Below are 272602 nucleotides of genomic sequence, written 5' to 3' on the forward strand. Positions count from 1 at the left end.
AAAAAAAAAAAAAAAAAGGGGGGGGGACAACAACACAGAAGCTAACAGTACAGCAATAACAGCCTTTCAAAACACGCCACTAACGGCAATCAAGTAATTTACAGCAATGCGACAGAGTTTAAAAATTTCTTTAAAAAACAAAAAACACACAGAAGCTAACAGTACGGCAATAACAGCCTTTCAAAACACGCCGCTAATGGCAATCAAGTAATTTATAGCAATACCACAGTTTTAAAATATTTAAAGTACGGTGAGGTAGTGAAGCTACCAACACCGCCATTTTAAAAAAAAAAAAAAAAAAAAAAAAAAAAAAAAAAAAAAAAAAAAAAAAAAAAAAAAAAAAAAAGAAAAAATCAAAGGTCTCAGCAAACACACGATTAATGGCAATAAAGGAACGGAGGAATTTAAAAAAGTTTTTAAACAAAAGTGTCCGTCCTGGAATAGCATTAGAACATAACAGATATGACGGACCTGTGTAAGGTGGCCACAAATCACCCACTCAGGGATGCTCTGGCTAGGCAGAATACTGACCAATTTAAATACGCCCGTAAATACAATTGCCACTCTCGGGCTGGTCACTGCACTGACTTTTAGCCAGCGAAAACTTGTAATAAGATGGCTTAACTTGCTGACAGAATTAGAGCTAACCTCATGCAAGGAAACATTACACCACACAGTCCTGAATGAGCGACCACATGATCAACCAACAAGAAGCATGAATTTACTCATATCACACGACAGAATAGCGAAACAATTAAACTGCCAAAACTACACCTCCCATCGGGCAGTAACGAGAGGAGGAGGAAAGATCACTGTCTTCAATTACACCGGTGCCGGGGACAGGAAACCTGATCGCCGGAGGCCACAAGGCAGAAGAGACACTGGTTACGCAAACTTATTACTTAATGATTAAACCTTCCACTAACTTAACTTGCAATTATGCTCAAACAGGCAGAACACGACCTCCGATGGTAAGGATCCCCACATCCGACCGCGTACGCGTCGCCAGTGTACCCGACACACCACGGTCACACGACAACACGCTCTGTCACCGGAGTTCACGTCTTCTCTGCAACGTTGACGGGTAGTGACCGCTCCTTCATGTTAGGTGTCTCCTTTTTAAACTCCAGTGTTGATACGGAGGACTTAAAGAAGCTTGTTAACGTCACACCAAGATGAAATGAACAGCAACTACTCGTGGGGCGATTCTGTATACAATCAACTCGCGGGGAGGTCTTCCGTCAACTCCACCCACTCGTTACACACAACCGACATACATCACGTGGCGACTCGGTGCAACCGACCATGCCTGCTCCGCACTGGCGAGCCACACTGCCCTCCCGTGTCCACCAGACTCTCTCTGAGCGCATGCCCCTACTTCCGCGCCACCACACGAAGTTACCACTGGTCAAAGATCTCACTTTCTCCATAGCAGTTTCCCAGAAGCAAAAATGCAGATATCGATAGCAGGGAAAAGACAACCAAGCAGCCACTTAATGACAGACAACCTATCAAACAAACATGTCAGGGAAGAAAAGGAAAACCAAAGCAATTTAAACACAAGGTGGGCAGGCATGACATCCATATGCTCCTCACTATGTCATCGCTGATTGCACTATTTGCCTAAGTGTCCAGATGATGTAATAATTGCAACTGTGTTATTACACCGAGCTCTTCTGTGTGCAGCAATTTCGCCAATCTCTTGGTCTCTGACCGTGACAGGCATTTGATTAGTGCACTTTTAACTGTTGCGTGCCATTCCACGGCTGGGGGTGCAGCTAGGATATCCTGTACTTTGCCAGACATCTCTTCATTTAGTCGACGGTGACACGAGCCAATACAAACTCTCTCTCCTATAGAGCAAACCAAGGCATTGGGCTTTGTTTCACTGATATGCGGCTAACTGGCGGGATCACTGGCATCTTGCTTGTGGCTGCTGGTTCTGATTAGAGTATAGGCTAGGCTCCTCTGTAAGTTGCACGAGAAGTACGCGGTGCAATCGTCACATGTGTACATCGTGGCACGGAAGGTTTATGCATACGCTGTAGCTGACGTGGTCATTTAACTCGTTAGGCAGTGCGACTGTGTCAGAGTCACCACTACATGTTGGGTATTTGACAAGATTTATTCCAACGTTTACAAAGCACAACTACAGGGACAATGCATTACACATAGCGACCAATAGTAAAAACAAAGAATAAACAACACTATGGCTAAATGACATCTCAAAAACTTCTTTGGCAAGTGGCACTATGCAGCAAGATAATTTTCCGCTATCACTACGATATAATAAAGTTCCTGACTGTTTATTTCTGTCAGCACCTGGAGCCTAATCTCAGGAACTACTATAGGAATTTTGTTAGTTTTCACTAACAGATAAGGAAGGTTTTTGTATAGAATTTATTATTGTAGTAAGGGTGTGTCTGTAACATATGTATTATTATCTGTTTCATATTTAATTGGTATTTGGGGTGAAATGTCATAGCGATGATGGGAGATACGAGTAGGTCAGCCGCAGAGATGGTAGTACATGGTGGAAAAAGCAGTAAACAGCTGCCGCAACTCCAGAGAGCAGTGAAGCTTTACGAGGGTCTATAAATTTTTTCTGTCACTACAAATTATAAGTTAAAGTCCCACTGTGTTTTTACTGTCTGCTTGTTCAGGATAACCTCTGGAACTACTGTAGGGATTTTGTTATGGTTTTCACTAATTGACAGTCTGTGTCACGAAGAAAGTTTTGTGTATAATTTATGTTTTTATATACAATTTATTACCACTACACCAGTGTTCAGCTATAAATACTTACAAGGGAACCTCCTCATCGCACCCCCCTCATATTTAGTTATAAGTTGGCACAGTGGATAGGCCTTGAAAAACTAAACACAGATAAATCGAGAAAACAGGAAGAAGTTGTGTGGAACTATGACAAAAATTAGCATAATATACAAACTGAATACTCCATGAGCAAGATAGGCAACATCAAGGAGAGTGTGAGCTCAGGAGCGCTGTGGTCCCGTGGTTAGCGTGAACAGCTGCGGAACGAGAGGTCCTTGGTTCAAGTCTTCTCTCAAGTGAAAAGTTTAATTTTTTATTTTCAGACAATTATCAAAGTTCAGGCACTCACACATAATCAACTTCGCTCTCCAAAATTCCAGGACATGTTCAGATTTGCTTGGACATGTGCAGGATTTGACGGTCTACACACGGAAAAATTTGAAAACCTTAAAAACATATGTTTTGACAGAGCACAGGAAAAACTGTGCAACTATGAAACTGTTGCATTCATTTGTTGCAGTTTATGTGACAAACTCTTATGTTTTCATCACTTTTTTGGGAGTTATCATCACATCCACAAGAAAAGCTAAATCGGGCAAGGTAGAAGAATCTTTTTACCCATTCGCCAAGTGTACAAGTTAGGTGGGTCGACAACATATTCCTGTCACGTGACGCACATGCCGTCACCGGTGTCGTATAGAATATATCAGACGTGTTTTCCTGTGGAGGAATCGGTTGACCTATGACCTTGCGATCAAATGTTTTCGGTTCCCATTGGAAAGGCACGTCCTTTCGTCTACTAATCGTACGGTTTTGCGGTGCGGTCGCAAAACACAGGCACTAAACTTATTACAGTGAACAGAGATGTCAATGAATGAACGGACAGATCATAACTTCATGAAAATAAAGAAAGTAATCTTTTCACTCGAGGGAAGACTCGATCCGAGGGACTCTCGTTCCGCAGCTGCTCACGGTAACCACGGGGCTCCTGAGCTCACACTCTCCTTGATGTTGCCTATGTTCCGCATGGACTACTCAGTTTGTATATTTTGCTTATTTTTTTCATAGTTCCACACAACTTCTTCCTGTTTTCTCGATTGATCTGTGGTCAGTTTTTCAAGGCCCATCCACTGTGCCAACTTATAACTAAATCTGAGGGTGGTGTGATGTGGAGGTTCCCTGGTTAGTACTGTGTGTGCAACGCTGGGGTGGGACGGGAGCTCCGAGGGAGGAGAAGGAGGACTGATTTCCATGGTGCCAGTTCGTCTCCTCCCCTGGCAATTTGGTATTTGCACCATCACACAACCTTGTATAGTTCCTCTGTATTCCACGTAGTGATTGATATCATATGTGCACATGCTGCAATGCAGTGGTGACAGCGGTGTCTGTGGTGGCCACAACGTGTGGTGCACGCTCAGGTTGGCTCTCAGTTTCTAACTGCCCGTTTTTACGAGCCCATTGTCAGATAGGGGCAATATGGCAAAGAGGCGGAGTTGTGTTGGCCACAATTGTGGGTTTTGATAGCTCGACTGCAGTCTGATGATGAACTCTGTGGTCTGGTTTTACTACGCACATCATCATATGCAGAGTTCTAATGTTGTTGCCCACTGTTTTGGGTTATAGCATTAGCTCCAGTCAAGGTACAGACTTGTGTAATTTGCAGCCGAAAGTGGTGGTTATTCCGTCGTCAATCACTGTCTGTCGTATATTGCTTCACCGCTGTCAGCACCTTAAGGCGGTGAAAGACGACTCGAAAAAGTTTATTTCAAGTGTCTATTATTTGCAAAGGATTGTTATAACACATACCTACCATTCTAAAGTGATGAGAACGACTTACCGAGTTAGTGGTCACCTCTCAAGAATGTGATATGCATTGATTTTCTCTTTATTATTGTTGTCATCAGAATAATCGAAAAGGGAAGAACTGGCGGGCTGCCGCCTCGGTACGGTTTCCGAGACAGGGTAACTTAGAATGTCCTTACAGTGTGCTGTTGCACAGTCAGACTGTTCCCAATAGTGCAGGGCATTGTGAGATCAGTTTTCTTAATGGTCACTGGTATTGATTTTGTGTAGTTTATTTTAAAGATTTTTATAGTGTTGCTCTTTTGCCTTTTGTGGCAGTTATTATACGAGGCACGTCTCTATGAAGTAGGGTGCTTCGCTCGTGTAGAACAGTGAAGTGGCACACCACAGTAGTTAGCTACTTCAATTAACGGTGCTCGACCGTAAGCACTGATCTGGGTGCGGTCACACTGTCTTATTTGATTTGTTCTGCACAGCGCCCTAAGTTCAGCAGTGCTAAAGCCTGTCTCGTGCTTCCCCTTTGCATGACAATGTCCAGTTATGGTTAAGTTTATTGGCATCTGTAGCTGATTTTGTAATTCTGTGGGTTTACTTACCAGCCTGTATGGCAGTAACTTAATTGTATTTGAGCATGGTAGTTATGAGCTCGGCCAGCCCTAATCCTTTTTAAAGTATATTAAGTTTTAATAGTTTTGTTGCTAAAGTTTTAGCTCTGCTTCTCCTGTAATTTAAGTTGTTTGATTGATAAAATTAAGCCCTAGTTTTTAAGTTGTCCGCACCCTTGGGGTTTGTAATACATGAACATATAGTGATATTAAGTAGTGGGGTTCCTGCTGTTGGCATCGCACACCGGCGGCTTAAGGGATATGCTCGTACTAATTAGAGAAGGTTGAATAATATTTATCTGTTTATTGAATTTTAAGCCCTTATGTTTGTATTATATTAAAAGAATTTTAAGTTTTCTTCTTGTTGTCACCATGTTTTGCGCTGGATATTTAGTCTGTCCTAAGTCACTTGCAGGATGAAAGTAGTAACTGAGGTGGTAGCTTCAAGGGTCCTATTACAATGTGTTGCAGTTATACCAGGGTCATGTCTCACAGCTGGTTCTGAGGGATGCCTCCCTGAGATTCGACTGAGCTGGAGAATTCCGTCAGCAGGACCGAGAGGGTGCCTTCCATCTTCTCATCATCCAGCAGGTCCCGGCCATCCTGGAGAGCTTGATTTTTTTGTTTTCTGGTACTGTTTAAGGAAGCAAAGGGATTTCATTTCATTCAATTCAGCTTCAACTGTTAATACTCAGTCCTCCAGTTCCATCAAAATTAAGTGCAAGGGTGTTAGTTCAGAGCATGGTTGATGGGTGTGGAAGTTGATGTTGAACTGTGTTAATTGACTTGTTAGTGAATATTTTGCAACTGTTTCAGTATGAGTGTATGTGCTGTAAGTGATGCACATCTGCTAAGGCAAGGTGAAATAAAATACGATGTCCAGATTGGAGAAGGCCAGGATGAAGGTACAGTGCAGGATCTACTTAGCACACTCAGGAAGTTTGGGGAGGTACCTTTTTCTGTTTCATCTTGTGGCAGTGAAACAGTGAGTGATACGCTATTGCATATTAAAGAACCAGCTACTCGGATGCATGCAGTTCGAGAATTTTTTGTTGTCGGTAAGCTGTTGCTGTTTAAGCAACATAGGTTGAAGACAAAGGTAGGACACAACCAAACAGGAGGAAGGATGCTCAACAAATTAAGGAAGAAGAGAAAATGCTTAGGCAGTTGGGGTAATTGCACCATGATTTGAGCAAATTATTGCTGTGGATGGAGTTGGAGAGTTCAGGAGTGGTGATGGTGTGGAAGAAAGGGGAGAAGAGCAGGGTCAGTGCAATCCATTGTTGATGACTTGCGGAAATAGGGGGATAAAAGGATTTGGTAAACTTTCCCATACCTTGCAAAATTTTACGAGTGATAATGGTATGATGTGTGACAGTTCTGTTGATAACATGGTTATGTTCTCATATAATTTAGTTGATCTACACGAGAGGCAGATTAATTGGGGCTGCGGATACTGAATTGTTAGTTTGAAAGTACAAACAGCTATAGATCACAATGATGGGACTGAGCCAACACTGAAGTCAAATTGTGTCGGAGATGATACCCGAGCGCGCCCTCCACGAATGGTTTATGTACATTATGACAGAGAGCAGGCACGAAACATGTAGAGTAAAATGTGGTGTTAAGGCTCTTGGGTTGAGTTACACTGAACATCATGTTATTAACAGACTAAGACTTGTGGATAGACAAAAAGCAGTATTGTGTCAAGTACCGCAGAATTATCAGCATTCAGCAGTTAGAGGAGCTGTCATACCAGGTTCAGGGAATAATACAGGGTGGTTCAAAAAGAATACAACAACTTAAAAATGTCTATTTAATGAAAGAAACATAATATAACCTTCTGTTATACATCATTACAAAGAGTATTTAAAAAGGTTTTTTTTCACTCAAAAACAAGTTCAGAGATGTTCAATATGGCCCCCTCCAGACACTCGAGCAATATCAACCCGATACTCCAACTCGATCCACACTCTCTGTAGCATATCAGGCGTAACAGTTTGGATAGCTGCTGTTATTTCTCGTTTCAAATCATCAATGGTGGCTGGGAGAGGTGGCCGAAACACCATATCCTTAACATACCCCCATAAGAAAAAATCGCAGGGGGTAAGATCAGGGCTTCTTGGAGGCCAGTGATGAAGTGCTCTGTCACGGGCTGTCTGGCGGCCGATCCATTGCCTCGGGTAGTTGACGTTCAGGTAGTTACGGACAGATAAGTGCCAATGTGGTGGCGCTCCATCCTGCTGAAATATGAATTGTTGTGCTTCTTGTTCGAGCTGAGGGAACAGCCAATTCTCTAACATCTCCAGATACTGTAGTCCAGTTACAGTAGCACCTTCGAAGAAAAAGGGACCAAAAACTTTATTGGCTGAAATGGCACAGAAAACGTTCACCTTAGGCGAGTCACATTCATACTGAGTTGTTTCCCGCGGATTCTCAGTGCCCCATATACAGACATTGTGACAGTTCACTTTCCCGTTAGTGTGGAAAGTTGCTTCATCACTAAACACAATCTTTGAAACGAAAGATTCATCTGTTTCCATTTGAGCATGGATAAAATGACAGAAATCGATTCTTTTAATCTTATCAGCTGCAGACAGTGCTCGAACCAATTTCAGACGATAAGGTTTCATAACTAACCTTTTTCGTAGGACTCTCCATACAGTTGATTGTGGAATTTGCAGCTCTCTGCTAGCTCTGCGAGTCGATTTTCCTGGGCTGCGAACAAATGCTTGCTGGATGCGTGCTACATTTTCATCACTCGTTCTCGGCCGTCCAGAACTTTTCCCTTTGCACAAACACCCATTCTCTGTAAACTGTTTATACCAATGTTTAATACACCACCTATCAGGAGGTTTAACACCATACTTCGTTCGAAATGCACGCTGAACAACTGTCGTCGATTCACTTCTGCCGTACTCAATAACACAAAAAGCTTTCTGTTGAGCGGTCGCCATCTTAGCATCAACTGACGCTGACGCCTAGTCAACAGCGCCTCAAGCGAACAAATGTACAACTAAATGAAACTTTATAGCTCCCTTAATTCGCCGACAGATAGTGCTTAGCTCTGCCTTTTGTCGTTGCAGAGTTTTAAATTCCTAAAGTTGTGGTATTCTTTTTGAATCACCCTGTATATGCTGACCAAAGAAGGCAAGCTAATCTTAAGATCAGCCAGCTAATTGTGATCAGAGTAGGGGCAGAAGAGAGAAATTACAATTAAGGAGAGTGTGGCAGTCAAAAACAGATACTGTATAGCTGAAATATTGCAACTGAGGATAGGGACGCTCCCATTTGTTTGTTGCTAAATTAATGAGGAACTCATCTGCAGATTATTGGATTCTGGAAGCACCATCATGGCTACTGATCGTTGTTGGTTGGAAAAGAACCAACAACATTATAAATTTCCGCCAAAAAATCACAGGTTGTGCTTGTAGGTACTGTTGAAGTCAAATCGCAAATTCATAATTTCACGTGGAGAATATGGATTAGGGTCGTGGACAACCTTATGAGAAGTCTGATATTAGTATGTGATTTTATTGCCAAAGTCTGTCTTGTGCATAACTGGACTGACTGGTAGTTTCAGTTTAAGTTTTCCAAAGAAATGAAATTTACATTTTGTCAACATCATGGTGCAGGTGTCCATGGGAAGGTATGGTGGAGGAAATGGTGGGTGGAACCAGGGGTACAGTTGTGTGAAATGATAGACCAATTCCACCATTTGTCAGATGAAGATGAGACTAAGAAGAAAACATTAGGTGTTAAGTTCCCTCATGATCTAACTTACAGATTAGTGCTTACCCATATAAGTGACGAGGTGCCCATTCAGCGACAGCCTTATACATTGTCACCTCCTCGCATGAAACAGCTAAAGCTAGTGGTAGAGAAAATGTTACAACAGAGGGTTATTCAACGATCCCCTTTGCCTTACTCTTGTCCTATATTTATGGATAAGAAACTGCAAGGAAGAATTCATCCTATTGTTAAGTACCAGGAATTGAATAAGAAAATAATTTTGTGTTCTGTACCTCTGCTGGACTTCCACTTGTTTTGCATTGTTTAGGGGAGCTAAAATTTTCAGCATCCTAGACTTAAACCAGGCCTATTATCAAATACTCCTTGAAGAGTTGTCTACAATAACTGCATTTAGCACAAATTGGAATTTATATGAGTTTGGACTTTCAGCCAGTGCCGCTGTATTATCTCAACTTCTGGTTAGAGTGTTCAAGAGGGAATAAGTTTGAATTTCCTTACCATTATTTGAATGATGTGGTAGTCTATTGTGTATCTATGCAAGAGCAACTTCGACATGCTGAGATAGTTTTTGAGAGGTTACCTAAGGCGAGCCTTACACTGAATCCTGACCAAGTGAAGTTTGCTTGCCCATCGCTAGTTTCTTGGACCTCACTATAGACAATGAAAGGATTACTCAGATTATAAAGTTTCTTAACTCTCTCCCCCCTTCCTCCTCCCCCCCCCCCCCCCCCCCTGGTACTGCGAAGCAAAATGTATATGTTTGGTCAGTTTTTTAGGTAGTTTATTCCTGGGTTTGCTCAGAAGGCAGGCCCCTTGAATGCATTGTAGAAAAAGGGAGTGAAATTTTAGTGAGGCGAGTCTCAAGAAGCTGCCTTCCTCACTCTTAAAGAAGCATTGGTGGCAGTGCCGGTATCAGCATTGCCAGATTTTGATAAGACATTTATTGTACAGACAGACATATGCGTAACTGACAGCTGGAGGAGCCATCCTCCTTCAAGAAGACGAGGAAGAGCATCATCCAGTTGTCTTTGCTTTGCGTTCCCGTAGTCACATGGAGCAACGGTACTCTTGAACCTTTGGCAATATTTGCTCTGGAAAAGTTTAAGATACACTTACAAGGGGAGGCCGCCAATTGTGAAATTCAGATTCGATTCATACTGTGCATAATAAAAGCTCATGGCCAGAGGTTACTCGCTCGTTACACTTGAAGGACAGATGTTGAATGGGCCGAAACGAGCCGCCGCATAACATCGTAGTTGCCTGCTAACTTCGAAACAAGGTAGATGCGGTCCCTAGCGCAACTTATATAACATCATCGAAAATCAGTGCAGACGGGAGAGCTTTGGTACACCCTGTTAAAAAAACGGAAAAATGGAGGCGGTACAAGTGGAGAGCGATCCGCCTTCACCAACATGCATAAGCAATTCATTGATAGTTTTTATATATATATTTGAATTACAAAAAACTAATAATAAAAAAAATTGCATGGGGCGAGATTCGATCCGGCGACCTTCTGATTACGAACCCGAGCGCTTACCGCTGCGCCACGACGCTGTAGAAAACTTTTAAGCGTAGAGAGTATTTCAGCACAACGGTTTCTTTTAACTGTCGATTTTCTCGACAACGGCTGAGAAGTGCATCTTGGTGCTTTGCCACATTACACCTCTGGCCATGAGCTTTTATTATGCGCAGTATGAATCAAATCTGAATTTCACAATTGGCGGCCTTCCCTTGTTAGAGCACGAGATGTTTGAGCTTGACACCGACAATCAAGCCCTTAGTTTATGATAAGGCCAGGGTGTATACATGGACAAGGAAAAAAAATGCCCGGATTTCCCGGTTGAAAATACACTTCCTCCCGGGAGAATATACACTTTTACCATGTTAAGTGACAGTATACTTTTCCTCGGCACTGTAAAACTTATCACTCCTTAGAATGTTTATGGTTTTCTACATCGACGTAGAATTTCCTGGCACTTTAGCAAAATGAAACTCAGGGTGGAAAAACACTTTTTGAAAAGATCTTTGATGTGCAGCAACATATACGCTGCATTTTTTTGTCCTACGAAGATATAAATTCCAACTACATCAAACATCGCATGTTGGGGGGGTTGTTTTGGGGGAAGAGACCAAACAGCGAGGTGCATAATTGTTGCAACTGTTTGCCGGGAATTTTTTTATATATATTGGACAGACAGACATATGCGTAACTGACAGCTGGAGGAGCCATCCTCCTTCAAGAAGACGAGGAAGAGCATCATCCAGTTGTCTTTGCTTTGCGTTCCCGTAGTCACATGGAGCAACAGTACTCTTGAACCTTTGGCAATATTTGCTCTGGAAAAGTTTAAGATACACTTACAAGGGGAGGCCGCCAATTGTGAAATTCAGATTCGATTCATACTGTGCATAATAAAAGCTCATGGCCAGAGGTGTAATGTGGCAAAGCACCAATATATATATATATATTTTTTTTTTCTGCGGTACTTGACACAATACTGCTCTTTGTCTATCCACAAGTCTTAGTCTGTTAATAACATGATGTTCAAAGGAACCATCCCGGCATTTGCCTGGGGCCATTTAGGGAAATCATGGAAAACCTAATTCAGGATGGCCGGACACGGGATTGAACCGTCGTCTTCCCGAATGCGAGTCCAGTGTGCTAACCACTGCGCCACCTCGCTCGGTATCGCATGTTACTTTCTGAAACATTGAAATCGAGATTGCGACGCACTTTTGTAAGCCAGTCATAGCTCATGTCACGTGATCTCGCCAGCTGATGACCCATAGGACACGTGATGTTGTCAACCAATAGCAAGATCAGTCTCAAGTAGAGCGAACATACCAATAAGAAAAGTTAGTGGTTTAAACTAATATACATGGTATTGCTACAAGAAAAACAAATCTTTCACATATAATATTGGTCTCTCAGATTAATAAGCTGCAAGACAAGCTAAGCGTCCACATATAATGTTGATCTTTTTGTGCGTGTTACACTTTAAGATACATCACACAAATGTGCCAGTAAAATTTTTAATAACGATGTAAATGTCTGATCTTCTGCGCTCGAAATTCTTCTAGATGGTCGTCCTCAAAGAGCTGATTTTTAAATGAGAGTCAAACGCTCTGTGATTTAAGAAATTCATCGTACATTCTCGCACATAGTTCATCTTGCGTGAAAGGAAATTTATTTTGAAAGTAACGCTTTTCAAACCACCATTCGCAATATTTTTCCCGTGACCTGTGAGAAGTTGGTTCGTTTCAGCAGTTGCCAGAGAGCGCCAGATAACAGGCGTCACTGCGCTTGTGCGGCTACGATGACGCAGGAAGCCAGTATGTTCGTACGTGTAAGACATTAAAAGATCTTGAATTATCTTCTGAAAGGAACAAGACATCAGAAGATACTTCAAGAGCCTCGGAATTTTGTAAATCATACTAAAATGCATAATCTGGCTTATTTAGTGCACATTCATTTGTCCAGATTCGGATGTAAATTTTCTTGAGTACCAGTACTGTAGTATCTAATGTTTGGTTCCTTTTTTTATGGCATAATTCCATACGAGCTAGAAGATGGAAAACGTGCAATTGAAATGCAGTGAACAGTTGAAACTAGCCAACAATGTGAAATTAAACACTTCATTTCAAATATACTGACGGCCTCTGTGGATAAGATTAATAAAAGCCAAATTTCTTCAGCAAATCGTCAAAAATAACTTCATTGCTCTGCAAGGCAATTAATCCTTGACTGTCAGAAAAGTGGAAATAAAATAAAATCTGAAACTAATAACATATTTTAGCCTTCCGTAATTATGTGAATGTTTTTTAATTCACTTGATAGCTCCCGGCCACAGAAACCTGTTTTGTTTTCATTTGATGTGAGAGCAATAAACAGAGAGGAAACAGCACAATCACTAAATGTAAACACAGGTCACGTGGAGACTACCCACCTCCCCACCACAACTTAGACTGCTCTGTGCATCAGACCTGGATCTACCATATTTCCGAACCGGGGCAATATTAAGCAGTGGCCTCTAGCCACACAACTGTTAGCCATAAGCGGGAGAAGGTACTGCTCATACGCGACTCAACTGCGCATGTGCATGAGCCTGCTCGCAACTGCTCAAATGAATCTATTTACACCTGTCACGTCACGCTCATCAGAGGCAATTTGCTGTTAGCAGACGCTTGTATGAGCACTGTGTTTTGTTGTTGTATATGGTGCAATTCCTTTGCAACTTATGTTTTATTTTTCGTTTTTTTTTATTTCCCCCTCATTCATGTTTTGTTGTTGCAGTATTATTCTACAGAAGCGGGATACAGTAATATCCTTTGTTAGAGTATTGGTTGATACCAGTCAAAATCACAAAAATTTAACTGATAACTAAAACAATGAAAAATTCACGGATTTTTCCCGGACGAAAAACGAAAAAATTCCCTGGTTTTTCCCAGATCTTCCAGTTGTCCTGGGTTGTATACACCCTGAAGGCATATCAAGGGTGTGGACAATATGGTCACAGATGCCTGGAGTCGAATTTGAGGACCAGGACCAGGATTAACAATGTCTGGAGGAAAATGGTTCATTGCCTTATGTCTTGTTTGCTGTGTTGGTCAAGCATCCCAAACTGTTTCATAGAGTTGAGAAATATCAGAATTACTATTGACAGTTGCTTTCAGACTTATAGACGGGTCACCTCAGATGCCATTAGTACTCGAGTACAAGTGTCCCATGGCAGTGTGCGTGCCACTGTTTGCAACACACTTGGTTACCGGAAGGTTTGTGCTCAGTGGGTCCCCAAATGTTTGTCTGAGGAACAGCAACAAAACAGAGTCGGAATATCACTGAAACATTTGGCGCGATATCAGAATGAGGCCTTTCTTAGATCACTGCCAGAGATGATTCCATATGCCCACTGTTTCAACCAGAATCCAAATGTGGGAGTATGCAGTGGAAGCTCGCAGGGTCATCTAAACCAAAGAAAATCTGTTCCACAATGTGAGCTCCTAATGTTATGGTGACTGTGTTCTTTGATGATCAGGGGCCTTTGCTAGTGGAATTCCTCTCCAAAAGAGAAACAATAAATGCCACAAACAGTGCGATACTCTCCACCAGCTGTGGCTAGCAACCAATAATAAACACCGGCGTATCCTCACTTCAAGCATCATCTTATTGCACGACAGTGCCTAGTCTCATGTTGCCAATCGAACACAGCATCTTTTGGCATCGTGGAAGTGGGAATGCTAGAACACCTCGAATGAAGACCTGACTTGAGCCTCTGTGCTCTGGGGGCACCACTATGGATTGGATGAAGAAATGCAGCAAGCTGTGACACTGTGGTTCCACACTCAACCGAAGGGCCTGCTCTTCCAGAGCATTCATCTCAAGCCAAGATGGGATAAGTGCCTCAACATCAATGGTCATTATATATAGCTCTATTCAGTAATAAAGACTGCATGTGGAAACTGACCTTTTCATTTGAGCGCACATATACATTTGGTATTACAAAGACGAATAAGTTTTGTGGTTGTTAAACACGCAATCCAGGCTAAAAATGAGATTCTTTAAAAATTCACTGTGCAACATGGGAATGTTGTCCTGTACTGTACACTAATCTTACTGCAAAGTGGTATGTTTTAAAGCTGAACAGTACATTAGCTGAAACGAATGGTATTTGTTGTTTGAATACTGACTTGCTTTTTCTTTTCTGGTTAACACTTCAACTATGAGGTTTAGAAGCTTCTTTGCGAGGGCATACTGGGAATGTTTAGTGAATTTAGGAATTTTCTCGAGAAATTTATGGTTTCGAGTTGACGTATCATTCTATCGATGTATTTAAATATTTTTTTCCTTCCATACTTTTCTTCTGTATTCACCGATTTCTTTGTCAAACTGTGTCATTTTTTGTTGTTAAAATTGTTTGTTCATGCAATCATTCAGTGTTTACATAGCTCTCTACAAGTGGATACATTTTTTTATGAATTGTGCACTGTCTTAACTACATTACACAACTCACCAGTTAAGAAGGTTTTGCTCAAGTGTGAATCAATGTGACGCATGCGATTTGCATTTGCATTTGAGAAGACTCGTAAGGGGTTGAAAGCACTGTAACAATCTCAGATTTATTTCTTGGAAAATACATTTCTGTAAAAGCATCTGCAGATGTCCAGGTAACTACCAAAGTGAGAGAACTTCTGTAAAATTTAGAAGGCCGGGGAAGAGGTACTGGTGGCAGTAAGGCGGTGAGGATGGGTTGTGAGCTGCACTCAGGTAGATCTGCTGGATTAACACAGCCCCGCAAAAGGTAAAGGTCGCAGGTTCGGCACACAGTTTTAAAATGTCCACTCAGCTGTCGAGTAAAAGTTCACTCTGGTAACTAAACAACATACTTATGGAAACCATTAGAAATCTTAACCTGTATGGTTGAAGAGGATGTGAACTCCTCTGATCCCTAATTGGAATCCAGCAGCACTTACCCACTGCATACTGCAAACATTACAGAGGACATGGTTGGCACTCTTTAAATTACATTGGTAGAAGCCAACCTCGGGGAAGATCAGTTTGGATTCCGTAGAAATGTTGAAACATGTGAGGCAATATTGACCCTACGACTTATCTTAGAAGAAAGATTAAGGAAAGGCAAACCTACATTTCTAGCATTTGTAGACTTAGAGAAAGCTTTTGACAATGTTGACTGGAATACTCTCTTTCAAATTCTGAAGGTGGCAGGAGTTAAATACATGAAGCGAAGGGCTATTTACAATTTGTACAGAAACCAGTTGGCAGTTATATGAGTCGAAAGGGAAGCAGTGGTTGGGAAGAAAGTGAGACAGGGTTGTAGCCTCTCCCCGATGTTATTCGATCTGTATATTGAGCAAGCAGTAAAAGAAACAAAAGAAAAATTCGGAGTAGGTATTAAATCCATGGAGAAGAAATAAAAACTTTGAGGTTCACCGATGACATTGTAATTCTGTCAGACACAGCAAAGGACTTGGAAGAGCAGCTGAACGGAATGGACAGTGTCTTGAAAGGAGTATACAAGATGAACATCAACAAAAGCAAAATGAGGATAATGGAATGTAGTCGAATTAAGTCGGGTGATGCCGAGGGAATTAGATTAGGAAATGAGACACTTAAAGTAGTAAAGGAGTTTTGCTATTTGGGGAGCAAAATAAATGATGATGGTTGAAGTAGAGGGGATATAAAATGTAGACTGGTAATGGCAAGGAAAGCGTTTATGAAGAGGAGAAATTTGTTAACATCGAGTATATATTTAAGTGCGAGGAAGTCGTTTCTCAAAGTATTTGTATGGAGTGTAGCCATGTATGGAAGTGAAACATGGACGATAAATAGTTTGGACAAGAGGAGAATAGAAGCTTTCGAAATGTGGTGCTACAGAATAATGCTGAAGATTATATGGGTAGATCACATAACTAATGATAAGGAATTGGGGAGAAGAGGAGTTTGTGGCACAGCTTGACTAGAAGAAGGGATCGGTTGGTAGGACATGTTCTGAGGCATCTAGGGATCACAAATTTAATACTGGAGGGGAGCGTGGAGGGTAAAAATCGTAGAGGGAGACCAAGAGATGAATACACTAAGCAGATTCAGAAGGATGTAGGCTGCAGTAGGTACTGTGAGATGAAGAAGCTTGCACAGGATAGAGTAGCATGGAGAGCTGCATCAAACCAGTCTCAGGACTGAAGACCACCATAACAACAACAAGTCTACATGTAGTAGCAGTACCTACAAATCTATTGTTTTTTAAGTATGTGTGTGGTAAAAATGCCACATGCTAGTTGGGCCTCTTTATAGCTAACTTACCTTCAGAAGCAGGAAAGAACAATTTTCACTGCATGTATTTCAGGTTCCGTACGTGACTCATGAGGCATAAACATCTATTCTTGACAAAGTGAGTCACTGGTTTCAGAACCCAAACATCAATGCACAAGGGGAAAATAATAAATTTACACATTTCTATAAGCCAAATACTGCATTTAATTTTCAAATGGTACACAGTTTCATTACTTGCAATCCACAATTAATCAACATTTATGGTCTGGCTGCTACACCAGTACTGAGTCCACCACAATACTGCTTGCTGGACATTATCATTCATTCCACACAGCAAGTCTATAAATATATAATTTCCTAGCAGCTTTCAAGTAAATTGTGGATCAAGAGAAACCCACTTGGTTGCCAGAAATCCTTTCAGGTTGCCTATCTACAGGCAACACACAATGCAAAAACTACCACTTTTGTACATAAAATTTTCTTCGTGAAGAAGCTGCATCAAGTTTGAGTTAAGACACGAGCTTTTGAAGATATTCACTTCCCCTTCATAGGAGCTGACCCACTGTCGACAGCTGTGTGTATTTCTCATACGGAATATCCCCTGCTCCAAGTGATGTCACCCCACCACTAGCGACACAGACTGTCAGTGTAAGTGGCTCGAGTCTTAATTCAAAAGTGGTGCAACCTAGCCAGTGAGAAAGTTTTGTACATGGGCACCACTGTGAAAAACACAGGACCACTATTTTTGTGTTTACAAGATGGTGGTCGCTGCAGTTTTGTTATAACTTAAAACAGTATGTATTGTTAAAAGTATATGTAGAATAAATTATTTTCATAAAAAGGAGTTCAAAATTTTTGAAACAAGAAGTACGAATACAGTAAAGCTTCTAAAATAAGGAAACATGAACACTGTAAGAAAAAAATGTGGAGAATCTAGATTAAAAGTACGAAAAGGAATTTTTTCACCCACAAAAGCTGTGGAGTCTTAGGCACTTTCCTAACGAGTCCACACAAATGGACAAACGGATCAGCTGACCAGTAAGCAGAAAAAGTGCACCCATTAGAACCACGATTTGGGTACTCATGGGCGACAGCTTAGCTTCCGAGTTCCTGAGAGAAATTTACTGTGTACCACTTTTGCATATCTCTGAATCTGAGCATCATTTAGGTTATACAAATATGTTTTTCCAGCTACGATTATTACATTACAATAGCCTAATATATAATTTTGCTGATCTTCTGTAAGGAGACGGTTCAATAAGTACCCATGTTTAAAGAAAGGCATCACTGCTAACGCAAGATGGTGTTACTGTCATGAGCTATGCTAAAACAAAAATAACACAGTTCCCCACATTGCTTCGGATTTTTCAGCCATTTCACTGAGCTGTGTTACGTGGTTTCCACTGAGATGGGAAAGTGGATTCTACTTTTGGGATGGGAAAATGTCAGACAATATAAAGGTGAAACTGAACACACCCTACAATACAAATGGTAACAGTAAGACATTGAATCAACAAACTTAAACAAGACTTAACCAGGACACCGGGCACATGTTATCACACGAACTGGAAAGGAATGGTCCATGATACAATTCTCACTCTCAAATTAAAGTGCACAAAAGGGCAGAGGCTGTAGTGTGTCTATAGGAATGGCAGTTTTTAAAATTTTATGTGACAAGTTAGTACAAAAAAGATCACATGCTAGACGGATGTAATGCTTGCTGATTGTGGACCAAAAGTGGGTGTGACTCTGAACTTTGAAGCTGTTTTTGGAGCAGCCAAAGTGAGATCCAAAGGATCTTTTGAGTTTAGCCATCAATGAGACCAGGAAATACTGAAACAAAGTGTTGCTTTCCAGTGGGTCTGCTCTAAAAAAGGAAAATTGGTCCAAGCAGCTGAAAAAGTAATGGTCGATTGTTTTCTGCGATGCAAAGGATGTCATACTTGTATACTTCACTGGGTAATATTGCTGTGGGATATGGTACCTTCTCAATACTAAGCCGAAGGGAATACAGTTCTATTACGCAAAGAAGAAAGTGCCATTTCATGGCGACAACACGATAGTTCCTCCATCGACAGTTGTCGCCGCAAAATTGCACAAAATCTGCCATGTCTTGCCGTATTCACTTAAAATAGTTCAGATTCTGCAATCACTTCTCATTTGCTAATGAGAAGAAATAGCTTACACATAGGAAACTGCACCTATTGCAAGACTCAATATAGAGAGGTTGACAATTTTTGCTTTTTTTTAGGGGGTTAAAAGTTGATTGAAATGTTTGGGAAAGTGTATATCCTTGTAAAAGGGACTACAAAGGGTAAAAGTTGTCATCAAACAGCCGGCCGCAGTGGCCGAGCGGTTCTAGGTGCTTCAGTCTGGAACTGTGCGACCACTACGGTTGCAGGTTCGAATCCTGCCTCGGGCATGGATGTGTGTGGTGTCCTTAGGTTAGTTAGGTTTAAGTAGTTCTAAGTTCTAGTGGACTGATGACCTCAGATGTTAAGTCCCATAGTGCTCAGAGCCATTTGAACAATTTTTTGTCATCAACAGGAAGGTTGTTTTGAACACTGCAGTGCTTTATCTAGGAGGCACGGTCCAAATGGCAATTGTATGCACTTGCTTTGCTTTGCTCCCACGCCTGAAATGGCTTACCCAGCCTAATATAATATTGGAACCTACAGTTTAATGTGGTCTCTGAACAATGGTACAACCTGACATTTTGCACATTAACAAACATTACTAAAGCTAAAAAATGATCACCGAGTGATTAAAATACTACGACTGACAGCGAGTCGACCGTGAGATGTTCGCATAAATAGTTGGGCACTTCACCACCTCATGAATCCTGACATTGGCAGGGAGCAGATGGCAGTCTTAATTTGGTTTATTAATTTTTTTAATTAAAAATTTTTTAATGCCTAGACCACAATTTTCCTATCACAACAACATTAAAGTATGATAACTAGTTTCGGTCGCTCAGCTCAAAACGTCGTGTTTCGTGGACTTATCGTAAACTGGTAACTAACCATCTGAGGATCCTTGTCCATTGTAAACCATGATCCTGCTTCTCAAACCATTTCAGGAGAAAATTCAACATCAATGGCCTGCAGAACGAAACTATTCACTATCTGTTGCAAGACACACTTTTGGATCGACTTCACAGTGCCTGAGCTAACACAACAGATGTTGAACAGGAATGGTCCACTTTAAGAAACACTATCAAGAAGACTGCAGAGGAGGTAACTGTTTTTGATGCAAAGAAGAAAAATGAATGGTTTGATGACGACAATGAAGTGATTAAGATCATAAGAGTGTCAAGTGGGATGCTTACCTTTCTCTTGCTCAAGATCCATCCTTTGTGGAAAAGAAATCACACTTTCTAGAGCTCAAGCAAAAATCTCAATAAAAAGCCAAGTAACTCCAAAATCTATCAGATGCCTGGGACTTGCAGAGTTTTTATGCTGGAATAAAAGGAATACATGGGCCTGTTCATTCCTCATCAGGAACCTTGAAAGCCACCAGCATGACCATTCTGACAGCCAGGACATCTTGAATCATTGGAAATACCTTTTCAGCTCACTCTTAAACTGTAGTTCTACTGCTGGAGACGAGTTTTTTGAACATGTCCCACAACATCCCACACAACCTAGTATGGCAGTCCCACCGACATTTCATGAATTCAGCTAAGCTCTACATAGGATGAAACCAAGAAAGGCATCCAAACTGACAGCATCCCCCTCAGGATCATTCATAGTGGTGGCTTGCCTCTAAAAACCAGACTCTTCTCCCTGTTTCTTCTAATGTGGGAAACCTGTAAGGTATCAGCTGACATTAAGAACTCCACAATTGTCACCATCTTTAAAAAAGGTGACAAAAACATATGTGGTAACTACCGTGGCATATCCTTGCTCTCTGCGGCTTGTAAAATTTTTGCTAGGACATTGTTGAATTGCCTGCAGACTCTTTCTGAGACTGTACTTCATGAATCTCAGAGTAAATTTTAGCCGCCTCCAGAGGAACTATTGATATGATCTTCCATTCACAACTGCAAGAGAAGTGCTGAGAACAACATAAACCTTTACTATTTTTGTTCTATGACCTAAAAAAGGCCTTTAAAACAGTGCCCAGAGAAGCTATGTGGAAGGTCTTAAAACGTTTTGCTGTCCTGAACACTTTGTTGACTGATCCAAGCTTTCCATGATAACATGTCTGGGCAAGTGCTACGACACCAGAGTAAAACATCTGACAAATTCCATATTGCTAAAGGGCTCAAACACGGAATGTGTTCTAGCGCCAACCTTGTTTGCTCTGTACCTAGCAGCCATGCTTTACAAGACATCGTCTGTAAACAATGCAGGAGTAGAACTCGAATACAGATTTGATGGAGGGCTTTTTAATCCAGTCCAGACTGCACTCTAAAAGATTCATGAGTCTCACTCAGGTAACTGAACCACAGTACGCTGGCAACAATGCTTCTCCAGCTCACACACACGCAGAGCTACCACTTTCTGTCAATTGTTTCCGTAATGCATATAAACCGTTTGGCCTGACCATCAACATCCAAAGAACAAAAGTACTAGCACAACCCGCTCCTGGAACTGCCATTCCGGATCTCAATATCTCTATTTACAGCAGACCTTTGGAGTAAGTAGATCACTTCCTCTCTAGGAGGTATATTATGAACTAATTGCTGGTCAGAAAAGGATGTGTAGAACAGGATGCATGCCGCACATGTTGCTTTTAGTCTCATACATCAGGTCTTTCCAAATAAAGATCTAATACTATGCATCAGACAGATAGTTTATTGAGCAGTTGTAGTTTTTAGCCTGTTCTATGGTTTCTAAACTTGGACACTGTATCACTGTGATCTTAAGAAGCTAGAACGCTTCAGCTAACAGAAGCTTAGATACACTATGAACATCGAATGGATGCCTTCGTATCAAACACTACGGTTCTCGAGAAGGCAAAGATGTATAGTATATAAGCCACCATTATTGGTCACCAACTCAGATGGATTGGGCATGTCCAGCAGATGAGAACAATAAACTTCCTCGACAAACTTTTGATAGCGAATTTAGCACAGGTAGAAGGCCCTGTGGTGCTCCTCTGAAGTGCTATAAGGAACAATTCAAGAACAACCCGAAGTCTAAACACTAACCCAGGTAACTGGTGCGCTGCAGCAGAAGTTCAGCTACTGTGTTACATTCTGAGTAGGAATTTTGGAGGCAGGAAAATGAAAAACATCAGAGTTGCAAACTTCACCACACCCTCCACATTCTATTATGTGTAATGTATGTAGCGGCATGTTTTACGCCAGGATTTGTCTCTTAAGCCATCATACACATCTCCACACCTGAACTGCCATGCAACAATGAAAATGCAGGAGAAAAATGAAAACTTGGATATGAGTATCAGCAGCCGCTGAAAAAATATTTTAATGCTTAGAAGATAATATACCGTTCAGACTATGTGGTGAATGAGCACTGGAAACTATCATTAGTGGTAGTAATGCAATAACATGCATTAGTAAAGACCAACACAATAACAGTTCGTAGTTTAAAAACATCACTGTTATCAAGTCAGGTCATCTCGCAGGATGACGGTAAAATGAGAAAATGTTTGTTTAGGCTTGTCTCACCAGGATGGTGGGCCTGCACCATTTTCCTATTATCCTTCAACGTGTACACATTAAGTAGACTACTTCATACACCATGCAGCATCATTCTTGTGTAAGCCAGGTTACAGAACAGCTGAAAATCTTTGTAACTGTTGCATATATTGCTCTCACAATAATTCTTATTGCAAGTCATAAGCTTTTGCTCATATATTCTACTCGATCATACATAATTTTCTTAGGCTATGTCTCCTCCATATGTTAGAGATCTGAAGATGGTTGTAGACAGCAACAGAAACTAGTTATCATACTTTTAACTGTGGCAGGAAAATTGTGGTTCAAGCATAAAAATCTTTTCACTTAAAAATTTTTTTTATTTAATAAACTTTACCAAGTAGAAACCAATAAGTAATTAGTTTTCGCAATAATAATACTAATTTGGTTAATGGCACACCAAATTATCCCACGGTCTGACTGGAATTTGATTCCCGAGAACTTTCGGTTTTGAGGTATGTGCTTTACCATTTGACTGTGGCACTAACTTTTTTTGAAAAAAGAAAAGTCACCTTCCTTTGTAACCTGGGTACTCAATGAACTGCCATCATTCTTCAGAGCTGTCTACTTTGATACACAACTGACAATTCCGACTTCTCTGAACTACCTGTCATTTAACTATCCTGGAGGACTACTGGCAATGATAATTCCAGCTTTTCACTGAGCTTTACACTACTAGTACCTTGACATGTTCTGTAGAGTCCACACAGAATAACTTGGCCCTGCCACAGAAACACATTCTCGTCCTGAGAGCTGGACGATTCCACGCTCTGTAACAAATGGGCAGCCACCTCAAAAGTCTGTCACCTGCCAGACTGCACACTCTGAGCATTCTCTTTGCTATCTCTTTATTACGCAACATTGCACCACAGTATTCGTGCTCCATAGCTGTGTGGAAACTTCTTTGTAACTGAGCACATGTGATTTTATGCAATGCCAATAAATTTTTGTCACAAAAGGAAAGAAAGAAAGCAAGCAAACATCTCGTTAACCCTTTGAGTACCGTGGTTTTTGACTGAAACCACCATTTTTTTAAAATTTTGTTTACTTTTAGCATGAAACCACCAATGCTGTTGCAAGACAATACACAATGTAATGCTACACTGAGGTACTTTAGGAGTCCAGTGCACTACAGCAGTCACTTATAGTATTTAGAGCAACAGTCAACAAGCAGCTTAAAATTTGTCAAATTTTAGGTCCATTTTTGCTTGTTATTTAGGACTACAACTTGTTTTAGGCATTATGAGTTCATGGAAGGTTTGAGTTGTGGGACTGTGTCTAAATCACCTCTTTAAAACAATTTATTGTTCACTTTTTACCAACTTTTTCTGGTATTCATTGCTTATTATGATGACAAAGGTTAATTACGTGAAAATTTTTAAAATTTTACATTTTTTTCATATTTTTAGGACTCCAAGGGTTAAAAAACGAGTTTGAGAGGGTTGCTGGAACTGCTAGGTATTCCAACTGCATGATAAAAAAGTAAAGGAAAGGGGGGAGGGAGAGAAAGCTTCCCAAGGCTATACTTCTTCAGGAAAAACCTCAAACAATGAGAGGAAAGTATTTATATTTACTTAATAGTGTTGACCAATTTCCATGTGAAACAAGTCCTTCATTTTATATCTGTATCATAATAAGGGATATGTTATAATACAGTAACTTTTAAAACACTTTTTGTTGTACGATATTTTCTTCTGGCCGTGCACAGTCGCACTTGTGCCACTTTGGTCAACCCTCTGTTTACACAACTATTTCTTTTCTGGTGATCTAGTGAGAAGCTACTAACTCTCAATGTGTATATTTGTCAAATTGTTTGTCTCACCAGACTGCTGTTATAAGAGCCAAAGGAAATGAATGGGAAATAGTGGTATTGGGATAGGGTTGTAGCCCGTCCCCAAATTTATTCAATCTGCATATTGAGCAAGTGGTAAAGTTGGTGTAATTCTGTCAGTGACAGCAAAGGACTTGGAAGAAGAGTTGAACGGAATGGCCAATGTCTTGAAAATAGGTTATAAAATAAACATCAACAAAAGTGAAACAAGGTTAATCGAATGTAGGCGATACTGATAATACTGGTCTAAAGATCATGCACTAAAGTAGTAGATGGGTTTTGCTATTTGGGAAGTATAATAACTGGTGATGGCGGAAGTAGAGATGACTGGTATCTGTGAAAGAGACATACTATTAACATTGAATATAAGTTTGTGTACTAGGAAGTTTTTTCTGAAACTATTTGTCTGGATTGTGGCCTTGGGTAAAAGTGAAACATGGATGATAAGCAGTTCACACAAGGAGTGATCAGTAGCTACAGAACAATGTTGATGATTATATGGGTATATCAAATAACTAATAAGGAGGCACTGAATCATATCAGAGAATAAAATTTGTCTCGCTATTTGGCTAAAACAAGGAATCAGTTGTTAAGGCTCATCTTGAGGCATCAAGGAATTGTCAATTTGGTAATGGAAGGAAGTGTGACTGCTGGACTACAGTTGGCATGTTCAACTAGATTTAGGGTGCAGTAGATATGCAGAGATGAGGTTTACACAGGATAGATGTGGAGAGCTGCACTAAACCAGTTTCCAACTGAAAACCACAACGACACTGACACAACCTGTTAATACCATTGTTCACTGACAGTAGCTTACGAATTATGTGACGTGTGCATTTGTAGGTCAAACTGCAAATCCCCAAAGTGCAAAGGTTGTTTGCCCTAATGAAATCTCTCAGTGCCATTCATGCAGGTACGGGCCAAGTTATTTTATGTGCACTCCGACAAGCTCAGCGATGTGCGAATTGACTCAGAGTCACTAACCGTAGTAAGTGATGTGGTGTTCCACGAGGTTTCGTACTCTGCGAGCTGCACCGGTAGGACTGTGAGGTGCACAGAACACACTGTCATCGTCAAGAACCCGTGTCCCTCACACCAGGGCCTGCACGGCTTCAACTACGGCTGTGGCTAGGTAGACGTGGGAACGCGAATGCACCCTCAACCGGCCGGCCGTGCCGAACGAGTCGCCACAGACACCGCACGAGTAGCGCTTCCGACCCGTGTGCACCCGCCGGTGTTCGTGCAGGTTACCTGAGCTGACAAACGTCTTCTGGCATACCTCACAGGCATAAGGTCGCTCGCCTGTGTGCGTACGAGAGTGGACTTTGAGCTTCTCGTAGGACGCGAAAGCCTTACCGCAGGTGCGGCAGCCGAAGGGCCGCTCGCCTGTGTGTACGCGAGAGTGCGACTTGAGGTTGTCGAGCCGTTTGAAGGCACGTCCGCATGCCTGGCAGCGGTACGGGCACTCACCCGTGTGCACGCGGCGGTGCACTTTGAGCTTATCGGCGCGCGCGAACGTCTTGGGACAGGAGTCGCACGCGTACGGCCGCTCGCCCGTGTGCACGCGTGCGTGGATCTTGAGGTAGTCAAACTGCTTGTAGCACTTGCCGCAGACACCGCAGCGGTACGGCCGCTCACCGGTGTGCACACGCGCGTGTGCCCGCAACTTGTCTGCACGGAGGAACGGCCGCGCGCACACTCCGCAGCGCAGGTCACCGGCATGTGACTTTGCGTGCACCTCGAGTGCCGCCGCCGTCTCGAACGACGCCTCGCAGCTGACGCAGCGGTGTCGGCCGTCGGCCTGCGGTCCCGGGAGGTGCAGTGAGGTAGGAAACAGCCCGGCAGCTAGGTTGCCACTCGAGCCTCTGTTCTGGATTCCGCTTCGGTTTTCACTGATGTCCTGGACAAACCTGTAACACATGAATAAAAAAATCAATTCTGATCAGTTCACAGCCACCACTTCCTCTTCTATTGAAACTGTATAGTGTATTACACTCAAATTAGTATATAATCTGATACACTACTTTACCATACCACAAATGTTACATGCAAGATACATAGGGCAAAACTTCAATCCCTTGTTACTTAAGGATTAATTGTTAATTTCTTAGTGCTATTTAATTTGCGCATTGAGCAAGCAGCCAAGGAAACAAGGGAGAAATTTGGAAATGGAGTTATAGTTCAGGGAAAAGTAATAAAAGCTTTAGCATTTGCTAATGACTTTGTAACTCTATTAGCGAAGGCAAAAAACTTTGAAGACAAGTTGTCTAGAATGGATTCCATCTTGATAGGTGATAATAAGACGAAAATCAATAAAAGTGAAATAAGGCTAATGGAATGTAGACAAATTAAATAAGAAGATGCAGATGACACATTAAAGAAGTAAATGAGTTTTGGTATTTTGATAGCAAACTGATGATGGCTAAAGTAGACACCATGTAAAACGCAGAAGGGGAATAGGGAGAAAACTGTTTCCTAAAATGAAAAATTTGTCAACATACAATATTAATTTAAGTGTAAGCAAGTCTTTGTTGAAGGTATTTGGAGTGCAGCCTTGTGTGGAAGTGAAACTTGGTTGATAATCAGTTCAGAGATGAAGAAAACAAAATCTTTTGAAATCACGTGCTACAAAAGAATGCTGAAGATTAGACGGGTAATGAAAAGGTGCTAAATCGAACTGATGGCACAATTTGACTAGAAGAGGGGACCAGTTAATAGATATTCTGAGACATCGAGGGATCACCTGTTTAATATTGGAGTGAAGTGTGAGGGATAAAAATTGTACAGGGAGACCAAGAGATAAATAAAATAAGTGCATTCAAAAGGATGTAAGTTGCAGTAGTTACTAGGAGACGAAGAGGGTTGCACAGGGTAGAGTAGCATGGAGAGCTGCATCAAACCTGTCTTCAGACTGTAGATGACAACGACGACAACAGCACAACCACCACCACCACCACACATATGTGTGGGTACAGAATGCTTCTGATAAATACGGCTGCCACTAAATTACTCAGAAAACGTTATATCTTTCGTCCATTATTTATATATAACTTTTTTCAAAATGCCCATTATTGTTATACGTTTGTAAGAAATATTAATATCAAAACATTTAGAAAAGGTCAATAACAGTTATGTAATATAATGGAAAGTCTTCCATTTTTGTAAAAATACTGCTACTGAGACTACTAAAATTGGACACAAAATTGTCCTCTAGGCAAAACGAATATGTTACCTAAATGGAAAAACTTAAATCTCAACATAAACAGATGGTGCTGTTAATTCTAATCGGATTTGTATAACAAGTATTATTATCTAAAAACACTCAAAAATGTTGCTGGGCACTCTTTTTCTGTGAACCCTTTTGGTGGCACAGTTCTTGGCTGGTTTCTGCATTGTATAGAAGTTTAGTGCAGGTACAACGTGTTTACTGTGTTTGGAACAGGAATAAAAGATATACAGAAAAAACTAATGGCCTGTGACAATTCATTTATAAACATGTGGTATGGACTGCAACCCAAAAATTCTTTTTGCAAACAGAGATCACTACTTATACTACTGTGCTAACAATAACAAAGATGACTGATGGAAATATAAATGTTGGTAGGCAGAAAGAATATTCACTAATCTTGGCACAAATTTGAAAATAATTTCCAACTTACCCTCTTATTCCATTTCACACTGTGGGACTGTCACAAATCAATTCACATACGATACTGATGAAGTTTGCAAAATAACGGTATAATCAGTGTTCAGCACTGGAGAGATAAGAGGAAGTAAGACTCCATTCACATTCCAGGACACACGACACAATACAGGGTGCGTGTCTGGGAAATACATGTTCCGCAGCTGCATTCTGTCACCATTTTATTGGAAATTCACTTCCACCCAGTTAACAGTCACCAAGACCTCTGCCACATCTTGGTTAAAATTTATAAATGGACGTCTGCACGTCATTTGCTATGTACAGCACGTCTTACCAACACACCTATGTGTCAAGTTGGAGTGCAGCCAAAGGGAAAATCATACACTACCTGATCATAAGCATACGGACACCTATTAGTGGGCATTAATACGAGGTGTCTCAAAAATCTGCGGAGGAATAACAACCCATTCCTTCTCCAGACCCAAAACTGAGAAGGTAGATGCTGGGTCTGGCGAGAAGTTGACATTCTAACTTGTCCCAGAGGTGTTCTGTTGGGTTCAGTTTGGGACTGTGAGCAGGCTGGTCCATTTCAGGAATGTTATTGTCCACAAACCACTGCCTCTTAGATGATGCTTTATGCCAGGGTGCACTGTCACGTGATACAATCATCGTCTCCAAACTGTTCACCAACTGAACACAGTACACAATGCCGTAAATTGTGTTCCTATTCTTTCACATATAGTATTTTCTTAAACACAATAAGGGGCCCACACACCCTATACTGTACCACCACCTCCTGCGTACCCCACTGTTAGCATTACGCATGACGGCAGCTGATGGTCTCTACACAGTTACCAAACCCCTCCACTGATCTGCCCCAGGATATATCGAGATTCGTCACTCCAAATCACTCATTGCCGGTCTTCCACTGTCCCACAATGTTATTCGTAGCATCGTGTCGAGCACCTCCTAGCACTGACTACAGAAATATGTGGCTTATGAGGAGCAGCTTTTTGACTCCTTATACACAGTACGTGCGACCTGGGCAACCGACAGCACTTCACAATGAACAAATGGTTTCTTCCACCGATTTCGTGCAATTTTTTACGACCTCCATGCACAACACTTCGCTATATGAGGTCTGCCTGGACTCAAATTTAGCTGCTGTTGTTTCTTTGCGTTGCCACTTCACAATGTCCGTCAGTACGTGAGGTCTGCCGTCTTAGTTTACCTGTGGTTGTCCCTTCATGTTTCCACTTCACAATGTCTGTCAGTATACGAACTCTTCCCAGTCTTAGCTTGTTGTCCTGAGACTGGTTTGATGCAGCTCTCCATGCTACTCTACCCTGTCCAAGCTTCTTCATCTCCCAGTACTTACTGCAACATACATCCTTCTGAATCTGCTTAGTGTATTCATCTCTTGGTCTCCCTTTACGATTTTTACCCTCCACGCTGCCCTCCAATGCTAAATTTGTCATCCCTTGATGCCTCAGAACATGTCCTACCAACCGGTTCCTTCTTCTTGTCAAGTTGTGCCACAAACTCCTCTTCTCCCCAATTCTATTCAATACCTCCAAATTAGTTACATGATCTACCCATCTAATCTTCAGCATTCTTCTGTAGCACCACATTTCGAAAGCTTCTATTCTCTTCTTGTCCAAACTATTTATTGTCCTTGTTTCACTTCCATACATGGTTACACTCCATACAAATACTTTCAGAAACGACTTCCTGACACTTAAATCTACACTTGATGTTAACAAATTTCTCTTCTTCAGAAACGCTTTCCTTGCCAGTCTACATTTTATATCCTCTCTACTTCGACCATCATGAGTTATTTTACTCCCAAAATAGCAAAACTCCTTTTCTACTTTAAGTGTCTCATTTCCTAATTTAATTCCCTCAGCATCACCTGACTTAATTTGATTACATTCCATTACCCTCATTTTGTTTTTGTTGATGTTCATCTTATATCCTCCTTTCAAGACACTATCCATTCCGTTCAACTGCTGTTCCAAGTCCTTTGCTGTCTCTGATAGAATTACAATGTCATTGGTGAACCTCAAAGTTTTTATTTCTTCTCCATGGATTTTAATACCTACTCCAAATTTTTCTTTTGTTTCCTTTACTGTTTGCTCAATATACAGATTGAATAACATCAGGGAGAGGCTACAACCCTGTCTCACTCCCTTCCCAACCACTGCTTCCCTTTCATGTCCCTCGACTCTTATAACTGCCATCTGGTTTCTGTACAAATTGTAAATAGCATTCCCCTCCCTGTATTTTATCCCTGCTACCTTTAGAATTTGAAAGAGAATATTCCAGTCAACATTATCAAAAGCTTTCTCTAAGTCTACAAATGCTAGAAACATTGGTTTGCCTTTCCTTAATCTTTCTTCTAAGATAAGTCGTAAGGTCAGTATAGCCTCATGTGTTCCAACATTTCTACGGAATCCAAACTGATCTTCCCTGAGGTCGGCTTCTACCAGTTTTTCCATTCGTCTGTAAAGAACTCGCGTTAGTATTTTGCGGCTGTGACTTATTAAACTGATAGTCCAGTAATTTTCACATCTGTCAACACCTGCTTTCTTTGGGATTGGAATTATTATATTCTTCTTGAAGTCTGAGGGTATTTCGCCTGTCTCATACATCTTGCTCACCAGATGGTAGACTTTTTGTCAGGACTGGCTCTCCCAAGGCTGTCAGTAGTTCTAATGGAATGTTGTCTACTCCGGGGGCCTTGTTTCGACTCAGGTCTTTCAGTGCTCTGTCAAACTCTTCACGCAGTATCGTATCTCCCATTTCATCGTCATCTACATCTTCTTCCTTTCCCATAATATTGTCCTGAAGTACATCACCCTTGTATAGACCCTCTATATACTCCTTCCACCTTTCTGCTTTCCCCTTCTCTGCTTAGAACTGGGTTTCCATCTGAGCTCTTGATATTCATACAAGTGGCTCTGTTTTCTCCAAAGATCTCTTTAATTTTCCTGTAGGCAGTAACTATCTTACTCCTAGTGAGATAAGCCTCTACATCCTTACATTTGTCCTCTAGCCATCCCTGCTTAGTCATTTTGCACTTCCTGTTGATTCCATTTTTGAGACATTTGTATTCCTTGTTGCCTGCTTCATTTACTGCATTTTTATATATCAGCTTAGGTGTGGTTATTCCTTCACATTTCCACTTCACAATGTCCGTCAGTACACGACGTTTGCCTGGTGCTTGCTCTCTGTGTAGTTACGGCTTTTCTTTCACGTTTCCACTTCAAAACATCTGTCAGTACATATAGTCTGCCTGATCTCATTTTAACTGTAGTCATTTCTTTGCGTACAGTTGACTTGGGCAGCTTTTAGAACGGATGATTTGTTGCTCAGGTGACATCCAATTACTAGTCCATGTTCAACATTGTGTAGCTCTCCTGACTGACCCATTCTTCTGTTATTGCTTTTTTCTTCTGACAACACCTCCTTTTATAGTGACAGGTTTGCCCGTCATGACATGTAGCGCCCCACTCTATATTTTATAGGTATGTCTGGATACTTTTTATCAGATGTTGTTTGTGGCAGCTAGTGAACAGCTATTAACTACATACGTAGACAGCAAGGTCATTAATAACATGTGCAGTTACAAGCCTGTCGAGTATACACAGCTCACTTCAAATGCGCTGATGATAGCTATTCTGTTGTTGAATCTGCAACAAAGTACAGACCGAACTGCGACTGACTGCTGAATTACTTGTTGTTTTGAATTACATCACAATTGTGCAGCGCAAAAGTTCTAATAGAATCTGATCTGACAAAATAGAGGTGCATTCTTGCTTTTCCTCCACACTCTGCTTTTAGCCAAATATCGACATTCGTGTTACTGATAAACACACAGTACATCTGCACCTTTCCTGCTGAAACGTAATTAATGATTACATGCAACTTAGGAATACTGGTTGTGCTGACAGCTTTCAAATTATTTGCTATGTGGGTAGCGCTTTCTTCATGTCCTCCATTAGCGTCGTCATATACTTCTTTTATGGTATGTGTTTTCAGAGGCATAATACATATTTTTTGGAGATGGTAGTATGTACTACTTTGGGTAAACATTTTGTATAATGTGTGGCCAATTTTTATTGCTTAGAGATTTCACATGTTGGTGCACCAGGTGCTTATCAACTGTCAATTTTATATTGTAGTCCAAGTTGTAAGTTGTGGTTGAGTTTACATAACTTATTCTCAACTGATTGTGACTTGTTGGGCTGTTATCTTGCCATGTCATCTTACAAGTCCCTACTATGTAGACTTATTTGAAAATCATATTCCACTACTGGAAGCGGCTCCTTTAGCTACTGGAATGGGCGTGTTCTTTCAGCACGATGAGGATCCTGCTCATTCTACTCCCCAGGCGACAATGTCCTCTAAACCTGCCATTACTCAGTAGATGGAGCATCAGAAATGGTTACGACGGTCCCCGCACATCATCACTTTAGATTTTAGCCTGTGGCAATGGTTGGAAGGTGATGTCTACAAAGAAACGTAAACACGACAGATGAACTGATTATTCAGTAGGAGAAGGTAAAGATGACGTCAGAAGAGTTACTGTGGTGTTGCCGTGAGAATTCGAAAGTTTATTGGAGTAGAAGGTGGAATTTATGAAACTCGACTTTGAACTTAATGTTTTATCCAAACCAGTCTATAATACTATTTTCTAAAATAATTACTACTACTCTACCAAACACACTATATTCAGTACTTTTGCACTGTCTGTGTCAAAATCATATTACAGTATACCCCCATTAGCACAAACTCGCATAAGACAAACTCGCAGTTAATGTGGAAAAAATACTGCCCCCAGCCAGAATACATTAGCTGTTACGGGAAGTCTTATTGGTTAACAAGAATTTTGGTTAAGGTGAATTACGAACTCTTTTTCAGTCGCTAGCACAATATTATTACATTGTAACACTAACACCCCATGTTACATTACTTCTATCCCATGTTACGTTACTTTTCAGTGTTAATTTTTTTCCAAAATGTATTCAAGAATAGCTAAAACCCCACTGTAAATTTGTTTCTAATGTACTAAAGGTTGGCAGTCATGATTATCACCTCAACAATCAGCATGTATGGTACATTAAATAAGTTCAATAATGTGTGCATTAAATTTAGAAATGTATTCAATGGCAAGTGTTCTTTAGTCGCAACCCAATCAAGTCACAATACTGAATAAAAATCTACAAATGGTAGTATGCAAAACATGGCAAAGAGGAAACATACAGCTCTAAATGTACACTAAATCTTAAGATTCTAGGTGAAGTGGACCATGGTACAAAGAAATCAGCAATTGCATAGCAGTTTGTAATTCCCAAATCTACTTTATCTGTGATAATTAAGAATTAAGAAAAAATTATTAATGCTGCTGCATCAGGTTCTGGAAACAAATCTAAATGACTTTGTAGTGCTAAGTATGAAGACATCGAGACATTACTGCCAGAATGGTTCAATCATATGCGTGAATCTGACACATCTTTAAGTGCCCCTATGATTTAGTCAAAAACAAATGAGATTGCCAAAGATATAGGCATCAAATACTTCACTTGTTCTGCTGGTTGGCTGTATCAGTTCCAAAAGAGACATTCAATTTCATCTGTATAAATTTGTGGTGAAGCAAATAAAGTTGATGAAGAAAGTGCGAACAGCTAGTTGCATGAATTCAGTGGGATATGCCTCATGTGATGTGTTCAATATGAATGAAACTAGACTTTTCTACAAACTTTTTCCAAGCTGCCCCCTGGGGATAAACTGTGGTAAGCATCACTGTTGAGCACGCAGTACACAACATGTAACTATTGCCTTCATATGTAATGCAGCCAGCAGTGAGAAGTTTCATCCCTGGGTTGTTGGTGTAAGTACGAGAAACCGTGTTGTTTTAAAAACATAAATACAGACACTTTACCTGGCAAATATTCTAACCATAAGAAAGCTTGGTTCGATGGACTTCTTCATTTCAACAGTCAAATAGTTGCTCAAAACAGACAAGTTATTCTTGCATTGGGTAGACACACAGCCCATAACGTACAGGATCTGAACCTAACCAACATAAATGTTCAGTTTTTTCTACCAAATGTGACAAGCCACCTTCAGCCCTTGGGCAAGGGCACCATTTCTCCCACAAAGAGAGCTTATCACAATTGACTCGTAAGAGCTGCAATTTATGCTGCTGAAAACAATACTGCAACCCCAAACGGGAATCTCCTTGATGCAATAAAAGCCACTGCAGCAGCCTAGAACTCCATACCACCACATCATATACAGAAGTGTTCTCACAGAGCCTGGAGTCATAGCAACAGTGAAGATGTCTACGAGTTAGATAATGTCGCTTCACCTGATGAATGGACAGTTCTGCAAGACATTGAAAACCCTGGGAATAGCATAGAGGAATTCATTAGTGCAGATGGCAGTGTTGTCGTATGTGGTCCTGTGCCAAAAGTTGTGACGAAGTGCAAGAATGGTCACCAGAAGAAAGTAAGGAGGAGGGAAACACAGATACCATTCCACCTACCCGTCAGGAGATGTTTGCAGCCTTGGACAGTTTAGAATCATTTGCTTCAACATCTGACTTCACTGCTGGGTTTACAGACGCTATAGTTACAACTGGTTGTGAAATTACAAGATTATAATTGAAACAAATGAGCCCTCGGTCACAATTATTTAAGTCTTATTGATCAGCCTTCAACACTTCTAAGAGTGCCTTCAACAGAATTAAACAATTAAAATGGCCTATAAGATAGTTTTTTATATATATTTTGTGACTAAAGCCCTTCTGGCCTGTTAATCATTCTATATGGACACGTAAGTACTGCTTCTGTCTTTTATTGTTAGTTAATGTCTTTTCCTATAAATCTGCAACTATGTTATAGGCCATTTTAATTCTTTAATTCGGATGAAGGCACTCTTAGAAGTGTTGAAAACTGGCCAATAAGACTTAAATAATTGTGACCGAGGGCTCATTTGTTTCAATTCTAATTTAGAAATGGTCACTGAACCAAGCAGCCATGTTTAAAACTTTGAAATTACAAGATGTTTTTGTTCCCGTGAATGTAACTGAACCATGCTTGAATTTGTTCCAAGAAAATTCTGTAATTTGTGAGTCTTGTGCTTTACAGTCACTTTATAAGGTTATAAGCCTGCAGCAATGTAAAGTGATTGATACTGTAGTGTACTATGCATTACTGTACTACTGTACATGTATAAGGGACATACAAAAAGAACCGAGCTGGAGGCATAATTACAGAAACCAGAACTTGTATGTTAGAAGTACTGACCCTGGCTGTTGAGACACTTGTCCCACTGTTACACAAGATGGTGAATGGCTGTCTCATAAAATTTCCGGGGCAGTGATGTTAACCGGTTGCGCACATATAGCTGGACGTCATTGTCTGAGATGAATCGTTTGCCCCTCAGGGCCTTTTTAATGGGACCAAAAATGGCGTAATCACAGGAAGAGGGATCCGGACTGTATGGAGGTTGGCTGAGAAGCTCCCATTTGAATTTCTGCAGGAGTGCTGTGACTGTGTTTTAGCACAGTTGTGGAGCAGAATGACCCCACGGATGAGGTTGCCTGGTCATTTTGATTTGATCGCTTGGGGAAGGGTGGTCAAGATTTGCAAGTAATGTTGGGCATTCACTGTTGTCCCATGCTGCAGGAAGTGAATCAGAAGGGGGCCATCTTGGTCAAATAAGAACGTCAGCGTAACCTTTCCTGCACTCATGTGGACGGCGAAGTCCAGCTGTACGTGTGGAATTGGTTAACATCGCAGCACTGGGAATTTTATGGGACAGCCATTCACTGCCCTGTGCCACAGTGGGACAAGTGTCTCAACAGCCAGGGTCAATACTTCTAACATACAGGTACTAGTTTCTGTAATTATGCCTCCAGCTCATTTCTGTCTGAACGCTGCTTACATACGAGGGTTGTTTTTTAAGTAAGGGCCGTTCGCACGTATAGTCCCGTAGTTTGCGCGGACGCCGCAACAAGCCACCGCACCACTTGCTGGCATCCTTCCCGTTCACACTGATGCAAGTTGCAGCTCTGTAGCTGACGTGTACGCATCGCTGTGCTACTTTATAATGTTTACGATTATTGAATCGCTCGCCGCGTGTGAGATACGGTCAGTGATACGTTTTTTGACCGCGAGAAGCCTATCAGCTGCAGAAAGTCATCGTCAGTTAACAGAAGATTATGGCTTGAATGCAATGAGTGAAGGTAAAGTGCGTCAATGGGTTAGAGAGTTTAAAAATGGCCGGCAAAACGTCCATGACGAAGAACGCTAAGGCCGGCCCTCTGTGATCACTGATGATTTGGTGGCTGCAGTCGAAACAAAGATTCGTGAGGACAGAAGATTCACAATTTCCACTCTTTCTTTGGAATTTCCACAAGTTTCAAGATCGGTTTTGTACAAAATTGTGTCTGAAAACCTAAACTTTAAGAAACTGTGTTCTCGGTGGGTACCCAGACTCCTCACAGAGGACCACAAAGGGAAGAGATTTGCCACTTCATTGGATTTTTTGATTCATTACGAGGAAGAAGGGGATGACATGTTGAGTCAAATTGTCACTGGAGATGAAACGTGGGTATCCCATATCACTCCCGAAAGCAAGCGACAATCGATGGAATGGCGACACACAACCTCACCCGTCAAGGTCAAAGCCAAACAGACGCTGTCAAAGCGCAAGATTACGGCAACTGTGTTCTGGGACCGGCGCGGTGTTTTGCTAGTGGACTTTATGCCACGAGGAACGAAAATCAACTCAGATGCCTACTGTGCAACTCTAAAGAAGCTCCGCAGAGCTATTCAAAACAAAAGGCATGGCATGCTGACAAAAGGAGTTTTGCTCCTGCACGATAACGCTAGGCCTCACACCTCTCAGAAGACTCGGGATTTGATTGATTATTTTGCCTGGGAAGTTTTGGACCATGCACCATACAGCCCCGACCTTGCTCCTAGCGATTTTCACCTTTTCCGGTACCTGAAACACCATCTTGGCAGGCAGCGCTTCAATGACGACGATGAAGTGAAAGCGGTCGTGAACTCTTGGCTGTCGGAGCAGGTGGCCGAATTCTTTGAAGAGGGAATTAAAAACTTAGTTGTACGGTATGACAAGTGCTTAAATAAACAAGTCAACTATGTAGAAAAATAGGTAAAAGTGTGTACAATCAGAAAATAAAAGTTTTCTTACAAAAGTATTTGTATCTTTTTTTAAAAATAAAAACGGCCCTTACTTAAAAAACAACCATCGTATGTATTAAAATCTGTGTTTTTCACTTAACACAAACTCATGGTTTTTCCTCCCTTCAGATTCTTGTAACACGGTTATGCTGTAATAATTTTGTAATGCTGTAATAATCTATTTCACAGCAACAGAATGATCTTTAGCACAGCCGAAGGTCTAGGTTACGTTGGTAGATGACTAGCTGAGAGGCTGGTTCTGGTGGCACACTGATCTGTAACATTGCCATAGGTTTTCATTATTTTTAACTAAATTATTTGGTTGTGTTTGTGGGCATTTCCCCCGCAAACTAAGTGTTTCTCTCCAGAAATACAGTTCAATCGTACTCAAGCACCTGGTATGTTAAGGTTGTTGATACATTAAATGCTCTCCCTCAATCAAAATGAAAGCATGGTTACACCACAGGCTCAACAAATTAGCTGATCTACCATCATAACTTCCCATGACCACTCGCGGCAGGTGTTACCAACACACCCTTTGAGGTTAGAATGTTGATGGCCTTTTGGAACTTATACCTGGGTTTCTGTGATTTTTCTGGGTAATAGACATTCCACAACTGTATTATGGTTTCTTTTTATGTATTTTTTTTTCATTCTTCATTATTAGTTAAGGGGTCACAGCCCCATTATAGAACAATCTTGTATAAAAACAGTACACAGAGAGTGGATCATTACATTACGGTACAAATTTTGGTAAACTAGTGAGGAATAGCTACGTAATCTGCAAGCAAATAGGTCTACTTCATCACATGAATTAAACAAATATGGTGAAATTACAAGTTGTGTCATTCACCTTCAAAACTAATAGATAAGATTGAGGAGCAGAGCCCCTTCACTTTATTATTATCATTATTATCGAGGCTGTCACATTACCTCATTTGTTCCCTAAAACTGATAGTATAAATCCGTGTTTCTTGAATTTAGTACTGCAGTAAGAAACTGGTGGAGGTCATCAACTATCTTACAAATTTAATGACAGACATCCTTTCCTGCTTCATTCATATTTTAACAATGTTAAAACATTCACAACAATGTTTAGTTTCACAAGATGCATTTCAGCAACGTGCTGCCGTGCCAGATGCCTATTTATGAATTACTTATTACTTTGTGATTCCCACAAAATCATTATACTTATAAAAAATATAATGTAAAATTACGAGCACTTGATGGTAGCAGCATGATATCAGAAAGTGTTACACGAAACTGAATACATGTATTAAAAGGAGGCAAACAGAAAAAAGTGTTATTTATATATGATCTTTTCCACAATATGGCAATTACAGAAAACTGACTACTAACTACAACTAATAATAATAATCAAGAAGATATGAAGTAAGATTACAAGTAGATGTGTCTCCATAAGCCTTCACCAGTCTTCAAAACAACTCTAGGTTTAAAGACGATTTACTTCAAATCTCTCTGATTAAATTATATCAGTTTAAGTTTTTGTTCCACAGACCCAAAAACGAGATGATTCTCTTGGGTGTGGAACATGTAGAAAGTGTAACATAAAAAACATAGAACATCTGAATATAATTCTCAATTCCCTGAACATTTATCAGGAGATTGTTAAGCTATGTGGATATATTACAGTAAACTGGAACTGCTAATATTTACAGAATTAATACACTGTCAGAATGAAACACAGTTATACACTCTTAATAAATTTATCATACAGAAAACTGAAATTTTTATATAACCTGATCTAACAGTCCCTGTTAAGATATTTGTCTATACAGTAGGGATTGCTTACCAAAAAGTCTTTCAAACTCAGTTTGAACTGTGCTTTGCCTGAAACCGAGTTTTAAATGGTTGCTGGCAGGTTATTGATAATGTGTCTTCCTGAATACTGGACCCCTCTTTGGACCAAGGTAAGTGATTTTAGGTCTTTAAGTAGATTGTTCTTGTTCCTAGAACTGATACTATGTAGTGAGGTATTGGTTGGAAATAGAGACATATTATTTGCAACAAGTTTCATTAAGGAATAAATATACTGAGAAGCAGTGGTTAGAATACCCAGTTCTGTGAACAGCTTTCTACATGATTTACTTGAATTTACACCATAAATGAGTCTTACTAAATACTTTTGCTCTCTAAAAACTTTTGCTAGGTTTGACAAGTTATCCCAAAATATGACCCCCATATGATATAAATAAATGCAAGTAAGCAAAGTATGCAAGTTTTTTTTAATATTTATATCTCCTACATCTGACATCATTCGCATAGTAAATACAGACTTGTTTAGTACTTCAGCAATTCTGTGGTACACCCTTCCTGCTTGATTTATTATCGGGTTTTAATGCCACAAGTTTAACACTGTCAACCTCTTCGATCTACATGTCTTCATATGTTAGACACATGCTGGAAGGAAATCTCTTACAGGTTCTGAACTGCATGTAGTGGGTCTTTTCAATGTTTAATGACAGTGAATTAGCTTCAAACCATTTATTATTGACAGTGAAAATTTGGCTAGCAGCCATTTCTAAATCTGTACAGGAACTGCTATTTATTGCAAGTTTGTATCATCTCCAAACAAAACAAACCTAGCATCTGGCAATGTAACAGACGAAAGGTTGTTAATGTCCACATGAAAAAGCAACGGACCCAAGATGGAACCTGGAGGAACACCACATTTAATTAATTCCCAGATGAAGACTGATTGCTTACACCACACGTATTTTGGAACAACATCCTTTGTTTCCAATTACTTAGGTAGCAGTGCCAGTGACACCACAATATTCTAATTTACTTTGGGGAATACTGTGATTCCCATGGTCAAAGGCTTTTGACAGGTTACAGCCTCTAATTTGTTATGTAATGAAGTAAGGACATTCTCACTGTACATGTACATCTATATCGAAATTCAACCTGTGTCTTGGATAATATATTATTTGCAGTCAGATGTTTAAGAAGACGCCTGAAAACAGCCTTTTCAAATACACTCCTGGAAATGGAAAAAAGAACACATTGACACCGGTGTGTCAGACCCACCATACTTGCTCCGGACACTGCGAGAGGGCTGTACAAGCAATGATCACACGCACGGCACAGCGGACACACCAGGAACCGCGGTGTTGGCCGCCGAATGGCGCTAGCTGCGCAGCATTTGTGCACCGCAGCCGTCAGTGTCAGCCAGTTTGCCGTGGCATACAGAGCTCCATCGCAGTCTTTAACACTGATAGCATGCCGCGACAGCGTGGACGTGAACCGTATGTGCAGTTGACGGACTTTGAGCGAGGGCGTATAGTGGGCATGCGGGAGGCCGGGTGGACGTACCGCCGAATTGCTCAACACGTGGGGCGTGAGGTCTCCACAGTACATCGATGTTGTCGCCAGTGGTCGGCGGAAGGTGCACGTGCCCGTCGACCTGGGACCGGACCGCAGCGACGCACGGATGCACGCCAAGACCGCAAGATCCTACGCAGTGCCGTAGGGGACCGCACCGCCACTTCCCAGCAAATTAGGGACACTGTTGCTCCTGGGGTATCGGCGAGGACCATTCGCAACCGTCTCCATGAAGCTGGGCTACGATCCCGCACACCGTTAGGCCGTCTTCCGCTCACGCCCCAACATTGTGCAGCCCGCCTCCAGTGGTGTCGCGACAGGCGTGAATGGAGGGACGAATGGAGACGTGTCGTCTTCAGCGATGAGAGTCGCTTCTGCCTTGGTGCCAATGATGGTTGTATGCGTGTTTGGCGCCGTGCAGGTGAGCGCCACAATCAGGACTGGATACGACCGAGGCACACAGGGCCAACACCCGGCATCATGGTGTAGGGAGCGATCTCCTACACTGGCCGTACACCACTGGTGATCGTCGAGGGGACACTGAACAGTGCACGGTACATCCAAACCGTCATCGAACCCATCGTTCTACCATTCCTAGACCGGCAAGGGAACTTGCTGTTCCAACAGGACAATGCACGTCCGCATGTATCCCGTGCCACCCAACGTGCTCTAGAAGGTGTAAGTCAACTACCCTGGCCAGCAAGATCTCCGGATCTGTCCCCCATTGAGCATGTTTGGGACTGGATGAAGCGTCATCTCACGCGGTCTGCACGTCCAGCACGAACGCTGGTCCAACTGAGGCGCCAGGTGGAAATGGCATGGCAAGCCGTTCCACAGGACTACATCCAGCATCTCTACGATCGTCTCCATGGGAGAATAGCAGCCTGCATTGCTGCGAAAGGTGGATATACACTGTACTAGTGCCGACATTGTGCATGCTCTGTTGCCTGTGTCTATGTGCCTGTGGTTCTGTCAGTGTGATCATGTGATGTATCTGACCGCAGGAATGTGTCAATAAAGTTTCCCCTTCCTGGGACAATGAATTCACGGTGTTCTTATTTCAATTTCCAGGAGTGTATTTTTGAAAAGCCAACAAAAGCGACTTTAGTCAATAGTTTGACGGAATCTCTTTATCCACCTCCTTGTAAAGAGGCTTAACTTCAGCATATTTTAGTCAGTCTGGAAATGTTCCACTGATAAAAGATCGCCTTTACAAATAACTTAAGATAGGACTCAACTCAGATGAACACACTTTGATTAACTTCATTGATATGTTATCATAACCACTAGAATAATTCGATTTTACGGTGGATGCTACTTCTTTGGGAGAATGAGTGTAATTTACATTTTACTGGAGGTACTTGTAGAGACTGATCTCAGATATTCCACTGCACTGTTTCCTGAATCTGATAACACCAAGCTGTACTGCTGTCATATATTCTCCACATAACGTAACAACATGTCTGTAATAGTTGTACGCCATGCATCATTTGCAAAATTCTCTCCCTTTTTTTTCTTCAAATGTTAGACATAAGTGTGCAAGGCATACAACTGTGACAGACCTGTTTTATTACACAATGTGGAGATTGTATGACAGCAGCACAGAAGGATCTGATTTAAATTTTCTTGACAAAGACAACTATTAGCTTCCGTATCAAGTTTCACATGCTACCTGTGCCGGCAATTTGTTTGTATTATAATGTATTTTTAAGGTACCTCAAAAATGTTACTTCCTGTCATCTTAAATTAGCTGAAAACTGCATTCACAAGATGCTGCATTATCACAGACAGTTCATTAACTAGTCCCACGGTGTCAGTATCTCACTATCTTTGCACTAAAATGAGCTGTATATTTTTCACAATTATATACAGAACTTCCATTTAAAGGTGTTTCTGAAGAAGAAATTACATTAGATGGAACGGTTTGATATGTGAGATCTGCTTTCCACAGCACTTATCACACTACTGAATATCTTCAAGCTCTCTAGTCCAAAGAGTTTCAGCCCAGTCCTCGGTCAGCAAAAATCAGAGGCCTTCGTTCAAAGAGTATGTTTGCTCCAGTATTTATATCCAACAAAACTGTAGCAAAGCAGCAAGCAGATAGCTGAACATGGGCACGTTGTATGGACACCAGCTGCTTCAACCATGTGCATTGTTGTCACATAACCATTCATTCATTAGAACCCATCAAACAGAAAGATTCTCAAGGACGTGGGATGAGTCATGGTATACATTAACAAAAGACAAGAAAAACACAGAAACTTAATCTACATGCAGTATTAACAATAAACTATCACTATACTGATTAATGTTATTTATGCTGATGACATAAGAGGGTAAGTCAATTATGATCCGAAATTTAGTTATATTTTTGTTTATTTTGGTAGTACTGTTGTTTTACATTTATGACGCATGCTTTGTTCTATCTTTGCAATTTTCACGCTGTTACGATAGTTTCATTATCGCTGCTGTGCTGTTAATTGTGGCTGCTTTGCTGTCTATTTGAACAAAGAAGAGCTGTGTTCAGCGATCCGTTTTTCGTGGTCGGGAGGCGTGTGAGGGGCCAAAAATGGTCGAAGATGTTCGGTACAGTACGGGAACAGTGTTTTGCCACAACAGAGTGTCTATGAATGGATTGAAAAATTCCAAAATGTTCGCGTAAGTGTTACGAATGATGAAGGAGCTGGACGACCGTTTACTGCCACAAATGAAGAAACCATTGAGCATTCATGTGAAATGATTCTCTTAGACAGACGATTAACTATTGACAAAGTGGCACATTGCCTCCAAATTAGTTATGGTTCTGCCTACAAAATCAATCCACAACAGACTTGGGTTTCATAAAGTTTGTGCAAGATGGGTCCCAAAACAATTAGCACAGTTACATGAACAAACGCAGTTGGACATCTGCAAAAAATATTTGGATCGCTATGGTAATGAAGGGGACAACTTCTTAGACAGGGTCATTACTGGTGACGAAACATGGAGCCATCATTATAAGCCGGAGAGTAGATGCCAAAGTATAGAATGGAAACACACAAATTCACCGTGCAAGAAAAAGTTCAAGACCCAACCGTCTGCAGGAAAACTGATGCTTATGGTTTTTTGGGACACACCAAGTCCAGTACTGGAACATTATGGGGAAAGGGGCACGACAATAAACAGTGTACGTTACAGTGAGATGCTTACTGCCAGGCTAAAGCCTGCAATTCCAAGCGAATGCCGAGAATTGCTGCCAAAAGGTGTTGTGTTGTTGCACGACAATGCCCGTAAACAGCCCACACTGCTGAAACACTCCAGAAACTCAAATTTGAAGTACTGGATCATCCTCCATATAGTTCGATCTTGCCCCTTCTGAGTGTCCCTTGTTTGGTCCACTCAAACACGCAGTAAGGGGCCGTCGATTTGCCTCCGACGACGCAGCGAAAGAAGCGATGCATTCCTGGCTCACAGCTCAACCGAGAACCTTCTTTTATGAGGGCATCAGGAAGCCTGTACAATGACGGATCAAGTGTGTTGAAATGCAAAGAGACTATGTCAAAAAATGATGGTCTTGTAAGTTTCCTATTTGATTACAATAAAATTTTATAATTACTTTGCAGATAATAATTGACCTACCTTCTTATAAATTAAATCAAGTAAATTAGTAAGGAAGCTGCTACTTTGCAAAAGGTCAGTTTTGCTGTACATCTGCTGCTTACTTGCCATTAGCAGCTTAATAATTACTTGTTACAGTGGCATTTGTGAAGGGGAATATTTTTTACATCTATAAGTACTGAGTCCTATTTATAATACACTTTCAAACCTGGCAATGCTTTGCAATTGCTACATTCCAATGGGAATCGGATTTATGAGGGCACACTGAAAAGTAATGGCTCTGACCTTTTTACCTCGTTCTTAATATCAGTGGAGACATTACATGTCACCCATATTACTCAGTCGACGTTCCCACTTTGATGATGCGAGATGCAACCCTCTGTCACTAGACGACTTCAAATTGCAACATGTAACATAGCGGTGTTTAACATAGCTCTGTCATTGCATGATAAACAGTGTGCTGTAATCGGGTTTCAACTGCAGAAAACGTGCCTTTAATTGAAATGCACAGAAGAATGAAAGCTGTGTATGGTGACGATTGTATCGACATCAGCACTGGAGGATTCTGGGTTGTTTGTGCTCATAATGAAGGAAACGGTTGTGCTACCCTCAACACGTGTGACATAGCTCGGAGTGGACGACCACATACGGCAACTGGCGTGACTCATTGGAATCGGGATGATGAATTGTCAGAGAAACTGGTCGGATAACACAGACATAGCTCTAAGGTAAGTATTGCATATCACGAGAGTGTGTACAGACCGTCACTGAAGAACTGTGGTGTAGAAAACTGTGTGAATGGAGGGTACCTCAAATGCTCGTTCCTGATATCAAGCAGCGGAGACTGGGCATACAGAGAACCCTCATCTTCAGCAGGACAATGCCAGACCGTACGCGAGTGCTGCGACATCTGCAACAACCCGATGCCTCGTGTTCACTGCTGTGGGTCATCCTCCACACAGTCCCGGCTTGGCCCCATTCGATTTTCATCTGTTTCCAAACCCCAAAGAACAACACTTTCGAGGACTTCACTCTGATAGTGATGAAGCGATGATATCGTAGGGGAGGTTGTGGCTCCGTCAACAAAGTCAAACATTCTACAGTAACAGTATCGACAAACTAGTCTCTTATTGGCAGAAATGTGTTTGTCAACACGGTGACTATGTTGAGAAATAAATATGTAGGCATGAAATGCAAAATTTTAGTTCCTGGTTAAGATTTCCCCCACTTCGAAGGTATGAAACTCGAAATTATAGTAAATAGTCTGTGTCAGGAAGTTGTTTCTGAAAGTATTTGTATGCAGTGTAGCCATGTATGGAAGTGAAACATGGACGATAAATAGTTTAGACAAGAAGAGGATAGAAGCTTTCGAAATGTGGTGCTACAGAAGAATGCTGAAGATTAGATGGGTAGATCACATAACTAATGAGGAGTTATTGAATAGAATTTGGGAGAAGAGGAGCTTGTGGCATAACTTGACTAGAAGAAGGGATCGGTTGGTAGGACATGTTCTGAGACATCGAGGGATCACCAATTTAGTACTGGAGGGCAGCGTGGAGGGTAAAAATCGTAGAGGGAGACCGAGAGATGAATACACTAAGCAGATTCAGAAGGATGTAGGCTGCAGTAGGTACTGGGAGATGAAGAAGCTTGCACAGGATAGGGTAGCGTGGAGAGCTGCGTCAAACCAGTCTCAGGACTGAAGACCACAACTACAACAACAGTCTGTGCTAATACAGAGTGGAGAAAAGTTGCTACCAAAAAACTCAAAAAGTTCTTGACCATTTTACTTCAAATTTTCACATGCTACTCTAAAAAACATTTCAATTGTAAATCAGTTTCGACATATATGAATGCCCGATCTTGTGTCTTCTTTACTATTGCTGCAAACAAAACCTTGTTTGGCTTAAAGTAACTGGGTAAATCAGTCGGGATCATTGGTATCAGCGTAAGAGAGACCTCTCCAGCTTGAGGATACTAGATTCAGTGACAGTATTTTGCATACTTTTAAGCTGCCAACTGGTAGTATTATGAAGTTTGGAATGATTTAGATTATAGTATTCTGATAGTAAGCCAATAAGATGTAAATACCAATTTGCTACTCTACATATGAGGGTTGGAACTTTAATAGTGGCAACTACTTATTTACACCTCGTACAAAATAGATACGTGTTTCAAAGTTTTACTGACCTTCAAAGAAGCCACCAGCATTGTGTATAACTCATTGCCAGCGATGTGGAAGTTGTAGGATACTCTTAACAGCGCCAGTTGTGTTGACAGTTCGAGCGGCACTGTCTATTGCCCGACGAATTAATAGCACTTCTGAAGTGAATGCTGTGAAGTGTTCCCTTCAGTTTAGAAATTGAGCTGAACTCACGAGGGCTTAATTCAGGGTAGTGCAGTAGGTAATATAGCACTTAGCAGCCCCAACAGTCAAACAAATCAGTAACAGCTTGCACTGTATGTGCTTGAGCATTGTCCTGCAAAATGATGGTCAGGTCCTGCAGAAACTGTCATCATTTCTGTCTCTGTGCCGTTCGTTTTTGGACACAACCTACGACCAGCTTAGAGACAGAAGTGATGACACTTTCTGCAGGACCTGACCATCATTTTGCAGGACAATGCTCAAGCACATACAGTGCAAGCTGTTATTGATTTGTTTGACTGATGGGGCTGCTAAGTGCTATACCACCTACTGCACTCTCCAGACTTAATCCCTCATAAGTTCAGCTTGATTTCTGAACTGAAGGAAGCACTTCACAGCATTCACTTCAGAACTGCTACAAATTTGTTGGGCAATAGACTGCACCACTCGAACTGTCAACACAACTGGCACTGCTAAGAGTATTCTATGACTTCCACATCACTGGCAACGAGTTATACACAATGCTGGTGACTACTTTGTACATCAGTAAAACTTTTAAACATGTATCTATTTTGTACGAGCTGTAAATAAATAGTTGGCACTATTGAAGTTCCAACCCTTGTATTTTCTCTTAAACTTGACTGTGAGGAAGAAAACTAAACCCACCTTGCTGTGTACACAATTTTCCTTCATGTACACAGCGAAACAGCATGACTTGTAACTCCACTGACAAACTTTCAGAGGTAGTAGTGTGGATCAAAACCAGAGAAGGAAGTCTAGTAAACATGGGCTCTAAGATGTATACCTTAAGAACTGTGACCACTTGGGCATCTTTACTAAATCTAAGTCCTTGGTTTCCATATTTTGAGAGATGATAGCACAGACCAAAACATGAAAAAAATGTCCAATAAACATGGGCTAAAATGCAGAGCTCTTAAGGTGTGCATTTTAGAGTCCCCATTTACCATACATTTTTGTTGTTTTGGTCCATACTACCACCTCTGGAAGTTTGTTGGTGGATTCCTGGTTCACCTCGTTTGGGAGAAATAACTGTCTGTCTTTGATATGACATGATCAGAAGCTGCACTAATGAATTAAAATTTTTGCCAAGGCCGGAACTTGAACTGAGGCCCCCAGCTTACTTGGACGTGCTTTTGTCAGTCAATTGTATCTTGTGTCACGTGATTTAGACAGCCAATGGCAGCAGATATTCAGAGCACAGGACACGTGATGTAATCAACCAATAGCAACATCACTGTCAGGAAGTGTGAAGACACAAATAGGAAAAATTAATGGTTTTAATTAATATATATACAGTTTAGCTACAACAAAGGCTAAGCTTTCAAATATGAATATCGTTCGTAATAATATTTTGCTGTTTTTTCCGAGGTTGTGGTTAGGCAGGATCGAAAGAGCACACCTAAAATTGCAGCAGCTGGATATATCTGATAAGCACAGTAACAAATTTCACTGATATGCACCGAACATTTTGTGGGTTACCTCGCTGAAGATAAGTTCGGTCGAGCACTTCAGCTTCCCTGTAGAAAAGTCAATTACGTGTGAAATTGCTACAGACCTCACCTCCTTTTTTATGGATAACTGAATTGCTTATTTCAGAAGGATTATATGCCCTTCTGACAGTTTTGAGAAAAATGGAACAAACTGTTTTAATATTTTACAAGGCCTTTTCTTAATTGTTTGCAGTCTCCTTGTGAGAGATACCACTATGAACAAATATTCTGACTTACTATATACGCTAATATTATGTGTATTTATTGATTGGAACTGAATATTTCTCTTGGACATAGGGCTTTTCTGAAATAAGTGAGAAATAAAAATGTTAAAACCTTTTATCACACAAGAAAGTGTTTAATGAACATAAAAGTAAATGTTAAAGACAATGTTTATAGAATTCACAATGTGTGTTCATGAAAACAAACTGTTTATCAATATTGTAAACCACAAATCACACATCATCTGTGCCCGGTACTGCTGCAGCATTTGGCCACTGACTGACAGTATTACAGAATTGTATGATGTGTTCTTTCTGCACTATGTAAGCAGCCGACTTCTTTATATCTATCATCTTCTTTGCTTTGATAAGAATGTAGTAGTCTGGATAGGCTGAAACAGCTGGGGAGTTTCATGTTGGATCAAGAAATTCCAGGTACCCCTGATCTGAATGTGTGGGTATTTAAATCATCGATCATACTTCAGGCTTTCACAGTCCCAAATACCTCATCATTGAAGACAAACTTATGAAATGCTGAAAAAAGTGAATGCTACTCTCAAGTCCCTTTGTGATGTTACTGTCTCTATCTAGTGAATGTGTTGTGCTCTTGTAAAATCTCGTCCACCACGACTTGAAGTCCAAGATTTCGTCTGTTGAAATAACTGTTACAGAGAATTGTCATCTTGCACTAAATGACACGATCAGTTCAATGTAATCCGTAACAGTATATACACTGTCAATTCTTCTCAGTGACATCTTGATTATTCCAAAAGCTCTATCAGATAGTAAAAAAAGACTGCCCACTGACAGGAAACAATACCTCTATTATCTGAATTCCAGGATCCACGAAAACTTGACACATTCTTATTAAACAGCGATTTTTGTTTTGCACTGGGTAGTTATCACTAAACAGATGAACAATTTTTATGTCCTTGCAGAAGCACATGGTGAGGTAGTGATACAATAAAGTGCACACTTCATTAGGACCTGTGTGGGCGACTCCTTCATAATAAAGGTAATTAAATGCCATATTGTCTTTCAAAATGTGAATGCCAAAAACATTAACCATCAGCTGCCAGAGATAAAATAGGTCTTGAACAGGTACTCCTGGTATTTGAAGATTCTGCATGAAATCAAAACTCAGACTCAAAATTATGTTTATTTTCTTTGCACAGCCTTTCACTTATATTCAACACAGTATGAAATTTCTTGGCTCTCCTCTCATGCACCATTAAATCACAAACCGCAGTTCATCGAGATGCCTCATTCAAACTTGCTTTTTATTTTCACCATTAGTTGCTGACATTCACAACACACATCTACCTTGGTCTGTCGAAATAAAGGTGGTCAAAATCCTGGTTAAATATTTTCACATAGTATTCATTTGTGGTTGGAGTACGGAGACTTGTTTCTTTGGAAAGCTCTTGCATGATCTTTCTATTCAAATCAGCACTTACCTAAAGGTATGCTTTACCAGCACAATGTGACTCTTTCTTTGGAAATGATATGTGCTCATGAACTTTGGCATCTTCAAGTTCTGATGAATTACCACTATTTCTTTGTTAAACTGTAGGGCTCTCTCCAAGCAGAAGTAGTGATCTCATTATTCTCACCGCTTTTTCACTGACTGCAAATAAGTGTACAAATGTTTATCTGCAAATATGGATATGATTTGTTCCTACCATACAATGATATATGAAAGAATTTGCTTTGTACTCTTTCCTTCCCTTGGTCTATGTTGTTTTATTTTTTATGTCTGTATTAGGATCTGAAAGTAAAGATCTTGTTCATCTTTAATATTAAGGTCCAGAAAATGTGTGAGAATTGATAACTGATCATCTTGACTAATGGATTCAAAACATTTATAACTAAAGTTGTCCAACAGATTTTGCCGGTATTAGCTTACCTCGGTAATTGGTATGCTACAATCACTTTAGTTTAGCAGTTTTGATTACGTTTCATTTGTACAGCTCAGGTTGACATACACCTTTCCTCCTCTTTTTCTTATGGATAGGTTCAGCTTCACAATCAGATTCACTCATACTGATAGAATATCAGATACTATGACGACAAAATATCACGTCCTACTGTTTGCTCTACAACAATTACTTTGAAACAAACCATACATGCATTATTTATATCATTCTCCAGCCTTTTTGGACAATCACACCATCTCAATAAAGTACATGGAGTTGTTATTCAGAACTGTTGAGAGCAAAAGCGCCCTATGTCGTGGAAACAAAAATTCTGCACACAGAAGACGGATCGCAAACATCTACTAAACTGAAAAGAAACTTCCTTTTAAAATTGCAGACATCATTTTTTGGACTGAAAGAGGAAGGTATAACACCTTGTTTTAAGCTAAAGCGATCTGTGGCACCTCGTATTGTGTCCAGCGGCCTGCTAAGCCGAAGCCGGCGATCATCAGTATACAAGGGTGGTTTGAGAAGTCTGGCAAAAAATCAGTAAGAAAGGTTTGTTTTGTAAACATCTCACCTTGCTTCTCGACGTAGTCTCCACTGAGGGATATACACAACAATGGATAAGGTGAGGAATGAGGAGGTTCTCCACCACAGAATTGGTGGGGAAATGAACATATGGAAAACACTGACAAGAAGTAGGGACAGAATAGTAGGACATCAGTTAAGACATCACGGAATAACTTCTGAGGTACTAGAGGAAGCTATAGAGGGTACAAATTGTAGAGGAAGACAGAGATTGGAATATATCCAGCAGATAATTGAGGATGTAGGTTGTAGGTGCTACTCTGAGATGAAGAAGTTGGCACAGGAGAGGAATTCATGGCGGGCCACTGCTCATAAAACTGACGAACAGGAGGGCGGGGTGGACATGGCAATCATCTGGCTTTTTCATTCCATCAGAAAAATATGTTCTGTCAAACTTTGCAAAATACTCATTGACTGCCACTATCACTTCCTCATTTGATGAAAATTTCTTTCCAGCAAGCCGAAGTTTCAAGTTAGGGAACAGGAAGTAGTCACTTGGGGCTAAGTCTGGTAAACAGAGTGGATGAGGAACGATTCAAAGCCAAATTAATGCGCTTTTGCCACTGTTACTGCGGATGAGTGAGATGGTGCATTATCCCGGTGAACAGCACTTTTTTGCATGCCAACCTTGGTCTTTTTTCAGCCAACGCAAGTTTCAAACAGTCCAACAAACAAGCTTAATAGGGACTAGTTATGATTCTGTCTTTTTCCAATTAGTCTTTGAGGTTTATTCCTTGCAAATCACAAAAAAAGAAAAAACAGTGGCCATCACCATACCAGCTGACAAAATGCTCTTTGCCTCCTTCTTTGCACTTTCACCATTATTTTGACTGCTGCTTTGACTCTGGGGTGCAATGATCGATGCAGGTTTCATCAGCAGTCAACAATCTGTGCAAAAAATCTCACGGATTGCATTTAAACCCCACCAAAGATTGTGTTGATATCTCGTGCCGAAGGCACTTTCAGTCGACTGTGAGCAATCGCAGTATCCCGCTTGCACAGAACTTCTTCACGGCCAATTCTCCGTGCAGGATATTATGCATTCACTCAGTTGAGATGCCTGCAATCTCAAGAATTTTTATTCGGCTGTCTTGCAAATCTCATATTGTGGACTTTGTCAATGGTTTCCTTTGTGCTGACCTCACTGGACACCAGGAGTGCACTTCGTCTTCGGTGTTTGTGTGACCACTTTTAAACTCAAATGGTTTTTCAGTTATGGTGCAGAGTCCACGTAAATTTCATCCAATTCTGTTTTGATTTATGTGGCAGTCCAACCCTTCAAATTAAAATGTTTAATAACAGCACAAAACTCAGTTTTCTTCATTTTCAATTGCAGCTGACATACTGATCAGTTCACACATCCGTCTGCAATGAATTGCATGCTGTAAATTGTTGATATTCTTCGTATGATCCTTGGAATAATCAAACGTAACAACCATGAAGGCACAGCAAAAACATTCCATTCTTTCGTGGAAATTTAGCAGACATATCATACTACCCTCGTATTTTGACTGGACTCATACAGTAGTGAGACAAGATACGAAGGACACCATTCAACCTCAGATATAAGTAGTGGTTACATGTAATACAGCATTTCCTCCTGGATAACCGTTGTAAGTACCTGGACTGTTTCTGTACAGGCTTGGGGACGTATCTGCCTAATGAAATAACAAGAGATGTCTGATTCTGTGCTATTCACAAAATTAAATCATCGTAAATTTTTCAGTATTGATCTACACTCTTTGTTTTACCTGTGGCTTGCGTCTCCAGTTTTGAGAGTTCTGTAGAAGCGTTTAATAATGAAATGAAATTGCAGTTGCATGGTTAATGGCTTGTATCTGGTATCACATAATTGTTTTCAGCTGCTTGCACATACGTGCACTGTGTTAAGTATGTACTAGCGTTACACGATTAACTTTTTGTCCACAAGTGAAATAAATCATGTATCAGCCAACGGTTGTTTAGGTACCAGGCAGACATTAACCAGTGTGATTTCCTTTCCTGTAACTTTGTTCATTACAATAGTATATACAGCAGCATGTCATTTTTAAATAGCACCCTATATTTTTTATTCTTGATGCCACTTCCTCTCCTCAACACCTATTGAAAAACCTATTGCAATGAATCATTCGTCGAAAAAAAAAAAAAAAAAAAAAAAAAAAAAATGGAAAGACAAGAAGAATGTACACTGGTCATTCAATCAACCATCTTCAGTTGAAGGTTTGTGTGAGTACAATGTACAACAACCAAGAAAAGGTGGAAATGCTGTTTATGGAGAATGTAAGTTACCAGAATAGCAATTGCAATAATGTTTTTCTTATGTACAATATGGGTACACATATTACAGCACTTTGAACGATATGCAATAACTGTCTTGCTAACTTAATTCCCTAACTTACATTGTCAACAGTTATAGAAAGGATAGATCGCTGCTCACTGTGAAAAAGACACATTGAGCTGCAGACAGCAAGGCGTTTACACCATGGGACAACCGGAAGATTCAGGAAAAACACGAGGTCCCCGCTTTTGATGAGTGAGATGTCACAGCTGTTTACATTTCTAACATATGGCGGGAAAATATTCCAAATGATGGTTTGAGAAGCCTTACTTTCAAAGTAAATTTTCTTATGCAAAAAATGAATTGCATTACGTGTGAGAATGTTTGATGAATTTCTTAAATCATGGAGCGTAATGATAATATGAAAAAGAAAATTGCTGCTCACCATATATCGGAGATGCCGAGTTGCAGATAGGCACAACAAAAATCGTGGAACGCCTGACTCCCATTCAAACATTTACACTTTGAGGACCAGCTATATCAGCCATTATTTAAAAATTTACTGGCACATTTGTGTTTGATGTATCTTAAAGGGTAACATGCTAGAAAAGAGCAAGCTTCAGGGTCAGTTTTTCATACTTATTTTAGTCGTATCATAGATTACAAATTATGCCATAATGATGGCAGAAAGTATAATTGAATAGCTTATTTTAGAAGGGCTGTAAGTCAACTTTTATGACATTTTTTGCTATGTTCTTTAGGGGTTGACTCATCATAGAATGTGGAAAAGCCCTCCATGTTTTATCAAATAGCCGAAATACACAGCAGAGAAATTCTCATCGATTTCAAAAGAGCCCCACATCCACGACATGCAATGAGTGCTAGAGTGAACGCAACGTATCTGTGAAACGAGGCAACAGACGGCAATATTACAGTGTGTTTCGACACTTGCTGCAGTGAGTGGCAATATGAGCTACTTACGTTCCATCTAGGAAATAGGGAGAAATAGGTTTTTTTAAAGTCATGATACTTGGGCCATGACCAAGGTAAAATATGCACACAAATGGATTGTTACGGATGTAGGCACACTGCAAATACAGCAGCAATTCTGTGTAGCGCAGATTCCACAAGTCCCAGAGGGATCAGGTTCAGATCAGAAAAATCTGTTAGCCTCAACATCAACGTGAGTTCACTAACACTGCTGCACGATTCTGGCCTTGTGATACGGACAGTTATCCTACTGAAAAACGCCATTGCTGTTAAGGAAGATGTCAAGCATGAAGGGATGCAAGTGGTCCACAAAAATGTTCATGTGGTCTATAGCTGTCATGGTGCCTTCAACTATTACCATAGGTCCCATGGGCACCCAGGTGAATGTTCTTCACAGCATAATACTGGTACCACCAGTCCGTGTCAATAGCGCAGTTCACGTTTAGAGCAGCCATTCACTTGGATGGTGGCATATCCAGAAATGACCGTGCACACGGTCTAGCAAAAGACATTAATCAATATTATGAAAAGGGTAGTTGCTACTCACCATATAGCAGAGGTGCTCAGTCGCAGAAGGGAACAACAAATAGATTGGGGAATGTTAGCTTTCTAGACAACATACACACACACACACCATGCAAATGCAACTCACACACACATGACCACTGTTTCTGGCAGCTGGAGCCAGAGACTCTGTGTGTGTGTTTGACAGAGGCCTTCTTGGCCGAGTGTGTGTGTGTTTTCGACAAAGGCCTTCTTGGCCGAATGCTAACATTCACACAGTCTTTATGTCGTGCGTTTCTGCAACTCAGAACCTCCGCAATATGCGGAGCAGTAACTAACCTTTTCCTAATATTGTTACATTCCATCATGGATTTTCCGTTGTTTAAAACATATAAATAATCTGATTTGGTGGCAAGTTTCCATTGACCAGCGGTCCAATCTCGATGATCCTGCGGCCACTGCAATCGTAACTGACAGTGTTGTCAGGTCACCACATGAATATGTAAGGGTCGTCTGCTGCGGGAGCCCACATTCGACGATGTGTGCCAAACGGTATGCTTCAAAACACCTGTGCCTGCACCGGCACTGTCAGATCTGTCACAGATTACCACCTATCCCACTTTACAGATCAGGCAAGCCTCTGATCTCCATGTTCTGAAGTGACATGTGGATTTCCAATACCGTCTTGCCTACGTACGATTTTACCATCCTTCGACCATTTTCCACGGATGCTCACAATGGCAGCATGCGAACAGCTTAGCCATTTCCCAGATGCTAATCTTCACGCACTGGACCATAACAATCTGCCCCTTAAGATAAAAAGTGTGGTGTCACCGCCAGACACCACACTTGCTAGGTGGTAGCCTTTAAATCGGCTGCGGTCCATTAGTATACGTCGGACCCGCGTGTTGCCACTATCAGTGACTGCAGACTGAGCGCCGCCACACGGCAGGTCTAGTCTAGAGACACTCCCTAGCACTCGCCCCAGTTATACAGCCGACTTTGCTAGCGATGGTTCACTGTCTACATACGCTCTCATTTGCAGAGACAACAGTTTAGCATAGCCTTCAGCTACATGATTTGCTACGACCTAGCAAGGCGCCATATTCAGTTACTATAAGTAATATCTTCAAGAATGTATTCTGAACAGATAATATTGTGACTCATGTACCGTCAAGAGCGACGTTTATCATTAATGGATTGAGTTAAAACGCGTGCATTTTGGCCTCCATTCGTAAAACGGTGTTGGCCTTCTGCTAACACAACACAAAGGAATTACATGCATTGGCTGTGAGTGGCCATTGATTTAAATCAATGGGGAAAGTTGAAATTGGTGCCAGACCAGGATTTTAACCTGGGTCTCCTGCTTACTAGGCAGCCAACCAGACACAGTGGTCATCAACACTGTACAGATTACTGCAGTGCCCCTCACCCGTTATTCCTTTTACTCGCAGCATTTTGGCGATTCCCGTAAGAGTTCGAACGTAATGTGCATCCACACTGAAGAGATCATTGGCCATTATCGCCTTAATTATTTACATATGTGGTGTCTGTTCTTTCAGACATGTCTCAAAGCTCAGACTCCACATATATAACCTGTCCTTTGTCAAAGTCACTTATGTCACTGAATTTCCTTCTCTGTTGCCTGTATTATTACCATACTAATTTCCCATTTGTCTCTTCTCTGCTTATATACGAGGGCTATTCAGAAAGTAGAAAACATTTCCGTTTGATGCCTCAAGGCTCGTGCCGATCGCGTATATTTTGGCATGTGCATGCTCGGCAGTTCAGTCGGCATCCATCCGTCACAGCGGGAATGTCTCTGCACGTCTGGTTTTTTCAATATTCAAATTTGAAATGTGCACTGTAATCAAAAATCCCGCCAGTTGTGAGGTGCGTTCTGTGATACGGTTTTTGTTGATAAAAAAACCTATAACTTATAGAAATTTATCGTGAACTGTACGAAGTGTACGGAAACAACGTAATGAACGAATGTCCCGCCTGGAAATGGTGCATTCGGTTTAAAAAGGGCCAAACCAATGTTCATGATGAAGAGAAGAGTGGACGCCTGAGCATTGGGACTGACGATCTTGTCGCTAAAGTTGATGAAACGATTCGTGAAAACTGTCGCTTCACAATAACGCAGATTTCATTTTCTTTTCCACATGTTTCACGGACTTTGTTGTTTGAAATTGTCACTCAAAAGCTACGCTACCACAAATTTTGTGCACAATGGATGCCCAAAATGCTTACAGAGCACCATAAAGAACAGCGAATTGGGGCATCGTTGACATTTCTGGAGGCCTACCACAAACATAGTGATTCATTACTAGATCGAATCTTAACCGGTGACAAGACTTGGGTGAAACACGTCAATTGCGAGACAAACTTACAGTCCATGGAGTGGGGGCACAGAAGATCCCCCCAAAAACCAAGAAAATGTTTGCAAACCATGTCAGCAAGGAAGTTGATGGTGACAGTGTTTTGTGATACGCAAGGTGTGCTTCTTATTGATTTTCTTGAAAGTGGAGCAACCATAAATTCTGCTCGATACTGTCAAATTTAGCACAGCCTTAGAAGAGCAGTTCAACACAAACACCAAGGAAAGCTGATGTCCAAAATTTTGTTTTTGCAGGACAATGCCCGACCTCACATGGCAAACTACACTAAAGAACTCCTTAATTCATTCAAATGTGAAATTTTCCCTCATTCGCCCTACAGCCCTGATCTTGCACCAAGTGACTTCCACTTGTTTCCCAAGATGAAGAACTGGCTTGCACCGCAGAGATTTGATGATGACGCGGAGCTACAGGTGGGCGTGACTCAGTGGCTGAAGTCTCAGGCGGCACAATTTTATGATGAAGGTCTTTCAAAGCTCGTCCACCACTTTGATAAGTGCCTGAATGTGTTTGGTTACTACGTGGAAAAGTATGTCAGTTGCTCTTTCAGATGTATACAATCAAATGTATTTCTGGTACTCAGTTTTTTAGTTTTTTTTTTAATGCCAAAAGTGTTCCCTACTTTCTGAATAGCCCTTATACTTTACTTACCGTTCATGGGCCTATCAATGCCACCAAGCAGTATTCGATCTTGTGCGAGGTCAGTGGTCAATTTTCTGTCCCGTCATTTTAAGTTATCACTGTACAGTCTGCAACTGGACTGTGTGATACAAAGTGCCACCAACTGTGAGGTGAGAACTGTTGTTCAATTCTTGAATGCTTAGACAATAAAAATGGCTGAAAGTTACCACAAACTAAAGGAAGTGCATGAGAATACAATAATGAATGAAAGAAATAACTTAAGGGATGAAAGTAAAAACTCACAGAAAATTTGGTGTACTGGCTCTTTCAAGGACACACACAAAAGACGGAGAACTATACTTGCTTTTGGATGATTCCTTTTTCGTATCTCTCAAACAGAATTCATCCAAAAGGGTTCACACAAGATCTAGCACAGTTCAATACCTCGTTTGCACTTCTCGATGATTCGACACCTCTGTTGTTTGATGAGTTGTTACCTTTACTCTGCAAATTATTTACCTTCCTCCAAGACTTTCCACAACTTTACCAATGCATGAAATGTGAGGTGGTAGTGTGATATTTTCAACAACAGACCAACAAATGTGCCTGATGAAACCTGATCTGGACACCTATCACTCAACACACATGATTGGGAGAGCCAAATGACAAAAAAATATCATGCAAGCCACCATTACATGATACTTGAGTTTCTGGGTGGGAAATGTTTTGGAAATGATGATGAAGTGAACAATTCACTGAAAAACTGGATTAACTGAGTAACTAGAACACAAGAAATCTAAAGCTTGTGGACAGATTTCACAAATCATCATCAAAGAAAGTTAGTGTCTTCATTTTGAATAATTACAGGAGCCTACATCCTACCTGCTTACTGTAGTCAAACTTTCATCTACCTCTAAAGTTTTTAACCCCCCACACTTCCTTTCATTACCAACCTGATGACCAGGATGTGTCCTATCAACCAATTCCTTCTTCTATGCAAATTTCTTTTTTCACCAGTTCAATTCAGTAACTTCTCATTATTTATTTGGTCTACACAGCTAACCGCCAGCATTCTTCTGTAACATCACATATCAAAAGCTTCTATTCTCTTCTTTGTCTCTTGTTTGTCGTCCACATTTTAGAGGCATATAAGGTTAATCTGTAGACAAATTCTTACACAGAAGACATCCTAACACATAAATTTATATTCATCATTCACACATCTATCTTTCTCAGACAAGCTCTTCTCAGCATTGCCAGACCGCTTTTTGCATCCTTTCCACTTGAGCCATCTTCAGTGATTTTGCTGCCCAAATACTAAAAACTCATCGATTACTATTAGTGTCTCGCACCAAACAAAAAGTTTGTGGAAAACAATTTATGTCACCTGGGGCGGGTGTTGAGTCCTTGAGTAACAAGGTAATTCACGTACCGACATTAGGGTGGAAAAAAATATTTCTCGAATTTATTCAAACACATGCAAAAGCTTATAAATTTCAAAGGCAAATATTTTGAAAAACAATAAAAAATTTGTATCAAAAGGAGGCTTTTTTTTAAAAAAAAAAGAGGTGGCCTTTGTACCTTCATTACTAAGACATTTGTGAGATAATATAAGTTTTTGTAGTGAGTTTGGCATGCCATATAACACAGAAGCTCACTGGAAAAATATGTCAACCCGAGGAGACATTGCATTAATACTGTGTAACACCACCTCTGGTTGTGACTGTGGCCTCAGTCGGGTGAGGGGGAGAGTTTTCTTCACATATGCCATACCTATTAGAGTCCACTCACTCACGATAGGATGCCGTAGAACTAACAAACTGCACGGATGTCGACTGCTACTGTTTCAAATAGACCGACACATTTTCAGTGGGATTAAGAAAGAGCGCTTGAGTGTTTGTTAAACAAGGAATGTTTGGCCATCTCCATTTGGATAGACAGAATGTCCACAACATACTCATCGCAAAAATTCGGAGGAAGGGAATATGCTCGGTTACTGAGAATGTCAAAGTAAACATCTTGGTTAATGTAGCATACAACCTGAATGAGTGTGTCTCAAGTCACAGTATGAAAACCACCCCTAAAATTGCACAGAATTACCTCCAGTCTGAACAACAGGCTCCACACAGTGCAGGTTAAACACATCACCATACTGTCGGTGCACTCGATGCCTCGAGTCATTCGAAAAGGTACAAAATGGCGACCCATCGGATCACACTATGTCTCTCGACACTGTCCAGCTCCTGTGTTGTTTGGTCCACTGAGGACGTGCAGCTTTAAGTGCTGGTGTGAGTGACGGTGTTTTGAAAAGTGCCAGATTCGACATCCAGTTCAATGTTTTGAGCTGCATCAGCATTCACTGACAGCAACAGTTCCTGTTAGATCTGAAGCTGATCATCACTGGCAAGCTGTGCCACTCGCCTTGGTCATTGTCAGTTAGGATCTTTTTACAACCACCGTTCTTATGCCGTGCTACACTGTCTCTTGCAAATAAGTTGGTCAGTCCACGTCGCTATGCCCACAAATTGGGCAATTTTGTTAAGAATGTGGTCAAACGAGATATTTCCTACGTGCCATTCTATCACATCCCCGTGTTGACCATCCTGCTGCACTGATTCTGTACAACTGACTGGCGCACACACACACCATTTGATGAGAGACATTTTTATTTGTGTAGGTAAAGACAAGGCTGGTTTTTTTCTTTTTTTTAATTTACTGGACCAGCATCAAGGACAAGAATGAAGCACACGCTAATCATCAGCGGCCCTATGTAAGGTGCATAAAAATAATATATAAGTGCTATGGCTATAATTATATTATCTGAGTTTGGATGAGTTTATAATTAACGTGTATTTTGTGTTGGACTGTTCAGTACTTAGATACAGTTTACTTTTATGCCTTCATAGAATTTTTCAGATGTTTTATTAATTTTATACTCTTTCTCACACATTCTCATATGATTATAAATTAGGCAAATCGTGCGCATATTTTGTTGTCAAAGATGTCGCTTCTTGTATATTTTTCTTATTCTTCAGTTTTGGTAACATGGGCTGTCTCTATGTTCCTTTCACCCACTGATAATAATAATAATAATAATAATATATAAATATAATTGATATAAAAGTAAAATGTGTACATTTTAATTATGTTCTGCTTAAAGGGTTGCTTCATCTTTTGATGAAGACATTTGTAAAAGTTTTAATAAACTCTTTATAGTATTAATATTTACACATTTTACTTTTATATCAATTATATCCACACACATTATAAAAATGGATTTTGTGCATCTGTGTGTTTTTCCACATTTCCTAAACTACTGGACAGTTTTCAACCAAGTTTGGTACAAATATCTCTTACTGTCAGACGACAATCGTTTTGGGGATTAGGACCATCTACCTAAGAAAAGGGGTCGAGATGGGGGTGAACAAGAAGCATAGACCTCGACACACGAATTCCTACCCCAAAATGAGAGCATTTAGCAGCTTGCAGCAAACTTCATACATAATTTCAAACCTTTACAAAGCTTTTTTCTTGCTGAAATCCCTTACAAAATGATGTAAGGAAAAATGTTAATCATTTATCACTTTTCTCTGTTTATGCAGTAAATGTACCGCATGGAAGCACACCTATAAAGAAACACCTAAGAAATGCTAGGTTTCTCTGCTAATTTTTAAATATTTATTAGCAATGGGAGAAAGAAATACAGGCCACACACATTCCAGGATGGAATAATGACAATATTATGAAAAGGATAGATTGCCACTCACCATTTACAGGAGATGTTGGGTTGCAAGCAGGGACAACAAAAAGACTGCTAAACAAGTAGGCTTTCAGCCACAAGGCCTCCTGAAATGGACAATACACACACATACACATTCATGCAAACGCAGCTCACACACACAACCACTATCACTGGCTGCCGAGGCCAGACTGCGAGCAACTGCGCACGATGGGAGAAGCAGTCCGGTTGGTGGGGGTAAGGAGGAGGCTGGAGTGGGAAGGGTAGTAGGCTAGGAATGTGTGCAGCAACATGCTGCTTATGGGAGCGTACAGGGACAAGGTGGTGAGAGGGTAGAGCAACGAGGTGCAGTCGCGATGTTAAATGGTGGGAGAGTGAGGGAGGGAAGCTGAGAAGTAAATAGACTGTGGGTGCGTTGGGAATAGAAGGCCGTGTAATGCTGGAGAGAGAGCACGGAAGGGATAGGTGGGTGACAGATGATGACTAACGGAGGTTGAGGCCAGGAGGATTATGGGAACAAAGGATATGTTGTACAGAGGTTCCGACCTGTGCAATTCCTCCCTACCAAACAGTAGCTCTTCTGAGTTGTGCACATATCCCTTTCCCTGTTCCCACTGCACACTCCACAGCCTCCTATTCCGCAAGTCTACCCCTCAGTCTTTTTGCTTCTGTCCTTTTATACTGCACCCCCCCCCCCCCCCTCGTGCCCACTGTCTAACCTCCAGACTGAACCTAGCTGAACTACCCTCTCCTCCACCTCAACCCTGCATGCTCCCACAAGCAGCACTTAGCACTTTACCGAAACTTCCTGGCAGATTAAAACTCTATGCCAGACCGAGACTCGAACTTGGGACCTTTGCCTTTTGTGAGCAAGTGCTCTACCATATGAGCTACCCAAGCACGACTCACACCCCGTCCTCACAGCTTCACTTCTGCCAGTACCTCGCCTCCTACCTTCCAAACTTTACAGAAGCTCTCCTGCAAACTTTGCAGAACTAGCACTCCTGAAAGAAAGGATATTGTGGAGACATGGCTTAGCCACAGCCTAGGGGATGTTTCCAGAATGAGATTTTCACTTTGCAGCAGAGTGTGCACAGATATGAGACTTCCTGGCAGATTAAAACTGTGTGCCAGACTGAGACTTGAACTCAGGATCTTTGACTTTCGCACTGCAGAGGGAAAATCTCATTCTGGAAACATCACCTAGGCTGTGGCAAAGCCATGCCTCCGCAATACCCTTCCTTCCTGGAGTGCTAGTTCTCCAGCTTCACAGGAGAGCTTCTGTGAAGTTTGGAAGGTAGGAGACGAGGTACTGGCAGAAATAGGGCTGCGAAGATGGGGCGTGAATCGTGCTTGGGTAGCTCAGATGGTAGAGCACTTACTCGCAACAGGCAAAGGTCCCAAGTTCGAGTCTCGATCCGGCACACAGTTTTAATCTGCCAGGAAGTTTCATATCAGCGCACACTCCGCTGCAGAGTGAAAATCTCATTCTGGAAACATCCCCCAGGCTGTGGCAAAGCCATGCCTCCGCAATATCCTTCCTTCCTGGAGTGCTAGTTCTGCAGCTTCACAGGAGAGCTTCTGTGAAGTTTGGAAAGTAGGAGACGAGGTACTGGCAGAAGTGAAGCTGTGAGGACGGAGTGTGAGTCGTGCTAGGGTAGCTCAGACAGTAGATCACTTGCCCGCAAAAGCAAAGATCCCGAGTTCGAGTCTCAGTCCAGCACACAGTTTTAATCTGTCAGAAAGTTTCATATCAGTGCACACTCCACTGCAGAGTGAAAAATCTTATTCTGGAAACATTCCCCAGGCTGTGGCTAAGCCATGTTTCCGCAATAACCTTTCTTCCAGGAGTGCTAGTTCTGCAAGGTTCGCAGGAGAGCTTCTGTAAAGTTTGGAAGGTAGGAGACGAGGTATTGGCGGAAGTAGGGCTGCAAGGATGGGGCGTGAGTCGTACTTGGGTATCTCAGATGGTAGAGCACTTACCCGCAACAGGCAAAGGTCCTGAGTTCGAGTCTCGGTCCGGCACAGAGTTTTAATCTGCCAGGAAGTTTCGTATCAGCACACACTCCGCTGCAGGGTGAAAATCTCATCCCCCCCTCCCCCCCCCCCCCCCCCCCCCGGCCCAGTCTCCTCCTTATTTCCACTATCCTCTTGCTTCTCCCAACATGCTGCTTCCACTCTGTGGCCTTGGCAGCCAAAGACCGTGGTTGTGTGTGTGTGTGTGTGTGTGTGTGTGTGTGTGTGTGTGTGTGTTGTCTACTTTCAATGAAGGCCTTTATGGCCAAAAGCTTACATGTTTAGCAATCTTTTCATTGTGCCTGTCTGCAACTCAAAGTTTCCACTATATGGTGAGTACCAATCTATCCTAATACTTCACAAGCATTCAATATATGTATCATATTTGACACAAATGAAATTCCAGTTCCCATAAGTCGAGCACCCGGGTCACGATACAATACCACTTTTTTACGTACGCAGAGGCAACGAGCTACATCTGGCAGGCAAGCACAAGCCACAAACCACCTACTTGGCACTAGCTAACTGCAGCCTACAGAGAGAATAAGTACGGGTCTTACCACGAACCGTCTGACGCTGCCCCGACAGAATCTTCTTGCTGAAACAATGGTAATGAGTGTTTAGATGAGATGAGATGTTTGCGTCTGAGGCACTGGTGGGTGTTTCGAGGTAGTAAAATTTGGAGGGTAAGTCGAGTGACGGGCCCGGTGCAGACAGCTTTTCAACATGCGCACACATTGTTACACCTACGTCACTCAAAAATTATGCACACTCACAGTACAATAAACAAAATAATTTTCATACAGTGTTTATCTCCTTCTGTAGTGTTCAGATTAGAGTTATAGACCCTGATATGAAGATATTTAACAATCTCCCATCAAACAAATCAAAAAATCATTACCAATTCAAAAATTATACCTCATTAGCCACCCCTTGCACAAATTAAGTGATTATCAAGACTCCTGGATTGAACAGTCCCATTAGGTACATGGAAAGTAAACCTGCAATGAGAAATAGTGTATTGAAAACTATTGTTACAGATGTAGGTAACTATTTTCTTTGAAAAATTCCAATGTAATCAAGTAAACACCAGAAACAGCAGCTATTTGGTACTACTGGGGAAGAAATAGCTTTTGTTAGGCTAGCAGTTTTCTTGCTGTTTTACTAGATTATATTTATCTGGGATTAGCAAAAACAGTGTTATACAATATAGTGATAGTTTATTTTGAATATTAGGGACTCATTTCCCTGTTTGATGGAATTTGTGGAACTCAATGAAGAAAAAAATGACAGAGCACAGCAATGAAATTAAAAATGGACTACACACCTAAAAATTGGTAAACTGATGTTTTGAAAACCTGCGAGCAACAGGTGAGAACTTAAAGACAAACTCACTTCAACAACAATCACACTACTATGCTGGAGCTTCAGCACAATATTTTTGACAACCAAATCCACACTGACTACAATACTTCACGAGCAATCGCGTAATGCAGAAAGGAGATATTTTGTGCCATTACTTGGAAGACAACATTATTTCACTGAGAGTGCAGATATGCACAGAACAGTCTTCTTTTTGGCCACTATTGCCAATCTCGTACACAGTCATTATCAAGTGGGTACATCTAGGAATGTATGCAATATTGCAGTGCTTGTGTTGTTCAGAGGTACTATGCCACGTTCTTTCGGTCACGCAAATCCGAAGGAACAGGCACTGTGGCGACTACAGCTGTTATACGAAATACATGAAATATATCTGCAGTTGCGAACACGGACAACCGTCAGCTGTTGCAGGCACGTGGTTGACGACATGTGGAAGTTTGGGCCTGGTCGTGAGAATTGCTCTGATAGCCTAATGGTAAAGCAACCACTCGCAATAAGTGGGAAATCTGAGCAAGAGTCCCAATCTAGAACAAATTTTCAATGTCGTAATTCCATTATATGCCTGATGGTTGTCTATATTTGCAATTGCAAAAATATTTAATGCGTTGGAATATATCTTGTCCAAAGTTCAAACTACAACTGAGGCATCTTTTGTGGGGCATTATTTGCGCACACATTATTGGGCTTGTCCACTTCAGAACAGTTATATAGCCAAACTACAATATCCCACACTCTTGCAAGCAAATATACACTCGCAGTGCAAATAATGTGATCTTCTGTGACATTTAAAAGAAACTGTGTTACCAAACCCGGAAAGAAAGAAAGAAAGAAAAACCGGTTATTCAGAACATTCAGAGTAAAAGTGATGCAGATCCATAGTAGATTATTTCTCACTGCAAACCTCAAATATATAGGTATGTAGTACACAGATGATCCAAAGCATTATGACTATCTGCATAACACTTGTTGGTCCATTTTAGGAACGTGATACAGCAGCGATTGTATGTGACACAAGTTCAGTAAGTGCTCGGTGGATTTCCAGAGGTATGTGGCACCAGGTGTCTACAGACAGGTCACGAAATCACTGTAAATTACAAGATAGTAATTTGTTGGTGCAGAGCTGGCACTCAATAGCATACTGCATTAAGTTCAGAACAGGTGAATTTATTCACATCAAACTAACAAGTTTCTCAAAACACTGCAGCTTATTCTGGTCTTGCGAAATGGGCAGTTATCCTGCTGGAAGATACCACCATTGTTGGGAAAGACATTCTACGTCTACGTCTACATCTGCATCTATATCTACATCTACACACACACTCTGTAAGCTACCATATGGTGTGTAGTGAAGAGTATTGTGCACCACTACTAGTCATTTCCTTTCCTGCTCCACTGGCAAACAGAGCAAGGGAAACACAAATGCCTCTGTAAGAGCCCTAATTTCTCGTCTGTTACATTCATGGTCCTTACGCAAAACGTATGTTAGCGGCAGTAGAATTATTCTGCAGTCTGCTTCAAATGCCGGTTCTCTAAATTTCTGAAAACTTTCCCTAGAAAAGAACTTTGGCTTCCCTCCAGCAATTCTAATTTCAGCTTCTGAAGCATTTCCATAATACTTGCATGCTGTCCGAACAGCCCAGTAACAAATCTAGCAGCCGACTTCTGAAATGCTTCCACATCTTCCTTTAATCTGACATGGTACAGAGTCCAAACACTTGGGCAGCACTTAAGAATGGGTCACACAAGTGTCCTATATACAGTCTCCTTCACAGATGAACCTCAGTTTCCCAAAATTCTCCCAATAAACTGAAGTCGACCATTCGCCTTCCCTACCACAATCCTCATATGCTTGTTCCATTTCATATTGCTTTGCAACATTAGCCAAGACATTTGAATGACATGACTGTGTCAAGCAGGACACTATTATGCTGTATACAAACATTACGGTTCTGTTTTACCTACTCATCCACATTAACTTACATTTTTCTGTGTTTAGAGCTAGATGCCATTCACCACACCAACCAGAAATTTCGTCTAAGTTGTCTTGTATTCTCTTACAGTCACTCAACTTGACACCTTCCTGTACACCACACAGTATCATCAGCAAACAGCCGTAGATTCCGGCTCACCCTGTCAGTTAGATAATGTATGTATTTCGAAAATAATAGCAGTCCTGTCAAACTTCCCTGTAGCACTCCTGACAATACCGCTGTCTCTTACGAACACTCACTGTTGAGGGCATCTGAGGTGTAACAAATTATTCATAGAATGATGTTCCACATCCTTGATATCCACTGGCTAATGAAAGATGTTTCTCGGTTAAAGAAGTTAGTATGTAGGAAGCAAACCCCTTTTGGGAGGTTTTTCGAGGTTTGCACTGATTGTAATTGTACTAGCAGGACTAATGCAGCATTGGTAATGCAGGCGACCGCAACGAGAAGCAAGAAACCTAGCAAGATATGGATCAACCACTGAACTGGTTCAACAGTCTATTCCTAACACCACCATTATGGAAGTAAATACCAAGGAAACACTCTATTTGGTGACTGAGACAGTACATGAAGTGCAGTTCAACTCAGCACGTGATTTATCATGACGCACTGTTATGTGTCACCTGCTATACCATAGCAGTTCCAGTGGGAGTCCGCTACAGCAAGCCAGCAGCCTGACCGTTCACTGTAGCATACATCAATGGTGTACGGTGAGCTGTATTAGTTAGAAATATGTGACAAAATTGTATTATTTTTCAGAATAAAATACAGGCATCAGATGCAAAAATATTTGCATCTGGCGACTGAATTTTGAATAAAACAATAAAACTGTACAATTCGTATGTTCGCAGTGGACATTGTTAAGGAGTGACTTAAATATAGTAATGAGTAGTGGCAAATTTTAAATTATAATTTTAATATCAAATGCCTTTAACCACTTGTGCGATGGCAAACGAGGTACTGGAAGTAGGTTTATTGGCTAAATTTCAAAAGAATATGTTTAAGAAATTACAGGAAACTTTTACAGCTCAAGGAGATGATATCAAGGCAGGAGTAGCTAATACTAATACTAAACAAGCGGAAACTCATAAAGAAGAACTAGCTAATATTAATACCGAACTAGAAGAAGCCCTTTAACCACATGAAGACAGAATTAACACAAAACAGGAAGAAGCTCTTGAAGATCAAGGTGATAGAATATATATGAAACAAGAAGAAATACGAAGTGTAATATCAACACATGGAAACAGAATTTCTATCTTGGAAAATGTAATAATTAATTTACCCCAGGAGTTACAAAAGGCACTAAATGATCAGTCTGATTTAGTCTGTAATGAAGTTGATGAACATTTTGAAGATACTAATAAAAAAGTTGAGAACAGTAAACAAGGAAATCTCTAATACTAAAGAAAGGGTAGAGATAGGTACTCACCAAGATATGGCATTCAATGAAATTTTGAATCCTCATACTACCTTACCTTCCTTGTAGGAACGACTGCAAGAGTTAGTAGAAAAAAAAGTACAGGAAAGAAATGATTCCTCTTTCACACCTACTTCTACTGGCAAGTCTATTCTAATCAACAAGAGCCATAGAAAATCTGGAAGAGTTAGAAAAAACACAAAAGGAGCTATGGAAAAAAAGAGTATGGTTTTTAAAAACAGTACAGGAAACCAAAAGAATGGCTAGAAGAACTTCAATTAGGAAGGGGTATGAACTTGACACAGTTTAAACCAGATGGGGAAGTGCATATCCCATATTTCTGAAGAGTGTTTTTCAGGACTTTATCTAAGACCCGGGAAGAACATTGTAGAATATTGATTAAAGCCTTGCAAAAATTTAGAGGAAAAGGATTTACGATTAAATGTGCAAAATCACACTTTGGACGTGTAGAACTTAAGTTCCTAGGCCATCTGGTACGAGTACACAGGATCAAACCCGATCCAAAATGCATGAGAGCAATTAAGGAGTCTCTCGAACCAAGAAATGTAAAACAATTATGTTCATTGTTCAGTTTAGCTGGATTTTATTGTAGGTACATACAAGAACAACAAATGAATGATCCAAAATTATTATCCATGTTAAAACAAAAATCAAAGTGTATATGGGATGAGGGAACATCAGAATATTTCCAAAACATTGAGCTATCATTAGTAAACACATCCATATTGCTACACCCAATGTTGAATGTATCGTTCAAGCTAGCAACAGATACCTCAAAACATGGAACAACATGTGAACTGTTTCAGGAACAATAGGACCCAAATAAAGGAGAGCTTAACACCATCGCCTTTCATGAGTCATAATTTAAATAAACAAGAACAAAATTAAACGGCTATGGAAGAAGAATAGCTCGCAATTGTATGGAGCATTAATAAGCTTCATACATTAATTTGGGGATAAAAAATAGTTATTTACACTGACCACGAAGCATTATCATTTTTACTGGAAAGCCGCCTTTTGGATGACCATCTAATGCAATGGGCATTATTCTTATACGAATATAATATAGAAACTGTTTACATTAAGAATTGAAAAATGTTGTTCCGGATGCTTTATCGTGATTACCTTTAGCTATGAACGACACGATGAGAACCAGTGGCCCAGGCGTGAGTTTTGCTATGAACTCCCTATCATTAAGTTATACGAATGATGAAATAAAAAACTTGATAGAAAAATTAAACAAGATATTAGACTGGATAGTTATACTGGTGATAAGATTAATAACGAGAAAACAGCATTGCAAACAACTTAAGATAAATCTATATGGCTGACAAAGGAGATGCAAAAGAAGGTAAGTCACCATGGAGGCTATGTACCCTGCAAACACATAGAGAGAGATCAAATATTGTTTATCCAAGATATGGTCAGCATGGAATACGAAAATGTCTTAACCACATGAGTAAATTCAATTGTTTCAAGAATCTGAGTAGAAAAAAACAGACATCTTACAATGCTGTGAATTGCGTCAGAGGGTGAAGGAAGATAATACAACTATCTCTTACTATTTATATCCTATAATACCTAAAGCACTACACGACTTAACTACTGCCAATTTTTTTGGTCAACTACCTCGTAGTCGTGGTGGAGTCATGTACCTGTTTGTGCTTGCAGAGTGTTGGCCAAAATATGTTAAGCTTTATCCAATTAAGCAGTCCAATAAACCCACCATGATACAATGTTTACAGGAGTATTTTAAGGATATACAGAAACCAACATTGATTACTAACCAATAACAGCCAACAATTTATTAGTAATAATTTTAAAGAGTTTCTTGCATGGGAAGGAGTGAGACACGTAGCTATCTCAAGGTACCATCCGCAATCCAACCCATGTGACAGAGTAATGAAAGAATTGGGAAAATTTTGTAGAGCATTCGGTTCAGAAAAACATACTGTGTGGACACAAATGGTCCCAGAATTTCAGGTTATAATAAATGAATTACCACACATGGCTACTGGATTATCTCCAGAAGAAAACTTGTAAGATGTACACAGAATTGCAATTACACAGACATGCATGAGGATATACAAGTTTAATAGGGAAGCACAGACTCCAATGTTCGATGCTGATGACGCAGTGCTTGTTCATGATCATTGTCACAGTTCATATATAAAGAAAGAAAATGGTAAATTCTCCCAAAGTATTGTGGATCCTACAAGATTATGAATACGTCACACACAAGGTGGTATATCTTGTACCCCCTCCCACAATTCTCATGGCAATGGCATAAAGGGAGTGTCCTGATGTGGAAAGATGTCACAAACATGGAAAATTGAACAAAATTTATTAAAGAATAAGGTTAAAAAAAATTAAGACCACACTGATGCATGCGCGCACACACAGACACAAAAAATGAAATGATCGTACGGCATTGTTGGCCGGGAGACCCCATGCGGGGTGTTCGGCCGCTGAAATTGCAAGTCCTTTTTAGCTGATGCCACTTTGGTGACTTGTGAGTCAATGATGATGAAAGACACACAACACCCAGTCATCTCAAGGCAGAGAAAATCCCTGACCCCGCCGGGAATCGAACCCGTGACCCTGTGGGCAGGAAGCGAGAACACAATCTCCGCAATATCCTTTCATTCAGGAGTGCTAGTTCTGTAAGGTTTGCAGGAGAGCTTCTGCTAAGTTTGGAAGGTATGAGATGAGGTACTGGCAGAAGTAAAGCTGTGAGGACGGGGTGTGAGTCGTGCTTGGGTAGCTCAGACGGTAGAGCAATTGCCCGCGAAAGGCAAAGGTCCCGAGTTCGAGTCTTGGTCTGGCACACAGTTTTAATCTGCCAGGAAGTTTTAAGCCTGTAATGTTTAAATGTTAATACCAACCAACGTGCTTGTATAATAAATGGATGTTTCGTTATGTTTCCTTTTGAACTGTTACCTAATAACTGTACTGCGTCATGCCTAATTCAGTTCCTCACTCAGAAGTGGATGAGTTAACCATCTGAATTGAAATGTACATTTCTGGATATGGGTTCCTATTCAAAATATTATGTACTCACTCCCCTCTACAAGCACTAAAGTTTGAAATGAGAATTTCCGAACACCCTGTATAAGAAATGTTAAACCGAAGAAATTTCATGGGTGGTTTGAAAAGTTCTCGGAATCACCACGAGAGGTCAGCACTTGCGCAATGAGCTCTTCACGTGATATTCATTGGACTGTTGCCTGTAAACATGTGCCATGTCAGTGTTCTTGGAAGAGAGCTGTAGCGGTGACGTGGCTCTGTTGTTGTTACTGTGTAGTGATTAGCAAAGATGGGAAAAAAATTGAGATTTGAGCAGTGATTAAGCACTTTGTAAAGAAAGGTATGAAACAGAGGGCATTCATGCCGATTTCCAGAATACAATGGGAGACTCTGCTCCTTCATATTCAACTGTTGCCAAGTGGACAAATGAATTTAAATTTGATTGGGAGAGCTTAGATGATGATCCATGCAGGGGTTGACCAAGATGTGCAACTACTCCAGAAATCATTGCAACAGTGCACAAAATGGTCATGGAGGATTGCCAATTGAAAATGTGTGAAACTGTTCACACTTGCCAGATGTCATCTGAAAGTGTATATCACATTTTAACTGAAGCATTAGAAATGAAAAAAATTATCTGCAAGATAAGTGCCACGCCTCTTGACACTGGATAAAAAACGAATGAGAATGGACATATCGGAACAATGTTTGGCCTGTTTTAGGAGAAACGAACAAGGTTTTTTGCATCAGTTTGTGACCACAGATGAAACTTGGGTGCACTATTATATCCCAGAGACAAAACAACAGTCAAAGCAGTGGAAACATGCTGATTCTCCGCCACCAAAGAAAGCAAAGACAATTCCTTCAGCAGGAAAGGTCATGACATCAGTATTCTGTGATGCGAATGAGATTCTGTTTGTAGATTATCTCCCCACTGGGAAAACAATTACTGGAGAATACTACGCTAACCTCCTGGAAAAATTGCAACAAAAGATGCGCAAAAAAGGGCAGGTTTAGCAAGGAAAAAAGTCATCTTCCATCAAGACAATGCATGCCCGCACACATGTTCTGTCGCCATGGCAAAGTTACATGAAATAAGGTATGAATTGTTGCCTCACTCGCCTTATTCACCTGATGTGGCCCTGTCAGACTTCCATCTCTTCCCAAAACTGAAAATTTTTCTTGGTGGATGAAGATTCACTTCAAACAAAGAACTGATAGCCAGAGTTGACAACTATTCTGCAGGCCTGGAGGAAACTCTGGAGGAACTCATTTTTGAGATGGGATCAAGGCACTGGAACATTGTTGGACCAAGTGCATTAGGACCAAGTGCATTAATCTATAAGGAGACTACATTGAAAAATGAAAAAAGTTTCAGCGATGTAAGTACTTTTTTTCTATTCCGTTTCGAGAACTTTTCAAACCATCCTCATAAATCGAAGTTAATATATAACAATAATTAAAATCACATGAGCAAAAATTGCAAGTGGAAAAAGGAGGACAGAAAACAGAGCAAACGACAAAGGTGATACGATGATTAATATGACATGATGAAGGAATAGAAATGAGAAAAATTATACTTAAACAAATTACTTGGATAAAAATAATGATCACAGTCATTTCGATGAAGATTTAAAAATAAAAAATTTCAAAGTTCCTCACGAGATTCGAATCCACAAACTTTTGCACATTATTTTTTTGAAAGAACACTCCGCCATTTGACTGTATATTACAGTATTTCTTCTTCTGTACAATCTAGGTTTCAGATTTCACACCATTATCATGTACAATGTTCTTAGGTCATTAACATCATTTCGCTGAATACTGTGCAGGAATTTGACATCACTTCAAAAGTTACATCTTAAATGCATATTTGGGCTGACTTTACTGAATATGATGTGCTTGTAGAACAATGTGCTGCATTCCTACAAGATATTAATTCTATATCATTTATATCAATGTGAAACAAATTTGTTATACTGTATATTTGGCATCCTGTACAGCACACAGCAAAATGATGTTAGTAGTCTAAGAACATTATACTTGATAATTGCTTAAAAGCCAAAATCTAAATTGTACAGAAGAGAAAAATACAGTAATATACAGTCAAATGGTGGTGTATTCTTTCAAAAAATACTGTACAACTGTGGCTCAGTACACTCAGAAACTTTATTGCACATTACACTATGCAACCATTTTGTTTAACAATTCTGTTTTTAAAGGTGTATAGCACAATGCAAAATTCTGAATTTTTTTTTGTAGATTATTCACAAACAAGGGCCCACCAGAGTGAACGACTGCAGGGTGGACCTTAACTGACATCACCATACAGGAGGTTTCAAAAAGTCAATCCCACCGCTGAGGACGGTTGAAATAGGAAGACCACACAGAAAAAGTAAAGCCAAGAGATGAATGACTGATTGGATTACAGACAGTGTTGCCCCCCATCACCTCAGGGTATGTAAGTATATCAGTAAGTACATTAAGTAAACCGACTGATGCTGGTAATTGCGATCCCACAAACAGAATTGACGTAAATCACTTTGCTAAGACCTATTTAATATTTGTAAGTTTGATAGCTTCAGTTGACAGCTAAGTCAGCTATGTTATACAGGTTCATAGTCGGTTTATTCATACGGAGCTGTGTGTGGCAGTAGTAAAGTCTTTGCTAATGCTCACTGGTGTTGTCTTCGCCTGTAAATTTGTTTCATCTGTTATTGTGTTCTGTAATTTCAGTAAAGTTGTCAGTGTAATTTTTATGTTTTAAGTCAGTTTGTTCATTAAGAATTTTATCTGAATCTACATACACACATGCCAAAATCCAGACAAAATTCTGAACAGATACGGTTGAAACATAACAACTATAGAAATTATGCTGGGAGTTGCAGACAAGAGTATCTCATGTAAGCATACAGGAAATACAATGAATTATACAAGCAAAGAGCTGAAATGGACTTAGAATATATTTACAATGAAAAATATATTTATAGAAGATGCTGAAAGTGACCCCCTGCAACATCAATACACAGTTGTACACCTTTAAGCATATTCAGAAACACTGAGCATAAAGTCCAGATATCGATGGTGGCAACTACACAGCTGATGCTGTCTTTCAGTTCCTCTATGATTACCATCATTGACAACCAATCCCAACCCCTTGTCACAAGGATCGTATCCCTCTGAAAGACCCAGGTGCAAGACCTGCCCAATCCACCACCCAACACTTCCTATTCCAGTCCTGCCGCAGGCTTATACTACCCCATCAGAGGCCGGGCCACCTGCGAAAGCAGCTATGTCATTTACCAGCTCTTCTGCAATCAATGTGCAGGTTTTTATATTGGTATGAACACCAACATTCTGTCCAGCACGAGGAATGGCCACTGCCAAACTGTAGCTGAGAGCAAAGTGGACGATCCCGTGGCACAACGTGCAGCCGAACACACCAAGCTTGATTTCAGGGGCTGCTTCACTACCTGAGCCATCTGGATCCTTCGCTCCACCACTAGCTTTTCTAAACTGCGCAGATGGGAGCTATCCTTACAACACATTCTCCACTTCCATAATTACCCTGTCTCAACCTACAGTAATACACTGTACCCACACCTCACTCAACAGTTTCTACCCCGTCTGTCCTATCTTCTCCTGCCTATTCTCGCACCCTATCCTCCACTTTGTCAGCCGCCCTCTGCCGATGTACCGTATTTACTCGAATCTAGGCCGCACTTTTTTTTGGTTTTTGCAATCCAAAAAACCGCCTGTGGCTTAGAATCGAGTGCAAAGTAAGCGGAAGTTCTGAAAAATTTGGTAGGTGCTGCCACAACTAACTTCTGCCATCGACTATATGTAGCGCTACACAGGCATGCTTTGCAAGCACGAAGATAAATACTGGCGCCAAAACCTCTGCACCACAGAAGGTGAGTTTCGACCACTGCATATTCATTTTCATACATTATCCGACGAAATAAATACAAATTCCATATTGTTTATCTTCGAATGTAGCAGCATTTCAATGTACTCCGAAAATACGACTGGCAAGACTGTTTGGGATGTTTGTCAATATGGCGAACTCTACGTTCTGAATTTTTTCCTACCTGTGAGAAGAGATGGTTGGCAATAGGAACTTTTATGAATTGTGGATCACATGCAGTATTCTCTTCACCATAAGAATAATACGAATATAAACATTTTGCCATGTATTGTTTCGTGTTTGCTGCTATCTCATTTCATTTAAATCTTGTCTGCCAAATAAACTACGAGACAACAGCAAACATGGAACAATATACATATCATGTCATGTTTATATTCATATTATTCTTATGCTTAATAGTGATACAGTCTGAAATGAAGCATGGCAGTTGACTAGATTTTTAAATCTAAGATGACTAACTTCTGTGCAGAATGTAATGTACTAAAGAGGCGCCTGCACAGATTTTCAAATGGAGAAAACTTTTCGCTAAACTCTCGTTCAGAACATCTTATATCATACGCAGTCTATTATTTGGTTCTTGTTGATCATTATCAAAGAAAGCAGCAGTGTTAAGTAACAACAAATAGTAGTCACTTGCCACTGTTTCGCTAATGAGATGATTCCTCTCTTTCCTTTTAATTGTAAGGGGCAGTAGCGCGCACAAATGCAAGCCATGCCACGAGAGGCCACACGTCGTAAACACTCATTATCAGAATGCGACAAACAATGCATGACACAATACAGTAATGCATTTTCAGCTTAGAGTGACGTAAACACCTATAACAAAGAGAACGGCACTTATCAGATCAAAGAAAAACAAGCAATCAATTCAAACCAGACGAAGCACGTGAAAAAGGAAGGGTACCCATATAAATACGGACGCTGCGCCTGACCCATACCAATGGCTACCTGGTAAAGCTTAACTGCTAAGCTTACGACTCGAGCCAAACTACTGTAGCTGTATCGTCATTCATTTGACCTACATTGTGTCTCATATTACAATGGACCAACTTTGTTTCGATTTGGAAGTGCGGCCTAAAACTTTTCTCTCCCCTTGAATTTCGAGTCTTAAATTTCAGGTGCAGCTTAGATCGGGAAATTTTTTTTCCCTTGATTTCGAGTCTCATTTTTCAGGTGTGGCATAGATTCGAGTAAATAGGGTATCCGCCCATCTTTCCCCACCCCTCTCCTTTTTTCCCCACCTCCCTGCCCCACAACCTCCTGATGCTGCACCTGTTGACATTCTAGCTCCAACACACTCTGTCAGAAAGCGACACCCCCCCTCCTCCCATCTGTACACTACTATCCCTCCCCCTTTCCTGCCCCCTCCAGATTATGGCTTGTATCCCACATGATACTGCCCTCCAGCCCAAGCTGCCAAAGTTGGCAGTCACATGTACATGAGGTGTGATTGCTTGTGTGAACGAATGGTGTGTGTTTCTCTTCTGCTGATGAAGGCCAGAAGCCGGAAGCTTTATGTAATTGTCTTTTAATTGTGCCTGTCTGCAACTTAATGTGTCTTCATTATGGTAAGTACATTGTTGATATTACTACCTGGACTTTCCACTGTTTAAAACAGGCAGTCTCCGTGTTTCAGTCATCACGGACTTATGACTTAAAAGAGTATTTAATTGTTATACAAAATATATTTGACTGTTACAAATAATTTAGTGACATGAATTAACAATTTATAAGGTTAAGGTTCAAATGGCTCTGAGCACTATGGGACTTAACATCTCAGGTCATCAGCCCCCTAGAACTTAGAACTATTTAAACCTAACTAACCTAAAGACATCACACACATCCATGCTCGAGGCAGGATTCGAACCGGCGACCATCGCGGTCGCGCGGTTCCAGACTGAAGCGTGTAGAACTGCTCGGCCACCAGTGGCCGGCTAAGGTTAAGGTTACAGGATTTTGTTTTGAGGTGATTTATGTATGTGTTTTGGAGTAAATCTGTGGTGTTGCTTTGTTTAGAGAGTCTTTGTTGGTGGTGTTCTCTTAGGCTATTACTCAAGACTATTTATTAACAATATTAGGCCACTTTATTGGCGGGAGGTGAGGTTAATTTTAGGACAATACACCACTTAGTTTATAGTGCAGCTGACAATTAACAACTTTATGCTTGAAACTTCCTGGCAGATTAAAACTGTGTGCCAGACGGAGACTCGAACTCAGGAATACTGACTGTGAGGACGAGGCGTGAGTCATGCTCGGGTAGCTCAGTTGGTAGAGCACTTGCCCGTGAAAGGTAAAGGTCCCGAGTTCGAGTCTCGGTCCGGCACACAGTTTTAATCTGCCAGGAAGTTTCATATCGGCACACACTCCGCTGTAGAGTGAAAATTTCATTCCGGAAACTTTATGCTTGCTTAAGCTACCCTTGTTTCTACATCATGTCCTCCTGTCATCATAGGGGAAGAGCAGTAGTGGGCAGTTACAAAATTTTAGTCCTTTAATCTATGCTAGGTTCTATGGCCAACTTAATTCTACTGACACGTGTGTGTACACAAGTGATGTCATATACATCGACATTGGACGTTAGCCTCAGCAGTCTGGAGATGCTACGTAAAAGTCGTCTTTTGGTTAAGTAAAATCATTCCGCTACTGGTTTATGTGCGTCCCTTAAGAGTGTCACCATATGTTCTATGACAGGTCTAATGTACATCTTGTATGTGTGAACTGCGGTTTGGTTGTCACATCTGTGGATTGGTCCTCGGACTTGTCTGATTAAACTTATCTCTTTCTTGTCTTATTTAGCAGTTTAGTTAGGTGTGTTTTTCCAGTTTAGGTATTTGTCTAAGAACACATCAAGTTACATAACGATATCACTAAGCTTCAGAGTTGTGTCCCAGAGTGTCAGTTGTATTTTGTGTTGTTGTTTTGTTGGCATTTTTTAGTCACATGTCTTTGTCTGGACAGAACCACTTGGGTTTTGGATGGGTTTGGCAGGATTCTCCACTTAGCCATCCAGGTTTCTAGTCGTCACAGATAGGTCTCTGTCTTTCATTGTACAGTTGTTGTCTTCAATTTTGGACACCAGCTGGCAGTGTCGTCAGTGTAGAGCCCTACTGTTTCTGAAGGGGATGTTCCTGTTGGTACGTCAGCCATGAAAGGTATGTACAGTAGTGGGGAGAAGATGCCCCTCTGTGGTACTCCTGCTCGAGGTGTGAATTCTCGGTAAGACGCACCGCCAACATATACCTTGCACTTCCTGCTGGTGATATACAGCTGCATTACTCAAACAACCTCAGTGGGGATGCCCGACTGGTTTAGCATGTATAGTAGTCAGGTGTGCCAGAACTGGTTGAAGGCGCACTCTATGGCTAAGAAGACTGTAGTTGTGCAGTGCCCTCTGCTGAATCCTTTTGATATTCTGTCGGTCAGATGGGTCAATGATTGATAGACTGATTTTGTCGGAAGCCTGTTTGTGTCAAGGGAAGGATTTCCTGACATTCTACGTGTGTTTCTCAGCTGTCAGTTAGTATTGTTCATACGTTTTTCCTAGGACGTCGAGTAGAGATATCGGTCTGTAGGATCACGAGGCAGTCTTTGGTTTCATTGGAATCATTATTGTTTTGCTAGTTTCCCGTCTGGTTGGTAATGTTCTGTTAGTGAGGCAGTAGTTGTAGGCAAGGGAGAAAGTGGGTACTATGAGGTGGGCTGGAGCTTTCTGGAGATTTGTGTGTTTTATGTGATTCTGTCCGGGGCTGTGTTGGTCTTGAGAAGATTTCATCCTGAATGGATTGCGTTTATGATTTCTTTCTCGATCATTACTTCAGTAGTGTGTTTTATGTCTTTTGTCTCTGTTGCTGAGGTATTTAAAGTTGGGGTTGATTGTTCCTTTATATGTTGTCTGAAGTTGTCACCGAATTTAACATCTTGTGGAAAGAAGTATACTTGATACTTCCTGGCAGATTAAACCGAGACTGGAACAGGGGACATTTGCCTTTTGTGGACAAGTGCTCTGCCGACTGAGCTACAAAGCATCACTCATGACCTGTGCTCACAGCTTTATTTCCACCAGTACCTCATCTTGCACTTTCCAAACTTCACAGAAGCTCTCATGCGAAATTGCGAGACTAGCACTTCTGGAAGAAAAGATATTGCGGAGATATGGCTTAGCCACAGCCTGGGAGATTGTTCCCAGAATGAATTTTCACTTTGCAGCAGAGTGTGCACTGATGTTAAACTTCCTGGCAGATTAAAACTGTGTGCCGGACTGAGGCTCGAACTTGGGACCTTTGCCTTTCACGGGCAAGTGCTCTACCAGCAGAGCAAAGGTCCCGAGTTAGAGTCTCAGTCCGGCACAAAGTTTGAACCTGCGAGGAGTTTCACATCAGTGCACACTCCGCTGCAGAATGAAAATTCATTCTGGACACATTCCCTTGCACTATGGCTGAGCCGTATGTCTGTAATATCCTTTCTTCCAAAAGCGCTAGTTTTGCAAGGTTTGCAGGAGAGCTTCTGTGAAGTATGGAAGGTAGGAGATGAGGTACTGCCTGAAGCAAAGCTGTGAGGACGGGTCATGAGTTGTGTTTTGGTAGCTCAGTTGGTAGAGCACTTGTTCAAGAAAGGCAGCTACAGACATGTCTGTGTATGTGTGGTTGGATATGGGTGTGCGCGCGAGTGTATACCTGTCCTTTTTTCCCCCTAAGGTAAGTCTTTCCGCTCCCGGGATTGGAATGACTCCTTACCCTCTCCTTTAAAACCCACTTCCTTTCGTCTTCCCCTCTCCTTCCCTCTCTCCTGATGAGGCAACAGTTTGTTGCGAAAGCTTGAATTTTGTGTGTATGTTTGTGTTTGTTTGTGTGTCTATCGACCTGCCAGCGCTTTTGTTCGGTAAGTCACCTCATCTTTGTTTTTATATATAATTTTTCCCACGTGGAATGTTTCCTTCCATTATATATATAAAAACAAAGATGATGTGACTTACCATATGAAAGCGCTGGCAGGCCGATAGAAACACAAACAAACACATACCTACACACAAAATCCTAGCTTTCGCAACCAATGGTTGCTTCGTCAGGAAAGAGGGAAGGAGAGGGAAAGACGAAAGGATGTGGGTTTTAAGGGAGAGGGTAAGGAGTCATTCCAATCCCGGGAGCGGAAAGACTTACCTTAGGGGGAAAAAAGGACAGTTATACACTCGCACACTTACACATATCCATCCGCACATACACAGACACAAGTAGACATTTGTAAAGGCAAAGAGTTTGGGCAGAGATGTCAGTCGAGGCAGAAGTACAGAGGCAAAGATGTTGTTGAAAGACAGGTGAGGTATGAGCGGCGGCAACTTGAAATTAGCGGAGGTTGAGGCCTGGCAGATAACAAGAAGAGAGGGTATACTGAAGGGCAAGTTCCCATCTCCGGAGTTCTGACAGGTTGGTGTTAATGGGAAGTATCCAGATAACCCGGACGGTGTAACACTGTGCCAAGATGTGCTGGCTGTGCACCAAGGCATGTTTAGCCACAGGGTGATCCTCATTACCAACAAACACTGTCTGCCTGTGTCCATTCATGCGAATGGACAGTTTGTTGCTGGTCATTCCCACATAGAAAGCTTCACAGTGTAGGCAGGTCAGTTGGTAAATCACGTGGGTGCTTTCACACGTGGCTCTGCCTTTGATCGTGTACACCTTCCGGGTTACAGGACTGGAGTAGGTGGTGGTGGGAGGGTGCATGGGACAGGTTTTACACCGGGGGCGGTTACAAGGGTAGGAGCCAGAGGGTAAGGAAGGTGGTTTGGGGATTTCATAGGGATGAACTAAGAGGTTACGAAGGTTAGGTGGACGGCGGAGAGACACTCTTGGTGGAGGAGTGGGGAGGATTTCATGAAGGATGGATTTCATTTCAGGGCAGGATTTGAGGAAGTTGTATCCCTGCTGGAGAGCCACATTCAGAGTCTGATCCAGTCCCGGAAAGTATCCTGTCACAAGTGGCGCACTTTTGTGGTTCTTCTGTGGGAGGTTCTGGGCTTGAGGGGACGAGGAAGTGGCTCTGGTTATTTGCTTCTGTACCGGGTCGGGAGGGTAGTTGCGGGATGTGAAAGCTGTTTTCAGGTTGTTGGTGTAATGGTTTAGGGATTCCGGACTGGAGCAGATTCGTTTGCCACGAAGACCTAGGCTGTAGGGAAGGGACCGTTAGATGTGGAATGGGTGGCAGCTGTGATAATGGAGGTACTGTTGCTTGTTGGTGGGTTTGATGTGGACGGACGTGTGGAGCTGGCCATTGGACAGATGGAGGTCAACATCAAGGAAAGTGGCATGGGATTTGGAGTAGGACCAGGTGAATCTGATGGAGCCAAAGGAGTTGAGATTGGAGAGGAAATTCTGGAGTTCTTCTTCACTGTGAGTCCAGATCATGAAGATGTCATCAATAAATCTGTACCAAACTTTGGGTTGGCAGGCCTGGGTAACCAAGAAGGCTTCCTCTAAGCGACCCATGAATAGGTTGGCGTACGAGGGGGCCATCCTGGTACCCATGGCTGTTCCCTTTAATTGTTGGTATGTCTGGCCTTCAAAAGTGAAGAAGTTGTGGGTCAGGATGAAACTGGCTAAGGTAATGAGGAAAGAGGTTTTAGGTAGGGTGGCAGGTGATCGGCGTGAAAGGAAGTGCTCCATCGCAGCGAGGCCCTGGACGTGCGGAATATTTGTGTATAAGGAAGTGGCATCAATGGTTACAAGGATGGTTTCCGGGGGTAATAGATTGGGTAAGGATTCCAAGCGTTCGAGAAAGTGGTTGGTGTCCTTGATGAAGGATGGGAGACTGCATGTAATGGGTTGAAGGTGTTGATCTACATAGGCAGAGATACATTCTGTGGGGGCTTGGTAACCAGCTACAATGGGGCGGCCGGGATGATTGGGTTTGTGAATTTTAGGGAGAAGGTAGAAGGTAGGGGTGTGGGGTTTCAGTGGGGTCAGGAGGTTGATGGAGTCAGGTGAAAGGTTTTGTAGGGGGCCTAAGGTTCTGAGGATTCCTTGAAGCTCCGCCTGGACCTCAGGAATGGGATTACCTTGGCAAACTTTGTATGTGGTGTTGTCTGAAAGCTGACGCAGTCCCTCAGCTACATACTCCTGACGATCAAGTACCACGGTTATGGAACCCTTGTCCGGCGGAAGAATGACGATGGATCGGTCAGCCTTCAGATCACAGATAGCTTGGGCTTCAGCAGTGGTGATGTTGGGAGTAGGATTAAGGTTTTTTAAGAAGGATTGAGAAGAAAGGCTGGAAGTCAGAAATTTCTGGAAGGTTTGGAGAGGGTGATTTTGAGGAAGAGGAGGTGGGTCCCGCTGTGACGGAGGACGGAACTGTTCCAGGCAGGGTTCAATTTGGATAGTGTCTTGGGGAGTTGGATCATTAGGGGTAGGATTAGGATAATTTTTCTTCGTGGCAAAGTGATACTTCCAGCAGAGAGTACGAGTGTAGGACAGTAAATCTTTGACGAGGGCTGTTTGGTTATAAAATGTAAAAGAATAGACCCCAAAAATTATTGACCAATATCCTTAAAACCAGTTTGCTGCAGATACTTGAACATATTCCAAGTTCGAAAATAATAAATTTTCTTGAGTCATTTTCTCACATGATATACTGTGAACTCTGCATGAAGCGCAACAGGCAGACACCATATTTTTAGATTTCTGGAAAGCATTCGACAAGGTGCCCCACAGCAGACTGATATTAAAGGTATGCACATATGAAACAGGTTCCCAGGTATGGGTTGGCTTGAAGACTTCTTAAGTTACGGAACCCAGTATATTGTACTCCAGGGCGAGTGTTCACCTGGGAAAAGGGTATCGTCAGGAGTGCCAATGGGAAGTATGACAGGACCACTGTTGTTCTCAACATACATAAATTTTCTGGTGGACATGGTGGGCAGCCTGTGGCTATTTGGCTGATGATGCTGAGGTGTACTGGAAGGTGTTGCAATTGGATGATGCAGTTGGATGAATGTAGGAAGATGTAAGATGACTTAGACGCAATTTCTATTTGTTTTGATGAATGGCAGCTAGCTCTAAATGTAGAGAAAGGTAAATTAATGCAGATGAGAAGAAAAAAAAAAAAAACCTTTAATGTTCGATTACAGTATTAGTAGTGTGCCGCTTGATACAGTCATGTGATTTAAATATCTGGGCGTAATGTTGCACAGTGATATGAAATGGAATGAACATGAGAGGATTGTGGTAGGGAAGGCGAATGTTCGACTTCAATTTCTTGAGAAAATTTTGGGAAAGCGTGGTTCACCTGTAATGGAGATAGCATATAGGACGCTAATGAGTACTGCTCTAGTATTTGGTATCCACACTGGGTCTGAATAAAGAAAGACATAAAAGCAATTGTGAAGGGGGGGGGTTCTGGATTTGTTCCTAACAGTTTCAAACTATATGGAAGTATTATGGAGATGCTTCGGAAACTTCAAAAGGCAATTCATGGGAGGGGGGGAGGGGGGGAGGGGGGGGGAATGATAGGAACACTATTGGGAAAATTTATAGAACTGACGTTTGAAACTGACAGCAGAAAGATTCTACTGCCTCCAACATACATTTTGCGTACGGATCACAATGATATGACATGAGAAAGCATAGCTCGTACAGAGGCATATAGACAGTCATTTTTGCCTTGTTCTATTTGCCAGTGGCTCACGGAGTATAGATGTAGATGCAGAAAACATATAAATGAACTATTTATATACCCGTTGGACCCAGATGGTTAGTGGTAAATTGGGTGCCTGGTAACTGAGAGGTTGCAGGATCAAATCTTGGTCACCCACATATGTTTCAATCTTCATTTTAAAGTCACCTTCAGCACTCCAATATGTAAGGGGTCACCAGAAACAACATGTGGTTCTGATTCCGTGTTAAACTGTAAGTTATGTCTCCCTGGATTGATAAATGGGGTAGGTGAATCACTCAGTAATCACTGAAGTGGCAGCCAATAGAAAGACTTGCACTAGACCACTGAGCCACATAAAATTATCATTATTATTATTATAATCATCATCATCATAATCTATATGCATAATTAAGTTACCGTAAAAGCCTCAGAGTGTGAGTTCTATTCACACTTGTTCGTTTTTTCCTTCAAGACAACACTTGCCTGCCTTCATAAGACGCAACTCAGACTAGAAGCTATTGGCTGAGTGGGTTGGGAGCTCCTATACAGTCCTCCTTACAGCCCTGTCTTTCCGCCTCGGATTTTTACCCATTTGGTTCAATGAAAGAACCTTTGTGTGGCAATGGATTCAACTGCTAGGGAGAGGTAAAGAAAAAAGAACAAAACTGGCTCTGAGAGCAAGGTAAAGAATTATTCACTGAAGGGATAAGAAGACTTTTACAAAGAGGATGGTATAAGTCTGTAAGGTTGGTGGGGATTATGTGGAAAAGTACACATAAAATTGTACTGATGTAATAAACTGTTTTTATTGTCAGAATTATATGTTTAGTTATTGAATGATCCTCATATCTAGCCTGACACGAGAGAAGATGCACCAAATGAATCTTAGGAGATACACCTGGCTCGGTGTTATATAATATACACACAAAATATGAAGCACAGTGCAACTCAGATTTCTCACAAATGGTGGTACTTACTGGTTCTTCCTTTGGTATAAGTGGAACCAATGCTGCAGTCTCCGGCTTCGTGTCGTTTGTCACTCCACACTCTACAGACACCTGCAATAAGAAGTATTTACTTGTATATTGTACGGCTTTTTGAAACATTAAAAAAAAATACATATATTGAAGTAATAAAAGAATGTAACAACGAAAATAAGCAATTACTGACAATACAACATAAATGGATAGATAAAGAATGTACTCACCAAGGAAAGGCGTCCTTCTTGTCCCACCCGTTAACTCTCCCCTGACTGGCATTCTGCGTAACTTTTCTGAAGTGTACCCCCTTCTCTATACCTCACTAGTCCTTTTTCTTCACCCCTCTTCCTTCCCCTTCAACTTTTCTGCCAGAAGAAGAAGCCACTGGCTCCAACATTTTGTAAAAGTTAAACCTTTTTGTGTGTGTGTTCTCCTGGTGCCCCTTGGTGAATAGACTTTTTGTTATCTATCCACATACATAATAACAGAATTTGGTATATAATATGGAGGCCTTATTTGAATAGTGATACACCCAGTTTTGTTCATAGGGATGACAGTTCTGTGAATGATGTACCTTAAATATTGCAGTCCATCACTTGTTGCAAGGGATTACCATTTCTTTCTGTTGTCATCACCCAGTTATGTCTAAGCCTAAGTATCTTGAAATGAAATAATTAGAGTTGTACCACTATTGAAATAAAGCCTTCATATATATCACATAAAATGTTGCACAAGAAAATTTAGGGTACGCATGTATTCTATTGACTTCGATGTCACCAGCAAGACATCTTCTGATCAACCATTGTACATTGTCACAAACCCCACAAGTCTAGATTCTGCATGTTCAACCAGCTGGCCAAATGGGGTCCAACAGTGATGGCCCTTTTACACTCTTTCAGACACTGATAACTTTGTCTTGCACAAGCACGGGATACGTTCCAGAAGTTTGTGGCCTGACCTCGAATACAAGCGTGAAGGTTAAAATGCCACGGAGGGGAGCTAGTGACATCTGTCAGTAGATGTGCACACAAGTTGCAGCCTGCTTCTAGCCTTAGTCAGATGGTGACACTCGTGCTGCACTGGGTAAAATCAAATATCGTGCAGTGATTAAGTTCCTGACAAAAGAAGGGCTTGGTATATAATATGGAGGCCTTGTGTGAATAGTGGTACACCCAGTTTTGTTCATTTTCAAAGTCCACTTGGATGGTAATGCTTCCCCTCATACTCCACAATGAAGGAATAGTCTAAACAGTTTCATCTGCGTAGAGAGAGCATTACTGGTGATCCATGTGTCAGTCGAACTGCCAAATTGGGACTGAGGAAACCATCGCTATTGTTGAAAGTGAAGTTCTGAGTGACATGCGGTTGGAATCCGACAAAACTGCAGAAAGGATATGGTTGTCTAAAACAACCATTTTCCAGATAATGTACGATCATTTGCACACGAAAAAGGTCAGTTCAAGACGGGTGTTCAAACTTCTCTCTGCAGTGCGTGACTATTTGCACCAAGTTTTTGGAGCTGTGCTGTGGCAACCAGAAAGAAGTACTAGAATCCATTGTCACAGGGGATGAAACTACGAATCTTTATTATGATCCTCTGTTCAAAAGAGAATCTCTCTAATGGTATAAACTAGGTGAAGTTTCACTCTGCCTACGAAGAAGGCCATGGCAACAATCTCCTGGTTCTGGAATTTCAGAGGAATTCTCTTAGTTGATTTTAAAGAAAGGAATTCCACTGTGAACGCATAACACTACCTGCACAAATTACGCGACTCCATCAAACTACAGACGCGAGGAAGGTTGTCACAATGTGTTCGTCTTCTCCGTGACAATGTGGCAGTGCACATAGCGGTAATTGTGAAGGCTGCAGTAAAGGAATGTTGCTTCCAGGACACTGACTACCCACCCTACAGTCCAGATCTTGCCCCAAGTAACTACCATCTCTTCTCCAAATTGAAGAAAGATCATGGAGAAAGGAAATTTGATGATAAAAGTGAAACTGATGTAATGGGACATTTTCTACATCTACATCTACATCTACATGATTACTCTGCAATTGACATTTAAGTGCTTGGCAGAGGGTTCATCGAACCACAATCATACTATCTCCCTACCATTCAACTCCCGAACAGCACGCGGGAAAAACGAACACCTAAACCTTTCTTTCGAGCTCTGATTTCTCTTATTTTATTTTGATGATCATTCCTACCTATGTAGGTTGGGCTCAACAAAATACTTTCGCAATCGGAAGAGAAAGTTGGTGACTGAAGTTTCGTAAATAGATCTCGCCATGCCAAAAAACATCTTTGCTTTAATGACTTCCATCCCAACTCGCGTATCATATCTGCCACACTCTCTCCCCTATTACGTGATAATACAAAACAAGCTGCCCTTTTTTGCCCCCTTTCGATGTCCTCCGTCAATCCCACCTGGTAAGGATTCCACACCACGCAGCAATATTCTAACAGAGGACGAACGAGTGTAATGTAAGCTGTCTCTTTAGTGGACTTGTTGCATCTTCTAAGTGTCCTGCCAATGAAACGCAACCTTTGGCTCGCCTTCCCCACAATATTATCTATGTGGTCTTTCCAACTGAAGTTGTTCGTAATTTTTACACCCAGGTACTTAGTTGAATTGACAGCCTTGAGAATTCTACTATTTATCGAGTAAACAAATTCCAACGGATTTCTTTTGGAACTCATGTGGATCACATCACACTTTTCGTTATTTAACATCAACTGCCACCTGCCACACCATACAGCAATCTTTTCTAAATCGCTTTGCAGCTGATAATGGTCTTCGGATGACCTTACTAGACGGTAAATTACAGCATCATCTGCGAACAACCTAAGAAAACTGCTCAGATTGTCATCTAGGTCATTTATATAGATCAGGAACAGCAGAGGTCCCACCTGATATCACTTCAGTTTTACTCGATGATTTGCCGTCTATTACTACGAACTGCGACCTTCCTGACAGGAAATCACGAATCCAGTCGCACAACTGAGACGATACCCCATAGTCCCGCAGCTTGATTAGAAGTCGCTTGTGAGGAACAGTGTCAAAATCTTTCCGGAAATCTAGAAATACGGAATCAACTTGTGATCCCCTGTCGATAGCGGCCATTACTTCGTGCGAATAAAGAGCTAGCTGTGTTGCACAAGAACGATGTTTTCTGAAACCATGCTGATTACGTATCAATAGATCGTTCCCTTCGAGGTGATTCATAATGTTTGAATACCGTATATGCTCCAAAACCCTACTGCAAACTGACGTCAATGATATAGGTCTGTAGTTCGATGGATTACTCCTACTACCCTTCTTAAACACTGGTGCGACCTGCGCAATTTTCCAATCTGTAGGTACAGATCTATCGGTGAGAGAGCGGTTCTATATGATTGCTAAGTAGGGAGCTATTGTATCAGCATACTCTGAAAGGAACCTAATTGGTATACAATCTGGACCTGAATACTTGCCCATATCAAGCGATTTGAGTTGCTTCGCAACTCCTAAGGTATCTACTTCTAAGAAACTCATGTTAGCAGCTGTTCATGTTTCAAATTCTGGTATATTCCATTCATCTTCCCTGGTGAAGGAATTTCGGAAAACTGCGTTCAATAATTCCGCTTTAGCGGCACAGTCGCCGGTAACAGTACAATCGGCACTGTGCAGCGAAGGTATTGACTGCGTCTTGCCGCTCGTGTACTTTGCATACGACCAGAATTTCTTCGGATTTTCTACCACATTTCGAGACAATGTTTCGTTGTGGAACCTATTAAAGGCATCTCGCATTGAAGTCCGTGCCAAATTTCGCGCATCTGTAAATTTTAGCCAATCTTCGGGATTTGATGATAAAGAATCAGGTTATTTTTGAAAAGCATAGAGCTGTTAATTCAGAGCTGTAAAAAGTGTACTGAAATGAAGGTTGATTACATTGAAAAATAACTTCTGGAACACATCTCATATGTAGCATCTTCATACCCTTCACAGTGACCACTCAACAGTTGTAGCTGTTCACGCTCCTTACATACACTAACAGACCTGCTATTAACACTATACACAAACAATGCCAACGTTCTCTGGGGCCCCAGAGAACTGCTAACATCTGACCATCTCTTCTGTGTGCTCCACTTCTGTTGTCAGGAGTGTAGTTTGCACCATCAATATCTCAACGGTCTGGAAGATTTCTACTATCAATGATCTTTCTGCCCTACTCATTCGTGACAGCATTATGTGTTGCAGCTGAGAGGGCAGAATGCGGCTTTCTACTGGTAGTCATTGTGTACGAATTGATTTGATAACACTAAAAATCATCCTCATGGCATTACTTAGCTGGATGTCCATTTTTTTGTCGAGTGGGCCACTTAGCCAAACTGGGGAAGAATATTCGGCAATCGAGAAGACGAGACTAGAGGCAGATGAACGCTGGGTGGGTGTCGATGCTCCACATTTCACGACCGTAGCAGAAAGCTACACGTGCACTCTGGATAAAGCTAAATGAACTCTGAGACACTGGTGGCATATAATCTGGACCATAAAACATATTCTACGTATCTCAAAACAAAAAGCAAACACTCTGACTCAGCCAATGACAAATGATACTCCAATAATCCTTGAATGCAAGCTACTGCCACTGCCTCACAGTGTGGAGCCTTAAGCTCCAGTTACTACGGACCAGTAAAATTCGAATTTTGTGATAAATGTGAATAGATGCGAATTCTGCCTCAAAATGTGAAAACGCAAAATTACCTAAATATATTTCCCAGCGAATTGTATCCAGAGGCACTATTCTATCAGAAATAGTTTGAAAGAGCTTTATTTTCAGCATATTGATATCTAAAATGTAACCAGTTTTCAGTACCTGGTATTGTACAGCATCTGGTGAAGCCCAATTTGGACAGATAATGTGTGTCAGAACCTGCTTGCAAAATAAAAAGTGCACAAATGGAATGACCTATAAACGCACTTGATGTTTCGGTGTTGTGCCAACTGTGGGCAGTTAAGTAGGTTATCTGAGATACACACCACATAATGAAACACAGTATTCAGCCGTGGGATCTAGAATTTTATAACAACTGCATACCTACATCTACATCTAAATGGATACTCTGCAAATCACATTTAAGTACCTGGCAGAGGGTTCATCGAACCACCCTTCACACTTCTCTATTATTCCAATCTTGTATAGCACGCAGAACGAATGATCACCTATATCTTTCCGTACGAGCTCTGATTTCCCTTATTTTATCGTGCTGATCGTTCCTCCCTATGTAGGTCGGTGTCAGTAAATATTTTCACATTCGGAGGTGATTGGAATTTCATGAGAAGATTTCGTCGCAACAGAAAACGCCGTTCTTTTAATGATGTCCAGCCCAAATCCTGTATCATTTCTGTGACACTCTCTCCCATATTTCACGATAATACGAAACGTGCTGCCTTCTTTAAACCTTTAACGATGTACTCCATCAGTCCTATCTGGTAAGGATCCCACACTGTGCAGCAGTATTCTAAAAGAGGATGGTCAAGCATAGTGTAGGCAGTCTCCTTAGTAGGTCTGTTACATTTTCTAAGAGTCCTGCCAATAAAACGCAGTCTGTGATTAGCCTTCCCCACAACATTTTCTGTGTTTCTTCCAATTTAAGTTGTTCGTAATTGTAATACCTAGGTATTCAGGTGAATTTCCAGCTTTTAGATTACACTGATTTATCGTGTAACCGAAGTTTAACGCGTTCCTTTTACCATTCACGTGGATGACGTCATACTTTTCTTTATTTAGAGTCAACTGCCACTTTTCGCACCATTCAGATATCTTTCCTAAATCGTTCGCAGTTTGTTTTGATCTTCTGATGACTTTATTAGTGGATAAACGACAGCATTATATGCAAACAACCAAAGACAGCTGCTCAGATTGTCTCCCAAATCGTTTATATAGGTAAGGAACAACAAAGGGCCTATAACACTACCTTGGGGAACACCAGAAATCACTTCTGTTTTGCATGATGACTTTCCGTCAGTTACTACGAACTGTGACCTCTCTGACAGGAAATCACAAATCCAGTCACATAACTGAGACGATATGCCATAAGCATGCAATTTCACTACGAGCCGCTTGTGTGGTACAGTGCCAAAAGCCTTCCGGAAATCAATAAGTACGGAATCGATCTGATCCCTTGTCAAAAGCATTCAACACTTCATGTGAATAAAGAGCTAGTTGTGTTTTACAGGAACGATGTTTTCTAAACCCATGTTGACTGCGTGTCAATAGACAGTTTTCTTCGAGGTAACTCATAATGTTCGAACACAATATATGTTCCAAAATCCTGCTGCATTATCGACGTTAACGATATGAGCCTATAATTTAGTGGATTACTTGTACTACCTTTCTTGAATACTGGTGTGACCTGCGCAACTTTCCCGTCTTTGGGTACAGATCTTTCGCCGAGCAAATGGTTGTATATGATTGTTAAGTATGGAGCTGATGCATCAGCATACTCCGAAAGGAACCTAATTGGTATACAGTCTGGACCAGAAGACTTGCTTTTATTAAGTGATTTAAGTTGCTTCACTACTCCGAGGATATTTACTTGTATGTTACTCATGTCAGCAGCTGTTCTCAATTTGAATTCTGGAATATTTACTTCGTCGTCTTTTGCGAAGGCATTTCGGAAGGGTGTATTTAGTAACGCTGCTTTGGCAGCACTGTCTCCGATAGCATCTCCATTTCTATTGCGCAGAGAAGGCATTGATTGTTTCTTGCCGCTAACAACTTCACATACGACTAGAATCTCTTTGGATTTTCTCCCAGGTTTCGAGACAAAGTTTTGTTGTGGAGAGTGTTATAAGCATCTAACATTGAAGTCCGCACTAAATTTCGAGCTTCTGTAAAAGTTCACCAATCTTGGGGATTTTATATCTCTTTAAATTTGGCATGTTTGTTTCGTTGTTTCTGCAACAGTGTTCTAACCCGTTTTGTGTACCAAGGAGGATCAGCTCCAGCGTTTGTTAGTTTATTTGGTATAAACCTCTCAATTGCTGCTGATACTATTTCTTTGAATTTAAGCCACATCTGGTCTACTCTTATTAGCTAAAGTTCAAAAGTTGGTATAATACACACACTTGATGTGGCAAATTAGATGGCAGATGATTTTAACGGTGATTGCATCGAATAGCGGTTGGGCCTGAACTACCTCATTAGCAATACCCTGCCAACCTCAAGAAGCAGTTCCCAAATGCTTTTTTTTTGTTTTTTTTTTGTTTTCTTTTTCTTATTCTGAAATGAGGGATGTGATTAAATCTGGCCCATCATGGATTTTGATTATGGCCCTTACAACACCAGAAGAGATCAGTGATCCCAGTGACAAGGTGTCAGTACTGCTTTCTGCTCTTGCAGAGCACAGGTGTAGCCGGCTGACCTACCCGAGAGAAACAGGGCCTGTTTCCCCACAATGCTTCTTTCCTCTATACACTGTCTGCACTCTGCACTGTAGTGATTGGAAAACAAAATCTGTCACATTTTTTTCACTGTGCCTAAGTTCTTCTCCTAAAATTCGAATACAGTTGCGGTACTTTCGGTTCTACTTCTGTGCTAAGTGCCTTGTCAGTTCTACCTCTAGTGCTGAAAAGCATGGGGTCGCACAGCTACTAGAGTGCATGCCACATAACGTGACAGGTGATATCTCGATACGCAGAAGCACGTATACTTCATGTGACGTGCCAGCCGATAGCAGTCAGTCGGCCGATGTGTGTGCTTGAGTTCATTTTGTATTGTGTGGAGTGAGTTTATGACTGGTTTTAGCATTCTGCATAGCATTCTTTCGAAAGTTATTTTGAGGCAGTCCAATCAATGCGAGTGGCAAAAGCAAATCTCACCCAGTATTACAAAAGCAGGTGAGAGAAATAGTGTTGCACATATATCAGTTCTTTAGACAGGATTCAGAAGCGACATCCACATCTGATCACAAAGCGTTTCCCGATGTTGCTAAGTGCCGAGAAAGAACAGCTGAGGCATGCGGCATCGGGTTGAGAACTGTTTGACAGATTGCGAGTGAAGCCAACACATCTGCTGAAGAGAACAGATCACACTATACGGCACGTCGACACTGAAAGAGCATTGTGACATTACGGCTGGTTCATGAAATACCCACCAGAGCCACTATTTCGTAGTTCACGGTAGATCATAATGAAATGCTGAAGTTTAGTTTAAAGCAGCTTGAAAAGATGGCTGTTGCATTTGATGATAAGGAACAGCGAGGAAAAGGTGTTAGAAAAATGTTAAAAACTCGAGACTGTGAAGGAGAGTTCCACACTCTTTACAAGGAGCTGGAAGAGGAGTCATCACTATGAATACCTCAGAATGTCTAAAGAACAGGTTTTTTTTAACCTGTTATGCAAAATGTAAATAGAAATTACAGAGAGGAATTAAAGAGGCAGGTATCCAATATCACCATGGCAGAAGCTGATTTTTGCCCAAGGCCATTTTGCTGAACAAAACAAATATGGAGGTGCTACCTGCTGGCAGGAATAGGGAAATATCACTGGCCCGCTGAAACACTGTTCCCGAGAAACCTTGACGCGACATGACTTGACGTGTCGGTAACACTCTGTTGACGGCGTGTGTGAATGCCACAATTTGAACTACAGAGGAGAATCTTTTGAGGTGATAGATGTGACGGCAACATTCCGTCAATTGTGAATCCACCTTTATTGTGCTTCATGCATGTTCTCCAGAGGATTCATACAAGAAAGTAAATTAATATTTAAAGCATCAAACTCAAAGCATTTGAGTGACTACCACTCTGAAATGTCTTGCTGTCTTCAAGCGGTGGTCTGTACAACAGCTACGTCCATACTTGGTGCAGAATTCTGTTATTGTCACGGATAATGTGAGTGTTCACTCTGTGCAAATGAATAAGATTCCTACTTCAAACATGAGAAACAATGAAATTATTTCACTGTTGTCATCTGAAGGAATTCCCCACACTGCGTCACAGACCAGGGCAGAGTTACCCGTGCTCATAAATGCCTACAAGCAGAAATACTGCACTCACGACATAGGTGAACCAGTAAGACAGCGTGGTCACCGAGTAATCTTGTAACCACAATATCACTGCCATTACAATTCTACTGACCTGGTATGGGTGCAAATTAAAGTCCATATCACAAAGATAAATAGCATCTTGCAGATTGCTGGTGTTGAAAAACACACATCGAGCAGTGGACAACATAATTATCTCTGCATGGGCAAATTGTGCTAGACATTCAGAAACACTGCAAGAAGAAGATTTTGAAAAGGAAATTGACAGGCGACTCAATGATGGAGCCTTTCCTAATTAATCTTCACAATTCTGATTCGTCTGAATCAGACAGCAAGGGTGAAGAGGATGTTTCAGGATAACCATATCAGTACTGAAACTTCCTGGCAGATTAAAACTGTGTGCCCGACCGAGACTCGAACTCGGGACCTTTGCCTTTCGCGGGCAAGTGCTCTACCATCTGAGCTACCGAAGCACGACTCACGCCCGGTGCTCACAGCTTCACTTCTGCCAGTACCTCGTCTCCTACCTTCCAAACTTTACAGAAGCTCTCCTGCGAAACTTGCAGAACTAGCACTCCTGAAAGAAAGGAAGGTCCCGAGTTCGAGTCTCGATCGGGCACACAGTTTTAATCTGCCAGGAAGTTTCATATCAGCGCACACTCCGCTGCAGACTGAAAATCTCATTCTGGCATATCAGTACTGCTTCGACATGTTGCCATTTACAGTCTTCGGTGAAGATTTTGGGGACCCACCTCACACACACCTTGTGATAGTCCGAATGTTCAGTCAAAATCTTAACAACTGCACTCTTACTGACTTCAGGGATCCATTCACAAGGCTCGCAAAGTGTCACATACCGATCTTTGCATACTTCTTTCTCCATTTTTGCAACTGTTTCAGCTGAAACCGATGAATGGCCAGAACACTGTTCATCACAGACATCTGTATGCCCTACTTGAGCTCTCTTACCCACTCTCACAGGTTCTTGAGGTCCACACACAGTGGCCCGTAGACTTCACTTAACACCGCCTTGGCACTCAAAAATGGGTAACTGCACACAACTTGCATCTGGCACAACAAGTGAAGGGGGGCTCCATCACAGTGTAAAAGTGTTCCTCACTGATCCAGCACCTTGGAGACTTTATTTTACAAACATTCCTCATATCATCATCATCATCATCACCATCATCATTGTTATTGTAATAACTATTATTGTTAGTGGCAGTGGGCAGACACACATCACTCTACCACAAATTGGTCTTTCAGTTTCTACCAGTTCAGAAGTAAGGAGTCCATCAATCAAGTGATTTACAAACACTAGCCACAGAACAAGTATTTTAAGTGGATTGATTTTAAATGTGGGTGAAGCAAGTGTCACTTGGGAGAAGAGTGGCGTAGAAGGGTCATGTTTTGTAACAAGTGGCTACCCTCAATGTGAACAGTTAGCTTTCTTTTTAGAAAAGGAGTTGTACATATCACGGTGCACTGAGAACTGCTTCATAAAAAATGGTTGTTAGAAATAAGCTGTACCACTTGTTCATAAATTTGGACAACATGGACCAGAGGAGCAACAGCGATCTGGGTTAAAACAACAGTCTAGACCAAAATAAGGCACAGTGTATTTGCAAGCAAGGAAAAAAAAATTCCCACATTTTCCCAATTTGACAGTTAAAAATATACTTTTTCCCAGGTGGAAACACACTTTTTCCTGGGTGAAAGAGCATTCTTTCCATGTTAAGTGACAATATGCTTTTCCTGGGTGAAAGAGCATTCTTTCCATGTTAAGTGACAATATGCTTCCATGGGAGCTGTAAAACTTATCAATCCTTCGAACAGTAATGGTTTTAGATACTGGCATAGAACTTCCCAGCACTATAGGAAATGACACCCAGAAAAAAACAACATGTTTTGAAAATATCTTTGATGCACAGCAACATGTACACTGCATATTTTCGTATCATGAAAGTATAAATACGAATTCCACCAAATGCAGCATGGTAGCTTCTGATGCACTGAAATAGATTGTGATGCACTTTTGTCAGCCAATCACAGCCCATGCCACATGACCTTGTCAGCCAATGACAGCAGATATTCAGAGCATACGACATGTGATGTAGTCAGCAGGTGGCAACATCACTATTAATAAGCACAAACACACAAATAAAAAAATTAATAACACACAAATAAAAAAAATTAATCATTTTAATTAATATACATAAAGTGTACCTACAAGAAAAGATGAGCTTTCATATACAATATTGGTCATCAAAAATTTTTTGCTGTTTTTTCCGTGGGCGCAGTTGGGCAGGATCTTAAGAGCACAGCTTAAATTGCAGCAGCAGAATATTACTGACAAGCACAATTATAAACTCCACTGCTGTGCACTGAACATTTTGTGCATCACATATCGAGCACTTTGACTTTTCCATAGGAAAACCATTCATGTTTGAAATAGCTGAAAAATTCACCTCACATGATTTCTGAAGGATAATTATATTTTTTAACATCATTATTGCATTATATGTAAGCTATGAAAGAACTAAAACAAATATGAGAAACTAAGCTTGAAGCTTGGTCTTTTTAACATGTGTTACTCTTTAAGATATATCAAACACTAATGTGCCAGTAAAATTGTAAATAATGGCTAAAATGGCTGGTTTTCTTGGCCTGAAATTTTTCTAAGTGGCTGGACCTCAAAGTGTTAAGTTTTGAATGAGACTCAAACACTCTGCGATTTAAGACATTCATCGCATATTCACACACGTAACATGATTCAACTTTTGTAAAAGGAAATTTACTTCGAAGGTAATGCTTCTCAAACCACATTTCGCAATATTTTCCCGCGACCTATCAGAAACATAAATAGTTAAGTCGACACAACAACTGAAAGCAGTCTGTTGTGACACAGTACTGCATAGACTTCGTCCTAAGCCCTTCGACACATTTTGCTGTCAGCAGATGCCTCTGTGTGCACTGTGTTTTGCTGCCATAAATGGCACATTTTCTTTGCAATTTAAGTTTTATCTTGGTGTTACTCCCTCATTTATGCTTTACTGAGATAGTATTGTTCTGAAATAGTGGGCTACAGCACAATTCTTTGTTAGAGTATCTGTTCTTCAGTCAAATAACAAAAATTTGACTGAAAACTAAAATCAGAAAAATTTCCAGAATTCTAAAAAAGTCCCGGTTTTTTCGCGATGAAAAAATTCCTGAGCTTTTACCAGTTGTGTTTGGGTGTTTGCACCCTGTAATATTTCATTGATGACCAGTTTAGACTTCACGTAGAAGTCTTCTTCCAAATATGAGTATCATCCGGCTGTTTCTGGTGGCTCATCGGATACTCACGCAGCAACATGATCGTAAACTGCTCACTGCCTGCACCAATTTATGATCATGAATGAAATTACAATGAAATCCAGACCTTTAGCTGCTTACAGGCATTGATACATATCGACGAGGACAGTTGAAAATGTGTGCCCTAACCGGGGCTCAAACTTGGGATCTCCTGCTTACACGGCAGACGCTCTATCTCACTGAGCCAGCGAGGGCACAGCGGATAGTGTGACTGCAGGGACTTACCTCTATATGACATGTTCGAAAGAACAGACACCGTCTTCATGTAGATAAGGCTTACCGACCAATGATCTTCAATACGGATGCACTCACATTGCCCGAACTCTTAAGGGAATCAGTAGATTGATGCCACAAGTAATGAGTATAGTGGGCAGGGGCACTACAAATCTAGTGTGTTGACAATATGTTGGAAATGTGGGTCTCACGGGGAGCGTGCCAGTTGGATAGAGCATCTGCCATGTAAGCAAGAGATCCCAGATTCGAGTCCCAGTCGGGGCACACATTTTCAACTGTCCCCATTGATATTTGTTAACGCCTGTAAGCAGCTAAAGGTCTGGATTTCAATCTTCGAGAGCTGCAAGATCGCCAAGGGTATCTGTTCCCTGGCACATGTCCGAAAGAACAGAGTCCATCTTCACACATAATTTACGGTCATGTTGCTGTGTGAGTGACCGAGCAGCTGACAGCAGCAGCCAGATGGTGCTCGTTTTAGAAAGAAGACTGAAGTACAAACTGGTCATTAATAAAATATTATTGCAATCTAGATTGCTCTTTTAATGCAGAAGTATCAATTGTGTTATGGACTCATTAGTTCGTGGTTTAATAAAATGTCCACAGAAACTAAAAATCATTTATCTTTCATTATTTTGAAAGTAAACGTGCTCATAATTGACGATGTTGTTGCGATAACAATGGAACACATAGAGATTGTCTGATGTGGAGTCCTACATTCATTAATGTGCACTAGACAGTGTGCTCCAAACACTTGTGCCTGGACAACCTTTTTTTATCTCTGCCACCAGATCTGCCTCACATCACTGCCTATCCCACTTTATAGAGTAGGCGAACCTCCAACCTCTGCATTCTGTGATGATGTGCCGATGTTTGACACTGTCGCCTACCTGTGACTTCACCACCCTTTGACCACATCCAATACATTCTCATGACAGTAGCACGTAAACAGCCAACCAGCTTCATTGCTTATGAATGCTCATTCCCAGGCACTGGGCCATAACAATGTGCCCAGAATCAAAGTTGCTTACATCAGAGAATTCCCCCCTTTTTGCCTGTATAATATCCAAAATGATTCTCATTCTTCCCTGCTCTGGTAATATACTCTTCTCAGCATGTCACATGTCCACTACGTAATCAGCCAACATTCAATCTCAGATGGCAGTGATCATAATGTTTCGACTCAGCAGTACATAATTTACAATCATGTTGCTGCACGAGTGACCGAGCAGCTGACAGCAGCAGCCAGATGGTTGCTCATTTTAGAAAGAAGGCTGCTACGTATAAGTAATGGAACACTTTTTTTTCTCGACCAATTCTGGTTGAAAAACTGAACGATTTGTTGTGGGGTATCGGGGATTAAGGGAAGGCAAACCTATGTTTCTAGCATTTGTAGACTTAGAGAAAGCTTTTGACAATGTTGACTGGAATACTCTCTTTCAAATTCTGAAGGTGGCAGGGGTAAAATACAGGGAGCGAAAAGCTATTTACAATTTGTACAGAAACCAGATGGCAGTTATAAGAGTTGAGGGGCATGAAAGGGAAGCAGTGGTTGGGAAGGGAGTGAGACAGGGTTGTAGCCTCTCCCCGATGTTATTCAATATGTATATTGAGCAAGCAGTAAAGGAAACAAAAGAAAAATTTCGAGTAGGTATTAAAATCCATTGAGAAGAAATAAAAACTTTGAGGTTTGCCGATGACATTGTAATTCTGTCAGAGACAACAAAGGACTTGGAAGAGCAGTTGAATGGAATGGAAAGTGTCTTGAAAGGAGGATATAAGATGAACATCAACAAAAGCAAAATGAGGAAAATGGAATGTAGTCGAATTAAGTCGGGTGATGCTGAGGGAATTAGATTAAGAAATGAGACGCTTGAAGTAGTAAATGAGTTTTGCTATTTGGGGAGAAAAATAACTGATGATGGTCGAAGTAGAGAGGATATAAAATGTAGACTGGCAATGGCAAGGAAAGCGTTTCTGAAGAAGAGGAATTTGTTAACATCGAGTATAGATTTAAGTGTCAGGAAGTTGTTTCTGAAAGTATTTGTATAGAGTGTAGCCATGTATGGAAGTGAAACATGGACGATAAACAGCGTGGAGGGTAAAAATCGTAGCGGGAGACCAAGAGATGAATACATTAAGCAGATTCAGAAGGATGTAGGTTGCAGTAAGTACTGGGAGATGAAGAAGCTTGCACAGGATAGAGTAGCACGGAGAACTGCATCAAACCAGTCTCAGGATTGAAGACCACAACAACAACAACAACATTTGATGTCCTGCCTCATGGTGTAATGATCAACTCTGAAGTGTATTGTGGAAACCTAACGAAATTGAAGAAGTGACTTCAGTGTGTTCCATCACCACAAAATGCAAACAAATGTTTCCTTTACTGTGACAACACAAGGCCTCACACAAATCTGCGCTTCTGAGAGGAGCCCACAAAACTTCACCGAACTGTTCTTTCTCATCTACCTTACAGTTCGATCACCTTCCAACTTCCATCTTTTCGGCCCAAAGAAGAATGCACTCAGCAGGAAGCAATATGTGGATGATGGGAAGGTTACTGCCTCAGTAGAATGGTACCATTTATGCATACAGGCCCTTAATAAGGTGGTGTAAGGCCATTGCACTGAACAGAGATTGTGTTGAAAAATTGGGTTTTGCAGCCAAAAATGTATATTGAAATCCTGAACGTAATCTAACTGCTTTCAGATAAAAAAGGTGTTCCATTCCTTATTGAATGTCCCTCATAAAAATAGTAGCTTCAATCAGTACATAATTAATTTTCTTTTTTTCTTTTTGGATTGGTAGTTGCAGCTTTTATGATGTGTTTCAGAGGAATACAAGTGTCTATAAAGTGATAGAATGCAATCGAAAGGTGAGTAACTCAAGTTTTCTGTTAATTGTCTACCACACCATATATTTTGTCACCAAGGATATGTACCCAGAAACCAATTAATGACTGACAATGAAAAGACACGTGGAAGGTCTAAATCCCTTTTGTTTGTATGCCTCATTATTTCATAAATATCTAACAGTTTGCCTTTTCTGAAACTGTCATCTTGTTTGTACATGGTAACTTTTTTAATCATATAAAAACAAATTTCATATTGAGAACCATTCTTCTCACTAGCCGAGCACAACATGGATCGGGATTTGATACATTCTCAGACTTCAAGGCATCACCAGTTTTCTACTGGAGGGAAATGTGACATATAAAAATGGGAACGGGAGACGAAGAGATGAATAAAGTAAGCAGAATCAGAACGATCAGGTTGGAGTAGTTATTTGGAGATGAAGAGGCTAGCACAGGATAGAGTAGTATGGAGAGCTGCATCAGACCAATCTTTAGACTTAAGACCACAACTACAATCTTCTGCTACAACTGATGATACAAGGGAATGTCCACACATTCGATCTCATGTAACATAAACTCAAGTTGACAGTACTTAATGACAGTTCTGCACCAATCTCAATGATCGAGTGAAACTTCTTTTCTTCCTTGAGATACGAAGGGGGTTGAAAAGCTTTTAGCCTAACAAATAAAGAATGACAGAAATTTCTTAATACAAATTCATTTTTCAATATAATATCCATGTACATTAACACACCTGTCGGCATGCTCCGGTAACTTCTGCAAACCATTCAAATAAAAGACCTTTGATGTAGAGTCCAACCAAGCGTTCGCAGCACCAATCACTGCATTATCATTGTCAAATTGTCATCCTTTGACATCATCTAATAGGTTTGGGAAAAGATAAAAGTCTGACGGAGCCAAATCTGGAGAATATGGCAGATGATGTAACAGTTCAAGCTCACAGTCGTGCAGAGTTTTCAGTGTTGTGAGGGCTTTCTCCGCAGATGTGTTGTACTGATACAACTGAACTCCACACGTCAATTTTCTGCACTTTATTTCTTTACCTCTTCTCTCAAATGGAGCAGGAGGGTGCAGTAGTCTGATGCACTAATAGTTACGCCCTTTTGCAAGTAATCCACCATAAATACCCCTTCCGCATCCCAGAAGACCGATGCAATCACCTTACTGGCTGATTTTTGCACCCAGAATTTTTTTGGGATAGGGGATGGAGGATGTTTCCATTGTTGTGACTGTTGTTTTGTCTCAGGATTAAAGTAGTGAACCAACGTTTCATCCATTGTCACATACCTTGCAAGAAAGCCGTCTTCATCTGATTCAAATTGACAGACGATTTCTTCACAACACTGCACACTCTCCTGTCCGTGATTTGCATTCAAGTCTTTTGGGACCCACAGACGAAACTTTGCATGTTCCCAAAATATCCACAACAATGTCATGAGCATGCCCACGAGAGATTCCAAATGCAGTTTCAATGTGCTGCAACACTGTTTGATGATCCTACAAAATCGTATTGTGAATTGCAGTCACTGTTTCACCAGTAGCAATGGGGACAGGCCTTCTGCTCCTTGACACATCTTCCACACTCGTTCTTCCACATTTGAAGTCAGACACCCAGTTTTCACTGTCACATAAGACGGACCACTGTCTCCCAAGTGTATCCCGCATGTCTTCCCCAACTTCCTTGGGCATCATTCCCTTCAAATGAAGATATTCAATCATAGCACGATTCTTGATTCTTTCGATATTCACCGTTTTGCTTACACTGCGGTATGCAACACATCCTGGTGGCAAAACTAACGAAGCTGGAGACATGAAACTTGACTTGCATAACCACGAAGGGTCACCATAAAAGTAGGTGGTGGTGGTTGTGCGAGACATTACGGTAACTATCTCGAGCTAGAAACTGACCACCCCTCGTAATCACGATTGTCACGGCACGTCCATTTGTCGACGGCACAACTCACTTCTCGAGTTGGGATGTCAAAGCACAGAATAACTGCCCAACTAGCAGGTAACATAATGCGTATCAAAACTTCCATCCTCATCCCACCTCAGAGACGCGTGTCATCTTACAAGGCCAGTGTACCTGCACTAATGATACAACTTCCGAACAGATCACAATTCCAAACAAACTAATTATAACAAATACTTTCACTGTGGCGATCATCATTCTTCACCAGGTAGATGTAGGGTAATACTTTGCTTTAACAAAAGTGATATGTTATACTACAGTAGTTGCTGTTGCCAGTCCCAAGCTGGGTACACAGGAGGACAACCATTGACTACAGAAGCCATGTGCCCCCCCCCCCCAAACACACACACAAATACACACATAAAAAAAAGAAAAGCTGGAAAAACTATTCAGGATACATATCTTAGATGTAACAATGAGACCAGTTAGGTCTTCAACTTATTTGCATTATCAGGATGTGTATGCAGACAAGAAAAAAAAACTTTCTCATGGATTTCCTGGTTAAAAATACACTTTCTCCTGGGTGAAAATGCACTATACCCCAGTGAAGGCACAGTTTTTCCCATGTTAAATGACAGTAAACTTTCCTTGGAGCAGTAAACCTTATCAACGTTTTGAATGTTGAAGGTTTTATACACCGGAATACAAACTGTTGCCACTTTAGGAAACGAAATTTAACAAAAAACAATCCATTTTGGAAAGACCTTAGAGACATGGCAAAATTTACAATGTATATTTTCATATTACGAATGTATAAACATAAATTCCAACACAGTAGCTTCCAAAGAACTGAAATCGAGATTTTGTCAGCCAGCCATAGCTCGTGCCACGTGGTCGTGCCAGCCAATGACAGTAGTTACTCAGAGCATAGGACATGTGATATAGTCAGCCAATAGCAACACCACTGTTAAGTAGACTGAACACACAAATAGGAAAAAGGTTTAAATTAATATACATACGGTACAGCTACAAGAAAAGCTAAGCTTTCATATATAATATTGGTCATTAAAACTTTCTTCTTTTTTTTCCCTGAGGGTGTCGTTAGACAGGATCCTAAGAGCATAGCTTAAATTGCAGCAGCTGAATATTTCTGACAAGCACAGTTATAAATTTCACTGCTGTGCACCGAATATTTCATGGGTTACCTGGCTGAATACATATTCTATTGAGCACTTCGACTTTTCCATTGACAACTGAGTTAAGTGTGAAATAGCTCAAGAACTCACCTTGTACTTTTTAATAATCAATAAAGGTTCATAAAAGAAAAAGGATGAATAAAGGATAATCGTAACTTTTACCAATGTTATTGCATAATTTGTAATCTACAAAAGAACTAAAACAAATATTGAAGACTACCCTGAAGCTTGGTCTTTTTAGCGTGTTTTACACTTTAAGACATATCAAACACAAATGAGCCTGTGAAATTGTAAATAATGCCATAAATGGCTGGTCTTCCTGGCCCAAAAGTTTTATAAGTGGCTGGTTCTCAATGTGTTAAGTTTTGAACGGAAGTCAAATGTTCCTTGATTCATTGCACATTCTCTCATGTAACATAATTCTTCTTGCGTAAAAGAAAATTTACTTTAAAAGTAACGCTTGTCAAACCACCATTCACAATATTTTGCTGCAACCTGTTAGAAATGTAAATGGTGTGATGTCACATTCATATAAAGCAATTTGATGTTACGAAGTACTGCATAGTCCTCATCCTGATGCCTTTTACACATTTTGCTGTCAACAGTTGCCTGTGAGTGCACTGTGCTTTGTTGCTGTAAATGGTGCATTTTATTTGCAACTTAAGTTTTATTTTCGTGTTAGTCTCTCATTTATGTTTTATTATTGCAGTACTATTCAGCAGTAGTGCGCTTAAGTAAAATTCTATGTTACAGTACCAGGCCTTACAAAAACGTAACTGAAAACTAAACCAATAAAAAATTCCTGGAATTCTACTAAATTCCCACATTTCTCCCAGATGAAAAAGTTCCCAGAGCTTTGCCAATATACACCCTGATTATGGAAATGAGAAGAAAATAAGTGCTACTACGTTCAAATGTGCTCTGCAGTTGGGACAGAGAGTAAATACATAAACAAACTATGGAGGAGTGTTGAGGGCGACCGGTCTCCTGTTCACTCACCGGCTCCTTCTTAGGCACCAGCAGGGGTGCTGGACAGCACACCCTCTCCGCTTCCAGTATGGCATCCAGCTGTGCGTTCACGGAATTCTGATAACAGAAACAATCAGTTAGTTTATGGCACCTCATTTGGTATGCAAACTACAAAAATAGCTCCACAATCAATACTTCACTTTGCAGCAGAGTGTGCACTGATATGAAACTTCCTGGCAGATAAAAACTATGTGGTGGAATGAGACTCGAACTTGGGAACTTCATCTCTTGGGGGCAAGTGCTCTACCGTCTGAGCTACCCGAGCACACCTCACGACCTGTCCTCACAGCTTTACTTCTGCCAGTACCTCATCTCCTACCTTCCAAACTTCAGCGTAGGTACCCTGCGAAGGTAGGAGGTGAGGTACTGGCAGAAGTAAAGCTGTGAGGATGGGTTGTGAGTTGTCCTCTGGTAGCTCAGTTGGTAGAGCACTTGCCCGCAAAAGGTAAAGGTCCCAAGTTTGCGTCTCGGTCTGATGCACAGTTTTAATTTGCCAGGAAGCTACAAAGGAGATATATCTTGATGGCATTTACATCTACATCCATACTCTGCAAACCACTGTGAAGTACATGGCAATGGGTATGTCCGATTGTACCAGATATTAGGGTTTCCTTCCCATTCCACTCATGTATGGAGCATGGGAAGAATGATTCTTTGAATGCCTCTGTGCATGCCGTAATTATTCTAATCTTCTCCTCACGATCCCTATGTGAGCAATAAGCAGGGTTGTAGTATACTCGTAAGGTCATCATTTAAACCCAGTTCTTGAAACTTTGTTAGTATAATTCCTCGGGACAGTTTACGTCTATCTTCAAGAGTCTGCCAGTTTAGTCTCTTCAGTACCACAATAAGTCTCTCCCACAGGTAAAACAAACCTGTGATGATTCATGCTGCCCCTTGCTGTACACATTCAGTATCCCATTACTGATTCCGGGTATGGGTCCCATGCACTTGAGCAGCATTCTAAATTGGGCCACAGAAGCGATTTCTAAGCAACCTCCTTTGTAGACTGGTTGCACTTCCCCCAGTATTTTAACAATAAACCGAAGTCTACCACCTGCCTTACGCAAGACTGAACCTACATGATCATTCCATTACATATCCCTACAAAGTGTTACACTCTGTTTGCCAATTCCACTGTGATTCATTGTTATTATAGTCATAGGATACTACATTTTTTTCATTTTGTGAAGTGCACAGTTGTACATTTCTGAAGAATTTAAGCAAGTTGCCAACCTCTGCAACACTTTGAAATCTTATCACGATCTGATTGAATATTTATGCAGCTCCTTTCATACAGTACTTCATTATAGATAACTGCATCATCTGCAGAAAGATTCTCTGCTAAGTCATTAATACACAACATGAACAACAAGGATGCCAACACACTTCCATGGGCATTTGAAAGTTACAAATAAAAAATACACAGGTGCCCCACAACCCAAAAGTTTGCACATTTCAACATCCAAATTTTGAAAAATTTGCAAAAGGGGAAAATCTACCTTTAGTCACAAACTGTGAGTATTTCTGAAAAGCACGCTGTGTTTAAGCCCTGAAGTCCCATCGTTAGATGTTCAATATCATTACTTTTACACGGTAGTTCCTACTGGTCCTATTACAAGAATACAGTTACAGTTTTTGAATATTTCTTTTGTATGCTGTTTTGTAGGCAGTAACTGTGTGTAACGCGTTTATGATGATTATCGATTAGATCAGCTTTTTTATATATCTTTCTTATTTATTGCTACCAGTTCCGAGCATGGATCACTTTCAGCCATTTTTAGGGCTCCAAAACTCTATCGGTAAAAATGAAACCCTTAAAGTATCACTTTGTCGTCCATCTGGCTGGCTGACTGTCTCTTCTCGGGAACAAGTATTGTATCAAATTTAAATTTATTTCATCTATTAAGGTACATGGTCCCTTGCTGATGTACAAACGCGAAGCTTCTAAGCCAATGCAATCAAAAGATACAGTGATTTATGTCACATATTTTGATACTTACAAACACACTCATCAGGACCTACATGGTACGAGTGTGGTTTGAAATGTTCTCAGAATCGAACAGAAAAAAGGTACTTACATCACTGAAACTTTTTTATTTTTCAATGTAGCCTACTTGTAGATTAATGCACTTGGTCCAACGATGTTCCAGCGCCTTGATCCCATCTTGAAAATGAGTTTCCTCTAGGCCTGCAAAATAGTTGTCAACTCTGGCTATCAATTCTTCGTTTTAAGTTAATCTTCATCCATCAAGAAAAATTTTCAGTTTTGGGAACAGATGGAAGTCTGACGGAGCCATGTCAGGTGAATAAGGTGGGTGTGGCAACAATTCATACTGCAATTCGTGTAATTTTGCCATGGCAATGGCACATTTACGCGGCCGTGCATTGTCTAGATGGAAGATGACTTTCTTCCTTCCTAAACCTGGCCTTTTTTCGCATATCTTTTGTTGCTATTTGTCCAGGAGGTTAGCATAGTATTCTCCAGTAATTATTTACCCAGTAGGGAGATAATCTATAAACAGAATCCCCTTCGTATCCCAGAACACAGATGCCATGACCTTTCGCACCGAAGGAACTGTCTCTGCTTTCTTTGGTGGCAGAGAATCAGCATGTTTCCACTGCTTTGACTGTTGTTTGGTCTCTGGGGTATAGGAGTACACCCAAGTTTCACCTGTGGTCACAAACAAGTCCAAAAAAAAATCTTGATCGTTTCTCCTAAAATGGGCAAACACTGTTCCGATATGTCCATTCTCACACGATTTTGATCCAGTGTCAAGAGTCGCAGTACCCATCTTGCAGATAATGTTTTCATTTCTAATTCTTCAGTTAAAATGTTGTATACCCTTTCAGATGATATCTGACAAGTGTGAGCAATTTCATGCACTTTCAATCAGCAGTCCTCCGTGACCGTTTTGTGCACTTTTGCAATGATTTCTCAAGTAGTGACACATCTTGCCGACCACTGCACGATCATCATCTAAGCTCTCCCGACCAAATTTAAATTCATTTGACCACTTGGCTACAGTTGAATATGAAGGAGCAGAAACCCCCAATGTATTTTGGAAATTAGCATGAATGACCTTTGCTTTCATATCTTTCTTTACAAAGTGCTTAATCACTGTCTAAATCTCGATTTTTTTCCATCTTCACAAATCACTATGTGGGAACAACAACAGAGGCATGTCATCACCATGGTTCTCTTCCAAGAGCACTGAAGTGGCATGTGTTTACAGACAACAGTCCAATGAATATCACATGAACAATCTGTTGTGCTAGTGCTGATCTCTCGTGGTAATTCTGAGAACTTATAAAACCACTCCTGTACATCCTGTTGGCTTAGAATCATTAACTTTGGCGAGACACAAGGTTTCACTGTACAAGTAAAGGAAAAAAATCTGAAAATTGTGGATTTGTAATTTTATCACACATAAAAGAAAAACAAAGGAAAAAAGAAAGAAGAAAGGTCATTTGTTATCTGTCTGTCTGTCTGTTTGTCCATCCATCTGTTAAGCCCCCGTTCTCTCAGAAAAGGGTAGACATATCAAGTTCAAATTTGTGTCACATACTGAAGTCTTTGGTCCTTTGGTGATATAAAAAGTCAACGCAATCAAAAGATCAGCCATTTATGTCACAAATTTAGATTCTCGCAAACTCTTGTCATTAAAACTGATACGGTACTTCCAAATGACGTAGAATCGAGAAGATTTCAAAGTACAAGTAAAGATGAAAAAATCAGAAAATTGGTGATTTGTAATTATATCACACGAAAAAAAAAATTCTTTTATCATTTGTTACCTGTTTTCAAACTTGAAATTAAAACATTCTCAAAAGTTTTGGAATCCCTGGGACCAATACCTCACCAGCATCAATGTCGATAACAGGTAAAAATTGCCAGTAGTCTCAACTCCTGGAATTGGATGCGCTGTTTATATACACAGTTAAGTTTGTACAGAACCCTCAGTGTGAGAATGCTACTCGCTCCTGGAAATTTTTTTATGTAATAAAATAAAAGTACATCACCTTTAAAAACTGGCATTTACTATCTCATTGCGTACCGCTTGGAAATTAGTCATGCTCAAAACATGTAGCAATAAATGAAAAGTATATGAAAAAGCTGCTCTGATGGACTATTACTACAATGCATTTTATACAGTTTCATTTGGTGACAGAATAATTGTGACTGACACTGGGACTTTGCGACAGTCCCTCTTCAGTGTCCTTCATACTTACAGAATTTGAAGGTAAGTTCCCAGATATCAATTTCCTAAAGCAGTACAACACAATTCTGAAAAAAAGAGGAACAAGGAAAAGAACTCAAAAACCTCACTTCTGACAATCAGAAGATTTCCAAGCTGTATGAAGTACAAAACATTTGCACTTTATAAAAACTCGGTGGAAACTGAACGCATAATGCGTATTCATGGGATTATTGATTAAGTTCTTGTTAATAGCAATTTTTTTGCTTTTATTTTATTTATAAACTCTGTATTTATTTCCAAATGGAAATATTAATGAAAAATACTATAGCATAGTTCTTAATGAAAACAACATTTTATTTTGAATTATTGGTCGCACAAAAGTGGAAAAAAATTAAATAGAAAATAAAATATTTTTTTCTAGAGCTTTAATAAGATTACTGATGTATAAATTGTTAACAATATGACATTTCATATGCCTTTAGCAAATCTTAATTAAGTTTCATCTGAGTAGTATTCTTGCATAAAAGAGTTACTTTTATTAGGTTGTTCACTCCAATCAACAGAACCTCAGATGCTGGTAAGTATTTAGCATCTATTAATGCCTTAAGGTCATACTGTATGCCACTTGTTGCGCTGAAAAAATGACTGAAAATCCATACCATGCACCATGCTGGCCAACATGTGAGTATGTAAAAATTTAGCTTGCCCTGGGAAGCCTACACTCACTCCTTCAGCCTTTATCAAAACAGCCTGTACAATACAAACAATAAGGGGAGTTATACAACCACTCACTCCAGTTGGCATTTTTATTGATAAAGTTGGGCTGTATTCTAGTGGAAGTCCTCAACACTACACTGAGGAGAGTTATGATTGTTCGTTACAAGTGTTTTGTCAGCATTACTGTTTTGAGTACTTTCAGTCTCTTTAATTGGTAATTTTTGTGCTAAAAATGAAAGTATGTTCAAAACACTGAAGAATTATGACTGAAGTCGGATTTTTATTCTGATATTTCACACATGTAAGAGCCAGTTACTTCTGTGGAAAAGAAATAAGCAACAAATCTTTAGATCTCTGAAACAAAGGATTCCTTTTCTGACACAAAAACTAAAATAAATAAAACTGTGTGAAATGAAATGGCTAAGATATACAGAGTCCTCATTCTTTTTCCTCCCTTTTGGTCAAAATTTTTGTGCTCACGAAACAAGTACTACCTACCAGACATTTTTATATAAAAACAATATTTTCCTTCATTTTATACCAACGTTTAGAATACTTACAAGTTCATCTTCTGGTATTGTGATGGTCGTTATGTCTCCATTCTCCAGTTTAAAATTGGACCCCATCTTAGAATTTACGGAACTCTGGAACAAAGAAAACATGGACATTCACTGGGCAATTAAATGTGAGGCATTAATATGTCTCAAGAGGACAAAGTGATATCGCAATCTGTCTGTATCAACATACAACGGGGACACCCATTTCACCATATGTGGACATGTAAGGAATACTGGGGTTAATACAATCATTTATAATGCAAAACATATAAATTCGTTTGTACATATCCTACTGTATATTATTATTATTATTATTATAAATATCATCAAAACTTTTAAAGTAATGATGTACGCAATGCACAATTCTAACAGTTTATCTTCCAGAATGAGATTTTCACTCTGCAGCGGAGTGTGCGCTGATATGAAACTTCCTGGCAGATTAAAACTGTGTGCCCGACCGAGACGAGACGAGACGAGATACTGGCAGAAGTAAAGCTGTGAGTACCGGGCATGAGTCGTGCTTCGGTAGCTCAGATGGTAGAGCACTTGCCCGCGAAAGGCAAAGGTCCCGAGTTCGAGTCTCGGTCGGGCACACAGTTTTAATCTGCCAGGAAGTTTCATATCAGCGCACACTCCGCTGCAGAGTGAAAATCTCATTCTGGAAACATCCCCCAGGCTGTGGCTAAGCCATGTCTCCGCTATATCCTTTCTTTCAGGAGTGCTACTTCTGCAAGGTTTGCAGAAGAGCTTCTGTAAAGTTTGGAAGGTAGGAGACGAGATACTGGCAGAAGTAAAGCTGTGAGTACCGGGCGTGAGTCATGCTTCGGTAGCTCAGATGGTAGAGCTCTTGCCCGCGAAAGGCAAAGGTCCCGAGTTCGAGTCTCGGTCGGGCACACAGTTTTAATCTGCCAGGAAGTTTCAGTTTAGCTTCCATCCACAATTCTTTATCTCTGTCTCTTTCAAGTACAACATATAAATTCAACTGACGCACAAATACGTAAGGTGGAAAATAATTTTTGTCAGATATACATAATTTTGTACATCTCTATAGCATGATTAAAATAACTTCTGAGCAAGTGGAAGGGTGCATTGATGCACCACACCTACTTTCTATGTGTGCTTATTAACTGATATAAGTGAAGCATAGTTATGTAATAACTGACAATACTGAGCACATCATTTATGTTAATTATTTTGCTATTGTTATTCTTATATACAGGATTAATTAGTACAAAGATGAACTGATAACATTTTGCTCCATTTCCATTATCTTATGACAAACCTCCCTATTCAGGGCACGCTCCTTGCATACATCATGTCGCTCCATTATTTTGAAGTACAGTCTTTCCAAGAAGGTCACGGTCTGCTGCATCACCATCTGCCGGGCAGTTTCCATTCAGCAATTTTCCCTGGCCATCCATGATCTGGCATTCTCAATGAATGTGCACACAAGATTAATATCCCATCACTGTTTCATTTATCCTCATTCTGGCTCTCACTTTGACAGTTTTTTTCTCAATTCTTGATACTCAGGCACATCTTTGTGAATAATCCATTTCAGTCTTTCTTCGAGGTCAGCATATAAAGTCCATAGTTTGACCAAACTTTGTACGTAATTTCACCTTTCTGGAACTTTTTGCCACTGAGAATCCCCCCCCCCCCCCCCCCCCCCAATCAAACTTCATCATCAGGCATGACATTTTAATTTATTACTTCTTAATTACTTACTGTATTTGCAATACACTTTGTATATAGTATCTAGATATATCACCGAAACTACCTGCAACATCATATCACTGTACGGCACACAAATCAGGAGATACGACATCATAAATATTGAGATGTGTGAAAAACTAGCTTTTGATTAAACTAGAGTGCAAATTACCCAATTTATATTCATCCAGTGTTTCATAATGAGAACACTTATCAATTTGCAACGAACTTTAAGCATAATTTCAACCCTTTCCTAAACTTTTTCTCACTTATATGCTTAAAAGTAAATATTTAACACATGAACTCATTTGTCAAGAAACCACATGTTAGAAGCTGTTTCATACACAGGAGTATGATTACTTAAAGAGTCAGTGGTTTATGATATTTTCTAGCAGCAAATTGGAAAACTGCTCCATGAGAACTGTAGCTTTCATTTCCTAAAGACAGCCACCTCACTTGTTGGAGCAAAATAGCAGCACACAGTTTGGGATGAAACCACGAGCTGGAACAACATGAAGGGCTTTTATATGGCCACCATCTTCTTCCCTTTCAGTGCAATTCCTCCCCCTCCCCTGCCCTTTTATCAATGTATGACACACAGATGTCGCCAAGCCATATGGTATCATCGGATGAAATGCTCCTCATGGCATGCAGACACTATTATCTTCAGACCACTATATTCAGTTCCCCTGATGATAAACTTACAATGGAAAAACTTTTGTGCCTGAAACCCAGCTTGTTATAGTAGTTTTGAAGGGTGACACTTCCTCGAAATAACTCTGTTTCTTGGTGACTAAAGAAAAACTTGTTTAACGTAAGGTGCTCCTTGGGCTGCTGACCATATACGAGGTCTGTCTAGAAAGTATCTGACCTTTGATTTTCCTGTGCAAAATAGAGATGATAGTGCAGCGCCCCTGTACACAGTACACAGTAAAAGAAGAGGCCTTTATGCGCATGTGTGAATTTTGTCCCTGCCTTCCAGCGTGTCAGTTGCTGCCTGTTGGTCACTGAGTGAGGTGCTACACAATGTGTTTGTCGGATTACCAATTCCTGAAGATGACTGAACATGTTGAGCAAAGATACTGCATCAAAGCTTGGTAATTCTCAAAAGCGAAACAATTCGTAAGATTCGGCAGGTGTTTGGGGAAGATGCAATGGTGTAACAAAAATTAGGGAGTGCTTCAACCGATTCAAAAATGGCCACACATCAGCGGAGCGTGACCAGCGTTCTGGCAGGCCCCAAACTGCTCAGAGTGCAGCTGTTATTGAGAGCGTGCAAAATTTGGTGATGGCAGATCGTCGTTTGACAATGCGGCAGGTGGCCCAAGAGGTTGGATTGAGTAAAGAGTCTGCACATGCGATATTGCATGATGATTTGAACATACACTAAGTGGCTGCGAAATTCGTGCCCAAGTTGTTGTTGCCGGAACAAAAAGACCTCCATTCTGACGTTGCACAGGACCTTCTGGACACCACCAACACTGATCCTGGCTTTCTGAACACCGTGATAACTGGAGATGAGTCATTGGTGTACGGGTATGACCCAGAAACAAAAAGACAGCTGCAATGGAAGCAACCAGAGTCTCGAAGGCCAAGGAAAGTGTGGCAGGTGCGTAGCAAAATCAAGCTGATGCTGACTGTCTTCTTTGATGTCTGTGGAATTGTGTATCACGAATATGCACCGGAAGGACAAACAGTGACGATGGAGTACTATCAAGATGTTCTCCGGCAACTCCGCAATGCAGTTCGGCACAAAATACCAGACATGGTGACGGTGAAAAACTGGCAACTGCATCACAACACACACACACATTCATCCCACTTGATTGTAAATTTCTTGGCCAAACATGGAATTACAGCCGTTCACCAACCACCCTACTCTCCAGACATGGCTCCTTGTGACTTCTGGTTGTTTCCAAAACTGAAGACGCCACTGAAAGGATCCCGTTTTGAGAGTAGAGAAGAGATAATGAGGAACAACAACAGAGCTGAACACCATTCCAAAAGAAAACTTCCAGAGTTGTTTCCAGCAGTGGAAGGATTGGTGGGCTACATGTGTGCAAGCACAAGGGGCCTACTTTGAAGGGGAATGGAGTCCTAACCCCATCGTGTATTCGAAATATTTTTTCTGGTCAAAGATCAGATACTTTTTAGAAAGACCTTGTACATGCATATGTACTGCATTGTGCTGTATTGTGGCCAACTTGGTTATCTGTCTGTCACGACTTGTTTGTTATCTTGTCTTATGTTTCCTGGAGAGAATGATCTGGGGATGCGTTATCTTCTTTCCTCTCCTCCTGCTTTTCAATTCACAGCATGATAAGACTCAGGAATGTTATGTGCAGTGGCTGATCAATCGCCATTCTTGAAACTTTTAAAATCATACCTCCACTATAGCACTCCAGTTCAAAGCAATTACACACAGAGCATACAAATTCCCGGCCTTGTCTGTGAACCACAACACTCCTCTCAATTCTTGATATTTTGAAGCCAGTAAAAGTGTTCTCAGATGGCCTCTTTTATGGCAAACCTTGTCAAATTGCCGATCTGTTATTGTGCCTTTTCAGTGTTGTGGATGTTCATCTTCCCCACATCGCTTCAGTTGATTAATGGGTTCTTTCAGGAGAAATTAAGGATTTAACATCACAACACAGTCAAGTTTACTTTTCAGTTAATCTACATTTATTGTTATTAAACACACAATGATCAGCTTGCTTGTAATGTACTGATATATTATGTTGGTGCATAAGTTTGCACTGTTTTTCTTTTGTATGTTGGCATTATGGTAGCTACTAGTTTATTTATTGATTACAATTTTTATTTGTAGTTGTCCGCCCCGGTAGCTGAGTGGTCAGCGTGACAGACTGTCAATGCTAAGGGCCCGGGTTCGATTCCCGGCTGGGTCGGAGATTTTCTCCGCTCAGGGACTGGGTGTTGTGTTGTCCTAATCATCATCATTTCATCCCCATCGACGCGCAGGTCGCCGAAGTGGCGTCAAATCGAAAGACCTGCACCAGGCGAATGGTCTACCCGACGGGAGGCCCTAGCCACACGACATTTCCATTTTTCCATTTGTAGTTCACTGTTGCTATTTGAGTTTACTTATTGCCATTTTGTCATTTGGAGATAGTGAGAGGAGTTGTGAACACCAGAAATAGGAGTACCAAGTAGAGAAATCTGAAATTTTCTGACAGCCAGAAACATTGGCGAGTGTATGGGGAAAATGCCAATGGACAGAGCACGGCAAAGAAATGATTTCCTTGTTATAAAGAGGTTCATTTTGACATTAGTGACACTCTACATTCAGGAAGACCTTCGGGGTTTGATGAAGTTCATCTTAATCCACAATGACCCACATCAGTGTACTCGAGAACTGACAAATGTGATGAACTGTGATCATTCCACCATCACACGACATTTGCATGGAATGGAGAAGGTTCAGTAATTGGGTGTATGGGTACCACATGCTCTAAGCCAAAACCACAAAAATCAGTGGGTGGCCATATGTGCACCTCTTCTCGCCCGTCACCAACTAGCTCGTGAACACAGAACATTCCTATCCTGTAACATTATTGCTGACAAGAAATGGTTCTTTATGCTAACATAAAGAAAAGAAAGGAATGTCTGAGCCCAAACAAAGCAGCAATTTCCCATACAAAGACCTGCATGCATACACAAAAGGTAATGTTACACGCCTAGTGGAACACTGATGGTGTGGTGTACTATGAATTGCTTCTCCGTAGTGTAACCACCACGACTGACATTTATTGTCAATAACTGAGACGTCCTGTACACAAAATCCGAGACCAACGACCAGGAACACTGCGTGAAGTGACGCTACTTCATAACAACTCCCGACCACATTTTGCTATACTGACTAAAAACACTATACACGAGTTAGTTGGGAAGTCGTTCCGCACCCACCTTATTCACTTGATATTGTGCCCTCAGATTTTTACCTTTTCTGCTCTCTTTCAACCACCTTTTAAGGAACATCCTTTCTGGACAAAAATGCGCTCCAAACATTGCTTGACGAGTTCTTTATCTCAATAACATATGATTTCTACAATAGCAGGATTGAAAAGATATCCCAGTGTTGGCAGACCGTGTAAACAGCAAAGCAGAATATATTTTTGATGACTAAAGTCTCTGTTATGTGCATCTGTTGTGTTTGTTAAACTTGTGGAAAATGCTACGAACTTGTGCACCACCCAACAGATTTCACAACACAGGCTGGTTAGCTACACAGAAGACAAGTTGTGTCACACAAGTTAACAAGCGGCAACAAATTAGAATGGACACAGAAGCACGGCCATACTGGGGGCACAGCGAAAACCCCCCCTCCCAAGATGCAAGAATAATTGAAAAAAATCCAAGATGGATACATAGTTTAACAATTAAACATGTGTTCACCCATCCCTCTCGGGTTTTTATCTTTGTATCTTCTCCCTTACCCTCGTCCTGTGACTAAATGAACACTGCTGTCACACTGTCAACACTACAGTGTCATTTAGGTTAAGTACAGGGTCTGGCAAAAAGACTTCCCGTTTTTGGAGAGACCACCGTGCGAGTTGTGGTGGTGATGCTGATGTGGAGGAGGTATCAATCGATAGCAGTATATGTCGCATTTCCAGTAGACATAATGGCTCAGGTAGATGAGCATTCTATATTTGTCGTGGATGAGTATATTCGTACTGATGGTTCTTCGATTATTGTGATTGGTTTGAACTTGGCTGAGATGAGTCTCTTCCTGATAGAAAAACTACTGGAGTTTGGGTATCGAGCTTTGGAGCATCAGGTTCTGCACTGAGAAGATCTACTGGCCGCCCCTGAACTGTAACAAAGCCAGAAAACGGTGTGTGTGAGTGTGCCTATCCAGTAATCTCCAAAGTGCAGCCACCCTAGGACTGTCTGATAGAAGTGTAAGAAGAATCTTGCATAGACACCTTCACATCACTCATAAAAAATGATGGCTACCAAAGAATTAAGCGAGAGAGATTTTGCAATTTTCAGAGCTGTGTGTGAGGAAATTCTTCAGAACATTGTGCCTGACACTGTATTGATTTCTTCTTTTGAGGTCCACTTCCACTTAACGGATACAATAAATAAACAAAATTTCTGCCACTGGGCAGCAGAAAACCCTCAGAAATCAGAAACTTTGTCACCGAGCATTTCACAGCCACCTTGTGACAGTTTGCCAAAGACCTTGCCACAGTGGTAACACCAGTTCCTGTCCGATCACCAAAGTTAAGTGCTGTTGGGTTTGGCTAGCACTTCATTGACTGATCATATGGGTCTGCTAAGTGCTGTTGGCAAACGGAGTGCACTCACCTCTTGTGAGCCCAACTGAGCATCTACTTGATTGAGAAGTAGCAGCTCCAGTCACAAAAACTGACAAAGGTACAAGTCTATTATGTTTTAGCAAAAGTAAAGAAAATACAAAAACACAATAGGCAGTGAACCAATAATCAAAAATGACAAAATGACAATACTGTTTTATGAACTGTGAGTCTTACTGTGGACTGGGATTTCCAAATTCTACTTAGAATTTTCTGGAATGTTAAATTTCCTAACTTAAATATTTTGCTATTTAAAGCAAACAATCAATTTTTGAAAATATAATGTAACTGGCTAGATATAAAAACCACAGAATGGTAGCAGGGGAACACACATATAACGATATTGAAATCTGCAAGTTTTTCATGCCGGTGCGTATTTCTTCTGACAGAAGTGAGGAAAGGAAGAGGTGAAGGAAAAGGACTGGTTATGCTTAGGAAATGGGGAGAGTTTGGAAAAGTTGCCAAGAATCCCAGGTTAGGGGAGACTTACCGGACGGGATGAGAAGGAAAGATTGATTATCGGGCACTGCACTGGATGAGACGTGAAAACCTAAGAGCTTCAAAACGGAAGATGGGTAATACCCAATACAGAGATTACCAACTAAACATTGTGCACGAGTTAGTAAGAGTGGAAAGCTATGTGCATTCTATATTCTATGTGGTAGAGGTGGGAGGCCAGGGAAAAATAGACACATCAAAAAATAAAACATACAGAAAACTATTAAGGCAGTGAAGAAAGGAATAGTAGTAGTAGTAGTAGTAGTAGTAGTTGTTGTTGTTGTTGTTGTTACGATCTTAAGTCCGAAGACCGGTTTGATGCACCTCTCCATGCTACTCTACCTTGTGCAAGCCTCTTCATCTCCGATGAACTACAGCTACCTACATCCTTCTGAATCTGGTTACTGTTTTCATCTCTTGGTCTCCCTCTATGATTTTTACTACCCACACTTACCCCAATACTAAACTGGTGATACCTTGACGTCTCAGAATGTGCCCTACCAACCTATCCCTTCTTTTGGTCAAGCTGTGCCACAAATTCCTTGTCTCCCCAATTCTATTCAGTACTTCCTCATTAGTACCATGATCGACCCATTCATTAGTAACATGACCAAGACGTCTAATCTTTAGCATTCTTCTGTAGCATCGCATTTAGAAAACTTCTATTCTCTTTTTATCAAAACTGTTTATCATCCATGTTTCACTTCCATACATGGCTACACTCCAGACAAATAACTTTAGAAAAGACTTCCTAACTCTTAATCTATGTTTGATATTAACAAATTTCTTGCATTGCCAGTCTACATTTTATATCTTCTCTACTTCAGCCATCATCAGTTATTTTGCTGCCCAAATAGCAAAACTCATCTACTACTTTAAAAAAGTGTCTTGTTTCCTAATCTAATTCCCTTAGCATCACTTGATTTAATTGACTACATTCCATTATCTTTGTTTTGATTTAGTGGATGTACATCTTATAACCTCCTTTCAAGACACTGTCCATTCTGTTCAATTGCTCTTCCAAGACCTTTGCTGTCGCTGACAGAGTGACAATGTCATCAGCAAACCTCAAAGTTTTTATTTCTTCTCCCTGAACTTTAATTCCTACTCCAAATTTTTCTTTTGTTTCCTTTACTGCTTTTTCAACATACATATTGAATAATATTGGGGATAGGCTACTCCCTGTGTCACTCCCTTCTGAACCACTGCTCTTTCATGCCCCTCAACTCTTATAAATGCCATCTCGTTTCTATATAAGTTGCAAATAGTGTTTTGCTCCCTGTGTTTTACCCCTGCTACCTTCTGAATTTCAAAGAGAGTATTCCAGTTAACACTGTCAAGAGCTTTCTCTAAGTCCACAAATGCTGTAAATGTAGATTTGCCTTTCCTTAACCTATCTTCTAAGATAAGTCATAGGGACAGTATTGCATAGTCTTCCTACATTTCTCTGGAACCCAAACTGATCTTCCCCAAGGTCCATTTCTACCAGTTTTTTTCCATTCTTCTGAAGAGAATTCATGTTAGTATTTTGCAACCATGATTTATTAAAGTGACTTCAGTAATATTCACACTTGTCAGCAACTGCTTTCGTTGGAATTGGAATTACTACATTCTTCTTGAAATCTGAGGGTATTTCACCTGACTCATACATCTTGCACACCAGATGGAAGATTTTTGTCATGGCTGGCTCTCCCAAGGCTGTCAGTAGTTCTAACTGAATATAGTCTACTCCCGAAACCTTGTTTCGACTTAGGTCTCTCAGAGCTTTGTCAAATTCGTCTCACAGTATCATATCTCCCATCTCATCTTCTTCAATGTACACATCCCTTTCTATGGTATTGCTTTCAAGTTCATCTCCCTTGTATAGACCCTCTACATACTCCTTCCACTTTTCAGCTTTCCCTTCTTTGCTTAGGACTTGTTTACCAGTTGAGCTGTTGATATTCAATCAGCTGCTTCTCTTTTCCCCAAAGGCATCTTTAATTTTCCTGTATGCAGTATCTATCTTTCCCCTAGTGAAATATCCTTACATTTGTCCTCCAGCCATTCCCGCTTAGCAATTTTGTTCTTCCTGTCAATCTCCTTTTTTAAACATTTGTATTCCCTTTCAGCTGATCATTTGCTATATTTTTATATTTTCTCCTTTCATCAATTAAGTTCAATATATCTAGTGTTACCCAAGGATTTCTACTAGCCCTCGTCTTTTTACCTTCTTGATCCTCGGCTGCCTTCACTATTTCATCTCTTAAGGCTATCCATTCGTCATCTTCTGCATTCCTTTCCCCCCTTCCAGTCAACTGTTGTATAATGCTCCCTCTGAAGCTCTCAACAATCTCTGGTTCTTTCAACTTATCTAGGTCCCATCTCCTTAATTTCCTATCTTTCCCAATTATTTCAATTTTAATCTACAGTTCATAACCAATAAAATGTGGTCAGAGTCCACATCTGCTGCTGGAAATGTCTTACAATTTAAAATCTTGTTCCCAAATCTCTGTCTGACCATTATATAATCAATCTGAAACTGTCCAGTGTCTCCAGGTCTCTTACACATACACAACCTTCTTTTAACATTCTTAAAAAAAGTGTCAGCCATGATTAAATTACGCTCTGTGCAAAATTCTAACAGGTGGCTTTCTCTCTGAACAAATATATTTGCTTGTGGGTTTTCACAGCCAGTCAAACAGTAGACGTTCTTCCTCCTGACGTTTTGTTGCCGACTGCGGGTAACATCTTCCAAGGTGAGTCAATGACTGGCTGCTGGGCCATGGAGGTCCCGTTTGTACAGACCTCATAGAGAGCGCCACCACTCATCACATGCTGTCGACACTGAATCTATCTCCGACCAACGTCATTACTCTCGATCGCAGGTAATCGACTGTCACAATGTTGGAACAAAGTCGACCGCCGTATCTTATCTAACTTTAAGCCTTCTTCTTTTCTGTTAAAATTATTGTGGTGTTCACAAAATTTTTTTGGTTGTTTCAGTAATTAAACAGGGAGATGAGACTTGGGTGTTATTAAAACATTGGCACGGAAGGTTTAATTAATGAAATGCCGAGACTGTATGGGAGGGTACATCTGACATAGAAAGGATGGCAACTGTCAAAATGTAAGTACTGTTGTTTGTTAGTAGATTTAATGTGAACAAAAATGTGTAGCTGACCTTCAGTTAGGATGAGATCAATGTCAAGGAAAGTAGCTGGGATTCGGTATGTCAAATTTGATTGGCAGAATGTCTTTAGAGATTCCAAAAATTTTAACAGGTCAGCATCGTCATGAGTCCATACATCCCACCTCATCATGAGTCCATACATCCCAAGAAAGCCCTCTCCAAGCATCCCACGAAAAGGTTGGCATATGAAGGAGCGATCCTGGTTGGCATGGCCGTGCCCCTGATCTATTTGTATGTCTGGACCTCAAAGATAAACTACTTGTCAGGAAGCATGTTCAAGATGAACAGGAAGAACGTCATACATTCAGGATCAGGTGGACACTGACTGAGGAAATGTTCAGCAGCCGACAGACCATGTATGTGGGGGATGTTGGTATAGAGGGAGATGGCATCAATGGTGACATGTATGGCGTGTGGTGGGAGTGGGGTGGGCACAGATTTCAGACGATCTAGGAAATGGTTAGTGTCTTTAATACAGGAGGGAAGTCTTTGTATTACAGGTTGCAGGTATTAAGGCAGATATAAGTTTGTTGGGTGCTCTGAAGCCAACAACTATTGGACGAGCGGGGTGGTTGGGTTTGTTGATCGCAGGAAGAAGTTAAAAGGTGGGGGAGGGTGGTTTGGGGTGGGGTAATAACTTCTATGGACTGATGTGTTAGTCCTTGTGAGGGGCCCTGGGGTTTTAAGGAGGGACTATAGGTTAGTTTTTATCACAAGGATTGGATCTCGATGGAAGATGCTACATAGAGGTGTCAGACAACTTGTGTAGGCCCTCACTTGCATACTCCTGTCAGATAAGTACCACAGTGTTACGCTCATTGTCTGCTGGAAGGATAATGATACCAGTTTTTAGGGAATGAAGAGGACAGGTTATGTTCATGTTGTAGAGCCCTGTGGAAGGTTTGTGAAGCAATGACGGATGTTACACATTCTTGAGGTAGTGGTCGTGGATCAAGTTGGGACCTTGGACTTTTGTACATATCTGTGGAAGGGTTGTGAAGCAATGATGAATGTTAGGCATTCTTGGAAGGCTTGTAAAAGATTATTTTGAGGTAACAGTTGTGGCTCAAGTTGAGACCGTGGACTTTCACCTATCCAATTACGTTACATTAAAAGCATACATTTTTGTAATCAGAAAAATCAGGGTTGCAAAACTACGAGAACAGAAATTTGACAGGAGCTCATTTTAAAGTTTGAATGTTCTGAAATACGATAATTTTTGAAGAAGTATAACTTTTTGGAAAAGTAAGATGTTTGTATCAACATGGAGAATGAGGGCTTTTCAATTACTGCACGTCGATCCTAAAACAAGCAGTTTTTAATGGGGTTGAATTTTGAAGAGCACACTGTATTAATGAAGCATAAATTTAGAACATTTATCAAAGAAAACTAACTATATTGTTACAATAAGAGATCCGAAAAGCATGCACTGAGTTATGAAGTTCAGTGACATACAGCATGGATAAGAATTTGAAAATTTCATGTACTCCAGCTATGTACATGGAATATATAATAGAAAACAGGAAACAAAAAAAATTAAGAAATGAAATAATAGCAAGTGGAATTATTTTACCATGCTACATTTCAACATCGTATTGAGACAATAAAACTGTTACTATACCAATGCCAAAACAAATACAAGTTTACACAAAAGGTGACAAAAACTCAGAAAAGCCCCCTCCACCAGAGCAAAGTATCAAAATTAGAAAGTTACTTTAATCATATAATATCAGGAAATGAATTTGTACTGGCCGACCTTTCTCTTGTACTAATTAACATGATATCAAGTACTATTCTTCTAACTCTAAAAACCATTGTGTGCAGATGGTACATCAATTTTGTGCAAACACACAGCCCACGATTGTCTAGAGGTAGGGTGAACCAGGGTTACAAAATGAAATAGTCAAATTCTTCAATAAAAGCCATTTAAATGTACCTACTATAAAGACTGCAACAACGGTTCTGCAAACACACAGCACGTGATGATCTAGAGGTAGGGTGAAACAGGGTTACAAAATGAAATAGTCAAATTCTTCAATAAAAGCCATCTAAATGTATCTACTATAAAGACTGCAATAATGAAATTTAACATCAAGAAACTTACACAGTTTTGTGTGAAGTTATCCATACATAATGGCATTGAAAAAATGAAAAACTGGACAAAATTTTTGGTAATTACAATCCAAGACAACCTCAAAACACAAGTAAACAATGGAAGCTCTAGGTTGGAGTATCAACAGTTTAGGAAAAGATAAACTGCTGCTTACCATAAAGATGACACATTAAGTTGCAGACGGGCACAATTAAAAGCTTACGACCAGAGCCTTCGTCAGAAAAAGAAAGGGAAACATACACAAGTAAGCACACCTCCGCACACAGGACAGCTCAGACCAGAATGCAACTTTCATGTGGAGCGGAAGCAGCAATCTGGAATTGGGCGGGGAAGGAGGAGGGATATCATGGTACGGGGTAGGGTGAGAGAGGAGCCCTGTCTGGCAGAGGGTGCAGGGACTAGACTGTCAACTAAAACTAAACTCCTCCTGAACAGGCCACGAAGGCCCAACAGTACCGACCGGCCGCCATGTCACCCTCAGCCCACAGGCATCACTGGATGCCGATATGGAGGGGCACGTGGTCAGCACACAGCTCTCCCGGCCACGTGTCAGTTTCTGAGACCGGAGCCGCACTTCTCAATTGAGTATCTCCTCAGTTTGCCTCACAAGGGTCGAGTGCACCCCGCTTGCCAACTGCACTCGGCAGACCGGATGGTCATCCATCCGTGTGCTAGCCCAGCCCGATAGTGCTTAGCTTCGGTGATCAGATGGGAACCGGTGTTACCACTGCGGCAAGGCTAGACTGCCAACAGGCACATCTGTATCTACAGCTACACTCTGCAAACCAAAATGAAGTGCATGGCAGAGGGTGCGACTCACTGTACCAGTTATCAAAGTTTCTTCATATTCCATTCCATCACAGAACAATACAGATCTGGTAATTGTGTCTGGTGACATGCCCTCGCGATTGCAAGTAATGGATTTTGTTGTGAACAGACCTTTAAATGCAAACATTTTTAGGTTATGCTTTACTGTGACTGTTATTGACATTGAAATGACATTTAAAGTGAACAGACCATTTAAGACTCACCTGTGACTGCTTTACAGTGAGTGGCCTTCAAGGAGACCATGTCCTCAATCCAAGAGTGGAGCTAAACAAACCCTTAGTGCCTGAGCTGGGCCAGTGGATCCTTACTGCCAGGGGCAGAATCTTAACTAATTCTATAATGAAAGAATTCAAAAAGTGGTGTGTATCTAAATGCTATGGATTCCTCAGTAGAGATTTAATATGGGAGAAGGGCCAGGAAGAAAGAAATGGCAATAGGCTTACAAATGAAAATGATGATACACATGGTGGTGGTGACGATGATTAAAAATACTAGTACCACAAAGTACTCACTTAACAATGAAATTCGCTACTCACCATATAGCGGAGAAGCAGAGTCGAAGATAGGCACAACAAAAAGACTGTCACAAACACAGCTTTCGGCCAGAAAGGCCTTCGCCAAAATCAGATGACAGACACACACACACACACACACACACACACACACACACACACGTGTGCGCACGCAAACACAGCTCACACACACAACTGCACTCTGAGGCAACTGAGCCCACACTCACAATATCATTCATTACATTGTTACATTCCATCCTGGATTTCCCATTGTTTGAAAGTATTCACTTAAATAACCAGGCAAATAGGAAGTGAAGATAAAAATTAATGCAAACTTATTTTTGTTTATTTTATATCACCTTGTGTTATCAAAATGTAAACAATGAATAAATGGCATAAGTTTAAAATGGGTATAATGTTAAGATTTTTAGGTAGATAAATTACATCAAGAAAACATTATGCACTTCTGATTAGTCAGAATATGTAAGAAAAATTGGGGGTTGTCTTATAGTTGGATGAATTACGGTATGCTGATGTATTACTAATATGCAAATGTCTAATGCAAGTAACAAGAGTTACAAGTTTTCAAAATATTAAAAGTTTAATTAAAGGAAGGCCATAAATAAGATTGCAGAAAATAATTTGTCCAAAGTGTAAATTAATTAGCGTCTCAAGCACTGAGGAACAGGAAAATTCGTCTCTGATGCTTTGATAATGAATGTATAAAAAATTCATCTCTGGTTGACACTACTGTAACGGGGAAAAAATGCTAATTTGATACTGTTAACCTACTATAGTAGTACAAGTTTATATGCCAACTAGCTCTGCAGATGATGAAGAATTTGATGAAATGTATGATGAGATAAAAGAAATTATTCAGGTAGTGAAGGGAGACGAAAATTTAATAGTCATGGATGGCTGAAATTCGATAGTAGGAAAAGGGAGAGAAGGAAACATAGTAGGTGAATATGGATTGGGGGTAAGAAATGAAAGAGGAAGCCGTCTGGTAGAATTTTGCACAGAGAATAACTTAATCATAGCTAACACTTGCTTCAAGAATCATAAAAGAAGGTTGTATACACGGAAGAATCCTGGAGATACTAGAAGGTTTCAGACAGATTATATAATGGTCAGACAGAGATTTAGGAACCAGGTTTTAAATTGTAAGACATTTCCAGAGGCAGATGTAGACTCTGACCACAATATATTGGTTATGAACTGTAGATTAAAACTGAAGAAACTGCAAAAAGGTGGGAATTTAAGGAGATGGGACCTGGATAAGCTGACTAAACCAGAGGTTGTACAGAGTTTCAGGGAGAGCATAAGGGAACAATTGACAGGAATGGGGAAAAGAAATAAAGTAGAAGAAGAATGGGTAGCTCTGAGGGATGAAGTAGTGAAGGCAGCAGAGGATCAAGTAGGTAAAAAGACGAGGGCTAGTAGAAATCCTTGGGTAACAGAAGAAATATTGAATTTAATTGATGAAAGGAGAAAATATAAAAATGCAGTAAATGAAGCAGTCAGAAAGGAATACAAATGTCTCAAAAATGAGATCAACAGGAAGTGCAAAATGGCTAAGCAGGGATGGCTACAGGACAAATGTAAGGATGTAGAGGCTTATCTCACTAGGGGTAAGATAGATACTGCCTACAGGAAAATTAAAGGGACCTTTGGAGAAAAGAGAGCCAGTTGTATGAATATCAAGAGCTCAGATGGAAACCCAGCTCTAAGCAAAGAAGGGAAAGCAGAAAGATGGAAGGAGTATAGAGAAGGTCTATACAAGGGCGATGTAATTGAGGACAATATTATGGAAATGGAAGAGGATGTAGATGAAGATGAAATGGGAGATACAATACTGCGTGAAGAGTTTGACAGAGCACTGAAAGATCTGAGTCGAAACAAGGCTCGAGAGTAGACAACATTCCATTAGAACTACTGACGGCCTTGGGAGAGCCAATCCTGACAAAACTCTACCATCTGGTGAACAAGATGTATGAGACAGGCGAAATACCCTCAGACTTCAAGAAGAATATAATAATTCCAATCCCAAAGAAAGCAGGTGTTGACAGATGTGAAAATTACCAAACTATCAGTTTAATAAGTCACAGCTGCAAAATACTAATGCAAATTCTTTACAGACGAATGGAAAAACTAGTAGAAGCCAACCTCGGGGAAGATCAGTTTGGATTCCGTAGAAATGTGGGAACACGAGAGGCAATACTGACCTTACGACTTAGCTTAGAAGAAAGATTAAGGAAAGGCAAACCTACATTTCTAGCATTTGTAGACTTAGAGAAAGTTTTTGACAATGTTGACTGGAATACTCTCTTTCAAATTGTAAAGGTGGCAGGGGTAAAATACAGGGAGCAAACGCCTATTTACAATTAGTACAGAAACCAGATGGCAGTTATAAGAGTCGAGGGACATCAAAGGGAAGCAGTGGTTGGGATGGGAGTGAGACAGGGTTGTAGCCTCTCCCCGATGTTATTCAATCTGTATATTGAGCAAGCAGTAAAGGAAACAAAAGAAAAATTCAGATGGTATTAAAATCCGCGGAGAATAAAAAAATAATCTTTGAGGTTCGCGATGACTTTGTAATTCTGTCAGAGACAGCAAAGGACTTGGAAGAGCAGTTGAACGGAATGCACAGTGTCTTGAAGGGAGGATATAAGATGAACATCAACAAAAGCAAAACAAGGATAATGGAATGCAGTCGAATTAAGTTGGGTGATGTTGAGGGTATTAGATTAGGAAATGAGACACTTAAAATAGTAAAGGAGTTTTGCTATTTGGGGAGCAAAATAACTGATGATGGTCAAAGTAGAGAGGATATAAAATGTAGACTGGCAATGGCAAGGAAAGCGTTTTTGAGGAAGAGAAATTTGTTAACATCGAGTATAGATTTAAGTATCAGGAAGTCGTTTCTGAAAGTATTTGTATGGAGTGTAGACATGTATGAAAGGGAAACATGGACAATAAATAGTTTGGACAAGAAGACAATAGAAACTTTCGAAATGTGGTGCTACAGAAGAATGCTGAAGATTAGATGTGTAGATCACATAACTAATGAGGAGGTATTGAATAGAACTGGGGAGAAGAGGAGTTTGTGGCACAACTTGACTAGAAGAAAGAATCGGTTAGTAGGACATGTTCTGAGGCATCAAGGGATCACCAATTTAGTATTGGAGTGCAGCGTGCAGGGTAAAAATCGTAGAGGGAGACCAAGAGATGAATACACTAAGCAGATTCAGAAGGATGTAGGTTGCTGTAGGTACTGGGAGATGAAGAAGCTTGCACAGGATAGAGTAGCATGGAGAGCTGCATCAAACCAGTCTCAGGACTGAAGACCACAACAACAACAACCTATGCTGCTGAGCAAGTTACAATAGTATCTCGATGTTAGTAACAAGTATTCCCTACAGGAACCTGTAACTATAGAGATAAGAAACATAATACAACTCTTTATTTACATAAGTAACTGCACAAAATATACTATTCGCAATACAGAACTACATGGTCACACAGCACGAGGCACAGAAAGATTCAAGTAGAGGTAGCATGCAGCATTTATCCCGAGGTGGTGAGGCATGCACAGGATAGGCTAGCATGTAGAGATGTAGCAAACCAGTTTTCAGGCTGAATACCAAAACAACAAACAATAACAACAACAAATATAAGTCTCTATATCTATTCATTGTGGGAGCTGCTGAAACCATTATTTTTCCAACCATTTGTGCAACTGTAACATCTGTATTGATACATCCTATACCAAACTATATAGAACTTGACCTCAGAAGAAAATAGGAATCAATTGAATCAGAGAGAACTTACCAGCCGTTCTCCAAAACTGGATGGCTCACAATACGGCAGGAATTCATCGCAGAACGAATAGTCCTGTAACAAATGAGATTGTAGCAATGGTGATCAAAGGTGTTGAGTATTAGGAGTGAGTTAGTTTTATGTTCCACAGATTATATGTATGTTTTATCATTATGATGTGGAATGAGTCATTTTCACTTTTATTACACATTCGTATATAGATACATGGCCAAAGGTTCATTGTTTACAAGTGTTTTTTTTTTTTTTTTTTTTTTAACTTTTTCAGTTTCTTTTCAAATTTTACTTTGCTGTCAGACATTTTATATCACTGCAATGTTACCAAATGTTTTTGTTGCAACATTGTTCAGCCCTTTTCGTGCCAAAGACAATCTTAATGTGCATTAATGAATGGCATTTGTTCTTCCTGTACTGTAATTATGTACAGTATTGTTCATTTTGAACACAGTGTGTTACTTACAACAAATTTCATGTGGGAATAAATAGATTGCAAAGTAGTAGTCAGAATGCTCGACTCCTTAAAGATGATCTTGGATGAACACTACATATTACTACATATTATTCTCACAGCACATTTGAGTAACAAAAACTTACTTTGTTGAAGATGACTCACCCCAAAACATTATTACCATTTGCTTACCACTCATTATATTTATCATTGGTATAATACCCCACCATGTGCAGAACTAAATATGTTATCTTTTCGAAACTGAGAGAGAGACACCATTTCCAGAAAACCATGTAATAACATTTTTTACAAAATTACTTACCATTTCTTCTGTTACTGTATGTATTGTGTATGCCTGGATTGATTACGTTACAACTGTTGTCTGCAAAAAGAACCAATTCTGCCTGCTGAGTACTACACAATCTTTTCTGAAGGTATCTGTCTGGAGCATAGCCTTACACAGAACCAAAATGTGGATGATAAGCGGTTCAGACAAGAAGAGAATCGAAGCTTTTGAAAAGTGGTGTTATGGAGGAGGGCTGAAGTCTAAGTATTCGTAACAAGGATCCCAAATTTACTTACCTCCAGGAAATCTGTCATGCTCGTATTACACTTGGAAGCAGAGCTGGCTATGAAACGTATATTGAAAAGACAGTTCAGATACCATAGGAAAGAGTAGGGGTGGGGATAGTTCACTGCAGTCAACAAAAAGGTTGTCTATTGGGCCCGATTTTGAGTATGACTGTAAAGTTATCTGGACATATACAAGAGGTCTAGGTGAAATCATGTAAATTGCTGGATTTTTTTACCAGACACCCAATTCTGCCATGACAGTTTTGGAGTCATTCAAAGGAAGTCTATGCTCAGTAGTGCAAAAATACCCAGATCATGCAATACTACTTAGCAGTGAACTTAACCTACAGAGTACAGATTGGGACACCTTCGGATTCATTGCAGGGGATACATGTTTTCCAAAAACTGTCTGTGTACTTTCATTGCCAGCATTTGTCCATTGCTTTGACTGCCGTTTTGAATCTGGTGTGTAATGATGGATCCAGGTTCCATCAACAGCCACAAATCCTTCAGATTGTGATCAAATGAGGCCGGCCATTCTGTTGAAATGTAGTGCCAGATGCGCTTTTGGTCAACTGTGAGCAACATCAGCACCTACCTCGCACACAATTACCCTTGCAGGATACTGTGCACTTGATCAGCTCAGACGCCTACAGTCTTAGCGAGCTTACAAATTTTTATTCTGTGGCCTTGCATGACATATCACAGATTTTGTCAATGGTTTCCTTTGTGGAAGCCCGGAGCGAGCTTTGTCTTTGATGCTTGTCTGACTATGCTCAAATTCATTAATCCAAATGCAAATGGTCTTCCATCATGATGCAGCGTCTGTGTGAACTTCGTCCAATTCTGTTTTGATTTACACTGCAGTCCAATTCTTCAAAAATGAAAATGTTTAATGACAACACACAACTCGGTTTTCTCCATTTTCAATCGCAGTGAACACACCGATCAATTCAGATGGTTGTCAACAATGAACTGTACACTGTACATTGTTGAAATTCTTTATACAGTCCTTGGAATAATCAGACTTAACAATCATGAAAGTGCAACAAAGATGTTTCATTCTTTCACGGAAATTTAAGAGTGTTATCAAACCACCTTCGTAGCCATTCTGTTGGAACACAGTTCTTTGGTGGCATAGTTTGCCAGGCAAACTGCTGACATCTGAGACCACATATATTCTATGTGCCAGAGTGTAAGACACTGCTGTGTTGTGCAGCTCCCAGCAGAGGGGGAAGATGTCCAACAGTCTTGTCGATGAAATAGTGAACGATTTGCACAATATTAAACAGCGGCAACAGATAGTCGGGAAAGCCTGAAAAGTCACACCAGGGTGTACTGTAATTATTTAGTACAAATGTATCTGAAATATAAATGTTTTTTGAAACATTTCTCCTTATACAGGCCTACTGAGTCCCCCCCCCCCCCCCCCCTCCAAATTAATTTGGCTAATATTTCACTCATACAGACAGCTGGGGAATATGGCCCATGCATGATGGGGAACTGTAAATTTTTTCTGCTGATGTGAGATGACACATAACAACGCAATACAAGCCAGCGCCAATATGGGCCAAGATAGGCCTAGATGGATACATACCTTCCACCTCAAAGATCACCTGACCTCAATCCCCTAGATCAGTGTTTCTCAGTGTGGTCTGTGGACCCCTTGGGAGTCTACTAAATTTCTGCCCTGAAGCCAGTTAACCATTATGGAATGGAACATCACATTGCAAACAAATTTCGTTCCAGAATCTTACTCTTAATGCAAAACACTCGTTAAGTGAAACAATTTATCCCTTATAAATTAATGTAAAACACAGTAATAAGTTCGAAGCAGAAAAAGTACTAAAGTTTTATCTTATTCATGCCATTTATTTAAAGAAAATTATATTACATACAATACATAACTAACACTTTTGTACTAGGAAGCTGTCTATAGTCATTTCTTTTTGCCGATGCTTCCAACAACCTGGAGAAAATGCAACAGAGCACCAGTGTCAAATAAATTTGTAGCATGCATAGCCATTGCTTTATTGGGGTGATGATTTTCAATGTACGATGCAACCAATTTCCATGCTTTCAGCATTTCTCTTATTGCGCCAGAAGATTGCCGCTTTGTTGTCACCTCCTCCTCCTCTGAAGAGCTCCTCTCCACTACTTCCTGCTGTAAAACACACTGCAATTTCATAAGCTCTTTGGTGGCCATTTCTTGTCTGTGGTCTTCCACAAGTTCTTTGATACCATTGTTATCCACTTCTAGTCCCATGCTCTTGACCAAAGACACAATCTCATTGACTACAGGCTCTGCAGGTACTGACTCAAATGCCTCAGAGTTACATTCGACAAGAAACTCTGGCCGAAGCTTCTTCCAAGCAGAAGTGAGAGTTCTCTTGGTAAACCCCTCCCAAGCCTCTTCGATCATCTTGACGCAGGCGATGATGTTGAAGTGACATTTTCAAAACTCTCTCAGAGTGAGATTTGTAGCTTCAGTCAACTCAAAGCAATGCTCTAAGAGTGCTTTAGTGTAGAGCTTCTTAAAGTTAGAAATAATCTGCTGGTCCATAGGCTGGAGTAATAGAGGCAGAAATTGGATGTTGATGAATTGAAATTCTTCAAGGAAGTGGTCTGGTAGGACTGGAGAATGTTCTCATTAATAGGGTCATCTTGCAACTGCCTTCATATATCCTTATAAGGACCAACCTTTCGGCATCATCCAGGATACGAAACCATTATTTAGATACTCTTTGTCACTTCCTTTGAAGCATCTATCTCCTTAATCTTGTCCTCGTTGTTGAGGCTAGCGTAAACAGATGATGTAAACCGATTGTATGTGCATGCTAAATCAGCAATGCTCACACCACGTTCGCATTTCTCTATGACTTTACATTTTATTTCAGAGGTCCTTATCTTTCTCTTATGGTTGTCTTCTTTTGGCTCTGTCTTCAGGAACACTTCTACAAAGGTTTTAAAATTTGCACAAAAAAAAAAAAAAAAAAAAAAAGCACTATGTGAACAGAAGTTTGGAAAAATATGTGATCATAAGATGCACTAAGATGGTAGCAGAAACAGAGCTAAACCCAGTCTGCAGCTCATACTAACGACATTGTTCATGCCATTGCCAAGAATGAAAAGCGTTCATACTGCTGAACGTTTTCCCCCTGCATGCGAATGGCTGGTGACAACACACTAGGGTTGCCACTAGGGTCCCAGTTTCGAATTAAGAAAATGAGCACCCTTAAATTGCTTTCGGGATGCCAGTTTAGCCCCGGTTTTGTTATGCCAAATCAATACTCTCATACCATCTATTTCTTCCCAAATTCTGGCATGGATTAGTATTTTAATTGTCACTGTTAAGCAAAATAATGATTTGTGTTTCACTGTTGCACCTGCCAGCATCTATCAAGGGCTTCTTTCTATTATTAACTCTTGCCTGGGGATTCAGTTCAATTAAGACATTGCAGCTACACAATTCTCTGTCCGAGGCTTATTATTCTTAGTTCACATTTGCGTGTAATGAGGAAGACATGACTATGAAGTGGAATACGTAAGTCATATGTACCCATTTCACATGGTAGATAGGTAGATATTACAGATTACTTAGGTAGGCAGCCAAAAGCATAAATCAAACATGTACTCTGTACTCTGCCAGCACTTTAAAAGAGAGAGAGAGAGAGAGAGAGAGAGAGAGAGAGAGAGAGAGAGAGAGATCTTTTTTATTTCAAAGTTATCAAAACAGAGCCAACCAGTGGCAGCAGCTGAATTAGCAATGAGTTATCATATCGTTAAACATCATGTCTTTGAAATCTGTAGACTGTACTTCTAGGCTAAGCTCCAGTCTTTTTAGCGATTCTGTCACAGCAACGAGTGTGACATTGGGCAGAACCAAAACAACAGCACTTTTGAAAGCAGTTTTGGCACCCGACACTATCAAACAAATATGCGACGATCTTTCACTGGCCAGCTATTATTCAACAGCTACAGATGCGAGTAATCATAAGGCTGAAAAAATATTTCCATTAATTGTTCAATATTTTACACCTCAGAATGGTATTCTGAAATTGCTTAAATTAGTTTCGCTGCCAAGTGAAACCGCCTCCACAATAAGGAAGTACTGCATTACTGCATTAGAAGAAAATAAAATTGATAAGAGAAAAATTTTGCGGTGACAATGCTAACAATTTTGGAGTGCAACGAGCAGATACAAACAATGTATTTGCTACATTGAAAAGTGAAGTAAAAGAAAATCTTTTCGGAGTTGGCTGCCCTACTCACATACTACACGATGCTGCTAAGACAGCCGCTGATGTGATGTGTGTTGATGTAGAAACCTTTATAATTAAACTTTCCAATTATTTCCCCATATACACAGTACAAATGGAGCATCTAAAGGTGTTTTGTGAGTTTGTGGACATAGACTATAATGCACTGTTGTTACATACAAAAACACGGTGGTTATCTTTGTTTGTTGCTGTAGAGAGAGTACTGAAGTTATATGATGCTCTTAAATCATTCTTCCTCTTGGAAGAAAAGGCACTTAAATTTCTGGCAACCCTATTCCAGAACCTGTTAATGGAGGCATATCTGAGGTTCCTGCTAGTCAGTTGAGCGCATTTCTGAGACAAATACTTACTCTTGAGAAAGCAGACAGCAGTGTTATAGAACTAGCTGTGATTTTGGAAAATACTAGTAGAATCATAAAACGTTGTAAAGTGAGTGACATCTCTCTTGCAGAACAGTGAGGTTGCATGAACTAGTGAAATTCAAAAATTTCATGTTGATGTAGAATAGTTTTATGAAATGTGTACAGCTTATTTAGAAAAATGGTCAACAAATCTCAGGGAGTATTCCATTTTTAAATGGATATTGCTGGAAGCAGCACCTGAGTGGAGCAATGTGGAAAGGACAATAACATTTGTACAAGGTACAGGACTGTCAGTAGATAGTAGTTTATTGTTTGAGCAGTTTTCTTTACTCAAGCAGTTCACTGAATCAGAAATCAACGAAAATAGCAATAACTGGGGTAGTAAATCATATCAGGAGAAATGGACCTATTTCTTTCGGCAGATTGGAAAAAAAGCATTCTCAGTTGCTGAATCTATGTGAATTCGTCTTCAGTATTCCAGGGCATAATGCAAATGTGGAATGAGTATTTTCTCTCATGAATGTGCAATATACTGAGGAACAAACGGATTACAAGTATCAATGGTCAAAGCAATAATTAAATGTTTTTAATTTTTAAACGAGTTGCTCTAAGTTTTATGAATACATCATACAGCAGAAAGATCTTATCTCCAAAGCTCAGAATTCAGATAAGTATCAGGTGTAGGATAACAAATTATGTGATCTATGCTCTTCAACATACAGTGTTTCAGCAGACAATTTAGTATCTCATATTAATATTTCAAAATAAAAAATTCTTATGTTACCAGTATTAATACTGTAAAATGTTATTACCATTTGAATGCCCTCCCTTGAGTACTATTAAATTAATTACAGTATGTGAAGTGTTCATTTATTTATTCATTTTAATAAATCAATTGAATACAGCAGTAATTTGCACAAATATTTCACTTTTTTTAACATTAAGAAACGTGTCCAGAAATGTCCCAGTTTATGATTCACAAATTATGGCCATTTTTAGCTAATTTTAGAAAAACCTCCCGGTTTGCTAGCAACAAATTTGGACAACCCTATATCACACTAAATCGTTGTCACTCGTTATGAGAAAACACCTCTCATTAAGTAAGTCTTTTTTTACAATTTGTTTTGCTCGCTACGCAAATTGCGAGTTATGGGAGGTGTTTGCTAAGTGACGTTCAACTGTACAGGGCTACTTAGGACTACTTCAAGTGAGTCAAATACCTTCTCTGTTGGGGCACTTTTTCAAAAACCATTGTACATTAGCTGCACAACATCTCAAAATTTCATAAAATCACATTCTCTTATTTCTTATCTTTTCACAGTTTAATGTGAAGAAATTGGCAGTGAACACACTCAACTTTTCTTACATACTGACACCCTTCTTTGAGCTGCATAATGAAGTGTGTTTGCTATTTTTAGACAAGCAACATTTGTTACAAAACACTTGTAGGACACTTAAGAGAACTATCCAAAAGTTTTCGAGGATATTTCCCTGTCCCACAGCCTGGTAATTGTTGGACTAAAAATCCTTTCACTAATGTAGAAATTGATGACATACAGGGTATGAATATCTCTGACACAAGACAAGAACAGCTATTGGAACCGTCCTGCCCTACTTCACGGAAAAACATTTTAAAATATGAACTTTGTAGCTTTTGGTTGCATGTGTGCTACGTGTATGAAGAGCTGTCTAAAATAGCATTGCAACATTTTTGAATTTCCCTACCACTTACTTATGTAAGCAGACCTTTCCTGCTCTTTGCAGTAATAAAACCTCAAAGCGAAATCGTCTTCATGTGGAGTTGGACTTAAGATTGATGGCGACACAACTTATTCCAGATTTCAATGGAAATAACAAAAAATGCAATGGAAACTGCATGTACGAATATCAACAACGGAGGAAAAGACATATTGCTATTTGCCATAACGAAGACAGGTTAAGTTGCAGACAGGCATAATTAAAAGACACTTACACAAAGCTTTCAGCCACAGCCTTCATCAGCAAAAGAGAAAAACACACCACTCATAAACGCAAGCAAGCACACCTCACACAATTCTCTACAGTAGCTAGCACTATCTTCTCTTACTTTGTTGTTACTTACTGGATTATTTTTCTTGATCTTTTTCGTGTCAGTGATAACTCTAATTAGTATATTTAATGCAACACTGCAAGGGGCTCCACAGATCGCTTTCCGAATAAACAGGGGTTCACGTTATCGGAAAGTTTGAAAACCACTACTCTAGATTTTTCTCTCTCAGCAGTCAGATGTACAGCTGATACCGTCTAAGAACTAGAGCAGTGAACTGCACAGTCTTGTCAAGATTTACGAGACAATCGTACAGTATCTGAGATAATTCGTATCTTTGAATGTTACGATGACATGTCAAACATCTCCCTTTAACAGTTACCAGTTTACAGTGAACTGTAACATGTAATGGACTGAAGCAATACTGTATTTCTTGTCATGGCAGGCCAGAGGTGAAATTTATGACCAATTAGTTGGGAGCTCGATCGAAGAATTTACATTTCAAATTTACTAACTATAGTCCGATTAAATCCCAAAGAAAGCAGGTGTTGACAGATGTGAAAATTACCGAACTATCAGTTTAATAAGTCACGGCTGCAAAATACTAACGCGAATTCTTTACAGACGAATGGAAAAACTAGTAGAAGCCGACCTCGGGGAAGATCAGTTTGGATTCCGTAGAAATATTGGAACACGTGAGGCAATACTGACCCTACGACTTATCTTAGAAGCTAGATTAAGGAAAGACATACCTGCGTTTCTAGCATTTGCAAACTTAGAGAAAGCTTTTGACAATGTTGACTGGAATACTCTCTTTCAAATTCTGAAGGTGGCAGGGGTAAAATACAGGGAGCGAAAGGCTATTTACAATTTGTACAGAAAGCAGATGGCAGTCATAAGAGGCGAGGGACATGAAAGGGAAGTAGTGGTTGGGAAGGGAGTGAGACAGGGTTGTAGCCTATCCCCGATGTTGTTCAGTCTGTATATTGAGCAAGCAGTGAAGGAAACAAAACAAAAATTCGGAGTAGGTATTAAAATCCATGGAGAAGAAATAAAAACTTTGAGGTTCGCCGATGACATTGTAATGCTGTCAGAGACAGCAAAGGACTTGGAAGAGCAGTTGAACGGAATGGATAGTGTCTTGAAAGGAGGATATAAGATGAACATCAACAAAAGCAAAACGATGATAATGGAATGTAGTCGAATTAAGTCGAGTGATGCTGAGGGAATTGGATTAGGAAATGAGACACTTAAAGTAGAAATGGAGTTTTGCTATTTTGGGAGCAAAATAACTGATGATGGTCGAAGTAGAGAGGATATAAAATGTAGACTGGCAATGGCAAGGAAAGTGTTTCTGAAGAAGAGAAATTTGTTAACATCGAGTATACATTTAAGTGTCAGGAAGTAGTTTCTGAAAGTATTTGTATGGAGTGTAGCCATGCATGGAAGTGAAACATGGATGATAAATAGTGTGGACAAGAAGAGAATAGAAGCTTTTGAAATGTGGTGCTACAGAAGAATGCTGAAGATTAGATGGGTAGATCACATAACTAATGAGGAGGTATTGCATAGGATTGGGGAGAAGAGAAATTTGTGGCACAACTTGACTAGAAGAAGGGATTGGTTCGTAGGACATATTCTGATGCATCATGGGATTACCAATTTAGTATTGGAGGGCAGCGTGGAGGGTAAAAATAGTAGAGGGAGACCAAGAGATGAATACACTAAGCAGATTCAGAAGGATATAGGTTGCAGTAGTTACTGGGAGATGAAGAAGCTTGCACAGGATAGAGTAGCATGGAGAGCTGCATCAAACCTGTCTCAGGACTGAAGACCACAACAACAACAGTCCGATTAAAATTACTTTGTAGTTGATGTCTGTCAGTTGTCGCTGCGGTGTTGCCACATCACCTATCGACGACCGCTGTGTTGTAGGTGCCACACAAACATGGTTGATCACTTGACAAATGCTGTTAATGTGTGCAGAGCAAGGTTGGAAGTGGCCGCCGTGAAGTACGAAGGAAATGTGAGATGCTCTGTGGACGGCTGCTTTTGAGTGACCAATGACTAAACTTTGGCTGACAATGGGTGTTGTTGCCCTGACTTTAACTCGTGTCCTAAACTAACCACAATCACATGATGTGCACTGTATCCGAGAAAACGGTGATTGACCATCTGCGGCAGAAATAAGATCACGATCACTTTGTTCACGATGTTTGAGTCTAACTACTGGTGCAAACTCGAGACAGAAAAATTTCACAATATGTTTGTTTGCATAGCCATCTTCCACAGCAAAATTTCAGTTTTTGTGGTAAAAGCAAACTGTAATTTCTTGCTGCCACGGGTCACCTGTACCTATGATCTCACACTGGCTACATGGGATGCAGCATTATCAACCAATGAGCAGCTCTGGCTCTCGGTTGCAGATTATAGGAGACACAGGCAGAATCCAAATGAAAAAAAGAATGATAGGAAGAAAAATATGAGCAAATAAAAAAGTAAATACAATGACAAAAATGGCGTGGCGAAGTATTAGAAAAAAAAAAAAGAAAGAAAAAAATATATATTTATCTCAATTAACTGAATAAGAATGATAATCAATGTCTTTTGATTAGATTTGGAAAAATAAATAATTTTGCTCCATTTGATGAGAATCGAAGTTGCAACCTTCCAGATGTCAGTTTTACATGCTAGCCACTACACAATGCCATTACACTGCAAAAGGCTGTTGTTATTTATGACAACAGTGTCCCAGTCATAATGATTAACTAACAGCCTTCAAAAATTCGGTTTCACACTATGTCGTGATACATATCTAATGAAAGCCGATCTCTGTGATTATAATAACTCTATAAATAATGCTGAATTGAATCTTGTGTGGAACGATCCAGTAGTGCTTGGTTAGTACAGTGTATGAAGCATGCATATTTCATTAGCATCGGTGTGTGAATGGGGGCTGGGCAAGGGAGGGGGAGGGGGAGGGGGGCGGGGGGGGAGCAAGTGGGTGAGATTAGTGTTTGAACGTCCTATTGACAATGAGGTCATTAGAGATGGAGTACAATCTCCTATAAGGGAAGGAAAGAGAAGGAAATCGGCCTTCCCCTTTCAAAGGAAATCTCTCGGCATTTGCCTGGAGCAATTTTGGGAACTCACGAAAAAACTAAATCTGGACTGCTGGACGTGGGTTTGAACAGTCGTCCTCCCAAATTCAAGTCCCGAGTCCAGTGTGCTGATCAATGTGGTACGTCGCTCAGCGTGTGTGTGTGTGTGTGTGTGTGTGTGTGTGTGATCATCATGTGTGATGAAATAAGATTATAAATAAAAGGGCGAGACCCAGGATTCAGTATCCAAACACATCAAGAAAGAAAACCAGACAAGGAATTGGAAGTGAACTTTTACCAGTTTGGCTACGACAAATGGTACAGGCATGATATTTAGCAGTCTGATTGGAGGAAACCAGCTACAACACATGAAGTGTCAACTACTACGTAATTTTAATCGGTCTATAGATCAATAGTTTATATTGAAATCTGTGGCATCTCATAGCCACACTTTTGAATTGTTACAGCTTGTTTGCAGATGCAACATGTCAGTTTTAGTATTAATTACAAGTTTGAACATACTTATACAATGTAATGAAATAATAAGCAACCATGTGCATAAAAGAAATTTAACTTCTTCACCAGTTTTGGGCACTTAGTGCCCTTCTTCAGAATGTTACACCTATCACATTATTAAATTCTTTTATATGACTGATTGCTTATGATTTTGTTACACAGAACAACGGTTGTTGAGGAGGCATAAAATACTATACTTATACAAGTAATTTGAAAATTATTTAAATAGGCTTATTTCACACAGTTTACATTAATATTGTCTTTCTTAGTGACAGAATCAACATTCTCGAGTGTCTGTTTAAAGATTAATTAATTAAACTATATTTTTCTACAGCAGGATTAAAGAAGGCTTCATTATCATGTTGTTTAAATAAACAATGAAGTCTTTAAATTGAGAACTTTCAGCAGCTTGTAGCTGACTAGATAAAATCAAACATATTTCTATAATTAGAAGAAGTACTTTGATAATCCATGCAATACAATGAACAAGCACAATTTTGTGCTTCACTTAAACTAATTGAATTATCCAAGGTTGAACATTATAAGTTAACAGCAGTGTAGGTACATCAAATCAATCAATTTTTCAAATGCTCTACCTATATAACGATCCCAGTTGCAGGCCGCCTACCTAACTGCTCCCACAGGCAACAAAAATTTTGTATTTAGTTTTCAGCATTTCATATGATGACTGACTGAATTTAAAAATTTAAAATGCTGTCATAATTCACTCATTAAGAGATATAATCTTACATTAAATGTTTAACACAAAAGTGAAGTATTACAGTTAGAAACAGAGTTATGTCTTAAGGCAGTGTAACTCGTGGTGCACAAATTACTCAGACTATATTCACTCAGTATTTGAAAATGAGAGTCCTTAGTGACTTAAACAAACTTTACATATAATTTCAAACATTTTGGAATCTTTTTGCTTGCTGACATGCCCCTAAAAAAACAATGGAACGAAGAAAGTTCATCACTTATTACATCCGTGCAGTAAAACTGTAGCATCATGCAGTATAGTATCAATGCATCAGTATTAATCTGATAGTTCTTTACTACTGACTCTATTCAGAACACAGTTTGCTGACAGTACCTACATACAGGGTGTTTGGAAATTCCCTTTACAAATTTCTAGGATTTGCAGAGGGGAATGAGTACATAATATTTTGAACAAGAACTCATGTCCAAAAAGTCATTCAGTGACGATGTGGGGCATCAAAGTAAAAGGTGCTGGCACCTGTGAATGCGCGTATATATAGGATGATTAAGTGATGACGTTACAAACTTTCAAGGATGATGGAGAAGGATAAATGTGTCAATTTGAGGTGAGGATCCATGTACCGGAAACAAACGAGTCTAAAGTTATACACAAAAACCATTCTGATACCTCTGTCATGTACCGGGATTGTTGCAGCTGAGATTGTAGGGCAGGCAACTTTCAGAGTTGGTATTATGGACCAAAAAAAGGAAAAATGTCCAGTAAACATGGACTCTAAAATGCATACCTTAAGATCCATGAGCATTTGTCCAATAACAGTGATATGAAACTTCCTGGCAGATTAAAACTGTGTGCCAGACCGAGAATCGAACTCGGGACCTTTGCCTTTTGTGGGCAAGTGCTCTACCAACTGAGCTACCCAAGCACGACTCACGCCCCGTCCTCACATCTTCACTTCTGCCAGTACCTCGTCTCCTATCTTCCAAACTTTACAGTAGCTCTCCTGCGAACCTTGCAGAACTAGCACTCCTGAAAGAAAGGATATTGTGGAGACATGGCTTAGCCACAGCCTGGGGGATGTTTCTAGAATGAAATTTTCACTCTACAGTGGAGTGTGCGCTGATATGAAACTTCCTGGCAGATTAAAACTGTGTGCCGGACCGAGATTCGAACGCGGGACCTTTGCCTTTCGCGGGCAAGTGCTCTACCAAGGTAGGAGACGAAGTACTGGCGGAATTAAAGCTGTGAGGACGGGGCGGGAGTCGTGCTTGGATAGCTCAGTTGGTAGAACAATCATTGTGCTGTAGAAATATGAAGATGCACACCATTTTATTTGTTTTAAGTATGTGTTAACTGAAAAATTTGGTCAGTGTACTCGAGAGCCGGCAAATGTGATGAACTGTGATAATTTCATCATTGTGTGGCATCTGCATGCAATGGGGATGGTTCAAAAAATCAGGTGTATAGGTACTTCATGTTATAAGCCAAAACCCCACGGATGACCATATGTGTATTTCCGCTTGATCGTCATCTATTGGCTCATGAACAACAACCGTTCCTATACTGTATCATTACTGGTGGTGACAAATTGTGTCTTTATGCTTAACCGAGGAAAAGAAAAGAATGGATGAGCCCAAACAAAGCAGCAACTCCCTTAAAGAGACATGCATGCATCCACAAAAGATAATGTTAAGCATCAGGTGGAAACTGACGGTGAGGTGTACTATGAAATGCTTCCCTGGAGTGAAACCACCACCACTTACATTTACTGTCAACAAATGAGACCTCTTGCAGATGCAGTCCAAGGACAACGACCAGGAAGACTGCCTGAAGTGATGCTACTCCACGATAACAACTGCCCGCATTCTGCTAGACTGACAATAAACGCTATACAGGAGTCAGGTTGGGAAGTCATTCTGCACACACCTTACTCCCCTGATCTCGCACCCTCATATTTTCACCTTTTGTGCTCTTTATCTAACAAACTTCAACAAACTTCCTTTCCAGATGAAAATGTGCTCCGAATATGGCTTGACGAGTTCTTCATCTTAACCCTTAACTACTATAGACATTCTCTCAGACCGCTACTAATTTTTGTGCCGAGATATTTCTCACACCCCTGCAAAGCCAAATGGACTCTTCTGTGTACCTTCCTATTGGCTGTCAAGCTACACGTGCCAGCATTGTTGCTGCTCTTTGTTTCGTAATTATTAGCCTTAAGAGGTCTCACAGACGTACCATAGTGTTTGCGCGCCGCGTTTTTGTTGCATGCTAATGTTTCTCCATAGTGGGGAAAGCTGGGCCTTCTATGCAACGTGTATCATGTGAGGCAGATGTGGATGATCAAGATCTCCCCGTTGAATCTTCGGATGAAGACTTTGATGACAGCGATAATGACCCAGATTCTGAGATGTTTAGTGATCACAGACGTTTAGTGATCACGACACTAATTCAGAGCACGAAACTGCAAGTAAGAAAAGATGTTTTTGATGGAGAAAAAATCAGCCACCAGCTAATGTAAGAACAAGGCAACACAACATCGTCTTGCAGCTTCCTGGACTGCGACAGATGGTGAAAAGTCTTGGAGAAAACCCTGCTGTTTTGGAGGTATGGAAACTGTTCTTTACACCAGACATTCTAGACGAAATCATTCGATGGACAAATCTGAAAATATCTAAGCTTAGAGCACAGTATGCTAATGAACACGTATCCTATCTACAAGATGTTGATGTCATTGAATTGAAGGCTCTAATTGGTCTATTAGTGTATTCAGCCATTTTCAAGTCTGGGAATGAGTCTGTTTACAGCTTGTTTGCAACTGATGGAACAGGCAGAGATGTTTTGAGATGCGCTGTTAGCAAAGAAAGATTTCTGTTATTATTGTCTGCATTATGATTTGACAATCCAGGTGATTGGGTGGAAATAAAGAAAATAGACAAAGCAGCAGCAATTTCACAAATCTTTTTGCGTTTCATCGAAAACAGTCAACTTTGCTACTCTGTAGGTGCAACGATGTGTGTCGATGAAATGTTTGTTCCTTTTCGTGGGAGGTGTGGGTTTACAATGTACATGCCAAACAAATCGGTGAAGTATGGCCTGAAAGTTCAGTGTTTGACTGACGCTCGTACAAATTACTTGTACAATACATATATTTATTCTGGAAAAGGCAGCGACGGTCACACCCTTCCCAGCCATGAGAAAGGTCATAGTGTCCCTACAAAGGCTGTTCTTCAATTGGTGAAACCCACTGAAAACACAAGGAGAAATGTTACATGTGACAACTGGTACTGATCAGTAGAACTAGTCAATGAACTTTCAAAAAAAGGTATCACATACGTTGGTACGCCGAAAAGGAACAAAAAGGCGATCCCACAGAACTTCTTACCTAATAAGAAACATGGTGTGAAGACATCTGTTTACGGTTTTACAGAAGACATGACTCTGGTTTCCTTCATGCCCAAGAAGTCCAAAGCTGCAATACTGATCTCTCCTATGCACCATTCAGTAAACAATGATCCTGAATCAGAAACACCTGAGATCATCCTGTTTTATAACACAAAAAAGGTGGTGTGGACTGTCTCGACCAGAGGTGTGCAGCTTATTCGTCAAGTCGCCAGACAAGAAGATGGCCTTTGGCCATTTTCTTCACATTACTGGATGTTGCTTGCGGTGTAAATTGTTATGTGGTACATCAAGCTTATCCAAAAGCAGAGGTAATGTCGAGATTGAGCTTCATGAAGACTCTAGCAAGAGACCTAGTTGAACCTCATATGAAGAGTAAAATTTCTATTGGACGCTTGCCATGAGAGTTGAGTGACACCATCAGAAAAATACTTCACTTACAAGATGAGCCTCAGACACCGAAAGAAGAATTCTAAAATCGAAAAAGGTGTGCCTTTTTCCCTCCTCGTCTGAAGAGGAAAACAAGATATCCGTGTCAACAGTGTGGTGTTTCGATTTGTTTGGAGTGTTCCAGGAAGGTCTGTGTGAAGTGTTTGCAGGTAGAAATTGACTAAAGTACGATTCAGTGGCACATGAGAACAAGTATTTAGTTTTTACTTGTAATTTTAGAAGTAAAATGTGGCAAAGTTTCTCCATTCGTAGACTTATGGACTGAAATATTCGCTCTACATTTCAAAGATGAGTTGTAAACTGAAAGTTGACTTCGCACACAATTTATCGTAAGTCGAGTTGGATTTTTCCACCGAGTTATATTGTCAATCAGTTATATAATCCCACTGACCAAAATCTGTGTGTGAGTAGAGACCTAACTATTTGCTGTTGTTTTCGTAACTCATAAAATAAAAATATACTCAAAATTTCGCTTTGTTTTAATTGTCGAAGTGTTTAAAATACCACAGTGTTTAAAAAAAAATCAAATTTCTACAAAGACCATCTCTAAGAATTGTAATGAACGACAGGAAGTCAAGAAACTATATAGATTCAGCAAAATTCTTGTTTGATATATAAAATATAAAAATGCGGTCTGTGAGACCCCTCCATAGTAACTGTGTTCCTGTGAATGACCATAGTAGTTAAGGGTTAAGACCACATGATTTCTATAGTCACGGAATCGAACAGTTACCCCAGCACTGGCCAATGACTGACCGTTGTAAACAGTGAAGGAAAATATATTACGTATGACTAAAGTCTCTGTTTTCTGTATCTGTTGTGCTTATTAAACTTATGGAAAAATACTACGAAATTATGCACCAATCCAATAAATAGGTAAAGAAAACAAACATTACATTTATAGTCCATGGTACTCTGCAGCAAACGATGTAGAACTCTGTGGAAGATGCAAAAAACTTTATAGTCTCGGCCACCACAGCCATGATGTGTGTTGAGAAATAATACCACTTCACCTGTAAAATCCTTTTATTCTTAGGCACTACTGGTTTTGCAGCACTTATAGCTGCATCTTCAGGTACAAATCTGTATACAAGTGAAAAACAAATCATGTAGAAAAATACATACCATAATCACCCAGTTATAGGATGAGATTTTCCCCAAATTCGTCATTCGAAAAATACAGGGTTATCTTATATTCCCAGATTAAACTACTGATGCTTAGGTTAACATTTTACATTGCTTAACAGAATATAGATGAAAACTTGGATATTGAGGTCGCAGGTAGATATACGTATTGAAGAATTTGATAGGGCAGGACTGGGCAAACGATAGAGTATCGACATTGCTCAAACAATCATGTGACATTTGACACATGTGGCACTAGTGTAACGACTACGCGAGAAACTATGAACTAGTCATAACAATGATCTACTGTTCTGCTTAAAATTTGACAATGTTCTGAAACACAGGGCGAAACAGCATAAAATTCTATCATCTTACAAACTCTTGTAGTATCTGAAAGGTTAGGAATAAAAGTTCACACACCTGTATTGATACCTGGTACAAACACCAACTTGCTTTTTAAGTAAAAGTAACATTCAAAAGGGGAATTGTTCTTCAAAAAACATTACTTGGTTCTAAACCCTGATTAATAATTAACTTGACACTGTAAAGATTTACTAAGTTGGTTGCAAATAAGAAACTCTGTGGCTGTTCACATAAAAAAATGGTTCAAATGGCTCTGAGCACTATGCGACTTAACTTCTGAGGTCATCAGTCGCCTAGAACTTAGAACCAATTAAACCTAACTAACCTAAGGACATCACACACATCCATGCCCGAGGCAGGATTCGAACCTGCGACCGTAGCGGTCACGCAGTTCCAGACTGAAGCGCCTTTAACCGCACGGCCACACTGGCCGGCGGCTGTTCACATATTAGAATACCAGGTAAAAATGTTGCCAGCTTTTAATCGGCTTTAGAACATGGTGGCATTCAGATGAAACAAGTTAATCGAGAATGAAATGTCTAACAAGCAAAGTCACTCAAATTAAACTGACTGTAATTGTTATAAGAATAAATTACAGCAGCGAGAATCGTCATGGAGATAGTACAAACAGAGGTCAGTAGATTGAGGGCGACCAAAAGTTCGAGAATTGGACAGAATTGTGCTTGTGACTGCGATCTTTTATTTATGTATTAGTTGCTGTTGTTATGTATGACTTGTTACATATGACTTGCACTGGAGGAGATATTGTGGTCCATGTTTCACGGCTGCTGAAGCACAGTAACATGGAAGGGTTGGAGGGGTAACAGTGATACCAGCTTGGCTGAGAACTAGATGAGTGTGGGGAGGGAAGTAGCGAGCGGGTAGCAAATTACGTCATATTACCAACTGTGGGAATCTATACCGCGTACTTTGGCTTTTAGGAACATCTACCACATTTAAACTGCAGTTTGTCTGAACCCATTCATTCATAGTCAGAATTGAAGTGACATTAAAATCTGACAAATACTCAACAATAGCGGTCATTTCTGCTGGAGATGATCAAAGTCTAGTTGGGAGCCAGGGGTGCACTTACGTGCTTCGTGTTGCAATGCTGTTGACACTCACTGTGACCTATGACAAGAATGACAGAGGGTGTGTCAACTGCTAGTTCTACACAGCCAAAGAGAGAGAGCAGTGGGCAGATGATATGTTTGGAATAAACAGCCAAATATTTGTGACAATGAAGATATAAATTTCTCAGATGTTCCATTAGCATGATGATGATGATGATGATGATGATTACAAAAGCTTAACACAAAAGACGACATGGTTAGTAAAGGAAAAATGTAGAAAAGGAAATGGTCCACAAATTAATGTAAACCATTTCTTTCTGTTTATTTTATTTCTCCCGGTTTTATCAAAATGCGGACAACCAAAAAATGGCATAAATTTGGTATAGGCATTATGTTAACATTTTAGGCAGATACTTTAAGTCAGTAAAATAGTATATAATTTTTATAAGTCAGAACATGTTAAAAATAAATTTTTCTTAAGAAACCTCTTGTAAAAAGGGGGATTGTCTTATAATCGGAATCATCTTATACTCGGCTAAATACAGTAAGCCTGAGATAAAGATTTAGGTTTTAATGGGAATGCTTGCACTGCAGTCCATTTTTCTTGACATACTATTATTATGGCAGTGGATTGCCACCTAGATATCATGTGATGGTGATTTTTCACCTCTACATGTTTATATTCAGTGATTGCCTCTTACATTTCCCCCTTATCCACTGAGACATTAAGCAAAATTCCTGTTCTTTGATTTTGATCCTTGTCTATACGTTTTACGAGAGAATTCTCCACTGTATCTTATTACCGTTAAAACATTCACCTTTTGCAGATAATCTATTGCACAGGACTGACTCTGAATGGTGGGTCTTCCTGTAACATGTTTTGTAGGTCATGACTTGACTCCAGTAGTACATTTCTCATTACATCCACATCTTAGGTTTGGGGTTATGTATTTTTATACATGACTGATTTCTCCACTTGTACACAGATTGAAAATGCAGCTGTGAGTGCTGTGAAACCATTACCGTATTTACTCGAATCTAAGGCGCACATTTTTCTGGTTTTTGTAATGCAAAAAACCACCTGCGGCTTAGAATCAAGTGCAAAGTAAGCGGTAGTTCTGAAAAATGTTGGTAGGTGTCGCCACAACTAACTTCTGCCGTCGAATATGTGTAGCGCTACACAGGCCTCTGCGGTAAATAAATTAAAAAAAAAAGGTGGAAGACGAGCTTTTTTTCCTCCGCCCCGAGTTTCGACCACTGCATTTTCATACATTATCCATCGAAATAAATACAAATTCCGTATTGTCCATCTTCGAGTGTTGCAGCGGTTCAATGTACTACGAAAATCCGACTGGTAACACTGTTTGGGATGTTTGTCAATATGGCCATCTCTACGGTCTGAATTTTTTCCTACCTGTGAGAAGAGATGGTTGCTAATAGGAACTTTTATGAATTGTGAATCACATGCAGTATTCTCTTCACCATAAGAATAATACGAATACAAACATTTTGCCATGTATTCTTTCGTGTTTGCTGCTGTCTCATTTAAATCCTGTCTGCCCAATAAACTATGAAACTAGAGTGAGACAACAGCAAACGCGGAAGAATATACATATCATGTCATGTTTATATTCATATTATTCTTATGACTAATATTGATACAGTCAGAAATGAAGCACGGCAATTGACTAGATTTTTAAATCTAAGATGACTCTAATTTCTGTGCAGAATGTAATCTACTAGTGTAAGTAACAACAAATAGCAGTCTCTTGTCATTGTTTCGCTAATTTTAATTGTAAAGTGGTGGTAGCGCGCACAAAAGCAAGCCATGCCGCGAGCGACGACAGGCCGTAAACACTCATTATCAGAAAGCGACAATCAATGCATGACACAGTACAGTAATGCGTTTTCAGCTTGGAGTGATGTAAACACCTATAACAAAGAGAACGGCACTTATCAGATAAAAGAAAATAAGCCATCTATTCAAACCAGATGAAGCACGTGAAAAAGGAAGGGTACTCGTACAAATACGGACGGAGCACTTGATGCATAGCAATGGCTACCTGGTGTAGCTTAACTGCTAAGCTTACGATTCGAACCAAACTACTGTAGCTTAACCCTTAACTACTATGGTCATTCACAGGAACACAATTACTATGGAAGGGTCTCACAGACCGCATTTTGCTATTTTATATATCAAACCAAAATTTTCCAGAATATATATAGTTTCTTGACTTCCTGTCATTCATTACACTTCTTAAAGGTGGCCTTTGTGGAAATTTGATTTTTTTTTAAACAATGCTGTATTTTAAACACTTCGACAATTAAAACAAAGCAAAATCTGGAGTATATTTTTATTTTATGAGTTATGAAAACAACAGCAAATAGTTAGCTCTCTACTCACACACAGATTTTCATCAGAGGGATTATATTACAAATTGGCAATAAAACAAGGCGGAAAAATCCAACATGACTTACGATAAATTGTGTGCGAAGTCAGCTTTCACTTTACGACTCATCTTCGCAATGTAGAGTGAATATTTCAGTCCATAAGACTATGGATGGACAAACTTTGCCACATTTTACTTCTAAAATTACAAGTAAAAACTAAATATTTGTTCTCATGTGCCACTGAATCATACTTTAGTCAATTTCCACCTGCAAACACTTCACACAGACCTCCCTGGAACACTCCAAACAAATCGGAACACCACACTGTTGACACGGATACCTTGTTTTCCTCTTCAGACGAGGAGGGAAAAAGGGAGATGTTTTTCGATTTTCAAATTCTTCTTTCTGTGTGGGAACACTGTGACCTTTGTCATGGCTGGGAGGGGTGTGGCCGTCGCTGCCTTTTCCAGAATAAATGTATGCATTGTACAAGTAATTTGTACGAGCGTCAGTCAAACACTGAACTTTCAGGCCATACTTTGCCGGTTTGTTTGGCATGTACGTTCTAAACCCACACCTCCCACTAAAAGGAACAAGCATTTCATCGACACACACTGTTGCACCCACAGAGTAGCAAAGTTGACTGTTTTTGATGAAACACAAAAAGATTTGTGAAATTACTGCTCATTTGTCTATTTTCTTTCTTTCCATCTGACCATCTGGATTGTCAAATCGTAATGCAGACAATAGAAACAGAAATCTTTCTTTGCTAACAGTGCATCTGAAAACATCTCTGCCTGTTCCATCGGTTGCAAACAAGCTGTAAACAGGCTCATTCCCCGACTTGAAAATGGCTGAATACACTAACAGACCAATTAGAGCCTTCAATTCAATGAAATCAACATCTTGTAGATAGGATAAGTGATCGTTAGCATACTGTGCAAGCTTAGATATTTTCAGATTTGTCCATCGAATGATTTCGTCTAGAATGTCTGATGTAAAGAACAGTTTCCATACCTCCAAAACAGCAGGGTTTTCTCCAAGACTTTTCGCCATCTGTCGCAGTCCAGGAAGCTGCAAGACGATGTTGTGTTGCCTTGTTCTTACATTAGCTGGTGGCTGCTTTTTTCTCCATCGAAAACATCTATTCTTACCGAAGCAGTAAGCTCCATCGTCATCAGCTGTCACATCTTGATCACTTTCAGTTTGCTGCTCTGATTTAGTGTCGTGATCACTAAATGTCTTGAAACCAGGGTCATTATCGCTGTCATCAAAGTCTTCATCTGAAGATTCAACAGGGTGATCTTGAACATCCACATCTGTCTCACATAACACACATTGCATAGAGAAGGCCCAGCTTTCCCCGCCATGGAGAAACAGTAGCATGTAACAAAAATGCGGCTTGCAAACCCTATGGTACGTCTGTGAGACCTCCCAAGGCTAATAATTATTAAACAAAGAGCAGCAACAATGCAAGAATGCTAGGATGTGTAGCTTGACAGCCAATAGGAAGGTACATGGAAGAGTCCACTTGGTTTTGTAGGGGTGTGAGAAATATCTCGACACAAAAATTAGTAGCGGTCTGAGAGACGGTCAATAGTAGTTAAGGGTTAATCATCATTCATTCAACCTAAATTGTCTCATATTACAATGGACCAACTTTGTTTCGATTTAGAGGTGCAGCCTAAAACTTTTCTCTCCCCTTGAATTTCGACTCTCAAATTTCAGGTCCGGCTTCGATTCGAGTGCGGCTTAGATTCAAGTAAATACGGTAGATGCCATTGACGTGTATAAGGCAGGAATGGTGTTCTGTGGCATCTGTGCTGCATTCACCCGGTTCTAAAGTTCATCTGTGGTGGTTGGCATTGGGTCACAGCGTTGCACCCATCGTTCCACCATATCCCAAACATTTTAGATTGGCGATTGGCTAGAAGTCTAGTGATCTGATGGGCCAGGACAAAAGGCTGACCACTTGAGACACCAAGAAGGCACTTGTTCATGCAGTAACATGTGGTCATGCATTGTCTTGCTGAGAAATGGTGTCTGGGCAGTTGTGCAGAAAGGGTATGGCTACAGGTCACGGGATGTCATTCACGTAGGTCAGACTGGTCACAATGTCCTGGTCATGCACCAACTGTGATTTATGGCTGTACCCAACAGCAGCCCACAGCATAGGGCCTCGAGCTGTCGCTGTATGTCACGTGTGAATGCAGTAACTGTGATGCCGCTTCCCCTGTCTGTGGCAAACCAAAATGTAGCCATCACTTTCAAACAAACAGAACCTGGATCATCCGAAAACATTATCTGGTGCCATTCCTGTCCCCACTGACATCCTTCCATACACCATTGCCGCCTAGCACGTTTCTGCATATTCGTCAAAGGTAGGGGGAGAAGTGAACAACACACACATAACTCGTGCCATAATAAACGGTGAACGACTGTCACCTGTGATAGTGTATGATGTGTCACACTGTTCCACTGTTGGGCCAGAGCCGAGGAGGACACAGACCTGTCCTGAAATTCCATTCAGATGAGGTGTTGATCTCCTCTAAGCGACGGTCTGGGTGGTGCAACTTGACCCATTTCGTTGTGTTCTATGGCCTTCCGAGAACCGTTCTGCACGCACCCATCGCATGCCAAAACCGTTCCACACACCAATTTTCCAGGTGGATGCATAACATTCTCTCATGCCAATAATGTGCCCTCTTTCAAACTTATTGATTTGACAGTATGGTTTGTGCATATGTCTGCGAGTTATCCTGCACATCTGGTCGAGTCAAACTGATCCATTACCCTCGGTTTATAGCGACAACGAGAGCTGCAGGCACATTTTACCGGTAGGTGGTGTTGTGCCACGATATCAGAGTTGACCTCGATCCTGCAGGCCGACACAATTCAAATGCTAATCATTTCTGCAGAACATACTAATGTACATGTCCTGTCAATATGAATATCCTGTCGCTAGTCGTTCAAGGTGTTGTGTTTTCTCGGAACATAAGTGTATTAATTTTATGATGCTCTTGTTGTCCATTATCAGAAATTTAACTGAAATGTAAAAAGATCTTAAGCTCACAAAGCGGCATTTGAAGTGTGCTCCTCAAATTCACACACAGAACGAAACACAATATTGAAAGCAAGAAAAACAAGAAAATGTTTTCCATCACAACTCACAATGTACTCCTGCTTAATGAAGATGTCACTTGGTATTTGGCAATGAGATCCATTTGCTTGACTGAACACCTATAAAAAAATAAAAATAAAATTTCAATTAATACAAGTGAAATGTATAAAGAAACAAAAATTATAAAATCAGTTATGTCCAGTATTGGATACAATCCTGCTATAATAGATAACCTAGTCCATGCAACAAAATTAAAGAACCATTCACAAACAAGAAAGGCACGTCTGTAAGCCTATTTACTCTTCTCTTACCAAATTGGCAACCTCTTTAAAACAACACATGACATAATAACAATTTTCTACAAGAACAAAAACAAAATAAAATTATAACAATACCCAAACTAATAAGCAACAATACCAAATGTCAGGTGCATACAAATTCATTTGCAGCTATGTTCAAGCTTCTATAATGGACAAAATGGGAGAAGCTCCACAACCACATTGAAAGAGCACATGAATGCACTCCATCTTAACTACCTGAACAAATCCAGCTTTGCCACACACCTTACCCTCTGCAAACAGCATAGAATAAAACCTTTAGGTATACCTCTTGCTAACAAAGGCATAAAACTCTACCTTCTTGAAGAAACTGTTATCTTTATCAGTACACATACAGCATCAAACCATCTTCTCAATTACCAGAATGAACTGAAAAACAATTTTTTCTGTTTTCTAGACATCATAGCTTAGAATGGGCAATCAACTGGCCCCATTTGATCCCACACCTGACATCTGAGCTGCATTTGTATCTATATTACCAGCCAATAACCTGCACAAACACTGCAAGAATGAGACATTATCGTCCACATGTGGATTGGCTGGTGGCCGCTTTTGTGGATTCAATGAAATTGACAGAACATGTAAAATGGCTCCACAGGAATGGCTAGGTGGCAAATGCAAGGCTGCAGAAGCATGCATGACTAGGGCAAAGAAAGATGCCGACTATGGGAAAATTAAAAAGATCTTTGGAGAAAAGAGAAGCTGCTGTATAAATATCAAGCGTTCAGATGGCAAGCCAGTGCCAAGCAAAGAAGGAAAATCAGAAAAGTGGAAGGTCTATATACTAGGAACAAACATGAGGATAGTATTATAACACATTATGAAAAGAATAGTGCTATTCATCCTATGGCGGCGATGCTGAGTTGCAGATAGGCACAACAAAGGCTGTCAGCAAGTAACCTTATGACCAAAAAGTCCCTCATCCCTCTCTCTCTCTCTCTCTCTCTCTCTCTCTCTCTCTCACACACACACACACACACACACACACTCTCTCTCTCTCTCTCTCTCTCTCTCTTTCTCTCTCTCTCTCTCTCTCTACGCAAACGAATCTCTGGCCTCAGCACCCAGAGACTGTGGTCATGTGTGTGAGAGTTCCTCAAGGAAGACAAGGTTCAGTTTCCAAGAGATGCAGGTACATACGAGGCAATACTGACCTATGACTGGCCTTAGGACATACGTTAAAGAAAGGCAAGCCTATGTTTACGCTATTGTAAACTTTGCAAAAGCTTTTTACAATGCTGACTGGAATATGCATTTGAAATTGTGAAGGTAACAGGGCTAAAATACAGGCAACAAAAGGGAAGTTTGTTCAGAAACCAGATGCTGCCGTGTGTCAGACATGAAAGAAAGATTATACAGTGAACATCAACAAAATTAAAACAAAGGTAATGGAATATTGTTGTGGTCTTCAGTAAAAAAGAATGGTTTGATGCAGCTCCCCATGCTACACTATCTTGTGCAAGTCTTTTCATCTCCCAGCACCTACTGCAACCAACACCCTTCTGAATCTGCTTACTGTATTCGTCTTTTGGTCTCCCTCTATGATTTCCCCCCCCCCCCCCCCCCCCAGTATTAAATTGGTGTCTCAGAATATGTCCCACCAACCCATCCCTTCTTCTAGTCAGGTTGTGCCAAAATTTCTTTCCTCATCAGTTCTGTTCAGTATCTCCTCATAAGTTATGTGATCTACCCATCTAATCTTCAGCATTCTTCTATAGGATTACATTTCGAGAGTTTCAATTCTCATCTTGTCTAAACTGTTATTGTTAATACCTGACTACACTTCACACAAATACTTTCAGAAAAGGCTTCATAAAATTTAAATCTATATTCTATGTTAACAAATTTATCTTCTTGAGAAACACTTTGCTTGCCATTGCGAGTCTACATTTTATATCCTCTCTACTTCGGGCATCATCTGTTATTTTGTTACCCAAACATCAAAACTCATCTTCTACTTTCGGTGTCACGTTTTCTAATTTAATTCTCCCAGCAACAACTGATTTAATTCGACTATACTCGATTACCCTTGTTTTGCTTTTGTTGATGTTCATATTATATCCATCTTTCAAGACACTGTCTATTCCATTCAACTGGTCTTCCAAGTCCTTTGCTGTTGTTAACAAAATTACAATGTCAGCAGCAAACGTGAAACGTTTTATTTCTTCTCCTTGAACGTTAATTCCTATTCCAAATTCTTCTTTGGTTTCCTTTACTGCTTTTTGTATATACGAGGGCTGTTCAAAACATAAGGTGACTTTTCAAAATGCACAGGCAACGTAAATTTGATTATCGATTTTTTATTATTATTTTTTTTTATGTTGGTACACATGTCCCGAATACATGATCACAGTTTACAGTGTAGAGCACACTTTGTTTGTTTTTGACAGAAAGGTTAAACAAGTTTTAGTGTGCTCGGCAATTTTTGATTGTTATAAAAAATGGATGGAGCAAAGAAATTGCGTTAAATTTTGTGTGAAAAATGAAATCAAGCACTCTAAGACACTTGAAATGTTGACAGTGCATACGGTGAATCTGCTCTAAGTAAAAAACAATGTTTACAAATGGTAAAAGCTCTTCCAAGATGGCCAAGAAGATGCCAATGACGAACCTCAGTCTGGATGCCACAGCACATCAACAACAGATGACAACGTCAAAGCTGTAAAGAAAACTGTTTTGGAAAATCTTCGAATTACCATAAGAGAAGTTGCTGAGGATGTTGGCATATCAGTCAGCTTATGTCATGCAATTTTTTCAGGCTTTTGGGCATGAGATGTGTGCCGGTGAAGTTTGTTCCAAAACTTCTCAATTTTGATCACCAGAACCATCGCATGAGCATCGCCCAGGAGCTCTTGAATGACATCAATGATGATCCTAATTTGCTCAAAAAGATCATAACTGGTGACAAAACATGTTTTACGATTATGATGTTGAAACCAAATCCCATTCATTCCAATGGAAGCATCTCAGAGAGCCATGACAAAAAAGCAAGTTCAATCAAATTTCAAAGTTTGGCTCACTTTTTTTTTTCCTTCCCCAATCACCGTGGCGTAGTGCATCATGAATTTTTGCCTCAAAGTCGTACAGTCAATAAGGAGAACTACCTTGACGTTATGCACCATTTGTGAGAAGCATACACAAAAAACGTCTGGCTTTTCCATCACAACAATGCACCTGCTCATTCATCATTGCTTGTGAGACATTTTTTGGCCAAAAACAACATGACGATCATGCCTCAGGCACCATATTCACCGGATTTAGCCCCCTGTGACATTGCCCTGTTCCGAAAACTGAAGAGACCGATGATAGGATGAAGGTTTTCGATGATTGAGGAAATAAAAACTGTGTCACTGGAAGCAGTGAAGGCTGTACCAAAAAGTGCTTTGACGATTGGAAGAAGTGTTGGTAGAAGTGTATTTTATCTCAGAGGGATTACTCTGAAGGGGTTGTTGTTGTTGTTGTTGTTGTTGTTGTTGTGGTCTTCAGTCCTGAGACTGGTTTGATGCAGCTTTCAATGTACTCTATCCTGTGCAAGATTCTTCATCTCCCAGTACCTACTGCAACCTACATCCTTCTGAATCTGCTTAGTGTATTCATCTCTTGGTCTCCCTCTACCATTTTTATCCTCCATGCTGCCCTCCAATACTAAATTGGTGATCCCTTGATGCCTCAACACATGTCCTACCAACCGATCCCTTCTTCTAGTCAAGTTGTGCCACAAACTTCTCTTCTCCCCAATCCTATTCAATACCTCCTCATTAGTTATCTGATCTACCCATCTAATCTTCAGCATTCTTCTGTAGCACCACATTTCAAAAGCTTCTATTCTCTTCTTGCCCAAACTATTTATCGTCCATGTTTCACTTCCCTACATGGCTACACTCCATACAAATACTTTCAGAAACGACTTCCTGACACTTAACTCTATACTCAATGTTAACAAATTTCTCTTCTTCAGAAACGCTTTCCTTGCCATTGCCAGTCTACATTTTATATCCTCTCTACTTCGACCATCATCAGTTATTTTGCTCCTCAAATAGCAAAATTCCTTTACTACTTTAAGTGTCTCATTTCCTAATCTAATGCCCTCAGCATCACCCGACTTAATTCGACTACATTCCATTATTCTCATTTTGCTTTTGTTGATGTTCATCTTATACCCTTCTTTCAAGACACTATCCATTTCGTTCAACTGCTCTTCCAAGTCCTTTGCTGTCTCTGACAGAATTACAATGTCATCGGCAAACCTCAAAGTTTTTATTTCTTCTCTATGGATTTTAATACCTACTCCGAATTTTTCTTTTGTTTCCTTTACTGCTTGCTCAATATACAGATTGAATAACATTGGGGAGAGGCTACAACCCTGTCTCACTCCCTTCCCAACCACTGCTTCCCTTTCATACCCCTCGACTCTTATAACTGCCATCTGGTTTCTCTACAAATTGTAAATAGCCTTTTGCTCCCTGTATTTTACCCCTGCCACCTTTAGAATTAGGAAGAGAGTATTCCAGTCAACATTGTCATAAGCTTTCTCTAAGTCTACAAATGCTAAAAACGTAGGTTTGCCTTTCCTTAATCTTTCTTCTAAGATAAGTCTTAAGGTCCGTATTGCCTCACGTGTTCCAATATTTCTACGGAATCCAAACTGATCTTCCCCAAGGTCCGCTTCTACAAGTTTTTCCATTCGTCTGTAAAGAATCTGCGTTAGTATTATGCAGCTGTGACTTATTAAACTGATAGTTTGGTAATTTTCACATTTGTCAACACCTGCTTTCTTTGGTATTGGAATTATTATATTCTTCTTGAAGTCTGATGGTATTTCGCCTGTTTCATACATCTTGCTCACCAGATGGTAGAGTTTCGTCAGGACTGGCTGTCCCAAGGCTGTCAGTAGTTCTAATGGAATGTTGTCTACTCCCGAGCCTTGTTTCGACTCAGATCTTTCAGTGCTCTGTCAAACTCTTTACGCAGTGTTGTATCTCCCATTTCATCTTCATCTACATCCTCTTCCATTTCCATAATATTGTCCTCAATTACATCGCCCTTGTATAGACCCTCTATATACTCCTTCCATCTTTCTGCTTTCCCTTCTTTGCTTAGAACTGGGTTTCCATCTGAGCTTTTGATATTCATACAAGTGGTTCTCTTTTCTCTGACGGTCTCTTTAATTTTCCTGTAGGTTGTATCTATCTTACCCCTAGTGAGATAAGTCTCTACATTCTTACATTTGTCCTCTAGCCATGCCTGCTTAGCCATTTTGCACTTCCTGTCGATCTCATTTTTGAGACGTTTGTATTCCTTTTTGCCTGCTTCATTTACTGCATTTTTATATTTTCTCCTTTCATCAATTAAATTCAGTATTTCTTCTGTCACCCAAGGATTTCTACTAGCCCTCATCTTTTTACCTACTGGATCCTCTGCTGCCTTCACTACTTCATCCCTCAAAGCTACCCATTCTTCTTCTACTGTATTTCTTTCCCCCATTCCTGTCAATTGTTCCCTTATGCTCTCCCTGAAACTCTGTACAACCTCTGGTTTAGTTAGTTTATCCAGGTCCCACCTCCTTAAATTCCCACCTTTTTGCAGCTGCTTCAGTTTTAATCTACAGGTCATAACCAATAGATTGTGGTCAGAGTCCACATCTGCCGGTGGAACTGTCTTACAATTTAAAACGTGGTCTGTCTTACCATTATATAATCTATCTGAAACCTGTCAGTATCTCCAGGCTTCTTCCATGTATACAACCGTCTTTCATGATTCTTGAACCAAGTGTTAGCTATGATTAAGTTGTGCTCTGTGCAAAAGTCTACCAGGCGGCTTCCTCTTTCATTCCTTACCCCCAATCCATATTCACCTACTATGTTTCCTTCTCTCCCTTTCCTACTGCCGAATTCCAGTCACCCGTGACTATTAAATTTTCATCTCCCTTCACAATCTGAATAATTTCTTTTATTTCATTATACATTTCTTCAATTTCTTCGTCGTCTGCAGAGCTAGTTGGCATATAAACTTGTACTACTGTAGAAGGCGTGGGCTTCGTATCTATCTTGGCCACAATAAAGCATTCACTATGCTGTGTTTGTAGTAGCTTACCTGCATTCCTATTTTCCTATTCATTATTAAACCTACTCCTGCATTACCCCTATTTGATTTTATGTTTGTAACCCTGTAGTCACCTGACCAGAAGTCTTCTTCCTCCTGCCACCGAACTTCACTAATTCCCACTATATCTAAATTTAACCTATCCATTTCCCTCTTTAAATTTTCTAACCTACCTGCCCGATTAAGGGATCTGACATTCCACGCTCCAATCCGTGGAACGCCAGTTTTCTTTCTCCTGATAACGACGTCCTCTTGAGTAGTCCCCGCCCGGAGATCCGAATGGGGGACTATTTTACCCAAGAGGACGCCATCATCATTTAACCATACAGTAAAGCTGCATGCCATCGGGAAAAATTACGGCCGTAGTTTCCCCTTGCTTTCAGCCATTCGCAGTACCAGCACAGCAAGGCCGTTTTGGTTAGTGTTACAAGGCCAGATCAGTCAATCATCCAGACTGTTGCCCTTGCAACTACTGAAAAGGCTGCTGCCCCTCTTCAGGAACCACACGTTTGTCTGGCCTCTCAACAGATACCCCTCCGTTGTGGTTGCACCTACGGTACGGCTATCTGTATTGCTGAGGCACGCAAGCCTCCCCACCAATGGCAAGGTCCATGGTTCATGGGGGGGGACTCTGAAAGGGATAACATGAATATTGATGAATAAATAAATATTTATTTCATAAAAATATAATGTCACCGTACTTTTTGAACATACATCGTATATATTGATAACATTGGGGATAGGCTACAACCCTGTGTCATTCTCTTCTGTACTACTGCTTCCCTTTCATGCCCTTTGACTCTTATAACTGCCATCTGGTTTCTGTACAAGTAGTAAATAGTGTTTCGCTCCCTGTATTTTACCGCTGCCACCGTCAGACTTTGAAAGAGAGGATTCCAGTCAACATAGTCAAAAGCTTTCTCTAAGTCTACAAATGATAGATACGTAGGTTTGCCTTTCCTTAATCTATTTTCTAACATAAGTCGTAGGGTCAGTTTTGCCTCACATGTTCCAACATTTCAACGGAATCCAAACTGATCTTCCCCAAAGTCAGCTTCTACCAGTTTTTCCGTTCGTCTGTAAAGAATTCATGTTAATATTCTCAGCCGTGGCTTATTAAGCTGATAGTTCGGTGATTTTCACATCTGTCAACACCTGCTTTCTTTGGGATTGGAATTATTATATTCTTCTTGAAGTCTGAGGGTATTTCGCCTGTCTCATACATCTTGCTCACCATATAGTAGAGTTTTGTCAGGGCTGGCTCTCCCAAGGCTATCATTAGTTCTGACGGAATGTCGTCTATTCCTGGGGCCTTGTTGCGACTTAGGTCTTTCAGTGGTCTGTCAAATTCTTCTAGCATTATAGTATTTCCCACCCACTAATAATAATAAAGGGTTCATTTGTCCATAATAACTTTTACAGTCATGGACACAGTCTGTTTATAAACATATGAACATTAACAAGAGTTTGGAAATAAAGATAAATTATATACTAGAGCATTAGAAATTCTTGATGAAGTAGAAACATTTATCAATTAACAGTTGCTTTAATTTTGTCTTAAATATGCTTCCACTTAACAGTTTTGTTATTTGGCAGTCTGCTACAAAAATGTCTTACCACAGAAAATGGACAATGATTGTTGTTCTTTTATTACTAAATTTTTTGTGGTAATCCCCTCTTTTTGTTGTATTACAATTATGGATTTCACTACTGATTATACTATGCTCCACACTTTCTTTTACAAGCAGTATAGTTCTGAGAACATACAAGGAATACAGATAGTGTTGTAAAATTCCCGGGAATTTAAAATCGAAGAAATATCCCCAGGAGACAGTGCCGGCAATATTCCCAAAATTCATAAATTTGTGGGAATTTATGATTAAGGAGCAAGATAGTTCAAAAAATTGTTAATTAATAGGTAAAAGTGGTAATTATATGGTTAAATCAAAATCAAAAACTGCGATATATTTAAGATAAAAATTATAGTTAAATAAAATTCATGGGAATTTATAATTTTAAAAACAAAATCACTCAGATTAATTGGCCAATGTGGTAATTGTCTGATCAAAAAAAAAAAAAGACACGAACACTCTTACATGTTCAAAAATTATTGCTGTTGAATAAAAACATCAGAAAAATAATCAGAATGTAAAATGTTACTGTTGTTGTTAGAAATAAACACATTTTTTGGTTTTTTCCCCTGAAATGCCACTTTCAATGACTAATATTTACAAAATTCGCATGACTTTAAAATAAACTTTATAACCTAAAATATCTCTAACATTGACAGAAAACTTAACAGATTAAAATAGACAAATTTCCCTGTGTATTTTAGTACTAGTTATTCACTAGATGGCATGTCAATATTATAAACTCAGTTTTTCTAAATGTAATTATTTCGACGTTGGCCTTCAATGTACTCTTTCCACCTATTCACTCTCTCCTCTGCATTTAACAGCTTGGAGTTTCCTTTGCACTCCTAATTTTACCACCCTTGTTTTTAATTTCACTGAAGGTTGTGTTGACTTTCCTATGTGCAGAATCAGTCCTTCTGACAATCATTTCTTTTTCGATTTCTTCACATTTTCCATGCAGCCATTTTGTTTTACAAGGGGAGGCCATGACTCTGGGATCACAGATTTATTTCAAACTTTGTAGATCTTTAAAAGGTCATTAAAACAACATAATGTGCAAGTAGTAAGGTGCACTACTCCGGCAATTCTGAGAAAATTGCAAGAGAAGTCTTACAATTTTACTATGTGGCTTATGTATCTGTGGGAAGATACTGGATGTAAGAAGTCACTGCGGTCAAGTGGTTAGCGCTTGTGCTGCGCAAGAAACATGGGGACAAAGCAACAGTTCGAATCCAGCTAACACCTACTTTTTAATCTATATTGTTTTCATCCCTGGTCCCTTTATTTAATGTATATGACATCTGGGAGGTAATGTAATTAAAAAAAAAAACCACATGCATTTTTATAACATTGTAGTCAATTTCATGTGTCATTTGACTATTTACTATCTGCAACTTGCAGAATATAAATTCTGGGTATTAGAGTAGACGAACATCTTACATGGAAGGAGCACAACAGCTACATGTGTGTAAAAAAAAATCTCCTATGACACCTACCTGCTAAAACCCCTTCCTAGCATAATAGCACCACCTGTCTTAAGACAAATGCAGTTGTAGGGGAAGGAGTAGAAAAAGGATTTCCAGGAGAATACGGGCTTGGTACAAGGGAGAGAAGATAGACTAACTGAGTTCTGTAATAAATTCCAGCTAGTAATAGCAAATACTCTGTTCAAGAATCACGAGGTGAGGAGGTATACTTGGAAAGGCCGGGTGAAATGGGAAGATTTCAGTTAGATTACATTGCAGTCAGACAGAGATTCTGAAATCAGATACTGGATTGTAAGGCATACTCAGAAGCAGATATAGACTCAGATCACAGTGTAATAGTGATGAAGAGTAGGCTTAAGTTTGAAAGATTAGTCAGGAAGAATCAATATGCAAAGAAGCGGGATACGGAAGCACTATGGAATGAAGATATACGTTTGAAGTTCTCTAAAACTATAGATACGGCAGTAAGGGATAGCTCAGTAGGCAGTACAGTTGAAGAGCAATGGACCTCTCTAAAAAGGACAATCACAGAAGTTGGGAAGATGGACACAGGTACAAAGAAAGTAGCTACGGGGAAACCATGGGTAACAGAAGAAATACTTCATTTGATTGATGAAACAAGGATATACAAATATGTTCAGGGAAATTCAGGAATACAGAAACAAAAGTCGCTGAGGAATGAAATAAATAGAAAGTGCAGGGAAGCTAGCAAGGTGAGACCACAACATTGGGATCACAGATTTACTTCAAACTTTGTACACCTTTAATAGGCCATTAAAACAATGTAATGTTGCAGTAAGATGCACTCTGGCAATTCCGAGAAAATCGCAAGAGAAGTTTTACACATCTATTATGTGGCTTATGTGTCTGTGCATAGCAGACGGATGTTAGAGCCCATTGTGATCAAGCCATTTGTGTTCGAGCTGCGTACAATGAACGTCTATCAGGCAACGGTTCGATGCAAGATGTTTATTCTAAAAAAAATAGGGTTTATCTATAGGGAGAGGCGTGTAATATACAATATGTATAAGAACCAAGAGAGAATAATGAGAGTAGACTACTAAAAACAAAGTGCTCTGAGGAGTGTAAGACAGGGATGTAAACTTTCACCCCTATTATTCAGTCTGTACATCGAACAAGCAATGATGGAAAGAGAAGGAAGGTTCAGGAGCGGAATTAAAATCCAACGTGAAAGGATATGATTCACTGATGACATTGCCATCCTGAGTGAAAGTGAAGGATTACATGATCTGCTGAATGGAATGAACAGTACAGAATATGGACTAAGAGTAAATTGAAGAAAGATGAAAGTAATAAGAAGCAGCAGAAATGAGAATAGCAAGAAACTTAAAATCAGGACTGATGGTCACGAAGGAGATGAAGTTAAGGAATAGTCATCAAAATAACTTATGACAGACAGAGCAAGGAGGACATTAAAATCAGACTAGCACTGGAAAGAGGACATTCCTGGCCAAGAGAAGTCTACTAGTATCAAATATAGAGCTTAATTTGAAGAAGAAATTTCTGAGAATGTACATTTGGAGCACAGCATTGTATGGTAGTGAAACATGGACGGAATAGAACTGAAGCACTTGAAATGTGGTGCTACAGACAAATGTCGAAAATTAGGTGGACTGATAAGGTAAGAAATAAGGAGGTTCTGCACAGTATCAGAGAGGAAAGGAATATGTGGAAAACAATTACAAGGAGAAGGGACAGGATGATTGGACATCTGTTAAGACATCAAGGTATAACTTCCATGGTACAAGAGGGAGCTGTTGACGGCAAAAACTGTAGAGGAAGACAGAGATTGGAATATATCTAGCAAATAATTGAGGACATAGGTTGCAAGTGTTGCTCTGAGATGAAGAGGTTGGCACATGAAAGGAATTTGTGGCAGGCTGCACATCAAACCAGTCAGAAGACTTATGACGCAAAGAATTCCCCTTCATCAGTTAAATTCAATCTCTCCTATTTTATCCAAGGACTTCTGCTAGGCCTTGTCTTTTACCTGTTTGATCCTTGCTGCCTTAGTCAAACTGAATCGGGTAATACTGAAGTGTATCATTTGCGTAAACATGACATTGTCAGAAAAATAACACTAACTTGTCTGGCTTTAGTGTATTAACACACAGTGCAGATGGCGAAGGTAACTTAATTCGCTTACTTGATGTAGAAGACAGTAAGCAAATAGAAATGTACAGAAAATGCACGGAAGTCATCCGGTCAACCGTACTCAGTTCAAGATTTGTTTGAGTACAATGTACACAACCAAGACAAGTTAGAAATGATACTCATCTGTAGGGAGTATAAGTTAGCAGACCAATAACTGTAATAATGTTTTCTTATTTAGAACACAGGTATCTGCAGTACTAGTGAACAACATGTAGCATTTCTATCTTCGGTCTGTTGGTGTACATCGTACTCAAACAATAATTCAACAGAAGATGGTTGGCTGAACGATCACCGTGCATGTTCCTTGTGTTTCCATTTCTTTACTGACAACTTTAGCAAGTGGACGACTTACATTATCCTGGGTATCTGCTCTTTGTGATAGTGAGAGAATCAAAGTAAATTATAACTTACGTTTTTAAAAAGTCCTGTTTACGTGAATGGTAAACTGTGATATGGTTTTGAATAGGTCTTGAGGAAAGCAAGTGAATTACTGAATAAAAAATACAACATGCTGTTTATCATGATAAGGAACAAAGTTTTAAAAAACATAACGATGCTTGTTAAAGTCCCCCAGGTAATTAAACAACATTTGCTCAATATACAAGAGGTGTTCAATAAATAATGCAACAATTTTTTTTCAGTCAATATCAGTTACAAAAAAATGCAGACTTTGTTATCAGGCAGTAGAATATACCCGCCTCAGCCCCTATTGTTTCATGAAGTTCCAAAAGGTGGTGGTACTATACACAGCCTTAAAAATGCCGTCTGTAAAAGAGGTGTGTTCCAAGCATAGAGTAAATATCTCTGGAGTGAGCATTCACATGCACAGAACAAATTTGTGTTGTCAACATACATTGCTGGCCTGGTCACGTGATCTCGGGACGTCGTGTGTTTGTCCGTATAGCGCCCTGTATATTTAGAATGTCACTACCTCCATAGTACAGACAGATTCTTTTCGTACGTGTCGTGGATTATCTATATATGTTGCGCAGACATTTTAACACCGGGAATAAACCAGCTACGTAACTTTTAAGGGCAAGTGATATTACATTCTGCTTGTTTGCGATAGGTGTCATAGTTCAGATACACTCGATTTTTTGTAGTTTTCGCTATGATACGGCACTTTATAGTATTACAGAGCCTGATGTACATTTTTGCAGCGATAGTCCTGCAAAACGACTTGACAGTATGCTAATACTTTTGGAAGTGTCCGAAAAACACCGAATTTGCCAGACATCAGCGATTATATCCCTGCTAATTCGTCCTTTTTTCTTGTATTTCTGCGTATTTATTTTCTCGTTTTTGCGACCTAAAGCAAACTTTTTCTTACTGGTGGCACTTTGAGGTATTTATTTAACGCATTTTAAGTACTTGCTCCCAGTTTATTAAATAAATAGTAGACTGAGTAATCTATATACATAATCAACAAGTCACTGATAAATGCATGGGGGATAGTATTTACTGAAACAACCAATCTTTCCCTTTCCTGTTCCTCTAGCAAATTTACGAGAGGAAGCGACTGTTTGTAAGCTTTTGTACAAGCCGTAATATCTGTTTTATAGTCATAAAATCGTAGAAAAATAGGTCTACAGACTCAAGCCTTAATTATAAGGTGTCTCGAAATTTTTAAACATATACAGAGTCTCTTACTAATATGATAACTATAATTAGAGCTACATGGTATGTACCCATGAAAGGTTACTATCTCTCCTTTCACATATTTTTCTTTGCATCCGTAGCAACAACAGTAATTCACCCTCGCTATTACACTATTAACAAACGGTGAAACACAACAAAAACTCTTGATATTATAAACTTCAAACGCTGCAGAAAGCACACACGCACAGCCAAGTCCCGATAACACGTGACAATCCTGGTTTAATGGTTCCAAGCAGAGAGCTCTCATGGAGATTTTTTTTGGTGGAAAACCAGAGCACCGTAGATATTGTAGAATGTCTCCGGAGAGCTGGCAGTAAACAAAAGCAAGATGAGCTGTCAGGTGAGGCGTCTGTTGTGACTGCAACGAGGTCGCACAAACTTGTCATACATCTCGCGTACCAGCCAGCTGCACACAGCTCTGACTCCTGCAATGTTGGAACTTGTGGACAGATCACAAACACGTCACTACACAACTGGACATCTCTGTTGGTAGTGCTAACACACTCGACCACCAGTTGGGATACACAAAGGTGAGGGCCGCTCAGTTCGTCACCGAGTAACAGAAGACTGTAAAGAGCAATGAAACACCATCTGTGCAGAATTGCTTGCGTGGTATGAGGCCGATCGTGACAATTTTTTGTCGAATGTCATCACAGGCGATGAAACACAGGTTCATCACTTCAAACAGCAAACAAAACAGGAATTCACAGAGTGGCACCACACCACCTCTCCCCATAAGAAGAAGTTCAAAGCCACAATCTCGGACGGTAAAGTTATGGCGATGGCCCTCTGGGACTCGGAAGGGGTTATTCTGTTTGATGTCCTCCCTTGCGGTGCAAAGATTAACTCTAAAGCATACTGTGCTACCCTCAGAAATTGAAGAAACAACTTCTGTGTGTTCGTCATCATGGATACGCAGAACAGTGGCTGCCAACAAGGAGAGACTGAAAGTGGAACAGGACACTGCCCATCCACTGCACGGACATAATCCACCACAGCAACAGCTGAGATCGCGAAAGAGCTTCCTGAGAACATGCGAGAAGCTCACCATTTCACCAGAGAAGGCAAGGCTGGAGTTATGGAAGAAGTCGACGCCTCACCTGCAGACGCCAGAAGCTGAAGAACTACGACCTGGACACATCGAGAGCTGGCCGGTGTGGAAATCTTTAAACAGATTACGATCAGGAGTTGGGCGATCCAGAGACAACCTGAAGAGATGGGGCTTCATAGCAGAAGATATGTCCTATGATTGTGGACAAGAACAAACCACAAGCCACATGCTCCAGTGCCTTTTGTGACCTACATCCTGCACGAAGATTGATCTCCTGCAAGCCACTACAAGTGCCTTGGAGGTTGCAAAGTACTGGGCACACGTAATATAAATACAATTTGTGTATATATATGTACATATTTATTGATGTGTTTGGCTACTGTAAATTTGTATGTTTCTGATTCGAGAATATATATATCACAAAAATGCACATGAACTTCTCCTTCTCCATGACAACACAAGGCCTCACAAAAGTCTGCACATCCGAGAGGAGCATACAAAATTTCACTAGACTACTCTTCATCACCACTCTACAGTCCAGATCTCTCACCTTCTGACTTCCATCTGTAAGGTCAAACCAAGGATGCACTTCGCGAGAAGCAGTACGTGGATAATGGAGAGGTTACTGATGCAGGAAAACATTGGCTCAGACATCGACCAGCAGAGTGGTAGAGTGGAGGCATACAGGCGCTCCCAGTAAGTTGGTGCAAAGCCGTCACATTGAATGGAGATTATGTTTAAAAACAAGGTTTTGTAGCCAAAAGAGAGGGGAATAATATGGTGTATTGGAATCCTAAATAAAACCAACCTGCTTCCAGAAAAGAGCTGTGTTGCATTACTTACTGAATGCCAATTATTCATATCTTTTTTAATTTTTTTTTCCAGGCAAAAATTCATTTGGGGTTGTGAAGACAAAGGGGGCACCCTGTGTACATGAAGAATCTCATAGATAGGGTGAGCAGTGGTCTGCCACTGTTTGCAGGCAACACTGTAGTGTACAGTGGTGTTGAGAAACAGCTGAAATCTTTAAAATTGAACAAAGCTCCACAGCCTGATGGAATCTCCATTAGATTCTATACTGAATTTGCGGCTGAGTTAGCCCCTCTTCTACCAGTAATGTATCAACAAAGCTGTACAAATGTTCAGTCAGACCTCGACAAGATTTCAAAGCAATGCACTGATTGCCAGTTTGCTGTAAGTATTAAAAAATATAAAACTGTGCATTTCACAAAATGAAGAAACATAGTATCTTATAACATCAATGAGTCACAGTGGGAATCAGCCAACTCATACTAATAGCTGGGCTCAGTTATGGGTAAAGCAGGTGGTGGACCAGTTTATGGGTGGAATAATGGAGAAGTGCAGTCAGTCTCCAAAGGAAATTGCTTACAAAACACTCATGTGACCCATTCTAGGATATTGCTCAAGTATGTGGGACCCAAGCCAAATAGTACTAACAGGGGATATTGAACATATACAGAGTAGGGTAGCACAAATACTCACAGTTTGTTTGGTTCGCAGGCAAGTGTCACAGGGATAATGAAGGATTTGCACTGGGAGACCCTTGAAGATAGGGAAGCTATCCTGAAGAAGTCTACTGACGAAGTTCCACAAACCGACTTTAAATGATGACTCTACGAATATACTACAATCCTCTACATATCACTCCCATAGGGATTGTTAGGACAAGATTAAATTAATTGCAGTACACACTGAGGGATTTAAGCAATAATTTTTCCCACACCCCGCACATGAATGGTGTTGTGTTGGCAGAAGAGCCAACACCATGTTACGAGAGGAGGCCGAAACGCACGCGTTTTAGCTCACACAGGCTGGCGTGAGGGGGAAGAACTATACTCACGTGAGGTCTGGAACGTGACAAGGAATTAGAATTCTGAAAGCGGACGTAATTAGTTTGATACTTAACTTTAATCCATTAATGATGAACGTCGCTCTTGACGGTACATGAGTCACAATATTATCTGTTCAGAAGACATAGTAACTGAATATGGCGCCTTGATAGGTCGTAGCAAATAACGTAGCTGAAGGCTATGCTAAACTGTCGTCTCAGCAAATGAGAGCGTATGTAGACAGTGAACCATCGCTAGCAAAGTCGGCTGTACAACTGGGGCGAGTGCTATGGAGTCTCTCTAGACTAGACATGCCGTGTAGCGGCGCTCGGTCTGCAATCACTGATAGTGGCGACAAGCGGGTCCGACGTATACTAACCGACCGCGTCCGATTTAAAGGCTACCACCTAGCAAGTGTGGTGTCTGGCGGTGACACTACAAATGAAATGGGAAAAAGCCGTAATAACTGGTACAATGGGATATACCCTCTGGCATGCACTTCACAGATGTGGATGTCTTGTCACTGAGTGACTGTAAGAGGATACAGGACCTCTTGGACAGAACTTCTATTGGACTTATAATGGCAGCTTCCTCCAAATGTGGAAACATATAAGATAATGCAGATAAATAGGAAAAACAATCCTACTTTACTTGAATACACTATTAGCGGTATATTACTGGACACAGCAATGTCGATTAAAATCTAAACACAATGTTGCAGTGTGATAAAAATTAAATGAGCAAATAAGGTCAATTGTAGGGAAGGCGGACGGTTGACTTTGGTTTATCGAAGGATTCTAGGAAAGTGCTGCTCATTTATAAAGACAGACCAGTTGTGCGACCCATTCTTGATTACTGCTGGTGTGTTTGCAATCCCCATCAAGTGGGAATAAAGAAAGATGGGAAAGAAATTCAGAGATGTGCTGTCAGACTTGTTGCTGGGAGGTTCAATCAACATGCGAGTATTACAGACATCTGCAAGAGCCCAAATGGTAACACTTTGAGTGAAGAAGACATTCTTTTTGTGAAACAGTATTGGGAAAATTTAGAGAATCGTCATCTGCAGCTGACTGCAGAATGATTCTACTGCCACCAACATACATTTTGCTTAAGGACTGCGAATATGAGGTACGAGAAATTAGGGTTCATATAGAGGCATAGAGACAGTGGTTTTTCCGATCTCCATTTGTGAGTAGAACAGGAAAGAGAATGATGAGCAATGGTGTTAAGTACCCTCCACCATCCATCATATGGTGGCTTGTGGAGTATGTATGTACATATAGCAAGCAGTGGTTGGGAAGGGAGTGAGACAGGGTTGTAGCCTCTTCCCGATGTTATTCAATCTGTATATTGAGCAAGCAGTAAAGGAAACAAAAGAAAAATTCGGAGTAGGTATAAAAATCCATGGAGAAGAAATAAAAACTTTGAGGTTCGCCGATGACATTGTAGTTCTGTCAGAGACAGCAAAGGACTTGGAAGAGCAGTTGAACGGAATGGACAGTGTCTTGAAAGGAGGGTATAAGATGAACATCAACAAAAGCAAAATAAGGATAACGGAATGTAGTCAAATTAAGTCGGGTGATGCTGAAGGACTTAGATTAGGAAATGAGACACTTAAAGTAGTAAAGGAGTAGTGCTATTTGGGGAGCAAAATAACTGATGATGGTCGAAGTAGAGAGGATATAAAATGTAGACTAGCAATGGTAAGGAAAGAATTTCTGAAGAAGAGAACTTTGTTAACATCGAGTATAGATTTAAGTGTCAGGAAGTCGTTTCTGAAAGTATTTGTATGGAGTGTAGCCATGTATGGAAGTGAAATATGGATGACAAATAGTTTGGACAAGAAGAGAATAGAAGCTTTCGAAATGTGGTGCTACAGAAGAAAGCTGAAGATAAGGTGGGTAGATCACGTAACTAATGAGGAGGTATTGAATAGGATTGGGGAGAAGAGAAGTTTGTGGCACAACTTGACTAGAAGAAGGGATCGGTTGGTAGGACATGTTCTGAGGCATCAAGGGATCACCAATTTAGTATTGGAGAGCAGCGTGGAGGGTAAAAATCGTAGAGGGAGACCAAGAGATGAATACACTAAGCAGATTCAGAAGGATGTAGGTTGCAGTAGGTACTGGGAGATGAAGAAGTTTGCACAGGATAGAGTAGCATGGAGGGCTGCATCAAACCAGTCTCAGGACTGAAGATCACAACAACAACAATAGCAGTAACAAACGTATTTAATAAATTCTCTACAGGTATTGTGGAAGATTTGGTAAATCACCATTTAAGCTAAAGCTCCAGCTACTAAATTATAAACAGTAACATGTTATAGGATGATGTTTATTAATCTTGTCTCTAGGGACAAGGCCATGAAAGCTATAAAAGAACTGATAAACCATTATCTAGGTGAAATTCATGATATTAAAGTGACAATTCTGAAGAAATGTATCCATATTGTAATAATACCATTAACATACTTGTGACTCCTCTCACTCCAATCGAATACTTTTCCTGAGTCATTGAAAACATCCAAAGTCATCTACATGTAGTAGATGGGGTTGGGGGGAGAAAGGGAGGGAGGTAAGACAGCATGAACAACTATAGGCCAATTATCATTTCATCAACAGTTTCAAAGGTTTTATAGGAAATTAAGAAAAAAACGATATTATTTACTGAGAAGAATAATAAATTGTCTGTACCTCAGCATGGATTCATACGGACAAAATCAGCAGAGATAGCCCATTGAGATGTTTTAACAGCATATTAAATCGAAAGGATAACAAAATATTAAGATTTCTTTTCTGGCAAACAAGGGCACAAAACCAAGGTCACTGTTTTCACACTGCAGAAAAGGGCCGCAAGAAAATAACAAAAAGTAGTACACAGGCTCAATGTAAAGAACTATTTAAGAATCTGGGTATCCTTACTGCATCAAGTGATCTACCACACATCTCAAGAAAATAACCAAAGGAGTAGGCAGACACAATATAAAGAACTATTTAAGAATCTGGGTATTCTTGCTGCATCAAGTGAGTTCACCTACCATACATCTACCAATCTGTTGTGCACAACGGACAAACTATACCTAATCATGGGACAAGAGCTAGTTTGGACTTAAATTTGTCATGGAAAAACAAACAAAAAAATTAAAAACAGCATTTTCTCTCAGGGCACAAAATTGTACCAGCTGGTTGTAATTGAAGTTCAGCTACTCAATGGACCAGTGTGGACTGTAATTATTGTATGGCAGTGAAACTTGGTAGGTACGCTGCATAGCAGAAGATCAATGAGCCACTGCTGAAATCAGCTAACTTATACAAAAACCAGGGAGTAACACTTTGTAATGATACGAAATGATCACATACACACAGTCATAAGTAAAGCAGTTGGTGGCAGACTTCAGTTTACACATAGGATACTGAGGAATTGCAATCACTCTACAAAGGAGATTGTTTACAAATCACTCTTGTAACTAGTTCTAGAGTATTGCTCATGTGTGTGGGACCTGTACCAAATACGACTAAGATGGGATACTGAATGTATACAGAGATGGGCAGCACAAATGGTCACAGGTTTGTTTGATCCCAGGGAGAATGTCACTAAGATACTGAAGGAACTTAACTAGAAGACTCTAGAAGCTAGATGTAAACTATCGCAAGAAAGTCTATTTACAATGTTTCTAGAACCAGCTATAACTATGACTAGGAATATACTACAACCCTCCATGCATGCACTGACATATAGATAGTGAGGACAAGATTAGAATAATTACAGCACACATAGAGGCAATCAATTATTCTTCCTGCACTTCATATGTGAATGGAACAGGGAGATACCCCAATAATAGGTACAATGGGACATATCCTCTGCCATGCACTTCATGGGTGGTTCACAGAGTATAAATGTAGATGTAAATGTGGAACCAATTTACGCTGAAAAAACACCTTCCAATTTTGGCCACCAGGTGCAAATCTAGTGCTGCACACTGTTTGTATGACTGTATGACAACCACACAGTCATTTGACAAGCCACAACCTGAGTGAACAGTATGGTCAAGCACTCCAGTTTAGTTGTAGTTACATTTTCCCAACACGGCTTCTCTTCCTCAGCTGCTTTGAAACCTTTTCAATCCCCAACACCAATGTAATTGACGTATCTTTGCTTCTTCAACTGTCCACATTCTTGGAACGTGGTCATGCCCACCTTGTTTTGTTTAAATGAATCAATAAACCAAAATAAGACAATAATATACATGTATTATATAAGATTGGAAAGGGGAAATTCTGTAGACTAAGATCAGTGCAAAAATAAATAAATAAATAAATAATTGAAAATTCCAAAATTTCAACTCGTATTGAGACCCTTAAGTATGGTCATGCACAGTAGCCCAAAAACAAAATTCCCCGGTGTTTGGCAGCATGAACTAAACACACTGAGCACATTAAAGGTAAATTAAGTCAAGAGCACGATGTGGTACATGTCCTAAAGTAATGTACCAACATGGCCACTGTTAACAGTGCTTGTTATATTGGTCTTTATCCTGAAAACTTGTCTGATAGAGCTCTCTGTACTACTGTAGCTTGTGCCAGCATCTCCACCTCTGCATAACTACTGCAGCCTACATCCATTTGAAAAGTGCTTACTGTAGTCAATCCTGTCTCCTTCAACAGTTTCTGACTCCCCTCGCCAAATTGATTCCTTGATTGATGCCTCAGGATTTGACCTCTATCAGCTGATCCTCGTTTTTGCCATGTTGTGCAACAACTCCTTTTTTCTCTCCAATTTCATTCAGTATCACCTCATTAATTATTTAATCAACCCATCTGATGATAAGGTCTTCTATAATACCATGTTTGAAAACTTTCCATGTTTCACTCCAGTACAAGGCTAAGGTCCACACAAATACCTTCAGGAAAGATTTCCTAATGCTTATATTTACATCTGATGTCAACAAATTCCTCTTTTTCAGAAATGCTTCGCGAGATAGAGCAATTTTCATATGCCATCTATTTTGGCTACTATCAGTAATTGTTTTACTTTTGTTGGTGTTTATATTATAGCCTTTTTTCAAGACCCAACCCATTCCACTCAACCACTCCCTGCTGTCTCTTACAGAATTACAGTGACATCGGCAAACCTCCAAGTTTTTACTTCTCCTCCCTGAAATTTAATTCACTCTCTGGTCAAGAGTGTTTACTATGTTTATATTCAATCACACTTACGCTAAAAGTTTGGGGAAACTCTCCAGCGGCACTCAGTATATTTAAAGTATAAAAAAGGCCCTTACGATAATCGGAGCGAAATAATGGATTGGAAATACAGAAGCGTCTGATTCCACCCGTCTTCTTTGACCCATGACGTCACAAATATGGCGGAAATGACCATACACTATGACTCCCATATGGTGCCCATGACTTCATTACATAAACATGACCACAAACACGAAAATACATTGAAAAAACCAACACACACACGTTCCACAAGGAACCTAATGAAACTAAAGGGACAAGCGTGGGAAATTGGGGGTTTTTGGGTGGGGACAAAGTAAATATAAACAAATTTAGATGCACACCACCATACCAAACCACACAAAACAACGAAAAAACCGACAACACAAAACTCCCCAAATTCCACTAAACACAATATCCTCTGGAATCTGACGCTTCCCTTGACCTATATCGCTCAACAGCAGCTCCCGATCCCACAAATTGGAATTGAACACTTCCCTTGACCTATATAGTTCAACAGAAACTACCGATACCAAATCATACAATCCAAAACTACAACCATGTCCACAATCATCACTACCTGAAAAAACACAACAAACCGACAAAATTGGAATCGAACACTTCCCTTGACCTATTATCCTTATGACATCTCCACATATAGCCGTCCCTGGTCCGAGACGCCGTAACTGTGGTAAGCCTCATTTCTTCACGACACAATGAACACTTCACAACTTCATCCAACAATCCAATTAGTTGAAGAAATTTTATTAGAGACAACGCACTGTCCCCCATCATCGTCGACAACCGAAAACTGTTGACCTTGCCAGTCATATCCATAGCTACCAAAGACATAAAAAAAAGCAATTTACCAAAATTCTACAATAACATCGACATAACAAAACCAAAATCGTTAACTCACTGAAAAATATTCCGTGGAAGGCACAGTCACTGCCGATACCACACACGTGCAATGCTACAACGCAAATGAACCCCATACGCCATGTAACACACTACCGATAAACACACCACCAGAGAGAACCACCGACTGCAACAATATGCCACCTATAAACACGTCACAGCCGTAATTTTTCCCGAGGGCATGCAGCTTTACTGTATGATTAAATGATGATGGCGTCCTCTTGGGTAAAATATTCCGGAGGTAAAATAGTCCCCCATTCGGATCTCCGGGCGGGGACTACTCAAGAGGATGTCGTTATCAGGAGAAAGAAAACTGGCGTTCTACGGATCGGAGCGTGGAATGTCAGATCCCTTAATCGGGCAGGTAGGTTAGAAAATTTAAAAAGGGAAATGGATAGGTTGAAGTTAGATATAGTGGGAATTAGTGAAGTTCGGTGGCAGGAGGAACAAGACTTTTGGCCAGGGGAATACAGGGTTATAAATACAAAATCAAATAGGGGTAATGCAGGAGTAGGTTAATAATGAATAAAAAAGTAGGAGTGCGGGTAAGCTACTACAGACAGCATAGTGAATGCATTATTGTGGCCAAGATAGATATGAAGCCCACCCCTACTACAGTAATAGAAGTTTATATGCCAACTAGCTCTGCAGATGTTGAAGAAATTGATGAAATGTATGATGAGATAAAAGAAATTATTCAGATAGTGAAGGGAGACCAAAATTTAATAGTCAAGGGTGACTGGAACTCGATGGTAGGAAAAGGAAGGGAAGGAAACGTAGTAGGTGAATGTGGATTGGGAGTAAGGAATGAAAGAGGAAGCCGTCTGGTAGAATTTTGCACAAAGCATAACTTAATCATAGCTAACACTTGGTTCAAGAATCATGGAAGAAGGATGTATACATGGAAGAACCCTGGAGATACTAAAAGGTATCAGATAGATTATTTAATGGTAAGACAGAGATTTAGGAACCAGGTTTTAAATTCTAAGGCATTTCCAGGGGCAGATGTGGACTCTGACCACAATCTATTGGTTATGAACTGCAGATTAAAACTGAAGAAACTGCAAAAAGGTGGGAATTTAAGGAGATGGGACCTGGATAAACTGAAGGAACCAGAGGTTGTACAGAGTTTCAGGGAAAGTATAAGGGAACAATTGACAGGAATGGGGGAAAGAAATACAGTAGAAGAAGAATGGGTAGCTTTGAGGGATGAAGTAGTGAAGGCAGCAGAGGATCAAGTAGGTAAAAAGACGAGGGCTAGTAGAAATCCTTGGGTAACAGAAGAAATATTGAATTTAATTGATGAAAGGAGAAAATATAAAAATGCAGTAAATGAAGCAGGCAAAAAGGAAAACAAACGTCTCAAAAATGAGATCGACAGGAAGTGCAAAATGGCTAAGCAGGGATGGCTAGAGGACAAATGTAAGGATGTAGAGGTCTATCTCACTAGGGGTAAGATAGATGCTGCCTACAGGAAAATTAAAGAGACCTTTGGAGATAAGAGAACGACTTGTATGAATATCAAGAGCTCAGATGGAAACCCAGTTCTAAGCAAAGAAGAGAAAGCAGAAAGGTGGAAGGAGTATATAGAGGGTTTATACAAGGGCGATGTACTTGAGGACAATATTATGGAAATGGAAGAGGATGTAGATGAAGATGAAATGGGAGATATGATACTGCGTGAAGAGTTTGAGAGAGCACTGAAACACCTGAGTCGAAACAAGGCCCCCGGAGTAGACAACATTCCATTGGAACTACTGACGGCCTTGGGAGAGCCAGTCCTGACAAAACTCTACCATCTGGTGAGCAAGATGTATGAAACAGGCGAAATACCCTCAGACTTCAAGAAGAATATAATAATTCCAATCCCAAAGAAAGCAGGTGTTGACAGATGTGAAAATTACCAAACTATCAGTTTAATAAGCCACGGCTGCAAAATACTAACACAGATTCTTTACAGACGAATGGAAAAACTAGTAGAAGCCAACCTCGGGGAAGATCAGTTTGGATTCCGTAGAAACACTGGAACACGTGAGGCAATACTGACCTTACGACTTATCTTAGAAGAAAGATTAAGAAAAGGCAAACCTACGTTTCTAGCATTTGTAGACTTAGAGAAAGCTTTTGACAATGTTGACTGGAATACTCTCTTTCAAATTCTAAAGGTGGCAGGGGTAAAATACAGGGAGCAAAAGGCTATTTACAATTTGTACAGAAACCAGATGGCAGTTATAAGAGTCGAGGGACATGAAAGGGAAGCAGTGGTTGGGAAGGGAGTAAGACAGGGTTGTAGCCTCTCCCCGATGTTGTTCAATCTGTATATTGAGCAAGCAGTAAAGGAAACAAAAGAAAAATTCGGAGTAGGTATTAAAATCCATGGAGAAGAAATAAAAACTTTGAGGTTCGCCGATGACATTGTAATTCTGTCAGAGACAGCAAAGGACTTGGAAGAGCAGTTGAACGGAATGGACAGTGTCTTGAAAGGAGGATATAAGATGAACATTAACAAAAGCAAAACAAGGATAATGGAATGTAGTCTAATTAAGTCGGGTGATGCTGAGGGAATTAGATTAGGAAATGAGGCACTTAAAGTAGTAAAGGAGTTTTGCTATTTGGGGAGCAAAATAACTGATGATGGTCGAAGTAGAGAGGATATAAAATGCAGGCTGGCAATGGCAAGGAAATCGTTTCTGAAGAAGAGAAATTTGTTAACATCCAGTATTGATTTAAGTATGAGGAAGTCGTTTCTGAACGTATTCGTATGGAGTGTAGCCATGTATGGAAGTGAAACATGGATGATAAATAGTTTGGACAAGAAGAGAATAGAAGCTTTCAAAATGTGGTGCTACAGAAGAATGCTTAAGATTAGATGGGTAGATCACATAACTAATGAGGAAGTACTGAATAGGATTGGGGAGAAGAGAGGTTTGTGGTACAACTTGACTTGAAGAAGGGATCGGTTGGTAGGACATGTTCTGAGGCATCAAGGGATCACCAATTTAGTATTGGAGGGCAGCGTGGAGGGTAAAAATCGTAGAGGGAGACCAAGAGATGAATACACTAAGCAGATTCAAAAGGATGTAGGTTGCAGTAGCTACTGAGAGATGAAAAAGCTTGCACATATTAGAGTAGCATGGAGAGCTGCATCAAACCAGTCTCAGGACTGAAGACCACAACAACAACAACAAACACGTCACACACGGAAACTAAACCAAAAACATCACCTAACACACAACACAGAAACACACCACCAGAGAGCACCACCGATCACATCAAAACGAGACCTACAAACACGCCAGTCTCAGAAACTAAATTCCCGCTGTCGTGACGTCACACACCACAACAGCCTTACGTCGCGGGTCAAAGCCGAAGGGTGGGATCGGACACTTGAGTCAACCCAATGGATTCATAACCTGCTGTATCAGCAGTTAAATACTTCCACTACCATGCATTTAAATGAAACTATTTTGTTTTTCAAAAAAAAAATGTAGCAGACAGCCACAGAAATCTGCAGAGGAACGACAACGCAAGACTCAACAAAAAAACTTTCGTACACATATCATAATGTGTCAGAAAGTTCCATTCTACATAGGACTACAGTACACTTACGGTGCATCAGGCTCTTCTGTTGCATGCTGATGTTGGAAATTTGTTTCCGTTGGTTATCAGCAATTGGGAGAGAGCACACATCAGCTAAGAAGACCCACTAGATCTAATGTTTTCTTCTGGCAGAATATGCAAATTGATTTGTTTTTGTTGTGGAGAGGAGGAAGGAAACTAGATTAGCTGACAGACCAGGGCCTATGTTAAGCTGGACTGTAACAATTTCATTGTGGCTTGGAAGAAAACTACTTATACTGACAGACTAATCTGCCGTGAAGCCAAATGCTGCTGTTATTGATTCATGTGTAGTACAGTCCGATATATGCATAGGGCTACATCATTACAACAACTTACCTGTACTGCTGATTTCTGATTTTGCCAAAAAATTTGACATGTGATAAAATTCTAACATAACAGAACAAAATATCAGCTAATTTTATTCATGAAACATAGAAAACCACAAATGAACATTGGTACTGGATCCTCCAATCCCCCCACCCTGATATCTTGGCTGTTGTGACAGACTATCCTGTAGCGCAGCCCGAGGTCGAGATTAGCTTGAGAAGTGACAATTTGGTTGAGAGTTGGTGGGCCAAAGAATGTGAAAGCCAAATAAAGGCTGTGATAAACAATCAACTGGTAGCACATCCTAATGTTTATGTCCACTCCATATTGAAATATGCAAGTGGGACCAATATGTACCTTTTATCCTGATTTGCTACCGGTAACCAACACATGATCGTTCATGTTTGCTTCCCATCATTCATCATGTTTTGCCAGCTTCCAATGACATTGCCACATTCCAGTGAAAAATGGGCCTCAGGCTTTGCTACAGGTCAGTCTGCAAGCACCTTTAGATTTTCCTATTCACATTAGTTAGCATCCAACTGGTTGCAACTGACAGAAACAAACAGCCAACAGCTGGACGTAGCGGATGAGCACGGTACACTGTAGCTGCACTTCTGCTCCACATCAGTTCAAACTTTTTCATACACTCCCTGGGAAAATAAAAGCTATTGCCCCCATGTAGTCCTTAAACATCTTTACAGTTTTATCTACATTGTTGTTGTTTTTATTCAGTGAGTGAATACATGGACATTTGTCTATAAGTGGCATGTCACACATTTATTTGCTTATTACATGTTCCAACTATCTAAGTTTATATCATACATTTAAATTATTTATATGCATCATAATCTGTGAATGTACTATCATGTGTTGTTTACATCTTTGTATGTGAAGGCAGCTATTGTGGGCTTCGGTAATTTTTATATTTCATGGCCACTGATAATTTTAGCACAAAATACGTTCAGAAGTTTTGATGTTTATCTTCATTTATTTGCTGTTCAAGCTAAAAGATCCTATTTGCTACACATACCAAAATTTTCTATTGTTACAAGTGCCTTATAGTCATGCAAAAAATAAATAAACCACATGTACATTAAATATTTTGTGTGGTGAGTCCAGCATTTTAACTCGGTACAATCGAAAAGAAAACACCAATATCTGATAGAATTACCTATTATTTTTACTTTATTGTATTAACCGGCACGGGGCACATATATTCAACGACATACAAAATCTTCCCGGACAAACACAGGAAACACCAATCAGACCCTTCAACGTCGCGTTTGTTGACGAAAATAGCTAGAGGTCTGCTTTTCGAAATTTAATCGTACATCTGTAAAATTAAATTAAGTTTAGACATTAACCGTTATCAACATGAACTTCAATATTCAAATGGGGTAAGGGCACGGGAGTTTCTGCAACAACTTAAATAATTCAAATACAATCGTCTTTAAATTCCTATGAGTCAAGTATTATAACACATATTAAGTCATTTTTCCCAAAACTATTCAGAGTAAAAAAATGCCTACATTTTTTAATCTACACCCTCATTTTCTGGAGAATTTACGTGTCATAAACTGCCGGGATCTGTTTTCACGTGTTAGAAACGTAGAATGGAAATTTCAAAACTGCTCAGTCATTATTAACATTGTTCGCCTATCTTCTCGATCCAGTATTTCACCGGCAACGCGGAGCAAAGAAGGGGCTATGCTATTATAGGGGCGGATTACTGTTAATGATTCACTGCATAAAATGCGAAGACCTGCTCAGTAATTTCAAATAAAGCATGCACAGAAAGTACGTTGTTACCTGCGATGAACTCGTAATTGTACTGTCTGTCGGATATTCGTACATGATAGTAACACAACCAATTTTGCCGAAATTGTAATTTGCACACCGCAAACAATTCAGCCGCTATCCGCCATATTTAAACTTCCGAGTATAACTCGTAACGAAATAGCCCAGCTAATACGATTCTTTTAATTTCGAAAATCGCGCGATGTCAATGGAAACACGAGCGTCATTTTTGAGCATGATTTAATATACCGCGCCATAGCTGTACTTGAAACAGTAGTAACATGATGAATGCTTGATCGACCATTAACCGGCATTAATGCAGTACGCCTTAATGATCGATAGCTCATCCATGTCTGCACACGAAATTAACAATTTCATACACACACCTATAACGAACATTTTCGTGAGGTTTCTAAACATATACAAGAAAGGCGCCAAACAGGCAGTGGAATCGTATACGAAAGTTCCGCTTGATATATTTGACATATCAGCGATTATTATCTCATCTGTTCGCGTAATTCAACGCGCGCATGCGCGGATAGTAACTGATGACATTGCCTGATTGTACATCAGAAGTAAATGTAACCCACACAGTGTGCGGTATCGAAATAAGATCTAAATAGCGTTCACTCTCAAATTCCTGAACAGTTTATGGTCCTTCGTTTTCTGTTGGCCTGTAACTCAATTCTCAGTAACTGGGTAACCACTGACACCCCATTCAAGGCAACTGGGGTGCAATAAGATTTCTATGTATTGTGAATGTCACTGAAATTCTGCTCTGGAAAATTATAGTAACAGTTAGAAATTTACTATGGCCTACCTCAGGTGATTTTTTGTTTATACACACTAGAAACGACATGGAAGAAAGAGCATTTTAGATATAAAATATTTTTTAAAGATAATAAATTAGCTATCAATCATAGTAATACTGTAAATGTAGAATTTATTTTCTGTAATTATGACACTGGACATAAGTATGAAAAAGAACTTGCTGGATTTGCATTTTGACACTACAAATAATGAGTCACACACAGAGATTATGTTCTAAGTTACCACAAGTCATATATTTCTTACGCAAGGATACCTATACCTAGGGGCATGGGGGGGGGGGGGAGGGGGGGGGAGTGCACTGCGAGCACTTGTCCCGTCCCCCCTCCCTCTCAGTGAAAGGAAAAAAATATAGCGTAGTCAGGTGTTTTTCTTAGACGAAAATGATTGAAAGGTTGGGGTGGCTCTGGTTTTTAACAGGCTCAAACCAGGAACTTTTTGTGGCTATTTTTAAGTTGTCAATCATCTTTTAAAATATTAAAAATACTGAATATCTCCAAGTCTTACTCCAACCCCTACAAACTACTGTATTGGTGCCCTTGTTCTCATGGGAAAGAGGGGTGGTTGCACTGTTGTGGTCTTCAATCCAAAGACCACTTTGATGCAGCTGTTTTATGCTGCTCTATCCAGAGAAAGCCCCTTTATCTCCAAATAACTACTGCAGCTAACATCTATTTGAAACTGCTTACTGCATTCACTTCTTGATCTCCCCCCTACAATTATCCACCATCTTCCACCCACTTCCCTTCAATACTAAACGAATGATTCCTTCATGTTTCCGAATATATCCTATCAACCAATCCCTTCTTTTAGTAAAGTTATCCCATAAATTTCTCTACTCACCTATTCTATTCAGTACTTCCTCAGTAGTTACATGATCTATCCATCTAATATTCGGCATTCTTCTGTAGCATCACATTTCAAAAGCTTCTTACATCTATCTTTCAAGGCATCATCCACCCTGTTCAACTGCTTTTCTAACTCTTTTGCTGTCTCTGATGGAATAACAATGTTGTCAGCAAACCTCAAAGTTTTTATTTCTTCTCTTTGAACTTTAAGTCCTTTTCCAATTTTTTTTCTTTTATTTCCTTTACTGCTTGCTCAAAGTATAGATTGAGTAACATCTGGAATAGACTGCAACCTGTCTCACTCCCTTCTCAGCCACTGCTTCCTTTCCTTTTTATATTTTCTCCTTCCATCACTTAAATTCAGTATCTCCTGTGATGTCCAAGGATTTCTGCTAACTCTTTTCTTTTTACCTATTTGATCCCCTGCTACCTTCACTATTTCATCTCTCAAAGCTACCCATCCATGTTCTGCTGTATTCTTTTCCATAATAATAATAATAATATTTATTCAACATCGAATAATCAAATATAATCCCTAGATATAATACAGTTTCAGGCCATCATACAGATTATTCTTCTGAATATGTTGCTTAATGTTCCCTCTGAAACTCTCAACAGCCTCTGGTTCTTTTTCAAATCATTCAGTTTCCATCTCCTTAATTTCCTATCTTTCTTTTTGTAGCTTCTACAGTTTTAATCTGTAGTTCACAACGAATATATTACGATCAGAGTCCACATATGCCTCTGGAAATGTCTTACAGTTTACAATCTGGTTCAGAAATCTCTCTCTTGCCCTTAAATAATCAATCTGAGACCTTTCAGTGTCTCCAGGACTCGTCCACATATACAACCTTCTTTCATAATTCTTAAACCAAGTGTTAGCGGTGATTAAATTATGCTCTATGCAAAATTCTATGAAGTGGCTTCCTCTTTTATTCCTTTCTCCCAGTCCATTTTCACCTACTACTTTTACTCCACTTCTTACTACCAAACTCCAATTCCACATCACAATTAAATTTTCCTCTCCCTTAACTGTCTGAATAATTTCGTTTATCTCAGCATACATTCTTTCAATTTCTTCATCATCTGTGTAGCTAGTTGGCATACAAACATGTGCTACTCTGGTGGATGTTGGCTTTATATCTGACTGTGTTAATATGTCCACTACACTGTTCATTGTAGCTCACTTGCATTCCCATTTGCTTATTCATTATTAGACCTTCTTCTGCATTATCCCTATGTGTTTTTCTATTTATAACCCTGTATTTGCCTTACCAGAAGTCCAGTTCTTCCTGCCACTGAACTTCACTAATTCCCACTATATGTAACCTCGACCAAACCATTTGCCTTTTTAGATTCTCTAACCTGCCAGTCAGATCAAGGGATCTAACATCCCACGATCCAATCTATAGATTTTGTTTGTTCTGATGACATCTCCCCGAGTAGTCCCTGCCCAGACATTCAAATGGGAGACTATTTTACCTCCAGAATATTTTCCCCAAGAGGATGCCATCATCATTTAACAATGCAGTAGAGTTGCATGCCCTTGGAAAAAAATTGTGGCTATAGTTTCCCCTTGCTTTACAACCATTCACAGTACCAGCACAGCAAGGCTGTTTTGGTTAGTGTCACAAGGCCAGGTCAGTCAATCATTCAGACTGTTGCCCCTGCAGCTACTGAAAAGCCTGCTGCCTGTCTTCAGGACCCACATGCATGTCTGGCCTCTCAACTGATATGCCTCTGTTGAAGTTGCCACTATAGTACAGCTACCTGTATCATTGAGACTCCCTAGCCACCCTACCTTGGCAAAGTCTGTAGTTCATGGTGAGGGATGCGCCTACATATGCAAGAAAAACAGTGTTAAATCTCAGGCCCTCCAGGTTAACAAAACATTGAATACTGTGCCACAATAATGGGTCAGGAAATACTCAAGCTTGTAGTACAGACAGTTTATGGACCACTAGCAGGAAGTATCTTCAGCTTCCTAAAGCAGCGAGAAACAGCTTTAATAAGGCTATGTACACTTAACAGCGGAATTATTGTTTTTAGGGGATTCCAAAAACATCGAACATGTGAAAACCAACTCATACATTTCTCAAGTGACATACTGAAAGCTTTGGATCAAGACAGTCAGTTAGATGCAGTATTTTTTGATTTCCAAAAAGCATTTGACTCAGTACCACACTTACACTTATTGTCAAAAGTACGATCATATAGGTTATCAAGTGAAATTTGTGACTGAATTGAGAACATTTTGGTAAGAAGGATGCAGTATGTTATCTTGGATGGAGGTCATTGTCAGATGTAGGCATAACTTCAGATATGCCCCAGGGAAGTATGTTGGAGTTCCTGCTGTTCATGTTGTATATTAATGATCTTGCAGACAATATTAATAGTTACGTCAGACTTATTGCAGATGATGCTATGATCTATAATGAAGTACTGTCTGAAAGAAGCTGAGTACATATTCAGTAAGATCTTGATAAGATTTCAAAGTGGTACAAAGATTGGCAACTTGCTTTAATCTCAAAAATGTAAAATCATCAGAAAAAGAGAAAACATCCTATGAGTATACCTAGGTGTGACACTTTGTAAGGATATAAAATGGAATGATCATTTAGGTTCAGTTGTGGACTGGGGAAGTGCAATCAGTCTACAAAGGAAATTGCTTACAAATCATTCATCTGACCAGTTTAGAATATTGCTCAAGTGTGTAGGACCCATGCTGAATAGGATTAAGAGGGGTTATTGAATGTATACAGAGAAGGTCAGCACAAATGGTCACAGGTTTATTTGATCCACAGGAGAGTATCACAGAGATACTGAAGGAACTGAACTGGCAGACTCTTGAAGATAGATGTGAACTATCCTGAGAAAGTCTATAAACAAAATTTCAAGAACCAACTTTAAATGATGACTCTAGAAATTTACTACAAACCCCTACATATTGCTCACATAGGGACTGTCAGATTCAGATTCTTTATTAGTCATTCAGCATTATTACATGCAATAGATTTCGTCAGTTCACTTAACCTATTAATTTTACAAAATAAATTTTTACATATTTAAGTTGATATTTGGCGTTTCTAAAAATTCTTCTAATGAATAGAATGGCTTAGTTAACAAGAAGTTATGCGCATTTTCTTTAAATAATTTGTCAGGCTCGATTGGCGCATTCTTAGACAATTTGTTATGTATTTTAATCTAAAAATTCTTCTAATGAATAGAATGGATTAGTTAACAAGAAGTTATGCGCATTTTCTTTAAATAATTTGTCAGGCTTGATTGATGCATTCTTAGAAAGTTTGTTATATATTTTAATTGCCACATACTTATGACTATTGTTAGTTTTAGCTAATCTATTTTGTGGCCTTTGATTTGTTACACTTAAATTAGGTAGTTCAGCAAGTATGTTGTTAATACTGTCAAGAATATATGAATTAATAACTGTTAAAGTTCTGTATTTAATGAACAATGGTTTACAATGTGTTCTATTATCTACCTTAGCCATTACTCTGATTGCTTTCTTCTGGATCACCATAATTTCATCTATTTTTCTGGTGTTTCCCAGAGTATTAACCCATATCTTAAAACAGATTGAAAAAAGGCAAAGTACACTGTCCTTATGTACTCAAATGTCACACGATACATCAGTCTCTTCAACAAATATATAACTCTTGACAACCTAACCGCTATGTGATCAACATGAGAGTTCCATGTTAGACTGTTGTCAAGTATTTGTCAAGTATGATACCTAAAAACTTTGCTTTTTGATTTTCTATTTTTGTAGTTTTTGATAGACTGGACCAATTCCTCATTTAATAGTAGAACATTTGCACTAAACCATGATGTTGCATTTTCTTTTGCCAATCTCATATCACTTACAAGGTTACCATCAAATACATAGTTTACAGATAGAAAAGTTGTATCACCTGCATACATATACGTCTTTACATCTATATTTCCTGGTAAGTCATTTATGAGTACAAGGAAGAGAAGCGGTTCCAATTTAGATCCCTGTGGCACTCCATGTTGAACCTTGAGTGTGTTTGACAGATGACTTCCTGAACTCACCACCTGTTTCCTTTTATTGAGGTATGATTTGATAAGTTTTAAACTTTCATCACATATTCAATTGTACTTAAATTTAGAGAGCAAAAGTGAGTAGTCAACACAGTCAAAGGTACAATACAAAGGCTTTGCTCGGATCTCATAAGGTTACCTGTGTGAGAGCACCGTCCTCGAATGCTGCTAAAATGTCTCTGACTAAGAGCTCTATGGCATGTATAGCTGACCTTCCTTTTCTGTAACCTAGCTGTGATGCACTTAACATATTTAGTTCTAGGCACTCATACATCTGCTCATGTATTATTCCTTTAAAGACTTTTCCTAGTACTGGAATTAGTGAAATTGGTCTGTAGTTTGCAGGATCTGATTTGATACCCTTCTTAAAGACTGGAGTTACCTTGGATAGTTTGAGAGGATCAGGAAAAACCCCTTCTATGAGACACAGGTTTATAGAATATGTTAATGGTGCTGCAATGTAATGTATGATTTCTTTCAATAGATTGTTTGACATATTAAAAATATCTGTACTGTATGACTTTTTCATTTCTTTGACTATTTTAAGAACTTCATGTTGGCGTACCTCTTTAAAGTGTTTCAGTGATGATCTGGCCCTTTTATGATTTAGGTTTGCACTCTTAACATAATCTATACATGTTACATTGTGTTTACTGCTCAACTTTTTGATATCATCAGCACAGCTTACAAAATATTTGTTAAATGTATCTGATGGTATTGGGACTGTCTTGTCAAAGTTTCTGACTTCACCTTTAACAGTATTAATTACTGACCAGGTCGTTTTGCATTTGCTTTTACTATTTCTTATGAGATTTGTGTTGTATCTTTGTTTCACCAATTGTAACTCTTTCTTATACAGTTTCTTAGTGGTTTTTTTGAGATCCTTAATTTCATTAGAATTGTTTAGTTTGACAAGGCGCTTCAACAGCAGTAGCTTATTTTTTTTTTAGATTCTCCAGTTCTTTGGTGTATCACAATTTATCCTTTCTTGTTTTATGATATTTCTTTTGAACAAGATGGGCTTTTAAAGTACCTTTTAAGTAATTGTGGAATTTTTCATAAACTGTTTGGGCACTGGAATCACAGTTTTGAAATAATTTGTCCCAGTTTGTTATGCTCAGCTGGTGTGTTAGTTTTATGAGATTGTGTTTTGTTAATATTAAGGTATTAGATTTTGTTAACTTTTGTGCAGCCTTGCTCTCATCCCCTTTTATAAAATGTCTTAACTCTATTGTTAACATGGAGTGGTCTGAGAAAAGAAATTCCTTTACCTTGGTGGAGTACATATCACGAGCACAGTTGACAAAAGCAGTATTCAAGCACACTTTTAGTCTTGTTGGTTCTGAATTTACATGATGGAAGTTGTGGTGCCTTAGGATATTCAGTAACTTATTTACACTGGGTTTGTTACATGTTACATCAAAGCTTGAATTAAAGTCTCCCACAATTACAGTTACATTATGTTTCCACTTCGTTATGTAGCAGAGTACACTGTCTAAATTATATAAAAAAGTTTTATCATCTGAGTCAAGGGAATGGTAGATACATATTATGATAAGTTTCATTATATCACATATGATCCCGGTAATTTCAAAGTGTTTCTCTACACATGCCCAACTAAGATCTAGTGCTCTACACTCTATTTCATTTGAAACATAGATAACAGTACCACCAGTATGGTACTGAGGTCTGCAAAAACTGTTTCCATGTTTATAACCTTCTGGTACATAGTATTGTATTTGTTCTGGTTTAAGCCAATGTTCAGACAGACATACGAAAAAATACTTATTCTGTGGCAATGACTCCTCCAGAATTTCAACTTTACTTTCAAGATCCTGAATGTTTAAAAATAAAATGTTGCTGTGACCTATCTGTGAGTTAGCAGGCTGGTTTTTCACATTTTTATTTTCTTCTTGGCTTGAAACCATAAAAAATTATCACTGAATGACACAGATGTATTTTTCCTTTGGCTCCTCCTTAAGCATTGCTGTGTTGCTGCTCCAGTTGTTGTTGGTTCTGCTACTGCTGCTGCTGTTGTTGCTGCTTCTGATGTTAATTATGGTGCTGCTGCTGTTTCACTTATTTCTGGTGTTTGTTGTTCCACAACTGCTGTGCCTTTCTGTGAATTGTTAAGATTTGGGGTGTTCACGTGCATTAATAAAATTTCACATTTGTCTTGGAGAGGTGTAGCTTCACAGACAGCAGATTTCACATTTGAATGTCCAGGTAACACACACTTTCTGTCCATGAGAGGTATGACTTTTCTATCATCACACTGCACATTTGAGATTTTATTTACTAGTTCTAAAACTTTTGTCACTATTACGTTTTTTCCAAGTACATTTAGATGAGAACTGTGTGTTGTGTGAAATCTTTTCCCTAAATTGCTGATGTTCACAAATGTTACATTTTCAAACCACTTGCAAATATTATATAGTTTCAATTTCTTTATGTACACAGGACCATTCTATCGAGTTGTAATGGTGTGGCACTAAAAAAGCAATAACATTTGTTCCTCTCAGCTCATACAGTTTTCTTTTTATTGAGATTAAGAGGTCATTTTTTTCATTCCTAGTGACATCATTTGAACCTGCCAGGAAGATGGAAAAGTCCTTTTTGCTCAATGAGGAAATTTTTTCTTGACTCATTGACTTAGCAGCACTGTGAGGATAAGATTAGAATAATTACAGCACACACAGAGGCATTCAAGCAATCATTCTTACTGTGCTCTATTTGTGAACGGAATGGGAAGAAACCCCAACTGGTACAAAGGGACATACCCTCTGCCATGCACCTAAAGGAAATCATGCAACAGCTGCCATAGTGAAAATTTGTTTTTAGACCCAACAACCTACAGTGATTTACGTAGAAAAACAGTAACTAATGGATTATATGAAAACAACTGTCATTATGTTGACAATAAAATATATTGGCCAGTGAGGTGCAGATTGTATAAGGATAGTAATGTATTGCAGAATTACAAACAATGACTTGATTACAGTGGTTAGAGAGAAGTTACAGGTAGAATGCTGGAAATTTATAAAGAGACAGTGTTTTTGGGAAATCAACTCTTTGTTGTACATATTCCTACAACACTTTGAATTTTACTTTTCCCTACTACAAGTAAGTGCAAAATTTAACAGAGGCAAAGATAAGGGTTGGATAATTCCTGGAATTAAATTATATTCTTCTAGGAAGCAAGAGCTCTCCATTATTCAAAAATCAGGCTGTAGTCAAGATTTGAAACTCCACTACCATCAGTATTGTCAAATTCTCCTCTTCATCATTAAAAAAGCAACTCTCATGTTACATGCTTTCTTTTTTAAAAAAAAAAAGAACCTCCAAGAATAAAGCAACATTTTGGAGTATTATTGAACAAGAAACAAATAAAAATAGTGACCCACATCAAACTGAGACTCCAGAAAACAGTTCTGGCACAAAAAATGACACTTTCCTATCCTCTGCCACAACATTCAGTGATTACTTCCTCACATTTGTAGTGTATGGGCTATTTTGTAGGAAATAGCAAGTCACACTCAAGTTAACTGCCAAAATATTCACTTTGAAAGGAAAGTTCCTGAACCGTTTTTTAATTTATTTCTGAGTTTGCAATATTGAAAAAGAACAAATGTTGTTTTTATGTTACCTAGTGTGTGTGCATCTTTGAAATGACCTTGACCTTGTTTCTGCACAAACTCACTAGATGGCAGGGCTGTGCTTAGCAACTCACTGTTTGGGTTCTTTGCACATTAGTTACAGTGACATAATGAATGCTGATTGTGAGCAAAGAGTGAACATTAAGTTCTGTTTTACACTCAGGAAAACCCCTAGTGAAACATTCAGTGAAAGACAATGCTCATCTGCAGCACATACTGATGCAAATGTGAAGTGTGTAAGGCTGTCATGTAACTGTGCATGTGATATCAGAAGAACTTAATTTGAATTGTGATGTGTGTCAAATGGCCCTGAGCACTATGGGACTTAACATCTGAGGTCATCGGTCCCCTAGACTTAGAACTACTTAAACCTGAGGACATCACACACATCCATGCCCGAAGCCAGATACGAACCTGCGACCGTAGAAGTCGCCCGGTTCCGGATTGAAGCACCTAGAACCGCTCGGCCACAGCAGCTGACGTGATGTGTCATAAGATTTAACCTGAAGATTTAGGGTGACGGAAACTTAATGCAAAACTCATCCGTCACACACTAACAGACAAACAGAATTTCTGCTGAACTACTGTATAGAGCCAGATGTGTCCCCACATTTCTGTCAAAGATTACTGCCGGGGTTGAAAGTTGGTGCTACCAGTATGACCCTCACACAAAGTGTCAAAGTGCTGAATGGCTGAGTCCTGGATCACCAGCCATGAAAAAAGTCAGACAACAACCTTCGAGAACACAGACAATGTTGATAGCATTTTTCTGATAGTAAAGGATTAGTTCACTATGAGTATGTTCCTCCAGCTTGAAAAGTGAATCAAACTCTTTACATCAAAATCTTTAAACAAATGTGACAAGCAATTTGACATTGCTGCCCCGATTTGTGACATTCTCAGGACTGGTTCTTACCCCATACTGCTTTATCTCTCACCAAGTATCTGACCAGACAGTCTGTAATTGCCATCCCACATCCGCCATATTTTCCCGACCTCTCACCTTGCAATTTTTTCTTGTTTCTGCAAGTGAAAAGTGACTGAAAGCAAAGCTTCATCAAGATATTTCTGACATGCAACAGGCTGTGACAAAAGAGCTTACAACCATCACAGTTGAAAATTCCCCTGCTTACTTTCAAGACCTCCAGAAACATTGGCATCTATGTATAGATAGCCAAAGGGACTACTTCAATAGGAGCTAGGATCACTACCTGGTAAGTGCAAATTTCTGTTTTTTTTTTATTTATTTATTTATTTATTTTTTTTTTAAAGATCTGTCTTGATGGAACTTTTCTGACAAAGGGAGTACATCAAAATATTTATTAATGTATAAGTTAGGCAAAAAAACCAGACAGCCCACTGTGTAGGAAATTCTGTGGAGAGGCAGAGTAATCCCTGGAAGCCATACGTCTGGGGAGTGGTGTAAAAACATCGATGCCTGCTGTGACGTGAAGCCCCTTACTCGGTGCTGGTTCGTGCCAGAGATAAGCCCTGCAACAGTGCACAACAGGCTCTGGCTCTGTGCAGGGATGTCAAATTCATAGATTTTGGACCTTAGGTGATGATCCATGAGGGTTGACTGAAAAGTAATGCTTCCACCTTCATAGCTCTTCAACAGTTGGCAGCATTGGTGTGCAGCAGGTACTGGCTTGTTCTGTAGCCTCTTGTCTACAGCTCCAGTTGGCAGGAAGCATTAGCACTGAACAGTTGTGTTGTTACAGTGTAAAGTATGGAACCCTGCGCAGATGGTCAGTCAATGCGATTTAAGCAACGTGCAGTCATTGAATTCTCTAGAACAGAAGGTGTCACCCCAAAGGAAATTCATCAGAGAATGAAAGCAGTTTATGGTGATTGTGTTGATGTGAGTACTGTCCATCATTGGGAGAGTACATTTAAAGATGTTGAGGCGGGAACATCTGACATGCATGACAAACAGAGAGTTGGACATCCTGTGACAGCAACCACCGAGTTTCACAAGTAAAATGTTGACATTTTGATTCAGGACGATTGTCATATCACTCGGAGAGAAACTGCAAGCACAATCGGCATTTCACAAGAACGTGTGGCACACATTATTGCTTTGCTTGGCTATCGGAAGATCTGTGCACGATGGGTAGCCCGGATGCTGACTCCTGAAATGAAAGCGCACAGACTTGAAACTTGCCAGGAACTCCTCTCGCATTACGAGAATAAAGGTGACGCCTTTCTCCATTCAATTGTGACAGGAGACGAAACATGGGTACACCATTATGACCTGGAGACGAAACATCAGTCTATGGAATGTTGACACAAAAACTCGCCCCAGAAAAAGAAATTCTTCTGTGACGGCTTCAGAGAACTTGTTCATCGTTGGCAGAAATGCATCCAATTTGCTGGTGATTATGTGGAAAAGTGAATATTGGTAATTAAAGATCATATTCTAAGGATTATTTCTGCATTTGATTTATTAAAATATTCCCATTCAAACCCAATTAACAAAGGTGGAGGCATTACCTTTCATTCAACCCTCGTATCACACAGAGAACATTGTCTACTGTGGAATTGTAATATTAATCTGATATTCTGCAAGATGTTAATGTGGAACGTTGTTTATGATGTTGAAAAATATATAAATTAAACTGATGTCCAAATATTTGTCGATTTAGTGGCGTTAGTTGGAAAATGGCCTCTCTTACAGCTCCATGCAAATGGTGATCGAATTATTTAAGGAAATCGTGAGTATTCAGAACATCAGACAAGAGGGTGTACACACTTGCACATATTACATATGAAAGTACAAGCATCAATTGCAAGACTAAACCCTGGCAAAAAACATTGCTTTCTTTCTTCTTTTTCATTTCACCCTTTCCCATTTCTCTACAGCATCGGCATTTTCATACAAGGGGCAGTCAAATGAAAACTGAACAGTTGCCTAAATACACAGTCTGTGCAACAGGTGGTTCCACTGGTAATATGTTTTGATCCTGTCACTGCTAGGGCAGAAGATCAGCGTAGGTCCACATCACAAGTGCATGCAGCAGTTGGTTTATGACCTTGGTCTAGTTGAAGCGAAACTAGTGCTGTATCGTTTGTGAGATACAGAGGCAAGCGAGTGTGATGGGACTTACCCCAGTTCACTGCTAATAGCGCCACGTCACCTTAATGCATCTGCATGTAGCGCACAAGTATTGTACCATAATTAAGTATAAAATTAAAAGTCAACATATACTTTAATGTAATAACATTTCAAATGTCAAGTCTTAATGTAATCAAACCATTAGTTTTCACAAAAATACAGTTTGAAGAAAAAAATAACTGGCGCTAAATAATAAAGATAGAAAGCCAGTATTTGGTCATAATGTGCCAATGCATGTCAGAAATAAATTTTGCAAATTTCAGAAGGATAGAATAAAAATTATATCCAGAATCCACGTTTTGAAGAAAATCGAAGGCACTAAATATCAGACTTAGAAATGAAAAAATTTCTATGATGCTTCAGGGCAACCTAAAAATAATAGCTAAGAGGCCACGTCAAGCTACCTCTAATAGTTTTTGAGTAATTTAAGGAAACCAAATTTGTAACTAAAACATACCCATTTGTAGTAGATTAAGTACCTGTAATTTTAATGCTAGAAAATTTTGGTTACACACATGAGAAAACTTATTAAGTAGTAGAGCTATAACAAATTTTAGGATTGAAACATTAAAAACAACCAATACAAATGTAACCAGTTCTCATCCTTATCGTCTGCAGATTCTAAGCTTAAACATTCAGTGTCTTAGAAATAAATCATTAGAACTTGAGGTAGCTATGAACGGTGCAAATGTTGACTGCATGTGCATTGTGGAGCATTGGTGCAGAAGTTTTGAACTAAGTAGCATTAATATTCATCCGTTTAAGTTGGCAAGCCAATATTGTAGAAAAAATACCAAAAATGGAGGTGTATGTGTATTTACCATGCCAAGTATCAGCTATAAAAGAAGGTGTGAAGCTGAATCATTGAGTGTGGAAAATCATTTTGAAGCTGCAGCTCTGCAGTTGAATGAAATACAGGGAAAAGTCATAGTCATAGCAATATACAGACCACCTACTGGTGATGCAGACATATTCTTTAACCAATTAGAAATATTGCTTAACACTCTGTTCACCGATAGAGCCACTGTAGTTGTGTGTGGGGACTTCAATATTAATCTTATGAGTGAAAGTAGGCTAAAAGACCAGTTCCTAAATCTGTTATGTAGTTTCAACCTGCTTGCACACATACACCCACCCACAAGAATATCAAATAATACAGTCAGTCTTATTGATAATATATTTTCAAATGTAGGATGCACAGAAGTTGAAGTAACAAATACTGATTTGGGATTATCAGAGCACAATGCTCTTGTCCTCAAAATCCCTTCAAGGCCACTGAAAGAGAAAAAAAACACACTTCATGTATAAAAGAAATTTTTCTACAGGGAACTGTGTAGAATTCATAAATATGCTAACTAATGAGGCTTGGGAAGAAGTACTATCCCTAACAAATACAAATGATGCATATAACACATTTTCTTCCATTTTCATGGGATATTTTGAAATGTGTTTTCCAAAAAAGCTGTCAAAAATCATGTCACATGGCAATACAAAGCCAAGTTCTTGGATCACAGCTGGCATCAAAACTTCCTGTGGAACTCTAAAGAGACTACTTTATAAAATGAAAACATCCGCAGACCCACAATTCATAGAATATGTCAGAAATTACAAGAGGGTATATAGAAAAGTAATTACTAAAGCAAAATTCATGAGTAATGATAGTTTTGTAAGACAGTCTGAAAACAAATCAAAAGCCATATGGGGTATTGTGAAGACTGAAACGGGGAAGAGTTGTGAAAACCAGGACATTAGCCTCAAAAATTTAAAAAATGTCAATATTAATAAACAAGATTTGCCAAATTATATTAACAATTATTTCATAAATGCAACAACTTCATTAAGCTCAAAATTTACAAATGAAGAAAAACCTGAATATCCAAAAACAGCTTGTAGGATGAGGGTAGAGCCAACAAATGAGTGTGAAGTGTTGAAAGTGATACAGAGCTTGAAACCCAAAATGTCGTCTGGCATAGATGAGGTGCCTGTGTCAATCATAACAAGGACAGCACCACAAATCGCAAAACCCTTTGCACACATAGCCAATTTATCATTCAGTGAAGGAGCTTTTCCAGAAAGGCTGAAAATTTCAAAAGTGAAGCCATTATTTAAAAACGGCAACAAGTATGTCAGAAAACTATCACCCAATATCTCTCCACCCAGCATTTTCAAAAATATTAGAAAAACTGATGAAGCACCGAATCAACACATATCTAAATGACCATAATTTACTTAACAGAAATCAGCATGGCTTCCAAGCACGTAAAGATACCGAAACAGCAGTAATGTGCTACACTGAACAAATAATCAAAAATCTAGAAAAAGATTATAGTATAGTAGGAGTAAATTTAGACATCTCCAAAGCTTTTGACACTGTGAACCAGGACATTCTCTTACAAGGGGAGGCCCCCAATTGTGAAATTCAGATTCGATTCATACTGCGCATAATAAAAAGCTCATGGCCAGAGGTGTAATGTGGCAAAGCACCAAGATGCACTTCTCAGCCGTTGTCGAGAAAATTGACAGTTAAAAGAAACCGTTGCGGTGAAATACTCTCTATGATTATAATTTTCTACAGCGTTGTGGTGCAGCGGTAAGCGCTCAGGTTCGTAATCCGAAGGTCGCCGGATCGAATCTCGCGCCATGCAATTTTTTTTTTTATTAGTTTTTTGTAATTCAAATATATATATATATATATATATATATATATATATATATATATATATATATATATATATATATATATATATATATATATATATATATATATATATATATATATATATATATATATATATATATATATATATATATATATATATATGTAATGAATTGCTTATGCATGTTGGTGAAGGTGGATCGCTCTCCAATTGTACCGCCTCCATTTTTCCGTTTGTTTAACAGGGTGTACCAAAGCTCTCCCGTCCGCACTGATTTTCGACGATGTTATAAGTTGCGCTAGGGACCGTATCTACATTCTTTCGAAGTTAGCAGGCAACTACGCTGTTATGCGGCTGCTCATTTCGGCCCATTCAACATCTGTCCTTCAAGTGTAACGAGCGAGTAACGGAGTTTATATTTCATACCTGCCACAGCAAATTTGTGTTCGTGGGGTCTCTGTTCTAATTCGAATGTTTGACTTACGCTATACATATTCGTTTCGGAATATCATTTCTACGTCTTCCGTTAACTATACATGATTAACATTATGAAGACAATTAATAACATTTGTGAAATACAACTTTGTTTGCGGAAAACATAATGATGTTCGAAGTCGCCAGTTTTTCCACGAGAAACGACTTTCAACAACTTATTATATGCATAATTGTTGCACCTGATTGCTGGGACAACTGTGGTGCCAACTGCTGCTCAAATTTCTGCTGCAGATGCAGTTCGATGCGGCAGAGCCATTCGCCAAACACGGTGGACTTCCCCCTCGGGAGTGCCACACGGCCGTCTGGAGCCCAGTCTTCTTGCGACCATAAATCTCGAGACCACCGCTGCCAGCAGCCATGCACAAGAGCTAAATTCAAGCCAAGTCTTTCTGCAGAATCACAGAAAGAATTCAGGATATGTGTGTGTGTGTGTGTGTGTGTGTGTGTGTGTGTGTGTGTGTGTATACACATTTGAATTACAAAAAACAAATACTAAAAAAAAGAAAAAAAAAAGGTTGCATGACGCGAGATTCGATCCGGCGACCTTCGGATTACGAACCCAAGCGCTTACCGCTGCACCATGACGCATGACGCTGTAGAAAATTATTAATCGTAGAGAGTATTTCACCGCAACGGTTTCTTTTAACTGTCAATTTTCTCGACAACGGCTGAGAAGTGCATCTTGGTGCTTTGCCACATTACACCTCTGGCCATGAGCTTTTATTATGCGCAGTATGAATTGAATCTGAATTTCACAATTGGCAGCCTCCCCTTGTTAGAAAAATTGGAATCGTTGGGTAAACATGGGAAAGGAAAAAAATGGTTTGAATCATACCTAAAAAACAGAACACAGGTTGTAGGACTGATATCAACTTACTCCAACCACAAAATAAATTCAGTATCAGAGGCAAAAAATGTAGAAATAGGAGTACCACAAGGCAGCATCCCAGGACCCATATTGTTTCTTGTCTATATAAATGATTTTCACACCTCAGATGATGCAGCCAGAGCAATAATATTTGCAGATGATACTAGTGTGATAATAAGTGCACAAAAGCAATTGCTACCAACAACTGCTGATAAAGTACTAAATTACATCCACTCTTGGCTCAATGCAAACAGGTTGACATTGAATGTAAATAAAACAAATTATATGCAGTTTGGTAAAAGATGTGTAAATGTAAATCTTGATCAGGTGTGGGGTGACAAAGCCTTAGACAGAATGACATCCACAAAATTGCTGAGGATCCATGTGGATGAAAACTTAAATTTTAATGACCACATAATAAAACTTGCACAAAAACTTAATTCAGCCTGTTTTGCTCTCAGAATTATTGCAAATGTTTGTACCTCAGAGGGTGCCAGAATGGCATATTTTAGCTATTTTCAATCTCTTGCCACTTACGGAATAATATTTTGGGGTTCCAAAACGGGGTGCCTAAAACAAATTTTTTTGTTGCAGAAGAGGGCCATCCGAATAATAACTCACAGTCATCCACAGACACACTGCAAACCCATATTCAAAAAGCTTAGAATACTTACTATACCATCATTATACATATACAAATGTGTATTGTATGTCAGGACCCACATTGCAGATTTTCAGACCAATGCCGACTTTCATAACTACAATACCCATAATAGCGCAGCACTCCATACTCAGCGAACAAAAAGAATGAATACACAAAGGCATGTGAGCCATATCGGTGCAAAACTGTACAACGCACTGCCAGTCAACATCAGGCAGTTAGAAAGAAGATGATAACAAATTTAAAACAGAATTTAAAAAATTTCTAGTAGAACAATGTTTTTATTGTGTAAATGACTATGTAGGTCAATAAATGTTTTCTGATGATATTTATAAAGGCAAAATGGAAAATACTCAATATGTACCTAATCATTCATTACATTTACATACTTAAAGGACAGCTGTTGTGTGATGTAAATATATACTTAAGCAGTGTTGTGTACATAAGGACTTGCCGTTTAGGGAGGACAAAACTAAAACCTTATGAAAAACAGACTATGCATTTAAAATAACAAGCAGGGATGTATATAGGCTATATTACTTTCATTGTATTATTATTAACCTCATTGTATTATTTTGTTTTGTACTTTTTTATGTGTATATTGTTTGTGTCCATTTCTTTGAAATGGCTTGACAACATCCATACAATATTTATTGTCAACGGATGGATAAATAAAATAAATAAATAATAAATAAATAAATAAATTTAAAGTTATAGTTCAGACGTAACGGTCTACTGTCAGTTCTGCTCTACAAATTCTAGATGGCAAAGTTTTTATTCAAGCAAGCTGAAACTTTTTCTGTGATTTCAACCAATTTACCTGAATGGAGGTAAAAATTAAGAAGATTCTAAATTAATTCATAACTTTGTTACTAAAGATTATGTGTCTGAGAAAGCAGTTGTTCAGAACTGCTGCCGTGTGCATAAGGCAGATGACAGCTGGTGTTCCCTTGGCTGTCCGCTGCAAGACATATATAAATACAGCCCAAGGAGCAGGAAGAAGGTTCACTTCACACTCAGTAAGATCCGTGTCTGTCAAACACTGGATTGTGCTCTGCCTCGGATGACGTCAGAGACGGACTGTGACAAAATGCATATTTTCTGTAATAACGGATAGTGAACTCATGAGGACTGCCCACCATCATAGATCGCTTAGATGTTGCTAAAGTATCTGTTAGTGTGCTGTCCGTGAATTCTTCAAACCCGAGTGGCAAGTGGTCACTATTACTTCCAATTTTTGTGGTGAGCAATTATATCGAACATTTATTTGAGTATTAGTAGTCAGGGCGAAAGACAGTTTGGTAGGAACGTACCGTAGAGGTCACCCCTGAACTGATAATAGTGCTGTTTAGGATAGAAAGATTTACTGTCAATTGAACATCATGACTTTCAAATTGTTGTACATGAGATACTTTACTAAATATATGTATGAACTGGAACCCTGTACCTTCATTTATAATCATAATCCTGGTCTAGCTAAGCAGAAAGAGTATAGAAACACTTCTTTCAGTGGGCTGGACAAGAATGTGGATATGCAGACTGGAAACCATGGTCAGTATGTTCTCCATTGCTTTCTGGCTGACCACAAAAATAGTTGCCAGTATTGTGTGAGCAAGACAGTGGACTACAAACACTAACTAACTACATAAACTAACAACAACTAAAGTAATACTAAATTTTACCCTCGCCTCGCATAGCGTGCTTGTCCAGCTGTTGACATGGAGGCAAGCAAAGAAGATCAGAGAACTGTGGTTCACTTTTTGGCGGCTGAGGTTGCTGTAGTATGAGAAAATCATCATAGCATGACCGCCTTGTATGGTGAACACTGAATTTCTCTGACATGTGTGCACAAGAAGTGGAGGAGATTCTGAGAAGTGCACACATCACTGCAAGATGATAGGCCCAGGATACACCCGTCAAGCCATTACCGTATTTAGTCGAATCTAAGCCGCACTCGAATCTAAGCCGCACCTGAAAAATGAGACTCGAAGTAAAGGAAAAAAAATTTCCCGAATCTAAGCCGCACGTGAAATTTGAGACTCGAAATTCAAGGGGAGAGAAAAGTTTTGGGCCGCACCTCCAAATCGAAACAAAGTTGGTCCATTGTAATACGAGACACAATTAAGGTCGAATGGATGACGATACAGCTACAGTAGTTTGGTTCGAGTCGTAAGCTTAGCAGTTGAGCTTTACCAGGTAGCCACTGCTATGCGTCAGGCGCTCCGTCCGTATTCATACGGGTACCCTTCCTTTTTCACGTGCTTTGTCTGGTTTGAATCGATTGCCTATTTTGCTTTGATCTGATAAGTGCTATTTTCTTTGTTGTAGGAGTTTACGTCACTCTAAACTGAAAATGCATTACTGTACTGTGTCATGCATTGTTTGTCGCATTCTGATAGTGCGTGTTTACCGCCTGTCAATGCTCACGGCACAGCTCGCTTTTGTGCGTGCTACCGCAACTTACAATAAAAAAAGAAAGAGAGGAATCGTCTTATTAGCGAAGCAATGGCAAGAGATTGCTATTTGCTGTTACCTACACTGCTGCTTTCTTTGAGAATGATCAACAAGAACCAAATAATAGACTGCGTATGATAGAACATGTTCTGAACGAGAGTTAGGCAAAAATTTTTCTCCGTTTGAAAATCTTTGCGGCCGCTTCTTTAGTACATCAAATTCTGCACAGAAATTAGTCTTAGATTTAAAAATCTAGTCAGTTGCCGTGCTTCACTTCTGACTGTACCACTAATCAGCATAAGAATAATATGAATATAAACGTGACACGATACGTATATTCTTCCGCGTTTGCTATTGTCTCACTATAGTTTCATAGTTTATTAGGCAGACAGGATTTAAATGAGATAGCAGCAAACGCGAAAGAATACGTGGCAAAATGTTTATATTCGTATTCTTTCTTATGGTGCAGAGAATACTGCATGTGATTCACATTTCTTCAGGTTCCTATTAGCAACCATCTCTTCTCACAGGTAGGAAAAAATTCAGAACATAGAGTTGGCCACATTGACAAACATCCCTAACAGTCATGCCAGTCAGATTTTCGTAGTACATTGAAATTCTGCTACATTCGAGGATGAACAATATGGAATTTGTACTTAGTTCGTTGGATAATGTATGAAAATGCAGTGGTCAAAACTCTGGGCGGAGAAAAAAAGCTCATCTTCCACCTTTTTTTTTTTTTAATTTATTTACTGACGCAGAGGTTTTGGCGCCAGTATTTATCTTTGTGCCTACAAAGCATGCCTGTGTAGCGCTACATATATTTGATGGCAGAAGTTAGTTGTGGCAGCACCTACCAACATTTTTCAGAACTTCCGCTTGCTTTGCACTCGATTCTAAGCTGCAGGCGGTTTTTTGGATGACAAAAACCGGAAAAAAAGTGCGGCTTAGATTCGAGTAAATACGGTACCTCTGATGTGATGGGCAGGGTAGACAGCCTTATCAGGGCAGATTGACATATCATGGAGGATGAAATTCCTGTTCAGGTTAGCATCAGCCACAGCTCTGTGCATGTCATCATCAAAGATCACTCACATTGCTGCAAAATTTGCATGCAGAGGGTGCTGCATCAACTGACAGAGGGACAAAAGGTCAAGTCCGAGACATATGCTGTGGTATCATGAGGAAGGGCATTGTTTCTGTTCTGTATTGTCACAGTGAACGAAATGTGGTGCCACCATTTCAAGCCTGAGATAAATGGCAGAACCAACAGTGGGAACAGCCTACATCTCTCCTGACAAAGAAATCCAAAGCTGCTCATAAAAGTTAGAGTAATATAATGATGACCTCCTTCTTTAATTTCAGAGCCCTCTGCTTATTGGGTTCCTCGATCATGGAACGACAATCGATAAGCAGTGCTATGAAAACATTTTGCAGAAACTGTGATGCACCATTTTGTGACAGCTCCCAAACCCAAGGTCCTCGGCGGTACTTTTGGGGCAGCCACCACAAATTATATAAAGTGTGGGTAGTGACTGGGATGTAGCTATGTCTGTTGGCCGAAGAATAATTAATGACAAGAATTGCGCCAGCTAGAATGAAGAGAGAACTTATCTTTATTTCTGACGAAATGTGCATCAGCAATACAAGTCCGAGTAATATCCGAGAGTAATCCGTGTACTGAGCCTAGTCGAATACAATAGCAAATATCACACTACAATGGCTCCGCTATAAACTCCACAGAAGGCCAGCAATAGACAATCGACAGTAGACTGTCCGTCTCGGGGCCAGCGCTCCTCCTCATATGCGAAAGGCAGAGGGCGCTGCAGACCCGAGCTCAGCCGTGGCGCAACCTCTTCTGTCGGCGGTAACGCCCTGAGACGCCGACGGCCGCGACAGGAACTGTGGCCAGCGATGCCACGGTCAGGGCGCGCGTGCGCGAGTTGGTTGGGTCTGTGGATACAATGCACCATAAAGTCACAATGCCCAGGAAAGCTGTCAGATGGAGTCATTCTGTCAGACAATAATGCCTGCCCCCACACTGCCAATCAGACACACTTCAGTGATTTGGATGGGAAATACTGCAATAGCCTCTGTATAGCATGGATCTTCCACCATGTCATTTTCACTTCTTTGACGAACTGAAGAAACAGGTGCATGTCGGTTTCAGTAAGAAAGGGAGTGGATGCAGTTGTGGATCTGTCAGCTGCTGACTGCGTTCTACGAAACAGGAATTTATGGTCTTCTCTCCCAGTGGGATAAATGTCAAATGTGTGGTGATTACATTTGAATGGAACCATTCCACGGTCCCATTGTTGCAAGTGTTTGGGTATCATTTGACTGCCCTCTGTATATTGGTTTGGGTGGTGTTAATGGAGTCTTTGATGACTGGATACCTTCCTGATGCCAAGACTTTTCCTGGGAAAGAATCTGTGTACCACAGCTGTTGACATTTAGTGTTATCCCTTGTGAAAGTTTGAGAACGCTTTCCAAGTGTTTGCATAGCACTTATCTGAAGTGTACAAGGAATCCAGTCTGGTGTGAGGGTCTTTGATAAGTGTGTTAAAAAATAAAAAAAATAAAAAAAAAAAAAGAAAATGTTCATTTCACAAACAACTCACCTTACTTCTCGACAGTCTCCTTTGAGCGACATACACTCGGCCCAGGGAGCCTCGAGCTTTTTCATCGCATCAGAAAAACAGGTTCTGTCAAACTCTGCAAAATACCCATTGACAGTACTGTCAGTTCCTCATTTGATGAAAATTTATTTCCAGCAAGCCAAAGATTCAAGTTAGGGAACAAGAAGAAGTCACTTTGGGCTAAGTATGATGAACAGGGTGGATGAGGAACCACTTCAAAGACCAGTTTATGTATTTTCACCATTGTTCTCATTGATGTGTGTGATGGTGTATTATCCTGATGAAAGAGCACTTTTTTGTGTGGCCAACCTTGGTCTTTTTTCAGCCAACACAAGTTTCGAACCATCCAGAAATGAAGCATAATAGAGTCCAGTTAAGTTTCTGTCTTTTTACAAGTAATATATGAGAATTATTCCTTCAGAATCCCAAAAGAAAAGGTGCCCATCACCTTACCGGCTGACAAAAGGTCTTTGCTTTCTGTAGTGGACTTTCAACAGCCTTTGTAAACTGCCGTTTTGACTCTAGTGTGCAATGATGGATCCAGGTTTCATCAACAATCACAAAACGGTACAAAAAGTCTTGCAGATTTCAATTAAACATTGTCAGTCGCTGTGCTGAAATGTTCCACCAGATGTCCTTTTGGTCAACTGTGAGCAACTGCAGCACCCCTCTTCATAGTCAACTCTCCACGCAAGATATCATGCATTCACTCAGTTGAGTTGCATGTAGTGTCAGAAATCTCACAAATTTTTATTTGGTGGTCTTGCATTACCACATCATGCATTTTATCAATGGTTTCTTTTGTGGTGACCTCAGCTGGATGGCTGGAGTGCACTTCACATTTGGTGCTTGTCCGACCACATTTAAATTCATTAATCCAAAAGTACATGGTCTACAATGATGGTTATGAATTCACACAAACTTCATCCAATTCTGTTTTGACTTGTGCAGCAGTTCAACCTTTCATACGAAAATGTTTTTAACAGCACAAAACTTTGTTTTCTCCATTTTCAGTCACAGTCGACACACTGGGCAATTCAGACGACTGTCAACAATGAACTCTATGCTGTAAATTCTTGAAATTCTTTTTTCAATCCTTGGAATAATCAGGCTTACCAACCATGAAGGCACAACAAAAATGATCCATTTTTTGCAAACATTTACCAGACTTAGCAAACCACCCTCATATTTACCTGCTGGGTCATGGGAAACTGCTTAAAAACCACATCGGGGTTCGTCAGTTCCCCAGCCACTGTCATTAATCCATGAGGTGGATACTATCTGGGGTTGCCTTACCTCCTCGTGCCCTTCAGGTTGGAAACAAACATTGTGCCTACTAACAAACAGCCAAATATAGATGCATTACACTTACTGATACAGACACTGCATGCACCACCAGCAGACATTAAGTTAAAAATTACAGCCCCTCAGAAAATTCATCAGGTTACTAAAAAGTAATAATTTTTCTGGCTATGGTTGTGTTTCTAGTAGAATAATAAAACCTCATTTTGACTTGATAAAATTGTCTTTAAGCTTTCTTTGAGTCAGTCAATGGATCTAGGCATATTTACAGACAAACTTAAAGTTTCTGTGGATCGGCTTGCATACCTCTGTGATTTAGATAGCCATAACGTAGATGCAAGCACCTCAGAGGGTTTTTTGTGGAAATCCAGACAAAGATAGGATTTCTGAAAAGAGGCAGCAGCCTTTTCAGTATTGCAGGGTTGATACTCTGGGCAATTGACTGGTCTGGCCTTGCGACATTTGCGACCCTGCCCTTGCATGTCATAACTGCGAACAACTGGAAGTGAGGGAAAATTACAGGTACTATTTATTCCCCGAGAGCACACAGACCTACTGTATGGCTTAATGAACATGACACCCCTTTGGGTAAAATATTCCTGAGGTAAAATAGTCCCTCATTTGGATCACCGAAAAGAATTGCTCGGGAGGATGTTGTTATCACGAGAAGCAATTTGGCATTCCATGTGTCATAGCATTGAATGTTACATCCCTTAAACGAGTAGGTAGATTAGAGAATTTGACAAGAGAAGTGCGTAGACTGAATTTAGATATAGCAGGAGGTATTGAAATGCAGTGGCAGGAAAAACAGGACTTAGGCTGAGGTGAACACAAAAGTAAATAGGGGTAATGCAGGAGTAGGTCTAATAATGATTAAGTAAATAATAATGCGGGCAAGCTACTATGAAGAGCATATTGAATGCATTATTGTATCAAGATAGACACAAAAAGAACACCCACCACAATAGTACAAGTTTTTATGCCAACAAGCTCTGCAAATGATGACGAGATTGAAGAAACATTTGATAAGATAAAAGAAATTATTCGGGCGTTAATGGAGACAAAAACTTAATTATGATGGGGGGTTGGAATTTGGTAGTAGGGATAGAAGGAAAAATAGTAGATGAATATGGACCGTGAGAAAGGAATGAAAGAGGAGGTCACCTAGTAGAACTTTGCATGGAGTACAGTTTAATCATCACCAACATTTGTTTTAAAAATATGAAAGGAGATTGGGTACATGGAACAGACCTGGAGACACTGGAAGGTTTCAGAGTAATTATATAATGGTAAGACAGAGATTACTGAACCAGATCGTAAATTGTAAGACATTTCCAGGGGCAGATGTGGACTCTGGCCATAAAACATTGGTTATTAATTGAAACTGAAGAAACTGCAAAAAGGTAAGAAATTAAGGAGATGGAAACTCAATAATTTGAAAGAACCAGAGGTTGTTGAAAGTTTCAGAGAGAGCATAGGGCAATGATTGAGTGAAAGGAATACAGTAGAAGATGAATGGGTAAGTTTGAGATATCAAATATGTAAAAAGACAACACTTAATAGAAATCTGTGGATAACGCACAAGATACTGAATTTAACTGGCAAAGGGAGAAAATATGCAATTGCTGCAAATAAAGCAGGCAAAAGGTGTACTGTAGAAGTGTACGTGACTTTGGGAAAGATAAATGCCCCTTACAGCCATATTAAAGAGGCCTACGCAGAAAAGAGAGGCAGCTGTAAGAGAATCAAGAGTTATGATGGAAAGCCAGTACTAAGCAAAGAAGGGAAAGCTGAAAAGTGGAAGGAATATGTTGATGGTATATAAAAGATGAAGAAAAACATGCCACACTTGAAATTCGGCATATCAATTCCTCATTAAAATTCAAAATGAAAGTTTATCTAGCAAAATCAGATGAGGTACAGTTTGAAAAACGTATGAAAATGAGGAGCTAGCAACACTATCACACTGTGCAGTACATCAGAGAGTGTACAGAGGAACGTGTATCAGCCTGCACTACTTTACCAGCCACTGTAGCTCACTGAGTAGAATGCTGAGACATCAAACCTACAGCCACTGTGGAAGTACAGATCAAATCCTACAGAGGTTCTTTTTCTTTTTTTAGATGTCCATTCCCTAGTTCTTGTTGTTTATAAGTAGGACATCACTTTATCATATGACAATAGCCTATCACATGACAGTGGGATCCATTAAATTGCTTGTACGTGTCTACTAACCATGCAATGCCCAACCATAACCGGTCCTCTCGCATTCACGTAGGGCAGCTACTCGACAGAGTACACAAAACAATGAATATGTAGATATGCTTTTGTTACTGGGTGCATCCAATAAGCCAGCTGCTGCTGCTGCTTGTGCGTATGCTGCACACTACGCTCAAAGGCTTCATCCCGATAAGAATGTTTTTTGTTGCACGCGGTAACACCTTCGGGAAACCGATAATCTTTGCCCACGAGTAATCGACAGAGGTTTTCCGAGGACTAGACATACTCCACAAGCAGAGGAAGTGATTGTTGAAACCATTCACCAATCACCACAGTGAAGTACCCGTGATACTGCAAGGTGGTTTCAGATATCTAAAAGAGAGCTGCACTGTGAAGAACTGCATCCCTGTCACTACTCGTCAACTCAACACCGGCAGCTAGAAGAGTGCATTTGACAAGTACAGTTTTGTGAATGGCTTTTGAACCAAGTGGAGGATATTGAACATTTTATAAATAACACGATATTGACTTAACAATCTAGTTTCACCCGTGAAGATATTTTCAAACTTCACAACAGCCATCATTGGTCAGGTCACAACACACATGTCGCCCAATAATGTGGCTTTCAGATATGCTTTGGCATAAACCTGTGGGCTGGAATTGTTAGAGGAGTACTTATGGGCCCTTACCTATTGCCAGGCAAGTTGAATGTGTGCTTATATCACATGTTTATAACGTTCCACTTGGTATTTGGTGACAGCTATGGTTTCAGCATGATGATACACTGCCACACTTTGGAATGAATATGCACAGCTATTGAAATGAAGCGTTTCCAGGGAAATGGATTGGTCATGGAGGTCCAGTGTTCTGGCCTCCATGTTTGCCAGACCTTAATCCACAAGATTTTTATTTGTGGGGCCACTTAAAGAAAAATGCTTGTAGTATTCCACGACCTGATAGTTCACGTGTACGTCACTTCGACAATGGTGGATGCAGATGTGTTGCATAAGATCCAGCAAAGTATGATCCAACGACTGATGATGTGTTTGCAGATGCAAGGTGATCATTTTGAACATCTTCTCTAAAGTGAATGTTGCTCGTACATGTTCATACTGGCTCTGTGAAGATAAGCCTGGATGTCAAATGCACAGAATGGATTATTGCACATAGCATATGTGCAAGGTAGTGTAGTCTACCTATTATGTTTCTTTTGTACCTCACTGGATACAGACAATGTTACTGTACCCGCTATTATTTTCCATTGGGCTTATTTGTGTCATGGATGAAGCAAAGTGGTCATTTACCTCAGCAAGAAGTTCATGTTATGTCTTAATGTTTCAATAAAGGTAACAGCAACAGAAAGAGATACACAAGGTATCACAGTGTGGAGATGTAAACTGTAAAATTAGATGAAAAGAGAGAGAGAGAGAGAGAGAGAGATGAAGAAGAAGAAAGGAAATGAAAGGAAGAAGAAGAAGAAAAGAAAAAAGAGAGAGAGGTTGGTGCAAACATGACTCGAACATCGGCAAATCTGCATATCCGTTTCCCATGGGATTGCCTCATCTCATTGAGCCAATGGGACAGCTCTGGCACAGTGCAGACTTCATGCTACCTGTTCTTGGCCATGCTGCACACAGTTTCAGCATTTCCAGAGCCTCATTTATAAAATGAATTTCTATTAACCCTGTTGGTGGGACAAGGTTTTGCTAGATATGCTTTTGTGTTGAATTGGAATGAGGAACTGTGTGCCAAACTCTGAGTGCAGCATTTATCCTTTACCCTGCATAAAGGTAACAAACTTGATGACAATATTATACAAATAGTAGAGAACTTAGATGAAGATGAGATTGAAGCTATGATACTGCAAGAAGATTAAACAATGGAAAATCTTGGATGGAATGTAATGATATTGTGAAAAGGAAAGTTGCTACTCCCCATATAGGGGAGATGCTGAGTCATAGATAGGCACAACAAAAAGACTGTCATAAATACAGCTTTCAGCCAGTAAGGCATTTGTCAAAATTAGATGACAAACACACACATATGCACCACACAAACACAAATGTTCAAATGTGTGTGAAATCTTATGGGACTTAACTGCTAAGGTCATCAGTCCCTAAGCTTACACACTACTTAACCTAAATTATCCTAAGGACAAACACACACATCCATGCCCGAGGGAGGACTCGAACCTCTGCTGGGACCAGCTGCACAGTCCATGACTGCAGCGCCTTAGACTGCTCGGCTAATCCCGCACGGCCCACACAAACACAACTCACACACACTGAGACTGCTGTCTCAGGCAACCAAGGCCACACTAATACTACTTCTAAAGATGAAGAAAGCTTTTGGCAATGTAGAATGGAATACACTTTCCAAAATACTGAATATGGCAAGGGTAAACGTAAGAAGCAAAAAGTTATCTACAACTCGTACAGAAATCATACGGCAGTCACAAGAGTCGCAGGTCGTGAAATGGAAGCATTGGTTGAGAAATGACTGGGTCAGGCTCACTGTCCATTCCCAAAATTATTCAATCTGTGCAGTAAAGGAAACCAAGGAGAAATTTGGAAAGGTCATTCAGTTCTGGGGAGACGAATGAAAAACTTGGAGGATTGTTGACAACACTGCAATTCTGAAAAGAACGGCAAGAGACTTGAAAGAGCAGTGGAACAAAATGGATAGTGTTTTGAAAAGAGTTTATAGGATGAACACAGACAAAAGTAAAATAATAACTGGTGATGGCAATGGTGACTGGCAAATGCTGACGGACAGCGGTATATACACACACACACACACACACACACACACACACACACACACACACACACACACACACACACACACAACCACATGACTGCAGTCTCTAGCAGCTGAAGCCGCACTGCAAGCAGCAGAAGCAGTGCATGATGGGAGTAGCAATTGGGTGGGGATAAGGAGCAGGCTAGGGTGGGGAGGGGGAGGGATTGTAGGGTAGGGATGGGGGACAGTAAAGTACTGCTGGGGAGCACGCAGGGGCAGAGTGGAGACAGGGTAGGGCAGCTGGATGCAGTCGGGAGGCTAATCAGAGGGCTGGGGAGAGATGGGGTGGGAGGGGGGAGGGGGGTGTTAGTGCAAAAGGAGAAAAGTGAAAAGAGGGAGTGCATTGGTGGGATGAGGGCTGTGTAGCACTGGAATGGGAACAAGGGAGGGGCTGGACGGGTGAGGACAATGAATAATGAAGGCTGAGGCCAGGAGGGTTACAGAAACGTAGGATATATTGCAGGGAGAGTTCCCACCTGCGCAGTTCAGAAAAGCTGGTGTTGGTGGGAAAGATCCATATGACACAGTCTATGAAGCAGTCACTGAAATGAAAGATGTCGTTTTGGGCAGCACGATCAGCAACAGGATGGTCCACATATTTCACGCCAGTCGCATAAGAATGGAGGTAGTACCGCCACTATGAAGATGCAAATCAAGTTTGCTTTACATACACACTGTAGCCATCATAATCATTAGTTACCTATGAGTTTGGACATAGTGAGTCGATGATAGTGAAGAACGCATTTAAGGTGACCGAGACAACATTATCGACACCACACTGAGTTCGAACGAGGTCGTGTACTAGGACTACGAGAAGCTGGATGTCCCTTCTGCAATATTGCTGAAAGACTTAGCAGGAATGTAGCCACTGTACATGACTGCTCGGAGTGGTAGTCACGGGAATGCACAGTTGCAAGAAAACCAGGCTCCAGATTGCCACATGGCACTACTGATATGTAAGACCATTGTTTTGATTGATTGATTTCTTTATTAATCCATGTAACAATTTACACTGTGTGGATTTCGTCAGCAAAATCATATACAATACAATATACCTACAATTATACACATAAAATTTGTATTTACACACATTTTTGAGGTATCTTAAATTAGTTTTATAACCTTGTGTAATTTGTAATTTTCTTATAGTACTGTACAATTTTAGATTTCATATTATAATTATTTCCTCATGTGTTACAATGCAGGCTACTTTAATTACACTACACGTTTTAATTCAGATAGTCCATTACTGCGTAATAACTTTTATTTAATAAAAAGAATTTTAGTTTTGTTTTGAACTGTCCGATTGTGTCAATATCTTTTATTTTTTGGGGTAATTTATTATACAATTTAACAGCATTGTGCAACAAGCTCTGCTGAGTTTTAACTTTATTTTTCCCCTCTAGATGCAGATTGTAATGGTTTCTAGTTTCATAGCTGTGTACTAAAGAATTTTTCATATAGCAGTCCATATTTTTTTTTACGTACATAACACTTTGAAAAATGTATTCACAGGGGACAGTTAGGATTTCCAGCTTTTGGAAATGTTCAAGGCAGTGAGCCCTACTGCCACTCTTGGTTATTATACGAATTGCTCTTTTCTGTAATTTGAAAACTATTTGAATATTTTTACTGTTGACTCCCCAAAATATTATTCCATAGGTAATAACAGAGTGGATATAAGAAAAATATACAGATCTGACACATGTAGTATCACAAACTGCAGTCAGAATTCTCAGAGCATAGCATGCTGTAGCAGTTCTGTTACTAAGTATTTTAATATGTTCTTTCCACTTTAACTGACTATCAACATGCATACCAGGAAATTTTGTGTAGTCTACACATTCTATAGTTTCATTGTTTAACTTAAAGTTGTTATAGTGTGGTTTTTTGCAGACATAGAAGTTAACAGCATTTGTTTTTTTAAGATTTAGTGTTAGTTTATTATTGGATGCCCACTCACGTACACTATTTAGTGTTTGTTTGGCTTTTTCTTTCAGTGCATCTGGTGATTTGTCACTGATTAGAACATTTGAGTCATCTGCAAACAATATTGTTCATCCATGCTTGATGCTCTGTGGGAAGTCGTTTATGTAAATGAGGAATAGTACTGGGCCATTATGTTTGATTTGTTGTTCTGGTGCATCATACTGCATCTGCAGCAACAATTTGAGCAGCTGTCGTTTATGTAAATGAGGAATAGTACTAGGCCATTGTGTTTGATTTGTTGTTCTGGTGCATCATACTGCATCTGCAGCAACAATTTGAGCAGCTGTTGTTTATATAAATGAGGAATAGTACTGGACCATTGTGTTTGATTTGTTGTTCTGGTGCATCATACTGCATCTGCAGCAACAATTTGAGCACTGTTGGAACCACACTGACACAACAAATTGTTACAAATCTGTTACTTCAAGGACAGTTCCAAGCCAGATGCTCCATAGTGTACATTCCACTGACCCCAAACCACCTCCATTTGTGACTTCAACGGTGTCAAGCGAGAGCTCACTGGAGGGCAGCACGGATGTCTGTTGTGTTTTTTGATGAAAGCTGGTACTGCCTCGGTGCCAGTGATGGCCATTGCTGTTTAGAAGGACGTCATTGAGGGCCTGCAACCAACCAGTCTGCTTGCTAGACACACTGGACCTACACCTGGAGTTACGGTCTGGGGTGCAATTTCGTATTTTTATTTATTTTTTATTTTATCTACAAATTCCGTAGATCCTGTTATGCGTATGACGCTAGGATGTAGAACGACTTGAGTAATATATGTTCACAGACCATGGTATCAATTAGTTTACAAGAGCAGAACTAGACATAAATTACATAAGACTTGCAAAAATAATAATGAACTAAAATAAAGTCATAGGAATAATACATTATGCAAAGTTTATCACATTGCAAAAACCTATTTGTCACAGTAAGTATATGGTTACAAATAGGAACAAAAAGAACATAAACGAACAACAGTAAATATAAATACATACAAAGACTACTTTTCTCTGTTGAAGTATTCATGAAGTTAGTAAAACATTTTCTCAATTAAATATGTCTTTAGATTGTTTTTGAATGATTCACTGTTACTACGTAGACTTTTTATATAGCTCGGTAATAAGTTAAATATTTTGACACTGGAGTAATGCACTCCTTTCTGTACCTGAGTTAAACTTTTTAGTTCAAAGTGGAGGTCAGCCTTCTTTCTTGTATTGTGATAATGGAAGCTTTCATTGGTTTCATAGTGGGCAGGATTGTCAACCAAGAAACTCATTAGGGAAAAAATATACTGGCAGGTTGTGGAAAGTATTCCAAGTTTTTTAAAGAGTGTACGGCAGGAGGTTCTCGGGTGTACTCTGCACATTGTACGGACTACTTTTTTCTGCACGAGGAAGATTTTTTTAGATGAGGGTGAATTGCCCCAGAAGGTGATGCCATAACACATAATGGAGTGGAAGTATGCAAAGTATGTGGACTTCGTGACATTTATGTCTCCAAAGTGTGAGATTGTCCTAATGGCAAAAATTGCTGAGGACAGCCTTTTTACAGTCTCGAGGACATGGTGGTCCCAGTTGAGCCTACTGTCTATGTGGAGGCCTAAGAATTTGGTGCAGTGTGCCCTTTCTATCTGATTATTGTTATTTAAAACAGTAATCTCCTGGGGGGTTTGTGGTCAAGGCTGAAATGGATATAATTTGTTTAGCTCAGGTTTACTGTGAGCGAGTTCACTTGGAACCAGGTTAATAGTACTGTAAGTAATTTGTTTGCATCAACCTCTATATCAGTGAGCTGTTTGTTACTAATCAAAATGCTGGTGTCGTCAGCAAACATGGTGAACTTGCATGTATTGCATGAAAAAGGTAGGTCATTTACGTATATCAGAAACAGCAACGGACCAAGGACGGATCCCTGGGGTACTCCATGGAGTACAGTGCTCCAGTCTGACTCTACTACCTCTCCCTCTTTATTGCTCCCATTGAGAATTACCTTCTGCTTCCTGTTTTGGAGGCAGGATTTTAGCCAGCTTCCCAGTGCCCCAGTGATCCCATAGTATGACGGCAGGAACACTCTCGTTGTTATCCCACGCACCCTGACTGCAAATTTGTACATCAATCTGGTGATTCCGTCTGTTGAGCTGCCATCCGTGAACAGCATTCTGGGGAATGTTTTCCCACAGGATAACACTCGCCCACTTGCCGTGTTGTAACCCGACATGCTCTGCAGAGTATCGACATTTCCTCTGGCCTACTCGATTACCAGATGCGTCTCCAGTCGAGCACATATGGGACATCATCAGATGACAACTCCAGTGACATCCACAAACAATATTAACTGCTCCTGTGATGACCGACCAAGTGCAACAGGCATGAAACCCCATCCCACAAACTGACATCCAGCACTTGTACAACACAGTGAATGCACGTTTGCATATTTGGATTCAACATTCAGGTGGGTTTACCAGTTAGTAACGTACCAACACGTCACACTTACAATAGCTTATCTCACACTTACATTAACCTGTGATCTTGCAATGTTAATCACTTAAATATGTTATCTACACAAATGTATTCCTGAAATTTCATTACTCTATTTTAGTTATGTTTTGGTGTTGCAATTTTTTCCCATCAGTGTATATCTTTCTACTTGTTTAAGTTGCCCTTTGTACTTTTTGATCATGATTTAAGCTGCAGCTGCCTCATGCATAGTGATACCAGCTTCAATACTGATGTCCTCAAAGAGGTCACATCTATTTGTTTCCTGTAGGTCCAATTTATATGAATTATGAGTGAGGTTCTGAACTATTGGTTCTACTTAGTTCTCAGAGAATGCATTTTACAATGTTTCATAGGATATCTTGCCATGCCCCTTGTAATCAAAACTGTAATTGGCTCTGAGCACTATGGGACTTAACTGCTGAGGTCATCAGTCCCCTAGAACTTAGAACTACTTCAACCTAACTAACCTAAGGACATCACACACATCCATACCCGAGGCAGGATTCAAACCTGCGACCGTAGCGGTCGCGCCATTCCAGACTGAAGGGCCTAGAACCGCTCGGCCACTCCGGCCGGCAAAACTGTAATTATCCCAATTAATTGTTAGATGATTAAAATTGCTTCCAGTGGTTACATTATGACTGAGAAACTTATATACAGGTTTTCCAGTACAAAATAATGAGTGTACACACAAACAATTATATTTTCAATGTATCTGACTTATGACATTCTCATAGAGATTCCTTAGTTCTTATTTGACAGCTTATTCATATTAGCGAACCTCTTTACAGGAATACAGTTAAAAGAAATATCTGCCTATGAATTATTTCACAGGTCTATCTAGGATTCTTTTAGTCTGAAAACTTACTTAAGAGCTTTTAAACTTAGCATGCAACATGAACTATGTAATACTTTATTGTCAAAGAATCAATTCTGACTACACCCATTCAAAATTAATAAAAAAAATAATATTAGCAGCAACACCTATTTCTCATTGATATTAAGTCAGTAGTAGTAGTAATAACTACTTATGTAAACTTTTACCAATAATATTTCTGTTGAGCAAAAATTACTTCCTTTTGTTTGGTAAAATTTGTCACCACCTCACAGGGATAAAGCTATGGGTCAAGTCAGTGGCATATTTTACTACCCACACTGGCTATCTTTTATTTTTCTTTTATGGAAAAAATATTATTTCTTTGTGCTTCTTATTTCTTGCAATATGCAATGAACTTTTTAATATTTGTAATCTCATATCTTCAAATTTCGAGTAAATCTCTTTTATACGTATATTTTTGTTTCTTTTTTTAAACTAGCTAGCGGTAATATAATGTAGAACCCTTTGCATTACATTTAATGCAATTATCCCTACTTAGAACATATTAAGGATCTTTGTTTTCATTTAAAAAAACCTTTCGAACTTTTATTTCTCATTTACCTTATCTTATAACTTGGGTAGCCAATATTAGTTTAAGTACTGAAGCATGATTTTTTAAATGAAGTACAGTCAATACATCACAAGCATACAAGTACCAGCAAATTCTCTTAGTCCCTGCTAATGCTGGCCGGAGTGGCTGTGCGGTGCTAGGCGCTACAGTCTGGAGCCTAGCGACCGCTACGGTCGCAGGTTCAAATCCTGCCTCGGGCATGGATGTGTGTGATGTCCTTAGGTTAGTTAGGTTTAATTAGTCTAAGTTCTAGGTGACTGATGACCTCAGAAGTTAAGTTGCATAGTGCTCAGAGCCCTGCTAATGGACTGTAGTAAAAATAAAAAAATACGTAAAACGTATGTGGCACCAGCACTTTAGTCCATACAGTTAAACAAAGTTAAACCCTCTTTAGATGCTGGCAATATGTGAGTCACAGTAAATCCCTAATTCAGAACATCACTCAACACAGGTAAATTAGAAGTACCAGTTTTGCTGGACAAATATCTTCAGTAATAGTTTCTTAAATGGTGGTCTCTAACGATTTCAGGGCAGATCTTCTCAAACTCGTGGCATGTTTTCACTGTAAGTACAAGTTGAACTTCAGCTATCCAGTGTTACTGTCTCTCACATTAAATACGGTGCACTTGACACCTCACTCAAGGCCAAAATTGCATCAATACACAACTACAAAATAGCAACAACTACCAGAGACTCCAGCAATACTCCACGGAAATATACGGATGCCAGTCTGCTATCACAACTCAGCAAATCAGAATCGTAATCATTAACACTTATTCCTTACAGCCCATAAACATAGTATTATGGCAATGAATAGTTACTGAGACCCATTAAACATTAACTGATTGTAGAAGATCTCCCTTTACTACACAAATAATTAGACAAATCCTAATTGACCATGAAAATTCCTGCTAAAATTAATCTTGGAACGACATGTGAAATGGTAAATATCATCAGTAGCCTCTTCCTATTGTGACTTACTGCACTCAGCAGCCCACTCGTGACAACAATGCTTACTGAGACTATCTCCCTTCAAAACTCAAACATCTACATCTACATCCATACTCCGAAAGCCACCTGACGGTGTGTGGCGGAGAGTACCTTGAGTATCTCTATCGGTTCTCCCTTCTATTCCAGTCTCGTACTGTTCGTGGAAAGAAGGATTGTCAGTATGCTTCTGTGTGGGCTCTAATCTCTCTGATTTTATCCTCATGGTCTCTTCGCGAGATATACGTAGTAGGGAGCAATATACTGCTTGACTCTCGAAACTTCAACAAAAGCCCGTACCGAGCTACCGAGCATCTCTCCTCCAGAGTCTTCCACTGTAGTTTATCTGTCATCTCCGTAATGGTTTTGCAATTACTAAATGATCCTGTAATGAAGCGCGCTGCTCTCCGTTGGATCTTCTCTATCTCTTCTATCAACCCTATCTGGTTCGAATCCCATACTGCTGAGCAGTATTCGAGCAGTGGGTGAACAAGTGTACTGTAACCTACTTCCTTTGTTTCTGGATTGCATTTCCTTAGGATTCTTCCAATGAATCTCAGTCTGGCATCTGCTTTACTGATGATCAACTTTATATGATCATTCCATTTTAAATCACTCCTAATGCGTACTCCCAGACAATTTATGGAATTAACTGCTTCCAGTTGCTGACCTGCTATATTGTAGCTAAATGATAAGGGATCTTTCTTTTTATGTATTCGCAGCACATTACACGTGTCTACATAGAGATTCAATTGCCATTCCCTGCACCATGCGTCATTTCGCTGCAGATCCTCCTGCATTTCAGTACAATTTTCCATTATTACAACCTCTCGATATACCACAGCACCATCTGCAAAAAGCCTCAGCGAACTTCTGATGTCATCCACAAGGTCATTTATGTATATTGTGAATAGTAACGGTCCTACAACACTCCCCTGCGGCACACCTGAAATCACTCTCACTTCGGAAGACTTCTCTCCATTGAGAATGACATGCTGTGTTCTGCTATCTAGGAATTCTTCAATCCAATCACACAATTGGTCTGATAGTCCATATGCTCTTACTGTGTTCAGTAAATGACTGTGGGGAACTGTATCGAACGCCTGGGAACCCGTGTCTATGGCCCTCTGAGTCTCGTGGACAAATAGCGCGAGCTGGGTTTCACACGATCGTCTTTTTCGAAACCCATGCTGATTCCTACAGAGTAGATTTCTAGTCTCCAGAAAAGTCATTATGCTCGAACATAATACGTGTTTCAGAATTCTACAGCTGATTCATCTGAAATGGTACTGCCTATCTGGACCATGTCAAAACTGATTGAAACCATTATTCAGTCAAACGTACAGCACCACTATTCCCTTTAACAATTTTAGCATAACCTAAATGTGTGGTGTCTGTTCGTTCTGACATGCCAAAAAGAACAGGTGAAATGCCTCGAGTAATGAGGATAATGTGCAAGGGGCACATCAGTTGTCTGTGGGTAAGTTGAGATTTTGGGTCCGATGGACTACTGTTTCCGGATGACTAAGTGGTCAGGGCATCTGCCTAGTAAGCAGGAGACCTGAGGTCAAATTCCTGTCTGCCCCAAATTTTCAACTTTCCCTGTTGACGTAAATTGTTGCCTGCTCCCAGCCAATGTCTGTAATTCTGTTGTGTCTTAATTTTAATATTGTTGATGATGGCCATCAGCTGCAGTCTCAGCAGTAGGCTGTTATTTCTCTGGAATTCTCGGTGGTAGTCTATAGCACACCACAGCAATTCTTGAACACAGTTATGCTGCATCTAAAATTTATGGCATCTAGAACACAAGTATGACACACATATAAGAAAACTTTTTCCAAACATTTTTTCACATTTCCTCGGATACGAAACACATTTCCAGATCAATAAGTGCAGGTGACAAAAAATATTGTACATTTTTGACTGGACACAGCACAAGTTTCCCCATACTATTAGGTTGGTGCATAGTATTTTTATTTTGCATGTTGGTATTCCGGTTGTATGGATTTATTTAACGATTTTTGTTTTTAGTTCACTGCTGCTATTTGAATTTACAATTTGTCATTTTACCATTTGGAGATAGTGAGTGGAGCTGTGGGCGCTAGAAATTTGGGTGCCAAGATGAGACATCACAACATTTCCGACGTATTCTTCTGTTTTGAATTCAATTGAGTGGTGACAGCATCAGCAGAGGCAGCCAGAAACATTTGCACCATGCTTAGAGATAGTGCCATTGGCCAGAGCATAGCAAGAAAATGGTTTTCTCGCTTCAAGGAGGATTGTTTTGACATTAGTGACTCTCCACATTCATGAAGACCTTCAGGATTAGAAGAAAATCATTACAACACATTATTCCACAATGATCCCTGTCAGTGTACTCTAGAACCGGCAAATGTGATGAACTGTGATTGCTCCACAACATAGTTAGACATTTGCATGCAATGCGGAAGGTTTAAGAAACCGGGTGTATATACAAAGGGGTTCAAAAAATTTATCCACTGTTTAAAAGTCCATAACTTGCAAACTAATTGATGGAGTTGTCTCATTTTTGGTGAAAGTGTAGCTTAAGGTCCAACTTAAAGATACCACTGTAGGTGTTCAAAATGGTCACCATTAACATCCGCACACAAACACAGCATGAACTACTGACTGCAATGTGTTCAGTTGGATATTTGCACATGAATGTATGATGGATTCTCGAAGTTCATCCAATGTGTGTCACTTTTGTCGATAAATGATGTCCTTAAGTATTCCCCACAGGTAAAAGTCCAGAGGGGTTAGGTCTGGGGAACGTGGTGGATACTCCACGGCACCTCTATAGCCTATCCATCTTCCTGCTAAATTTTCATCGAGATATTCCCTAACACAATTTTGGTAGTGGGCTGGGGCACCATCTTGTTAAAAGTAAACTCTTCCGTCTCCATAGAAGTCTCGGATGGCAGGTAAAATGAATGTCTGAAGCTTCTGAAGGCCCATCTCACCAGTAACTGTGCCATCAAACAAGAATGGCCCAATCGAGCCCTGGTAAGACAACCCACACCACACGTTTACTCCTGACAAATTCACGGCTTTGTCTACATGGACGTTCGGATTTTCAGCAGCCCAATAGATGCAATTGTGGCGATTTACTGTACCATTGAGTTTGAACTGTGCCTCATCAGACCACACAATCATCTCTGCAAACTCTTCATCGTTGTGCATCATGTTAGTAAACCACTCGCAGTACTCCATTCTACAATCTGGGTTGTTCTCGTTCATTGTGTGTAGCAATTGTGGGATGTAGCACTTCCACTTTGCTGTCTACAAAATTCGCCGAACACTTGAATGACTCACTCCAGTTTCATGGGCACACTGTCTCACAGACTTCTGTGGTGAATGAGAGAATTGTTGTAACACACGACGGGAGTTAGCTGGACTTGTTACTGTTACAGGTCGTCCAGATAGTTTTTTGTGTACATCTTTAACACAGCCTTCGGCTTCAAATTTGTCTCAAATGTGACGAATCGTTAAACGTGTAGGTGGCTCTGTTTGATACTCATTTCGCCATAGCCGTTAAACCTCATTAATGTTTTCATACTTAAAATACCACTTCAAAACTGACTTCCTTTCATCGAATGTAAGCCTTGCGCCAGCCATGTTTACTCGAGTAACTAGGTGCGACTAAGAACAAAACACTGACTATCTCGCGACTGTCATCTGACAAAACAAAACAATGCAGTACAACGCTTGTGTGGCGATTGCCGGAACTACAAACTATTACACTACCAAAGATGATACAACTCTGTCAATTAGTTTGCCAGTTATGGACTTTTAAACAGTGGATACATTTTTTTTATACTGCATGTTCTAAGCCAAAATCACAAAATCAGTGGGTGCCCATATGCATATCTCATCAATTGGCTAGTAAACAACTCTGACCATTCCTATTCTGCATCGTTACTTCTGACAATAAAAATTGTCTTTATGCTAACATAAGGAAAAAAGGAATGGCTGAGCCCAAATAAAGCAGCAACTCTCCATCTGAAGATCTGCATACATCCTCCATATAAAGATCCGTGTACATCCACAAAAGATAATGTTATGCATCTGGTGCAACAGTGATGGTGTGGTGTACTACCAATTGTTTCCCCAAGGTGTAACATCACATCATGAAATTATTATCAAATAAATATAACAATAATTATTATTACATGGAAGCATACTGAAAAGTAATGCCTCTGAATTTTTTATGCAAAACTCTTAGAGCTTGTTAACATTCTGCATCTTTATCCTTCATGGCTACATATTTCTCAACATAGAAACTGTGGTGATGAAGAGATTTCTCCCAATGAGAGACCAGTTTGTTGATACAATCACTGTAGAATGTTTGACTCTGTTTTTATTTTTATTTTTTTTATTTATTTATTCATCCGTGGAACAATATATATTGTATGTATGTCGTCAGTTTGTAATACATGAGCACACATTTGCATTTACAATGAAACAGATTTTTCATATTTTGTGTAGTTTTTATAACTAGTCATACACACATTTATAATTACCTCATATTTTGGTGATAATGTCATATGTTGCTAATAATCTACATCTATGTTAAATATTCTTTTACAGTATTACACCTTTTACTTACTAAGAAGGTTTTAAGCTTTTGTCTGAAAGTGAGGGGCTCAAATATTTCTTTAAATTCCTGTGGTAATTTGTTATACAGTTTTATCCCATTATAAAACATACTTTTTTGCATTTTTGCCTTGTTCTTTCTATCTAGATGGAGGTGGTAACAAGATCTTGTTTCATGGTCATGTATTAGGCTGTTTGTGTTAGACATGTTGAGATTTTTCTTAATGAACCCTATGTTCTGAAAGATATACTCACATGAAACAGTTAGAACACCTAGCTTTCTAAATAATTCTAGACAGTGGGCCCTGTTGTTGCTGTTTGTTATTATCCTTATGGTTTTTTTTTTTACTTTGAACACAGTTTGTATGTTACTGGCACTTGTTCCCCAAAACATGATCCCATAGCTGAGGATGAGTGTAGATATCCGTAATATTTTATTTTAAGACAAGTATTATTGCATACCGGTGCAAGGACTCTAAGAGCATAGCATGCTGTGGATAATTTCTTTGCTAAAATGTCGACATGGTTTGTCCATTTCAGTTGGCTGTCTACATCCATCCCTAAGAATATGGTACTTGTTACACATTCTAATTCATTATTATTAACTTTTATTCTAGTGGCATTGTGTTTTTTGTTCAATTGGAAGTTAATATAGTTAGTTTTCTTTACATTTAGGGTTACTTTATTTTTTAATGACCAGTTGTGGACATCATTGATAGCCTCATTTGCTCTTTCTGACAGTTGTGTTGGATTTTCACTGGTATTACTATGTAGCTGTCATCAGCAAAAAGTATTTTTTCTCTATGTCTGATACTTTGTGGGAAGTCGTTAATGTATATAAGAAACAATATTGGGCCTAATACACTTCCCTGTGGGATGCCTGTATTCACATGTTATGGGTCAGACAGGTGTTTTATAAGGGAATTGTTTGAAACGTGATATCTCAACTTGTTGAACTCTGTTTTCCAGGTATGATTTGAACCACTTCTTTGTCACACTTCTTATTCCTATTTGCCCTAATTTATGAAGTAAGATTTTGTGGTCAACTGTATCAAAGGCCTTTGATAAGCCTTTGAAGCCACAACCTCACAACTGCTTGGATTGCTTCAGCACTATCAAAACGAAGTCCTCGAAATTCAGCGGTGTTCTTTACATTTTGGAATCAGCTAAAAATCAGATATGGCCAAGTCATGAGAGTATGGAGGAAGATCAGTGATGGTTAACCCAAGCTGTCGGATTATTGCAGATGTTGCAGCATTCGTATATGGTCTGGCATTGTTGTGGTGAAGGAGAGGGCGCTCTACTTGTGGACGAACTCTTCTGCTGTTAGAAAACTCAGTTGCAGCACACTATTTCTGATGCACTGAGATAAGCACAATGCACACTGCCATGTTACAATTCAGAGCCCTCTAGTGACAGAGTGTCCCAACTTGCATCAGCGAAGTGCAAAAGTCGACCAAGTAATATGCATCACATATAATATACTACGTGATCAAAAGTATCTGGACACCCCCAAAAACATATGTTTTACTCCATATCAGCGACCTCAGCAGGGATTTGACATTGTGAGAGAGCAGAGTGGGGTGCTCTGCGGAATTCATGGACTTCGAACATGATCAGGTGATTGGGTGTCACTTGCGTCATACATCTGTATGTGAGATTTCCACACTCCTGAACATCCATAGGTCCACTGTTTCCAATGTGATAGTGAAGTGGAAACATGAAGGGACATGTACAGCACAAAAGAGTACAGGCCGACCTCATGTGTTGACTGACAGAGACCGCTGACAGTCGAAGAGGGTCATATTGTGTAATAGGCAGACATCTATCCAGACTGTCACACAGGAATTCCAAACTGCATCAGGATCCATGGCAAGTACTACGACAGTTAGGCAGGAGGTGAGAAAACTTGGATTTCATGTTAGAGTGGCTACTCATAAGCCACACATCATATGGGTAAATGCCAAACGATGCCTCGCTTGGTGTAAGGAGTGTAAACACTGGATGATTGAACAGTGGAAAAACATTGTGTGGAATGACAAATCACGGTACACAATGTGGTGATCCGATGGCAGGGTGTGGTTTATGGTGAATGCTCAGTGAACATCATCTGCCAGCATATGTAGTGCCACCAGTAAAACTCCAAGGCAGTGTTGTTATGGTGTGGTCCTGCTTCTCATGGAAGGGGCTTGCACCCCTTGTTTTTTTGTGTGCAACTATCACAGCACAGACCTACAGTGATGTTTTAAGCACCTTCTTGCTTCCCACTGTTGAAGAGCAATTCAGGGATGGCAATTGCATCTTTCAACATGATCGAGCACCTGTTCATAATGCTCACAGAGTCCTGACCTGAATCCTATAGAACACCTTTGGGATGTTCTGTAACGCCGACTTCGTGCCAGGCCTCACCGACTGACATTGATACCTCTCCTCAGGGTGGCACTCTGTGAAGAATGGGCTGCCATTCCCCAAGAAACCTTCCAGCACTTGACTGGACATATGCCTGCAAGGCTAAGTAAGGGTGGGCCAATACCATATTGAATTCCATCATTACTTATGGAGGGCACCATGAACTTGTAAGTCATTTTCAGCCAGGTGTCTGGATACTCTTGATTACATAGTGTATCTCAACTTGATATTGAGAACAGAATTTAAAAAAAAAATGGAGGCATTAATTTTCAGCACACCCTCATACAGAGCTATGGCATAGTTTGATTGTTTTCTTTAGAGAGCACTAGGATAGCTCTAAATGCTTTTGGATTAAAGGAGACTACTTACTGAAATACAGACATGTCAAGTCATTGATATTCACACAAAAAATAAAGAAGACTTCCACATCTTCATCTACATCCATTCTCTGCAAACCACCGTGAAGTGCATGGCAGAGGGTACATCCTACTGTAGCACTTATTAGGGTTTCTTCCCATTCCACACATGTATAGAGTGTGGGAAGAATAATTGTTTGCATGTCTCTGTGAATGCTGTAATTGTTCTAAACTTACCCTCCTCACCCCTAGGTGAGCAATATGTAGGGGGTTGTAGTATATTACTAGACTCATCATTTAAAGCCAGTTCTTGAAACTTTGTTAGCAGATTTTCTAGGGATAGTTTACGTCTATCTTCAGAAATTTGGAAGTTTAGTTTCTTCATTATAACTGCAACACATGCCCATGGCTCAAACAAACCTGTGACCATTTGTGCTGCCCTTAGCTCTATATACATTCAAAATCCCCTGTTGGTCCTATTTGGTATGAGTTCCATACACTTGAGCAATAGTCTAGAACCCTTTGCACGAGTGATTTGTAAGCAATCTTTGTAGACTGATTCCACTTCCATAGTGTTCTACAGTGAAACCTCTATAAAACGTTTTTCAAGGGACCACAAATTCTGAACACTGTAAAGAGGAAAACACTATAAAGAGGAAGGCTTCCAAATAATAATTATAGGGCATTACTGAAGATCGGGATACCACTAATCAGCTTTGACAAGTGGTGCCATAGATGACATTTTAAATTTTCACAACACTGTAATGTGATATTCATTGCAAATGATCAATGTATCAAATGATTAGTGTTTTGTAATTAAAACATAGGGCCTGGTAGGTGAATGGGTGAAAGTAAAAAAATCAGTTTGTACTGTAAAAAGTTACAACAGATTCTTAAAATATGACAGCATTGTCCAAAGCTGACAGGTGGTATCCTGTTCTTCAGTTGACCCAATTATAGAATATGACTCAAATTTTGTTTATGATATACTGAACATATTACATAAAAACACAGTAAATGGTACAGATTAAAAAAGAATTAGTTACAAAAAATTACTTTAATAATTAAATTATGAAATGGAACTTAAATTTACGCAAAACTCTAGGAACCTATGCAATCTGCAATCCGCAAACAGAGATCATGTGAAACTCAGCTCGCCCTATTTGCCCAAGAAATTCACAGTGCCGTAGACACTGGCGAGCAGATTGATGCCGTATTCCTGGACTTCAGGAAGGCATTTGATACGGTTCCGCACTTACGTTTAGTGAAAAAAATACGAGCTTACGGAATATCGGACCAGGTTTGTGATTGGATTCAGGATTTCCTAGAAGAAAGAACACAACATGTCATTCTTAACGGTTCAAAATCTGCAGATGTAGAGGTAATTTCGGGAGTACCGCAGGGAAGCGTGATAGGACCTTTATTGTTTACAATATAAATAAATGACTTAGTTGACAACATCGGTAGCTCCGTGAGGCTATTTGCAGATGACACGGTTGTCTACAAGAAAGTAGCAACATCAGAAGACTCGTACGTACTCCAGGAGGACCTGCAGAGGATTAATGCATGGTGCGACAGCTGGCAGCTTTCCCTAAACGTAGATAAATGTAATATAATGCGCATACATAGGGGCAGAAATCCATTCCAGTACGATTATGCCATAGGTGGTAAATCATTGGAAGCAGTAACGACCGTAAAATACTTAGGAGTTACTATCCGGAGCGATCTGAAGTGGAATGATCACATAAAACAAATAGTGGGAAAAGCAGGCGCCAGGTTGAGATTCATAGGAAGAATTCTAAGAAAATGTGACTCATCGACGAAAGAAGTAGCTTACAAAACGCTTGTTCGTCCGATTCTTGAGTATTGCTCATCAGTATGGGACCCTTACCAGGTTGGATTAATAGAAGAGATAGACATGATCCAGCGAAAAGCAGCGCGATTCGTCATGGGGACATTTAGTCAGCGCGAGAGCATTACGGAGATGCTGAACAAGCTCCAGTGGCGGACACTTCAAGAAAGGCGTTACGCAATACGGAGAGGTTTATTATCGAAATTACAAGAGAGCACATTCCGGGAAGAGATGGGCAACATATTACTACCACCCACATATATCTCGCGTAATGATCACAACGAAAAGATCCGAGAAATTAGAGCAAATACGGAGACTTACAAGCAGTCGTTCTTCCCATGCACAATTCGTGAATGGAACAGGGAAGGGGGGATCAGATAGTGGTACAATAAGTACCCTCCGCCACACACCGTAAGGTGGCTCGCGGAGTATAGATGTAGATGTAGATGAATCTGAAAATCACATACCTTTGATTTTTTAAAATATTCAAGCAAGCATGTTTGTTTTCTATTTCTCCTTGACTCTATGGCATTCATTTCTTGCTCGTTCTGTCCTCAAGTCTATGGGCCATCATGTATCTCCTGAATGTTTCAAAGGCTTCAGCTGCCTTAGTATATGAGGGCACAGGGTCATGTTCCTTGTCACTGTCACTGTCACTTTCACTACCACTCTTACTCTCCAAGCTTCTCTCTGCAGTCAGCTCCTCAATACTTCACGTTGTCATCCACAGACACAAAGTCCTCAAAAGTGACAGAATCACTGCCTATTAATTCCTGAAACTGTTGCAAATCACTTGCAACATCTTCCACAGGAGCTGCCACCTCATTCTCACAGAATACCGCTTTTGTGAAACAGTTTTCAATATTTTCAGCACTGACTTCCCTCCACGAGTGCATAATTAAATTCATTGCCTGTAAAATATTCAGCTTCAGTTGTGAGCTCGGCTGGCTTCCCGGTTTTCTTTGGTCCATCAAAATCGAGGCCTCTTTTACAAGGGTTGTCCTATATTTAACCTTAAGGGCATGTATTATTCCCAAGTTTCAGATGGCTGGTGCAGTTGGGTGGCAGGAAAATTACTTTCACATTTCTCAGAAAGGATACGTCTGGTGGATGGGCCGCACATCTATCCACAAACAGCAGCACTTTTCTTGCAGCACTCCCCATTTTGGCATCAAATTCTCTGAGACGTGCTTGCTGAAACCAAGTTAATAAAACTTCCTCCATTTCGTCGTAAGTCAATGGTTTCAAATGCATACATTTCGAATTTCCACAATCCTCAAACCCTTCCATTATCGATGATATGTTTTTCATAATAGTGTTGAGGGGGCCACACCAGGCAATGCCTCCACTTTTTTAATAGCGGAAACCTTCTCTTCCAGAGAAATGTTCTTCCGCTTTTCGCTCATGTCCACTAACGAAAGCTTAAAAAAAACATTATACCAAAGACACACTTTCTCTAGACACACGAACTGTTTGCTGCTCAGCTCACACAACACGCTACGAATACAAAGCATTGACTGAAATGATGCCAAAAAGATCGCAAGCAGAATGTCTGTCATATGTCACATGACCGGGTTCTGCCGCTGACATATGAAACATGCTGCGCATGGGCTTTCCGAGCCGGTGCAAACTGTGAATCCACACAATGGAAAATGATGCATCTACATCCAGTCACTTAAACGTTATAAAGAGGTAAATAATTGACCAGGGTTCCAAAAATATGAGTGTTACATGGAGGAAATTGTAATGTAGAGGAAATGCAGTAAAGAGGAAAATTTAACATTGTTTATATGGGCTTTCAGTCGGGACCGAAAAAAACGGGCGTAACATAGAGGAAAACATTATATGGAGGAACATTATAAAGAGGTTTCACTGTATCAATAAACCAAAGTCTACCACCTGCTTTACACCAGACTGAGCCTAGGTGATCATCTGTTTCATAACCATAAAAATTGTTACACCCAGCTATTTGTATGAGTTGGCTGATTCCAACAGTGACTCATTCATATTAGTCATAGGATACTATATTTTTTCATTTTGTGAGTTGCACAATTTTACATTTTTGAACATATAAAGTGAGATGTCAATCTTTGCACCATTTTGAAATCTTATCAAGATCTGACTGAATATTTATGCAGCTTCTTTCAGGCAGTACTTCATTATAGATAACTGCATCATCTGCAAAAAGTCCTATGTTACTATTAATATTGTCTGGAAGAAGAAACAATTAATGTCAGGATGAAGAAGTTGAACCAGGCATACCAACTGACAAAGAATACCTGTAACAAAAAGTCTATGAGTATAGGGGCCACATTCTGACATTATAATACAGTTGTAAAATATGGGGGCTTATATGTGTCTGAAACTTTGACAATGAATAGATAAGGTCAAGCTGAGCATCTGGTTTAAGCAAGAGTGTAGGATATTAAGGAAAATCCTAGGTAATAGATGGGAGGAATAACTAACTCACATCTGCACATCTTTGTTTTTTTGTAAAATAAATAAATAAATAAAAAAGTTAGAAATGTTAAGAATGCAAACATATGTACAAATTAATTTTGTGATGTGAAGGTAAAATGACTCCTTCCACATCATTATGATCTATTGTGCAAAATGATCCATGGAACATAGAACAATAACTAACCAACCAACTAACTAGCTAACTAACTAGAACAATTACAGGAGTATTGGATGTGTTGCAGGGATAACTTCCCTCTATGTATTTAACAGAACTGGTGGTGGACGGAAGGATCCAGATGTCCTGGGCTGTGAAGCAGCCATTGAAATTCAGCACTTTGCACAACCAGGTGATCAGTTTTGTTCTTGACAACTGTTTGGTGGTGGACATTCATGAAGGTGGACGTCTCGTTGGTAGTCACAGCAATGTAAAAAGCTGTGCACTGTTTGCAGCAGAGTTGGTGTATAAGACGGCTGCTTTCACAGTTAGCCCGACTTCAGATAGGGTAGGATAAGCCTGTGACAGGACTAGAATATGAAGTGCCAGGTGAGTGGATTTGGCAGGTCTTGCAACTGGGTCTTCTGCAAAGATACGATCCCTATGGCAAGGGATTGGGAATGGGAGTGGCAAAGGGATGCACTAGGGCATATGAAGACCTTGAAACTTTCAGCACACGGCAGGAGCATGGACAGGAATTATTGCTCAAGTTTAAAAGAATAGTTGACCATACTCTGGATTGATGTGTACCCAATAGAAGACTTCATTATGAGAGGGAATCCCCATGGTACACAGCCACTGTAAGGAAACTTCTGAAAAAATGGAAATTACCACATAATACGTGTAAAACAAAGTGTAGGGCTAGATACAGAGATGCTGAATGAAACGCATTTGGCTATCAAGAGAGAAATGTGCGATGCCTTCAATGACTACCATAGCAGAATATTGTCAAATGGCCTAGCGAATGAGATAGAAACTGAAATTGAAGTTACCAAAGTAAAACGTGAAATGCTCAACTCCATTTTCAAATGTTCCTTTACAAAGGAAAACCCAGGAGAAATGCACCAATTCAACCCTTGTACCACTGAAAAAATGACTGAAATAAGTATTAGTATCAGGGGTGTTGAGAGCAGTTGAAATTGTTAAATTTGAACAAAGCTCCTAATGGAATCCCTATAGGATTCTACATTGAATTTGTGGCTGAGTTAGCCACTCTTCTAACTATAATCTTTCACAGATCCCACAAACAAACAACCAAGCCCAGTATTTGGAAGAAAGCACAAGTAACACCTGCCTACAAGAGGGTAGTAGATGTGATCAACCAAACTACCATCCAATATCCTCGACATTGATTTGTTGTATAATCTTAGCACATATTCTGAGCCCAACATATTCAGGGAGAAGCCATCTGGCAAATGGCCAAGGGGGAGACCCAGGAGTACTTGGCACAATGACCTGATTGCATATGTGAAAGATTGGGAATAAATAACTGACAAGAGGCAGCACAAGACAGAACCATCTGGAGGAATCATGTAAGATTAGCACGGGAGCTTTGAGTCCCTTAGAAGCCTACTACTACTACATATTGAAGCATCTTGAACCGAATGACCTCTACCATGCCAACTGACATTGATTCCAAAAATGTAAATCATGTGAACCTGAACTGAAACTTTTCTCATATGATATGCTGAAAGCTTTGGATCAAGGCAGGCAGGTAGATGCAGTATTTCTTGATTTCCAAAAAGTGTTTGACTCAGTACCACAACTATGATTATTGTTAAAAGTGAGATCATATGGGGTGTCAAATCAAATTTGTGAGTGTGTTGAGGACTTTTTGGTAGGAGAACACAGCATGTTATCTTAGATGGAGAGTCATCGCCAGATCTAGACGTAACTTCGGCTGTGCCCCAGGGCAGTGTCTACAGACGTTAAAGTAACCTCTGGCGTGCCACAGGGGAGTGTTATGGGACCATTGCTTTTCACAATATATATAAATGACCTAGTAGACAGTGTCGGAAGTTCCATGCGGCTTTTCGCGGATGATGCTGTAGTATACAGAGAAGTTGCAGCATTAGAAAATTGTAGCGAAATGCAGGAAGATCTGCAGTGGATAGGCACTTGGTGCAGGGAGTGGCAACTGTCCCTTAACATAGACAAATGTAATGTATTGCGAATACATAGAAAGAAGGATCCTTTATTGTATGATAGCGGAACAAACTCTGGTACCAGATACTTCTGTAAAATATCTGGGAGTATGCGTATGGAACGATTTGAAGTGGAATGATCATGGAAAAATTAATCGTTGGTAAGGCAGGTGCCAGGTTGAGATTTATTGGGAGAGTCCTTAGAAAAATGTAGTCCATCAACAAAGGAGGTGGCTTACAAAACTCTCGTTCGACCTATACTTGAGTATTGCTCATCAGTGTGGGATCCGTACCAGATCGGTTTGACGGAGGAGATAGAGAAGATCCAAAGAAGAGTGGCGTGTTTCGTCACAGGGTTATTTAGTAACCGTGATAGCGTTACGGAGATGTTTAATAAACTCAAGTGGCAGACTCTGAAAGAGAGGCGCTCTGCATCGCGGTGTAGATTGCTCGCCAGGTTTCAAGAGGGTGCGTTTCTGGATCAGGTATCGAATATATTGCTTCCCCCTACTTATACCTCCCGAGGAGATCACGAATGTAAAATTAGAGAAATTAGAGCACGCACGGAGGCTTTCAGACAGTCGTTCTTCCCGCAAACCATACGTGACTGGAACAGGAAAGGGAGATAATGACAGTGGCACGTAAAATGCCCTCCACCACACACCTTTGGGTGGCTTGCGGAGTATAAATGTAGATGTAGATGTAGATGTAGACCCCTGCTGTTCATGTTGTATATTAATGACCTGGCAAGCAATATTAACAGCAGGGTTTTTGCAGATGACGCAGTTATCTATAATGAAGACCTACACTATGTGATTAAAAGTATCCAGATACCTGGCTGAAAATGACTTACAAGTTCCATCGGTCATGCTGGAATTAAATCTGGTGTTGGCCCACCCTTAGCCTCGATGACAGCTTCCCTTCTCACAGGCATATGTTCAATCAGGTGCTGGAGTGTTTCTTCGGGAGTGGCAGCCCATTCTTCATGGAGTGCTGCAGTGAGGCGAGGTATTGATGTTGGTCAGTGAGGCCTGGCATGAAGTCAGTGTTTCAAAACATTCCATAGGTGTTTTATAGGATTCAGGTCAGGACTCTGTCCAGGTCAGTCGATTACAGGGACATCATTGTTGTGTAACCACTCTGCCAAAGGCCATGCATTATGAACATGTGCTCGATCTTGTTGAAAGATGCAATTACCATCCCCGAATTGCTCTTCAACAGTGGGAAGCAAGAAGGTGCTTAAAACATCAATGTAGGCCTGTGCTGTGATAGTGCCATGCAAAACAACAAGGTGTGCAAGCCTCTTTCATGAAAAACACGACCACACCATAACACCACCGCCTCCGAATTTTACTGTTGGCACTACACACGCTGTCAGGTGACGTTCACCGGGCATTCACCATACCCACACCCTGCCATCGGATCACCACAATGTGTACCATGATTTGTCACTCCACACAACGTTTTTCCACAGTTCAGTCACCCATTGTTTATGCTCCTTACACTGAGCGAGGTGTTGTTTGGCATTTACCGGCGTGATGTGTGGCTTATGAGCAGCCGCTCAACCTTGAAATCCAAGTTTTCTCACCTCCTGCCTAACTGTCATAGTACTTGCAGTGGATCCTGATGCAGTTTGGAATTCCTGTATTCTAGATAGATGTCTGCCTGTAACACATTATGACCCTCTTCAATTGTCAGCAGTTCGTCAGACAACAGACAAGGTCAGACTGTATGCTTTTGTGCTGTACATGTTCCTTCACATTTCCACTTTACTATCACATCAGAAAAATTGGACCTAGGGATGTTTAGGAGAGTGGAAATCTCATGTACAGACATATGACACAAGTGACACCCAATCACCTGACAATGTTTGAAGCCCGTGAGTTCTGCGGAGCGCCCCATTCTGCTCTCTCACGAAGTCTAATAACTACTCAGGTTGCTGATATGGAGCATGTGGCAGCACAATGCACTTAATATGAAGAATGTATGTGTTTGGGGCTGTCCAGATACTTTGTGTCCTATGGCTATAATATCAGTGAGGTAGAGTTGAAATCAGCCAATTCTTACAAATCCCTGGTGTAACACTTTTTAGGAATATGAAACAGAATGATCACATAGGCTCAGTTGTGTGTAAAGTAGGTGGTAGACCTCAGTTTATTGGTAGAATACTGGGGAAGTGGAATCAGTCTACAAAGAAGATTGCTTACAAATCACTCTCACCACCCATTCCAGAATATTGCTCAAGTGTGTGGGACCCACACCAAGTAGGTTTAACAAGGGATATTGAATGCATATAGAGATAAGGCCGGCATGAATGGTTACAGGTTTGTTCAATCCATGGGAGAGAGTCATAGAGATGAGGAAAAACTGAATTGGCAGACTCTTGAAGACGGATGTAAACTCTCCCGGGAGAGTCTACAAACAAAGATTCAAGACCTGGGTTTAAATGATGATTCTAGGAATATACTACACTACTGGCCATTAAAATTGCTACACCAAGAAGAAATTCACATGATACATGGGTATTCATTGGACAAATATGTTATACTAGTACTGACGTGATTACATTTTCACGCAATTTGGGTGAATAGATCCTGAGAAATCAGTACCCAGAACAACCACCTCTGGCCATAATAATGGCCTTGATAGGCCTGGGCATTGATTCAAACAGAGCTTGGATGGTGTGTACAGGTACAGCTGCCCATGCAGCTTCAACACGATACCACAGTTCATCAAGAGTAGTGACTGGCGTATTGTGACAAGCCAGTTGCTCGACCTCCATTGGCCAGATGTTTTCAATTGGTGAGAGATCTGGAGAATGTGCTGGCCAGGGCAGCAGTCGAACATTTTCTGTATCCAGAAAGGCCCGCACAGGACCTGCAACATGTGGTTGTGCATGATCCTGCTGAAATGTAGGGTTTCGCAGGAATCGAATGAAGGGTATAGTCACGGGTCGTAACACATCTGAAATGTAATGACTACTGTTCAATGTGCCGTCAATGCGAACAAGAGGTGACCGAGACATGTAACCAATGGCACCCCATACCATCACACCTGGTGATACGCCACTATGGCGATGACGAATACACGCTTCCAATGTGTGTTCACCGCGATGTCGTCAAACACAGATACGACCATCATGATGCTGTAAACAGGACCTGGATTCATCCAAAAAAATGATGTTTTGCCATTCGTGCACCCAGGTTCGTCGTCGAGTACACCATCGCAGGCATTCCTGTCTGTGATGCAGCGCCAAGGGTAACCGCAGCCACGGTCTCCGAGCTGATAGTCCGTGCTGCTGCAAACATCATTGAACTGTTCGTGCAGCTGGTTGCTGTCTTGCAAACGTCCCCATCTGTTGACTCAGGGATCGAGACGTGGCTGCACGATCCATTACAGCCATGCGGATAAGATACCTGTCATCTCGAATGCTAGTGATATGAGGCTGTTGGGATCCAGCTCGGCATTCCGTATTACCCTCCTGAACCCACTGAATCCATATTGAGCTAACAGTCATTGAATCTCGACCAACGCGAGCAGCAATGTCGCAATATGATAAACCGCAATCGTGATAGGCTACAATACGTCCTTTATCAAAGTCGGAAACATGATGGTATGCATTTCTCCTCCTTACACGAGGCATCACAACGTTTCACCAGGCAACGCCGGTCAACTGCTGTTTGTGTATGAGAAATCGGTTGCAAACTTTCCTCGTGTCAGCACATTGTAGGTGTCGCCACCGGCGCCAACCTTGTGTGAATGCTCTGAAAAGCTAATCATTTGCATATCACAGCATCTTCTTCCTGTTGGTTAAATTTCACGTCAGTAGCCCGTCATCTTCATGGTGTAGCAATTTTAATGGACATTAGTGTACAACCTCCAGCATATCGCTCATATAGGGACCATGAGGAAAAGATTATAATAATTACAGCACACATGAGAGGCATTCAAACAGTCATTCTTCCTGTTCTCCATACGTAATTCGATTGGGAAGATACCATAATAACTGGTGCAATGGGACATACCCTCTGCCAAGCACTTTGCCATGGTTTGCAGAGTATGGATGTAGATGTAGATGTTATGGGGGTTGGGTAGGGAACGGAACAAGAAGGGTGGGAAGGATCCTGGGTAGGAAGTCCCTCATGTCAGGTCACGATGATGCTTAATCAAAGCCCTGATGGAGGATGTGGTTCAGTCATTCCAGCCCAGAGTAATGCTGAGAGGTGAAGTGGGCTCTCCTTTGTGACTGATTTGTGTGGGTGGTGGCAGGATTGCAGTCGTATGATGTGGCAACGTGTAGGGGCATAAGCGTGTGTATGCATGCACGTGTTTGTGTGTTTTCTGTGTGTACATTACTCTAGCTCAAAAAAGAATTACACCAAAAGTTAGCAAGTATTCTTTCTTTTTGCGTGTGCCCATTGATGACTCATCACCTCTGCTTTTTTGTGAGTGGTCGCTATAAACTGAAAGAATTTACATTCTGCCTGATTTTCTTCCATGTAAAACTGAATGTACACTCCTGGAAATTGAAATAAGAACACCGTGAATTCATTGTCCCAGGAAGGGGAAACTTTATTGACACATTCCTGGGGTCAGATACATCACATGATCACACTGACAGAACCACAGGCACATAGACACAGGCAACAGAGCATGCACAATGTCGGCACTAGTACAGTGTATATCCACCTTTCGCAGCAATGCAGGCTGCTATTCTCCCATGGAGACGATCGTAGAGATGCTGGATGTAGTCCTGTGGAACGGCTTGCCATGCCATTTCCACCTGGCGCCTCAGTTGGACCAGCGTTCGTGCTGGACGTGCAGACCGCTTCATCCAGCCCCAAATGTGCTCAATGGGGGACAGATCCGGAGATCTTGCTGGCCAGGGTAGTTGACTTACACCTTCTAGAGCACGTTGGGTGGCACGGGATACATGCGGACGTGCATTGTCCTGTTGGAACAGCAAGTTCCCTTGCCGGTCTAGGAATGGTAGAACGATGGGTTCGATGACGGTTTGGATGTACCGTGCACTATTCAGTGTCCCCTCGACGATCACCAGTGGTGTACGGCCAGTGTAGGAGATCGCTCCCCACACCATGATGCCGGGTGTTGGCCCTGTGTGCCTCGGTCGTATGCAGTCCTGATTGTGGCGCTCACCTGCACGGCGCCAAACACGCATACGACCATCATTGGCACCAAGGCAGAAGCGACTCTCATTGCTGAAGACGACACGTCTCCATTCGTCCCTCTATTCACGCCTGTCGCGACACCACTGGAGGCGGGCTGCACGATGTTGGGGCGTGAGCGGAAGACGGCCTAACGGTGTGCGGGACCGTAGCCCAGCTTCATGGAGACGGTTGCGAATGGTCCTCGCCGATACCCCAGGAGCAACAGTGTCCCTAATTTGCTGGGAAGTGGTGGTGTGGTCCCCTATGGCACTGCGTAGGATCCTACGGTCTTGGCGTGCATCCGTGCGTTGCTGCGGTCCGGTCCCAGGTCGACGGGCACGTGCACCTTCCGCCGACCACTGGCGACAACATCGATGTACTGTGGAGACCTCACGCCCCACGTGTTGAGCAATTCGGCGGTACGTCCACCCGGCCTCCCGCATGCCCACTATACGCCCTCGCTCAAAGTCCGTCAACTGCACATACGGTTCACGTCCACGCTGTCGCGGCATGCTACCAGTGTTAAAGACTGCGATGGAGCTCGGTATGCCACGGCAAACTGGCTGACACTGACGGCGGCGGTGCACAAATGCTGCGCAGCTAGCGCCATTCGACGGCCAACACCGCGGTTCCTGGTGTGTCCGCTGTGCCGTGCGTGTGATCATTGCTTGTGCAGCCCTCTCGCAGTGTCCGGAGCAAGTAAGGTGGGTCTGACACACCGGTGTCAATGTGTTCTTTTTTCCATTTCCAGGAGTGTATATTCAGCAAGGCACTGTCTCCTTCGTCCACCAAAGACTATAAACTGCTGTTGTGATTCTGCTGGTCAATCTGCAATTTTATAAGGGCTGTATGAGGAAGAGGCAGAGAAAAGACTGAGGACACTATTTCGGAATGGTTTCGAAAAGTTTGGCATCCATCTCAACTGCAAAACAGAGCCACTGCAGCATTTAATAATCAACTTAATTTCACGCGATCACTTTGACAACAAAGAAAGAAAAAAATCCAAGATATATATTGTCATTTGCAAAGTTACAGTATTTCCCGTAGGGCTCAGAAGTGTCAAACCTACAACTTTGTAGAGTCACTGATTATTGTCGCTAGGTGTGTGAAAGAATTCTGTAGTGAATAAAAAGTCTGTACCCAGATTCCAGGTGGATGCAAGTGTTCCCTCTTGCTCTCACCTTCCCCCTCCCCCCTGCAGATGCTGAAGTTGTGAATGATATATCGTTTATTACACAACTAGATTCATAAACATATAGTCCATTATCAAGAGCCCCACAATGGCCTGTTAAGTCATAGATGTTGGACAAGTGGGCCAGTTATTCTTAAGAGACATTTGGATGTGCAGGAGCAGTGCCTCACCAGTACATAGCCATAACACCAGGAACAAATCATGTTTAGATGTGTCATATCAAAGACTATCCAAGTCACAGAACTCATATTTAGTTCTTGGACTTAAGTTGTACAATAAGTTAAGTATAGATTTAAAAGAGTTACCTGTCAATATCTTCAAAGCTAAGTTGTACAGAATACAAGTAAATAATCCTTTCTACACAGTAGACAAATTTTTTGAAACTGAAAATACTGTCTTTCAACACTGTATCTAGTGGATGGCCTTATGTAATCCAAACTAAATTGTATTTAGTAATTAATTTTAAAAATCTAAGTTATCTTGACGTTGTCTATTGCTTTATGTGCTGAACAACAATAAAATTTGATTGATTGACTCACAAGCAGCTGAGTTCATTCTCCTTGTAGAGGAGAGGTCGCTTCCACCTGTCAACACAATTCACAGAAACATCAACATACATACCCCCCAATCCACCATATGGCGCATGGCAGAGGATACCCTGTACTGTGCTACTCATTTCCTTTCCTGCTCCACTCGCAGATAGAGCGAGGGAAAAATATCGGCCTATATACTTCTGTATGAGCTCTAATTTCTCTTATCTTATCTTTGTGGCCCTGACTGCCATTGTAGATTGGAGGCAGCAGAATCATCAGTCAGCTTCAAATGCTGGCCCTCTAAATTTTCTCAATAGTATTCCAAGAAAAGAATATTGCCTTTCCTCCAGGTATTCCCATTTGAGTTCCTGAAGCATCTCTGTTTACATTTGTGTGTTTTTTGAACCTACCGGTAACAAATCTAGCAGCCCAACTCTGAAATGGTTTGATGTGTTCTTTTAATCCAATCTGGTGCCAAGTATCTTACCAAAGGAGAGGCCTGATTTGTAAACTGTTTGCTTTTGGGAGGCCATCATACAAATTGTATTTGGTCTGGTAAATTAAGCAAGAAAAGCTTTTCTTACAAAACTAATTCATCTATTGTTCACAGTATGTATAATCTCAGAGAAATACCCAAATGCACAATTAAATATTTCATTATTTGGCAATATGATTTTACTATTTAGGCTAGTGATAATAGAATTTTGAGCAATTTTTTAAAGAAATGCATGCCTCGGTGTATGGACTATATTTTTGTTGGTCAATACAATTTTCAGGTGACACAAGCAAATCCAAGTGTATTTTTATGAACTTATTTTAATTTAATGTATTTTTAATTATGTTTACCACTCCAGTGTCTTGTGAAATACTGAAATATTGCAACCCCAGTGTTCTGCCTGTCTCCAAATAATGATCCCAAGGCTAATATTAATCTGCTGTAGATAGGTAATTAGGCTGTTACAGTAGTGTGTACATACTTTTAATTTGCCATAAGAGTAGTGGACAAATCAAAATCAGTTTTCCTCTTCATTCTTGTTACAAATGCATCCATAATTAGTAACTATCACAACAGCACACAGCACAAAAATAATAGCAGAGCTCAAATAAGGCCAACAGTGTACAATTGACTGCGTTGTCCAAAGTAGGGGTTGGCAACAGCCTATACTGCTGTAGATATATCGAGAGTTTAAATCTACAGGTGGTCTTGTTTACAATTGATAGTGTGCATCCCACTTTTGTTTTATGACTCGGAATCAAATTTACCTTTCAATTTCAGTACATTGGTCTTGTTTACAATTGATAGTGTGCATCCCACTTTTGTTTTATGACTCAAAATCAAATTTACCTTTCAATTTCATTACATGGCGTAGGGTGGGTGTAATTTCATTTATTTTATAAGGGGGGGGGGGGGCAGATCTCCCTTTGGCTATGTCATGACTGGTGTGGATCCCAAACACTTCAGGAGTACTCACGAATAGGTTGCACTAGTGCCCTATAAGTGGTCTCCTCTACAGATGAACCACATTTTCCTAGAATTTTCCCAATAACTGAAGTTGACTATTTGCCGTCCCTACCACAATTCTTACATGCTCACCCTATTTCACATCACTCTTCGATGTTACACCCGGATATTTAAACAACATGAATGTGTCAAGCAGGAATCTTCTAACACTGTATCTGAACATTACAGGTTTGTTTTTCCTACTCATCCACATTAACTTACATTTTTCTACATTTAGAGCTCACTGCCATTCGTCATACCAACTATACATTTTGTCTAAATCATCTTGTATCCTCCTACAGCCACTCAGTTTGACACCTTACCATTCACCATAGCATTGTTGGCAAGCAACCGCAGATTGTTGCCCACCTTATCCACCAAATCATTTATGTATACAGAAAATAACAGCAGTCCTATCACACATCCCTGGGGCACTCCCGATGATACTCTTCTCTCTAATGAACACTCACAATCGAGGACAACATACAGGGTTCTATAGCTTAAGAGGTCTTCAAGCCACTCACACGCATTTAAAATATGCGAAATTACTACCTCTCTTCAAAAAAGGTGATGCAGGAATAATTGAAAATTATAGGCCAATTTCTTTACTATCATGCTTTGCAAAAATATTAGAAACTATTATGAAAGATAGGCTAATCAATTATTTAAATAAATACAACTTACTGTCTGTTGACCAGTTTGGATTTCGATCAGGGAAAAGCACAGAATCAGCAACAGCACACCTCACAAAACACATTCTAGAAGCATTAGATAAAGGGAACTACACAACAGGTATATTTCTTGATCTAACTAAAGCGTTTGATACAGTAGACCACAACATATTGTTAAATAAGTTAGATGAACTTGGAATTAGGGGACTTGTGAAAAAGTGGTTCCAGTCATATCTAAAAAATAGAAGACAGATAACTGAAATCTCACATATTTCAAGTTGCTCAAACTATATTGTAAAGTATACTTCAGACCCAAATTATGTAAATATAGGTGTCCCACAGGGTAGTGTCCTTGGCCCAGTACTATTCCTCATTTACATAAACGACTTCCCACAGAGCATCAAGCATGGACAAACAATATTGTTTGCAGATGACTCAAATGTTCTAATCAGTGACAAATCACCAGATGCACTAAAAGAAAAATCCGAACAAACACTAAACAGTGTACGTGAGTGGGCATCCAATAATAAACTAACACTAAATCTTAAAAAAACAAATGCTGTTAACTTCTATGTCTGCAAAAAACCACACTATAACAACTTTAAGTTAAACAATGAAACTATAGAATGTGTAGACTACACAAAATTTCTTGGTATGCATGTTGACAGTCAGTTAAAGTGGGAAGAACATATTAAAATACTTAGTAACAGAATCGCTATAGCATGCTATGCTCTGAGAATTCTGACTGCAGTTTGTGATACTACATGTGTCAGATCTGTATATTTTTCTTATATCCACTCTGTTATTACCTATGGAATAATATTTTGGGGAGTCAACAGTAAAAATATTCAAATAGTTTTCCAATTACAAAAAAGAGCAATTCGTATAATAACCAAGAGTGGCAGTAGGGCTCACTGCCTTGAACATTTCCAAAAGCTGGAAATCCTAACTGTCCCCTGTGAATACATTTTTCAAAGTGTTATGTATGTAAAAAAAAATATTGACTGCTACATGAAAAATTCATTAGTACACAGCTATGAAACTAGAAACCAATTCAATCTGCATCTAGAGAGGAAAAATAAAGTTAAAACTCAGCAGAGCTTGTTGTATAATGCTGTTAAATTATATAATAAATTACCCCAAAAAATAAGAGATATTGACACAATCGGACAGTTCAAAACAAAACTAAAATTTTTTTTATTAAATAAAAGTTATTACGCAGTAACGGATTATCTGAATTAAAACATGTAGTGTAATTAAAGTAGCCTGCATTGTAATACATGAGGAAATAATTATGATATGTAATCAAAAATTGTACAGTACTATAAGAAAATTACAAATTACACAAGGATATAAAACTAATTTAAGATACCTCAAAAATGTGTGTAAATACTAATTTTATGTGTATAATTGTAGGTATATTGTATTGTATATGATTTTGCTGACGAGATCCACACAATGTAAATTGTTACATGGATTAATAAAGAAATCAATCAATCAATCAATCTGTGAACCTATTCAATTCATACCTTCCTTAACAGCCTGCAATGGAGCACCATGTCAAATGTGCATTTAATGATGGTTTAACATTTGTGGATCCAACCCATGACTTATCGCCATCTGAGTCTAACTGTGGTGTCCACAGACAATTTAAAAAAAATATGTGATACATACAGAGTTTAATGGGTATGAGAGCAGACATTTCCATTGTTGACTGAGGACGGTGCACTGAACAACATTACATCAGTCTTTACTTAATTTGCAGACTAATAATTATACATATTAAAAGTCTATGTTTTTAGGGTGTTTAGTACTTCCATGAAAATGTTCCAAGAGCAAGCCCCATTAATTCATATTTTACCCTGGGCAGCAGTTCAGGTGTTGAAGTGTGGACACAAAATGGTCAGTCCATGTTTGACAGGGTTGGTCCACTTAGTGGTGCAGTTATGACTGCGGAGATTAGATTAGATTCAGTTTTCGTTCTATAGACCCAAAAAGATGATGATTCTTGTGGAGTGTGGAATGTCTCAGAAAGTGTAACATAAAAACAAAGAACATTTGAATATATTACGCACTTCCCTGATCATTTGTCAGGAGACTGTCAAAATGTGTGAATACACTACAGTAAACTGGAACTGCTAAGATTAAAAAGTAATACACTGCAGACTGAAGTGTATTTATGCACTCTTAATAAATTTGTCATACACAAAATACTTAATCTTAAGTGTTGTGACTAAATGCTGTCAAAACTCACATTTTTACTGAAGTTGGTCTAACAGGCCCTGTTAAGATATTCATTCATCTATAGAGTAAAAGGAATTGCCTAACAAAAAATCTTTCAAGCTCTGTTTGAACTGCACTTTAGCTGAAACCAATTTTTTTATGGTTGCTGCAATTTATTGAAAATGTGTGTTCCTGACTATTGGACCCCGTTTTAGGCCAGGCTAAGTGATTATAGGTCTTTATGTAGATTGTTCTTGTTCCTAGTACGATATTGTGTCTTGAAATATTTGTTGGAAACAGGGACATGCTAATTGCAACAAATTTCATTAAGGAATAAATATAAAGTGAATATATCCTCTTTTCTCTTAGAAATATTAATAACCCACAAAAATCACTCAGTAAAGTTGCTAGGCTTTTCCTTGACAATAAATTACACTGTAGCATCCACAAAGGAAAGCTCTACAGTAAATTGGCAGAGTTTTATATCTCATAAGGAAACTGAAGGGTTGTGTGAGTGAAGAGCTCACAATGGCATAGTAAGTGTTTTTCTGTACTCACTTACATTACGGGATACTTCTGGGGCAAAAGATGTGTTTATGTAGCACAAGAAAGCCATCACATGTACATTTGACTTAACCAAATTAACTTCTTGTAAAGCACTTTGTTGAATATAAGATACTTACATTCCCCTGCCTCCACACCCTCCAGGTACCTACGCACTCTAGACAGAATGTCCACAAGTGTGAAAGTATGTCAGGTGTGCACTTATATGGTACCTGAAATAGGAACTCACTAGAAATTCCTTGGCCTCAAGTAAGTAATGTGCAAATATAATTTTTTACATGCTGGCAAAACATGTTTCGACAGTACAGCTACTGCACAAGGGAATTACAGCAAAATAAATTTAAAATGTTGGTAGAGATATGGCTGAAAGAAAGTGTTTTATAACACAAATAAATTTGTTTGCACTGAAAAATCATGAATTTTATTAATGTGACTGTAAATACAACCTTATACAGGGTGTTACAAAAAGGTACGGCCAAACTTTCAGGAAACATTCCTCACACACAAAGAAAGAAAATTTGTTATATGGACATGTGTCTGGAAACGCTTACTTTCCATGTTAGAGCGCATTTTATTACTTCTCTTCAACTCACATTAATCATGGAATGGAAACACACAGCAACAGAACGTACCAGCGTGACTTCAAACATTTTGTTACAGGAAATGTTCAAAATGTCCTCCGTTAGCTAGGATACGTGCATCCACCCTCCATCGCATGGAATTCCTGATGTGCTGATGCAGCCCTGGAGAATGGCGTATTGTATCACAGCCATCCACAATATGAGCACGAAGAGTCTCTACATTTGGTACCGGGGTTGCGTAGACAAGAGCTTTCAAATGCCCCCATAAATGAAAGTCAAGAGGGTTGAGGTCAGGAGAGCGTGGAGGCCACGGAATTGGTCCGCCTCTACCAATCCGTCGGTCACCGAATCTGTTGTTGAGAAACGTACGAACACTTCCACTGAAATGTGCAGGAGCTCCATCGTGCACGAACCACATGTGTCGTACTTGTAAAGGCACATGTTCTAGCAGCACAGGTAGAGAATCCCGTATGAAATCATGATAACATGCTCCATTGAGCATAGGTGGAAGAACATGGGGCCCAATCGAGACATCACCAACAATGCCTGCCCAAACGTTCACAGAAAATCTGTGTTGATGACGTGATTGCACAATTGCGTGCGGACTCTCGTCAGCCCACACATGTTGATTGTGAAAATTTACAATTTGATCACGTTGGAATGAAGCCTCATCCGTAAAGAAAACATTTGCACTGAAATGAGGATTGACACATTGTCGGATGAACCATTCGCAGAAGTGTACCCGTGGAGGCCAATCAGCTGCTGATAGTGCCTGCACACGCTGTACATGGTACGGAAACAACTGGTTCTCCCATAGCACTCTCCATACAGTGACGTGGTCAACGTTACCTTGTACAGCAGCAACTTCTCTGACGCTGACATTAGGGTTATCGTCAACTGCATGAAGAATTGCCTCGCCCATTGCAGGTGTCCTCGTCGTTCTAGGTCTTCCCCAGTCGCGAGTCATAGGCTGGAATGTTCCGTGCTCCCTAAGATGCCGATCAATTGCTTCGAATGTCTTCCTGTCGGGACACCTTCATTCTGGAAATCTGTCTCGATAGAAACATACCGCACCACAGCTATTGCCCCATGCTAATTCGTACATCAAATAGGCATCTGCCAACTCCGCAATTGTAAACTTTGCACTGACTGCAAAACCACGTTCGTGATGCACACTAACCTGTTGATGCTATGTACTGATGTGTTTGATGTTAGTACTGTAGAGCAATGAGTCGCATATCAACACAAGCACCGAAGTCAACATTACCTTCCTTCAATTGGGCCAACTGGCGATGAATCGAGGAAGTACAATACATACTGCCGAAACTCCACATAACATCTTTTCTTTATTTGTGTGTGAGGAATGTTTCCTAAAAGTTTGGCCGTACCTTTTTGTAACACCCTGTATATAGTGTCCATAGGCTATGTAACAAAACGTGCTAATCTAAATCTAATTATGTGATAAACAATATCTGTGGTAAAGGCATCACACTTAAAAGTAGCCCGCCTCCCTTGAATGTGCTGTCAGCATTTCAGTTTATGTCATCTGTTAAACGTTTCTCTTAGCGGTCTGAAAAATGACTTTCTCAATAGAAGAAAGAATTGAAATTGTACAGGCATAAATCAAAACAGGTTCGACTGAGGCAATATTTTCAGGATTGAGTATCCGGATGGAGGACTACCAGTAAAGAAAGCAATACAGAATCATAAAGACCCGTCCGCCTAAGGTTCTGTGCGGACCAGAAGTTATTATGAATGAAATGATAATTAAGACAAGACCCTAAGCTGTCAACAGGCGTTGATATACATCAACAGGGACGATTGAAAATGTGTGTCTCGACCAGGACTCGAACCCGGGATCTCCTGCTTACATGGCAGATGCTCTATCCATCTGAGCCACTGAGGGCACAGAGGATAGTGAGACTGCAGGGATTTATCCCTTGCACACTCCCCGTGAGACCCACATTCCCAACTTAATGTCCACCTACAACATTCGTAGTGCCCCTGCCCACTACACTCATTACTCTCTGCAGACAATCTTACCGAGTCCCGTAAGAGTTCGGGCAATGCATGTGCATCCAGCATAGAAGAAGAAGGTCAATGGCCATGTAGCCTTAATTATATGAAGATGGTAACTGTTATTTTGGACATGTCCGAAAGAACAGATACCATCTTCATATAGACGTTATTGCAGACATTCGCCAAACAGTTATTCACAGCCCCAAAACACCTACACGTAAATTTGTCCAACAGGCAGATGTAAGTAGGAGGAGTAGCCAGCAGATACTGAAAATTCTTAATCTGAAGCCATATCATGTGACAGTTGGGCAGCAACTACGGGAGGATGACAGTCAGAAACATATAGATTACTGCATGTGATTTTCGAATAACATCAATGATTGTTTGTTAGATCCTTCTCAATACATCGCATATGATGAAGCATGGTTTCACCTTTCCGGTCATGTAAATTCTCAGAACACAAAGTACTGGGCAACGGAGAACCCAAACACTGTGTGTCGGCAACCACTCTGTGAGGAATGAACTCTCAGGAAACACGGCCTCCATGTTTGCCGGATCTAACAACATGTGATTTTTTCATGTGAGGGCATTTGAAGAGCAATGTCTATGGAACAAATCCGCACTCAGTGCAGGAACTGAAAGACACCATCACACGTGAAACTGCCGCCATAGAAATCATAACTTTACACTAGGTGTATCTGAATATGCTTAGAAGTGCACTGCTGTGTACTGATGTTATAGAGGGTCACTTTCATCATCATCTACAAACGCATTTTTCACTGTATTTTTCATTGTAAATAAATCGCAAGTCTGTAATTTCATTGCATTTCCTCTATACTTATACGGGCTACACTTTTATATGTGTCACACTGTATTGTTTATATATCTTAAGCTTTGTATAATTATGTATGTACTGATGGAACTTGATAAAACATCACAGCTGTCTGCAGATGACTAAATCTATTTCAATTTCAACCAGGCTTTTTTTAAAACACTGTCAATGAACAATGCTTACTTTAAAATTCCTATTCCACTCGTACCTTCCTTAACAGCCTGCAATGGGACACCATGTCAAATGTGTATTTAATTATGGTTTAACATTTTTGGGTCCAACCCATTACATATCACCATTTGAGTCTAACTGTGGTCTCCGTAGGGAGGGGGGGGGGGGGGGGGGGGGAAGTGATACATAACGAGTTTAATGGGTATCAGAGCAGATATTCCCATTGTTGACTGAGGACGGTGCACTGAACAACATTACATCAGTCTTTACTTCATTTGCAGACTAATAATTATGCCTGTTAAAATTCTATGTTTTTAGGGTGTTTAGTACCTCCATGGAAATGTTCCAAGAGCAAGCCATTAATGCTTATTTTCCCCTGGGCAGCGATTCAGGTGTTGAAGTGTGGACACAAAATGGTCAGTCTATATTGACAAAGGTTGTCCACTTAGTGGTGCAGTTACGACTGCTATGATTAAGAAGTAATACACTGCCGGACTGAAATGTATATATGCACTCTTAATAAATTTGTCATACACAAAATACTTAATCTTAAGTGTTGTCTCACATTTTGAATGAAGTTGGTCTAACAGGCCCTGTTATGATATTCATTCATTTATAGAGTAAAAGGAGTTGCCTAACAAAAAGTCTTTCAAGCTCTGTTGAAACTGTGCTTTAACTGCACCACTAAGTGGACAACCTTTGTCAATATAGACTGGCCATTTTGTGTCCACACTTCAACACCTGAATCGCTGCCCAGGGGAAAATAAGCATTAATGGCTTGCTCTGCAATTAAGTGGTTCAGTCAATTCACTCTCAAATGTTATAAATAACAGCAAATATCACGACATGTGACAATACAAGATCCTCACAGTGTGGACACACCTTTGGACGCACCTTTAGGTACTGAAACAATACAGTAGCTCTCACAAATAATCCGCTGAATCCTTTACATGTACCTAAATTAATAAGAGAGTCAACTCTTTGCCACCCACTTGCAGGCTGTCTCTGATCAACTAGAGAACAACTGCTCAACCAGACCAGGGCAAAAACTGAAATGGCATGCCAGAAATGTAAATTTCAAGATAATTTTGAGAGTGATTCATTTATGGATCCATCTTAAAGCATTTTTCATGGAGTTGATGTCATATTTTTCACATGTTGTATAGCTACATTACAATTCATACATTTTGAACATGTTAAAGGATTTTAAATGGTTTATAATAGCCACATGTAATAATCGTTAAATATAAAAACAGCACACAGAATGAAACAGTATTTGAGACACAAACACATGCTGATAAGAACATTTTATCAAATATAAATAACATGTGCAGTTGAATGGAATGGACAGTGTCTTGATATGAACATCAACAAAAACAAAACGAGGATAATGGAATGTAGTCAAATTAAATGGGGTGATGCTGAGGGAAATAGATTAGGAAATGAGGGTGAAACAGAACATCTGAGTACTGTATGCCAGGTTGAGGAGCATGATCATTGAGAAATTGATTGAAAAAGCGTGGCACGGGCATCATTTTGTCAGTGCTCACCTACTAGCTAGGTAACGTGGTACTGTCAGAAGGTTGCAACGTAATAATAAAGTACTAATAACCAGGGGCGATTCTAGAAGTCAGTCAAGGGGGGTGGGGAGGGGGCGGAGGAGGGGGGGGGGGGGGTGTTGGCGGAATTGAATATCGCTTAACATAAGAAGAGTTGGGCGTCCTCCACTGACAAACTGGTAAAATTTGGTGTTTCTTAAAGTGGTTTTTGGTAACTGTTTTGGAGGTCAGGGTAAAAAAGTATCTACAGAATGTGTGTGCCCAGGCAAATAATACAATTTGATCCAGATGTCCAGCGATTTTGATGTTTTCATCTGGGGTCAGCAATTTAAGTGTTAGTAGGCATACTGCCTACAGGAAAATTAAAGAGACCTTTGGAGAAAGGAAAACCACTTGCATGAATATCAAGAGCTTTGATGGAAACCCAATTCTAAGCAAAGAAGGGAAAGCAGAAAGGTGGAAGGAGTATACAGAAATATCGGAAAAAGTGGTCCTAGGGATGTTTAGGAGTGTGGAAATCTCACATACAGACGTATGACACAAGTGACATCCAATCACCTGACCACGTTCGAAGTCCGTGGAGCGCCCCATTCTGCTCTTTCAGGGTGTCTAATGACTGCTGAGGTTGCTGATATGGAGTACATGACAGTAAGTGGCAGCAAAATGCACCTAATATGAAAAACGTATGTTTTTGGGGGTGTCCAGATACTTTTCATCACAAAGTGTATGTTAAGCTTTGTATAATTATGTATGTACTGATGATGCTTGATACAACATCACAGCTGTCCACAGATGAATAAATCAATTTCAATTTCAACCAGGTTTTTTTTTAAACATTTTCAGTGGGCAATGCCCACTTTAAAATTCAACCTCGGTGAATTGAGGGATAGATGCAACAAAATAACTGCGATTAAGTGGTTCAGTCAATTCACTCTCAAATGTTGTAAATAACAGCAAATATTATGACATGTGACAATATAAGGTCCTCACAGTGTAGTCTGTCTGTGATCAAGTAGAGAACAACTACTCAACCAGAGCAGTGGAAAAATTGAAATGGCATGTCAGAAATGTAAATTACAAGATCATTTTGAGAGTGATTCATTTATGGATTCATCTTTAAGCATTTTTCATGGAGTTGATGTCATATTTTTCACATGTTGTATAGCTGCATTACAATTCATACATTTTCAACATGTTAAAGGATTTTATACGGTTTATAATAGCCACATGTAATAATAGTTAAATATAAAAACAGCACACAGAATGAAACAGTATTTGAGACACAAACACATGCTGATAAGAACATTTTATCAAATATAAATAACATGTGCAGTTGAACGGAATGGACAGTGTCATGAAAGGAGGGTATAAGATGAACATGGACTAAAGCAAAATGAGGATAATGGAATGTAGTTGAATTAAGTCGGGTGATGCTGAGGGAATTAGATTAGGAAATGAGACACTTAAAGTAGTAAAGGAGTTTTGCTATTTGGGGAGCAAAATAACTGATGATGGTCGAAGTAGAGAGAATATAAAATGTAGATTGGCAATGACAAGGAAAGCGTTTCTGAAGAAGAGAAATTTGTTAACATCGAGTATAGATTTAAGTGTCAGGAAGTCGTTTCTGAAAGTATTTGTATGGAGTGTAGCCATGTATGGAAGTGAAACGTGCACGAAAAATAGTTTAGACAAAAAGAGAATAGACGCTTTCGAAATGTGGTGTTACAGAAGAATGCTGAAGATTAATTGGGTAGATCACATAACTAATGAGGAGGTATTGAATAGAATTGGGGAGAAGAGAAATTTGTGGCACAACTTGATTAGAAGAGGGGATCGGTTGGTAGGACATGTTCTGATGCATTAAGGGATCACCACTTTAGTATTGGAGGGCAGCGTGGAGGGTAAAAATCATAGAGGGAGTCCAAGAGATGAATACCCTAAGCAGAATCAGAAGAATGTAGGTTGCAGTAAGTACTGGGAGATGAAGAAGCTTGCACAGGATAGAGTAGCATGGAGAGCTGCATCAAACCAGTCTCAGGACTGAAGAACACAACAGCAACAGGCATACCCGGCATATTTAGCTTTCTTGATTGTTGTAAGTGGTACTTGTACATTAATAAACACCAATGAATATTAATAAATAATAAGACGCCCATTTTAAGTTAAATGATATTTAATGGTTTAGATAGTAAGCTATTTGTCACTCTTATTCTTTTGTTGAAATGTGTTTGAAATACATTGCAACCTATATTGCTACATAATTATAAAAAAAAAAAAATGATTGAATCTGTTGAAGTAATATATTCACTGATATCTGAAGTCATTTTATCCAGTGTAATATGATACTCCAATGGGGATGGGAGGGGGCTATAGCCCCCACATAGCCCCACCCCTTGCCACCACTCCTGCTAATAAGCTTATATGCAGATACTGACCCTACGACTTATCTTAGAAGATAGGTTAAGGAAAGGCAAACCTACATTTATAGCATATGTAGACTTACAGAAAGCTTTTGACAATGTTGACTGAAATACACTCTTTCAAATTCTGAAGGTGGTAGGTGTAAAATACAGGGAGTAAAAGTCTATTTAAAAATTTGTACAGAAAGCAGATGGCAGCTATAAGAGTCGAGCGGTATGAAAGGGAAGCAGTGGTTGGGAAGGAAGTGAGACAGGGTTGTAGCCTATCCCAGATGTTATTAAATCTGTATAATGAGCAAGCAGTAAAGGAAACAAAAGAAAAATTTGGAATAAGAACTAAATTCCATCGAGAACAAACAAAAACTTTGAGATTTGCTGACAATATTGTAATTCTGTCAGAGACATCAAAGGACCTGGAAGAGCAGCTGAACGGGATGGACAGTGTCTTGAAAGAAGGATATAAGATGAACATCAACACAAACAAAACGAGGATAATAGAATGTAGTTTAATTAAATCAGGTGATGCCGGATAGTTAGATTAAGAAATGAGATACTTAAAATAGTAAATGAGTTTTGCTATTTGTGGAGCAAAATAACTGATGATGGTCGAAGTAGAGAGGGTATAAAATGTAGACTAGCTATGGCAAGGAAAGTATTCCTGAAGAAGAGAAACTTGTTAACATCGAGTATAGATTTAAGTGTTTGGAAGTCTTTCCTGAAAGTATTTGTATGGAGTGTAGCCATGTATGGAAGTGAAACATTGATGATAAACAGTGTAAATAAGAAAAGAATAGAAGCTTTTGAAATGTAGTGCTACAGAAGAATGCTGAAGATTAGATGGGTAGATCACATAACTAATGAGGAGGTACTGAATAGAATGGGGGAGAAGAGAAATTTGTGGCACAAATTGACTAATAGAAGGGACTGGTCAGTAGGACACATTCTGAGGCATCAAGGGACCACCAATTTAGTATTGGAAGGAAGCATGCAGGGTAAAAACCACAGAGGGAGACCAAGAGATGAATACACTAAGCAGATTCAGAAAGATGTAGGTTGCAGTAGTTATTCACATATGAAGAGGCTTGCACAGGATAGATTAGCATGGAGAGGTGCATCAAACCAGTCTCTGGACTGAAGTCCACAACAGCAACAACACACAGATAAACATATATTTGACACACAAGAATACAAGAGGTGACTACTCTCTGTGATCACTCAGTCGGAACTGGTGTCTCGGTTGCAACGGTTCTGTGGTGCTGGTCAGTTATTTATTGGCTTGTACTGATGTCCCCATGTCTCCACAGTGTCAATTGCAATGTAGTTTTGTCAATTCAAAACAAAGGGAAGCATGATATTGTGCAGCAATTAAACACACCGTTGCATCACCTGAAATGCAGTTTGGCTTTCACAACTAGGTTAGAAAAGTTTTTTCGGCCAAAATATTGTGTTCTGAGATGCTGAAACTGGACCACATAGAACTCGTGTGATCATTTCATAATGCTGCTCGTAATCAATTGTTTAGAAGTATGGACTCTCTCTTCCCAAAAAGTCGTGTGATCAGCAAATTTCTATTGCAAGAACTAAATCAGAGAATTTTGTTGCAAGGACTAAATCAGAAGCCATTTTTATGAATGTTCTAGGTAACTGGTTAGATGATGATTTCAAACCAGCAAATTTCGAAGTAGTAATGTGTGATGCACGACACACGAAAGACAAGAAGATGCTTCATGTTTTGATTAGAGTCTGCATGCCTGGAAAGCAGGCTTTCTGAAGAGACATCAGAAAGTGTGATGAAAATAAAAACTAACTCTGACTATAATGGTCAGCAACTTTGGGATGTCACAAGAAAATAAATATCCCTTCTCAAAAAGTGGAAACATCAGAAAAATACAATGAGGAGGGACCAAGTTGCAGCACACAACATAAGTGTTCATATGTTATACATCAAAGAACAACAGTGTTAAATTTATGTATTTGTCAGGTATTTGAGTTGATATGTACTCTTTTCTGATTGAAAATATATGGTCACTCTGTATTTACACAAGTCAGTGATATATTAGAGGTAAAAATGTGCATAGTTATATGATGTATAACAACACTGTAAGGCACTACACATCCATTAATGCAGAACTTCACATTTAATCGCTTAACTGTTAGTTAAGAAAAAGGATGTAAGCTTTAATATATAGTAATTGGACCAAGCTTCATAAAACATGAATGATGAGTTAGTAAATTACAACATTGCTAGCTTACCATGCACTAGGTATTAACATGTAAAAATACAAAATTATATTAATTAATCAGAATTATTTTGCTTAAAGACTGAAACTATTTGAATAATTTTTATTTTGTTAATTTAAAGATATACTATTGGTATAGAAAAGAGTATATAAAAGAGTGGTATTGGTTTAATATTAGAAGTTTAAACAGACAAACACAACACCTTAATGATACATGGATCTCTGTGCTAGGTATACATGTCAGATGTGAAATTGCATTACGTTGCACGTACATACAAAATCAAAACATGTACTGAAAAGGAGTAACATAGGAGTGATATTAAAATTGCTTCTACTCACCATTTACAGCTGTAATCATTGATTATTTGCATATTTACTTCAGACAGTAATATATGAATGAGGTGTTCAGGATACAAAGTGTCAATTGGTGGCTAGAATTTGTTTTAAACTAGTTCATGACATACTAGTATATTCTGCAGACTGACTACTACTTTGTGCAGCAATATACAGAATTTTGGCAACTGCAGTGATTAGAGTCAGAGGTACACCCAATCCTATATTGTTAACATTGTCAGGAGACAGATTGCATGCACAAGTGTCATTCATACTATTCTGCCACAGTACAATAAATGACTACTTTGATCCAGGAATGTAAGTTATGTGGAATGCTCTTTTTTATTTGTCCATATAAATCCCTTTTTCAGTACGTATATTGTACACAGGATATTGGACAAAAAACCTTTTTGTCTATTGGCTTTTCAATCCTCAAAGACACATTTTTAAAATTTGTATAAGAAATAGGATCTTTACAGTTAACAATTACAATTTCTTTTAAATACTGTATATTTACAACTTATTTCTACAACTGAAGATACAAATTAAATTTTTTCTTGCATAAGATACTGTGAGATTGAATAGTAGCAGTTTTTCAGAAGGTAGGCAGTCATGGACTTTTTAAAGCTCTGTAGTTCAGGAAGAGATTTTATATGTCTTGGTAATCTGTTGTATAGTTTTGTTCCTGCATGGTATTCACCTTTTTGGCATAATGTGGTGTTACAATGACTAACATATATGTCACTGTATGACCTGGTACAGTACTCATGGACACTTTTGTTTTGAGGAAAAAGGTTTTCTTTTCTCAGCATACATTTTTTGACCTGCATGACTACTTCCAGCATATAAATGCAGGGAAGGGGTAAGATCTATAAAGAAAGGCTCACTTGTTTCATTATTCTTATAATTGCCTTTTGTTTCCTGAAAACTGTTATGGGCTGGTGTATATTTACCCAGAAACAGCGATCATGTGAGCCCCAACTCGCTTTATTTGTTCATGAGACCCAGAAAATATTAGATACAGGCTCCCAGGTAGATGCTATTTTCCTTGGCTTCCGGAAGGCGTTCGATACAGTTCCGCACTGTTGCCTGATAAACAAAGTAAGAGCCTACGGAATATCAGACCAGCTGTGTGGCTGGATTGAAGAGTTTTTAGCAAACAGAACACAGCATGTTGTTATCAATGGAAAGACGTCTACAGACGTTAAAGTAACCTCTGGCGTGCCACAGGGGAGAGTTATGGGACCATTGCTTTTCACAATTTCTATAAATGACCTAGTAGATAGTGTCGGAAGTTCCATGCGGCTTTTCGCGGATGTTGCTGTAGTATACAGAGAAGTTGCAGCATTAGAAAATTGCAGCGAAATGCTGGAAGATCTGCAGCGCATAGGCACTTGGTGCAGGGAGTGGCAACTGACCCTTAACATAGACAAATGTAATGTATTGCGAATACATAGAAAGAACGATCCTTTATTGTATGATTATATGATAGCGGAACAAACACTGGTAGCAGTTACTTCTGTAAAATATCTGGGAGTATGCGTGCGGAACGATTTGAAGTGGAATGATCATATAAAATTAATTGTTGGTAAGGCGAGTACCAGGTTGAGATTCATTGGGAGAGTGCTTAGAAAATGTAGTCCATCAACAAAGGAGGTGGCTTACAAAACACTCGTTCGACCTATACTTGAGTATTGCTCATCAGTGTGGGATCCGTACCAGATCGGTCTGACGGAGGAGATAGAGAAGATCCAAAGAAGAGCGGTGCGTTTCGTCACAGGGTTATTTGGTAAGCGTGATAGCGTTACGGAGATGTTTAGCAAACTCAAGTGGCAGACTCTGCAAGAGAGGTGCTCTGCATCGCGGTGTAGCTTGCTGTCCAGGTTTTGAGAGGGTGCGTTTCTGGATGAGGTATCGAATATATTGCTTCCCCCTACTCATACCTCCCGAGGAGATCACGAATGTAAAATTAGAGAGATTCGAGCGTGCACGGAGGCTTTCAGACAGTCGTTCTTCCCGCGAACCATACGCGACTGGAACAGAAAAGGGAGGTAATGACAGTGGCACGTAAAGTGCCCTCCGCCACACACCGTTGGGTGGCTTGCGGAGTATAAATGTAGATGTACTTCAGTATTGAATGTACGCAAGCAAAGTATACAGCCCTACCTGTTTCTGCAGTAGTATTGTTGCAAAGAATTCTTACTACATAACTTATTTGTGCTAGTTTTGAATTTAGGTATGTGATATGAGTGCTCCACTGAAGATTTTCCTGGATATGAATCCCAAGAAATTTAGTTTCAATGACAACGCTAATGTTTAGGTTATTTGTACATATTACAGGTTGTGCCGCATTTTTATTTTGATCTGTGTGGAAATTCATGAGAACTGTTTTTCGGGGATTAACTATCAGCCTGTTTCTGGTAAACCATTCAGACACTTCTTTCGTAATATCTTTTGCAGACGCATTAAGATTTTCTTCTTTATTTCCTTCAATCAATAGACTGGTGTCATCTGCAAATAGTACTGGTTCAGAATCCCTACTGTGTGCTGGGCCATCATTAATGTTACCAAAAAAAAAAAAACTACCTAAAATAAAGAGCCCTGTGGAACACCGTGATTTAGTCCACATGGTTCTGAAATGTGTCCTGGAGTTCATTTGCTTCCTTGTACTTAATTTCAGTTACCTGAGAGCAATATTCCAAATATGATTTAATCCACTAATTTGACACACCTCTTACACCATACCGTTCAGGAGCACATCAAAAGCTTCTGTTAGGTCCAAGAATAACCCCGAGATTCTTCTGTGATTGTCCACTGCATTTAAGACATAGTTTATCAGGTAGAAAGTGGCTGTTTCAGTTGATCGTTGTCGTCTGAAGCTATGTTGACATCCGGAAATAATATTATTCTTGTCGAAGAATGTAGTAAGTTGTGAAAGGAACACTTTTTCAATAATTTTCGGAAAACCTGATAGTAGTGAGACTGGCCTATAGTTACCCATACATTGCTGATCACCTTTTTTACACAGCGGTATTACTTTAACCATTTTCAGTTGCTGTGGGAAGACACCACATGATAAAGATGAATTGCATATGTCTAATAAAGGAGAGAAAGTGTGTCCTTGCTGTTATTTTATAATACAATCTGGAATATCATCAATACCAGTTGAATAATTACTCTTCAATGAATTAATGGTATTTACGAGCTCTGTCGGGCCTATTGGACTGAGGAACATGGATATATTATTTATTTCAATAGATGAGAGTTCTTTCAATGTTGTATTAGCTGGTTTACCAAAGTTTTCCTTCACTAATATTCCAGCAACAGTTGCATAGTAAGAATTGAAGTTGTTTGCAACTGCCGTAGGGTCAGTGACTTTCTTTCCATCACGCAATATCACAATATTTTTGTGAGTTGTCTTCTTCCCCTTAAGATCCTACACAGTTTCCAAATGGACTTAGGTTTATTGGATGACTTCATAATATATTTGTCATTTTCCTTAATTTTAGCCTCTTTTATGACACATTTCAACACTAGCTTGTAGTTTTTTTTAAAAATAGCTAAGAAATTCTGTACTTCTGTCAGTTTTTGACTGCAGAAAAAGTTCCCACTTCCTTTTACAAGATACTCTAATGCCTGACGTAATCTAGTTTTTGAATCTATCTGTGGTTCTGTAAATCACTTTCCTTTGTGGAAAAGCTATGTCAAAGTTATGCTTGAAAATGTTCAAAAAAATTTTCATCTTTTCATTGGTAATAGAGGTATCATATAATTCTCTCCAAGATTGTTCGTTGATTAGATACTGGAAGTATTCAATATTTTTCTGACTATAAATCCTTTTATGGATAACATTTTGTACACTGGTCGAAATGTAATTTACAGGTATGGTTAGTAACTGCAAAAGGTGGTCACTATAGCTGGTACCAAAGTTTTGTGGTGTACACTTGTCCATGTTTACACATACCTGATCAAGGACAGTGACACAAGCTTTTGTTATATGTGTTGGAGAGCTAACAATCAGACAAAGATTGTGGGCTTTTATAATATTTAAGAACTTTTCCCTGTGAGGAGCATGGCTCAGAAAATCAATATTAAAAATTTCCATACAGTACCACTGTTTTCCCAACTGTCTTGATTTTGCCTAAAGCAGGAGATCTATACACACATAAAATAATAGTTTTTTCAGACATTAACTCAACAGCTGAGATTTCAAAGTCTCTTTCACAACCTAGTTTGCAAACAGAGGCTATACTCTTATAACCTACATTTTCTTTTACATATATACAATTTCCCCCATGTTTTGATTCCATTCTACACTAGCAGTTTGCAAGGTTAAAATGCAATATTTTTAAGTATTGAAAATACTCATTTTGTAGCCAATGCTTACAAAAACATAAAACTGAAACATCTTTCCATTCACTGTTGAGGAGTATATTTATTTCATCGACTTTGTTATGGCTGTACATGCTGGTGTACAATTTTCAGTGTGTATTTGCAACTTAATTCTGCATCACATTTTTTTTTGTGAGACAGTCTACTTCCCTAAAAAAGTCTTTCACCCTTTTTATAAGACATCACATCTTCCTTTATGAGCCATTTGTCCAAAGTACTTTGGACTGCTTCTATACTATGCCTGGTGTGACTCAGATTTCCATAACAACAGATTTCTTCAACCAAAAACTGTTTCTCACTGTGACAAATGGAGGCCATGGCTGGTATGCATGGATCTCTCTAGTGTGTTAACCTGTATTAAGTTCACATACAGAATTTTTTTGCATACTTCATCCATCTCTTTGTTTACACTTCCTGTTAATTTATTTACACATGACCAAGGAGGTAGTTTGTAGCTAATACTTGTAGTAGATTTGATCCTAAGTTTTCCAGTATATAGACAGCTAACAATCCTCTATGTGTAGTTACATAAATACTTTTATAATAGAGGGAAACATTCCACGTAGGAAATATATATCTAAAAACAAAGATGTCAATATAATAGAGGGAAACATTCCACGTGTGACTTACCAAATGAAAGTGCTGGCAGGTCGACAGACACATAAACAAACACAAACATACACACAAAATTCAAGCTTTTAGACCAATATATGTCTGCTTGTGTCTGTATATGTGTGGATGGATATGTGTGTGTGTGCGCGAGTGTATACCCGTCCTTTTTTCCCCCTAAGGTAAGTCTTTCCGCTCCCGGGATTGGAATGACTCCTTACTCTCTCCCTTAAAACCCACATCCTTTCGTCTTTCCCTCTCCTTCCCTCTTTCCTGATGAGGCAACAGTTTGTTGCGAAAGCTTGAATTTTGTGTGTATGTTTGTGTTTGTTTGTGTGTCTGTCGACCTGCCAGCACTTTCATTTGGTAAGTCACATCATCTTTGTTTTTAGATATACATAAATACTTTGTCTGATGCATCAGATAAAAAGAGCTGAACAGTACAGGATCTGCAGCAGTGTGTTTTTCCAAAATACCCATTTTTTAAATTTCATACACACACAAAGTAATCTGCAAGCATCTACAATAATTATTAGATTGATTAGATTGCCAGTTGTAATTCGATGTCAGTATACTTTATGGAAGTATCCTGCAGTGATAGTTTCTGGGTCTCGCGGTAGCGTTCTCGCTTCCCGTTCACGGGGTCCTGGGTTCGATTCCCGGTGGGGTCAGGGATTTTCCCTGCATCGAGATGACTGGATGTTGTTGTGTCATCCTCATCATCATCATTCATCCCCATTACGGTCGGAGGAAGGCAATGGCAAACCACCCCCGCTAGGACATTGCCTAGTCGGCGGTGTGAGTCTACCGTATCGTCCCCTACGTTTCTCGGAGTATGGGACCTCATCATCATTGTCAATGTATAACTTGACTCGTTCCCTGTCCATGATGTGATTTATGGAACACAATGTTATGGCGGTAGCAGATGGTATACTGTACACAACTACCCGATTCTATTGCTAAGGGCATCAAAGATACAAGGGCCGTTCAGAAAGTAACCTCCGGTTGATTTAAAAATATACACCAAGTTAAATAAAAATATTTTAATATATACATCTTACAACTACATCTTTGCACTATTTTTCTACATAGTCTCCATAGCGATTGAGGCACTTATCGTATCTCTTCACAAGCTTTGAAATTCCTTCTGCATAAAAATCACCCGCTTGTGCCTGGAGCCAGCCTGTGACCGCATCTTTGAGCTCTTCGTCGTCATCAAACCGCTGTGACCTGAGCCATTTCTTCAAATGCGTGAAGACGTGATAATCACTTGGCGCCAGGTCTGGGCTGTAAGGTGGATGGTTGATAACGTCCCACTTGAAGGACTCAAGAAGGGCCGTTGTTCTGCGAGCAGAGTGAGGACGGGCGTTATCGTGCAAAAAAACGATACCGGAAGTCAGCATACCACGGCGTTCGTTCTGTATAGTCCGTCGTAACTTTTTTATTGTTTCAAAGTCTTGATTAATGGTCGTACCACGTTCCATGAATTCAACCAACAACACCCCTTTGGCGTCCCAAAACACCGTTGCCATCAGTTTTCTGGCAGAAAAATCTTGCGAGGCTTTTCTTGGTTAGGTAGGCGAATTTGAATGCGCCCTCATCTTTTATTGTTCTTTTGTCTCAGGGTTCACGTACTTAATCCAGGTTTCGTCATCGGTCACGATTCTGTTTAACAATGGTTCTCCTTCGTCCTGATAACGTGACAGAAAGTCTAATGCAGAGGCCATTCTTTGAGTTTTGTGGTGGTCGGTAAGAATTTTGGGCACCCATCGTGCACAGAACTTACGGTAACCCAATCTTGCTGTCACTATCTCGTACAAGAGAGTCTTAGAAATCTGTGGAAAACCAGTAGACAACTCCGACATTGAGAAACGTCGATTTTCACGAACTTTTGCATCAACTGTCTGAACGAGTTCGTCAGTCACCAATGATGGTCTACCACTCCTCTCTTCATCATGAACGTTTTCTCGTCCACTTTTAAATAAACGTACCCATTCACGGACAACTCCTTCACTCATAACTCTTGGTCCGTACACGGCACAAAGCTCACGATGAATAGCTGCTGCAGAATATCCTTTGGCTGTAAAAAACCTTATGACAGCACGCACTTCACATTTGGCGGGGTTTTCTATTGCAGCACACATTTCAAACTGCCACAAAAACTAAACTAGCGCAGGTACGACGTTCACTCGACCACGGCTTGATGCCGACTGACCTGTTGAGTGCGTGAACGCACAGATGGCGTCGCTACTCCCCCCACAACCTGCACTGTGACCAATCGGAGGTTACTTTCTGAACCGCCCTCGTAGAAGAGCATGAAAGAAATGTGTGTGAAACATAATGTGTCTCATATTATGGGTTTTGTGGTTATTGAAGTGAAGGGAGTAGATGATGTTAATTAAATCCAAATTAAAACTACATTTATTGACAAGTGTTCCTCAAATTTACTAACGTTAAATACGAATGTAAATCTATAAATTGTGATTTCCCCCTTCCAGTGTTATGTTTATAATAAAGTAAAAGTACAATTTTCATAGATTTAACAATCTGTAATCATTGCGAATATTATTGACAAAATGGGATACAATAATGACTTATGTAGAGATGAAGTTCAACTACTTACTGCAAGTAGCAAATCAGATTACTATTTCATCAGTCTTCCAAGGAAAGTCAGATTTCAAATATAGTAATTATTATTATTTCAAAAAATTTACAAACTTGCTGGCTTGCAAGGTATCAGTGATGTATATTGTATACCGGACACACTCTCTTTTAGTGTGGGGATCATTCAAGGTCTGTTATTTTCAGTTTTTATGCTAACTTTGGAGTTTCCTAAGGAAAATCACTTTGCTGTATAGGACTTGTTTTGTACTGAAAATAAACACTATATTCCATCATTTAACAAATAGCCTCAAATATGAAGTAAAAAAAAAATTACTGCATCATATATGTGGGTTTTATCATTGTATCAGCCTACAACACATTAACTCTTAAAGTGAAGACACCAATGATGCAGTCTGAATCTAAAATCAAACAGGATGCATGTCAACATACACTGCCAGGAAGGAAAAAAAAAGACTTTACTACACCTGGAAAGATAACATCGATTTTGATCCGATGACAGCATATGCCACCTGTACGATAGTACGAGGGCAGTTCAATAAGTAATGCAACACATTTTTTTTCTCAGCCAATTTTGGTTGAAAAAACTGGAAATTTCTTGTGGAACATTTTCAAACCTTCCCACTTCGTCTCGTATAGTTTCATTGACTTCCGACAGGTGGCAGCGCTGTACGGAGCTGTTAAAATGGTGTCTGTAACGGATGTGCGTTGCAAACAACGGGCAGTGATCGAATTTCTTTTGGCGGAAAATCAGGGCATCTCAGATATTCATAGGCGCTTGCAGAATGTCTACGGTGATCTGGCAGTGGACAAAAGCACAGTGAGTCGTTGGGCAAAGCGTGTGTCATCATCGCCGCAAGGTCAAGCAAGACTGTCTGATCTCTCGCGTGCGGGCCGGCCGTGCACAGCTGAGACTCCTGCAATGGCGGAGCGTGCGAACACACTCGTTCCAGATGATCGACGGATCACCATCAAACAACTCAGTGCTCAACTTGACATCTCTGTTGGTAGTGCTGTCACAATTGTTCACCAGTTGGGATATTCAAAGGTTTGTTCCCACTGGGTCCCTCGTTGTCTAACAGAACACCATAAAGAGCAAAGGAGAACCATCTGTGCGGAATTGCTTGCTCGTCATGCGGCTGAGGGTGACAATTGCTTGTCAAAGATTGTTACAGGCGATGAAACATGGGTTCATCACTTCGAACCTGAAACAAAACGGCAATCAATGGAGTGACGCCACACCCACTCCCCTACCAAGAAAAAGTTTAATGCCATACCCTCAGCCGGTAAAGTCACGGTTACAGTCTTCTGGGACGCTGTAGGGGTTATTCTGTTCGATGTCCTTCCCCATGGTCAAACGATCAACTCTGAAGTGTATTGTGCTACTCTTCCGAAATTGAAGAAACGACTTCAGCGTGTTCGTAGGCACAAAAATCTGAACGAACTTCTCCTTCTTCGTGACAACGCAAGACCTCACACACGTCTTCGCACCCGAGAGGAGCTCACAAAACTTCAGTGGACTGTTCTTCCTCATGCACCCTACAGCCCTGATCTCGCACCGTCGGATTTCCATATGTTTGGCCCAATGAAGGACGCAATCCGTGGGAGGCACTAGGCGGATGATGAAGAAGTTATTGATGCAGTACGACGTTGGCTCCGACATCGACCAGTGGAATGGTACTGTGCAGGCATACAGGCCCTCATTTCAAGGTGGCGTAAGGCCGTAGCATTGAATGGAGATTACGTTGAAAAATAGTGTTGTGTAGCTAAAAGATTGGGGAATAACCTAGTGTATTTCAATGCTGAATAAAACAACCCCTGTTTCAGAAAAAAAAATGTGTTGCATTACTTATTGAACTGCCCTCGTAGATGTACTAATAACAGTTTCGATGTCGACAGATAGCACCACCTGCGTCTACTCCTTAATAGGGAATGCTTACAGCCAGAAGGCTCAGTGTGATGCAGACAGGTGATGCAATCAGAGAACCACACCACGGAGATGCACACATGCTTCTTACAGCCAACCGACCACGTTGGAAGGGGTCAAATTGTGGCCTTCTGAGTGGCAGGATAGTCTTTTCTGAGAATTACCACACAAGTTGGACCTGCTGCGTTAGTTGTGCAATGATGCTGTTATCAGTAGTTGCGTGAACATTCTCACACGTGTAGACGATGTTCTAGACCAGGGCTTAACAACTGGCCGGTTTTGAGCGCGAGTACTCGCGTCTGCTCAGGCACGTGCTCGCGAGGAGGTGCAAGGTCCCGGAGTGGGGAGGGAGGGGAGGGAGGGGAAATGCGCGCGCACGCTTGAATGTGATCTCGCGTTCTTAGCAGATTTAACTAGCCATCTGAATGCTTTGAACGTTTTACTGCAAGGTAAAGATCTGCTATTTACTCATTTCATAGATCGAATAGGAGCTTTTAAAATGAAATTGACACTTTGGGTGAGTCAGCTGGAAACAGGAAACCTAGCTCATTTTCCTAAATTATCATCCATGCGAGATGTTCACAAAGACTGTGAACATTATTCACATAGTTTAGTTGATCAGCGCTTTCAAGATCTGACAGCACTAGACAGTGATTTTGATCTGTTCTCTCCATATTCGGCGAATATTTAAGAGATTCGTCCTGAGCTGCAGCAAGAAATTATTGACCTGCAGTGTGACAGAGAATACACAGACAAATTTCAGAACAAGAAAAACATTCTGGAATTCTACAGACACTTTCCTCAGGATAGATTTCCTCGTTTGCACAAACTGGCGGCTACAATTATATCAATGTTCGGTTCCACATATGTTTGTGAACAACTGTTCTCTGCAATGAAATGTAAAAAGACGCGCCTGAGAAACGCACTGTCTGATCGAAATTTAAACTGCTCGCTGCGCCTAAAATGCACAAGAACAATTACTCCGAACATAGATGCAATTGTAAAGGGCAAAAAGTACAAGATAACCGAGAATCCCACACTTCATTGACACCTTTTATTGTGTAACAGTTCACAAATTAATGCGAATGTAGAGGCATACACTAAGCTAATAAAATTATGTGGCACGTGTACATTCTGCTTTATTTGTTTCATTTGTCGCAGTAATAATTCGTGAGTGATATCCCTGCAGATGGCCGCGGATTTACACTGACTGGCGGCAGCTGTTGTGTACCCCACGTGACTCTCCCCACTCCCCGCTCTGGTCCGGTAGTGGGGGTAGCGTGCTCGCGCTGCTCCGTGCTCGCGCCTTGCTGCTCACAGCTTGCTCCGCGAGCACGTGTGTTGTGAAGCCCTGTTCTAGACGACCAAGCACCACCGGTGCCTACCAGGATCATCATTTTGTAAGGGCAGCAGGGGCAGACTGTACAGCTACCACAGCACAGATAAGAGGTCTTGTGAGCCCAGATGTGTCAACACGAACTGGTTATTAGTAGTGGGATTACCTTGTATGGGCATGCACCCCTCTAGCCCATCTTCCATCCATGCCACAGCACTGACATGCACAGCATCACTGGTATTGTCAGAGGATCACTTGCAAGATCCAATGGCATGCCGTTGTGGGGCGGCTGGTTGAATTAATTGTTGTTATTTAAATGTAGAATTGTAATGCAGAAAAAATGCATTTCCCGGCCAATTAACCATATGTGGGGCGGCGGGTGGAATTAATTGTTATACAAATGTTCCTATTATTTATGCTGTCTTTTGCCGTTCTCAACACTGGCTCTCTAACTACAATATTGGCAACCAGAAAGTGATTAGCAAAACGTGAAGCCTGTAATTAGAATTCCTAGTGCCCACTTCATCTGAGAAATACACTTATAGCTACAGCTTATAGCTCTGAGGAATTAGGAGATTGTCTGGGATTCATAATCCAAAACGATCCTGTAAAAACGTTCGCTATATTCTGAAAGTCACAGATCAAAAAAAAAAAAAAAAAAGAAGAATCCACACAATCCAACTACCAGAGCAGTTCAGAGTCTAATGCGCTGATACAACTATAACTGTTCAAATTAAATGTTTAAATGAATGCTCGCCATAATTTGATGATAATGTTCATCAAACGCCACGCTAAATAATGGTAGAATGTTGCCCCGCAGCAGCACATGAAAATACGACATACGCAAACTGAAGATAGATCATTAAAGTCATCCCAGAATTAACACTTCACTCGAAAATGATTTCATGGTTACGCGTATCCCGAGTAACTTATTACGGCATCCGAGGCGGTTTATAGCAATGATACCGACGCGACGCAACTCCCGGCACAGGTGGTGTGCTATTCAGCATCTGGAGAGAACTGGGGCCTTTTTCTCTCGCGCAGCGTTCTTATATATAAAGCCGCGGTGCGGACGGCTAAGGGAACGCCTGATCAAATCGGCTCTCCCAACTAGCCGCTGGGCTAGTAATGCACCACTTTAAGTTATTGAATAAATCATCGCTTTCTTTGCTGATGGCCGATGAGGTTCTCAATTTAAATGTGCATTCAGCAAACAGGTAAGTAATCATAATAAAAGTCTGACGTGGCTAAGTCAAATATTTTGGGCGAGAGAATTAATTTAATTACAGTGCACGCAGTAGACGAGCTCTGAACTTGCCCTTTGGAGATACGCTATCGCTACAGTTATTGAGTTGAGACTTCTCACATCTTTATGATTATAGCGGATCTCCATTCTACTTAAATTTAAACATCCTAGCCTTATTTATTAGCCTACTTAATCTATCTTGCTTCCTTAATTTTTAAGACAAAAACCAGAAAATATTGAATTTCATCTAAAATCTTAATTTGTGAGACCCAGAAGACTGTTTCTACTAAATTATTATGAAAAAGGAATCTAAATATAAATGTTTAAGTCTCTAGCTCTTTCCTGTTGCGCCAATGATTTTTACAGAAAAACGTCCAAATTTCGAAAATGGTTAAAGTTATTGAACTGATATTCAACACATATTGATTTAGAATTACTCCTGACATGACAGAAACGTTTCAGGTTATTTACTTGAGTTTAAAAGAATTGCGCAACATTTATGACGTCAGAGCTAGTTACAGCGGACTAGGCTGGCACACAATGGAAAGACTGATGAGAATTTTATACGGCGTGAGTAGGCTGCTTCCCTACACCGTGGTCTTCAGCTATGAAAGCACATTCTGCCAGCATGCAAGTGTTGGTCATCTGCACGTATGACATAGGCCTGATGAGTGCCGTCTCATAGAGTGCATTCTTCCGAGATACCCTGACCAGGTCATATAGTCTGGTATGCGATAAGCTACAACTATCATTCACCTTCGGTATTTTTGGAGGGGGCGCTAACTAGCACCCTGTATCTGCAGAATGCTGTTAGATCTGTTCTTTTGCCATTCTTGAAACTGATGTGCTGTTCCAGCAGGATAATGCTCGGCCATACACGCCTGTGAAAATCAACGTGCTCTGCAAAGCGTGCAGCAACTTCCCTGGCCAGCAAGATCTCTGGACTTGACTCCAATTGAGCATATGTGGAATATGATGGGACAAGAAGTGATTAGTGCAGCTTGTCAACCGACAACTCTTACAGAACTAAATGGAAAGTCGAGCAGGCATGTCATAATGTATTGTAGGACAGTATTTGCCAGTTCCATCATGCGCTAATATAGGTGTTTCAGCATCGATTGATACCTGGTACCTTAGAATTGCTTGTAGTATCGGTCTGTAAATGTAATCGCTCCATGGACTCCGTATGCACTGTTGCAACAATAAATCTTGAGTGAGTTGGAAACCTCTAAAGTGGTGTACTAATTTTTTTTCCCCAGCAATGTACTTTACGAGGTGCACTCAAGTTCTAAGGCCTCCGATTTTTTTTCTAATTAACTACTCACCCGAAATCGATGAAACTGGCGTTACTTCTCGACGTAATCACCCTGCAGACGTACACATTTTTCACAACGCTGACGCCATGATTCCATGGCAGCGGCGAAGGCTTCTTTAGGAGTCTGGTTTGACCACTGGAAAATCGCTGAGGCAATAGCAGCACGGCTGGTGAATGTGCGGCCACAGAGAGTGTCTTTCATTGTTGGAAAAAGCCAAAAGTCACTAGGAGCCAGGTCAGGTGAGTAGGGAACACGAGGAATCACTTCAAAGTTGTTATCATGAAGAAACTGTTGCGTAACGTTAGCTCGATGTGTTGGTGCGTTGGCTCGGTGAAACAGCACATGCGCAACCCTTCCCCGATGTTTTTGTTGCAGTGCACGAAGGAATTTGTTCTTCAAAACGTTTTCGTGGGATGCACCTGTTACCGTAGTGCCCTTTGGAACACAATGGTTAAGGATTATGCCCTCGGTCCCAGAACACGGACACCATCATTTCTTCAGCACTGGCGGTTACCCGAAATTTTTTTGGTGGCGGTGAATCTGTGTGCTTCCATTGAGCTGACTGGCGCTTTGTTTCTGGATTGAAAAATGGCATCCACGTCTCATCCATTGTCACAGCCGACGAAAAGAAAGTCCCATTCGTGCTGTCGTTGCGCGTCAACATTGCTCAGCAACGTGCCAGCCGTGTGATCGTCCGTCAGCATTCGTGGCACCCACCTGGATGACACTTTTCACATTTTCAGTCCGTCATGCAGGATTGTGTGCACAGAACCCACAGAAATGCCAACTCTGGAGGCGATCTGTTCGACAGTCATTCGGCGATCCCCCAAAACAATTCTCTCCACTTTCTCGATCGTGTCGTCAGACCGGCTCGTGTGAGCCCGAGGTTGTTTCGGTTTGTTGTCACACGAGATTCTGCCTTCATTAAACTGTCGCACCCACGAACGCACTTTCGACACATCCGTAACTCCATCACCACACGTCTCTTTCAACTGTCGATGAATTTCAATTGGTTTCACACCACACAAATTCAGAAAACGAATGATTGCATGCTGTTCAAGTAAGGAAAACGTCGCCATTTTAAGTATTTAAAACAGTTCTCTTTCTCGCCGCTGGCGATAAAATTCCATCTGCCGTACGGTGCTGCCATCTCCTGGACGTATTGACAATGAACGCGGCCTCATTTTAAAACAATGCGCATGTTTCTATCTCTTTCCAGTCCGGAGAAAAAAAATCGGAGGCCTTAGAACTTGAATGCACCTCGTAATGTGCCAACAGCCTTGCTGCAGTGGTAACACCAGTTCCCGTCAGATCACCGAAGCTAAGCATTGTCGGGCTGGGTTAGCACATGGATGGGTTACCATCTGGTCTGCCAAGCATTGTTGGCAAGTGGGGTGCACTCAGCCCTTGTGAGGCAAATGAGGAGCTACTCGATTGTGAAGTAGTGGCTCTGGTCTCGGAAACTGACGTACGGCTAGGAGAGCGGTGTCCTGACCACATGCCCCTCCATACCTGCATCCAGTGACGCCTGTGGGCTGAGGATGACACGGCGGCCGGTAGGTACCATTGGCCCTCAGGCCTGTTCAAAAGGAGTTCAGTTCAATACTTTAATGTGGTGAGTACGTAGGAACACTGACAAAAAAAAATGCATGTGGGTGCATTTTCTTTCTCTTACCTCCCATTTTACGTGGGTATTGAATCCACATCTGTGATAGTAGAGCTGCTGTGTACTATATTTATGTAAAACTCATTATTGCAGACAGCATCACATGGTAGTTTCCCAACACTGATGTGTGGAATATATTAGGCGATATATGAATAACAATCGGTCATATGAATAAAAGGGAGGGCCTTCTCTGGAGAAGGTTCTCAGCCAAAAGAACATTCTTTGAGATGTTCTTAATACTGCATGAGCAAAGAACTTGAAGCACATTCTCTGTCCAGGGAGTACTTTCTAAATATCTCCATTCTTTTTTGAGTAAATTCTCAGCAATTAGGTTAAAATGTAACCTCTCTTCATCTCAGTTAATTTACATTTGCATGTTGAACAGAGAGAGAGAGAGAGAGAGAGAGAGAGAGAGAGAGAGAGAGAGTGTTTGCCAAGAAGTGCATGTTGGGTTATTTGTGTGCTGAAATGGAATATTTGGAATTTTGTTTTGTAAATACTACAAAAGATTATCTGCAATAATAAGTAAATTGCAAACCCCAATGCAAGAAGAAAGTTCGAGAGCTTACAAGAAATTCAAACAGGTATGTTGCAGTTTGTTTACAGTTTGCTTATTTTTCCATACAAATCTCTTTTTCAGTACATATATTGTATACAGGATATTGGACCTTTTTATCTATTGGTATTTCAAATGTACATACATTATTTAAATTTTTATAACAATTTGAATCTACACAGTCAATAATTACAATTTTTCAAAATATTGTATATTTATAACTTATTTCTACAATTAAAGATACAAATTACATTTTTTCTTGCATAAGATGCTGTGAGATTGAATAGTAGCAGTTTTTCAGAAGGTAGGCTGCTGTCACAGACATTTTAAAGCTCTGTAGTTCAGGAAGAGAGAGTTTTGTTCCTGCATGATATAAACCTTTTTGGCATAGTGTGGTGTTACAACCATTAACATGTATGTCACTGTCTGACCTGGTACTGCAATCATGGACACTTTTGTTTTGAGGAAAAAGGTTTTCTTTTCTCGGTATACTTTTCTTGACACGCATGACTACTTTCAGTATATAAATGCAGGGAAGGGGTAGGATCTTTAAAGAAAGGTTTGCATGGTTTTCTGCTGCTCACTTGCTTCATTATTCTTATAATTGCCTTTAGTTTCCTGAAAACTGTTATTGTCTGGTGTCAATTTCCCCAGAAAATGATACCGTACTTCAGTACTGAATGTACATGAGTAAGGTATACAGCCCTAACTGTTTCTGCACTAGTATTGTAGCAAAGAATTCTTACTACATAGCTCATTTTTGCTAGTTTTGAATTTAGGGATGTGATATGAGTACTCCATTTAAGATTTCCCTGGATATAAATACCAAGAAATTAGTTTCATTGACAGCACCAATGTTTTGGTTATCCATACATATTACGAGTTGTGCTGCATTTTTATTTTGATGGGTGTGGAAATTCATGAGTACTGTTTTTTGAGGATTATCTATTACCCTGTTTCTGGTGAACCGTTCAGACACTCCTTTTGTAATATCTTTTGCAGATGCAGTAAGAGTTTCTTCTTTATTCCCTTCCGTCAATAGACTGGTGTCATCTACAAACAGTACAGGTTCAGAATCCCTAATGTGTGATGAAAAATCATTAATGTACACCAAAAAAAGAAAGAGACCTAAAATGAAGCCCTGTGGAACACCATGACTTAGTCCACATGGTTTTGAAAGGTGTATCTGGTGTTCATTTCTTTCTATATACTTAATTTCCGTTACCTGAGAGTAGTATTCTGAATATGATTTAATCCATTGATTTGGCACACCTCTTACACCATACCCTTCAAGCTTCATCAGGAGCACAGAACGATCAGTCACATCAAAAGCTTTTGTTAGGTCCAAGAATAAACCTGAGATATTTCTGTGGTTGACTATTGCATTTAAGACATGGTTTTTCAGATTGAAAGTGGCTGTTTCAATTGATTTCTGTGGTATGAAGCCATGTTGACATCCAGGAATAGTATTATTCTTGTCAAAGAATGTAGTTAGTTTTGAAGGAAACCCTTTCTCAATAATTTTTGAAAACCACGACAGTAGAGACACAGGCCTATAGTTACCCATAAATTGCAGTTTTTGGTAAAGAAATTAGTGATGGGCAAATATTTAAAAAACTGCACAATATGAAGTCTCGCACTAAGTTTAAGATTTATGTTAAAAGACGGGGAACATGAAAAGACATATCAAAAATGGGAAGAACTGTGTTTGAAATTTTTAGATGGGGATGACTGCAGCCCTATGATACAAAAAATTTCTGATGATTTCCCTTCATCCATTTTTCTATTATGTGCTTAACGCTTTGAAATTATGAATTAGCAAACTACTTATTTTTATTCTGCGAAAATGAGACAGTATTTGATAAAAGGTAAAACTAGTACAGCGGGGAATGCATACAAATGGACAAACCCATCCCATTTTTTATTTATTAAATGAATTTAAATCTCCTCGCAGGTCATGAAATAACAGCCACTTTATTTTACTGGAACCTGGAAACACATAATGCAAAAATAAAAAGCTTCTAGCAACACAAAGTGAGTATTATTCAGCAACCTACACGTTGTTTCAAATTCTTTTATTTCATAGAAAATGGCCGCACACCTCTACAGAAAAATTTCACATTTAAAATACTGTTCCATGTTTCAGCATAAAGTCGTTTGCTATATACACACACTTACAAACAACACAAAGTTCTGACGGATGGTGGCAGTCTTGTTTTTTGTTTTGAAAACTTCTACATTAGGGGCTTCTGCTTCTGTCTGCCTCTCTTCCCCAGAGACTACATTCAAATTCGTAGACCTTCAAAATCTTCAAAGTACATTCCTTCCTCATCTACGTGTTGTTGCAATTGCTTCGCTCGGTCCACATAGGCTTCCCGGAAGGCGTCATTGGGAATGTCCTTAAGGCAGCACGTCAAAGCCTCTTTTTATCACCTCTGACACACTGCGAGGGTGTCCCTTCTTTATCCTATTACACAAAAAGAAGTCTGGCGGTGCCAAGTGTGGGTGGTACACCAGTCAAGACAGTCTGTTCCTGATGAAAAATTCTTGTACAACAAGGGCAGTATGCCTCAGCAAACTGTTGTGATACTAAATCCACTTGTTAGCAATGTTGTTCCTGATGCATCTGACACTATTCCAGCTCTCGGCAGGAGATGAGTGTGAAACTGGCCATTAAAGTTTGCCCTTTAAACACACGTCACTCTGAATCACTGCTTTGGAGTCAACAAGACAGCGAGCATTGAGATAACTTCAGAATTGTCCAGGTGGTATTTCCTTGAGTGAGCGGATTTTACTGTCTGCCGCATGCTACTTTGTCATATTGATTCACAATCGTACTCAAAAATCTATGTCTCATAATGACCCAAGACTTGAGCAAAGTTTATGCGAATGATGAATACAAATATTTGTGAATAATAAATATTATTCAAAACGTTATTCACTTACATGAATAAAAACACTCCTCTGTCATCTGTGGATAAATGTGTTATGAATAATAGATACAACTTGAAATCCAATCACATTTATAGTTCCAATTCCTTGTCATTTATTAAACAAATGTACTTTTCATTTAATTTAAATGGGTTTTCAGAACAACTCTTTTTTTGAAACATCTCATCAGAAACTTTACTTGATTTACGGAGGTTACCATTGTGACAGTAGGAAAATATGTTTTACACATGCAGTGTACTTCTGAATTCATCTTTAATCACGACTTTGATGTATGACTTTCGTCTCACAATCTTATTCAGCAAAAATTGAGAAATCATCAATACCACTGTAGTTTTTAGCAAACAATTTGTTGTGATTCCACTTTAACTACATTTCTTACATCACATTCTGAGTAGAATCTTCTTTTTACGTCATGTCATTTGAAAATTGTGGCTCGATTTCTTTGCCTATTATGTGTCTGAACCTTGTTTTATCCCTTTCTTGGTCACAGACAGCAATAAAGGTGAAATACTTGTTTTTCAATCGTGGGTAAGACATTGCTCCAATAATTTCAGTTGGTATAGAAAGGCAAAAATCATCTTCCAATAGTCTCTTGACACTTTCACGACACACAAGTTGCAAGCGTGCTGTAGTATTATGATCTCTCTTACATACTTGAACCCAGGTTCTCTTCCAAAATTTCTGAATCTCAAGCTTTACATAATTGTGTCAACGGGTATCGGATTGAAAAACTATTCCATATCCTAATGGCAAGCTCACTCAGAGGCAATCCTAAAACACTTTAGATAACTCTGGATGTTCAACAGTATTTCATAGAGGTTTTAGGAGACTTTGGACTAAAAGTCTGATGATGTTAATTGTTAGGAATCACAGCATTTGGTTCACTCATTTTGTAGCACTGTAACCATGAATTGTGTAATTTTACTGAGGAGAGTGTGTAATTATACTGAGGAGACATTCATATCTAATAGTGTCAGCAAGCTAAGAGAGGTTTTGAAGGTTGAGAGTTGTTGTCGGCTTCATTCTCATCGTTGGCTGCTTACATAGAGTTCTTGTGCCATGTTAGCAGTGGGAGGGGTAGGCGTACAGGGTGTTCAGAAAGTCTCTCTGCAGTGCCGTATGATTGTTAGCCACGTGTACCGTATGATTGTTCGCCTGCCGAAATTACTTCCCTTCAAGTGGACTCTCCCAACATTCCACTGTTTCATTTATCTCAGCCATAAATGAATATTCAATAAATTAATAACTTGTATTTCACTGAGTTTCATTTCAGTATATTCACTGCGGCATACAGCATGTGCGGCTAACAATCATACGGCACTGTGGAGAGAGTGTTTGAACAACCCATATTAGCAGGTGCACAGATGGGGCAGAGTCATGAGAGAAGAAAGACTGTAATGCGCTAGGCAGGTTGTCTGCGGCAGCCAATACAAAAAAAGTTGTGCATTGTAGCCCGTGTACTGGGCCACTGCGACAAGCAACTGGCTCTGTGCTACCAATTATGAGAGGGTTGTGTTGTGGAGAACTTATGTGGCTGCATGCAGTGTACGTGCTCTTGTCGAAGCAGCCACACCTTCCTTGCACCCTGAAACAAATTCTCTTGACTACTTTTTATGGCTTGTAGGACTTACGGTACTTTCCAGTTCTGGAAGGATACACAATATGTCTTCAAATTTACAGTCATCTCACTCTGGCACATTATTTTGTAACACACACCATGCATTTGTTACAGAAAATGAAAATTCATCTAGAACATCAAACGCTCCCTTCCCTACAGCCTAGGTATTCGTGGCAAACGTATCTGCTCCAGTGACGAATCCCTCAACAACTACACCAATAATCTGACCAGTGCTTTCCTCTCCCGCAACTATCCTGCAGACCTTGTCCACAAACAGATTTCCTGAGCAATACATTCCTCCCCGTCCAACAACAATGTTCCTACCCCCAGACCACACAGAAGCATCCCCCTTGTCACCCAATATTATCCTGGCCTCGAAAACATCAACAAATTACTCCGCCAGGGATATGACTTTCTCAAGTCAACCCCTGAAATGAGATCATCCCTTGACAAATTTCTCCCCACACCACCCAGATTTGCCTTTCGTCGCCCCCCTAACCTCCGTAACATCCTTGTTAAACCCTACAATATTCCCAGACTACCTTCTCTACCCAGCGGTTCCTACCCCTGTAAACGACCCCGCTGCAAAACCTGCCCCATGCATCCCCCCCACAACCACCTACTCCAGCCCCGCTACTGGTAAAACATACACAATTCAAGGCAGGGCTACGTGTGAAACTACACATGTCATTTATCAACTGACATGCCTGCACTGCACAGCCTTTTACATCGGCATGACAACAACCAAACTGGCTGAGCGCATGAACGGACACAGACGAACTGTCCGCCTAGGAGATGCCCAATACCCAGTAGCGGAGCATGCCCTCCAGCATAATTCTAGGGACCTAGGAACCTGCTACACCGTATGTGCCATTTGGCTTCTCCCACCCAACACCAGTCCCTCTGAACTGCGGAGATGGGAACTTGCACTCCAACACATCCTTTCATCCCGCCATCCCCCTGGACTGAACCTACGTCAAACAACCTCACTCCCATTCACTCTTCAGTCTTCTCCTCTTTCCCTTTCCTCTTTAGCCATTCACGGATCTTTTCATCCTACATAGTTGTGTTTATCTTTATACTATATACCTCTTTACTTCTGTATGCATCCTCTTTGGTTTGAAGCTGGCACAGTACTTACAGTAG

General features: G+C 40.1%; 1 protein-coding gene across 1 annotated transcript; it reads right to left on the reverse strand.

Moving 5' to 3' along the window:
- Nucleotides 1–24819: 24819 nt before the first annotated feature.
- Nucleotides 24820–180078, reverse strand: LOC126426528 (zinc finger protein 235-like). Its single transcript, XM_050088432.1, has 8 exons — nucleotides 179839–180078; nucleotides 151693–151761; nucleotides 127688–127750; nucleotides 109685–109768; nucleotides 104176–104262; nucleotides 84569–84649; nucleotides 49081–49241; nucleotides 24820–26128 (listed from the first exon to the last, which is right to left on the reverse strand). The coding sequence occupies exons 1-8, from the start codon at nucleotides 179881–179883 to the stop codon at nucleotides 25309–25311; spliced, it is 1410 nt and encodes a 469-aa protein (XP_049944389.1). The 5' UTR covers nucleotides 179884–180078; the 3' UTR covers nucleotides 24820–25308.
- Nucleotides 180079–272602: the final 92524 nt, after the last annotated feature.

The sequence above is a fragment of the Schistocerca serialis genome, chromosome 11 (genome assembly GCF_023864345.2).
Source record: "Schistocerca serialis cubense isolate TAMUIC-IGC-003099 chromosome 11, iqSchSeri2.2, whole genome shotgun sequence".
Taxonomy (NCBI): domain Eukaryota; kingdom Metazoa; phylum Arthropoda; class Insecta; order Orthoptera; family Acrididae; genus Schistocerca; species Schistocerca serialis.

Bases quoted from the DNA above. Each gene is read 5' to 3' on its own strand.
- LOC126426528 (XM_050088432.1), bottom strand. From the start codon at position 179,883: ATGTACGAATATCCGACAGACAGTACAATTACGAGTTCATCGCAG. The intron at 109,769-127,687 runs GTAAGTTCTCTC...TCTTTGTTCCAG, and splicing joins CCAGTTTTGGAGAACGGCTG to AGTTCCGTAAATTCTAAGAT. The intron at 84,650-104,175 runs GTGAGTGAACAG...TTCTTATTGCAG, and splicing joins TGGTGCCTAAGAAGGAGCCG to GTGTCTGTAGAGTGTGGAGT.